Source organism: Pholcus phalangioides, unplaced genomic scaffold, assembly GCF_987345545.1.
Source record: "Pholcus phalangioides strain wild (caught in Gottingen) unplaced genomic scaffold, Ppha-v1.0 ptg000015l_1, whole genome shotgun sequence".
NCBI lineage: Eukaryota > Metazoa > Arthropoda > Arachnida > Araneae > Pholcidae > Pholcus > Pholcus phalangioides.
The window spans coordinates 23,942,026-24,156,656 of record NW_028301608.1 but is presented as its reverse complement, the minus strand read 5'-3'; the positions used below and the strand labels follow the sequence as shown (position 1 = coordinate 24,156,656).

Genomic DNA, 214,631 nt, shown 5'->3' with positions numbered 1-214,631 from the left:
CCCTGGTATAGATGGCTATCACTGCTTCCGACGCGCACCTGCTGCTAAATTATCTCTTAATTTTATTAATTTTTTATTTTTCATTGAAATCGATGATTAGGATAAATATCTCAAATTGTGTATTATAGGACTTGTAATATTCATCTCATATATTTATATCACACGATTTTCAGTGGCACTTCTTTTTTCGGCCTTGGTGATTTTTCAGTGATTTTGGTTTTAAATGGCCACTCTACCAAACTTTGGAGCCAATTAGCAATTTTCTCGCATTTTTGAGATCCGATAATTTTCCTTATTTTTCTCGAGAAAACATGGTCATCCAGGGTTGCACAAACTTTTCAGTCCGCGGGCTACATATACGAGATAATTACATTTCAAGTGATGTATATTGGTACGCTGTATTCGTCATATTCTGTGGATTGGCCCCGGGTCGGAGGTTATGCAACTCTGGTGTATGTGTAACAGTTTTTTTTACCATGCTCCTATCTGGATGTTTTTACAGGATTGTCCTGTATTTCAAACAAATGTCTCTCAGCACAATACGGTACGTCCCATATTTTTTTCTGTACGTGTGTGCAAAAATTATTCCAAAATATCTAGTTGTAAAGTTTCAAATTCTGTTTTAAGCTGTATAAGGTAATGAAAAATAAATTGACTCGACAACTGCATCGTCGTTAGACAAATCGCCACCTTGTGATCACCCACCTCCGCAAAGAAAACGGGCGATCCCAGAGTTCCGACGATCCACATAGTCAGCTTTTCCCCCGAAGACGACTTTGTGGTCTCTCTCAAAGTCGCCGTTTTGACCACCTCGTCTTTCGAACTGAATATTCAATTTAAAATCAAAGAGAAAACCGAGGAAGCTTCATCCCGGTCTCACTGGCTTCACGCAACGGGAGACCATGTCATCTGAGACTTGTCTCAGCAAGCTGCCCTTACCTGGCAAACCTGAATTTCTTCACCGATAGAAGCCTCCGCTTTACAGTAATAGTTGCTAATCAACCAAAGTCTCACCCTTCAGATCAAGAAGTGGAGGATTCTTCACGATCTTAATGGATCGAGCCAGGGTTGACCTCCCAATTGAACTAACCACGTTGACAACCACGTTCACCGGAAGTACCAGCTGCCTTTCCGAACAAAATTGGGAAAGTTTCACCTTGCATTCCACTAGTTTGACGAAGGAATCAGTTCCCTCAGAAAACTCTACGAAATCAAATAAATCTCAGTTCAAAATAAGGAAACAGGGTCGGTCAACCAACAGAATGACCTTCATCGCCGGAACTCTTAAAACACGTTTCAAGCGCGTACTATATATATATATATAGGCGAAAAATCGGAAAGAATCAATCTGACGTTATTGCGGCAACGATGGATTGCAACTATATCATCAACAACGTGACCAAAATTTCCATACAACAATAGAAATGGAATCTTTAGAAGAAATTTTGTTCCCGCAGAAACGCCACGATACCGTAAAAGCTCCACACAATTTTCAGTTACTTTATGACCACCTTTGAGAAATTTCTTTCGGGAGCTAAGGAGCTGCATGAAATCTATAGTGCAGTAAACATAATTATTCCATGTACATCACAGCCATTCTTGCATTTCGAAAGGAACTGGACCAGCACATCACATCCCCTTCCAGCTACATATTTGGGTCACTCAATATACTGGATTTAATAAATAATGTAAAAAAAGAGATACGTTTACCTTTTTTTTAGAAAAATTAGTTTATTTTTCAACATTTTGTGCTTTGACGCATTTTTTTCATTTTTTTCAATTGTGTTAAAATTTCTTTATATTGTCTAGAAATTACGTTTCCTTTTGTTCTAAAAAGTAGCCAATCATGAATTTTTTCCTCTACACCCAATCAGAATTTCAAATTTGGGAACAGAAAAAAGTCACGTGGAGCCAGTTTGTAAAATTTGGTGGATGCGAGATTGGTGCAAAGCATAAATGGAGATAGACATAAAAAATTGGAGGGGGGGGGGGGGTAATGGTGATGCCAGTTCATATGCATGCAGATTAGTCGCCTCCGTCATTGCCGTTGGTAGTGGTGTTTTGGGTCGTTCTGGCTGCACCGCACCAAAAATTGTCCCGTTCTGGCTGCACCGCACCAAAAATTGTCCCGTTCTGGCTGCACCCTCACAAAAATTGTCCCGTTCTGGCTTCAAATAAAACACGAAAACCACAACTAAACACAACTTTACAAGTTTTAAAGATAGAAAACATTGAATTTTTTATATATGTAAACGAGTAGGCTTGCCTTTTTATAAATTATTAGATAATGAAATTTGTTAGATAATAATATTTTAATATTTCTAAAGACTAAAAATTGTATAAAGACAAAAAAAAAAAAACTTACTGTTCATTGTTTCTGTTATCCATTGTTTTCTTTTTTCAGGTGATTTTATTTTTATCACTATGTATGCTAGTACGAGCATAAAAATATTCAATGTCTTTTTTATGTGCGCACTAACATGAAAAGTGATAATTTTATCTTCCTTATTTATTCTTTAGCTTTTCTAATAAAAATACCAGGTTCTGAAAAAGTTGCTATAAAACACAAACTGTTGATTACATAAAAATTATTTTTATTTAACCTAATTGCTCAATCTAAAATGTCCGAAAAATTAAATGCTTTGTTAGATTTAAAAACGCCGATTAATTCATTTTAACAAATTTTGTCATGTTTTTAGATCTTACGTTTTTAAATCTGGTTTTTTTTTGGTTTTTTTTTGCGGCCTCCAACCTCCCCGAATAGCCGCACCCTAACCAACCAGGTTTTTGAAAACAAGGTAAAATATACCTAAAATTTTAAGTTTTTTTTTAAATTTTGTTGTCATTAATTTAAGATTTAGGAGGGGTTCACTTGATAACACTCTACGGAGCTAGAAAAACCCTCCTCTAAAAACTAGCTTGAAGTGTTATTAGCACGCTAAACAGAATAAAATTCATTTTTTTTATTTTTTATGTGTCCAAATGCAAAATTTTCTAAGATATTAAAAAAAAGTAAGATTTATCAGTGAACGGGTATAATGTTATCTTATTTTCTTTCAGTGTGTATAAAATATGCTTCTTGGTTTTAATAAAGTGCTGTGTACGTTTAAATAATTATTCATTGTATAAAACTTTTTTATATGTGTTTAAATCATAAGTTTTGAGAATACTTTTTTTAAATTCCTTTCCTAACTGGTTTAAAGGACCGCCTAAATGTTTAAGCATCTTTTTTCCAAGTTATCAAGTATGTTTATAATATGTAGCTGAGCAATCCAGTGAAAATCACATTGAATTGATTTTCGTTAGGTTTTCGTGTTTTGTCTATTTATATATATATATATATTTTTTTTTTTTGCGGCCTCCAACCTCCCCGAATAGCCGCACCCTAACCAACCAGGTTATTGAAAACAAGGTAAAATATACCTAAAATTTTAAGTTTTTTTTTAAATTTTGTTGTCATTAATTTAAGATTTAGGAGGGGTTCACTTGATAACACTCTACGGAGCTAGAAAAACCCTCCTCTAAAAACTAGCTTGAAGTGTTATCAGCACGCTAAACAGAATAAAATTCATTTTTTTATTTTTATGTGTCCAAATGCAAAATTTTCTAAGTTATTAAAAAAGTAAGATTTATCAGTAAACGGGTTTAATGTTATCTTATTTTCTTTCAGTGTGTATAAAATATGTTTCTTGGATTTAATAAAGTGTTGTGTATGTTTTAATAGTTTTTCATCGTATAAAACTTCTTTATACGTAGTTAAATCATAAGTGTTGAGAACACTTTTTTTAATTCCTTTCCCGGCTAGTTTAGAAGACATCCCAAATGTGTAAGCATAAAGTTTTGGCTTCAATGAGCAAAATTCTTTAATAGGCTCCCCACATGTTTCATCTTTTAGATACCCTAATCTGTTTTTATTATCGATATTGTAGAAACGGCTATCAGAAGAATAATTACTGAAATCGAGAACATGACTGAAATCTTTTTTTAATTTTTCATAAACATTCGACGCTTGGATATTTAAGACTAGGTTATCAGTGTCTGTGTAAATAAGCGTGCATTTGTTCTCCCCGAAATATGATTGAAAATTATAATAAAGATCAAACATTTTTTCTTTAGCTAATTCTAGTATAGTGAAACCTATGAAAATTGGTTTATTTAAAACAACTTTTTTTTTTCTATTTTTAAATAAAACTAAGTTTTCGTTGAGAATTTCAAAATATTCCATAGTTGGGTTCGCTAAATGTTTTTGGGTTTGACTTTTAGTTAGAGCACATTTAATGTCCGTTTTATTTCGTACGTTTTGGCAAGTTTTGCCAAAGAATGCATTATTCATTAGTTTATAGAATAATCGATCAAAATCATTTGTTGCTGATTTTCTTTGTGAATTATTAAAAAGCACATAGGGTTCTAAAAAAGGTTCCTGACGAAAACTCAGTATTTTATGTATTTTTATCAGTTGAAGCCCCATTTTGAGATAAAATTTTAGTAGTCTATAATGACAGGTATATAGATGCTTATCATATAAAGTGTTTATTAATTTTTTTACGTTGGAATTGTATTTTATATTTAGATTAGCCAGTAAGTCTTTTTGGTAAGGTGATAACATTTCCTCGTTAATAACTAGATGTTCAGGAGCTAGGGGGAACGAATTGTGTTTATCATGTAATTTTCTACTATATTTCAAATCTACTTGTAAAATATATCCAGTTTCACTATTATCAGGTACATTTAAAATATTGAATTTGTTAATTTCTTCATCACTCAACCAACGGAAATTACCTATTGGTAAACATTGAGTTTGACAGTAACCATAGAGATTATTTACGTCTAGAGAAAGTATGTATCTCTGTTTCTTACTCGGGTCAAAACCATATATTTCTGGGTTATTAGCTTTTACATGGCGATGGTTATTAAAACACATCCCACCTCTCATGGCATCTTCTATGAAAGTGTACATCTGTATTTCTGGTAAAAGTTCAATACGAGCCATCGTGTATTTCAGTCCAGCTACCCATGTGAGGTGAGGTGTTGATAAGAACTTCGTTACTTCTAGACCGTAAAATCGATATATAATCGTTCTAAAATGCTCAAATACATCACTCAAAAGTAGCACATCCGTGATTTGATAGAGCTTAAGGTAATCACTGAATGTCGAACATTTAAAATTATTCCAAATTAATTTAGCATGACTATATTCATCGTCACTTATTTCAGAGTTTGTTAGTAAATTGAAAAAAAATTTTTTATCGGGTAAACGCGAGTATTTTAATTTTTTTTCATCATCGAAGAAAGAATAGGGAAAAACTCCTTTTTTTCTTAGTAAAAATTTATTTTTGGATGTGAAAATTGAATTGAAGAGAGGAAATTCAGTATTGATATCAGCTAGTTGTTCTAATGAGCTCTGAAGAAATTTATACGAATCCAGTATCAGAATCTCATCTAACTGAATGGACGTGAATCGCTCCGAACTACTGGGTATAATTCTTATATTTTTAAAAAACTCCTTGGTTAGAGCATTGATTATTAAATTAGAATCATATCCTGTGAAATTGTGGATAAATAAAGGTAAAAAGAATTTTTTTTTTCTGTTTAAATTGCAGGAGTTGTGGGCAAAACCCATGAACTCACCTGTTGCATGACAATGATCCTTGACGACTGTATCATTATCACCGAAACACTGTCTGCAAATGTGGCAGAACTCTTTGTTAATATTATTTATACTATGTTTATCAAGTGGTTCTATTTCATGAAGCTCGTTAATGAGCTGTTTTTTTAATGTTTTAATTGTTTTTAAAAAAACCTCAACAGCATCTAACCCGCAATAATAATTTAAAAATATTATTTGTTTCTTTTTAACAACAGCGATAGCATAACTAATCGGTACATGTTTTTCTATAACAACAGAATTGTCACTTATAATTATAGTTTTTTTTCTTGTTATAGCTTCAAAATCCGCATACATACAGATAGGGTGTTTGACTGTTTTTATATAATCTTCGAAACTTGTCATTAAATTTTTAGGCAAACTCACGGGGACAATGTCATAGCAAAGTTGTTCGTGTCTTATGAGAGATTCTCTTCTTTTGAAGCCAAGTAGGCATGAACTGCAATAGTGATGTTTACCGTTACTGTTTATGAGTCTGTTGATATTTGTGATTAAAAAATAATGACCCTTAAATAAAAGTAAATTTATTTTTTTTTGTTCCCTTGTTGTTTTTCCTATGTAAAGAGGTGTTACAGATTTTTTTTTATATTTAAAAACATTAATTATTAGATTGTTTGATTTTTCGAAAATGTGTATATTATTAATATCCATAGGGAAATCTTGTTCATTAAATTTCAAGTATTTGAAAAATTTAAAATAAGAAGTTTTTTTACTTCTTACATTTTTTTTTAGGGGGAAGAGAGCTGCTAATACAGCAAACAGAAAACATTTCTGGTCATTAATATTTTTAATTTCAAGTAAACATTTTTTATTTTTTAAATATTTTGGTAACGATACAAATTCACATCCACCCGTCAGAGGTTTATATCGACCTAAACTCAGATCTATAAAATTAATGTTTTCTATAACCCACCCACTACCATTTCTAACAAAATTATCTATTCTATCGAGAATATTAACTAAGGCATCATTCAAAATATCATCTAAATTATTTGAACATATTATTTTAAGAACTTTTGATGCGAAGTAAAATTTGGTTCTTGATATATTACGATATTCATCGTATTTAAAAAAGGATATTTCCAAGCAAATTATGATCTTAAGATATGTTTTATGAAATTTTAAAATCAAATTTTTAATCTGGCCCTTTGTTTTTGATAATAATTTATAAGGATCACGTATGGTTGTTACCGCTCGATATGTTTTGATAAAGTTATTGAAAGCTGTTTGTTTTAATGCAAACATTTTGACCACATAATTTTTTTTTTAAATATTAGTATTATATTATACGCAAAATATTATTTAATAATATAAAAATTTAGTATTCTTTTATTTTTTTTTATAATGAGTTTGGACACATAAAAGCTAAAGAAAATGATATAATTTCTGATACCAAAATACTATTTAGAAGTATAAAAATCTAATCTCTTGGCAACGGGGGTAAAATCTGCTAATCAATCATTCAATATAAAATTTTAATTCTTTCTTTTTTAAAAAACCACCACCACCACGATAAAACCTATTTCATACATACTTATATATACATTTAATACACCCTTTTTTTATATTTATACGATAAAATACTTTTTTTTTCCTTTTTTTCACATTTTTTTGTATATATTTTATAATTTTTTAACATTTTTTTTGTATATATTTTATAATTTTTTAACATTTTTATATAGATAGTTTATATTTTTTTTAACATTTCATATATATATTTCATAGTTTTTTTATATATTTTTATTGTCTTTTTATTCTAGAAGCTAAAAAACGCTTCATTTAAAAAATATGAATCTTGGCTAACAACACAGGAAGATTATTTTTACTTTAAATGCTCAGCCATGCAATCAAGAGCCTTTCGCAAAGAGTCTAATTGCGTTACAGGAACATTAAATCTATTTTTTATCTCGCCATCTATTGATCTCGATATGTTTATGTAAGTGTTGTTCCTATATATTTTGTTTTCAATAACTATGCCATTACCTACATAAATAGAATAAGTCCTGTTTTTGCTCTTCTTTATCTGATCATCCTCCAATACGAGATCATATTTTTTTTTGGTTTTGCTAATCCGACGTTCAGTTTCTGATTGGCTATTATTGTCCTCGTCGTCGTCAGATGAAATGTTTGCACTTTTACGTTTTTTTGTTTTTAATGAGTCTTCATTTCTAAATTTTTTATCTACAAAACAAAAAAAAGAAATCGCCCCCTGTGAATATATAAAAAAACGCGATATAAAAATCTTATTAAGAAATCAATGTTCTTGAATTTTATTATTTAAAATCATAGCGCGAATAAAATAAGAGCTAAGTTGTTCTTTACACGAGAATAAAAAAATTTCTTTGTAAAAACTTACCAGGAGTAGCCATCTCGTCTTCCGAGCTTTTCGTTTGTGTAATGTGAAATGGTAAGCGATGCACTGGTTTTTATTTTAGATTCAAGGTCAACTCACGCGATTAATCATTCCTGTTAAAACACGATATAGCATACCACAAAAATAAACATGGTTTATATGACATTGTGATGCGTGAAAGACTTGAAGAGAGGGGGTGGTGGAATGTTATGGTTTTCCCCATAATTTAACTTCGGTTTTAAGATAAGGGAGTAGAGGAAGCAATTATTCATAGCTAAGCCAAGAATTATAATTTGATCGTAACCTTCAAGAAAAAAGGAAGATGATTACCGAATATGTGTTACGGAAACAATCATATTGTTTCTGATTTTCATTCACGATTTGACCTTCAAGAAATGAAAAGTGACCATTATAATGCATTAACATTTGTAAAACTTTTTTTATTTCCGGGATGGTTTTTACGTTTCTAATTTATTATTTAGCGTTTCGCGAGGTTAAGGTAATTACAGTGTAATTTGTTTAACAGCCTTGAATTTTTTATATCCATGAATAAAAAAAACCAACAAACAAAAAACTCGAGATATTTATTCTTAAATTAAAATATTTTTTTTATTATTCTTACAAGTTAGATACAATATCATTGTAACATATACACACTGCATACACAATCAATATAATCTTACATATCAATGTTATAATGACAATATGTAATTTTTTTTTAACAAAGATAAACTCGAGAGTAGTAAAACTCGAATACTAGCAGATTGTTTAATTAATGAAAAGATTTTGTTTTTTCACAAAAACACTGTGAATTTCTGTCACCACGGAATCCACCGATAACAGTTTAAAGTATGCTATTTTAACAGAATTAGTTATCAACGGTAGATCAAAGTCAGTTTCTAAAACACAGTTAACGCATTCCGAAATGCTGTTGTAGAAATTATCGCAAAATATATGTGGAACCCATAGTCCAGCTTCTAGTTTTAAAATGCAAAAACCATATAGTTCATCATCCATCAACGATGTTGGAATGCACTCATCGTGAAGTTTGGCCAGAATTTTCTTGTTATTCATTACTTTGAAATATTTTAGTTCCAATGGACAGCTATCGGGGTAATCAAGGGATACACTCATCGCACTTTTTATGGCTTGAATCATATCCGAGAATAATAAAGGTGTAGGGTGAGATGGTTTTTCGTTCGAGCGAACATAAACGTAACCATATTTCTGGTCCATCTTCAGAGCGTAGAATGATGAAAATTGAGATGTTCTAGCGTTTATATAATCACATTTACAAAATTTTAATTGGTGTATTAAAGCAAGCTCACGCAGTACTGTATGACATCATTTTGGGGGATACGGGAAAACTGTAGCATTTGTTTAGCAGCAAAAGAACACATTAACTTCTCGTTCTTTTCTTTATTGTTCGTCAATTCATTCAGTCTCTTGCCTCGCACGATATGTGTAAGGAAATACAAACAGAAAATGCCACATGATTTTGAGAACGGTGATTGGTACACAGTTTCATTATATTCAGTAACTTTTGAATTTCTACGAATAAATCGTAAGATATACACGTTTCTGCATTTCATTCCGTAACTATCAAAGTAATAACATTTTTCTTTATCAAAAAAAATAGCGATCCAATGAGAACCGGGCTTATTTTTGGGGTCTATATTTACAATATACGCTTTATGCTTCCTTTTCCTTTTTAGCGGAAGTTGATCGCAAGCAAAAACCCCTGCAAACACTGGTGATAGTAAACTATCACCGTGAGCGATTTGAAATAGATCGTTAGAATTCATATTTAGAAATCGGTGTAAATGCTTCTAGATTTATCGATTTGTATCGTTTTTGGGACTTGAGAATAAACAATCAATGTCATCGTCTCTGTTAAAGCTTCTGAAAATTTAATTTCGATAGATAGATTGGAGGTTTCAGGAGTGGAAATCCAATCACCTTCGCTTGAAAAGTCTGGAGTTAAATCCCATGCTATCAAGTAAAAACCGTTAGGATAATCTTCGTAGCTTATTGGGATATCAGTAGAACTGGAAAATTTGTTCAGGTCTGTGAATAATGACATATAATTTCTAACGTAGGATGTTGCAGAAGGAGTGTATGGGTTTGATGGATACGTCATGCCATCTTTTCTTAGACATATATAATTTATGTTCGAATGCCTGAAATTGAATGGATTTTTTCTTTCATCACCACTGAAATTTTTGTTTGGTACTAGACCGAGAATCAGTCTACTGGGAATTTCACTCAAGAAAGCATTTGATATAACATGGCTTTGCAAACCTGCAGAAAGGGTAAAGCTTCGAATCTCACTGTGTTTAATCTGAAGCTGTATATTCCCTAATTCCAATGCTTTAGCATGTCCTAGAAGAACAGATGGAGCTATTTGTACTTTTCGAACGTACAAACTAGCCTCTGTGATTAGCAGCTGTGTGTCTGTTACATCACTCATTAGAACAAACGAATTTTTAGCGCGTTCTAGCTTTATGGTAAGGTCAACTCCATTCAATAAAAGTTTTGATTGGTTGGCTAAATCAAAATGTAATGGACCTATTAAATCCATCTCTCGTGAGGCTTTGCAACGTTCATGACGTTGTTTTAGACCGGAGTTTAAAGAGTTCAGAGGGGCATGGTCATCCATTTTGCCAGCAGTGTCAATGTAAAACAGCGAACTAGTCAAATGAGTTTTTTGTGCTGCACTCGAGGTGAACAAAAGTGATTCAATATATGCCTTGTATGCATAATTAGCGTAGTTGCTTATTGGTTTATCATTCAAAAATACTTGCAACGAAGAAAAACACGTATTCAAAATATAATTTATTGGTGTAGATTTAGAAGTTTCGGGTAAATCTGTCCCATCTTGTTTCACGATTTTAGCTTTCAAATGCAAATAAATATTCGAAGGGTCTATGTATTTCTCAGTGTTACTCCCACTAACTAAAAACTCGATTGGACCTTTTTGTGAGATACTTGCGATTGGTTTTACTTCTACAAAAGTAGAATCATCCACAGCCACTTGAATGAAGGGTTTTTCAAAAATATCTAATTCTGATTTCAAACACGGACAACCTTTTTGTTCCATATTGGAAATAAATGTGATGATATTTTGTTTTAATCATCTATTTTTATAACTTAAGAAAATAAATCTTTTCGCTTTTTCTTGGTTAATTTTTTTTTTGTGATTCTGCGTCGTTTTCGACCTGAACCTTTTTGGATCTTATCAATAACATCACTGGTTATTGAATCACGCATTTGCGTCAATCTGGATTTAGCAGCTGTTTTAAAATCCTGACCACTTATTACATCATTTGCAACGTTAGCAGATGTTTTCAAAATCTGTCGACCCAAATATCGACCACCTTTGGCTAGAAATGGAGTAACATATCTAAATATATTAGAAAAAAAACCATTTCCTCGTTGAATTAACCTGCCTTGAAAATATGGTAAGCCTCCTCCTGTTTGCTGATTGATATAGTAATTGCAACACGCTCGCGCGCACAACATAGTGACAATACTAGATGCTTGTCACTATAATAAGAATCTGAAGAAAAAGGTAGTCTCTTTTATATCTCCATGAAAGATAAGACTAAAAAAACTTTTCCTGAGTGGAAATGAATTTTCGAACCAGATGAATCACGCAAAACAACCTCAATCGATTCGATAAAATTCCTCGATACGGAGCAATATAATGGACTTGGAAAGCTTAGTATAACCTGTTCATTATCTTTTTCTTTTAAGACAGGTATAATTTTAAGTAGTGGGGCCATGGTATTACCAATTAACTGACTGGAAATGATGTCTGTATAGATAAATATTTCTGAAACCCCAGCAAACAACTCAATTTCATGTTTTGAATGATATATACCATGTGGATAGTTTAGTTTTTCATACCCCAGAATATCTGCTAGTTCCTTAGAAAGATTTAACTCATGGTTCTGTGGTACAATTATTCTCGACATACCTTTTTTTAGCATTTGAAAATTAATTTTTTCAAAATGAGGTGTTAGTTGTTCACCTTTCGCATACAAACCAGGAGGCAGAGAAAAATTTTCGGTTTTTTGAACATCTATTTTACGTTTGAATGCCACTTCAGCTATTTCAAAAAAATCTGAATCATTGACATTTACAGAGTTTTTATCATAAACACTTGCTGTGACACCGTGAGAAAATTTTGTAACTTCTCTTTTCAGATTCATCATAGCTGAAAAAGATGCAGCATCCTTTTTATTGATAATCAATTCAAAACCTTCAGAGACTCTAATTTGAACGTATTTCTCAGTTTTATCGAGTGAAAATTCAACTGCATTTGTACCTGTAATCAACTTGATATTCTCATTTAAACCCGAAAAAAATGATAAATGAGAAAACTCATCTTTGACTGGTTTAACTGGAATCATATAGTTCGGGATATCAAAACTTCGTTTATCTACTAGTGTAAAGTATTGTTTACTTAAGTCCCTTTTACTAGGTGACCATGAAAACGTATTGTGTGTTGTCGAAGTTAGAACTTTATCCTCCTGAGGTAAACCCAAAATAGCCATCAACTCAGATGCGTTTCTATCAAATTTAATTTCGTATTCAGTAGGAATAGTAATTGTTACTTCTTTTTTTTTCTTTTTCACATTAAATGATATCATATTAGTATTAGCGGTGTGTAATATATTTTTATTAATATTCTCACTAAGTGTAGCAGTGTCATCTCCGGATAAAAATATTTTATATTCTCTAATGCCTGTATCATCAATCTGTTCAAAAAATGTTACTTGATATTTGGAGTTATCATCAGTAATGTTATACCATGTTTTAGGAATTATAATGTCTGTTAATGCGCATTTCCAATTTCCCTCAAGAAGCAACGGATTGAATAATTTTGTGATGAAATGACTCTGCGTATTTTCTGGAAACAAATCATTATTAGCGTTACTCGCGAGCGTTACGAAAAACTGATTCTTCATGTTTTTAAATCCGGTTCCCGTATCCATTCATTAAATTTCGAGCTGTACCCTAAAAATTTCACGTAGAATTCTTTGTTTTTACCAACTTTACGGGTTTTCAATATCTTTTCAATCTTCCAATATGCACTATCAAGCGGTTTTATAACCTTTTGTAATTCGAATTCGTTAAAGCGTCCAATAAGCGGTTCTTTTTTCAAATCAATCAAATCATAAGTTGGTGGTTGAGTTTTATACCGTGCTTTGATGAGAAAAATTTCTTGTGTCCAATTAGGTAGATAAGATTTATGGAAGACTTTCCTGGTTTTTGAAATTCTTACTTGGTCGTTTATTTTGAACTTGAATCTAACATTGTGGCTAGAGCCGTATAGTCTTTCAAAAATTTCTGAATGGTGAATTTTCTTAATTTTTGATGGGGCAAAACCAGTACTACGGTTAACCGAATCGTTGATTGATCTAACTAGCGCAGGTAAAAAGTGAATGTATTTATATTTCGAGGTGTGAGTGAATAGCCTATATATCTTGTCTTTAATTTGACGGATTTTTCGTTCAGCTAGCGCAGCTTTAAAAACTGATTGTGTTGAGTAATGTTCGATATTATTATCCCGAAAGAAAGTCTGTAGTTTTCTGTTGAAAAACTCGGAACCGCGATCGGTATGGAGTTTTTTACACTTTTCTTGTTTGAAAAGCGCTTTGAAAGCATGCAAAACTTGGTCCTGTGATTTGTTTTTGAGGGGGTGAACGAAAAGTTTCCTTCGAAACACATCAACAACAACTAACAAATATTTTACCCCTTTATTGTATCGTGAATATTTCTTCATGTCCATCAAATCGGCTTGCCACAACTCATTAGGCCCTAAAGCTATTGTGGGTCGAGTTGGAAATTTGTATCTGACAGGTTTATGAAGCGTATAAGTGTCCTGACGCATTAGCCAATCTTTCGCTAACCGCTCAGAAATATTCGCTTTTTTTGCTAACTTCTTCACACCACCAAAAGAAGCAGGATTTTCCAAATCGTAGTAAATATCCCCTAATAATTCAGCCATTGAGCACCAGGTTCGTGCGTTCTACTTCGTTTACGTGCACTTCTCTTAGGTTCTTTTTTTTTAAATGGTACTCGCACTGGAGTGAAGTAGCCTTCAGGTAAATTCACCGAACTTATATTGCGTTCATCCGGAGAACTTTTCTTCTTTGGTGTTAGCAGACTTTCCTGGGCCAGTGAAGGAGAGTCTTGTGCAAAAGTTCTTTTAACCATATCATTTTGTATCCATTCGAATGGTATTCCAGTTTTAATCAATTTCATAAAAAACAATGGAAAAGCACTGGGGATTTCAGCTGATCTTCTATTTCTGAGTATAAAACTGAATATATCGATGATATGCGTACCTGGCAAAGATTTCCCGTCTATTAATAATTGTCCTTGTTCATTCCAGGATAGGTTAGCTTGCATCATTTTATCTATAAGTGGAAGAACATACTTCCTTGTTGTTTGTGGAATTGAAAGATATATCTGCTTAATTATCGGATCTTCGTCCACTTTTTTAGGTGATTCGATAACTGTTTCAGTTACATCAATCGATTCCTCAGGTTTTTGGATTGAAACTCTGACAGGGTCGTACGGAGTATGAACCAGTTTTTTGTATTTAGAAACGAGATTATTAAGTATTTTCACTTTGACGTCATCAGACATGTTGTTGGTATTCAAAAGATTTCCGATCTCATTTTCGGTTTGTGACTCCTCAGATATTCTCATTCGCCGAGGTAACAAATATTCTTCTGGAACTAAGGCCATTTTTTTAGCCATTTTTAACGCTGGAAAAGACTGCCTATTGCGCTGATCACAGAAGGAATAAGATATGGTAGAAACGCTCCACCTGTTTGATTAGATAATATCCGTTTCTTGACGTGGTTTGAGACCTTCTTGTCAGCAAGCTTTCTAATCACTGTCTTATATTTCTTAAGTTTAGAAACATTACAGTTCAGGTCCTTGTTATGTAGGGCATTATAGCATACTTCACATATAGAATGCAATTGGGATGGACTAACATTTTTCAGAACAGCACGACGTTGAAGTGGGGTTGCTTTTTGTAAGAAAGCAAGCATATGGTAATTTTTACGTATTGACTTCATTTTGTTGGAACAAAAACACAGTAGACACCTTCTGCGTCCGAGAAACACGAATCTCTCAAACGAAGCGCTTTGTTGCTTAACGGATGACAATCAACCAGCAAATAAGCATACGGTTTCTCAGTGCTTTTTTTATAAGCATCGATGAAGTATTTCGACTGACCCGGGAACATCTGACGAGCCAAACACTGAATTTGACTGCAATCCCTGTTGTTCCCAAATAAAATAAGATAATGAGTATTAAGGGAAATATTTCGAAAAATTTTATTTTTAGGAAACAGATTTTGAGTTAAAAGTATAACACTTTTATTGCCGTGATGAGATGTTACTGTAAATAAACGTGATACTTCATCATTTAAAGATTCTAATAAATCATCAAGAACCACGACATCATAAAAATCATCAAATGCTTCAGGTATGCCTTGGTAAAAATCTATTTTTGATTCTTCTATAAACCATGGCTGGAACATTGAATAACACCATAAGATATTGTTAATATCTCTCCCATAAAGATTACACTTTAATAACTTTCTGACTAAAGTTGTTTTGCCACTTAATGTGGGTCCAACAACTAGTGTAGTGGATGGGAAACGAAAATGATAAAGATCATTCATCACTACATCTTGACTGGCAAAGTTTTGAGAATTCATCTCTATTCAACTGCACACCGACAAAATATGGAGCTAGCTTCCCTTGATTGTTTTTAAAGAAATGTCTGATATCAAAAACACTTTTATTATCCTTTAAGCAAACATGAAAAAAGTAACTTCTTCCAAGATAAACCGATTCAAAACAAGATGAATTAGTGAGATTGGGCGTTAAAGCTTCTTTATCATGATTAGTGGTAAACAATATCAAGAGGAAAAAAAATAGCAGGCAAATAATGCTTATTACATAAAAAGAAATAAATCTTGTATGCCGGTTTTGAAAAGAGAGCATCGTTTTAAATAGCAACCTTGAATGCCGCGTGACAAGCTTACAATTGCGTTATCTTAAAGAAAAGTTTTCTTTTTATTCAGGTTAACAACAAAAGCAGGTATATTATAATGAGATACGGAAAAACAACCTTGAGAGGGAGAGATTTTAAGTAATCGGACTTGCGATTTTTGGGTGTGGGGGTTTTCGTGTTTTATTTGAAGCCAGAACGGGACAATTTTTGTGAGGGTGCAGCCAGAACGGGACAATTTTTGGTGCGGTGCAGCCAGAACGGGACAATTTTTGGTGCGGTGCAGCCAGAACGACCCAAAACACCACTACTTACGTTTACCTTTTTTTTAGAAAAATTAGTTTATTTTTCAACATTTTGTGCTTTGACGCATTTTTTTCATTTTTTTCAATTGTGTTAAAATTTCTTTATATTGTCTAGAAATTACGTTTCCTTTTGTTCTAAAAAGTAGCCAATCATGAATTTTTTCCTCTACACCCAATCAGAATTTCAAATTTGGGAACAGAAAAAAGTCACGTGGAGCCAGTTTGTAAAATTTGGTGGATGCGAGATTGGTGCAAAGCATAAATGGAGATAGACATAAAAAATTGGAGGGGGGGGGGGGGTAATGGTGATGCCAGTTCATATGCATGCAGATTAGTCGCCTCCGTCATTGCCGTTGGCCGGTCCCATTTCTCCGCCCATGGTGCAAAGCCTAATTCATGCAACTTAGCCATTACAATGATGGATTACGGGATCAGGCATCGATTTGGTGCAAGGAGCTTTATTATTATAGTAATATAAGCTCGAAGGTTTGGTGAGATTAGGCTTTTTCATGCGCCAATCTTGACCGTTTCATCTACAGCTATTCGTCCAAATTATTCTAGAAATATGGCATAATGTTCTCCTACTCCCTTAGCTCAATTTCTGTCTATATAGACAATGCCTTACCTTGAGAATCACGAAAAAGTGTGGCCATCACTTTTTCAGCAGGCAAAAGCCTTTGCTTTTTGGTACAGTTTCTCCAGACCCCCATCCATTGCTTTGACTGTTGTTTTGACTCTAGTGCATAGTGTCGAATCCATGCTTCGCCCACAGCCAAAAAGTGACGCCGAAAGTCTTAGGGGTTATAACCAATATTGACGAATTTTCCTTTGGAACGTCTTTTACGTTCACTTTCGATCAATCGTTAGCAATCCCGGAAAAAGTCTTGTACAAAGTTTTTTCATTTTTAATTTCTCAGGGAGAATATTGTGAACCCGTTCTATTGAAATGCCCACAACATCAGCTTCCTCTTGCAACTTCAATCTGCTATCTTTCATGACGATACCATGGGATTTATTATTAATAACGTGGTCCTCGCGTATTCCCAAATGATCTGTAGGATCTGTCCAGGGAACTTGTGAGTGTTAGTAGATATCCATGCAAAACCTGCACAGTCAGGACTAGTTCCCTTGACTGCCAGACTTGACTGTCCAACCACTTGACTGCCAGACGGCAATGATTTCCTGGATGGTGTCTTGAATCGTGTGCGCCCAGGACTATCTTCGGTGGATGCACTGCCTGTTGATATTTGTTGAGCCGCAAATAAATAGGCTTTAGTGTTGGTGCAGTCTCAATGAACTTATTACAATTCAGCTTTGATCTGGGTTGCTTGCAACTATTTTATATAAAAATGTTTTTTCCACTGCAAGAGGGAGTTATAATCACCCATTTTCAAAGTAACTGCTACGGTCCGAACAAAACATTGCCAAAATTGAACCACAAAACGCCCTGTGTACAGATTTATTGTGTCAGGTTTTGAAGAGTGATACTTACAGTTGTAATAATTTTTGAAAGCAATCATGCTGCTATCTCAGAGACTTGGCTTACTTATCAAACTCGACCCTCGTATATAATCATTTCAGAATTTTCTTTACCGATATGAATACACTTTACCGCAAAAAAAGAACAAATCCGATTTCGCGCCATTATATCATAATTTTTGATTGAATTTATCTAGTACAATAAAACGTCTCTTTTGCGGACAGCATTTTGACAAAAATAATCGTCCGTAAAAGGTGGGTGACCGTTAATTAGGAGTTTGGAAAGCATTCTTTTATCATACACGTACAAATTATTTTGGGCAGTTAAGAAGGGTTTTACTGCATATAGTATATTTGAGTAGGTAACAAGGCTTCCTTCGGTCCATGAGAAACATGACCGGATTAACCATTAAGTAAAATAAGTACGTGCTTAGAGCATAAAGGGTGATGGGGCTTCACAAAAAGTTATCGAAATGTATTTTTTTTTTTTAATGTACAATTTTTTTCCAGCATCAACCATTCTGTATAGAAAATGCTCATAAGATCATATTGGAAAGTAAAAGTATCTTGAAATTCCTCTTTGACAACACAAAATGAGAGGCATATGCTATGGTCGCAGCAACAATATTGAAATCTCAAATCCAGAAAAACTAATAATATTGCAAACAAGAGTTCACGTTAAAGCGGAGTATTTGAAAGATGTCCGCAAAAATTTCATAAAGTAAGCCCAGAGTATTTTTTTTATAAACATCATAGATTCCAGAGATTTACGCAGGTAAGGGCTTAAGAGCCCCCCCCCCCCAAATCAATATTAAATCAATTTCTATTTATTTGAAGGTTAATTACTCAAAATTCCTCTGGAAAGATTCCTTGTGATCCCTCGGAAGGTCAATCCTGGGAGGCAAAGTGATTTTTCCGAGACCCCTCTAGCTAAAAAATACCTATCTTTTAATTTGCAACTTATTCTCGAAAATTGCACCCAGATCTACTTGCCATGAGTATCTAATGTCTCTGCACCTAAGGCCTCGATGCGTGCCCGGTTGATCATATGAGTTGAGAAGGCACCGAGTAAGCCAAGTTTTAACAGAATAAGGACGAACTTAGAACGTGCAGATCTTTATGGATAATAAGATATTTGTGTCATTTGATCCACTGTAGAAGCATAAGCGAAATGCTACCAGATCTAGATTGCAAACGAACTCGAAAATGTATCAGAAAGAAAAGGTACCCAATGGTGATGGTGATTAACCAAAAATAAGGTACCTGCAGATAATATTGTGGCTATGCTAGTTCAGTGGTTCCTTCCGAAGTCGGTTTGGGAAATTCTATAAAGCAGTCAGTGGGAGAAAATATCTTGGAATGTTTTTAAAAGACTAGAACATAGTTTCCAAACTTTTCATTGCATCGTCCCCTTCTTCAGAAATTTGTTCTCTCATCGCCCCCTAAATCAAGTGAACCCATAGAATCCTGTGAGTTCACTTGAGCTTACTTCATCCGTAGCTTCTATCGCCCTCCTGGACCATTCCATCACCCACTTTGGGAAACGCTGGGCCGGAACAAAAGATAAAAATCTTAGGTCTGTCTTTTTCGAATACATGAAATAAAAATTTGGGACCTTTAAAGTAAATGAAGTGTGTGCGTAGAAATATCCACATTATATACTCTCTGCCTTAGATACTATTTACTTCTGTAATATAAAATTTCATCCAACGTATTTCTTTTAGATGAATACGTCTTTTAAATCATTTGACGATACAGGGTGCATTCGCAAAAAGTTGCGAAACTTTTCGGAAACGAAATAATTTAAACGCTCATATCTCAAGAAGTATTCAGTATATATCAGTGATTTTTATGTATGCGGGTAGATGTCGTTAAAGCAAATCCAATGAAATATCCCTTTGGTTTTAATATCTCTTCTCTGGTCTGGGTCGCGGTCCGCTTTCGTAAAGAAATTGTTTTACGCTATATCTCGAAAGGTGCGGAATGCATATACAGTAGATAACATTAGTATCGTCTGTTAGTTGTTTCAGACAAATTTGATGATACCTTATATACAACCGTAACATTATTTCCGAATGGTGCTCAACCTGGAATTTGCCCCTCAACTCCTCAAAAACTGTTTTTATGAAAGTTACCCGTAAAAGAATTCACTACGACTTCCCTTACTCGATAAACAATTCCTTGATCTCTGAGGTTTCCCATTATAAATACCTGGGCATAATAATCTCCTCCGATCTGCGCTGGAATCGTCACGTTGATTATATTTTTAATGAATGTCTCCAAAAACCTTTTTTCCTTCGTCGTAATCTGAAAAACTCCACCAGTCATGTCCGTCACTAGTGCTACCAAACATATATTGCCCCTGTTCTCTCTTATGCCTGTGAAGCCTGGGACCCAAACCAACATAGAAAAATTAAAATCTATCCAAAATAAGTCCGTCCACTCGCTTTATTTTTAACTGTTGGTCTTCATCTGTCTCCATATCGGAACTCAAGCGCCAACTCAATATCCAACCGCTCTCCTCCCTTAGACTTATTTCTCGTTTAACTTTCCTTTTCAAAATCCTCCATGGGTTTTTCAATATTCACACTTCCAACATTATAATTAAACCCTCTCATTTCTCGGTTAGACTCAATCACTCTCAAAAAATTACAGCCCATCTTTGCCTCTTCAGATTGCCACAAATTTAGCTTCTTTTTTTTCCCAAGAACTATTATCGACTGGAACAATCTACCATCAAATATTGTAGATTGTACTACGATTTTCGAATTTTCATGTACCCGTCATTTTCATCATACAGAACTTCCGCATCCTTTGGCCTCGGCTAAAAAATATTGAATAAATAAATAAGTAATATATCAATTTAATTATGCCATTACTTACTACGCGATTCAAATCACAAAGAACGTATTCCCGTCAAAACTTGGGGGCTGTTACCCCAAATTGGCTACCTAATTTTTTTTTTCAATTGATAGATTCAATAATGCGGGAGGGGCACCGAATTACTTAAGTGCTTAGGACCTTCAAGCGCCTTAATCCGGCCCTGATGAGAAATCAAAGAGTTTGATATAAAACGATTTCACAAAGAAATTAATCCACTCGTACACACAATTGGTATGAAATATTTCAAGTATTATTTCTCTCTTTTTTGTTGTTGTTGTTAAATTTCAATTTTATTGTCCAGCAGTAAATTTTATTTTCCATCTCTTTCGTCATCTCTTCGTAGGACATTAACTTTTTCTTCAATCTTTCGATCTTTTTTTTTACCCCTGACGATCAATTAATAATCAATACATAAAGTATATATATAAATATTAGCTCTACTCATATTTTACATATTACACAAAAAAAACATGAAATTATTTAGATGAGGAAGGGTTTGTACTAAATTATTGGATATGCACTATCCGTTCCCTTAAAACACAGACGTTGGACGTCTTAAAGGTACCAAAAAAAAAAACTTGGCCATCTCATAATTTTAATTCTATTAAGTTTTGAATAATTCAACAGGTATAGAACGCGAGTTAATTAGCAATATTTAAAAATTTTCAAAAAATATTTGAAATTGGAGAATGAAATAATGAGAAAAATCTGTTTCATATTTTCCCCGCATGATTTCGATTATTGCCATGAATGTCATTATTACTCGATGATGATCGTCCAACGCCTGCGTATTTTGTTGCGTTGATTTATAACATGATTATAATTATCATTATTTCCTACTATATAAAGAAATCAACAGAACAAAACAGAAACAGAATATAACATGTGGCACTTTTTTTTTCCCTTCTTCTCCATGTTTACAAATGTTTATCATCATCGTCATCACATTAATCATCCTCTTTTACGTTGTTCTCAAATATTATGTGGCAAACACATAATCATCATAATCATCGATCGATCAATCAATCAGTCCGCTTCGACAAGGCAATGCTGGTTACATGTGCAGAAACATGGTTTCCTTAAATATTCTCCGCTCTTCCGTCGAAAGAAAGTGTCCGGTTCAGTTCTGTTTAGCCATTTACCTGCCTACTTTTTGTGGCACGTGTTCTTCCATTGAAAATGATAATTATGGATAATAATGAAACCGTAATTATATAACGACGATGTTATACACATACATAACACGACCTAATAAAAACGACACATAGACACGCACATTTACACACACACACTTGGGAACGATAAATGTCTACGTTACGATCACGAGCAAAACATTCACAAGGAACTTATAGTAGCGCTGATATTTCGATATTTTTTCTTCTTTTTTTGTGTATGTGTATATAATAATATATATATATATTTATATTTCTGTCATGTAAACTACTACACAGGTTTATCACAAGAAATGGTTCTTTTAATATAAAATCCTAACACTCTTCATATAAACGCATTGCAACTCGATTTAAAAACAATTTATACACGGGTTAACAATTACAAGCGTTATTCTAAAAAACGATTGCTGTTTCCTTTTGAATAAAAGACAATAATATCAATCAAGCATGTAATAAATAACTCTCGTGGATAGGATCTAATTAACAGTTATTTCCAAATAGTGTTAATTAATTTATCTTTCCTTGACATAATTCGTTTTGTGTAACCTAACCATCATTTATTTTACACAAAACGAGTGATTCCGGAAGGTTATATTTTTTAATATCGTATAAGATGAACCGATATCCGTATTCTTGGATATAACCGTGTGGTGTATAATGTCAACTAATTTTTAAAGTAAAATCGATTCAGCAACGTTTTGCATGTTTGATGAGGATTTTTCAACTTTATTTAATGAATTTAAATATAGTCGACGACGCTTAATGTGATCACATCAGGCTTCGGGGTTTCTGATAACAATAACCAAGTGATAATCATACCCGAAAAAAGTCTCGTTTGCAAGTACTGTGTCCATACACCTCGTTTGGTCGATCGTGACGTATGGTAAAAGAGTATTGATAAAAAATGACAACTGTTTTCCTTTTCCATATAATTCGTTGCAAAATGTTCAATCGTTCCATTTCTTTTAGTCTATTCTTAATACAAATGCAACGCCACAACAGGCAAAATGCCCAACGAGGTGGCTGAGGAAACGGAACATTTTTCCCCTTTCAGCTGAAATCCTGCATTTTTGTTATTCATCCATTGTGAGGCGTTAGAATGAAACTGTCTAATGTATATCACTGATTACGATATTTTCTACATGTACAATACGTTTCATAGATTCCATGAGAACGTATCTCGTAAACAAAATTAGAATCTGGTCAACTGAAAGAAACTGATTAAGAAGTGAAGGTAAGTTGTTTTTTCTCGTCATACATTCGCCTTCACTATAGGAAGGCCATCGCAAAAGCAGCTGCACATGTGCATGAATTACGGTGAATACTGCAGACCGATTACGACATTGAGTACGGAAATGTTTGTCAACTAGGAAGGGAGGAGGGAACACTCTCTAGCATCCTGTATAGTCTTGCAGCCTGATAACGATAACTTATAGGAAAAAAAGTTTGGTTAAATCTTAGCTTCCAAACGCGTGTAAAAAAAGTTTTCAACAGGAAAAAAAGATACATTATACGAAAGATCGATAACTAGAAACGAATTTTTCCCATGTTATGATATTAGTCCATTCCGTTCTTCGCAAAAGCGATAAAAATACCAAAATGATAACATTATCCGTGATTCTAGTAAGCGGCGTCGACAGTATATGATTTGAGGCATTTTCTTTGATTAATTTATTATTAATTACAATCCAAACGAAAAGCTTTGCACACATATTTTCTTATGTGTGCAATGTATTATATTTATCTCATACAGTAGGTTTTTGTTTGTTCATGAAAATGGCTTCTTTTGAGTTGCCTAATTTTTCACCTTTTTATTCGACATCCTTATTTTGATGTACTTTTTTTTCAGCCACCGTTGAGCAGTTAGCCTGTTTCAGCCTTCGTATTTGAAAAGGAATTTCAAATGGTTTTAATGAGTGGAAGTCATTGATCTTAACTCTTAAACTAAGTAATTTGTGGTGGATTTACATCGTTGTAGATAATTTCCGGGATTTTAATGATTATTGTGATTGCAATATGAAGATATTTGATTTTAGGACTGATATAACGGTTCAACGTCGGCCCCGAAAAATAGCCGAATAGTTAGCACTAATAGGCCCTGACAAAAAAAAAATGTTGGCCATGGCTTGACAGTCACAGTAAGTGACTTTAATTAAAGCCAAATTTATTACTCTGAGATATTGTTCATACTCACAAATGCTTCTGTATATTACAGCTATTATTATGTTCCGTTCATTTATACCGATCGATATTCAGCTTCATCCTCAACCGAAAAGCTATCGTATCCAGCTTCACCATATAATACGCAGCGAGAGTTGAAATAAATGAATTTTTAAAACAGCACAGTCCGTCTCAAATGTTTAGATATTGAATTTTTCTTAAAATAACTAGAAAAATACGGCGAGAAAAATTAGCACCTTCTAATGGATAATACCTGAAACATTTCTACATTTATATAAAAAAAATTCTACGAAAACACATTTAGAATATTTATAGTATTGAAAATACAAAAAAAATGGCTGTGTTAAAATTTTAGAGAAAATTCAGATTTAAAAAAATTACAGGCTTTTAATAACTAATAGATTTTATATTTTTTTCTAATAATTTCCAACACACTATCCTCCATGGGTCTAATTAAATTCTCTAGGGTTCCAACATCAAAATTGTACCATAATATTGTACCTTCATCGATAGATCTCTTCAAGTCACCAACAGTCGAAAAAATACTGTATTTCATTTGCAAACACATTTATCGTAAGTATGACCCATACATTCCTAATAGGATTCAAGTCAGAACTCATCGATGGCCAGTCTAAAACCGATACATTTTCACGATTAGAGAGTTTTTGTGGCAGCAGTTCGTTGAAAAGACATGTTATAATGTTGAAATGTCAAGTTTGATCCTCCTAAATCCTCCAATCAGTAGCGAATTACTCTAAAAGATCTTTAAGCATCCAAGTTTCGACGGTCACTTTCAAAAGTTAAAGAAGCCTGCCCATTAGAACCAAATGCTGCCCATACCATTATCGAAGCTCCAAATTAGTGTGCTGAAAACATCCACCTGGAACACCTGCGTTCCATATTTTTTTGCACACTAAATATGATACCACGCTATTTGTCTCTATAGCATATATGATTTCGTGCCCATTCCAGTCTCTTCTTCACTTCTCTTTGACGCTTCCTTGTGACAGATGATTTCCTAAGCACTCTTTTATGAATTAAAAATACAAGCATCTCTGATTTGTTTATGAACTGTAACTATTGAAATTTTCACTCCAGGATCTTTCATAATTTCATGCAAGGCCATTTTTTTGCATTTAAGGTAATCTTCCAACATTTTTGTTTTCGCGTAAACTTGTACTGCGTTGCCTACGAAAACCAGGTTTAGGCTTTTAGGATACACGTTGGTTCAATACGCGTTAGACACTTCATTTTGACCTGCTCAAAGCAATAGCAATGCCTTTTTTTTTTTGTTTTCAAATGAAGTTCTCGAATGGTTTCATCATACAAAATATGTGACGACTTCGGCAATTTCTCTGTAAATGAAAACCAATCCGATACCTTTCCACTTTTGTACTATCACGTCTCTGATACACCATATAGACGCAAGTCTATATGGTGTATATTCATTCATATGGTGTAGTCATTTACAGTCACGAAACAGTGCCAAAGTACGAATGTTTCAGCTCCCTCACAAGCTGATAACAACCTTTCATCAGGCTCAGACTATGATCCTCTGGTATAAGATGAGATGTTTTTGGGATTGTCTCGCGGTGTCTTTGTGCGATCTGATAGACAATGAAGTTCCTTGATTCCCGTTGCTGTCAATGGGCAATGCGCCTGTCTTGTATATATTATATATATGAGTGTTTATATGTTTGTTATATATGTTTATATATCTCTTATATATATATATATATATATGTCTATAGTTATTCGTGGGCCCCTTCGAGGCCTGCTGGCGACGTGCGTATGCACCTGCCCATGTAACCTCAACTTTTTGTCTTGCCCGCTGGTGGTCTTTCGGTGCTTAGTGTTCCGGACGTTGCGTCGCTCTTCCAACAATGCCCAAACCCTCTGGGTGACCAGCTTATATCCCCTTATGGGGACAGAGCGGAGGTCATGCTCGGTTTCGGGTCCTCGCGATACGGATCCGTAACTATGATCACTAGACCACCACAGCGGCACCTATGCTGAGGGCTTCCTCCCTTTTAGCCCTCTCTCGTGACGCAATGTTCCTCCACTTACGCTCTAACCCGCGCAAAAACCGATCCGGTTTTAGGTGTGGCTAGCGCAGGAGATTTTGATGGTCGATTTTGTGTAGCCACACCCAAAAACCGTTTTTGAGCATCTTGGAATCATGGAGAATTAATATGTATTCATTTTTGACCAGGATAGTTTCGAGTCTGATAGTAGAGAGTTTATTGTATTTGGGGAGGGGGAGGGGATAGGGATTCATTATTTCAGAGTGCATAGGAAAGCTGAGAAATATCTTTACAAAAAATTTTAAACACACAATTAAATGTGAATCAACACAAAAATTGATTAAAATTTAGCACTGAAAGTAATTTTAAACTAATGAGAGAAACAATTCCCCAAACTAATGAAAATTTTAGTCCTGATGAATTAAAGAAAGAATTGAAAGATAAATAATTCCAGCATCAATGAAAATTCGGGATTAATTAAAGAAATAATGGGCTGAGAAAAAGCCATCTATCTTTCTCTAAACCGTTCCAGGGGCCATTTCCCGAAGTTGAGAGGCTACTAATGTCTCTACTTCAGCGCCTCACACCACAGTGAGTGAAATAAGAAAGGCAAGGTCATGTCTCCAGTGGTGTAGATGGTAGCATGCTTACCCGGTATGCAAGAGGGCGGAGACGTGACGACTTTTCTTTCCAAGTTCACCTCAGCATAGTATCCGGAAAATAACTGTTTCCTTGATAAAGAAATAATCCCGTAATTAACGAAAATTCAGAATTTGTGGAAGCCTCCTATATAACTCACCGTGAGAGTGGGGGTTCCAAAAAGCTTGGCACCCGGTGCGACCGCACTTGTCGCACATTCCTAAGGGTGGCTCTTCAAATGCTCCATCGATTTCTGTATTTTCAACTGTGAAGCCCACTTGAACTTTTTGAAATCAGGGATTAAACTTATTTTCCCCAACTTTATAATTATAATAACCATTAATAAACGAACTATATAATAAAATTACAATAACTATTATAATATGAATATTCATCCTACATATTTCGTCGTTTTTTTGTTTGGAAGGAACTAGGAAGCGTTTTATATCATAGAATTCATTTCAATTCGCAGTAGTTCGGGAATTTCAACAACAATGCGAAACTTTGCTTACTTTCGGTATCATGTTTGGCCATAATTGACGGTGTCGCAGGGTTTTCCCGGTGTATTGGGAATCACAATTTCCCATACTTTTCTCATGTGAATATGCTCTTCATAGTCAGGAGATTGCATCTTAGAGGAAGTATAGAAGTATAGAGGAGGTATACTCTTTCAAGGAGGTTAGAATCCTCTGCAGGGGAGTTTAGAAGGCAGTTTTCTAACCTCCTTGTGTACTCCTATACCTTGTCTAAGGGTTGTATGAGGTGTCCATATAATTAAGCTGACCATATTTTCAGGAGAAAATACGAGATCTCAAATCGGGAAATTGCAAATCGCCGCCATAAATGTTGCCAAATACATAGATAAACGAAACTGTTATAATCCCGGCATCGGAAATAGGGGTGCTATGGGTGCTTGGACACTTGTAGCACCAGTATTGTTTGTGGCATGGGTCCGAGCAAAATCGATTCAGGAATCAAAACTTCCTGTTAACGAAGTTAACGATTAAAGACGAGCATCCACAGGTTTGAAACATCCGACCAGTGCTATCCGAAAAAAAAATTTTCAAGGGACATTTTCATTCTTCAACAAAATCATGGGTTTCCAACTGCTGTTTCGCAAAACCTTGGGGTTCCGGGACAGCTCCGTACTGCCTATGTGTAAATTCTGCGTACGCCTATGTGTACATGCATATGTATATGCACTGAACGGAATAATTATTTTCAGTATTTTCTAGAAGACCTTTTTGCTGATAACATTTTATTTTTGCCCGTTTATTGGTTATGGACAAAAGTAACAAAGAAAGGCACCATTAATGGCATGGTGAATAAAGTTTACAAAGTATGGAAGTTTAGAGTCTAAGAATGCTTCTCTGCACACAGTTTTTTGTTGAGCAGAGAAAAATTCCCTATTTTGCATAAAGTATCTTTCATTTTGTATTGATATTAAAATATTATTTTATTTTCGTCATTTCGAGTAGATATCTAGGTATCAAAATTTTGTGCGCAGATAAAATAAAAGAAAATGCGTCCATACACACGTCTGGGAGAAAAAGTTTACAAGCACATTTTTAATGCAGAAATAAAGTTTTTCTTTCCCCAGGAGAATCTCGGTGCTCGACTGCTCGACTCCCCCCCCCCCCCCTCCTCTACAACCTATATCCAGGCTCCCTGGACTGCGATATTTTTTGGGCTTCCTCGATAGTGAATTTTTAGTGTTAAAAAAACAAAAAATAATAAGATTTGTCCCGGGTCCTCGTGTTGAGCCCTGCGTTTCCGTGTTGATTACCCTGGGGGGGGGGGTCATGGTTCTCACTTAAACTATTGTGGATGTATGCTTGATTTCGTACTCAGAGGATATTCACTGACAACTCGGGTGAACACCTTATCATTTTAATGATTAGCATGTTGAAGAATATGTCAGAGTTCTTGTACGGGAGCTTTTCTTCTGTGTGGTGATGGTTGTAATCAAACCGCTTGATTCATTTTTCGGAAATTTTTTATCCACTAGAAGTGGATATACGAGTCCCATCCGGGCACTGCACGGGGACCCATGGCCTCCACATCCTGCAGTAAGGACCCTAGACTGAAATATTTGGTGGGCCCCTCAATTCAGACTGTTAAAGGGCTTGTCTATAATGAATTTGTAGTGTGAAATCAAAAATTATGGGAGAGAGAGAGAATGATCTCGGGCCTCCGGATCCCTGTCAGCAAAGGCAAGATGATTTACGAAAATAAATATTAAGTCGTCTTTCATTTTGCCCTATGGCTATGATGCTTTTCAGACAGCAGTAGGAACACCATTTTTGGGTAAATAATCAAATATTTGTTTGAGTTATGTAGAACAGCCTCATCATTATCAAGGGTTCCGAGGAACAGCCTTATAACTATCTAGGGTTCCGGGAGATACTGCACGTTGGAAACCCCTGGTATAGATGGCTATCACTGCTTCCGACGCGCACCTGCTGCTAAATTATCTCTTAATTTTATTAATTTTTTATTTTTCATTGAAATCGATGATTAGGATAAATATCTCAAATTGTGTATTATAGGACTTGTAATATTCATCTCATATATTTATATCACACGATTTTCAGTGGCACTTCTTTTTTCGGCCTTGGTGATTTTTCAGTGATTTTGGTTTTAAATGGCCACTCTACCAAACTTTGGAGCCAATTAGCAATTTTCTCGCATTTTTGAGATCCGATAATTTTCCTTATTTTTCTCGAGAAAACATGGTCATCCAGGGTTGCACAAACTTTTCAGTCCGCGGGCTACATATACGAGATAATTACATTTCAAGTGATGTATATTGGTACGCTGTATTCGTCATATTCTGTGGATTGGCCCCGGGTCGGAGGTTATGCAACTCTGGTGTATGTGTAACAGTTTTTTTTACCATGCTCCTATCTGGATGTTTTTACAGGATTGTCCTGTATTTCAAACAAATGTCTCTCAGCACAATACGGTACGTCCCATATTTTTTTCTGTACGTGTGTGCAAAAATTATTCCAAAATATCTAGTTGTAAAGTTTCAAATTCTGTTTTAAGCTGTATAAGGTAATGAAAAATAAATTGACTCGACAACTGCATCGTCGTTAGACAAATCGCCACCTTGTGATCACCCACCTCCGCAAAGAAAACGGGCGATCCCAGAGTTCCGACGATCCACATAGTCAGCTTTTCCCCCGAAGACGACTTTGTGGTCTCTCTCAAAGTCGCCGTTTTGACCACCTCGTCTTTCGAACTGAATATTCAATTTAAAATCAAAGAGAAAACCGAGGAAGCTTCATCCCGGTCTCACTGGCTTCACGCAACGGGAGACCATGTCATCTGAGACTTGTCTCAGCAAGCTGCCCTTACCTGGCAAACCTGAATTTCTTCACCGATAGAAGCCTCCGCTTTACAGTAATAGTTGCTAATCAACCAAAGTCTCACCCTTCAGATCAAGAAGTGGAGGATTCTTCACGATCTTAATGGATCGAGCCAGGGTTGACCTCCCAATTGAACTAACCACGTTGACAACCACGTTCACCGGAAGTACCAGCTGCCTTTCCGAACAAAATTGGGAAAGTTTCACCTTGCATTCCACTAGTTTGACGAAGGAATCAGTTCCCTCAGAAAACTCTACGAAATCAAATAAATCTCAGTTCAAAATAAGGAAACAGGGTCGGTCAACCAACAGAATGACCTTCATCGCCGGAACTCTTAAAACACGTTTCAAGCGCGTACTATATATATATATATAGGCGAAAAATCGGAAAGAATCAATCTGACGTTATTGCGGCAACGATGGATTGCAACTATATCATCAACAACGTGACCAAAATTTCCATACAACAATAGAAATGGAATCTTTAGAAGAAATTTTGTTCCCGCAGAAACGCCACGATACCGTAAAAGCTCCACACAATTTTCAGTTACTTTATGACCACCTTTGAGAAATTTCTTTCGGGAGCTAAGGAGCTGCATGAAATCTATAGTGCAGTAAACATAATTATTCCATGTACATCACAGCCATTCTTGCATTTCGAAAGGAACTGGACCAGCACATCACATCCCCTTCCAGCTACATATTTGGGTCACTCAATATACTGGATTTAATAAATAATGTAAAAAAAGAGATACGTTTACCTTTTTTTTAGAAAAATTAGTTTATTTTTCAACATTTTGTGCTTTGACGCATTTTTTTCATTTTTTTCAATTGTGTTAAAATTTCTTTATATTGTCTAGAAATTACGTTTCCTTTTGTTCTAAAAAGTAGCCAATCATGAATTTTTTCCTCTACACCCAATCAGAATTTCAAATTTGGGAACAGAAAAAAGTCACGTGGAGCCAGTTTGTAAAATTTGGTGGATGCGAGATTGGTGCAAAGCATAAATGGAGATAGACATAAAAAATTGGAGGGGGGGGGGGGGTAATGGTGATGCCAGTTCATATGCATGCAGATTAGTCGCCTCCGTCATTGCCGTTGGTAGTGGTGTTTTGGGTCGTTCTGGCTGCACCGCACCAAAAATTGTCCCGTTCTGGCTGCACCGCACCAAAAATTGTCCCGTTCTGGCTGCACCCTCACAAAAATTGTCCCGTTCTGGCTTCAAATAAAACACGAAAACCACAACTAAACACAACTTTACAAGTTTTAAAGATAGAAAACATTGAATTTTTTATATATGTAAACGAGTAGGCTTGCCTTTTTATAAATTATTAGATAATGAAATTTGTTAGATAATAATATTTTAATATTTCTAAAGACTAAAAATTGTATAAAGACAAAAAAAAAAAAACTTACTGTTCATTGTTTCTGTTATCCATTGTTTTCTTTTTTCAGGTGATTTTATTTTTATCACTATGTATGCTAGTACGAGCATAAAAATATTCAATGTCTTTTTTATGTGCGCACTAACATGAAAAGTGATAATTTTATCTTCCTTATTTATTCTTTAGCTTTTCTAATAAAAATACCAGGTTCTGAAAAAGTTGCTATAAAACACAAACTGTTGATTACATAAAAATTATTTTTATTTAACCTAATTGCTCAATCTAAAATGTCCGAAAAATTAAATGCTTTGTTAGATTTAAAAACGCCGATTAATTCATTTTAACAAATTTTGTCATGTTTTTAGATCTTACGTTTTTAAATCTGGTTTTTTTTTGGTTTTTTTTTGCGGCCTCCAACCTCCCCGAATAGCCGCACCCTAACCAACCAGGTTTTTGAAAACAAGGTAAAATATACCTAAAATTTTAAGTTTTTTTTTAAATTTTGTTGTCATTAATTTAAGATTTAGGAGGGGTTCACTTGATAACACTCTACGGAGCTAGAAAAACCCTCCTCTAAAAACTAGCTTGAAGTGTTATTAGCACGCTAAACAGAATAAAATTCATTTTTTTTATTTTTTATGTGTCCAAATGCAAAATTTTCTAAGATATTAAAAAAAAGTAAGATTTATCAGTGAACGGGTATAATGTTATCTTATTTTCTTTCAGTGTGTATAAAATATGCTTCTTGGTTTTAATAAAGTGCTGTGTACGTTTAAATAATTATTCATTGTATAAAACTTTTTTATATGTGTTTAAATCATAAGTTTTGAGAATACTTTTTTTAAATTCCTTTCCTAACTGGTTTAAAGGACCGCCTAAATGTTTAAGCATCTTTTTTCCAAGTTATCAAGTATGTTTATAATATGTAGCTGAGCAATCCAGTGAAAATCACATTGAATTGATTTTCGTTAGGTTTTCGTGTTTTGTCTATTTATATATATATATATATTTTTTTTTTTTGCGGCCTCCAACCTCCCCGAATAGCCGCACCCTAACCAACCAGGTTATTGAAAACAAGGTAAAATATACCTAAAATTTTAAGTTTTTTTTTAAATTTTGTTGTCATTAATTTAAGATTTAGGAGGGGTTCACTTGATAACACTCTACGGAGCTAGAAAAACCCTCCTCTAAAAACTAGCTTGAAGTGTTATCAGCACGCTAAACAGAATAAAATTCATTTTTTTATTTTTATGTGTCCAAATGCAAAATTTTCTAAGTTATTAAAAAAGTAAGATTTATCAGTAAACGGGTTTAATGTTATCTTATTTTCTTTCAGTGTGTATAAAATATGTTTCTTGGATTTAATAAAGTGTTGTGTATGTTTTAATAGTTTTTCATCGTATAAAACTTCTTTATACGTAGTTAAATCATAAGTGTTGAGAACACTTTTTTTAATTCCTTTCCCGGCTAGTTTAGAAGACATCCCAAATGTGTAAGCATAAAGTTTTGGCTTCAATGAGCAAAATTCTTTAATAGGCTCCCCACATGTTTCATCTTTTAGATACCCTAATCTGTTTTTATTATCGATATTGTAGAAACGGCTATCAGAAGAATAATTACTGAAATCGAGAACATGACTGAAATCTTTTTTTAATTTTTCATAAACATTCGACGCTTGGATATTTAAGACTAGGTTATCAGTGTCTGTGTAAATAAGCGTGCATTTGTTCTCCCCGAAATATGATTGAAAATTATAATAAAGATCAAACATTTTTTCTTTAGCTAATTCTAGTATAGTGAAACCTATGAAAATTGGTTTATTTAAAACAACTTTTTTTTTTCTATTTTTAAATAAAACTAAGTTTTCGTTGAGAATTTCAAAATATTCCATAGTTGGGTTCGCTAAATGTTTTTGGGTTTGACTTTTAGTTAGAGCACATTTAATGTCCGTTTTATTTCGTACGTTTTGGCAAGTTTTGCCAAAGAATGCATTATTCATTAGTTTATAGAATAATCGATCAAAATCATTTGTTGCTGATTTTCTTTGTGAATTATTAAAAAGCACATAGGGTTCTAAAAAAGGTTCCTGACGAAAACTCAGTATTTTATGTATTTTTATCAGTTGAAGCCCCATTTTGAGATAAAATTTTAGTAGTCTATAATGACAGGTATATAGATGCTTATCATATAAAGTGTTTATTAATTTTTTTACGTTGGAATTGTATTTTATATTTAGATTAGCCAGTAAGTCTTTTTGGTAAGGTGATAACATTTCCTCGTTAATAACTAGATGTTCAGGAGCTAGGGGGAACGAATTGTGTTTATCATGTAATTTTCTACTATATTTCAAATCTACTTGTAAAATATATCCAGTTTCACTATTATCAGGTACATTTAAAATATTGAATTTGTTAATTTCTTCATCACTCAACCAACGGAAATTACCTATTGGTAAACATTGAGTTTGACAGTAACCATAGAGATTATTTACGTCTAGAGAAAGTATGTATCTCTGTTTCTTACTCGGGTCAAAACCATATATTTCTGGGTTATTAGCTTTTACATGGCGATGGTTATTAAAACACATCCCACCTCTCATGGCATCTTCTATGAAAGTGTACATCTGTATTTCTGGTAAAAGTTCAATACGAGCCATCGTGTATTTCAGTCCAGCTACCCATGTGAGGTGAGGTGTTGATAAGAACTTCGTTACTTCTAGACCGTAAAATCGATATATAATCGTTCTAAAATGCTCAAATACATCACTCAAAAGTAGCACATCCGTGATTTGATAGAGCTTAAGGTAATCACTGAATGTCGAACATTTAAAATTATTCCAAATTAATTTAGCATGACTATATTCATCGTCACTTATTTCAGAGTTTGTTAGTAAATTGAAAAAAAATTTTTTATCGGGTAAACGCGAGTATTTTAATTTTTTTTCATCATCGAAGAAAGAATAGGGAAAAACTCCTTTTTTTCTTAGTAAAAATTTATTTTTGGATGTGAAAATTGAATTGAAGAGAGGAAATTCAGTATTGATATCAGCTAGTTGTTCTAATGAGCTCTGAAGAAATTTATACGAATCCAGTATCAGAATCTCATCTAACTGAATGGACGTGAATCGCTCCGAACTACTGGGTATAATTCTTATATTTTTAAAAAACTCCTTGGTTAGAGCATTGATTATTAAATTAGAATCATATCCTGTGAAATTGTGGATAAATAAAGGTAAAAAGAATTTTTTTTTTCTGTTTAAATTGCAGGAGTTGTGGGCAAAACCCATGAACTCACCTGTTGCATGACAATGATCCTTGACGACTGTATCATTATCACCGAAACACTGTCTGCAAATGTGGCAGAACTCTTTGTTAATATTATTTATACTATGTTTATCAAGTGGTTCTATTTCATGAAGCTCGTTAATGAGCTGTTTTTTTAATGTTTTAATTGTTTTTAAAAAAACCTCAACAGCATCTAACCCGCAATAATAATTTAAAAATATTATTTGTTTCTTTTTAACAACAGCGATAGCATAACTAATCGGTACATGTTTTTCTATAACAACAGAATTGTCACTTATAATTATAGTTTTTTTTCTTGTTATAGCTTCAAAATCCGCATACATACAGATAGGGTGTTTGACTGTTTTTATATAATCTTCGAAACTTGTCATTAAATTTTTAGGCAAACTCACGGGGACAATGTCATAGCAAAGTTGTTCGTGTCTTATGAGAGATTCTCTTCTTTTGAAGCCAAGTAGGCATGAACTGCAATAGTGATGTTTACCGTTACTGTTTATGAGTCTGTTGATATTTGTGATTAAAAAATAATGACCCTTAAATAAAAGTAAATTTATTTTTTTTTGTTCCCTTGTTGTTTTTCCTATGTAAAGAGGTGTTACAGATTTTTTTTTATATTTAAAAACATTAATTATTAGATTGTTTGATTTTTCGAAAATGTGTATATTATTAATATCCATAGGGAAATCTTGTTCATTAAATTTCAAGTATTTGAAAAATTTAAAATAAGAAGTTTTTTTACTTCTTACATTTTTTTTTAGGGGGAAGAGAGCTGCTAATACAGCAAACAGAAAACATTTCTGGTCATTAATATTTTTAATTTCAAGTAAACATTTTTTATTTTTTAAATATTTTTGTAACGATACAAATTCACATCCACCCGTCAGAGGTTTATATCGACCTAAACTCAGATCTATAAAATTAATGTTTTCTATAACCCACCCACTACCATTTCTAACAAAATTATCTATTCTATCGAGAATATTAACTAAGGCATCATTCAAAATATCATCTAAATTATTTGAACATATTATTTTAAGAACTTTTGATGCGAAGTAAAATTTGGTTCTTGATATATTACGATATTCATCGTATTTAAAAAAGGATATTTCCAAGCAAATTATGATCTTAAGATATGTTTTATGAAATTTTAAAATCAAATTTTTAATCTGGCCCTTTGTTTTTGATAATAATTTATAAGGATCACGTATGGTTGTTACCGCTCGATATGTTTTGATAAAGTTATTGAAAGCTGTTTGTTTTAATGCAAACATTTTGACCACATAATTTTTTTTTTAAATATTAGTATTATATTATACGCAAAATATTATTTAATAATATAAAAATTTAGTATTCTTTTATTTTTTTTTATAATGAGTTTGGACACATAAAAGCTAAAGAAAATGATATAATTTCTGATACCAAAATACTATTTAGAAGTATAAAAATCTAATCTCTTGGCAACGGGGGTAAAATCTGCTAATCAATCATTCAATATAAAATTTTAATTCTTTCTTTTTTAAAAAACCACCACCACCACGATAAAACCTATTTCATACATACTTATATATACATTTAATACACCCTTTTTTTATATTTATACGATAAAATACTTTTTTTTTCCTTTTTTTCACATTTTTTTGTATATATTTTATAATTTTTTAACATTTTTTTTGTATATATTTTATAATTTTTTAACATTTTTATATAGATAGTTTATATTTTTTTTAACATTTCATATATATATTTCATAGTTTTTTTATATATTTTTATTGTCTTTTTATTCTAGAAGCTAAAAAACGCTTCATTTAAAAAATATGAATCTTGGCTAACAACACAGGAAGATTATTTTTACTTTAAATGCTCAGCCATGCAATCAAGAGCCTTTCGCAAAGAGTCTAATTGCGTTACAGGAACATTAAATCTATTTTTTATCTCGCCATCTATTGATCTCGATATGTTTATGTAAGTGTTGTTCCTATATATTTTGTTTTCAATAACTATGCCATTACCTACATAAATAGAATAAGTCCTGTTTTTGCTCTTCTTTATCTGATCATCCTCCAATACGAGATCATATTTTTTTTTGGTTTTGCTAATCCGACGTTCAGTTTCTGATTGGCTATTATTGTCCTCGTCGTCGTCAGATGAAATGTTTGCACTTTTACGTTTTTTTGTTTTTAATGAGTCTTCATTTCTAAATTTTTTATCTACAAAACAAAAAAAAGAAATCGCCCCCTGTGAATATATAAAAAAACGCGATATAAAAATCTTATTAAGAAATCAATGTTCTTGAATTTTATTATTTAAAATCATAGCGCGAATAAAATAAGAGCTAAGTTGTTCTTTACACGAGAATAAAAAAATTTCTTTGTAAAAACTTACCAGGAGTAGCCATCTCGTCTTCCGAGCTTTTCGTTTGTGTAATGTGAAATGGTAAGCGATGCACTGGTTTTTATTTTAGATTCAAGGTCAACTCACGCGATTAATCATTCCTGTTAAAACACGATATAGCATACCACAAAAATAAACATGGTTTATATGACATTGTGATGCGTGAAAGACTTGAAGAGAGGGGGTGGTGGAATGTTATGGTTTTCCCCATAATTTAACTTCGGTTTTAAGATAAGGGAGTAGAGGAAGCAATTATTCATAGCTAAGCCAAGAATTATAATTTGATCGTAACCTTCAAGAAAAAAGGAAGATGATTACCGAATATGTGTTACGGAAACAATCATATTGTTTCTGATTTTCATTCACGATTTGACCTTCAAGAAATGAAAAGTGACCATTATAATGCATTAACATTTGTAAAACTTTTTTTATTTCCGGGATGGTTTTTACGTTTCTAATTTATTATTTAGCGTTTCGCGAGGTTAAGGTAATTACAGTGTAATTTGTTTAACAGCCTTGAATTTTTTATATCCATGAATAAAAAAAACCAACAAACAAAAAACTCGAGATATTTATTCTTAAATTAAAATATTTTTTTTATTATTCTTACAAGTTAGATACAATATCATTGTAACATATACACACTGCATACACAATCAATATAATCTTACATATCAATGTTATAATGACAATATGTAATTTTTTTTTAACAAAGATAAACTCGAGAGTAGTAAAACTCGAATACTAGCAGATTGTTTAATTAATGAAAAGATTTTGTTTTTTCACAAAAACACTGTGAATTTCTGTCACCACGGAATCCACCGATAACAGTTTAAAGTATGCTATTTTAACAGAATTAGTTATCAACGGTAGATCAAAGTCAGTTTCTAAAACACAGTTAACGCATTCCGAAATGCTGTTGTAGAAATTATCGCAAAATATATGTGGAACCCATAGTCCAGCTTCTAGTTTTAAAATGCAAAAACCATATAGTTCATCATCCATCAACGATGTTGGAATGCACTCATCGTGAAGTTTGGCCAGAATTTTCTTGTTATTCATTACTTTGAAATATTTTAGTTCCAATGGACAGCTATCGGGGTAATCAAGGGATACACTCATCGCACTTTTTATGGCTTGAATCATATCCGAGAATAATAAAGGTGTAGGGTGAGATGGTTTTTCGTTCGAGCGAACATAAACGTAACCATATTTCTGGTCCATCTTCAGAGCGTAGAATGATGAAAATTGAGATGTTCTAGCGTTTATATAATCACATTTACAAAATTTTAATTGGTGTATTAAAGCAAGCTCACGCAGTACTGTATGACATCATTTTGGGGGATACGGGAAAACTGTAGCATTTGTTTAGCAGCAAAAGAACACATTAACTTCTCGTTCTTTTCTTTATTGTTCGTCAATTCATTCAGTCTCTTGCCTCGCACGATATGTGTAAGGAAATACAAACAGAAAATGCCACATGATTTTGAGAACGGTGATTGGTACACAGTTTCATTATATTCAGTAACTTTTGAATTTCTACGAATAAATCGTAAGATATACACGTTTCTGCATTTCATTCCGTAACTATCAAAGTAATAACATTTTTCTTTATCAAAAAAAATAGCGATCCAATGAGAACCGGGCTTATTTTTGGGGTCTATATTTACAATATACGCTTTATGCTTCCTTTTCCTTTTTAGCGGAAGTTGATCGCAAGCAAAAACCCCTGCAAACACTGGTGATAGTAAACTATCACCGTGAGCGATTTGAAATAGATCGTTAGAATTCATATTTAGAAATCGGTGTAAATGCTTCTAGATTTATCGATTTGTATCGTTTTTGGGACTTGAGAATAAACAATCAATGTCATCGTCTCTGTTAAAGCTTCTGAAAATTTAATTTCGATAGATAGATTGGAGGTTTCAGGAGTGGAAATCCAATCACCTTCGCTTGAAAAGTCTGGAGTTAAATCCCATGCTATCAAGTAAAAACCGTTAGGATAATCTTCGTAGCTTATTGGGATATCAGTAGAACTGGAAAATTTGTTCAGGTCTGTGAATAATGACATATAATTTCTAACGTAGGATGTTGCAGAAGGAGTGTATGGGTTTGATGGATACGTCATGCCATCTTTTCTTAGACATATATAATTTATGTTCGAATGCCTGAAATTGAATGGATTTTTTCTTTCATCACCACTGAAATTTTTGTTTGGTACTAGACCGAGAATCAGTCTACTGGGAATTTCACTCAAGAAAGCATTTGATATAACATGGCTTTGCAAACCTGCAGAAAGGGTAAAGCTTCGAATCTCACTGTGTTTAATCTGAAGCTGTATATTCCCTAATTCCAATGCTTTAGCATGTCCTAGAAGAACAGATGGAGCTATTTGTACTTTTCGAACGTACAAACTAGCCTCTGTGATTAGCAGCTGTGTGTCTGTTACATCACTCATTAGAACAAACGAATTTTTAGCGCGTTCTAGCTTTATGGTAAGGTCAACTCCATTCAATAAAAGTTTTGATTGGTTGGCTAAATCAAAATGTAATGGACCTATTAAATCCATCTCTCGTGAGGCTTTGCAACGTTCATGACGTTGTTTTAGACCGGAGTTTAAAGAGTTCAGAGGGGCATGGTCATCCATTTTGCCAGCAGTGTCAATGTAAAACAGCGAACTAGTCAAATGAGTTTTTTGTGCTGCACTCGAGGTGAACAAAAGTGATTCAATATATGCCTTGTATGCATAATTAGCGTAGTTGCTTATTGGTTTATCATTCAAAAATACTTGCAACGAAGAAAAACACGTATTCAAAATATAATTTATTGGTGTAGATTTAGAAGTTTCGGGTAAATCTGTCCCATCTTGTTTCACGATTTTAGCTTTCAAATGCAAATAAATATTCGAAGGGTCTATGTATTTCTCAGTGTTACTCCCACTAACTAAAAACTCGATTGGACCTTTTTGTGAGATACTTGCGATTGGTTTTACTTCTACAAAAGTAGAATCATCCACAGCCACTTGAATGAAGGGTTTTTCAAAAATATCTAATTCTGATTTCAAACACGGACAACCTTTTTGTTCCATATTGGAAATAAATGTGATGATATTTTGTTTTAATCATCTATTTTTATAACTTAAGAAAATAAATCTTTTCGCTTTTTCTTGGTTAATTTTTTTTTTGTGATTCTGCGTCGTTTTCGACCTGAACCTTTTTGGATCTTATCAATAACATCACTGGTTATTGAATCACGCATTTGCGTCAATCTGGATTTAGCAGCTGTTTTAAAATCCTGACCACTTATTACATCATTTGCAACGTTAGCAGATGTTTTCAAAATCTGTCGACCCAAATATCGACCACCTTTGGCTAGAAATGGAGTAACATATCTAAATATATTAGAAAAAAAACCATTTCCTCGTTGAATTAACCTGCCTTGAAAATATGGTAAGCCTCCTCCTGTTTGCTGATTGATATAGTAATTGCAACACGCTCGCGCGCACAACATAGTGACAATACTAGATGCTTGTCACTATAATAAGAATCTGAAGAAAAAGGTAGTCTCTTTTATATCTCCATGAAAGATAAGACTAAAAAAACTTTTCCTGAGTGGAAATGAATTTTCGAACCAGATGAATCACGCAAAACAACCTCAATCGATTCGATAAAATTCCTCGATACGGAGCAATATAATGGACTTGGAAAGCTTAGTATAACCTGTTCATTATCTTTTTCTTTTAAGACAGGTATAATTTTAAGTAGTGGGGCCATGGTATTACCAATTAACTGACTGGAAATGATGTCTGTATAGATAAATATTTCTGAAACCCCAGCAAACAACTCAATTTCATGTTTTGAATGATATATACCATGTGGATAGTTTAGTTTTTCATACCCCAGAATATCTGCTAGTTCCTTAGAAAGATTTAACTCATGGTTCTGTGGTACAATTATTCTCGACATACCTTTTTTTAGCATTTGAAAATTAATTTTTTCAAAATGAGGTGTTAGTTGTTCACCTTTCGCATACAAACCAGGAGGCAGAGAAAAATTTTCGGTTTTTTGAACATCTATTTTACGTTTGAATGCCACTTCAGCTATTTCAAAAAAATCTGAATCATTGACATTTACAGAGTTTTTATCATAAACACTTGCTGTGACACCGTGAGAAAATTTTGTAACTTCTCTTTTCAGATTCATCATAGCTGAAAAAGATGCAGCATCCTTTTTATTGATAATCAATTCAAAACCTTCAGAGACTCTAATTTGAACGTATTTCTCAGTTTTATCGAGTGAAAATTCAACTGCATTTGTACCTGTAATCAACTTGATATTCTCATTTAAACCCGAAAAAAATGATAAATGAGAAAACTCATCTTTGACTGGTTTAACTGGAATCATATAGTTCGGGATATCAAAACTTCGTTTATCTACTAGTGTAAAGTATTGTTTACTTAAGTCCCTTTTACTAGGTGACCATGAAAACGTATTGTGTGTTGTCGAAGTTAGAACTTTATCCTCCTGAGGTAAACCCAAAATAGCCATCAACTCAGATGCGTTTCTATCAAATTTAATTTCGTATTCAGTAGGAATAGTAATTGTTACTTCTTTTTTTTTCTTTTTCACATTAAATGATATCATATTAGTATTAGCGGTGTGTAATATATTTTTATTAATATTCTCACTAAGTGTAGCAGTGTCATCTCCGGATAAAAATATTTTATATTCTCTAATGCCTGTATCATCAATCTGTTCAAAAAATGTTACTTGATATTTGGAGTTATCATCAGTAATGTTATACCATGTTTTAGGAATTATAATGTCTGTTAATGCGCATTTCCAATTTCCCTCAAGAAGCAACGGATTGAATAATTTTGTGATGAAATGACTCTGCGTATTTTCTGGAAACAAATCATTATTAGCGTTACTCGCGAGCGTTACGAAAAACTGATTCTTCATGTTTTTAAATCCGGTTCCCGTATCCATTCATTAAATTTCGAGCTGTACCCTAAAAATTTCACGTAGAATTCTTTGTTTTTACCAACTTTACGGGTTTTCAATATCTTTTCAATCTTCCAATATGCACTATCAAGCGGTTTTATAACCTTTTGTAATTCGAATTCGTTAAAGCGTCCAATAAGCGGTTCTTTTTTCAAATCAATCAAATCATAAGTTGGTGGTTGAGTTTTATACCGTGCTTTGATGAGAAAAATTTCTTGTGTCCAATTAGGTAGATAAGATTTATGGAAGACTTTCCTGGTTTTTGAAATTCTTACTTGGTCGTTTATTTTGAACTTGAATCTAACATTGTGGCTAGAGCCGTATAGTCTTTCAAAAATTTCTGAATGGTGAATTTTCTTAATTTTTGATGGGGCAAAACCAGTACTACGGTTAACCGAATCGTTGATTGATCTAACTAGCGCAGGTAAAAAGTGAATGTATTTATATTTCGAGGTGTGAGTGAATAGCCTATATATCTTGTCTTTAATTTGACGGATTTTTCGTTCAGCTAGCGCAGCTTTAAAAACTGATTGTGTTGAGTAATGTTCGATATTATTATCCCGAAAGAAAGTCTGTAGTTTTCTGTTGAAAAACTCGGAACCGCGATCGGTATGGAGTTTTTTACACTTTTCTTGTTTGAAAAGCGCTTTGAAAGCATGCAAAACTTGGTCCTGTGATTTGTTTTTGAGGGGGTGAACGAAAAGTTTCCTTCGAAACACATCAACAACAACTAACAAATATTTTACCCCTTTATTGTATCGTGAATATTTCTTCATGTCCATCAAATCGGCTTGCCACAACTCATTAGGCCCTAAAGCTATTGTGGGTCGAGTTGGAAATTTGTATCTGACAGGTTTATGAAGCGTATAAGTGTCCTGACGCATTAGCCAATCTTTCGCTAACCGCTCAGAAATATTCGCTTTTTTTGCTAACTTCTTCACACCACCAAAAGAAGCAGGATTTTCCAAATCGTAGTAAATATCCCCTAATAATTCAGCCATTGAGCACCAGGTTCGTGCGTTCTACTTCGTTTACGTGCACTTCTCTTAGGTTCTTTTTTTTTAAATGGTACTCGCACTGGAGTGAAGTAGCCTTCAGGTAAATTCACCGAACTTATATTGCGTTCATCCGGAGAACTTTTCTTCTTTGGTGTTAGCAGACTTTCCTGGGCCAGTGAAGGAGAGTCTTGTGCAAAAGTTCTTTTAACCATATCATTTTGTATCCATTCGAATGGTATTCCAGTTTTAATCAATTTCATAAAAAACAATGGAAAAGCACTGGGGATTTCAGCTGATCTTCTATTTCTGAGTATAAAACTGAATATATCGATGATATGCGTACCTGGCAAAGATTTCCCGTCTATTAATAATTGTCCTTGTTCATTCCAGGATAGGTTAGCTTGCATCATTTTATCTATAAGTGGAAGAACATACTTCCTTGTTGTTTGTGGAATTGAAAGATATATCTGCTTAATTATCGGATCTTCGTCCACTTTTTTAGGTGATTCGATAACTGTTTCAGTTACATCAATCGATTCCTCAGGTTTTTGGATTGAAACTCTGACAGGGTCGTACGGAGTATGAACCAGTTTTTTGTATTTAGAAACGAGATTATTAAGTATTTTCACTTTGACGTCATCAGACATGTTGTTGGTATTCAAAAGATTTCCGATCTCATTTTCGGTTTGTGACTCCTCAGATATTCTCATTCGCCGAGGTAACAAATATTCTTCTGGAACTAAGGCCATTTTTTTAGCCATTTTTAACGCTGGAAAAGACTGCCTATTGCGCTGATCACAGAAGGAATAAGATATGGTAGAAACGCTCCACCTGTTTGATTAGATAATATCCGTTTCTTGACGTGGTTTGAGACCTTCTTGTCAGCAAGCTTTCTAATCACTGTCTTATATTTCTTAAGTTTAGAAACATTACAGTTCAGGTCCTTGTTATGTAGGGCATTATAGCATACTTCACATATAGAATGCAATTGGGATGGACTAACATTTTTCAGAACAGCACGACGTTGAAGTGGGGTTGCTTTTTGTAAGAAAGCAAGCATATGGTAATTTTTACGTATTGACTTCATTTTGTTGGAACAAAAACACAGTAGACACCTTCTGCGTCCGAGAAACACGAATCTCTCAAACGAAGCGCTTTGTTGCTTAACGGATGACAATCAACCAGCAAATAAGCATACGGTTTCTCAGTGCTTTTTTTATAAGCATCGATGAAGTATTTCGACTGACCCGGGAACATCTGACGAGCCAAACACTGAATTTGACTGCAATCCCTGTTGTTCCCAAATAAAATAAGATAATGAGTATTAAGGGAAATATTTCGAAAAATTTTATTTTTAGGAAACAGATTTTGAGTTAAAAGTATAACACTTTTATTGCCGTGATGAGATGTTACTGTAAATAAACGTGATACTTCATCATTTAAAGATTCTAATAAATCATCAAGAACCACGACATCATAAAAATCATCAAATGCTTCAGGTATGCCTTGGTAAAAATCTATTTTTGATTCTTCTATAAACCATGGCTGGAACATTGAATAACACCATAAGATATTGTTAATATCTCTCCCATAAAGATTACACTTTAATAACTTTCTGACTAAAGTTGTTTTGCCACTTAATGTGGGTCCAACAACTAGTGTAGTGGATGGGAAACGAAAATGATAAAGATCATTCATCACTACATCTTGACTGGCAAAGTTTTGAGAATTCATCTCTATTCAACTGCACACCGACAAAATATGGAGCTAGCTTCCCTTGATTGTTTTTAAAGAAATGTCTGATATCAAAAACACTTTTATTATCCTTTAAGCAAACATGAAAAAAGTAACTTCTTCCAAGATAAACCGATTCAAAACAAGATGAATTAGTGAGATTGGGCGTTAAAGCTTCTTTATCATGATTAGTGGTAAACAATATCAAGAGGAAAAAAAATAGCAGGCAAATAATGCTTATTACATAAAAAGAAATAAATCTTGTATGCCGGTTTTGAAAAGAGAGCATCGTTTTAAATAGCAACCTTGAATGCCGCGTGACAAGCTTACAATTGCGTTATCTTAAAGAAAAGTTTTCTTTTTATTCAGGTTAACAACAAAAGCAGGTATATTATAATGAGATACGGAAAAACAACCTTGAGAGGGAGAGATTTTAAGTAATCGGACTTGCGATTTTTGGGTGTGGGGGTTTTCGTGTTTTATTTGAAGCCAGAACGGGACAATTTTTGTGAGGGTGCAGCCAGAACGGGACAATTTTTGGTGCGGTGCAGCCAGAACGGGACAATTTTTGGTGCGGTGCAGCCAGAACGACCCAAAACACCACTACTTACGTTTACCTTTTTTTTAGAAAAATTAGTTTATTTTTCAACATTTTGTGCTTTGACGCATTTTTTTCATTTTTTTCAATTGTGTTAAAATTTCTTTATATTGTCTAGAAATTACGTTTCCTTTTGTTCTAAAAAGTAGCCAATCATGAATTTTTTCCTCTACACCCAATCAGAATTTCAAATTTGGGAACAGAAAAAAGTCACGTGGAGCCAGTTTGTAAAATTTGGTGGATGCGAGATTGGTGCAAAGCATAAATGGAGATAGACATAAAAAATTGGAGGGGGGGGGGGGGTAATGGTGATGCCAGTTCATATGCATGCAGATTAGTCGCCTCCGTCATTGCCGTTGGCCGGTCCCATTTCTCCGCCCATGGTGCAAAGCCTAATTCATGCAACTTAGCCATTACAATGATGGATTACGGGATCAGGCATCGATTTGGTGCAAGGAGCTTTATTATTATAGTAATATAAGCTCGAAGGTTTGGTGAGATTAGGCTTTTTCATGCGCCAATCTTGACCGTTTCATCTACAGCTATTCGTCCAAATTATTCTAGAAATATGGCATAATGTTCTCCTACTCCCTTAGCTCAATTTCTGTCTATATAGACAATGCCTTACCTTGAGAATCACGAAAAAGTGTGGCCATCACTTTTTCAGCAGGCAAAAGCCTTTGCTTTTTGGTACAGTTTCTCCAGACCCCCATCCATTGCTTTGACTGTTGTTTTGACTCTAGTGCATAGTGTCGAATCCATGCTTCGCCCACAGCCAAAAAGTGACGCCGAAAGTCTTAGGGGTTATAACCAATATTGACGAATTTTCCTTTGGAACGTCTTTTACGTTCACTTTCGATCAATCGTTAGCAATCCCGGAAAAAGTCTTGTACAAAGTTTTTTCATTTTTAATTTCTCAGGGAGAATATTGTGAACCCGTTCTATTGAAATGCCCACAACATCAGCTTCCTCTTGCAACTTCAATCTGCTATCTTTCATGACGATACCATGGGATTTATTATTAATAACGTGGTCCTCGCGTATTCCCAAATGATCTGTAGGATCTGTCCAGGGAACTTGTGAGTGTTAGTAGATATCCATGCAAAACCTGCACAGTCAGGACTAGTTCCCTTGACTGCCAGACTTGACTGTCCAACCACTTGACTGCCAGACGGCAATGATTTCCTGGATGGTGTCTTGAATCGTGTGCGCCCAGGACTATCTTCGGTGGATGCACTGCCTGTTGATATTTGTTGAGCCGCAAATAAATAGGCTTTAGTGTTGGTGCAGTCTCAATGAACTTATTACAATTCAGCTTTGATCTGGGTTGCTTGCAACTATTTTATATAAAAATGTTTTTTCCACTGCAAGAGGGAGTTATAATCACCCATTTTCAAAGTAACTGCTACGGTCCGAACAAAACATTGCCAAAATTGAACCACAAAACGCCCTGTGTACAGATTTATTGTGTCAGGTTTTGAAGAGTGATACTTACAGTTGTAATAATTTTTGAAAGCAATCATGCTGCTATCTCAGAGACTTGGCTTACTTATCAAACTCGACCCTCGTATATAATCATTTCAGAATTTTCTTTACCGATATGAATACACTTTACCGCAAAAAAAGAACAAATCCGATTTCGCGCCATTATATCATAATTTTTGATTGAATTTATCTAGTACAATAAAACGTCTCTTTTGCGGACAGCATTTTGACAAAAATAATCGTCCGTAAAAGGTGGGTGACCGTTAATTAGGAGTTTGGAAAGCATTCTTTTATCATACACGTACAAATTATTTTGGGCAGTTAAGAAGGGTTTTACTGCATATAGTATATTTGAGTAGGTAACAAGGCTTCCTTCGGTCCATGAGAAACATGACCGGATTAACCATTAAGTAAAATAAGTACGTGCTTAGAGCATAAAGGGTGATGGGGCTTCACAAAAAGTTATCGAAATGTATTTTTTTTTTTTAATGTACAATTTTTTTCCAGCATCAACCATTCTGTATAGAAAATGCTCATAAGATCATATTGGAAAGTAAAAGTATCTTGAAATTCCTCTTTGACAACACAAAATGAGAGGCATATGCTATGGTCGCAGCAACAATATTGAAATCTCAAATCCAGAAAAACTAATAATATTGCAAACAAGAGTTCACGTTAAAGCGGAGTATTTGAAAGATGTCCGCAAAAATTTCATAAAGTAAGCCCAGAGTATTTTTTTTATAAACATCATAGATTCCAGAGATTTACGCAGGTAAGGGCTTAAGAGCCCCCCCCCCCCAAATCAATATTAAATCAATTTCTATTTATTTGAAGGTTAATTACTCAAAATTCCTCTGGAAAGATTCCTTGTGATCCCTCGGAAGGTCAATCCTGGGAGGCAAAGTGATTTTTCCGAGACCCCTCTAGCTAAAAAATACCTATCTTTTAATTTGCAACTTATTCTCGAAAATTGCACCCAGATCTACTTGCCATGAGTATCTAATGTCTCTGCACCTAAGGCCTCGATGCGTGCCCGGTTGATCATATGAGTTGAGAAGGCACCGAGTAAGCCAAGTTTTAACAGAATAAGGACGAACTTAGAACGTGCAGATCTTTATGGATAATAAGATATTTGTGTCATTTGATCCACTGTAGAAGCATAAGCGAAATGCTACCAGATCTAGATTGCAAACGAACTCGAAAATGTATCAGAAAGAAAAGGTACCCAATGGTGATGGTGATTAACCAAAAATAAGGTACCTGCAGATAATATTGTGGCTATGCTAGTTCAGTGGTTCCTTCCGAAGTCGGTTTGGGAAATTCTATAAAGCAGTCAGTGGGAGAAAATATCTTGGAATGTTTTTAAAAGACTAGAACATAGTTTCCAAACTTTTCATTGCATCGTCCCCTTCTTCAGAAATTTGTTCTCTCATCGCCCCCTAAATCAAGTGAACCCATAGAATCCTGTGAGTTCACTTGAGCTTACTTCATCCGTAGCTTCTATCGCCCTCCTGGACCATTCCATCACCCACTTTGGGAAACGCTGGGCCGGAACAAAAGATAAAAATCTTAGGTCTGTCTTTTTCGAATACATGAAATAAAAATTTGGGACCTTTAAAGTAAATGAAGTGTGTGCGTAGAAATATCCACATTATATACTCTCTGCCTTAGATACTATTTACTTCTGTAATATAAAATTTCATCCAACGTATTTCTTTTAGATGAATACGTCTTTTAAATCATTTGACGATACAGGGTGCATTCGCAAAAAGTTGCGAAACTTTTCGGAAACGAAATAATTTAAACGCTCATATCTCAAGAAGTATTCAGTATATATCAGTGATTTTTATGTATGCGGGTAGATGTCGTTAAAGCAAATCCAATGAAATATCCCTTTGGTTTTAATATCTCTTCTCTGGTCTGGGTCGCGGTCCGCTTTCGTAAAGAAATTGTTTTACGCTATATCTCGAAAGGTGCGGAATGCATATACAGTAGATAACATTAGTATCGTCTGTTAGTTGTTTCAGACAAATTTGATGATACCTTATATACAACCGTAACATTATTTCCGAATGGTGCTCAACCTGGAATTTGCCCCTCAACTCCTCAAAAACTGTTTTTATGAAAGTTACCCGTAAAAGAATTCACTACGACTTCCCTTACTCGATAAACAATTCCTTGATCTCTGAGGTTTCCCATTATAAATACCTGGGCATAATAATCTCCTCCGATCTGCGCTGGAATCGTCACGTTGATTATATTTTTAATGAATGTCTCCAAAAACCTTTTTTCCTTCGTCGTAATCTGAAAAACTCCACCAGTCATGTCCGTCACTAGTGCTACCAAACATATATTGCCCCTGTTCTCTCTTATGCCTGTGAAGCCTGGGACCCAAACCAACATAGAAAAATTAAAATCTATCCAAAATAAGTCCGTCCACTCGCTTTATTTTTAACTGTTGGTCTTCATCTGTCTCCATATCGGAACTCAAGCGCCAACTCAATATCCAACCGCTCTCCTCCCTTAGACTTATTTCTCGTTTAACTTTCCTTTTCAAAATCCTCCATGGGTTTTTCAATATTCACACTTCCAACATTATAATTAAACCCTCTCATTTCTCGGTTAGACTCAATCACTCTCAAAAAATTACAGCCCATCTTTGCCTCTTCAGATTGCCACAAATTTAGCTTCTTTTTTTTCCCAAGAACTATTATCGACTGGAACAATCTACCATCAAATATTGTAGATTGTACTACGATTTTCGAATTTTCATGTACCCGTCATTTTCATCATACAGAACTTCCGCATCCTTTGGCCTCGGCTAAAAAATATTGAATAAATAAATAAGTAATATATCAATTTAATTATGCCATTACTTACTACGCGATTCAAATCACAAAGAACGTATTCCCGTCAAAACTTGGGGGCTGTTACCCCAAATTGGCTACCTAATTTTTTTTTTCAATTGATAGATTCAATAATGCGGGAGGGGCACCGAATTACTTAAGTGCTTAGGACCTTCAAGCGCCTTAATCCGGCCCTGATGAGAAATCAAAGAGTTTGATATAAAACGATTTCACAAAGAAATTAATCCACTCGTACACACAATTGGTATGAAATATTTCAAGTATTATTTCTCTCTTTTTTGTTGTTGTTGTTAAATTTCAATTTTATTGTCCAGCAGTAAATTTTATTTTCCATCTCTTTCGTCATCTCTTCGTAGGACATTAACTTTTTCTTCAATCTTTCGATCTTTTTTTTTACCCCTGACGATCAATTAATAATCAATACATAAAGTATATATATAAATATTAGCTCTACTCATATTTTACATATTACACAAAAAAAACATGAAATTATTTAGATGAGGAAGGGTTTGTACTAAATTATTGGATATGCACTATCCGTTCCCTTAAAACACAGACGTTGGACGTCTTAAAGGTACCAAAAAAAAAAACTTGGCCATCTCATAATTTTAATTCTATTAAGTTTTGAATAATTCAACAGGTATAGAACGCGAGTTAATTAGCAATATTTAAAAATTTTCAAAAAATATTTGAAATTGGAGAATGAAATAATGAGAAAAATCTGTTTCATATTTTCCCCGCATGATTTCGATTATTGCCATGAATGTCATTATTACTCGATGATGATCGTCCAACGCCTGCGTATTTTGTTGCGTTGATTTATAACATGATTATAATTATCATTATTTCCTACTATATAAAGAAATCAACAGAACAAAACAGAAACAGAATATAACATGTGGCACTTTTTTTTTCCCTTCTTCTCCATGTTTACAAATGTTTATCATCATCGTCATCACATTAATCATCCTCTTTTACGTTGTTCTCAAATATTATGTGGCAAACACATAATCATCATAATCATCGATCGATCAATCAATCAGTCCGCTTCGACAAGGCAATGCTGGTTACATGTGCAGAAACATGGTTTCCTTAAATATTCTCCGCTCTTCCGTCGAAAGAAAGTGTCCGGTTCAGTTCTGTTTAGCCATTTACCTGCCTACTTTTTGTGGCACGTGTTCTTCCATTGAAAATGATAATTATGGATAATAATGAAACCGTAATTATATAACGACGATGTTATACACATACATAACACGACCTAATAAAAACGACACATAGACACGCACATTTACACACACACACTTGGGAACGATAAATGTCTACGTTACGATCACGAGCAAAACATTCACAAGGAACTTATAGTAGCGCTGATATTTCGATATTTTTTCTTCTTTTTTTGTGTATGTGTATATAATAATATATATATATATTTATATTTCTGTCATGTAAACTACTACACAGGTTTATCACAAGAAATGGTTCTTTTAATATAAAATCCTAACACTCTTCATATAAACGCATTGCAACTCGATTTAAAAACAATTTATACACGGGTTAACAATTACAAGCGTTATTCTAAAAAACGATTGCTGTTTCCTTTTGAATAAAAGACAATAATATCAATCAAGCATGTAATAAATAACTCTCGTGGATAGGATCTAATTAACAGTTATTTCCAAATAGTGTTAATTAATTTATCTTTCCTTGACATAATTCGTTTTGTGTAACCTAACCATCATTTATTTTACACAAAACGAGTGATTCCGGAAGGTTATATTTTTTAATATCGTATAAGATGAACCGATATCCGTATTCTTGGATATAACCGTGTGGTGTATAATGTCAACTAATTTTTAAAGTAAAATCGATTCAGCAACGTTTTGCATGTTTGATGAGGATTTTTCAACTTTATTTAATGAATTTAAATATAGTCGACGACGCTTAATGTGATCACATCAGGCTTCGGGGTTTCTGATAACAATAACCAAGTGATAATCATACCCGAAAAAAGTCTCGTTTGCAAGTACTGTGTCCATACACCTCGTTTGGTCGATCGTGACGTATGGTAAAAGAGTATTGATAAAAAATGACAACTGTTTTCCTTTTCCATATAATTCGTTGCAAAATGTTCAATCGTTCCATTTCTTTTAGTCTATTCTTAATACAAATGCAACGCCACAACAGGCAAAATGCCCAACGAGGTGGCTGAGGAAACGGAACATTTTTCCCCTTTCAGCTGAAATCCTGCATTTTTGTTATTCATCCATTGTGAGGCGTTAGAATGAAACTGTCTAATGTATATCACTGATTACGATATTTTCTACATGTACAATACGTTTCATAGATTCCATGAGAACGTATCTCGTAAACAAAATTAGAATCTGGTCAACTGAAAGAAACTGATTAAGAAGTGAAGGTAAGTTGTTTTTTCTCGTCATACATTCGCCTTCACTATAGGAAGGCCATCGCAAAAGCAGCTGCACATGTGCATGAATTACGGTGAATACTGCAGACCGATTACGACATTGAGTACGGAAATGTTTGTCAACTAGGAAGGGAGGAGGGAACACTCTCTAGCATCCTGTATAGTCTTGCAGCCTGATAACGATAACTTATAGGAAAAAAAGTTTGGTTAAATCTTAGCTTCCAAACGCGTGTAAAAAAAGTTTTCAACAGGAAAAAAAGATACATTATACGAAAGATCGATAACTAGAAACGAATTTTTCCCATGTTATGATATTAGTCCATTCCGTTCTTCGCAAAAGCGATAAAAATACCAAAATGATAACATTATCCGTGATTCTAGTAAGCGGCGTCGACAGTATATGATTTGAGGCATTTTCTTTGATTAATTTATTATTAATTACAATCCAAACGAAAAGCTTTGCACACATATTTTCTTATGTGTGCAATGTATTATATTTATCTCATACAGTAGGTTTTTGTTTGTTCATGAAAATGGCTTCTTTTGAGTTGCCTAATTTTTCACCTTTTTATTCGACATCCTTATTTTGATGTACTTTTTTTTCAGCCACCGTTGAGCAGTTAGCCTGTTTCAGCCTTCGTATTTGAAAAGGAATTTCAAATGGTTTTAATGAGTGGAAGTCATTGATCTTAACTCTTAAACTAAGTAATTTGTGGTGGATTTACATCGTTGTAGATAATTTCCGGGATTTTAATGATTATTGTGATTGCAATATGAAGATATTTGATTTTAGGACTGATATAACGGTTCAACGTCGGCCCCGAAAAATAGCCGAATAGTTAGCACTAATAGGCCCTGACAAAAAAAAAATGTTGGCCATGGCTTGACAGTCACAGTAAGTGACTTTAATTAAAGCCAAATTTATTACTCTGAGATATTGTTCATACTCACAAATGCTTCTGTATATTACAGCTATTATTATGTTCCGTTCATTTATACCGATCGATATTCAGCTTCATCCTCAACCGAAAAGCTATCGTATCCAGCTTCACCATATAATACGCAGCGAGAGTTGAAATAAATGAATTTTTAAAACAGCACAGTCCGTCTCAAATGTTTAGATATTGAATTTTTCTTAAAATAACTAGAAAAATACGGCGAGAAAAATTAGCACCTTCTAATGGATAATACCTGAAACATTTCTACATTTATATAAAAAAAATTCTACGAAAACACATTTAGAATATTTATAGTATTGAAAATACAAAAAAAATGGCTGTGTTAAAATTTTAGAGAAAATTCAGATTTAAAAAAATTACAGGCTTTTAATAACTAATAGATTTTATATTTTTTTCTAATAATTTCCAACACACTATCCTCCATGGGTCTAATTAAATTCTCTAGGGTTCCAACATCAAAATTGTACCATAATATTGTACCTTCATCGATAGATCTCTTCAAGTCACCAACAGTCGAAAAAATACTGTATTTCATTTGCAAACACATTTATCGTAAGTATGACCCATACATTCCTAATAGGATTCAAGTCAGAACTCATCGATGGCCAGTCTAAAACCGATACATTTTCACGATTAGAGAGTTTTTGTGGCAGCAGTTCGTTGAAAAGACATGTTATAATGTTGAAATGTCAAGTTTGATCCTCCTAAATCCTCCAATCAGTAGCGAATTACTCTAAAAGATCTTTAAGCATCCAAGTTTCGACGGTCACTTTCAAAAGTTAAAGAAGCCTGCCCATTAGAACCAAATGCTGCCCATACCATTATCGAAGCTCCAAATTAGTGTGCTGAAAACATCCACCTGGAACACCTGCGTTCCATATTTTTTTGCACACTAAATATGATACCACGCTATTTGTCTCTATAGCATATATGATTTCGTGCCCATTCCAGTCTCTTCTTCACTTCTCTTTGACGCTTCCTTGTGACAGATGATTTCCTAAGCACTCTTTTATGAATTAAAAATACAAGCATCTCTGATTTGTTTATGAACTGTAACTATTGAAATTTTCACTCCAGGATCTTTCATAATTTCATGCAAGGCCATTTTTTTGCATTTAAGGTAATCTTCCAACATTTTTGTTTTCGCGTAAACTTGTACTGCGTTGCCTACGAAAACCAGGTTTAGGCTTTTAGGATACACGTTGGTTCAATACGCGTTAGACACTTCATTTTGACCTGCTCAAAGCAATAGCAATGCCTTTTTTTTTTTGTTTTCAAATGAAGTTCTCGAATGGTTTCATCATACAAAATATGTGACGACTTCGGCAATTTCTCTGTAAATGAAAACCAATCCGATACCTTTCCACTTTTGTACTATCACGTCTCTGATACACCATATAGACGCAATCTTCGAAATTTGCACGTAATCGGAAATTTTTCTAAACTTTTAAGACAGCTGTTTTTCAAAATTATGAGTTAAAAAAATCTAAAACTTATCTTCCTCGACAATGACCGAAGTTTAAAGAAGGTTTTTGCATTCTGAATCACAAGCAAAAAAAAAGGGAAAAGAAATCAAAATTTGAAACGGTATCCATGGTTCAGTTAAATATCTCTAGTGTAAACTTTTGAGACGAACTGTAAAGACTATGGTTCATCATCCTGGAATTACGGTAGTTATTATTTTTTTAAGTTATCACGCACAATTGAATGTAAATTTATAGAATTTGTTTATTTGGAATGACATAAATTGATCGTCAATAGCTTTACAAGCTCTATCACAATCGCATTTTCAAAATGAAAGCCAACTCAACCGCCTTAATGCGTGTATATATTCTGGATAATTATTTCATTCATTAATTCGTATGTTACACAAATATTTGTTTGGTATTGAAATTAGATTTTAACTTTTGTAAGTTATTATAACGAGTTATAATAACCGAAAAATTCATTAACTACTAGCAAATTAAAAAATCAAAACAACTGTTGGAGATATATATGTCGATATTTGTTCATAATGATATTAAAAATTGTAATAGAAATTATGAAAAATTAATTTTTCTGAAAGGTACCTGAGGAAAAATTTAAATATAATAATTTTTTTTCTCCGCATTAACATTCGAAGCAAAAAAATAAAATAAAATAATAACCAATAAAAAATTTCAGTTAAACTCCGAAATAGACATAATTTTTCACAATAATCATAACAATAAATAGGAAATGAGTTCACACATCCGAATACAATTAACGTGCGCGGAATAAAAGACATCACAATCTCGTATGAAGCGGATAAAAATCACTCTGTTTACAACAAACGTAATAATCAATAAGAAGGTTTAAATCTTAAAATGTCATTTTCTTTTTATACATTCGCTAAACTTTATATAAAAGCACCACTTGAACTGGACACGAACAAACCTAAAAAGCCTTGCCTGAATACATTATACACATACAATACAGCAACAATATTGTGTTTGGCGAATCTTCAAAAGAAACGGAAACGAATGATCTTCACGACAAATCTTGGAAGAATCGGGCCCCAAAAAGTGGCATTAATGGCAGTACAGTACAATACAGTACATACAATACACACAAACAAACATGTATAAATTCCGACAGGTACACAATGTTACCATGTCCGGAGAGAGGGAGATACAGTTATGTATATATACATATATATATATATATATATTTCATATATATATATGTGTGTTGATAGAAAGAGAACTTGCATCAAAAGGCACAACCACAGAGGGATCACTGTTATATATATACTATATAACGGAGGGCAAATGGCAATTAGGGGAAATTGGACAGCAATAAAACGTCTTTATTTATTTATTTATTTTCAATCTTCTTTGGTTAATCCTCCGCGTGAACCCCTCCAGACAACAGAACAAGGGAAAATAAACAACACAGTGTTATTTAACAGCAGCAGCAGTTATCCGCATCACCACAATAATCATCAACAACATAATCACCATCACTGTCTCGTGTGTGTGTGTGGTAATAATTAATTATTATTTGAATCCTTTTCCTTCCTTAATTTTCACTACTCGTTGTTGTTGTTGTTGTTGCATGCATGCGCTTTTTCTCGTGATTGCTGCCATTTTTATTCTCAATTTCTTCTCTCCAACGATTAATCAGATATAAACGTTGTTTATATTAACTTTATACAAAAGTCTGGCGATGGCACAAGCTAGGTTTTTTCCTCTAGCGAAAGCTTGATGATGACGTTTTATCCGCGTGGAATAACGATTATTATCCGACGATCAGCAATCGATGATGTCGGATTTGATTTGACATCTTTGCGGAGGTCTTCTTGAGAAACCTGTGGATAAAGAATGGAACATAAGATTATGTATATTATCTGGATGGCTAAAGCATCAGACAGAGTAAAATAAAAGAATTTAGAGGAGACCTTCATCCAGCAGTGGATTGAAAATGACTGAAGATGATACTATCTACAGCAAGAGTGTGCAACATTTAATAAGTTGAGCGGTTTTTAAAATTTTCCTGATCCGCAATATAACTGCCAGATAAGGAAATCACTGAACCTTTTAGAAATTACCACTTATTTTCAAGAAAATATTTTTTCCGATTGCGTGAGCTGATAAATGCACCCCCCCCCCCCCCACCAAACGCAGAAAAAAAAACAAGGAAGAGAGAAAAACTATCATTTTCTTTTATTATGTTGTGCGCATAATTGTTTACCTCGAAAGGAAAGGAAAAAAACATCTTATTCTCTCCCCTTCTCTTATCAGACTCAAAAAAGCTGACTCCTCCTACTGGTAGTTGATTGACAAATTAAGAAGGGAGGGGGAAACCCGTTTTACTGTAAAAAAAAACTTCAACACAGCAGCTGGGTTCGGGATTGCCGAAATGAGAGGGTTTTAAGAACTATATAATTCTGGATTTCCGAAATAAGGCGAAAGAAGTTAGACGAGATATCTCGTCATTGCAGCTGTAAGAGTTAAGAGAATGCGGGTTCACTTCATTGATTTGAAAACGTACCTGGCTACTTATTAAATGATCTGTAAATAAAGACTTTGTTCCTTGAATATGTTTACATTGGAAACACGCAGATGGCGGGGAGACGTGATCGAAAAATTCAACATTTTCAACGGGATGGACCATGAATTACTAATGCACCATCAATCGATTACTTCTACAACAAGGGGACATCAGTATCGATTGGTAAGGGACAACTCAATGTTGTAGCGTCACAGGGAATATTTCTCTTTAATAGGGTTGTGAGTAAATTGAGAACAGCAGCAGCAGTAAGAATAGCTTACTCCCCGGGAGCAGTAAATTCTAACACAATTGATATGTTTAAAATGAAATACGATAAACATGTTTGGGTAAACCGAGAAGCTATCCATTCTTAGATAAGACAACCATAAATATATTTTTATGGCATTTTATCATGTATATATAGTCTTTAGTTTTTATAATTGCATTTTTAATTGGGTTGCTGTATTTTAGAAATATATGACATCCTTATTTGTTATGGGCATTTTCTTTTCAGCTACCTGGTTGAGCATTTTGCCTGTTGTGGTATTTGTATTCGTATAAATGCGCCGTAGGCAGCTCCAGTGACCTGAAAATGTGCCGCAGGTTACTTAAGTGCTCTCCAGAGGCTAAGTAGGAACAATTATTTTATAACCACTCTACATTTGTTAAGGAAAATTGTCTCAGTTTGGTACTGTATTAAAAGTGTTTAATAATTTAATTATGATGCTATATATATATATTTGGGACCTACCTCTCCCTATTCTAGCCATCCTTTCTCTTTCACATTCTACTTCGTCGGATTTCTCTTTAGCGCCACTGCCGTGAGTGACAGTAGAGTCAACTTTGCCGAATGTATATATAGTTCCGTCGCTGTCGCTCTCGTCACTGGAAAGCCTGCAAGATTGTAAAAATAACACGATATGAATATTACAGTGGATTGAAGTGGTAACTAATGGTCCAAAATTTGGTTTTTATGATAGCATTCCGAACATAAGAAAATCGGGTAGACGTACGAGTTTTGGAACTTTGAAATTTTCAGTTTCTTATGATGCGTACATGTAGTTGTATTATATTACATTATATTTTAGTCGTCTAATTGTTATAGAAGAAGAGAAAAAACTTAAAAGAATAAAAACATCTATAAACCAACAATTTATGTCAGTTCGGATGGCAATAACCTTGATGGATATACCATGTGTATGGCTATAATGATCAAAGGAGGCTTTTCTATATACAGTAGATATTGCTTTAATTCTGATACTTCTTCAGTTATATGTCTTCGTCCGTCATAATAAATAAGGTATCAAGTGTGGTCTCGACTCTAATTCAATTTTACTTCACTTCTGGTTCTACGAGTTTTATCCAAGTGAGGAAAACGGGGGATTAAAAATTAAAGGATTCAGAATCAAGTTCATGATTATTGGTACTCATTTGTGCAGGCAGGCGCGGATCCTGAGGGGGGGTGATGAAAGCGATAAAACTTCCCAACAGCCGAATAACATAGGAAAACATTGGCCTGTCAGTAATATACGGGACAATCCCACGAACCTCTACACAATAAGTCAACCCTATAGATACATTGCCTGGATCCGCGCCTGTGATACAAACAAGTACGTATAAGAAAGGATCATGAGGAGAAAGTTCCTTACCCCTTTTTGATACCCTTGGATCCGGACTTCTTGGTTGTGGATTGGCCGTGGCTCTTTATGATTCCGCCGCCGCCGCCGCCCCAAGAGGTCTGTCGACTCTGTCTTATGGCTCCGGGCGGATTGATGATCCGCGTGGATTGATGGTGAGGAGGCGTGTTGACTGGAGTCGCCTCGTCAGACGTGCTTGAAGAAGAAGAGGAGGAGGAGGAGGTAGAAGAGGATGTGTCGGTGTTCTGGGCAGATGTTGTAGTACCAGCTGAAAGGTACAGGGCATCCCCTTAGCATCCAGTACACGTTGGTTGATGGTCTCACTCACTGCACACAGTGGTGATGATGCTCAAGCGCTTCACCGGAAAACAAGATGGGTTCCAGTGTAACTCAACCAACTAATGGTTGCATAATTAGGTTTGCTTTTTTTTTTATTTAGATTTTTTTAATCTATTTTCTCTGTTTTCCTAATTTATTTATCTTTTCTTATTACTTTTCAACCAAAAAACCTTGCCCTTGTAGAATGCAATAACCTTGCACGTTTTGAATTTAATATTGATCCTTACATACAAATTATTACGGGGAGGGGAAACCATTTCTATGAATATATTGGGTTTTATTTTAGGCGCAACTCGAATCGTTGCAATGCCAAATGAAATGCAAAAGTATCACTACTGTAGAATGCATAATGCAATGATATAAGTGAGTCAGTTGTTTAAGAACTGTCTGGTTATCGAGTCCAAACATGCAGGACGCTACAATATAAATTTAGACTTCGATTCTTAGGCCACTATTTATCATATTTTGTTAATTTATACGCTTGTATTCGGACTTGTTATTCTGTTTCATTCAAATTTATATAGATATATATGTACTCATTTAATAAAATTCCGGATGAACCGATTTTTCGGGAACGCTTCGATATCGCCTTGAGATGGAAAGCGGGGTGTGTGTGTTCTGTCCTTCAATGTTCAATGCTGCTGTAGAAGTGGGGAAGCAGGAAGTGTTTTTGTTACTTCTACAGTGTGGGCCATCTTGTGAATTGAACAACGTTAGAAATTTTGTCCGCAGGTACCTAATCAAAGATCACTTAGAAAATAAAGCTTCCCTAAAAACAAGATTTGACGGGGAAACAAGTTCTTGTTTCAAATTCTTGCTATGAATCGCAGGTTAGAGACAGACTATGAACCGCAGATGAAATAGCGGTCAAACGAGTGAAGAAACTACGACACAAAACATTTCAACTAGCTCAATAAAATATCAAGTAAATAATTACTTTTAGCTGATAATCATCATGACAGATGGAGTTATACGACTGCGCATGCTACTAGATAGAACATCTGGGGGGGGGGGGGGACTCGCTCAGAAAACACACAAATCAACCGGATAAACAGGTCTTTCACTCTGCATCATTATGTTTAACCGAGCTTATGAACGATTGTTGCCATACGCTCAGTAAGCAATATTAAGAAGTGTTGCCATACGTGTCATACATTCCAAGTGAAAGACTCTACAAACTGCCGCACTATTCACACCACCACCAAACCAAAACATGACTCCCACTCTATCCCAAAAAGGGGAATTATTACCCACACTATTCACAAAGCCTAAAGCTATCTATGCGAAGACACCAGTTTTCCACCCTAAAAGAGCTTTCTGGGCATGAATGAATGAACACCAGAACGCCAACGGACTCTTCTCCTTGCTGAGATCTCTTCCAGCCCAGCACTGTGGCAGAGTCTGGAACACGTGTGTAGCAAACCATCTGAATCGGCTGAAGTTGGTTTTCTGTGGTTCCCAACTTCGAGGCGCGAATGCGAGCCGATCTCCCCGTTAAAAAGTCTCGCCACACAGCGCAACAGGCCTACAAACGGTACAAATATTTCATCATTTCACTTCTGGAATATAGATGACAGCACGGAAAAATCAGACACAACACTATATACGCACTCAGACTGTAAAGTACCCAAGCTTATACTTCCGGCACAACTCACCAGGTAGTAAGTTGCCCATGGCGATAAACCTTAGTTGTGCTCAGTTTGAAAGGAAGAAAGTAACTGTATGAGTGCGTATATAGTGTGGTGTCTGATTTTTTCAGGGCTGCCATCTATATTTCAGAAGCGAAATGAGTGAATATTTGCACCGTTGTAGGCCTGTTGCTCTCTGTGGCGAGACTTTTCGACGGGTAGATCAGCTCGCATTCGCTCCTCGAAGTTGAGAACCATAGAATACCAACGCCAGCTGACCACCACTATGTCACCAGTAGGGTTCGAACCGGGGTCCTCGGGATGCGAGTCCGTCACTATGACCACTCGGCTTTCTGGGCAGGGTGCCGGAACGTGTTTTCTTTTTCCCAGGACTGAACAAAAGTAGTTCCCTCAATTCCACGATGGAATAGCAAATGTCTAAAATCGTTGAAACGTAGTCATTCAGAAGCTGATAGATTATATAAAAATATTAAAAAACGTTGAAACGTTTCATTCAGACCGTATAACGGTATCATAAAGACGTACTGCCCATCTGAGTTCGTCTAAGCACCGATTTTTATGCGTGCAAAACTACGAATGGACACTCCTTCCATCTTAATTTCCAATGAAAGAAGAGAAAAATTATAAGCATAGTCCATGATCGGTTTTTTACAAAGCTGCTTCTGAAACAAATAATGCTAATGTTGTTTCAGTACAATTTCCAATTTTATAGTGTTTAATTTGTTTTTAAATCACGGATATTTTTGCTCTTTATCTAGCACTTTGTTGCTTGCAGTTGCATAGTTGTCTTAGCCCAACTCTACTGCTTATAAATAAAATTGCAACGTGACTTTGTTGAACCAATAACGTTGGCTCATTAATAATAATAATAATAAATAACTTTTTCCTGGTTTATTTATGAGATTTTCATTCACTTTAGATTATTAAAAAAAGGGCAAACAAAAAAATCGAGAAAGGAGATATCATGGGATAGCTTGCTAATTAAATTTTTTAACTCCTATAAAGACATTAAGATGAAATTTATAGATTGAAAGCTTCAGTTGCATGATAAAGAGTGAATTATTTGTGTTCTTATATGCATTACCATGGGGTTCAGTGATGTCAATTTTTGGAAATGGGAGGATAAAAGGAGAGAAATATAAAATAAAAAACGTGCAGAAGTTTTTTTGCATTCATTCCCAATGAAAGAAGAGCAAAATGAAAAGCATTGTCCATGATCGGTTTTTTACAAAGCCGCTGAGATGTTTACACGCTGTTTTGTTTTAACTCCCTTTTCTTATTTGGATGATGTATAGTTGAAGTTCCAGTGATGTCTCTCAGAAAATGGCATCTTTGTTAACATTTACGGAAATAAAGAGGAAAAACAGATGAGTTGAGAGTATATTTTTCTTCGTTATCAACTACATCCGCAACCCTTCTCATGCATTCTCTATATTTGCTTTCACTCGTCAAACCGAATCCTTTCCCTCTGTTCTCTTGCATGATCTTCACTTCAAAAAAACTTCAAAATGATTTGCACATCGCTAACAATATTTTGCACACGAGTCTTCGTATTTCAGTTATGCCATCAAAATGGTTGTACTTGAAAATTTAGGCTCACTCCCTTTTCAAAGATGCTGAGATCTATCTCACGGGCTCCAGCAATTAAACTTCAAACTTCATGAAACAAGCAATCATAACTAATCATTTACACTGCGCAAACTATTGCATGAATTATTATGGGTGTCTATTTGTGGAAGCTACCTAGCGCGTTGAAGGTGGCGCTGCAACATATACATAGAATCATTCTACTGTAGTTCCCAGTAGCTCTTCTGGTCATCTCTTCTTTTTTCGCATTTTTCTTACTCCTCGATTTCACGAAAAATATCACACAAATAACAAATCTAAACGATTGATGTCATTAAGTAGAACCCAGAGATAACCGAAGTTCCAAGAGTGAATCAGCTATTAACATATGCGCAATTATCTATCGTGGATCGAGGATATTGATTCGCATAATGCTCTTCTCCCGAACATCAAAAGCAGTATTACACAGAATGCCCATTCGTATCTTTGTCCAATCCATAATCGCATAAACCGTAAGTGTTATAGGTAACTTCCAATTACGTAAAATGTTTCAGATGCTGTCATACGTCATCTTAGAGTTCAAAAAATATATCCATTTCTGAAAAAATCTACGAAACTTGAATTTTTATACGGTCATTGAGAATGAAATCTCAAAAGAAAGGTTCATATTAGACACAAGTCTTTCTTCATACGGCACTTTCGCACTTGGCTCCAATGAAGCGTTTTAGAATGAGGAAAATCCCTAAAAATCGCAAATTTCAATGTTGGTAACTCGGCCAACTTTGGTCGTAAAACAATGTAATTGTTTTGTTTGGTGTGTCACTCACTCACATTTTGTTTTTACAAATTGAACATAGCTTCATAGAGACCACATAAAAATAATTTTTTCGGCATAAATAACATAGTATATGACAACATTTGAAACATTTTTTGTGGTCACAAGTTACCTCTAAGACTAACGGTTTAAAAATTAGCCACTGGATAGCAATAAGAGTGGATACTCTGCATATTGGGCAAGTACTAATATTTTTAAATAAATTTAATTTTTTAAAATTAATTTTTTCTCTTAAAAACCGTGAAAGAGTTTCTCCTAAACCTGATCGACTCATTATTTAAAAAGAAATATGCAATGTGAAAATAAGCAATGACATTATTTTAGGGCATTCATTTAGGTTCAAATTATCTTTCTATCGAACTTTTATGCGTATTATACTCTCAAAACTATATATTACATTTAATAGGTAAGACTGGGGGGAAAAACAACAAAATCTCTCTTACAATGATAATATAATGATAACAATGGAAAATTATTCATTTTTATGTATTGGAAATTGTTTTTTCTTTTAACCACAAAAATATACAGGGTGCATGGGTAACAGAATTCACGGAATTTAACTGGCGACCAGCTGATCCGAGAGACTTACTTCCAGTAAGAGAAAGTATCCAAATAACGTGTAGATCTCAGGTACGTCATTCATGTTACATGGGGACGTATAATAATTAAAATAAAATAAAAACAATTTTTCATACAGTCCCCGTGTGCCCGAAAACCCAGTTAGAAAGTTGTTGCCCTGTATCTCCTGATGCAAACAAAAAAAAAATCTACGTTAAGTGCAATATTGACTGAGATATTCGAATTCGAAAAACCGGAAAAAAACTGCATTAAATCATTTAATGCTATAAAGCGGGTAAAACGATTTATCCGCATTTCCAAACTTTCCCCGTTTTTCAAATTCGAATAACTCGGTGAATCTTGCTCATAGAAACGTGGAATTTTTTTTGTCGGCATCAGGAGAGACAGGGCAACAACTTTTTAATTGAATTTTTGGGTAGAGGGTGTCAGTATAAAAAGTTGATTTCTTTATTTAAATAACTGTACAACCCCTAGCAACATGATTGACCTACCTAAGCTCTACACGTGATTTGGGTACTTTTCTAGTTGGAAGTATACCTCTAGGATCACCGGTTCATCAGTAAAATGCCGTGCGTGCTGTTACCTATGTACCCTGTATATCTTTATAATTAAAACAAAACAAAACAAAAAACGCGATATTAATAGGATAATTATATGTACATGTTGTTTTGAATTGGTGTTAAGTGTATGTATAAGTGATGGTATCAATTTCTGATCGAAACTTACTTCCTGGCGTAAGGCAAGCTCCCTGTCGTCGTTCGTTGGGTTTCGGTGGCGTGCCGCTGAACTGTCGGATACCGGGATCAGTGGCTTCGGACTCCGTGGTGCCGGTGCCACTCGTACGGCTCTGGCCCCGATTGTTCCCGTCGTACTGAAGTATGGGTGGAGGGTGGCGCCGGGCGTACTCGTACGCCCTCAGTAGCTCTTCTTGGTTCGACGAACCGGACGTCAAGCTATGACTGTTCGGAGCTGTAAACGAATATCAACATGCGATCTGTTAGATTCCTCCATCCTAATAACAGGGAAGGGGGAAGTAAATAAACATCGTATTTTTTCATTTCATGCAAAATACGGTGGTTTCCTCGATTCATCCACCCTTTTCAAGAAGGTTTGTATATTTTAATGGCATGATAGATAATATTTCATGACACAATAATACCTCTGTACATTTATGGTTTTGCCGCCCGTGGGCTACATGCATTTTTCGGCCATTTTCCCATTTCAGTCTAATTTTCTTGAGTACACCTTCTCCAAATTCACCATCCTGTGCTATAACTCACTTGCCCCCCCCCCCCCACGCAAATACACTTTGTTTTCTCTTAAAGTCGCTCGTTAGGTTGGTGGTCTGACCTGGTCCCTCGCTCTGTAAGTCACTCATTTAGTCATTCACGTGCTTGCTCACGCTCTTTTCCTCACTCACATGCATGCAAACTGTTTTTGTCGCTGACACTACTTGCAAACTGTTTTTGTCGCTCACATACTTGCAAACTGTTTTTGTCGCTCACATACTTGCAAACTGTTTTTGTCGCTCACATACTTGCAAACTGTTTTTGTCGCTCACATACTTGCAAACTGTTTTTGTCGCTCACACTACTTGCAAACTGTTTTTGTCGCTCACACTACTTGCAAACTGTTTTTGTCGCTCACATACTTGCACAAGCTCTAGGTCACTCATTAATCTGGTCAATCTGCAGGTCACTCATTAATCTGGTCACTCATTAATCTGGTCACTCATTAATCTGGTCACTCATTAATCTGGTCACTCTGCAGGTCACTCATTAATCTGGTCACTCTGCATGTCACTCATTAATCTGGTCATTAATATGCTTGCTCGAGCTCTAAGTTCACACTCTCTAGGTCACTCCTCTGGTCACTCACTGACCTAGCCCCTTGCTGTCTGGGCAGAGGAGGATTTATTGAGGGTTAAAAAAAATTCACAGCCCTTCTCCCATTCCATTAATTTTCTGGGTCCCCTATTCCTCGAATTTGCTGCCCTGCGCTATAACCCGCTCTCCCTGTAAATACGCCACTGGTACTTTTCGTTCTAGAGCGCATGGCGGATGCCGAAACCGAAGATAGCCGAAGTAATCCAACAGGAGCCTTGGAGAGAGCATGTTTTCGTGTGAATTTGAAATGGCAAGTTCCGAACATGTACTGAAGGCCAAGAAATTTTATGCAAAATGCGACGAGCACCAAATTTAAAGAATTCCGAGCTAACACTCATAGCTGTTCCTTACTGACTACAAAATTGGTATTCATTTCATTAAAAAAACAAAACAAAAAAAACTAAGTGTTTTTTCTTATAAAAAATTTCGAAATTTGTCCTTTAGTTTTTCAGTCTAACGCTCACTCTATTCTGTTCACGGCTTTCATCCAACTTCAACTCCATAATTACACCGGTAGATGGAAAATTTCAATCATATTGCTCTGATGGATTTTAAGAGCAAAGCTTAAAATTTTTGTAGCTTTAAATTGTAAATATTACAAGTACAGGGGTTGCTTCAGGGACTTGCGACCCGTGCGATCGCACGAGGTGTCAGTCTAGGAGGGGTACTGGGTTAGGAAAGTACATAATTGACAGAAAGATTAAGAAAAGTTTTGTTTTGCCTTTAACATTCAAACTATGAATGTATTGGACAGAATGTATAAAAATTTTGCAAATAGTACTACTTTCTTTTAAGAAAAAAGTCAATTCTCAGACTTACCTTGACTTTGATATAACTCTTCACTAGCTTTACCGCTTTTACTGGATGGCGGATCTAAACTGGTCTGTAAGAGGTAGAAAATTTCGTGGTTAGTGAAAAGAAATGGGTATCGGAATATTAAATGACTTGACATATGTTACGGTAAACGTGATAAATCGGGTGTTATACATAATATACGGTTATTTTGCATACTTACCAATCGTCTTGGTAAGTTTGACAAATTTATCACTTTTACCGGCGAATATGCATTATACCCAAGCATGGTTGGTAAAGTTATAGAAATACAAATACAAAGGCACAACAGGAAAATTGCCCAGTATTTGATAAATATTAAAAAAAATCACCTTTACCGGAAATTATGCATAATACCTAATCGTCTTTGGTAAAATTGATAAATACCGAACACATTATCACTTTTACCGACTATTATGCCTAATAACGAAGTGTCGTTGGTTTGATAAATACTTGAAATTCATCGCCTTTATTTGTGATTAAGTTTATATGAGTTTCACATTGAGGATTTGACATTGAAACTGATGGTTCTTCGCTCAAGTTGTCACTCTGCTTAAGTCGTCATAATTTTTCTATAACGGGAATGACAACTTATCGAGGTTTTACTGTATATGCACATTAAATGTTATGATGTCCCATCCATCTTCCATAAAGGCACCAATAAGTATAGTATGTAAATAAATTATAATATACACTCCAAGTACTCTTTTAATAAAAGCCGTGAATGTGTGAGCTTACTTTGGTTAAATAAGGTGGTTCCCCGTGGTGGACGCTGAAGGTTTTGAACTCTTCCGTCTCACCATTTTCTTCTTCTGCCGGAGGCCCAGGTAACTGGAACGTTGCGTACGGCGCAATCTCATCTTCGTATTCTGGTACCGAATGAGAGGCTTTAAATAGAAAAAAAATTGTGGAAATGGCAATCGACATAAGCAAATTATTCCTTACATGTCAAAAGAAATTACAAAAAATTCTAAATTTCTCTCTCTAAAACAAACTCCTCCTGTTTCTGGCATCCTAAAATGATTGTAAGGGGTGATTTGTGGTGACAATTTTTTTTAAACAGAAATGTCTGAGAAACGCTTAGCGGTAAAAAAAAATGTGCCATCAAATTTGTGGGACAGGCCACAGAATCTATTAGAAGCATGTCCTATCGTTAATATAAAACCCACCATACAGATGGCGTTGCGGTATCAGAAACTACCCCGCTAGGCAATGAATTAAAATCATGCAACAATAGTCTCGAAATACCCGATCCCCCAAGACTATCAAAATTAAAAATATGTTAATTTGAAGTGCTTTGGAAAGTTAATAACTAAAAATTTCTTTGGAAGAGGTTCCCTGGCCCCCCCAAACCCGGTGAATTTCCCAGCCCCGAAGGTCGTGGTCTGATTATTGTAGAACAATGTTACTCTACATTTCTGCAAAATTTCCTCTGGAATAGCTACATATTGAAAAGTGATTGTTTGTTCAAATTCCTCGAGTGTGTTTGGGAATTTCTCTAATTCGTATTTTTCCTGATATTTCGTTTTCAAAACCTATCGTCCCATTTCAAGACATCCTGGCAATACTTACAGTGACTCGTTGATGGTCCCGCCTGTTGCGACTGCGTTTGCTGGTTCTGCCTCGTCTGAGACGCATTCGTGGTCGGGACGACTTTCCTGACCGGTGACGAGAAGTAGGACGGCACGTCTCTGCTGTGACTCTGAGCGCTGTGCGAGTGACTATGACTGTGACTGTGGCGGCTGCTCTCCGACCTCTGAGATTTCTTGTCCATGTGGGCCATCAGCGCTGTTGTTGTGGCAACGTCAGAACGGGAGGAGGAATCTGAAAGTGTTAGAAGTCTAAAAGTAAAACTAAGAGACATTGCAGAGGACGATTACCCCTGGCGTCCAAACACGAAACATGACATTCCAAATAAAAATTTATGAAAATTTCAAATATGCGAAGGGTAATGTATTGAGGTTGGGACGAAGACAAATATTTCAGTTACCTCTGTAATGGTGACCAGAATTCCGTCTTCGCTTGTACATGACTAAGCACACAACAGCGACGATGCCAGCTATGAGAACCACACCGGAAGATGCCATGGATACAAGGGTCGTAGTGTCCTCGAAGAATGAAGCAGCTGCAGGTAGGTGGCCTTGAGATCCATGATCCGGCATCGGGAAAGCTGTAAAAGTAACAAAGAGACGGTTAGAACGACAACTGTGACGAAACTAATGAAAATCCAATGGGAACGTCAGGAAAGGGATGCGAGAAAAAAATTGAAAACCAGTCTTCATTTGGGAAGGACTTACAGTTGGAACTAGAATGTGTTATGGCGTCGTACTCTTCGGTGGTGGAACCAGCAGCATTGTGAGCGGTGACTCGCACTACATACCATGTTTCCGCCGACAGGTCTGGTACGATGAGCTGCTGCTCTGGGTTAGCGTGGCTGCTGACCAGCGTCCAGTGGCTGTGACTATGCGGCCTGTACTCGATCATCATCCTGGTGATGGTGCAGCCGCCGCCCTGCCAAGCGGATAAGTGCAGCACCAGGTGCGTCGAGTTCGTGAAAACGAAATCTTCTTGCTTTGGCGCAATTGGTGCTACAAAAATGAAATGATCAAATAAATAAAAACTTCAAAGGCAAATCCAAAGGTCGATGGTGAAAGTTCCAATTCAGTATTGGATTTGAATACACACCCGATCCTTGAGTTCTGAACGGTACGGGGTTGCTCCTTTCGCCTTTACCCTCTGAATTCAAAGGAATGGCGTAAAGTTGGTACTTCACCCCGCATTCGAGTCCTTCCAGTTTGTAGGTCTGGTTCTTGTCCAGAACTTGCCGCTGGTGCCACTCACCACCTTCGGGTTTGTAGTGCAGTTCAAAGCCTGTGAATATTCAAGAAAATATCAATTTGTAGCATACATTGCATAAAAATATGTTTTCAGGAGTATTAGGGATTAGATTTTAAATCATTTCTATCATCAATACATGATTATCACTTGCATAATTATTATTTTATTTCACAGCTGCAACACACTGAGTGCTATCAACATTCTTCTGTACTAAACTTCGCTAATCTTTATGTAGGGCTTTCTTCGTAATATTATATCTAAACGTCTGCGCGGAAAATTCATCGCCAACAATTCACTGGCAACAAATAATCACCATGCAATTAACCGATATGACAATTCATCGACAAAGTCAGATGGTGAGTGAGTGAGCAGATGAGCAGGTGAGTCATTCGATCATTCATGTGGCAATGACTACGTATGAAGTCACTCATACGGTTATTCACTCTCTGTCACTCGATCATTCATACGGCCACTGACCATTCACTCGGTCACTTATGAAGTTACTTCCATGGTCACTCAAAGTTATTCACATGGTCACTCAAAGTTATTCACATGGTCACTCAAAGTTATTCACATGGTCACTCAAAGTTATTCACATGGTCACTCAAAGTTATTTACATGGTCACTTATGAAGTTACTTCCATGGTCACTTATGAAGTTACTTCCATGGTCACTTATGAAGTTATTCACATGGTCACTTATGAAGTTATTCACATGGTTCCAGCATGCGCCGATTCGTTAGAAATTTCGCAGAGAAATCAGTACGAGGTGCATGTACGTTTACGCAGTAAAACACAGTAGTAGTAAACGCTAAAATTACGCAGGCTCAACTGGATAGGATTGATCTATGAATAGATCCTGAGCAATGAAGAAAATTATAGAATCCATGAGATAACAGAAGAAAATTGAAAAAGATTTGCTTGCCTCGATGCCCTTTGCCTCTACTGACAGCAGGAAGCTCCAGCACAACCGAATTTGTGGTAGTCGATAGCACTTTCACCACTGGAAGGTTCACCGACGCTGACCGAAGAGAAAGAAATCATTAGAAAACATTCATTTACATACATATACGAAATTAAAGTGGTAAAGCATTTAGCACGACTAAACGACTAAATGTGGGCAGTAGCCCTGAAATATGGACTGAATTCCCGATTTTGACATACACACCATCCTACACACACTATCACACACACACACTCACACAGACATAATTTTATCTTCCCCCCTTTTTTATTTTTCTTGAACCCTATAGGCCACTCCATTGGCCCGCTTGTTAAGTGCGGTAGAACGGCGAACGTGCTGCGGAACCGCCGTAAAACGTTTTATTCAGGTCAGGTCAGGACATATACGAAAATTATATAAGCCATGTTTTTCTATCTTTGTGTCCGGATTTTTCACAGTTTATCTATAATTCTATAGTAAATTTATTTATACAGTAAAAAAGGAAAAGTAATGGTACTTATTATGGAGCCGGTAGGGTCACTATACAGGGTGCATAGGTAACGGGGTGTATGGCATTTTACTGACTAACCGTCGATCCTAGTGGAATACTTCCAATTAGGAAAAAGTATCGGGTAAAACGGCTTACCCGCATTGAACGCCATTTTTCCCCTTTTTTGGCAATGGAATATCTTAAGGATATTGCACTTAGACACGTGAATTTTTTTCGGCACCAGAAGAGACAGAGCAAGAACTTTCTAACTGGGTTTACGGGCACACGGGGACTGTATAAAAAGTTATTATTTTTTATTTTAATAACTGTACAACTACCTTGCTACATGAATGACATATATGAGTACTACGCGTTATTCGAATACTTTCTCCAATTGGAAGTATGCTTCTAGGATCAACGGCTGTCCAGTAAAATGTCATTCGCCCTGTTACCTATGCATCCTGTATGATAGTACTAATATAAATGAACTTGTATGCATGTTTAGCTTATCCACATGTAGAACTACGCATATGTATATGCTAATGTTCATGAGTAAAATTCTGTAGAAGATAAATTCGTTTTCACGGGGAAATTTAGTGAGTTCACATCATAAAACACATGGCAAGTAAATCTACATTTGACTGTTCCATTTACATAACCCTTTCAGACGCTGATGCCACAAATGTGTAGGTTGCTTTTGTAATGTAGAATTTTTCCTTTTGACTTCAGAGTTGAGCCTTGATTTAAAGGATTGTTTAAGTTTTGAGTTAGAAATATGGTAAATAAGAACTTCGGGGCTTTCATCAGAGGGTAGCACTTACAGTTGAAGTTTCGACGGTTTTCAAGACAACTTTCAGGAGAAAGTGCCCCCGGGAATGTGTGATTTATTACATAAGATTTAGCAGTAAAATTATGGGAAAAACTGTATGTGAAGATGAATATACCCTGCATCATCCTGGATGAAAAAGTTTGAACGAAGGAAATTATTTCTTCATAAAAAATAAATAGAAATATGAAAAATATTTGCAGAGACATATGTTTTTTAATGTAGACATGTTTTTTAATGTATTTTTGTGTCAAACATGCAAAAACATTTTGAAAATTACAAAAAAATGAATGCTCAGATCTAAAAGGAACATCCTATGAGACGAAGTATCGTTATAGGCAATGGTAGGCAAAAATATCAAATGCATCGAGCAATTTCAAGTTAATGTTCTTCGCACATGATTAATGAAAGTATCTTACCTGGCTCTGTGTATAAAAAGTCCATATTGGTAGCAAGGAGGAAAAAATCTTAGTTATTGCTTTTCTGATTTTTCTCATGAACATGAATACACATCTATACGTAAGTATATATTCTTCAGTGGAAATAATTTATAAACAGGGTAAGTAAAAATTTATTGTCATCCGAGAAGGCAATTTGAAGTTTTGTTTACATTTTTTTCCTATGTATTCTAAGTAGCTCCTCTTGATGAAATTTCCAAGCATATCTTTATACTCAGTGTCTTTTTAACTCTTTTCTCCGGTTTGATGACTCTCACCGATCCGCATTAGAAATGGCTCAATAGAATTCGCTAAATGTTCTCTCTGGAAATGCTACATGTTCATTTCGAGTAGACCTTTTTCCACGTGCGTTTCTGCCCCGAAAACTTCCGAAGGGGAGCATTATCGACAGGACTTGCAATTTACAAAGTTTTTAGATTCGTCTCATTGCCGAAATTAGAAACTTTTAATTTTAAAGAGGCATTTTATCTTGGCGTTGCTGCGAAGGTTTATGCGTATCTTTATTTTCAGCGTTTCTGTATTCATAGGGGACAGTCCACTACGCCTATAACGCACAGTAGGCATAAGAACCTGGTCTTGGATTAATTCATGAAAAAGAAGTGACAATGAGTGATGTCAGAATAGTAATCTGAGGTCTTCACTTATCATTAAATTTACAACTGACCTAATCGTTAAGAAAGGTGTCGGAACAACTAAACAAATTTCACTAAAACTCCAAGCCCACTTCGGTTTCATAAACTGCGTATCAACGAACAATATTAACTGCGCACCAATTATACGAATAAAAACAGCGTAGTAAAAATTTAGTTGTCATTAGTAATCGAGGCGATAGTTCAGACTGCCCCTGTACTTAAAATCCATTTGATTCATAGATATCCGTATATATATCTATAAAGAAAGATAATAGTCATAAATAAATACCTGTGACTATGACGGAGTAGATGATCTCGTCGGTGCCATGTCTGTTCTGCACTCGACAAGAGTAATTACCACTGTCGGATACTTGCAGCTTCCTTATGATCAGAGCGCCATCTGCATGGACTTCGAAGCGGTGAACTTTCGGGAGCGGTTCGTTCCTGTTGGAAGTTATAGCGATTGTAAACGATTTTTACTAATGAATTTACTAATGAATGAATACAAACGAAAGAAAAAAAAGATAATTTTTATAGATTCGGAAGCAACAGAAAGAATCACCGAAAACCTGATATTTCAGGTAATTCCGTTTAATCAGGTGCATTTTTGGAAGTAAATGAGTTTAATATGTCCTTGCGGAATAGAATTTGAATGTTTAATTGTAATAATGTTAGAAGTATGCCTACCTAAACCGCCAATCCCGTTTAGGAACAGGCGAGCCGACAGCTTGGCACGAAAGCACTACTTTATCACCAGGAACTGTAACCACGCTGTCCCCGAAGTCCATGATACGAGCAGGAACTAAAGGGGAGGATTCAAAAAATCATGTAACAATCAGGAATTTCAAAATGTAGACTCATATGCGTATAGGATACATAGGGAATTTTCCATACATTCAGTACAAATGACATTTGAACACAGATAGCCACATTTATGAGCATGGTAATGAGATGAGGAGTTCCGATTTCAAAAACCAGGAATAGCCGAGAAAAGAAAGAGTCGGGTAAAGTTATCGAATGTCAAGAATTTGCCAAGTTTAAAATGGCATTGCGTAATAATCCCATCAATGCTATATTGCATTATTATTTATTTGCAATGACTTACCTCTATTGCTTGTGGTTTGCGAAACAACTCGAGTTGGTTCTCCTTCTCCTTTAGACGTGGATGCGGTCACCCAAAACTCGTGGCGTGAACGCTCGGGCAAACTCGAAATTTTGTACTGGTACTGGTTGGAAGGAACAGGAATGGCAGTGGCGTTCTATCGAGTATCAAGAAGGAAAAATAACAAAAACTAACTCAAATAGCAAATTAACTTTATATGAAGTATAAATGTTTTAACAGAAGTTTTAATTAGAAATGGCGAGATGAAGAACGCTATCTAATGAAACATAAGTCAGTACTGTTGCATTATAATTTTTTTTTAATAAATACCGTGCCGTTTTATATCTTTTGAGTATAAGTTAGTACTGTTGCAAGAACTGCATAGTATTTATTGAAAAAATGCATGACGCGTTTCGTATGGAAAATTTCGTCGACGATGACATTGGTCGAGGTCCAGGATCTCTGAGAAATACACCACATCTTTTAGGGGCGAGGATTTTTGAGAGTACTATAACAATGTGGGGTGGGGACAGTTACATAATCTTCCACTCTCAAGTATATCCACAATCTGACAAGTATATTCCCGACTGGGTCTCCGGTTGAAGTTTTTCCGACGCCGTATCTTTAGAAATTCTTTGAATTCCGAAAAGCAACGACTACAATTGATGTTTCGAGATAGAGCATTAGCCACGTACGGTTATAATCTCTCTGTTTTGACTTTTTTTTTTTACCGAAATAAATAAACAACACAAACCTTAAAATAAATACACAAACCTTTATTCCGCTAGCTATACTTCTCCAGTATAGAGTGAACTTCGTGATGACACCATAAGGCAAAACAGGAGGCTTCCAGCTGATCAATATAGTATCGGAGGACATCACGACGGCTTTAATGTCGGCTGGGGGACCTGGAACTGTATCAAGAAAAACGCCAGTCTCTATTCATCACATGTGCGTCAATAATATGTATAATAAAATTTCAAGATTCAACTTAATATCATATATTATTTTATATAGAATCCAAAATATCTTGTGGGCCTTTTAGGTGTCTGGAAAAGCAGTTCGGGAACTACTGCTGGATTGATTACCCGAATCAATGACGTTTGAGGACTTTACGCCTTCATGTTAGCTGTCTGACGTATCCCCATAGGCCTTCTTCTAGATGAAAGTGTTAAATACTTAGTGTGTTATCAATGTACCAAGGTTCTCGGTGATTTTCAACTTTTTCTCATGCAACGGTGAGATATCTCGTACTAGAGTAGCTAGAAGAAATATTTCAGAGCCCTTTCTTCTTTTTTTTACCCTCGTCGAGACACTTTATTGGTAACCTGATTAACGAAAATTAATTTTTCCCCCTTTACCTCAACATAATTCCGTTTTCTTCCTTTCGAGAAAGGTAACTGAGGGGAAAGGAAAACCTGTTTTCACGCTTTTCTTTTATTTCTTAAATGTTTGCAAAGATACTGGTTTCAGAGATTTCTCGCTTGTTCTTCAATTGTATATCGTTTAAATTTTTTGCCGGAAGAGTGTACGTAAAGGGTATTGATTAAATGTAGGAATTTGTTTAAACAGGCACAAATATATACATTGTAGCCAGGAATTTCATTTCTTATTTACTCGCCAAATGAAATGTTACGTTTTGATCTGGCATAATGGCGATCGGTAGCGATAACCCTGGAATGTACTGGAGAAAAAAAAAATACATAGACCCGTATACTAAACTTACCGTCTTCTAGGGTCATGCAATAAATGGGTTCAGATCTCACTCCGAAACCTTTTTGCGTAAAAGCCATGACTATCACAGAATAATTAGTGAACTTCCGCAGATCCGAAAGCTTGATTTGTGGCTCAGACACCGTCTTTTCTTCGTATTCGTCCTCGCCTAGTAGTCGTAAAATGGAAAACGACATCGTTAGATACGAACAACAATGAACGATTTCTTAAAATTATGTTAGGAATAATGAAATAATATCATACTGGAGGGTATATACACACAATATTCTTCTCAGGGGGATCGCTTGACCCGTACAAAGTACACAGCATAAATTGTGAAAACATTTCAAATTGAAATTTCCCAAATCACTAGACTTCAATATATAGCTGGAAACAAATCCAGAACTAATTTAAAAGTTTTCAAACGCTTCAATTAAAGAAGTGGACAGTGAAATGAAACTGAATATTAACAAATATATAGAAAATTCCTAGGGAGCATTAGCAAAATACTTTATTTCAACACTGTTTCCTAACATTAATTAAAATCTCAATGTAGGACATTGATTTTAGAGCTACATTAAACACGTTAGATGTTGTGTCAATTTCCAGAATATTTATTTATTGATAAATACAAATACAACAAATACAACGTCACAACAGGCAAATTGCCCAACGAGGTGGCTGACTTAAGAACATCATGGATCCCCGAGCCCCTACCTACTACTGCTACACCACACATGCACCCCCCCCCCCCGCGGAACCCCCCAACGAATCTTTCGCGGACCTCTTAAGCGGCCCGTGGTGCGATTCTACATCGCTTAAGCGATCTGGGAATGTGCCGCTTATCATATCATTTAAGTGATCTAACCCGGGCAGCGCCGGGTATTATAGCTAGTATATACATATAAAAGCTCTTTTTCCCCCAATAATTCTTTTTTACCACTTCAGATGGTTTTACTGCTTAAGTGAACGAGGAGCCCTTCGTCTTTTTAAAGGAAGGCTCCATGTAATGGTTTATAGTATGTTTACGTTATAGTATGTTACGTATGTTAAACTCACAAAACAGACACATGCCCAATTATAGTGGAGTGAAATAAAAAGAACATAGCAGCAGCACTTTGCAATACAGAAAGGCAAAGAATAATTTCTCTTTATTTAACTTAACCGGGAAAAAAACGGGTAAAATTTATACTTCAACTCAAGAGCCATTACTTAGCACCACAACGCTTACTGCTTACAGCAACGAGCATGCCAAGAGACGGAACAATGACCCATGAGCGACTCATGACACCATATACACACAGGGTGTACAACCTTCATCATTCCGCGGGCCAGATTTACGAGATTATTAGGGTTCACTAGGTGATGTATTTATCATGCTCTGTGGATTGATACTTCTTTTTACGAACACCTTCCAGGGGACGGATAGAGCTCCTTTGCGGGTCGCATTTGGAAAGAGCTTATGCACCCCCTGGTATGTATCTATTCTATCAGGGATATGTCTTTCCATAAGCCCATTCACGGTTGCACCACAGATGAAACAACTCTGATCGGTAAAGAAAGAATTGTGATAGTCTGTCTTTACCTCAACTTCCATACCGGAAACAGCGTCCTAGCCAGGGCCGTCTTAAAGTATGAGCCCACCCGGGCACAGTCTGGCGTCTTATGTCAAAAGGGGTTTCAATGATAATGAGATCTGGTATCATGATTTTCAAGACTCATCATCCTTGTAAATTTTGTAGACTTTTAACTCAAGCTAGGTACCCCATAACGTCTTTTGCCCGGGGGGGGGGGTAATTATGTAGTAGAGACGGCCTGGCTCTTGTTCGTGAGAATCTGTCAAAGGTGGTGTAAAAATGAAGCTAAGACCACACTTGGTAAGGCTCATGTCTAGCATGGCCCAATAGAAATTCGCAAATATTTGCTTTCGATGTTTGCCTTTCCCTGATGAAATGAAACACTAGGAACATAGGCTGGCTACACACTGGCCCAGTCTGATCCAAGTTCCTGGTTGTTCTCTTCGACAAGCCTTCCAATACTTCCCAGCTTCCAACATTCGACGATCATTGTCAATGGTAGAGTAGCCGCACTACTCGCTCATGACTATGACCATGGAAGGCTGGATACGGATGTGGCCCTAGCTTAAGAAAACAACGAACCAGCGTCAAGCTATTTCGCGACTCATTTATGGCGAAGAGGAGAGGTGATTGTTGGCCAATGCCGAGCCACAGTACGTCATTCACCTGTAACTACAACAGTGTTGATCAAAGCTGAGTTAAGGGCATCTTTTTCTCAGCCACCTTGTTGGGCATTTTGCTTGTTGTGGCCTTGTATTTGTATTTATTTGTATTATAAAATTGAAAGCTACTCCAAAAGCAGCTTTGATGATGACCAGAACCATCTATCACAGCACACTGTGCAGTAGAGACCGTTTTCCTATGTACCTGCGTCCTAGATGCAGACACCAGCGTATTAAACTAATCTAATGGCTCTCGGTTATATATCCTAAATATAGTTTTGTCACAATGATAATTTGGCAAAACTCTCTACTTTCCACTAAATACCAAGAGAAAACAGAAACTGCGTTCGTTACCACTTAATTTTCCAATCTGCCGGAATAGGATTTTGTAGCCCTGCAGAATTCCGTGGATGGACACGGTCGGAGGGGGCTTCCAGGATATGTGCAGACTTTGAGCCGTTGGTGCTAAACATTTGACGTCTTTGGGAGATTGACCGGGTACTGGTATCGAAAGAAACCATGAATTAGGTACGAGGACACAACTATAAATCACTTCATTGAAATTGCTTTTTATGGTTAAAGAAAGGTTTTCAACTGAATGTGTGCGACTTGCAGATCGTAAAGATATAAATGTATAATCACCGTCCTCGAGCGTCCTCACGATGACCTCGTCGGAACGAGGTCCAGCCCCGATGGAATTGTAAGCCTGTACGTGAATGCTGTACGTTGTAAACTTTTGCAGCTGGGTCAATAGGACCTCTTCTCTGGTACCTTGCCCAACTTCCAGAGTCTTATACAAGTACGAGTCTTTCGAGTCATAGATCTTGTAGCCAACGTAATAGCCTTTGATCGGTCCGTTCCTCAGCTCGACGTCCGGAGGCTGATGCGATGAAATTAATAATAACGAAATGTTACGTCCGATTAATTCGTATGTGTCGTATCAAAGTGAATACAGAAATTATTTGCTAACTTACTCTCCACGTGACTCGAATGGACTGCGAATCCATTGCTTCCGCTTTCAGATCCAAAGGTGGGCCCCCAGGAACTGAAAAACAAACACGTTAAAGTTCGGTTATAAAGGCATTTTGGTTATAATGTCAATAATGTTAGTCACAGTTTACTTCCGTAGGGAACAATGTTAATGAACCTTGCTTATAACGTGTCCACGAAAACGACATCGGATATAACGACACGTTTTTCGTCGGTTTCGCTTCCATTTTCATGGCGTTAACTTCAAGAGTAGGATTTGATATACATGTATATTGTGATTATGTTTAATTCTATTTTAAACGTCTGAGAAACGTTAACCTCAGTTATAACGAGAAAAATTCAGGAAAATCTTCAATGCCGTTGTAGCTGAGTTTGACTGTAGTTTAAAGATCACAAGATTTATCATAATATACAATTCAAATTTTATAGTTTAATACTCACCCTCTTCAGCAGTGATGATGGTCACAACTTCACCGGGATCACCCATACCGACCGAATTCTCGGCCCTTATTCGGCAAAAGTACGTTCGTGCAGGATGCAGGCCGTGCAGAACGAGACTCGTCTCTTCACTGCCTGTCGTGATATTCTGTATGTTGGAGTCCCAGTCTCCTTTATTATATTAAAAGGGAGGGGGGGGGGGGAAGAAGTATGTAAATATTACTAAACTATTACATCATAATCATCATTTCCATACAATCCCCCTGATTTCATTATAACTACGAATATTATAATGACTAGTAATTACGATTATAATTATTATAATGATTTATAACAATTATTATTATTATTATTTATAATGATTATTACTCAATTTTTTTAAAGCTGTCTGACAGGCTTAGAATTTAGGGTCTTCCTGCATAACATGAAAAACCCAAGTATTTTCCATCTTTATTTCAAAATTCGTAGATGGCAGCACCAGCAGGACACGAAACAAGCACAGCTGTAACAACATAAACACGTCAGGGGACCACGCATACAATCAGGACACGCATTCCGGCATGTACCGATTCATTAGAAATTTCGCAGAGGAATATGTACGAAATGTGTGCGTGCACGCTTAAGCAGTACACCAACATTGTGGCGTTTTTTTGCAGTAAAAAACGTAAATCTCTTCCCTCTTCGTGAAGAAAAAAAATGTAGAACAACCTCCTTTTCCCAACCCGTGAGAAAATGGTGCGTGCGCTGCTGTGTATGCCAAAGGTTCTTAACCTATCGATCACTACCCAAACGTTATTTGCAGGGACTCCCTAGATGCAGTGGCGTCGGAGCCGTGGGGTGCTGTGGGTACTCGAGCGCCCGTGGTAATTTGTGGCATGGGTCTGATCACCCCCGAAAATCAAAATTTCCTACGTAAAGACCAAAATGAGCGCCCACAAGTTCCAAACACATGCTCCTGGTTCCCGGAATTTCCCGTAAATCATGCTTTTTGCGTTACAGGAAAAACAATAATGAGAAAATTATGAGAATTAATTTTCTGGAACCGATGACCTCTTGAAATACCAATAAAATCACGTTCCAGGAAGACCATGCGAACCATTATGATCAAGGAAGACCGAATTATGCTCTAGAGAAGTTTTCGGAAGACCACGGTAATTGAGCCCCGAGACAATGATCTAGTTCTGTGTGCGATTATTTGAATAAATTTTTCTTTTAAATAGCTGGAATTTATTTTTCAAGATCACGAGAATCAACATCTAGGAAGACTACGAGTTTTGGTGGCGGAGACTACATTAAAAGGGAATTACGAAAACAAACTTCTAGGAAAATAGACTACGGGAACCTTTTCCCGATCAAGTACTGGGAATCGATTAAAATTTTTAACTAATCAAAAATTTTTAATCGAATTTTTATTCAATATTTTTCCATAACAATGCAGTTGGTAGCTTCATCTTCCGAAGATTGTAGTAATTTAAATTTTTTATTCGCGAATCCAGAAAAAAATCACTAGTTTCGGAAAAAAATATTGAAATTCTTATTGAAGATAAAATCTAAAAAGATATTCAAAGAATTTGTAATACGATTGATGCTGCTGAACCTAGAGCTCATACCAAGAATGAATCATGATACGAACTTCGGAACTAGTTACGGAGGCAAAACATCAATAAGGTGTACAAGGGATCACAAACGAGACTGCTCAAACCGATTTGAAGTTGTCATGGCAGTAGGCTGCTACAAAACCACACATGCACCTCATCCACATTTCTCTGCGGAACTTCTAGCGAATCGGTACATGTTGGAATGTGCGTGCATGTATTGCGACCCTGGTGTGAAGTTTGTTTCGGTGTAATGTTTGTTGTGTATTGCCGCCATCTACCATCAGTTTTTCTGAGTGAAGTGTAATGATTGAATAATTGTGTCCTAGGCTTGTTGCTCTCTGTGGTTAGACTTTTTAACTCGCAATATTTTTAAAAGTCGAAACAAAAGTGACCGTGTAGGCCCGCAAACAAAAAATAGTGATAGTCCAGGCCCTTTAAATAAGAATGCGGCGTTCCAAAACAAAACCACAAGCTGCAATTCCGATATTTGTGCACATAATTGGTTACCGTGGGGCTTCGGTTCTTTAAATTTGAACGCATATGCCTTGCGTTCAAAGGGAGGGGGGAATGGGAGAGGAGAGACATAGAATTAGAATGGATCATGATACAAACTTCGAAACTAGTTATGGGGGCAAAATGTTACGAAAGAGGAACGCGGGAAAACACAATTGCTATAAGCGATTTGAAATCGATGTCGTGGCAGTAAACAAGTGGCGACTGCTAGACTTTCGTTAACGATGTGCGTCGTGAAGTGCAAGCCCAACACTTCTAAGATTCAAAGTGGAACTGGTAGTTCGGGCCTGCCAACGAGCCCGAACGTGACCGTCTAGCCATGAGAACGACGCTGGTCGTGACAGACCAGAATGCGTCGTTCTTGAACCGAATTGGGGTGTTGTGACAAATTATTCGTTACCGTGGGGTTCCGTTTCTTTGAATTTAAATGCATATGCCATTCATTTTTTCTCGGCAACTATGGAGGGGGGAATGGTTGAAACGAGAATGGATCGTAATATGAAATTCGGAACTATTCATGAGGGCAATATAAAAGAGGAGCACATGAAAGACTTGCGGTAACATTGTGCGTACTAAAATGCAAGCTGAACGATTCCGATCAAAGGTGGCCGTCCGAGGTCATTAAAGTTAGAATGCTGCGTTCCGAAACCACAAACTTATTCGGGTGTTGTTGCGCATTATTGGTTACTGTGGGGCATCGGTTCTATAAATTTGAACGAATATGCCTTGTATTTCTCGTTGTCTTCTCGACAAGTAAGGAGGATGGTCTATGGGCAGAGGCAATTAGAATGGATCATGATACGAACTTCGAAGCTAGTTACGGAGGCGAGGGTGGCTGAATGTCACTAATGAGTGCAAGAAAGCACATTAAATCGCGCTAAGAGATTTGAAGTTGTGGCAGTAGACATGCGGCCGCTGTTAGGCACGCTAACAATGTGCTAACAACTGAAGTGCAAGGTCAGCGTTTGCATGATTCAGATCGAAGATGGCCGTCCAGATGGGAGAGTGACTGCTAGCTCGGGTTTCCAGGTTTGAGAATCATGGCCATACAACAACGATGGCGGTTGTCCAGGCCTCCATACGGTTCTTTAAAACCGCAACCTAGCGAAATTGTAACTCCAAATTATTGGTTGCCGTGGGGCTCCTCTTCTTCGAATTTAAATGAATATGTCTTGCATTTTTTTCTCATCAACTATGGAGGCGGCGATGGGGAGGGGGGGAATGGTTGAGGAGAGACAGAGAACCAGAATGGATCGTGATACGAAATTCGGAACTATTTATGCGAGCATAATGTCACAAAAGACTAGTGCAAAAAAACACATGAGAGATTTGCGGTGACGTTGTGCGTACTAGAGTGCAGACTCAACGCTTAAAAGATTCAGATCAAACGTGGCCGTCCGGGTTTTTCAAATTAGAATGCGGCGTACTGAAACCACAAACTAATTGGAATTCCGATGTCGATACTCCTTATTGGTTACTGTGGGGTTTCGGTTCTTTAGAAGCATATTCGTTAAAATTTAAAAATTTTCAAGTTGTCTTCTCGACAACTAAAGAGGAGGATGGGGAGAGGAGAGACAGAATTAGAATGGATCATGAAACGAACTCGAAACCTATTACGGAGGCGACATTGCCTGAATGTCACAAATGAGCGCAAGAAAGCACATGAAATCGTGCTAAGAGATTTGAAGTTTTGGAAGTAGAATTTGCTTACTGAAGTGCAAGGCCAACACTTGCATGATTCAGATCGAAGGTGGCCGTCCAGTCCAAAGTGTGAAACCTGTAGCTCGGGTTTCAAGCACGAAAGTGAGCGCACAGGCTTGAGAGCGCAGTAATTTAAAACAACAAACTAGGAAAACGGTGAAACTTCTTGATTGGTTACCGTGGGGCTTCGTTTCTTTGAATTTAAACGAATATGCCTTGCATTTTTTTCGATAACTATGGAAGGGGAAATGGTGGGGGAGAGACAAATAACCAGAACGGATTATGATACGAACTTCGAAACCAGTTACGGAGACAATGTTGCTAGAGTTTGAAAGAGCAAATGAAATTGCGAAAGCAATTTGATGTCGGTGGTTGCAGGTGGGTGCGCCGAATCGGAGGAAGCGTGAAGTTCAACCTCTTTCAACATGACAACAGCGCCCCAAAATGGGTGCCTCCCCGGCTGATCAAGCATTTAGTTGCGGCCCTGGAAGATGTGGCAGTAAGCAAGTGGTCACTGTTAGACTTGTATAAAGAATACGTACTGAAGTGCTAGCACAGCGATTCGGAGCGAAACTGGTAGGTCAGGCCTACCAACAAGCACAAAAGTTGGTCTATGCTTGAGAGCAAAACAGGTCGTTGTGCACCGCAAGAAAGAACGGGGTTGTGCAGTCCTTTAAGCTAGAATGCGCTGTTCTGATGTTCCGCCAAATTACTGGTTGTCGTGGGGCTTCATCTCTTCAAATTTTAACGAATATGCCATGCATTTTTGTTTCCAGAAGCCACACGAATTGTAAAAATGTTTTGATACCCCCGTAATGATCCCGACTATGCCGACAAATTTTAGGAGAACATTTAAGTTTTATTTTCAATAAGCCCCACGGGAATCAGAATAAACAATAATAGCCCACTGTTGGCAAATTCTATTTCGGTTCCTGTGGAGTTTTGTGTAATCTAATTTCAAGGTACAGAATGTGCGTTTCGAAAAACTAAAAGGTTACTACTTTGATCGTATCACAATTTACTTATTTTCTTTATATTACATATTAATGAATTCGCCACTCCTCTCACAAAATAGTGAAGGATTTTCAGTCTAAACTAAAAATTGAAAATTTTGTTTTGCTTGACTTTAAGCTCAGATGTTAAAGTGCCAAGTCAGTTCGTAATGAAGTCGACCATGACCACACATAACAGTGATCTTAAGTAGATGAGATTCGTGATCAAGGAATTATATTCTAGGAAGTAGCCATCCCCCCTAGTGTTCCAGGCAGAAGCATCGGAATCGGGATGCTGTGAGTGGTCCACGGTAATTTATGACACGGAACTAAGCACCCACTAAATTCATTCAGAAATCAAGATTTCCTACGTAAAGATCAAGACCAGCACCCAAAATTTTCAATCACTTCCAACGCCCCTGCCTAAATGAATCCCGTTGGAATATTGGTTGAATGTTATTGCGTCACTGGTTTCACTAATTCACCAATTCTGAAAGGGCAGCGGTAGCCCAGGTCGATACCTGGGCTACTCACCTAAAATACGAGTCGTGAGTTCGATACCCGGTTCGTCCTTGTCAGAAAAATTCACTGGCATAGGGGTACAACAAAAACGGCGACTTGACCGCAGCAAAAAAATTGCTACTTCAGGGAGTCCCCCATCGAGGAGGTTAGCGCGCCAACCTCTTGATGAGTACAAAAAACAAGCCTGCCGTTCGGAATCGGCAATAAATTGTAGGTCCCGGTCTAAAATTAGCCCTCGTGTGCAGAAAATGACTGTGGTGCAAAAAAAATAGTCAAATGGCTAATTCTGAAAAACTGTCACAAAACTGATTTTGGGTCTTTTTTTCTCTCTTTCAAACCTAGCACAACTTCGGTCTATCGCTATGAGCAATTTACTACCAATTGAGTTGTGCCGGAAGTGTGAGTGTGCGTACTTAACTGTCTGAGTACGTATATGGTGTTGTGCGTGAATTAGTGCTGCCATATATATTTCAAATTGTGAGTGAAAAGTGTAATGATTGAACATTTGCAGCATTGTAGGACTGTTGTTCTCTGTGGCGAGATTTTCAATGGGGAGGTCGGCTAGCATTCGCGCTTCGAAGTTGGGAACCACATAAAACGAATTTCGGCCGACCAACAATGTGGCGACAGTGGGGGTTCAACCGCGGATCCTCACGATGCGATTCCGTCACCATGACCACTCGACCACCACAGCGGTGATTTTGAATCGCGGATGAGAAGGTTAAGAACCCCTGGTGTATGCGAACACTGAGATGGAGAAAATGAACAAAGCCCTGGAAGCTCTTTCTTGCGTGGCCGCCTACATGTCCAGCTTATCACCATCGAGGCAATTTATTGCTATTTCATTACCCTCTTCTGAAGAGATGAGATGCCTCAAAAAACTTGATTTAAGAGAAATCTAATATTGGATGTGTTTATATACTGATGTCTGATAAACTGTCGAGAAGCTGCTGCCATCTGTAATCCCAATTAACTGCTAGAGCCTCTCTCTCTAGGGCAAAGAACACACAATCGTAAAAGTCACCGGACCTCAGCTAGTTGTAGAATCTTATCTAAAAGAAGAATTATCTTTAAGCCAGGCTTATACAGCTCCAAAGAGAAAGTATGAAATAAAAGGCGTTGATAGGAGAACCCTGGATATAATTCAAAATACAGTTAAAAAAAAGTCATTCATTTTACAGCAAAAGTTCGTTATAACGAGAACGGCTCATAACAAAAATCTCACTATTACGCAAGTGATTGTTAAAGGATTGTTGAAGAACTGATGTTAAAGGTACAAAAAAATATTCGTTCATAGCGAGTTATTTGTGAATAAAAATCAGAACACATTCGTTATAACGACAACGGATGCTCTCGAAAAAAGCACGTTTTCTTTTTTCTTTCTTTATATAATAGACTAGAAAAAAAAAAAGAGTTCGTTTTTTTAAAATCTCTTCACCCTATCCACATGTATTTGTAAATGTCAGGGCATGTCAGTACCCCCATTGATAAGAGCACATACTGTATATTATCTTCTTGTTATCTATATGGGAGGCGGGAGGAAAAGGGGGAAAAGCAATTTCATCTGTGGTTGTGTTGGTCGGTCAGGTGGGGTATAACTTCTGGTTTTGACATCGTTGCTGTTTTCCTCGAGAGAAAAATCCTTCCCGGAGCCCCCCCCCCCCTCTCTCCTTGTTATCTTTCTTCCAAAACTAGACACAGGGCAAACAGGTCTTAATCATTTTCTCTGCCTTAAATGTTATTTGACATTTTTATTGTGCAACGAATACTTCAGTTGCAGAAATACTTCTGCTGCTGTCCAGAAAAAAATGCAAAATTTTGTTATACAATCAACATTGCGTATGCATAAGCAGTTAACTCTAGATGCATATTTCTGCAAAAGTAGTTAAAAAAAAGGAAAGTAGATTTATCTAATTCATCCCCCCCCCCTTTATATGTTTCTCCAATACAAAAACTGAAATTCGTATATAACGAGAAGACCGTTACAATGACAATTTTCCCCTCTAATTCTGAACTGTCTTTATATAACGGATTTTCACTGTATTTATTATCCAGCACGGCATTGCGATTCGGGGCATATAAGGATTGCGGTAGTGCTCGTATCAATACAGTTTGGGAAATCCGGGGAAATAGCTTTCTGCGTCCAAGGGGGAAACGCGATTACAATGCATCAATGTCACCCGGATCTATCGGGGTTCTGTCTATTCATGACACTGTGGAGCCTCGGGACTGATTCGAACCTCAACCCTTGATAATAACGTGCACTCTCATACACGGACAACTGGAACCTGGCCTGCGTCGGAAACATTACGATGGTTACGGCCATCTGTCACGGAATAAATCTTGATAATTGAGGCCGAGATATATACTTGGATATTGCATAATTCACGTGCGCACGCAGGTCACACAAAGATATACGTACCTGCTTCGGCTTTACACTGCACTAGGTATCTAATAATTGCACTGTTCCCATTAAATGGAGAAGACCACGCAATCTTGGCTGTGCGACTTTTGTGCTCCACTACACGGATGTCACGTGGGGGCTCTGGGGGTTCTGAAAAAGAATGCGAAAAAAAAGTGTAACTTGAGAGTATGGTAGAATTTTAAAAAAACCTCAAAAATATATACACTAATGTCCAAAATAGATTTCGTGCTTTAAACGGAACAATTTACAGAACTAGCATAATGCATATAAATTATTTTTGAAACTGTGGATATTAACAAGGGGTCCTTAAAAAGATTTCAGGGGTCCGTAAACTTCGATGAGAAAACAATTGGTTAATTTTTTCTATCTTGCATGCTAAATATTATTTCAAAAAAGGGTTTAAGTAGCCCGCATTTTATTGGCACAAGGGGTCCGCGGATTTCATGGGGTTGGTAGAAGGGCTTCGGGGAATAAATTTTATGAGTGCAAGAGGTCTGTGGAATTTACTTTGTTGGTACAAAAGGTGCATGGAAATACATTGTATTTGCTCAAGGGGTCCGTGCAATAAATTTTTAATGACACAGTGATTCCATGCCCTTCATTTTCCAAGCAGAAGGAGTCCTTGTTCTTATAATGACGCAAGGGATTAGTGGTCCTCATTTTATAGGCACAATGGGTCTGAGGCCTTCATTTCATTATCAGGCGAGATCTGTATAATGCAGTTTGTTGTCGCAAGGTATCCGTTTCCGGATACCATTTTATTAGCAGAAGGGGTCCATGGCTTTCATTTCGTTAGCAGAAGGATTCTGTAGCATACATTCTATCGGTGCAAGGGGTCCGTGACCTTATTTTTTTGGCACGTAAGGTTAATCCCGGCTTCAGGAAGATGACGTCCAGCACCACCAGCAGCTCTGCAAGTATTGCGAATGTCCCTCATTTGAAGAATGGAATTCTATGTCATAGAGGAAGTATATCTCAATAATATGACCTCAAGACGCCATTCAATGTCACACCAATTAAGGGGGGGGGGGGTATAATGATTTTTTTCTTGTGTTTGCTATACTTCGCAATGTGTTTTGTTTGGGATATTCGATTCCTTGTACGTGGCAGAATTCGTCAAATTCCATCAGTTATTCATTTTTCTAATAGTGTGTTCTCTTTCATTCACCAAAAATATCGTTTGGACTAACTTTGGACATGTGTTATATATAAGCAACGTATTAAAAATGCGGTATACAGAATGAAGATGTCGCTAATGAAAACACGTACATACCTTGTACTATGAGTCGAATGTTCATATCGTCCCGACCAAATGCATTAGTTACAAGGCACGTGAAAAGGGCAGAGTCTCTCCTCTCTGCAGACATGATTGTAATTTCAGAGGACATGTGCTTCTTATTCACCTGTTCTTTCAGCTCATACCTACTAGAAATTCCAATCTCATGTCAACCACGAGTGGCATTTCATGATAAGAACTTCAAATATGTAAAAGTTTTCATATACAACAAGAATGAATTTTTTTGAGGTAATCAAAACGGTTATCAGATCAATACAGTTGTGTTTTTTGAAAAACAAAGATGATGACGATGGATCAAGCATACGTACTGAGGATCTTCAGCTGGATTCAGTGGCTGCTTGTCGATATTCCAGACGATTGTCATTGGATGGTCACCAGCCGCTTCGCAGCCTAATCTTACGACATCACCCCTCCGAACAGTTTCGCTACGAAACTTTGTCTCAAAGCGTGGTGGGACTGAAACGGAAAATCTTATTAAACTCGTATTAAGTCGATCCTCAAGAGTTTTGAGCATTTTTCTGAAGTGCATGTTTCAGCTGCTGTTGCGTCTTTTTATTACATAAACTTCTTTTAGAGAGGTTTTGTCAACAAATTTGTACATTTATACTACCAGCGCAGCGATACATCTCAGAAAATGGTATGCTTATTAACATTTAGGAAATAAAGATAGAATAGATGAGAGTGGAGCAGGCTTGCCTTTCTTCCTTTCCCCTCAGCTAGGACCGTAACTAGGATTTTTTTGAGGGGAGAGGGGCCTACATAATTTTTTCGCCCCCACCACTGTAAAACTCGATGATTTTATAACGATGCACTTCTTCTCAGTTCAATTTTGTCGGGAGGTGCAATTGTCCCCTTTTGCTTCCCCTCAAGCTCTGGCCCTTCCCTCAGTCACCCTTCTCCTGCATACAGCATGTAATACTACATTATTTTTTCTCGTCAAAACTTTGCGAGAGGAAAAAATTAACAAAACAATGCTGAGATGAATGGAAAAATCCATTATTTTTATAGGGTTACCAACGAAACGTCGTAATGATGGAAGGGAAAGAAGCGAGAGAGAGCCCCAAAGTATTTCTTCCATATACTCCAGGACGAGATATCTCGCCCTTGTACGGGAAGAGGTTAAAGCTGAAAGCGAATTAAGATGACTTATACTCAGACATTTATCGTAGTCGGCTTATCTCGAATATTTTTGCAGTGTGTTTAACATGGTTGATCAAAAGTTTAATTTCAGGCATTTTGTTATGATTAAAAAAGTGAAAGAAATATCACACTACAAACATCTAGAAATGTTTAGCTTGATACGTTGTGTGTTTATTTTTCACTTTGCTTTGTTTTTTCTCATCAACATTTGATTTACTCGTAGCAAGTGCACAAGTGCACAATACGCATATAATTTTGATTTAATTTAATTTTAATTAACAAGAAGTCTTATTTCACTTTGGAAACTTACTGCAACTTGCAACACATTGTGACCTTTTTTGTAACAACCAGTATGGGATCTCCGATCTCCTTGTGATTGTTTTTCTTAGTTATTTATATTTCATACTATACAAAAAAGCACTAGTCTGATGGTTATAAAATCTTGGAATATAAGAATTTTATTTTAGAAGACGAGAAGTGAATGACGATATTTTGACGATATAAAAAAGTGGAAATCCAAGAAAGCCGAAAATTAATCTTTCAAAACTTAGAGATTCTGATCATTTCCGAAAGCACGCTTCAGAAAAATTTCAATAAAATTAGTCGGGAAACTGCATGAATTTAGTGACTGGCGTACTTCTTAAACGGAACGAGAAATATCTGTTTTTCCTTTGGTCGCCAACCAAAAGAAAGAAATACCATTAGATAGGCTGGAATGTTTATTTTTTCAAGATAAATCATTCCGTTCCTTCTAATACTTATTAGATCACCATACTGATACTACAGATATCTCACCACCTCACTTTCATTTATCCCCTTCAAAATTCTTTACGTCGAAAATAGTTCGCTAGAGTAATGCTGCATAAAAAAAACAGAGAGAAAGCTATATGTTTCTCGAAGAGTAGAGATGGAATCTTATTTTGCCTAAAACCACGAAAAATGCTCAGAACTTTCCAATCAATGTTAAGTCGAAATCTGTATCCAATAATGATAGAACGAATAATAATAAGTAATGGTAGAACGAAACATTTGAATCACAGTATACGTTTATGAAGCTAGAACTTGCATTTACAGGAATAATTAAATATTTCTCACCATGGACAGTGAGGAAGACTACTTTACTAAGGCCAGAAGCAATGCCGTTGCTTGCTTGGCACAGGTAATACCCGGCGTCATCTTCTTGGGCATTTTTTATAAGCAAGGAACCATTCGCATAGACCTCGTAATGTGGTCCACTGGCTATAGCCGAATAATGGCGAGGAGAATTGGCTGCCGAGGAAAAACAAACATTTTAAATGTAATTGTTTTTTACTTTATGTTATGTCAAAACCATGGAACTATTCATGTCAACACGACGCAAGAAATATACTGGTTGTAAAGTCAAGTCCTTAAACAATCTTCATATTTTGAACCGTTGGTGTTAGAAACGTGCTTTCAATCAGAAAAATATCTCAATAACGCGTCAATTTTAGACATGTCATCTTTTATAAGGAGCCGTATATGTACCGCAATACAAAATTAATTTCTTATACAACTCCTCCTGTTTCTATTTTTCAATTAGAAAAATGTTGTGTCTTGTCTTTACTAAGCTCAACAAAAAAATCCATGTCTATAAGTTATATATAAGCCGACATATTTGAGTTCAAAATTACTGAAAATGAGGGAAAGACATCATGTATTAGCATTCTTTCACGGTTGCAGTTTATCAAAACTTTTCTGAATTCTGAGATGTCCCCTTAACTTTCAATCAGCAATATCTTAGCGGATATTTCATGCCTTTAGAATTTTTCTCTTGGGCTCACCAAAGATAGGGCAAGAACTTTTCATAAGATAGAATGAGGTCAGAGGGACTACATAAAAATTTAATGTTGTATCTCAGTACCCATACGATCCTAATGAAATAAATGGCGTTTCTATAATATGGGCGCGTGTTATATGGATACTTCTATGTAGTTCAAAGTATGTTTCTATTACAAGCAGTTCAGAAAATAAGGACTTGACTTCAGTGAATAAGGACTTGATTTTGCATCATGTGTATTCGTTTTATATTTTAACAAGGAGTGGAGGTTTAACAAGGATAGTTACCTGAACCCCTCTCCCAAGTTATCACAGGCGCAGGAAAACCATCTGCTAAACAATCTATTCGGACATTCTGCCCAGAGACGACAGACGTATCCCTAGGCTCCACATGCCAGCGAGGGGGAACTACACCGAGAGAGAGGTAAATTACAAACATGAATTAATTTCAGATTTTTTCAAGCAAATAAATTCAATAAAAATCCTAAAATATTAAAAAAAATACCGCACTGATTAATTCATCACCGAAATTTAAATACATTCGGTTCAAGTGTTTATGGTAGGCACGAAGGAAAGCTCTTAGTTCTTGGAGGGGGGAGGAGATAGACAAGATTTAAGAAAGAAAAACTCACCGTCCACGATCAACATGGCGCTGTGGCTAACGGAGGCAGCGGCATTACTGACAATACAAGTGTAATTTCCGTTATGACGAGGATTTACGCTAGAAAAAGTTAGGTCACTGGAGAACTCGTCATTACGGATAATAACACCGAGGCCGGGCTCGATGGCCCGATCGTCCTTCCGCCAGCGTATCACGAAAGGAGGATCTCCCTGAATCACTGTACACACCAGGCGGGAACGCATCCCTTCCTGAAGGCTCTTTGGAAACAAAAATGGGTCTATGACAGGCCGCACTGCACAAGAAAACAGAAAAGAAAAACAAGAATTATTTCTCATCATACTCTCCAATATTTTCGCACACAATTTATATTCTTAAAGTGAAACAGCAGTTTCACCAGATGTTTTTGAAATTCGCGCGTTCGTTATTTTGCTCATGCGCAGTTATTTCTGACAACCCTTGCACATAACCAGATGCAATCATGAATGAATTATGGTTGTTTCTTTTGTCATATATAGAATTAAAATGTTTACTACTCTATTATTATTACTCTATTCCTGAGCGCTGGAAATGTGACTGAGACAATATCACTAGTGATGGCAAAGTTCTTGAATGAGAGAAACTGTTTATTTCCGAATTTTTCAATTTTCAAATACAATGAAATTTTCTGCGTCTGTGTTCAAGTTTTTGTACCTGTACTAAAAATATTTTTAAAATATTTTAATGTAAACTGCTAGCAGGCGTAATATATATGCTAATGTTTTCCACTAAAATGCTCTTTTCCCAAAACAAAGCTTTTTGTTAGATAAGGAACATTTTTTCGAACACCCCTCATTCAAATGTCTTGAAACTTTGTGTGTCTTTCCACACTATGGTGTTACATACTTTAAAATGAGAATTTTTTATTAATATTATTTTTTAAAAAATTTATTGCACAAAATATGGGTAAATTTCGGTGATTTTTGAAAAAGTCGCATATTGTTGAATTTAAAATTCCGGGGAAAAAAATAACCAATTAAAATTCTAAATGATCGTATTAAATTGTATAAAAATATTTATAATATTTGAGGGAAAAAATTGAGTGCCTAAAGTGAATAGAAGTTTTTAAATGTTCCTTAAAGGAAGGAGATTTTTCCCATAGGAAAGCATAGAAGACAAGATAGTGCACCAACCCCCTTAAAAAATGCGAGAGAACAAATAAATTTTAGTCCATATAATGTTCATATAAATTTTACTCCCCGAGCACAAAATTATATTCGACGGCAGGCCAGAATGTGATCATCTCATTCTCTCCTGGCTCTCCTCAAATAGTCTCACCCATTTAAGAGAATTGCAATCACTCATGGCGTTTGGACCACACACCGCACAGATCTGGCGATTGATCTTTGCTGTTTGACCACAAGAAATTCTTAATGTCTTCTTTAACTGTATATAGAGTTTTCTTGTCACAGTGTACAGCGGACGATACCTCAGTAGCGGCGTTATTCTCTCAAACATATTTAGCCCGTGACATGGAATGCACACATCGTTGATATGATTCGAAATGGTGTCTGTCTGTGATCACAAGAGATGAAAGTAAGTATTGTTTATGCACGAAAATTTCAAACACTTTAATTTTTAACACAATCTCAATTTAAAAATATCCTTCTCATGTAATAGAGTTGGGCCCCCGACACAACGAACTCTGATTTAACGGATTCTCCGATTTAAATATTTTTCCCGAAGTTCCCCGAAGGCTCGGGGATCCATGATGTTCTTAAGTCAGACACCTCGTTGGGCAATTTGCCTGTTGTGACGTTGTATTTGTATTTGTATTTCCTGAGAGTTTATTTCAGTTAATTCTCAAACCTGTTAATTTCCCCGATTTTACGAATAAGAAATTCCGGTTTTACCCGATTAGTTGAACCCGGGTTCTATGCGCGCATACACATACGCACGCACGCACACGTACGCTTACTTTAATGATTCGTCACTGCGTCGAGGCCTCCAAAATTTTGTATACAGCAATCTTAATTAAACTCTTTGTATATTTTCCATCACGGATAATAAAGACGGTGCATCAGCCCAGTGAAGGAAACGTGTTCAGGAAAAATCTCACTCAGAAACACGAGAGACATGTCAGGGGTCATTCAAGTATTACGTCAGCATCGAGGGGGGGAAGGGAGGTTTCTGATTTGCTGACTTTTGATGACGGGGGGGGGGGGGTTTGAAGGTTGCTTACGTCATCAACCACCCTTTTTTGAAGATATGAAATATTCTAAGTTGCTGACGAAATTTTGCTGACAGGGAGGGAGGGAGGGGGGGTCAGTATTTTGCTGACTTTTGCTGACAAGGGGAGGAGGGGGGCAGAAATGGTTGAAAATCTGCTTACGTAATACTTGAATGGCCCCTCACATGTAGACCTACCGCTACTACTTAACCGTACATCACCTCGTACACATTCCTCAACGGAATATCTATCGAATCGGTGCATGCCGGTACGTGTTGTGTGTGTTTAAGCGCGGCCCTAACGTACGCGTGTCGTCAGAGTTTTGCCTTGTTTGGCATTCCTGCTGGTGCTGCCATCTGTCTCCCATATTTTGAAGCGAAGATAGTAGATGTTTGAATCTTGATGTCATGTAGGAAACATATTGAAGGTTGTCTGCTCTCTGCGGAGGTATTTTTTGAATGGGAGACCGGCTCGCATTCAGTCCTCGAAGTTGGGAAACATCAGGAAACCAACTTCAATCGTCCACCGCTGTGCCGCCAACGGGGTTGGAACCTGGATCCGCATGTAGACCTGCAGCACAAAGTGACCTTTTTTCACAGAACCTACCAGGAGTCCCCAGGATCACATTTGTGGTTTTGCCGCACTTCTCCCGTTCTAGTCTAATTTTCTGGATAACATTTACCTCGAATTCGTCACCCTGTGATATAGCCTGCTTGCCCCCCCCCCTCCTGTGCCCCTCCTGTACAAGTGTGACTCGAAGGCACTCTTTTGGTCACTCCCATGCTCACACACTCTCTAAGACACTCTTTTGGCCACTCTCAAGTCACTATTTTAGTCATTCACATGCTTGCAGACTGTTTCGGTCACTCACATGCTTGCACACTGTTTCGGTCACTCACATGCTTGCACACTGTTTCGGTCACTCACATGCTTGCACACTGTTTCGCTCACTCCCATGCTTGCACACTGTTTTGACCACTCCCCTGCTCACAGTTACTTTGTTCTGAGTCACTCATTCTGTCACTCCCATGCTCACACACTCTTTAAGTCATTCTTTTGGTCTTTCACATGCTTTCACACTCTTTAGGTCCCTCTTTTGGTCATTCTTGCACACGCTGTCTTTCACTCACCCATCGACCTGTCCCTCTCGCTGTAGGTCACTCGTCATTCACATGCTTACTGACTCCCTAAAGGCCGCTACATTCTACTCAGACGTAACGTGGTCCCACGTCCCGATTTTGGTTATTCACTTGCTGCCTAGACAGAGGTGTATTTATCGAGGGTTACACAAATTTGGCCTCGCTTCCTCCCATTCTATTGATATTCTTGGCCACTAATTTCTCAAATTTGTCGCCGCTCTGAACTTTCTGCCTTGGGCTATAGCCCGTTAAGCCCCCCCCCCCTTCCTCCCGTAAATACGTCACTAGGAGTCCGTGTGTCTCAGGAATATGAAAATCGATATCTTGAGGAAGGAATCATTACAAGACAGTAATTAAGGCTCTTCGTTTTAAGATAAGTTATTGACATATTATTGAACATTCATTTACATTAATTAGGATGGCTAAATACAGTCATTAGCGCGTAACAGTCGCACACAATGTCCTCGAATATATACAGTGAGAAAATTTTTTATGCAGACACCGGCGAGACAAAAAAATTCATCCGTAATATAGAGGGTTAGTATTGAAGAGTTCGAAATAAAACTTAATTATTATACGGCCGTAAAAAGAGGGGTAATCGCATCTGAGGGATGACTATTAAGAGGAGTTTCAATGTACATTTTTGTTAATGCATGCTGTTGTCTTGCACACTATCTCGGTCACTCACATGCTTGCACCCTATCTCGGTCACTCACATGCTTGCACACTGTTTCGGTCTCTCCCATGCTTGCACACTGTTTTGGCCACTCCCCTGTTCACAATCACTCTGTTCTGAGTCACTCATTTGGTCACTCCCATCCTCACACACTATGTAAGACTTTTGGTCATCCACTCTTTTGGTCATCCACATGTTTTCTCACTCTCTAGGTCTCTCCTTTGGCCATTCTTGCACACGCTGTCCGTCACTCACCGACCTGTCCCTTGCTTCGTAGGTCACTAGTCATTCACATGCTTACTCACACGAGGAGACTTGTGTTATGTCAGACATGATAGTGATTTTCTAGTACGTTTGAGTTGTGTATATTTTGTATGATACAGTATACAAAATTGATTACTACAGTGAAACCGCTCTTAACAGTAACCAATCACTTACAGCCAAATTATGATTAAGTTTTCTTTTCTTCAAAATTATTCAATAAAAATCCCCTTTTCTACGGACAATTTTTTTTGTCTCGTCGGTGTCCGTAAAAGAAGGGTTTCGCTATGTAAATACACTATGCAGAAAGACGTCACTCTCCCCTGTTATACGGAAAAATGACTCAATGAAGAGATATCGGTTTTTCGGGGAAGGAAAATTCATCTCTGCTCTCACGGGGATACAAAGCCCGGTCTCTCGTTCGTCGGACGAGTGCTCTACCAACTAAGTTATGAAGACAGATAGAATACTTCCCCGTTGGAGCTACGTATATGCCGAATGACTCCGTGCAATAGACGGCGACAAAATTCTGCTAATAGCTCCCAAATGACATCAGGGCCACCAGATGGCGACGTATACGCAGACAGACGTCACTCTCACCCCCCCCCCTTCCGTTCCCGTTAATATACAACAGATACGGAAAACTGACGCAATGAAAAGATATCAGTCCCCGTGAGGGCAGAGATGAATTTTCCTTCACTGAAACACTGATATCTTTTCATTGAACCAGTTTTCCGTATCTGTTGCATCTGTTGCATGCAACACACTCTCTCTCTACTTTTAGAAATTTTCAAAAAAAAAAAGCTGTCTTATTTCTGATTGCGAATTCAACGGGAGATGCCGCTGCAAAATAAAACTAGATATTCTATAAAAAAAATTATAAAAAAAAATCGATGCACACTCAGTATTTATCAACAACTGAAGAAATATGATGAGACATTTGTGTATTTTAATAAATTCTCTAGGTTTTATACGTATTCCGCTAAACATGTGTTGAACCCAATATTGAAAGATAAACTTGGTACAGAGCCACACACACACACATATATATATATATATATATATATATATATATATATATATATATATATATATATATATATATATATATATATACACAAATCGGCTGTCAACGACTCTACCCCACTAACTTACCCATGACATGTACTCGAACAGTTCCACTGGCGCTCTGTCCCTGTTTGTTCCACGCTCTGCACTTGTAGGAGCCGTCATCGACGCCTCGCTGAACGTCTTGGATAAGCAAGGTCCCGTTTGGGAACACTTCCTGTCGACGATTTATGGGCAGCCTGCTGCCTCCTGATCGTAAATGTCACAAAAAAAAAAAAAAAAAAAAATTACGATTGTGTACAGTAAATGATTCTATGCATAAATACGCACGCTCACTTATACCCAGTAGGTATAACTGAGAGTATGTAGGGGACGTCAAAGGGGGGTAGGGAAAGGTAAGAAACTGTCTTTATCTGACCTCACTACAACCCATCAGCTTCTCCGACCTTCACATAATCAGTCATTCTACAGGAAACCGGTTTTGAGGAAAAAGAAAGTATTCCAGTTCCTGTAACGGATTTTCTTTCCCTCACAAAAATGCACACGTTACAATGTTCCAGAAGTGATCTGGAACAGCGCCGCACATCGCTAAAGTGATCTAGAACAGCGCCGCATATCACTTAAGTGATCTAGAATTGCTTCTCGAGGCACTTGATTGGAGTGAGAATGTGTCACGAGCCATTTAAGTGATCTGAAACAGCGCCCAAGGTCACTGAAGTGATCTGAGAATGTGCCGCGGATCAGTTAATGATCTAGGAATTTACCGCGGACCATTCAAGTGATTTGGTAATGAGCCACTTGATCAATTTTTATAAAATTTTGTTTGAGGTCGTGGGCCGCGTTTGGCCCGAAGGTCATGGGTTGAACTTGTGGAGCGGCCAAGTAGCGTGGTGATAAAATGTCCGTCTACCACCGTGGAGGTTGCCGTCAGCTCCCAGGTTGGAACCGGGGAAAGAATATATATAACAAGATATTCTCCCTATAACGAGCTTGAGGCGACCACCGATATATGGCGCCTTCATTTCCAACCCAACCCGTTAACGACAGTAAATTGCAGTATATACAGTATATAGATATGGCCGAAGTTGGTGTGTGGTGAAGCGGGGTTGAGCATGTGTATGCTCTATTGGAATCTGCAGAAATATGAATCTGCGTACCTATAGGGACACTCTGTACGCATGTCACTATGTAAAATGTGATGGAATTTGATAAATGCATTTTAATTCCATAAGTAAAGCAGTAATTCAAAAGAAAATTGAATTTTGGAAATGCTCTCACTCACCCCGTGACCAGGTGATCGCATCGATGGGATACCCAGCGACGTGGCATCGCAGCATGAGGATCTCTCCCGCTACAGCAGACACATCCTTCATTGGACGGATGTACGGCAGTCCGTACACGTTCAGCCTTGCCGCGTGACCCGTCACACCAACCGTGCTACGGGCGTGGCACTCGTACTCACCACTGTCCTCGACGCGGATCGATGTGACGTTCACGTAACTCACGACCCGCCCCTGAAGAGTTATATAGTCACCGACCCTGAACCGCGGGTCCTCCGGCAACTGCGAACCGTCCAACGTCCACGTGATCTGCGGCAAGGGATTGCCCGAGGCGACACACTTCAGCGACACAAATGGTCCCGGCTGCAGCGTCTCCTCCGCGAACACATAGTGGAAAACCGGCGCCGCATCTGGAATGAAACGTTCTACAGGTAGTTCATCTAATATAAAGTTTACACAACCGACAACAAGAAAGTATTTATCGCAAATACGAATTCGGGTAGGTTCTGAAACTGTGGATAAATAAGATCAATTAAAGGGCCTTTTACCTCCTAATAAAAGCTGAGCAGTTCCCTGAGCAGACTCGACATCATTGAAAACGAAACACTGATACATTCCGCTGTCCTCTCTCTGAACGGACAATATCGTCAGCAGGACCCTCGAAGACAGCTTGATCCTGACGCCGTCCTCGAACAACGGACTGCCGTCCTTGATCCACGATACGCCGTTCACGGGATGGCCCGTGAACGAGCAATTGAACTTGGCTGGCCGACCAACGTCGATGGTCTGTTGTTGGGGCTGGACATGGGCAGTTAGGTGAGCTGTGGTGGAAGATCATAGAAGACGAAGATTTCATACGTCAGATACAATAAATCTTTGAGTTATGAAAAAAAAATATTGTTATCTCGTTAGGAGCCGTTCGAGTATTACGTAAGCAAATTTTTAGCCATTTTTGACCCCCCCCCCCTGTCAGCAAAAGAGCACGAGCCCCCTATGCCCCCTCCCGCGTACGTTTCTGATCCCACCGTTATGCGTTAGGAGGTACTGGGCAGTGGTGACGAAATTTTGCTGACAAGGGGGGAAAGGGGGGGGGGGGGTTAAAGTTTTGCTGACTTTTGCTGATGGGGGGGGGGGGTCAAAATGGCTAAAAATTTGCATACGTAATACTTGAACGGCCCCATATACCTATTTTCAATATTTTCTAGAAGGCACATTTCCACTAATGAAATTTTCTTTTTACCCATTTATTGGCTACGGTCGAATGTAGCAGAGAAAGGCACCATTTATTCATATAGCGAATAAATTTACAAGAGGTAGCTCGATCTTCCTTACTTACTGGCCGTCTGTACTTTCTGACGTACATTAAATACACCTCCATAGACTATTTACCAACCCGACTGAAATCCCACCATCAGCCCTGAGAGCTGGGCACGGGGGGGGGGGGGGTAAACACTTCAGTCTGGTCTGAAAAGCAATAGTAGTCCACACTGCAGCTATTTACGTACTTTCCCCTCTACGCTGATTTCACTGTCTACGAGAGAACATGTTAAATAATCGTTTATTTATAATTATTAATAAAGACTTTAGTTAATAATTCATTAATAATTATTTATTATTCGTATTTAATTAAATTAAAAGTTTAGTTAATTAGTTAATAAATTCCGTCAAAATGTTTGTGGCCATCCGCGATGCCATGCTAAGCAATCCTACTGGGTGCGGCTTATATGCCGGAGTTCCCGCCCCCCCCCCCTTCCTCCCTGCTCATGCGTCTTTTATACCGGAGTTTTATCTTCGGTGTGGCCCGTGACACAGCGCCTGACCATTATGTTGGCCCCCACAGAGTAATTAATACTATTTTTATCTTATTATTTATATCTTAAGTCTATGGTTGGCCCACAAACAGAGAGAAGTTGACCAACCCTGATTTTATTTTGCCATTTCGCGCAGATATTTAAATTCTGTTCCCACAGAAACAACAGGCCTGTGCAGGTGAAATAAATGAGAATGTGCCCCCACGTGGGAGTGATTGTTTTTTATACCACCGAAATAAAAGCCAGCTCAGTCGAGTTTTGCCCAAGGGCCCCCTACGGAGGCGGATTTATGGTTTTGTGGCTTGTGGGCTGTACAAATTTTGACACCTTTCACCCATAGAGTTAGTAGCCTAGTTTTCTTGACTGATAATACCTCAAAATTATCCTCCCTGGATCGCTTATCCTCCCTCCCACACAGAGAATAAATATGTCTCTGTGTCTAAGTCACTCTTTTGGTCATTCACATGCTTTCACACCCTCTAGGTCACTCTTTTGGCTCGCTCACAGGTCATCCTTCTTGGTCACTCATATGCTTGCACACTCTCTAGTGTGTGTATGTGTGTGTGTGTGTGAGGTCAGGGGTTTTTAAAGAAAAACTTCTCGCAGAACCTTGATAGTTTTACGGCAGTTCCGCGCATCCCTTGTTGATAATGTGGTTGCCCAACGGAACTCAAAGAAATTTTTGAATATTTATCCCTACTGCCATCTCAACAACATCCATAGCCCCAGGGCAAAATGAAAAAGGGCTTAGGCACCACATCTTAATATACATATTTATTGTCGTAAATCATTGTGCCAGATCTTATCGTGAGGCCCCAATGCAAATTAAGTCCTGGGTGGGACTTTTGAGTTAAGAGAGCCTATGGAAATCCCAAAACAGAAGCTGATCAAATTATATCAATAATCAAAAACTATTTCCGAACATAATGATTCATATGATTTGTTTAAATTTGTTAACAATCATCATTTTTGCGATTATAAATAGTTTTTACGCTTGTTCACTGGCGATGTGCATGAATGGTCTATGCTCCCTTATATGCTCCTGCGCATATACATAAATTTTGTTCAAGCCTCCAGTGATGAAAGGCAATTTTAGGGGTTCTTACCCGTTGCACGAAAGTTGTTCGTATAGAAAAGTATCAATACACGCAACATGATAAATACTTGGGCTGACCATATTTCTTTCACAAAAATACGGGATATTGCCAAAAAAAAGTTATCAAGACAAATAAAGTTGCCAATTATAGCAGAAAAATGTCAAAAGGCAAGTAAAGTTGCAGCCAAAAAATATGATCAAAAACAATTACAAAAGCCACCTATCGTTCGAACTGCTGAAAAATTGCCAATCAAGAAAAATTATGGGTACTGCAAGCAAGAAAAAACGTTTTTCTTTTTCAAAGAATATAGAGTGAGAAAATATGGTGAGATGAATATATACAGTATTCACACGTATTACTGTGAGAAATTACGATAGACGTAATATGATTTATAAGAAATAAAAATAATCTTGTGATTCTTGTAATATCTTATAAAATACGGATCAAATATGGTCACTTTTTATATACAAGTTCTGGCACTCGAGCAGCAGAAATACCGCATATCTGATATCATTCCGCCCCGCGGACTGCAAAGATTGTGAATTCCTGCAGTAAAGCAATTCCGACACCTCTCGATGAAGCCAACCAACAGCGTCGGAGAAACGTTGAGGAAAATGAACTCGTACCAACGACGGCTCTTTGCCCTGAGAACCTTTGTTTTCAATTCACAAAGGCCGCGAAAACATTAATTATAAGAAATATTTTTCAAATTAGTGTCAATGGTTCGTCGCAGACGTGGCATTGTGTGTGTCTATGCTCAGCATCCCGTTGACAAAAAAAAAAGGCATTTCTTACCTGTAACGAAAAGGAGAATTTCGGTTCGCTCTTCCCCGGCGCTGTTGCTAATCAGGCACACGTACTTCCCTCCATCCTCCAGACTGACTTGTCGTATCAGCAAAGACCCACTGAACTGCGACATCCGCGGATCGTGGTAAACGGGCAGCAACTGGGAATTGTTCCTGCCTGCGTATTTGTACCAACTGCAGTGAAAAGTAAATCAAAGTATATACTGTATTCTTAGTCGGGATGGATATAGTATAATTCACGCTGTACCAATGAAAAGTCCTAATAGAATTTAATTCATAGGCTGTAGAGAAATTTTCTGCACGCCTGACAACTATTGTAGTTTCATCGACAAACCGAGGGCTCTTTTCTTTTATTGTTTCATCACTTAAAAAGTAGCGTATAATAACTGATGTTACTTACCTGTACCTAGGCACGGGGAAGCCCTGAGCTGCACATGGTAATTCGACCATCTCGCCCTGTACCGCGGACAAGGCGGTCCGACCATCTGTTACTCTAGGAGGAACTGTACCACTAGAATCTGTCCATCGGAAAAATTTGAATAAAAAAAATCAAATGATTCATGCACATAGATTATTTCCATGAGTAATGCACTGTGTAATTTTTTTTTTAACATGCATATCTTATTATTGGCATTATCTCTTTAGAATATTGCTGTATTGGCACTATTATTTTCAGCGCCCACATTGCAACGTTTTGAAAGATTCGCTATTCTGCTGAGGAACTTCATTTAGTCCTCTGGTGGCCCGGCTAACGGCGTCTTAAGAGCATCATTGGCCCCCGGCGCAAAGCAAGTTTTCCGAAGGCCCCCTCCCCGGCTAGAAATTCTTGCCTACCAACTTGCTTTCTAAATCTGGAAAATTGTAACAGATCTCGTTATCACGAATCGCCTACTACACTTGATTTCCCCTGGCCGTTCTCGTGTAGGCTGATGCATTAAGACGTCACTGGCTCCGAGTATCCTCTGCAAAAAGCTCCTCCAGGATGAGAAAACCCTTGTCTTGACATAGACTTTCTTTCTCATCATATCTACGCCAACTGCGGTCAGATCGCCAATAGGGAATTTGCTATCGATTGAATTAGGTCGTTAAAGTGTATGGCGATGCAGAATGAAAAGCTCGATCTGTAACGGTGCGTGTGATTACGATTTTAATTGTGTTCGTCAAAATTTTTGGGACACTGAGGATTGTGAACTTGTTCTAAAGTTTCAGCTGTGGTTCAAAGTTTCACTTCACCATCCTTCGATAGGATCAATTTGGGAAGGCTATAATTGACTAACAACGTCTCTATACACAATTCTTGTAGGTATGTGTTGAAAATACCCTCTACTGAAATAGACGGAATTGTTGCCATGTATACAAATGGTGTCCCAGTCTCTCCCTTTTATAAAATAAAAGGTTTGATAGTACACGTCAGGAACTTTTTTTTTTTGCAATGCAAGCCAGGGTCGCAACTCACTTCTTCGAGGAATACGTGCATTTTTCAACTTCAGAAATTGCCGAAATATAGCAAACGTAGCTCCTATCGTCAGAAGTGACAGGGAAATTTCTTCTTCCCAGTCACAGATGATGGAGCGGATACTTCCTTTTCATCTCTAAGAGTGTTATACGTTATGGGGGAGGGGGGGGGTTTCCCTCCCAGGGGTACTTTAGGACCTTTCCCTCTTTTTTTTTTTTGGTGCCAGTTGCTTAAATAGCATGTTAACATGCGAATAAATAAGTCATCTGTCAAGTTTCATTGTTATTAGTATTATGTGCACTTTCTTTCTTTCAAACCAAGCTCAACTCTGGTCTATCGCCTTGGGTAATTTTACAACCGAATGAGTTGCACAGTCTGAATGCGTATCTAGTCAGGGGCGTACGCAGTATCGACCTTTGGAGAGAAAACAAAAGGTTCAGGGAGACACAAAAATTTTTTCCCCGAGAAATCTGGAGTTACCATCCTTCAAAAAGCATTTAAATTAATAGAAATTGGTTAAAATAGCAAATTAAAGGTATTTTATTTCGATTATTTTTCAATGAAATATAAATTTTTTCTTCTAATTTTTGGTCTAATGCCCCCTCCCCCCGCAAAACACATTTGTATCCAGTGTTGTGCGCGAATTTTTAGTGCTGCCATCCATTTTCCAATCTCCGAGTAAAGTGTAATGATTGAATATTTGTACCGCTGTAAGTCTATTCCCCTCTGTGGCGAGACTTTTTAAAGGGGCGATCGTCTCCCATTCACTCCTCGAATTCGGAAATCACAGGAAATCAACTTCAGCAGACAATAACTGCGCCACCGGTGGAGTGCGAACCCCGGTCCCCTTCGCTATGACCACACGACCACACAGCGGCTCTTAAAGTGTATTATCACCCCCAATCTACTCTTTTATAAAGTTCTGGAACACCGTGTATAATTTATTATGACACTACACGTGTATGTTGGCCGAACGTTAACGTGAAGTGAATTGACTTTGACAATCGCGTGTACACGATAATAAGAAAAGCAAAATAACAGCTTGAAATGGAAGCTGATACAAAAAAGAGAAAGAATTGCGTCTTGAAAATATTCGGAGAAACAATTATGGCCGGAATCTTATCTTATTCGAAAACTCCGTAAAGCCATGTTTTTGACAATTCAATTACCGTAACGCAGATCGTGGTAATGACCTGGAAAAAGAAGGGACATGTGCAGGAGTCAGTTTATAACTTATGTACGGAATATATTCATGGGGAGAAAAACACATATATATAAACACGTGCTTATAAGCTTTCTTTTCTGTATATAGCCTCCATGTCTAGGGAATTCCGTTAATTGGATTTATTTGGCGTTTTCACGTAAAATTCCGTATTTACTCCTTATAGGACGATCTCTGATATAAGACGTGGTATGATTTTAGAGATCAAGATAAACAACACTAGATATATTAATGTGATTTCTCACTTCGTTCATTCACCGATAACAGCATAAACTACGCCTATTGAAACAGACAACCAGGTTACATTAACACTGACGAAATATCTCGCTAAATTTGATGCCTTGTATTTCGGCATCTACGAGAAATCTCACCTCCTTAAAATCCTTTTATTTCGGCTATGACAAGCCCAGCTATCTCTGCAAGGCAGGTTGTGTTTGCAAATATATTTTCCATCCACCCTAATACGTCAGGTTATCTGTCAGTGGGTGGAATCAACTTTTGTCAAAGTTTGATAACAGAAAGAGAGAGAGAGAGAGAGAGACGGCGTTCTTTTTCCTTCCCTTCTGGGTAGTGTAGAATATGCGTACTGTATAAATAATAGAAAAGACTAGAGTTCCTAGGTTTATTGTTCTTGGAGTTTGGGGGTGGGAAGCACTATCACCAGCACGAAATCAGGAAAAATGAAAACAGGGCAATGGGGGACACGATATATTTTTCGCCTCTGAAATCGCTTGTTACTAGAAGGAAAAATGTTCTTCCCTCTCACCCCTTTAATGAAATTTCTCTGTCGTGAAAGGTTGCCATATTTTGACGACTTCAAAATTTGGTGATGCACGTATTCCCCGAAGAATGAGTGGGTTACGACCCTGGGTTTAATTGCAAATTCTTTCCCTTACGCGTACTATCACTCTTCTCATTTTACCAGTAGAGTCCCGGGATACCCTGATTACATAGTTATATTTTTTTCATTGTTTTCCAGTGATTTGGACTCGCAAGCCGGTCTTCCTGTTAAAAAGTCTCGCCCCAGAGAGCAACATGCCTACAACAGTAAAATCTTCAATCATTACACTTCACTCATAGTACGAAAAACAGGAGGCAGCACTATAACAATCATTGCACAGAAACAAGCTTCACATTAGGTTCAGAACACTGACGCGCACATTCCAACATGTACCAATTCGTTAGAAGTTCTGCAGAGGAATGTGGACGAGGTGAACGTATGGTTTAGTAGTTATTTGGTCTCGACGCCATGACTATTTGACCAAATCCTTTTGTTTTGCGAACCCAAAACGCTATATAAAGAATACTCTGCTGTAACAGGTTGAACTCATGCTTGAACTTTGAGTTGGTGTGGTTAAAAGCCTCGATGTCTCGTCACATACCTGTTACGATAAGCCTCCCTGCAGTAGCGCTCACAACGATCTCAAGCGTGAGCCTGTGGCTCGTTTGGCAGCGATAGCTCATGGAACCATCTCCGGGTGTCACGTTGCGGATATGTAACTCCCCGGATGCGAATACACTGTAACGTCCGCCTAAATGCAAAAGGAAAAAATATGTAAAGACTATTTCATAAAAATTATATAAAGGCAAATTATTGAATACGTTAAAATGTCTCTGATAAGGCGACTATGGCTATGGTTACGTTCAGTCACGTACATAGTCTTGTAAGAAAGTGTTTAGCATATGTCATGGAGAGAAATATTTGTGATTGGGATCTTAAAATTAATTTTTGTTGAGAACGATCCATCTAATTTTTTTGTTTTGTTTTGGACAAATGGTGTATATAATCACGCTTTGCATTTGACGGAAGTGGTTTGTTTTTGTTAACAATGTTTGACAGATGGCGCCACTACAACACGTCAACTTTCGGTTTTCTTCCGCGATTCGGGTTGTGTTGGAACTATATTACCATAATTATTATTTATATATTAAGCTAATTGTTATATTATAGCTATTCATGCTTCTGAAAGCCTTCCATAGTAGCGGAGTCATTAGAAGCCCTTGCAGCCAAGTCTTGGCTATAGTGGCCAATATACTCGGATGACACCTCTAATTGTTTCTCTGAAAATTCTAATTCACCACAAACAAGAGAAATTTTTGTTATTCAAATGGTTTTTTTTTAATATTAGACAATCTCGTATTCACGGGGGCCACTAAATCATGAGTAATAATCCATATTCCATTACACATCCATTTTTCAAACACATTTATCAACGAAATCATTGGAAAATGGGTGAAACACATATAGGATCGAAATATTTGTTAAATGGGTGAAACACGTTTAGGACCAAAATCTTTGCAAAATGGGTGGAACACGTTTGAGATCCGAATCTTTGGAAAACGGGTGGAACACATAAGGGATCGAAATCTTTGAAAAATGGTTGAAATACATTTAGGATCCAAATCTTTGGTGAATGGTTGAAACATTTGTGATCCGAATCTTTACAAAATAGAACTCCTTACGTAGAATCCTTACGCAGAACACGCTAAGGATCCTTATATTTGAAAAATACAAATACACAAAATACGCTAAAGATCCAAATCTTTGAACAATGATTGAAACACATTTATACATAGAATCCAAATTTTGAAAAAAAATGAGTAAAACACGTTTAGGATCCAAATCTGAAAAATGGGCGAAACACATTCAGGATCCAAATGTTTAGGAAATGGATGAAATACGTTTATATATAAATAAATATATATATATAAAACTGCAAAAAATAGGTGAAGCAAGTTTAGGATGCAAACCTTTCATAAGAGAAAATATATAATTACAAAATTACAATTAGATTGAAATATAAATACAAATACAAGCACAAGAGCCACAACAAACTCATTGCCCACTGGAGTGGCTGAAAATGATTACGAACGTGATAAATATGATGAGCACGAAATTTTTATGACGCATATTTCCCGAAAATTTCAATCATGTAGTATTTTCAAAACGAAACAAATAATTTTAAAATTTAAAAAAAAAACATTCAATCACTACATAGGCATAATTTATTTTATTTTCCACACAGCTTAAACCAGTTTGTATCCAAATAAATCACTAAAAACTTTATTAATATAAATGTTGAAATTTTACGTCGGTCATTGCTCATCATATTTCCGTTTAAAGCAGTGTTTCCCAATGTGGGCAATATCGCCCCCTGGTGGACGATGGAGTTGCCCAGGGGGGCGATAGAAGATACTGGTTTAACATAGTATTCTATTGGTACGCTTAAGTTGGGGGAGGCGATGAGGAAAAAACAATTCTGATGTAGGTGGCGATGAAACCAAAACTTTGGGAAACTGTGCTTTACAGATATCCAAGGGGACAAAAAATTATGGCTTCTCTGAGAATGTTTTTTTTATCCTAAGATTACACTGAAATTTCGTAAAAAAAATCAATGACTTAATTGAAAAAAAAAAAAATTGGAAAATTGACTAAATTTTTTTTTCCACAAACAGTTGAAGTTAATTCGAAATCGAAAGAGAGAGAAGAAGGACGGGGAAAAATGCCCGGACGAATTGGTGCAAAACTGCCAACTGATCTAAAACAAGGCCCGTTAGCTCCCTTACAATTTTTTCTCCTCTTCCAGGACGAAGAGAAAAAAAAAACAGGATAGAAAAGAGAGAGGAAAATAAAACTTCGTCCATCTATATAGGAAACAGGAAAAATAACCAGTGGGAAAGGGATTTTGTCCGGGAGTTACACTATGATCCGCGTCGAAATTGGCACTCTTCCAATAAATCCACCCACAACCTCTTTCTCTCTCTCTATCTATCTATCCAACCATCCCCCTCCCGTTCCGTTTCCCGGACTCCCGAAAATGTCCCGGATATAAACCCCCGGCTTCGAAGAAGACCAAAATAGACGCTGTTCTTGGCAATCTTCCAGGACAAGCAAAGCAGGTCGAGCGTTGGATGATGGGAATGGGCTAGGAGGAACACGAATGAGAAGAAGTAGTCCCGGCTTTAAAAGATGGCCGGGAGTATGTGTGTGTGTGTATGCATGAAGGGTGTGTGTGTGTGTATGTGTATGTGTGTGTGTAGTAGCAAGTCGAATTCTTACTAAAAGGGAAGAGATGGCGGTTTTCAAGGCGACCTTGAACTTCGGGTTTTCGAAGGAAAAGAGTCATAAAGCGGACAAAGTTCCAGAGCGTGTCGGGATAAAACAGCCTTGATGCTGCTGCTGCTGCTGCGGTTTTAAATGGATTTTTAATGCATTATCTTGGATGGAAGGAAGGGGGGGCCTGGAGAAAGTGGAGAAGAACATACAGGAAAAGAAAAGGAAAGGGAAAATACAAAACCACTAATGAAATGTGCCTCGAAGCGTTAAAGGAATTTAAAAAAAAGAGAAGCCTGTGGGGTGGTGGTCAGTCTGCAGTGATTGTCAATACGACGTAATGTTTGCGACTAGAGATTAAATAAAAATTGAATAAGAAAAAAATGTCATTTTTTTTTCTTTTCGCATTTTGGTCATTTTATGGACAGGGTGTCTAATTAGGAAGGCAATTATAGTTTGAAGCTGATTTAGAAAAGTCTTGCCACAACGAGCAAGTTTGGTCTCAAATACAACTTACCACAGTCGATCAAAGGAAAAAGCGACGATGAAATACGTAATTAAAAATTCAAGAGGTCAGAAAATTCGAACAGAAGTGAAGACATTTGACGTATGTAGTGGCCAGTCAAATCTCGAGACCTAAATTCTATAGAAGTATAGAGCATGCCTAGAACGCTGTTGGAAGGGCAAATGAAGAGTTTACTTTTTCAAAAGGAAGTTTCAAAAAGAGTTTACATTTTCACTTTTTACTTCCCGAAATTCACTTTTTAACGGTTTGTAATCTTTGGGATAAGCTAATGGATAGTGAGATACATTGAGTTTCGTCTTGTTATTTAAAATTCTGCCCGTCAGTGGAGGTGTCTGTCATAGGAGGTTCCGCAGTAGAATAATGACCGTGTTTCTTATGTAAATGACGAGAGGGCTGCAGTAAGGGTACCTTTCTGGACTAGTAAAAACCTTCTGGAATCAACATGTGACGTAAAAATTTCCAATTTTTCAGACTTGACCATCTGCAATTTTAATCAAAAAGTAACATTTGCACTAATTTTCTTTCGAAATGGTTAGCAAAAGTAAAAATGTTCCCTTTTGAACATAAGCTCCTCAATTACAGCTTAGCCAATTACTGAGCATCGCTAGAGGAGTGGAATTGACTGCCACAGGGACTCATAAATAGTATGAATTCATGTTGCGAAGTCTGTATATGAGATAAGGGAGGATTTATACACCCATATCAACTCATTTTTTTGTTCGATATTGTAAGCTCTGTGTTAGACCATTTGGTACTGATGAATGTTACCCACGATCATTCATGTGTACAACAACTGTTGTATGCCTTCTTTGTTTGTATTATGTCAACCGATGTACATATCAAATTTTATTCAAATTCGTCCTGAAGTTCTGGAGATATTTGACCAAAAGTGAAAATTCTCTCAATTTTGCATACCATTTTCTTGGACATGATATTTATTTTAAAATTCCAGACATTTGTGAATGCAAAGACAATAATCTAAATTTTATAAATAATGGATTTTTATAGCTTGCTTGAAGTTGGAATAATCACAAAAAGGGAAATTTTAACCCATAATTCCCGCACTTTCTACCCCTTTCAGACCTTGGGGACACAGATGTGTGGATTGCTTTTTCTCACCGTAGAATTTTTTTCTTTTGACCTCAGGGAAATAAGTCCCGATTTGAAGGATTGTAAGTTAGAAATATGGTGAATATTGACTTTGAGGGTTTTCGTCAGAGGGTAGTACTTAATCATGGGTTTTTAACACGGCTTCTGGGAGAAAGTGTTTCAGGGGAAAATGTGATTTATTACATAAAATTAAGCAATAAAATTCTTTAAAAATTCTTTAAAATTGTGTGTGAAGGTCAATATACTCTTCATCATCTTGACTGAAAAAATTTAGACGAAGTGAATTATTACTTCATGAAAAAAAATTGAAGATTTCAAAAAAAACCCGAAAAAAATAAAGATTTGCGGACGTTCATGTTTTTAATGTATTTTTTGAGTATAAAAAATTCAAAAACATTTTGAAAATTCTAAAAAATGAATGTTCGGGGTCTGAAAATGATATATACTTACAATAGCTGCATAATATTACTTTCCAGTTATGAATGGTTAGGGTGCTTCCGACTGCACATGCGCAAACATGTTATATGGAGACTGGGAATTTTAATCCCCCGTTGAGCTTCTCAACTGCCCATAATCAATAAATTTCTCTCCGTCTTTCCCAAGGGAGAAAGTTACTCCATGAAAATTGTACGGTCCACATTCCTTCCCCCCTTGAAAAAAAGATGGCGTCCTTGCGTCATGTCTGCTTCCATAGTAACCGTAAGCACTAGGTCATTTGCCCGTAAGTTCCACCCCCCCTACTCCATGAGAAAACGCTGAACATGCATATATTTGTACACACACACACACACACATGCAATAACAAATAACCTCTCCACCTCTCTCATGAATAATTACAAAGTCGGCAGCCATGGACACTAGGGATAATTAATAGAGAGGTACGTGTAAACATGGGAGTTGGGGAGAAGCATGTTTTACAAAGAGGTACAAATGGCATTCGTGAAGGAAAAAAGGGATCAAAAACATGATTTTTTTTTTTTTTTTATGAAGGGCTGTAATTGAAGTGAAACGAAATAACTCCATTACCAATTGTTTATATGTTTCCCACGACTCGTCGTAATTGCCAAGGGTCTTTGTGAGGCTCATGTTAACAGCATTATTAACATCTTTTCAAGGTGTAACGATACGAAATCGACACTGGCCAGGCGTCAACAGATCATTTGTAATTGATGGGCTACCTCTGATGTCGAGGTCTTTACATTCATGCGCACCAAAATGATGTTTAGGTTTCGCTCATTCGTTTCTACATCATGATCAACTGACATTGGGTAAATTATATTGGATGGCTCGTATCTCTTATCTACCAGTATGATTGGCAAACCTGTCAAACTGCGCAAGCAATACACCCACGTGTATATAGACTCAAATTTTGGGTGATCCGTATTTCATGACCCATTCCCACATTTTCCAGAAATTTTGGCCGTCGTGACTTTTTTTATGAATATATTTCCCTTATTTTCACCGAAGCCTACAAAATTATTTTCCTAACTACCTTCAACAGGGGGTGACTTCTCCCAGTTTTGAAAATAATTATTTCTATGTAAAACTTAGTTGATTGTTTATGACGCTGTGCTGTCTTCAGGGCATTCGCTTTGCGTGTAAATGAGACGACCTGAGGTTTGCGGGACATTTCCTTATAAGTGATATCTCCAATAAACCGGTTTTTCGACGAGATTCAATATCAAAAGAAATTTGAACACCTCAAACATTTATTTGTGAAGACTTTCTGAAAACCAGGCGAGTCCCATCAGCTATTATTATTATTATTATTATTATTAAATAATATTATGAAGATAATATATAGAGCAATTGGAACTTTGGCTTTACACCTTACCGGAAGATTTTTATTTTAATGGGCAATTTCACCCCAGGTTTTATAGGGGGTTTGGGGGTCAATTTGCCCACTTTCTGCCATTGTCATTTTGTATCAGAGCACCAACTTGAAAGGTATAGGTGAATGAATGTTATAACGTAAATATGAATTGGAAACTATTCAACACTTTGAAAAAAAGTTTATTTTAAACACGAAATTCACTTTTACAAAGAACACTATACATGGAAAATAGCTTGACTTTATTCAAGATTTGTTACAGGGCGAACTGTGAAATATCTGTGGGAACCATTCAACCTGTATCTTTCACTGCCTTAACTCGTATGTTTCTCTTTCGATTCCGGTTTTCTTTTTTTTCAACTCTTTCATTTAACGTATTTTTTAAAGATAATACGTGCGTGGAGCTCTAAATCATGTTAAGTTGTTTTCTGTGTATGTGACCTTATATTGCAGTGAAACCATTGGTTCTGTCGATCTCTTTTTCTTATTTTTGCATATTTCCTCTTCAAAATGCGAATTTGAAACTAATTTCTTCTAGAAAGCTTACATCCTTATAATAACAAATGAACTTTTAATATGAATAATTTACTTAATTTCAAGTTTAACGTGGACTTTTTCTAATTTAAGATAATGTTTCTTGAGTCCGCCTCTAGGAAGAGTCATAATTAAATCATGTTTTAAAAATAAAATTTCATTGCATTAATTTTGCGTTTTGTGTTGTCATTGCGGTTCTCGTGACACCCCGTGTGTGTCACATTGCCCCAAATCCACCCACAAAGGTGGCAAAATCACCCCATTATGCCGAATGACTTTCCCCATCCTGTTTTTTATTTTTTCATAGAAAGGAGGGGCAATTAATTAAAATATGAACTACGTAAATCCTATCTACAAACCATGAACCAAACATAAAAATTTTATTTTCAACTTTTAATCTACGGATTGAATGAAAATTTTCAGTTTCAATATTAAAACTGGGCAAAGTCAAACAAGTTGACGGTATTATGATAATTTTGACTATAAATATGAAGTTCAGCTCACTCACATATTTATATTTTTTTATCATACTCTAAAAGTATTTTTCCATCATTTCTTTTTTTTCAAAATTTTTCATTTACCAACCGCTTTTCTAAATCATGTTACTTTCCATTTACCAAAGGTTACCTCTCCTTAATTTTTCTGGCTGCCTTCATAACATAACCCTTTCAACTTTTTTAAAAATCTATTCTTTATTTTTCTTTTGACTTTTTAGTTGAGTTCAATTCAATAAAATTTGAATAAAATAAAGAAAATTTGAATAAAATAAAGAAAAAATGAATAAAAGAAAGAAAATTTGAATAAAATAAAGAAAATTTGAATATTAAAAATTTTGAATAACATAAATTTTTCTGAATAAAAATAAAGGGAAAACAGATCAAATAATTTCTTTCCGATTACTATTGTTGCTGCACCGCAATTTTCACCATTAAGAATTTTTTTATTTTGTCATTTTCGGGTTTCCCCCCTTTTTTGTTTTCTATTTGGTTTTTTTTTATCTCATTTATTATCTTATCTAATTCTGGATCAAATCCTTACAACTAATGTCTAAAACCCAAAAAATTGTGATTGCTAGTAAGAGCCATGTCTCGGCTTCTTAACAATTTTTATTCCGCTTATATTGTTATGTATTTTCTGTGTTTATGAATAATGTATTAATTGAATTGAAAAATTCATTCAAATACGCTGCCTCAATTCCCCTCCTGCAATATTTACCTCATTTCGCGCCATTGGCGATTTTTCGTTGATTTTAGCAATAATTCGCGACTTTAATCACCTTCGGCATCGTTTTTGGCGTCTATTGGTAATTTCTCTTATTCGGGGGTCTTAATTTCCCGTACTTTTCCCCAAGAAATATGGTCAGCATACCTAAGAGGTAGACAATCTGTACCTCATAGAGTAGTCAGCCAATACCGATTTGGAAGACTGACTAATAAAACATCCATATCGCTACGTACACAATGCTGTAGGTACACCAAAATAATTCCGACACAACTCATCTCTTCCGGTAAAAACGGTAATGAATTGCCTGAATGGCGATAGGATCGGGAATTGTGGACGGTTTGAGAGAAAAAAAAAAAGGACAGATTTTGTGTGTGTGTATTGTGTGCGTGCGTGCGTGCATTATTGAATTTTACAGTTTCAATTGTCTGCAAAAGATGAGACTTTCCTCTCAAGAGAATTCCAAGAGAGACCAGTCTACATCTATTGCCCGAGTGGCGTGATGGTTAGATGCTCGTCTACCACCGTGGAGGTTGCCATCACGATCCCAGGTTCAAACCCAAGAAAGAATATAGGTTAAAATATTTTCCTAACGAGCTTGAGGTAACCACGGGTAGATGCGCCTTCATTTCCAACTCAACTCATTAATGACAGTAAATCGCAATATAGTGACATGGCCAGAGTTGGTGTTTGGTGAAATAGTTAATATCCGTTGAATCTTTGGGGTGAAATTGCTAAGTTAAAACTCCTAGGTGGAAAGGAAAATAAGATGGTATGGAAAATTGTCGGAATCAAATGGTACCTAATGGTGTTTCTGCGTGAAATTATAGGATCTGCAGCATTCTTCATAACATCACATCACAGTGATCAGCATTCTCCAGTCACGGCATGTCTGGCATTATCCTCAAACAAAATAGAGATCAATAATCGTATACATGCAACGTCTCGTCCGAGCCTTTTCAAGTCTATATCAGGGATTTCCGTACACTCTGCATAATGAACACAGTGTCTGACACTGGTGTTTTGTACACCTGCCGTCCGGAATCGGCAATAAGTTGTAGGTCCCCGTCTAATTAGCCTTCGTGGTGTGCATAACATGGCCATGATGCGACAAAAATGATCAAATTGCAGTTGGTTCTTTATTGTTATTAGCATCAGTAGTGGATTATTGCCTATCTATATTCCGCATCTGCACAAGCAAACAGTCTTTGATATACTGATTTTGAAATTCCCCCACCCCTTTAATTGTAGATATACCATGCCTGCGCATTCCGTCTGACAGGGTTGCAATGCAAATACTGTAGGTAGATACAATACAAGTCACCCTGTGACTTGTATTGTATACAACTGGTTGTATACAACCAGTTGTATACAACTGGCGTTGTATCTTAATGCGACTACCAGCTTTTGATTGAGATCAAATCATCGAATTAGGACCTACACCTACACGGTATAATCCAGTAAAATATATTTAACTTCATTTCGCATCGAAGACGTTTACAACAAAGCGTTACTTTTTTTGCGTAGCGTAAATGCACAAATAAAAGACTTGCATCTGGGGGAAAAACCCGGTCATTTACCTCTACCTTTCTTATATTTCCCTGCCTACCTTTAGGGAGGCCAGAACATTACGTGCAATTCGAGTATAAAGTGGATTAGACGGAATGTCCGAAACAAAATAACCCGATTTATTATACCTCTCTCGCTTTTACTCCTCTTGTTTTTATAGTTTACTGTATCTGCAGTCCCTCAACTTTCTCCGGCATCTTGACCATACTATCGGAATGGAGTATAAGAAGGGAAGTGGGGGGACCCTCCCTGGCCTTTAAGATGTTATAAAACGGACATTAACTTGGCTTTTCTGGATCCCTTTTATTGTCGTTCATAAAAGGCCCTGGGCTGGAGAGTTTTTCCTCGCCTCTTGGAGACGCAGAAATGCCATCCGCTAGTGTGCGTGGTTGCCTGATGGCGAAAAGGCAAAAGCAAAAATGGTCTTCTCTTATCCATACGCTTCAATCTTTTTTTTTCGATCTTATTGCCATAAATAAGTTCCGTGAAGCAAATTTCTTGAAACCGAAGTTTTATGAGGTTAAATGTTTTTTTTTTCAACTCATATTCTTTTCAGATCCTGGTGCCACAAATGTGTTCGTCCCGTTTTCTGAAGAATTTTTTTTTTATCTCAGAGAGTTAAGCCCTGACTTGAAAGATTGTGTAAGTTTTGAGTTGGAAATATGGTGAATATGAACTTTTTTTCATCAGAGGGTAGCACTTAAAGTTGAACTTTCGAGAGGGGGGGGGGATCTTAAGATGGTTTCCGGGAGAAAGTGCTTGCGGAAAAAGTGTGATTTATTACATAAATTATACTAATAAAATTCTGGAAAAAACTGTGTGTGATGACGAATATACCCTGCATCATCTTGGATGAAAAAATTTGAACGAAGTAAATTATTTCTTCATAAAAAAATTAATTTGGAATAAATTTGGAGTTTTTAATGCATTTTTTGAGTATCAAAAATGCAAAAACAGTGTAGTTGCAGATTCTGACAATAGGAAGCACTATATAACCATTCAACTTCCGTTGGTGGTCAGACACAGGTTGATGTATCCGCTGAATACACACACACACAATCACGAACATTCCCGTATCTTCAAGCATCTCGATAGCCCCCCCCCCTTCCCAGAACGTCGGTTTTTCAAAAAATTCGAAAAATAGTTTATTATGCACATGTAAATAGAGTCGGTGCAGTGGCATCTATCGATTAAATTTTTAACTGGAAATGAAAAAAAATCGGTGATTGTTCACCCCAAAAAAATTCTTGTCAAAAGGGGGCTTCGGGGTTCAAAAAAGTCCGGGAACGATTGCATTAATCTTATAAAGAATAACACCACCATCACCACACACACATTTCACCAAAAAATGTTCACACAAAAACGAACAGTTCCAGTCAATCAAATAAACAACGCCATCTTTACATCACAGTATCTCTCAACATCAAAAAGTAGATCCATTAACTAACAGCCCTTTAATATTTAATATTCAGCCCCCAAAAAAATACATCCGAAAATACAAGATACATCATTTATATATAAGTAGATACACCTCATAATTTAATATTTAGAATCCACTTAAAAAAAAAAAGGTAAATAAACTTCCCATACATTAAAAATATATATGTACATATATACAGCTGTGCATGTAGATATAAATATATTGACACCTTATAAATCTAATTTTACAAGCTCGAAGATTGTGTGCGGAGGGGGGAGAGAAATATCTTTAAAAAAATTTTCAAAGCTCGGGAAAATTCATGGCTTTTTCACTCGCCATCAATTTTTCCCCTCCGAAATTCTTCTTCTTCGAGCTTCTACCATATATTTTTTTTTTTCATTCTATTATTATTTTATTTGGAAACTTATGGGTTTTTCGCAAGAGAGAGAGGAGACATGACATAAAGTTCTAGGAGATAGTTTCCTGACGGGGTTATTCCGGAGCAAAAAAAAAAAAAGGTTCTAGAACGGGAAAAATGCCGCCGATAGGATAAAAAAAGCAAGGCTACAAAATATGCCGTTCGCGAGCATGGTTTATAGCTCGGTTTGGTTGCGGAAAGTGGCGATTGCGGAATTACGACCACTGATTTGTATAGTAATACTCTGATTTCCTATTTTTATTTTATTTTATTTATCATTTTTTTTTAAGAGCTGGTGTTTGAGGATAAGGGGGTTTTTTTTTTCTTTTTCAACAGCAAAATAATACATACAAAAAGAAAATCAATCGAGATTCTAATAGAATATCAAAAAGAGATTTTTCGCACTGTTTTATATTTCTTATTTCATTCTTTATTATGTGTGTATACATAAAAGAAAATGTTTCTCGGGAAATATATTCTAAGAATATCCGGATTCTTTTTTCGTTCTCTTCGGATTTTTATACAATTTTTTATTTTTATTTTTTTTTACTGTTCTTATAAGGGAGGGAAATGATGCGGATAATATTCCTGTTGCTCATGGGAAATGACATATTTTATTCATTTAGTCATTAACGGTTTGAGTTCGTGTTTCTTTTATGCATATTTTATTATATCTATTTTTATAACTATGTTTCTATTGGATGCACAGCCTTTTTCTTTCCCCCGTCATTAATGAAATGAGAAGATGTAATATGTAAATCGAGGATGCTTAACCTTTTCGAAACTGTGGGCCACTTCATTGGTTGTTAAACGTGTCGAGGCCACTTAAGTGATCTCTGTGAATGTGCCGTGTCATTGAAATGATCTGGAGATATGCCGCGAGCAACTTAGGTGTTCTTTGAATGTGTAGAGGGCAGGGTCGTCTTAAGAGCATCATAGCCCCCCCCCCCGGGAAAATTAATTTTTCTGAGGGCCCTCTACCTGACTAGAAATAATTGCACTTGAGGCTCCCGGGCGTTGCCTTGGTAGACTCCGTGCGTTAAGACGGAACTGGTTACAAGCTGCTTAAGTGATCTGGAACTGTGTCGCGGACCACGTGAGTGCAGGGCCTGTTCCTTATAAGTTCGAGCTCTGGGCAAATATAAATTTTAGGGGGGCCTCTTGTACATAGTGTCGTGCCTATAACTCCAAAAGGCAGCTAATGTGGGGCCTTGAAAATTTGTGGTCACTGGGCACGTGTTCCACCTTCCCAGTTTGCGAGTTTTTCCCAATGTGTCGCGGCCGCTTAATAGACCTGGAAATATGTGACCCACACACATTTCCAGGTCTCTTAAGCGGCCCGCGACGCATTTCTAGTATATCAATACATACATATGCCTAGGTTAACCACATTTCCTTCATAAAAATAGCTGAAATCGGAATTCATACGGGATATCGCCTTTAATCGCAAGAAATTTTAAAGGCAGGTAAAGCTACCAATTACAGCCAAAAGAGTAAAGGCAAGCATAAGTGCCAAACACAGACAAAAAGTTATCGCGCGAAGGCAAGGTGATAACTTTTTTGGCTGTATTTGGCCCAAAAACAAAAAAAAATTACAAAAACAAGTGAAATTCTCAATTGCAGCTAAAAAAATACGAAAGGTCACATTAATTTATAAGTCTTAAAATTAATCTCAGTTCTTGATTTTAGAAATTGGAGTGAACCTCGTTAAAAATTAAGAGAAAAACGAAGCATTTTTAGAGAAAGTTGGGTCGACCACAGTTATATACGGAAATGTCCCGCGAAATACTTGTAATATGATTACCTCATGTCGAATTTCTGGCCCGTGAGTGGCAGAATCATCGCGTGTCAGGCCCACACGGACTGAAAGGAGTATACACCTTTCGTGTATTCATTTATAATTTAGCATTAAACTTCAGTGTCGGTCGGTGTACTCACGCCGAAGCATATTCAATATGATGGCCATTGCAGCAAGCTGCCATCTGAGACCTTAAAAAAACATCGATACAGTAATTAGTGTAATTGGGGAAGTGCGTATATATATAAGTTTTTAAATGCTGTCCATGTGACGCAAAATTCCAGCTTTCATGTTTGTCAAAGATGTTGTGTGAAATTGACAGAATAGGATTTTTATATTGCCACTGATCCAAAAATATATTGTGGATTTAGGTCTGTGGGGACAATTGCGCCAAATATCAGGGTAGATGATTGAAAGATGAATTTTTGATGCATAGATGTAGAGATCTCCAAGTAGGGGAACTTCAATTATAGACACCCTGTACTTTGAACGCTTCCAAAAAAGTATATGATACATACGCTGGAGGTTTTGTTGTCATGGGATGAATCTTAACACAAATCCTGCAATCCTCATTAACTCAGATACGTCTTATGGCTTGGATACCAGACTGGCTGTTAGATATGTGCTCTATTTCACGAAATTCACGATGCAAATTGAAATCAGTAGTACCTATAGATAGATCTCGTTTGAAAGAAAATTTCAGTAGTTGGGGGGGATATGCCTTTAGAGATGTGGTGGCAGACTGGTTGAATTTCGAAATAATGCTAAGGAGTGTTCACGTTATTGTAAATAGCAAATTATTTATCCTCTAACAACAGTAAAAATGATAGAAAACTTCTTGATGAGAAGTTTCCGAGAAAACGTCTGGGTATTGATGTTTACTATAATATTATTCGGGGTGGAGTTCTTACAGATGGTGTTTTGGCTTCCAGACGTTCTTGCAAAAGAGACTTTGAGACGGTGATCATTGTGTGTGTGTGTGTGATCATGATATTTCTCAACGAAACGCGTATTTCATCACGAAATGCCGTTTTTCGTAGTTTTCATTTTTTTTTTCTCCTCGTCCTGGCATTTGAATTTTTTTTTCCTTCACCATTGATGGATCAAAAGAGAGGAAAAATACAGTTTCGAATTTAAAATGTCGCTTCACAGAGAACAGGCAGACCGTCAACGCGACACTTACGTAAACATGGAAAATTCTGTCATCTGTCATTTTCACTTCCAATATGGAAGACAGATGGCAACACCTCTCGCACATTGAACACACTCACTAATATCATTGGCGCTCTGTGTCACTGGCAAACTTAAATACCTGAATGACAACCCGCCTCGACGGGAATAGCTTGTTCGACAAGAATGAAAAAATGATTCAACGTGAATACACCAACAAGTAAGGTCATGAAGTCCGGATATTGTTCCTCTGGATTTTTACTAAAAGATTATAAGGACAATACTTGTTTTCTATGCTGTACAGTTAGTATGCCTTTGCGTAGGTATTGCTGACAATGGATAAAAAAAAAGAGATTGTGTAACGAACTTACCTTCCTGAACGGTCGACGCTATTGTGACGATGTCGTCCCTTATCCAGGAAGTGACGGAAACGTAGTCTTTTACAAAGCTCGGGATGTGGCAAGTTAAAACGGCTGTGTTCCCTCGTATCACGTACTCGTCGTATACTTGTACTTCGTAGTACTGCTTCACCACTGCCGAAAAATAACCAAGGAAAAGAACGAAAAATCACAAAAGAGCATTAATTTCGTTTTCAAATCCTCAGAGTTCAATAACAATAACAGAAAACATACATAGTGATAGGTATTATGTATAGCGATGTCATATCAGAGTAAGAAGGAATGGATAATTATGCTGCAATATTGTTTTAGCTAATTAGGAACATTGACATTTTTTTAAGTCTATCTAATTGTGGGCACAAGATATGCACCTCTCTATCAGTTTGACTCTGATCAAAAGCCTAAATAACTGAGGTGAGTACTGAGTCACCTTTTATATGAACCTAAGAATTATTAGTCGCCTCACTTGACTAAATACTATCACTGATCGAAAGCAGTACTATTCTTCCTGGAAGACTCATGAATATTTTCACACTAAATCTTACGAACGACCTAAGATAGTCATAAAATGGCACAAATTTGGATACCCAAATTAATCGACTTAAGTAACATTCATAAAGTCCAACGTTCCTGCTATTCATTCAAGTTGTACAGAGAACGGCTCCAATGATTACTCCCAAACCAATTAATTATTCCCGTTTCCCGTAAAACCGTAGGAAAATCACAAATCGTCGAAGGCATCGCGTAAGTTCCATTCCTTGAGGGGGAAAACCAAAAAGAAAAAAAAAATACCAGGAAAAACATCAATATATACTGCAAATATTCGGGAAAAACACATTGACACCGTTTTCACGCCTCGCGATGTGTGTTTCGGCATCTAAAATTCATTGAATGTATTTTTATACCATCCCAGGTTCTCCCGTCATATTGAGTTAAGCACAAACGTATACCGTTATACGTACAAATTTTATTTTTTTTTTCCTCCATCATCACGGGGGGAAAAGAAATGTACAGTAAGGTAACGAGAGAAAAATAGATGATGGTCACGTTCCTGCCTCTGCTGTTACTTTATTCTTGTTGTCGAAGGAGGAGGAGGAGGCAAAATAAACTGCCGATCCTTTCTTGTCAATATGTATGTACAGCTGGCGATAAATCCGCTCTTGCTTCTCTTTTTTTTCTTCTCTTTATTCTGCCCGCAGCAAATTCCATGGAACTTGAAGTATAATATATCATAATGTCTTTCCTTTTTCCTCCCTCAACCCCGTCTTTCTATTCTGGGCAGTCTCCCCCCCCCCCTTTTTTTTTCTATTCCTAGTCGTGAATAAAGTACGGAAAACTCTGACGACCGAGAAATATACTGATGCCGAGAAAACCGTTCAGAAATTGTATTTTTTCCCGTACATTTACTGCTGTGACAGCGAGTGTACGTAATTGGTGTCTCTTAAATTATCATGTCGTTGCGTTTCGTGTTAGAGATCGAACGCACGACTCTTCGGACCTTTTTTTTTTTTTCACTTTTGAAACGAGCAAGGCCCAGTCTCTGTCGCTGATCAGCAATTCCAGTGATTGCCCCGAAGAGGGACGAGTGACTCTTCAGACTACGATTTTTGATAATTAACGCTTCCTATGAGAGTGAATTTCACCTGTGATGGTAAAAGTATTTTTATCGTTTCTTATAGGCGCAACACTGACGCAATATTACAACTCTGTCGAGAGCACGATTATTACATACACGCACCCTCATCTCGATCTAGTTTTTTCCCCTCTCATCAGCAGATAGGTTCCCGTGTGTTCCTGTATTATATAAATGTATATATATTACTGCCAATGCCCGAAGTGCTGCCAATTCGCGGAATGGCAAAGAGTTTTAACCATAGTCATATTTTCAGAAATGATTCGAGATTCCTAAGTTCGATGTGCAGGTGCAAGACGTCAAATCCATTTTTTCATCGCCAACGTGAGATACGGATTAGCTCCATGTGATGACAGAAAAAAAAACTGAAAATAATAATATAGACCTAGTTTTTTCTCAAAAATTTGGGGAAAACTTATTACCGCATCGTGACTATGGCTTGATGGGATACCATAGCTAATGTGGACGTAATTATCACGAAAATATACGCAAATTGGCGATGACCCCGAATCATGTCTTTTGTTATCGAATTTTGGCCAAGGACTTCGGCCAACTCGAGAACTGGCCGACCTCTTCGCGAACTGGACAATTTTGGGCTTCGAGAGTAACATATACATACTTTGTCAACAAAGGGAAGAGGAAAACAAAAAATATATAACTCGAATACCCTTTCTTTCCTCATTTTAAAAATGTGACAGGATTTCACACTAGCAACTTTTCTGCGGCTTGAACTTGAACTACCAGAAAGATACCCACGTTAATATTCCTTACGGAACCTCTAACGTAAAGGGTAGTTGTTGTAGTAGCAACACCCTCCCCAGCCCATCAAATCCATCCACCCCACCTGAATGAAAGATGAGAACACTTTTTCAAAGTATATGGGGGTAAAAAAATTAAAATGTATAGTAACCACAAAATAATGTAAAAATTTAAACATTTGTGGAAGTCCAAGAAAGAAAAAAAAAAGAGAAAATAAGGAACACACAGAAATATATACAAATACGGTAAACGCACAAGAAATGCAAAGATTAAGCACCTATTTCTCCTTTCTGCAGCTGAAGAACGAGTTTTAAATACCAGTCGATGAAATTGGAATGAGATTTCAATCCCTCGCTTAAAATGTGTTGAAGTTTTATTTCGGATAATTATAAAAATGATCATGTATGATGAGATTATTCATATGATGTATGCGTATTACAAGTACTTTGGTGGATGTAATAAGTCGGCGGCTTAGTTCGTCCTGGTCTGGAAAATGCTATACTGTATTGGAGGATAACAAACAGAAGGACGTACAGTAATACCCCCGAAGTTATGCGATAGGTGAAACCTGATGACAACCACGTGAGTCGGGATATAGTTTCCCATAGAAGTACAAATAAATATTAGTTAATTGGGGACGAAAGTTTTGGAAGAAAAGCTCTATTTTTGTTTCTTAATATGACTAATGGTGTCTTGGTTTCATAAAATCTAAGTTGCGTTGTGACTGCAATATGCTCCAATTAAAAAAGACTGCGCCCGAGAATCCGAGGGAGGATATAGTTAAGATATTTTCCCTAACGAGCTTGAGGCGACCACCGATAGACAACGCCTTCATTTCCGACCCATCTCATTAATGACAATAAATTGCAATATAGCGATATGGCCAGAGTTGGTGTTTGGTGAAGTAGTTAAAAAAGACACTATTATATATATATCCCCCCCCCTACATTCCGTGAAATGAAAGTCGTGTGTTAAACGCTTTAAATGTTTCAATAACACCTTAGAACATCGAAAGAAATTAGTTACTTGTGTTTGGAGACAAAAAAAAACTTTCAGCCATGAGAGTTGAAATTAATTGACAGTTACAGACCTGTGGTGTATTGTCATCAAATTAAACCAATTATTTTTAGACTGGCGTTGGACTTCAAGTATGAAATTGTTAACTTCTTGGAAATGGCAGGTACCAAACAAAGCCTTGGGGATTCCATTTCTATATCCCTGCCAAGTTTTCATCTTTATATGTGCAAGCTCTCAAAAATCAGTGTAGTTCCATAACATATCACGTTCTGATAGAATAAAACAATTTTTTACTTAATTAACACTTGATAATCTCTAATATTTCAGCGATAACCCCGTAATTATGGTTGAATTTCAGAAATGTGCATTTTTCATAGAAAATCACGCAGCTCCAAAATCACGCGATTCGGGAGTATTGCCGCAGTTAATCAAAATTTTGTATTGAATCAGTATTTATTTAGAACGCAAGAGAGACAAAACCAGCATTCGCTCATACATAAGACTGTCAGAGAATATATTGGGCTTAGAAAAATAAGATTCATTCTCAACAGCATTTTGGCGTGATGGCGGAAATATCGTCCCATTGCCTTTCAAATAAGGGTTTCCTTGTTCGTCATTACCATCATCATCATTCTGTAGATGGCTGCAAATGTTTTAAATGTAGAAAGAAAGGACTTCATCTTTTTCCCCCCCCCCCCTTTAATTTTTCTTTTCTTTTGGATGAAATCCAGGGTATCGGTGTTGGCTTTTGTGTATTATAATGGAAAAACGGGAAGAAAAAGAAAATAACTTAAAAGAAAAAAAAATAATATACATAAGAGAGAAATTTAGGGGGAAAAAAATGGATCAAATGGAAGAGAAAACGAGCAAAGAAAAATTGAAAGAAAAAATTTGCTTTAACTTTTTCTTCTCATTCTTACGACTGTCTTAATAGTTACGATTCCCGGAAAAGAAAAATTTCATTAAAGAAAAAAAAAGATAAGATAAACTAGGACATATGCAGTTTTTTTTTTTAAATTGTATTTTTTCGGAAGTGAATAAATTTGAAAACTGAGAGAAATTCATGGAAAAAAAATTATCTGTAAAATTTTTAAAGAGTAATATTTTTTTTTTCTTTCGCTTTTGAAAGAGTTATGAATATTCATTCCAGCTATAAATTATATTGAAATGCGGGTTTCCGAGAAAGAAAAATTGGAAAAAAAAATTGAAAGATATTCTGCACATGCATCTAAAAAGAAATTTAATTAATTGATAGAATTCATTGATTGCGAATACGAATTTTTTTCTCTCTCTTCCTAGACTTTGTAAGAGTGATTTTTTTAGGATAAGAAATTCTCCTATATAATTGAATTAACTTTTCTTCAGTTTTTGCTAGTTTAAATGAAATACACGACCTGTACAGTCGAGTCGTGTTAACGTGACCACCAGCTGATATCCAAAACAATGGTGCAGTGCAGTCCAAGCAGCATCTGGATGATCTATCTATGGCAAAGGAAAATATTAGAAGGTTGTTCGTAGTTATCTGAAGCCAAGCGGGTGATGTCAAAAGACACGATCGGAAGTGCGTGGTAAAAGAAAAGATCTGGAAATGTTTTGTAAAAGAAAAGATCTGGAAATGTTTTGTAAAAGAAAAGATTGGAAATGTTTTGTAAAAGAAAAGATCTGGAAATGCTTGGTAAAAGAAAAAATCTAGAAATGCTTGGTAAAAGGAAAGATCTGAAAATGCGTGATAGAAAAAAATTGCTTAAAGAATTACTTTGCGGTAAAGAAAATATTTAAAAAATGCTTTGTGAAAAGAAAAGATCTAAAAAATGCTTTGTGAAAAGAAAAGATCTAAAAAATGCTTTGTGAAAAGAAAATATCTAAAAAATGCTCTGTGAAAAGAAAAGATCTAAAAAAAATGCTTTGTGAAAAGAAAAGATCTAAAAAAATGCTTTGTGAAAAGAAAAGATCTAAAATGCTTTGTAAAAAGAGAAGATCTAAAAAATGCTTTGCGAAAAGAAAAGATCTAAAAATGCTTTGTGAAAAGAAAAGATCTAAAAATGCTTTGTGAAAAGAAAAGATCTAAAAATGCTTTGTGAAAAGAAAAGATCTAAAATGCTTTGTAAAAAGAAAAGATCTAAAAAATGCTTTGTGAAAGAAAAGATCTAAAAATGCTTTGTGAAAAGAAAAGATCTAAAAATGCTTTGTGAAAAGAAAAGATCTAAAAAAGGCTTTGTGAAAGAAAAGATCTAAAAATGCTTTGTGAAAAGAAAAGATCTAAAATGCTTTGTAAAAAGAAAAGATCTAAAAAATGCTTTGTGAAAGAAAAGATCTAAAAATGCTTTGTGAAAAAAAAAGATCTAAAAAAGGCTTTGTGAAAAGAAAAGACCTGAAATGCGTTGTTAATACGCATACGTTGATGAATTCCAAAAGGATGGAATTAGGGATTTTTCATATTAGTATATAATGTAACAAAATGTGCCATATAATGACAACTTTTCTTGTACCCATATGTTTGTATTTTTCTGTATGTGTATCAATATTTTCTGCATGTTATTACTTTGATTGAATAAAGCCTCAACCCAACCAGTACGACAAAAATTACTATTTGCTGATTACGACGAGGTTGGGTTCGATTTTCGAAGTCGAAGTTCATAGGTTCGTGATTACAATCGACTTGAAATAAGCAACATTTTAAAAATAATAACGAAGACAATATCGTTCGGCCCCACAAATAGGGAATTTGAATTGAATAAATCAAGCTAATATACAAGTTTTTCTATGGCTAATGGCTATAGCTAATGGCTGAAATGGTCATTCGAGCGTTAAGGATATATTGACTATGGATATCATTGATTATGATGGATAATCGATTGTACCACAACAAAACCGTAGAAAAGAGATTGATTTGGAGAGTTTTGTGGGTGTGATTTTCGCTCACATGTACAGGGTGGATACTATCGACTATCCAATAATTATGCACGTCGTTCCTTGTGAAAACTATTATGGAAAAGGGTTTTATGTTTTTTGAATTGGCCAATAATTATGGTGTTATAACGCATTAAAAATTGATGACGTCACTTTCGAATCCTGCCAAATTCACCGTACGTGCACCAAACGTATAACTTGGCGTTTTTAAGTTGATAGCAATATTACAACACTTAGCGTAATCAAGAAAGCTAAAACTGTGTGCAAACCAGTTATTTTCTGTGTCCTTTCTTGAAAAACTTCATTAACAGTGAAGAAAAAAAAATTACGTCATTTTTTTCAAAAAAGTGTTGACTATGGAAAAAAAATTCTTTCTAATGGATCTCGTTTGGCTAACGCTTTACAAATCCGGTGATATATTCGCAAATATAGTGGGGCGAAGGTAGCATGTAATAACAAGGTTAACATCACTCTACACGAAGAGGAAAAAAAAACCAGTCGTGAAAGAAAATTACTGAACTTGGCATCTAACGGCATTCAATATATTTCAGTGCATTTTTAATTAGTGACAACTCAATGCAGTGGGAAATGTTTTTTTCGTTGCGTGTTTGGCGCATAACTGATCGTTAGAAAACTGACGAGTACCGAAACTTCAAAACATTATATCTCCTTAATATTTGTTCCATCCTAAAATGGAAAAAACACTGTTCGATATTAGTTTTCCACAAAGAGTCACATGTGCAATTATTTGGCTGTTGATAGTTACCACCCAGTATTTAACTTCATATTATCCACCAGAAGAATCTAGTCCAGTCAAACACTAACGACACAAAGAGCTTTCTAACTATGTCCTTAATATCGTTTTTTGCCCTGATGTGGCTGAGCTTTAGCTGCCCTTATCTTCTCTGATAACCTAGGACTACTCGAATAGTGGAATTATTTCTTTTCTTATTATATATTATTCCAGCCAGCTCTTCTCGCTGCTTCTCATGGCCAGTTTATTCTGATCCGATAGAGGCACAATCTCATCGTAGTTACCAAAAGAAAAAAAGACGAACTAAATCTATCGGAGGATTAAGAGAGTGGAACGGTTTTGCTAACTACGTAAAAGGGGCAACGAAGACGTGACATGCATTTTTACCTTGTGGTTCGGCTCATGTCTCTCTCGCTCTCTCAGCGCTACTCATTCATTCCCCAGATCATCGTCAACGAGGACTTCCTAGGACCCATCATCGAGATCTCGTTACGATCTCGTAAGAACGGATGGAGGACCCTCTTCTTCCTTTTTTTTATGTGGTCATCGACACGTGGCTTTTCTGAATTGTATTTCCACAGCAGAAGAAGTGCTCTTCCTGCTTGGTATAGCAATTTATTCTGAGATATACAGTGTGTTTGGGATAAAAGTATCCAAAAGCTTCTAATGATAGAAGTGCCCATGGTTATTAATAAATTTTAGTTCATTAACGCGATAAGAGTATTCATTTTTAGGAATTTTCAAAATGATTTTGCACACTTGATACTCAAAAAATGCAAATGCCTTAAAAATATAAATGTCAGCAAATCTCTATTTCCCAAATTTTCAATTTTTTTGTGATAAAATAGTTCACTTTATTCAAATTTTTTCAGCCAAGATGACGCAGGGTATATTCATTTTCACATACAATTTTTCGCAGAATTTTTTGTAATAAATGATACTTTTCCCGGAGGCACTTTTTCCCGTAAGCCATCTTAACAATCCCGAGTTTAAAAGTTCAACTTTAAATGATGCCCTCTTATTAAAGCCTCCAAAGTTCATATTCACCATATTTTTAACTCAAAATTTACACAATCTTTTAAGTCAGAGCTTAACTTTCTGAGATCAAAAGAAAAAAATTCTACAGAAAGAAAAAGCAGCCCACACAGTTTTAGCACCAGGATCTTCAACACAGGATCTTTAGCACAGGCAACTTCTCCAGTTTATTTGCAGGTTGGTAAACTTCAGTGTAAGCAGCCCTTGGTGACTCTGCAGGCATCCACACGATATTCGATCTCTTGCTAAGTGTTTATCCATCCTCAACAATATACACTGCTGATAGAGATGCGGAAGGCCCCACTCAGTTCGTAAACGGCGTTTACCATGCATTTCGTGATTTAAATTCAGATAGCGAAAGCATACACTGAACTTTATGCAATATAAGCGGGAAATTGGCTGTATAAATAGATATTGATGGTTAGGAAAGAAAAATTCATTTTTGTCGTCCCCGAGGCTCGAACCCTGTTCTATCTCTAAGCTACGAAAACAGCCATATACATTGCATTAACAAAGAAGAGGACGCCCTTTTCTACATATACGTTGCCATTTGATGGCCTTGATGTCGTTTGTGAGCTATTAGCGTAATGTTGCCGCCGTCTATCGCACGCCATTCAACAAATATTTACGCTCCAAAGAAGGAATATTTATCTGCTTTCATAGCTTAGAGGTAGAGCACTCGTCCAGCAAATGAGAAACGATTCCCTGTGAGGACAGAGATGAATTTTCCTTTCTTATAAGCATCACATTAACAAAGAATTTTGTTTGGCGGGATATCTCGTTGGTGTCTAAATACAAAGCATCCAGTTCGGCGAGATAACGCGTCGATGCCGGCAAGAGGGTTGGCAGCGGATGAAATCGTTTATCTTTCGAAGATTTTGTATACCACGTTATGGTTTTTGATACCTTTGCGTTACTGTCATTTGTTTTACTCACCTCCTCGTACGTGGACGTCTCTGCTGAGGATAGTGCCGACCACGTTGGACGCTTCGCACCTGTAGACGTCGGCGTGTACGTCCTGACGGTAGTGCTCGGGTCTGAACGGCCAGAGGACAAGAGTTCCGTTTGGCAGCGTTTGCCGCAGCCCCGGCACGTTGTCGGCGATCGTGCCGTCCCTCAGTCTCCACGTTACCCTCGGACTAGGGTTGCCGTACGCCAAACAATCCACTGAGGCTCCGGTCGTATTCAGAAAGTCGACTTGACTGGGAGGTTCGGAAATGAATACAGGTCCCATTCGTTTCTCTATTACGTTCTCGAAACCTGTATTGCACGAGGAGACAAGGAGGAAAAAAACGTAAGTATTTTAAAATATACATACAATACAATATGATGTAGGTAAGGATGTGAAGTTAATTCTTTATGCCTCCTCTATCTTTTGTACCGTTGGTGATGGGAACCAACAAATTCAATTGCAAAAAGTATTCACTTAACGTTTTACTGCTACTACTACTAAACAACGCATGCACCACGTCAATATTCCTTTATGGGATTTTAAATGAATGAGTACATGTTGGTAAATCTGTGTATGTGTTGTGAACCTAACGTGGAGTTTTTTTTTTTTGTGTAATGCTTGCTATAGTGCTGTCATCTATTTTTCGAACTGTGAGTGAAGTGTAATGATTGTTTCTAATGATTTAGTGAAGTGTAATTTCTTCCGCTTTTCCGAGGCTTAGTTCGTCCTGTGCTGGGGTATGTTATAAGTTTTGAGAGACATAGATTTGGTTGAAAGGGTGCAGTGAAGAGCCTACGCGTGTCCTTATTGGCGCAAGGGCTTGAGTTATGAATATAGACTTCATTTTTTGATTATGTTTACATTGGAAGAACACAGGTGTCGGTGGGGATATGATCGAAGTGTTCAACATTTTCGACGGGATGGATCATGAATTATTAATACGCTGTCAATTAACTGCCTTTACAAGGGCCCACAAGTATCGGCCCAGCGGTAAGGGACAATGCTAGGTTATGGTGTCTCAGGAAATTTTCCTCTAATAGGGTTGTTAATAAATGGAATAGCTTACCCCCGGGGGTAGTAAATTCGAACACAATTGACACGTTTAAAAAGAAATATAAACATGCAAACGATAAACATGTTGTGGAGAAATCGAGAAGCTATCCATACATAGATAAGACAACCATAATTATTATTTTATGGCCATTGTATAATATTTTATCATGTATATATATTGTTTGTGATTGCGTTTTTAATTGGGTTGCTGTATTTTAGTAATATATGACATCCATACTCATTCTGGGCATCTTTTTCTCAGCCACCTCGTTGGGCATTTTGCCTGTTGTGGCCTTGTATTTGTATTGAATATTTGTGTCGTTGTAGCCTGTTGCTCTCTGTGGCGAGACCTTTTTAACGGAGAGGTCAGGCTCGCAATCGCTCCTCCAAGTTGGGAACTAGAGAAAACCAAATTCCGCCACGGGGAGGGGGTTCGAATCAGGGTCCTCGCGATTAGAGTCCGTCACCATGACCACTCGATGACCACAGCGGCCCATTGATTTTACTAGGATTTATATATGTACTAAGATTCAAAATTTAATTTTGTATTTGGTCACCTGTTCTCGAACTTCTAAGTAGAAGTTGTTGCCCGGTTTCTACTAGGAGCAAAAAAAAATTTGTGGGGTGGGGTTTGTAAGTCCAGTGAATCAATCACGAAACGGAACGTCAAGACACTGAAACAATGTTCCATTTTTTTTTAGCTAGGTTGCTGTTATATAAAGGTGCAACATCAAAGAATTATTCAGTGAAGGGACCATTTTTTTGATTCCGTCGAAGACAGGTTCGGGTCTCCTACAGTGTCCGTCTTAGGCAGAGATTACACTATAGAATTTTGATTAAATACATTTTACAAAACTTGAAAAGAGCAAGCAATAAGTCTGTTGGTTGCATTTGCACGAATGTAAGCGATACATTTATTGGTTTAATTTTCAAAGTTTTATAAAAGAACTTTTGCAAAACTTTCATAGTGTAATGTCGGCCTCTTAGATGGGTTTCACTGTATTTCCTGCGTGCGAATTTGAGTGCCATCTATCTTTCACGAAAAAACAACGGAGAAAAAGTAAATATAACTTTTTACGCTGCCGTTGTGAGAGAAGTATTTCTTCGACTATTGCCGTAGACTAAGGGTTAAAGGGACATCTTAGAATGTGGAAATAGTTATAACAAACTGCAACTGCAAAAGAAATATTTTGCATTTCTTCTTGAGTTTGTTTCAAAAAATGCTGTTCTTTCCCTGATTTTCACGGTTTCGAACTTGAATGTCTCGGCTAATATTGCTCTCAAAATCATGTGATTTTCTTTTGTTGGTCACTTTATTGAAAATTATATGGCGTTTTACGGAATTAGAAAATTTTTCCATCCTAAATTTCGCCCACAACGTTTCGGCCCTTGCACGTTTCGTCATCGGTGCATCATTTCGCCCATGACATTTTACCTGCCCTGTCTGTATGAGTGACCGAGCGAGTGAGTGACCAAGTGAGTAATTGAGTGACCTTATGAGGGAGTGTGAGCGGCCAAGTGAGTATTTGCGTGACCAAACGAGTGAGTGTGCATAACCAAACGAGTGAGTGTGCATGACCAAACGAGTGAGTGTGCATGACCAAACGAGTGAGTGTGCATGACCAAACGAGTGAGTGTGCATGACCAAACGAGTGAGTGTGCATGACCAAACGAGTAACTGTGTAACCATACGAGTGACTAACTGAGTGACCGTATGAGTAAGTGAATGACCATATGAATAAGTGAGTGTGAGTGACTGTATGACTGATGAAGTGAGTGAGCGTATGAGTGACCAAGTGTGTGGGTGAGTGACAATATGAGTAGCCGGTCGCGTAGCCAGTTGCTAACTTCAAGGAGCAAATGCAAGCCGATCTCCTCGTTAAAAAGTCTCGCCACAGAGATCAACAGGCCTATAAACGGTACAAATATTAAATCATTACACTTCACTCACTTCACTTCTTACATAAATATGGCAGCACTGAAAAAATCAGACAAAACACTAGATGCGCACTCGGACTATTTAGGTATACGCACTTGCACTTCCGGAACAACTCACTAGGTAGTAAATTGCCTTAATTAGACCCGGGTTGTGCTCTGTTTAAAAAAAAAAAGTATGAATATAGCCAAGTGAGTGTCATTGACTATATAGTTGAGTTAGTGACCATATGAATGATCAAGTGAGTGACAGTACGACTGATCAAGTGAGTGACAGTACGACTGATCAAGTGAATGACAGTACGACTGATCAAGGTCACTCACTCACTCACTTGTTCACTCATACAGTCACTCACCTTTTCAACTGGTCACTGATATACAGTCCTTTACTTGTCACTCATACAGTCCCTTACTTGTCACTCATACAGCCCCTTACTTGTCACTCACTCATTCACTTGGCCACTCATACAGTCACTTCGTCACTCACAGGGCAATAGGAATATACGGGGGCGAAATTTCCGTAAATCGGAATTTTATAGAGAGATCTAATGATTTCTGCTGTACAGCTTAAAGAGTTAATTGACGTTCGAATTTGAAATCTTCAAATGACCGAGCCATAAATACGAGCTGAGATTCCGAAGTAAAAATTGTTTTGCCAAAATTTGAAAAAAAAAGGGTAGAGAGATCTTTGCTAATGATGCCAACCAGGTTGCAAAACTTGGGATAATTATATAAATTGGTCATAATGGATGTTCAGTTTATATGGTTAATTAAAAAGAAGTCATCAATTTTAAATTACAATTCTTGTAATGATTCAATGCCTCAAGATAAGGGAACCATTGTCTTAGACGCAAAAGAGAGAGAGAGAGAGTTTTTCAATGTTTTAGTTACTTATTTTAGAGCAGTGTTTCTCAAAAAGTATGCGTCGCCAACCTTTTTCAGGGTCGTTGCCAGTGAACTGCAGATATTCGTCTGTGTGCCTATTTATGCTTTGAAATGGTCTTTTTTTTATAAGGGAAAATATCTATATACCTTGGGAACCGCGGGTGAGAGAGAGAGAGATAGAAGTTTTTATAGTATTGTTAATATTTCATTTTACTGATTTTATTTCGCAAAAATCGTGAACATGGCGAATTGTTATGGACTGTGAGATATACCGAACTCAATGAAAGAATAATCTCCACGGCATAATTTGCCTTTACCGGTGAGCTTAAAAGGCCACGGAATCCAATTTCGGCCAAACCTGACCTTGACTAAATTTATTTGTTTGATTTTCTTTCGAACCATCTCATTTCTGGTTAGTTTTTTTTTTCAGGATTTCAACTCGTTCTATTTACGCTTGATCACTACTTTACCGCACACCAAATCCGGTTCATATATCACCATACAGTCGGAAATGTATGTATAATGTATATCTCCAACCCGTGGAGTCGGAAATGAAGGCTCCATCCATCGGTGGTCGCCCCAGGATCGGTGGGTAAAGGATTTCCTTCTGACGTTCTATGCCAAGATTCGAACCCATGCACCTAGATGGTGAACTTCATAGTGGAAGACGAGCATCCTACCCCTGCACCACGCAGGTAAATCGATCGCTGGAAACTTACATTTGTTTCGGTTTCATTGTGATCAATTCTACAAGTATCTTCAACCCCTTTTAGACATTGCGAACCCAATTAAAACTCACACTATGGCATTTAGAATTGCGAGATTCACGACGACTTAATATAGTGTTTATTGGTGCCTTATCAAATGGGCCATGGGAGACCGAGTTGAACAAGGGTCCTAAATGATTGTTGCCTGTATTTATTCTGACATTATTTTTTTAATTAATTCTGGATAACTTCAAATTATTCTGAAATTATTTCACTAATTCTGACATTATTATTATTATTTTAAATCTTGAAATAACTTATTTTATTAACCCTTTAAGATCGAGCTCGATCGATCGTGTGGGTGAAATACTTAACAAAAATTCTTGTTTTCAAAAATTTCCCGACCTTAAAGGGTTAACCCTTTTAGACCCTGCATGCACAAATATGGTGGTTGTTTCTTCACACTGTATAACTCTATATATTTTTACGTCAAGAAGTCAAACCCTAACTTGAGGGATTGTGTAAGTTTTGAGTTAGACATAGGTGATATGAACTTTGGGGGGCTTCCATCAGAGGGCGGCACTTAAAGTTAAACTTTCAAGGGTTTTTAAAGATGGCTTCCAGGAGGAAGTGCCTCCGGGAAAAGTGCGTTTTATTGCATAAAATTCAGCAATAAAATTTACATGTAAAGCTGAATATACCCTGCATCATCTTGGATGAAAAAACTTCAACAAAGTGAATTATTTCTACAAAAAAAATTATGTTTTTAATATATTTTTTGAGTATCAAAAATGGAGTTTTCAAAACGTTTTTGAATTTTTTATACTCAAAAAATGCATTAAAAACATAAATGTCAGCAAATCTTTTTATTTTTTTTTCAATTTTTTTTTGAACTTCCAATTTATTTATTTATTTAATTTTTTTGTGAAGAAATAATTCACTCTATTCTATTTTTCAGATAATGCAGAGTATATTCATGCTCACACATAATTTTTTTCAGCATTTTATTGCTAAATGTTACGCGATAAATCACACTTTTCCCGCAGGCACTTTCTCCTGGAAGCCGTCTTAAATCCCATGAAAGTTCAGCTTACAGTGCTGCCCTCTGATGGAAGGTCCCAAAGTTCATATTCACCATATCTTTAACAAAAAAACCTACACAATCCTTGAGGTCAGGGCAAAAAAAAAAAAAAAAAAAAAAAAAAAAATCGGCAGTGAGGAAAAACCAACCCACACATTATGGATCTGAAGGGGATACCCTAAAAACTACGCTCATACGTAAATATTGCAAAACTTTTCTACTCGCCTCATTATTCAGTTATTTCTGAGCAACATATGCTCTTCACATAAAATTTATGAATATTGATACACAAATGTGCAATATCCACCCGCCTACGATATTTTCTTATATTTTAAGAAGTACTGAAAGGAAAGAAATAGGAGAGAGAAAAAATAGACTGGAAAAAGAGTATAAGAGTCGCGGGACTTCTATTAAAATGTTAGCAAGACCTCTCCAGGCCATTGAACAGAGGCCAATGGCGCCGATGCTGCATTACTTTTATTTTTGTGTTCCATGGAAGTAGCAGCAAGATCAACTAAAAACGTCCTTGACATGTACCAAATAAATATATATATATAAAAAAACGAATCTTTTCCTCAAGTACATTTCCCAAAAACAAAAGGCGGGGGAAGATAGTACTACATAAAAGATTCAGTGTTGCATCAACAGCGATAAGGTACAGTAAGGGATGGAGAAGAACCTAAAATATAAAACTAAGAAAATATCAAGATCGATTGGGATTCAAAAGGAAAATGGTCTTTTCTGATCTTTTTCTTGTTCTTCACTTGAGAAAGAGAAAGAAAACTGTTATCTCTTTTTTTACTCTCTCTCTCTCTCTGCTACCCTTTTTCGTATGCTGTTTTTTTTTTCGCTTCTGCTATACTTTTTATTTTTGTTCAAACTAAACGAAATGATACGTGTTGAGTAAGGTTCAATAAAATTGAATTAGATCGAAATTCTGATCATGGGTCAGATTTGAAATCGTGGCTCGGAAAATAGCGTATATAATAGCACTAATTAAACTAATCCATGTCTAAATATCTGATACATTACCCCTCTATGATCCCGTATATACTCGTATATTTGAATACACATGGTCAAAAACCAATTATATCACTTTTTTTTGTATTTTAGAAAGTAAATCTTTTAGTGTCATTTCAGTAAAAAATACGCCTATATATAAGCACAGTATTTTTCTTTATAGTTAGAAAGAGTTCGTTCCCTTTCGGTGCCATTTTTTGAGAGCTGCTCAAATTTTACGCGTTCGTGCGTAAAATCACATTAAATTCAGGGAATCGGGAATAAAATTCATGCAAACAACTACTGGAGAATTTGACTAATTGGAACTTGATTCGATATTTCAAATAATTTGAGTTTTAGTAATTCCCCTTCGAGTTTCTTATTCAATTTATTGTAGAAATTACATGTTTAATTCGATTTTTTTTCTAATGTTTTGGATAATTTGAAGTTCGATTCCAGTATGTCATTTGCAAAATGACTCGTTTCTTAAAATTCCTGGCGAAAATTCAGTTATTTTTTCTTTATTCTGTGGTTTACTAATTTTTCCCAAACGTAACATTTTCAGAAAGCATTTAACAAAAGTACAATAATCAAGATCTGGATTTTTTGGGTTGTTGTTAGTCTACGAAAGAAACAATGATTTCGTTACTAATTTCTGAACACCCGCTTTTGTCTTACCACTTCAACTGGTGTTACCAGTTTACCGTATCATGGATGACTTCATTAGCACCTGCGAATGAAAGATGCTAATACCGCTACTCGGGAATTGCCAAAGTTTGTGCGTGGGGAGGGGTGGTAATTTACTTTAATTATTTTCAATTTAATTACATTTTTTTTATTTTATTTTAAATTTTAGACAGAAGTTTTATACGAATCTTGGAATTAAAAACATTTTATGATTTAAAAACTGACGTAGAAAATGTTGAGTCGCTAAATTTCATTCATCTAAGTGAAATATTTGAGACACGTTGAAAAAACTTTATAAAAGTGTTTTCGTTAAAAGCAATAGATTTGCAAACGCACACACAGTGCTGAATTCTCCCCCGTTGGTAATTTTTTAAACTAATTTTTATTTCTGCCGAAATTTATCCCACGTTTGTTTGAAGTGCGTACCAGTCGACTTAAATTCAGTTTTGCCCAGTGGCTGGCTTCCCCCAAAGAGCTTTGGATATGGTTATCTCAGTCAGAACCATGCGATATTTTGTATTCTTGTAAGAGTGAACTTTTGACAATTCCAGGTTGTGGTGTCGTATTGAATTTTTTCAAATGGGGTTGTGAATAAATGAAATAGCTGACCATCGGTGGTCGTGAATTCTAACACAATTGACAGATTCAGAAAAAAAATACGATAAATACATTGGAATGTATCGAAAAGCTATTTATACTCAGATAAGACGACCATGAATTTTTTTTATGGGGAGTATATTAAATTATATCCTAATTATTGTTTTTCGAGATGATTGGTCATGTATTGGGTTGCTGTTAAGATATATTTGGCATCCATATTATTTTGTGCATTTGTTTTCAGCCATCTCGTTGGGCATTTCGCCTGTTGTGACCTTTGTATTTGTATTTATATTTGATGCTTCAGAGCAGGGATTGTTCACCAGGTATCCACGGAGCCCTTGAGGTTTTTGGAGAGATTTCACAATGGGCTCTGAGTTTTGATGAGAAAACATTTAATCTATTGTTTTTTTTTTGTTTTTTTTTATATTATTATACGCTGAATATTCTTCTGTTAGAGGCCCGTGGCATTAATCGTATGATCTCCATGGAACTAAAAAGGTTAAAAGTTACAAAGTATCTTGCATGTAACTTGCAAATACCGATACTTTGGTGGGAAATATTTTACATTTGCTCCTCAAGTTTGGAAAAACCACGGAAAAAGTAGAATAATATTCTTGTTTTTCCGGTGTTGGCATTTATATGCTTAAACCTGTGGAACTCTGATCATGTAAATGACATTAAATAACGGGTAATTTTGGATCCGTCAATAACGAATTACTTCATATTTACTATATAAATAGTTTTTACTCTTGACTGGCGATATGCATGAATGGTATATGCACCTGCCTATGTACACAAATTTTGTTCAAGTTTCAATAAATAGGTAGTTCTCCCGGAACCACCCGAGTTCCACAGGGACAATGTGCTTACATCACCTGGGTGTTTTTCGGTTCCGACCTTTATCACTATCAATAACGAATTACTGCATTATATACTGTATTATAGTAAAGGATATAATATTGGAACAAGTAAGAACTTGTTCCAAAACGAATAAATTTTATTCTCAAATGAATGATTTTATTCTCAAATGAATGATTTTATTCTCAAATGAATGATTTTATTCTCAAATGAATGATTTTATTCTGAAATGAATGATTTTATTCTGAAATGAATGATTTTATTCTGAAATGAATGATTTTATTCTGAAATGAATGATTTTATTCTGAAATGAATGATTTTATTCTGAAACAGCACTTTTATACAGTAAAGGTACTCTAAGATGGACGTTCTCCGTTGATTAGAAAACTGTGGCTCCTTGAAGAGTTTGGTCCATTAGTAGAAGTGAATTATTGTGTAGGGAGAAAATTCTCGGGCCATATTTGGAGGTGAACCTCAGAGAGAGATTTCACTGCATGAAAATTTTTTTCCAAGTTGAATTGAAGATGGTTGAGTCGTGCACGTGGGTCTCTATGATGACTCTTGGGCAAGTGTAAACTAATAGCGAGTGGTTTCAAATGTTGAAGATAGTTTCACGCTGCTCGTGCTCCAGGACTGGGTTCTGTTTTCCGGCATGTGACCGGGTGACGTAAAAATTTCGACCGAGTATTCATTTTTTTTCCATATACTCGACGCTGGCATATATTAGGTGAGGGAACGAAGTTCTTGCCAGAAATGACAGGTAGCGCCGGACGAGCTTCAGTAGTCGTGTTTACAGTCTAATTTGCGTAATCGCAATTGTTTGGAAACGGTAAAGTGTGTTCTAGTAGTGCGCAAAATTTTGTTCGATGTTTGCAGCTTTTAGGTGCAATACGAGATGTGTAAAATGTCTGTTGAAAAATATAAAATTGAGTTTTTGGAGAGATTTCAATGGATTCTGAAATCTCTCCAGTGGAACCAAATGATGTGGAATTCTTCACATTATTTGGTTCCACTGAAAATCCAAACTTAGTGCTTTCGGGGCTGCAACCACGATAAAATCTGCTGTTTCAGGAGAGTCCACTGTAAGGGATAGAACAGTAGGATACTGTATCTACTATGGACATTCCCCCTCGACAATCCAGCTGGAAATTGCTCGGAGACAACGTCATCACACACAAGAGACAAGGTCACATTGTATGTCTGGTAGGATCGCCGTGGAATAATCTTCTATGACTTTTTTTCATCATCGATTATGCAACTGTTGCTACACAGATGCGTGGAATTTCACAGAAATAGCCTTCCTTTGGCAATCATGATGCACATGTGTAGTCAACGAATTTTGATCTATTTTTACAAAGCCGGTGTGGTCACGGGTCATCATATACTGCAACTGGGCTCTTCTTTACTGGATAACTACAGAGCAGCGATGTGCAAACGAAAAATGTTCGTTAAAGATTACTCCTAAACATTTTCGTGTGTCAGGAGGATGAATTATTGTTGCTTTGAACATTGATCAATGAGTTCAAATTCTATTCGCTTTTTCAGCACCGATACTTTTTGTATGGAAGAGAAGTAAAAGAAGCACACAGATATCGCTTGAACGACGAGACCCCGGCTGTCACCCATTAAATAAAAACAAAATTATCTGTTATAGTTCTTGAAATAAAATGGTTATTGATTTTAAACCGATGTGGAGCATGAAAATGAACAACATGTGGTATGAAACCCTGCATTTTTTATTTTTGTGGTGTATACAGGTGTAAATTTTATGTACCGAAAATATCGGTTACAACAATATGTATTTATGTTTTCTGCAGGAATTGATTGAAAGATGTAGTGATTTTGTGGATTTGGTATTTCAAAATAATCAACATAAGGAATTATTCCCGAATTTTCGGATCCAACTTGGCATACACCGAGCGGCCACTTTATTATGTCCATGCAGAGTTAATTCTTCTTGGCATGAACTGAACGAAATGTTGATAGGTCGTTTGTGAAGTACAGTTTGCTGCACTGTTATCATTCTGTTGTCCTTTACAAGTCTAGAGACTCTCTGTTCCGCCCGAGCATTCTTCAGTTGGTGACTACCACAAGTTGCATGTTGAGACCCAGGTTTTGGCTGGTACCGGGCCGGCACGACTTGAAGGTACAGAAGAGGACTCAATGAGCATCCGGGGGAGGGGGGGGCACTGATTCCCTCCCTTACGAAGTGGCGATAGGCAACAGAGATAGACTGCAGTGCAATTGACGTAGATATCGCTGAAACGAATCCTACGTATTCAGAAGGCAAATGCTGCTCCGCAAAAGCAATTGTCGCCTAACAGCAAGTGAAACACACCGAGAGAATTGAAACCGCTATTCGCAAAGCGGTCGGGAGATGATTGAAAGCTAAACAACGAATGGTAAAATGTCGCGTGGCAGCTGAATCAATTGTTTTCTTATTTTCGCATCGCTAACAGTTGCCTAATCGGCGTGGTTTTTAGGGCGCTGCCTCGTGACAGTTGCCTACACAGCACAGCTCTTGCCCTCCCACCAGTAAGGTTCTTTAAGTGTAGGCCGTGTAGCCAATGGATCTTCGGGTGGTGAGCTCCAGTGCAAGGCCAAGAGATGGGTCTGGGTTGTTGTTGGTTTTACAATGTCTCAAGGACTATAAATAAGCTTTCCTTTTTTTATACTAGCTTGCTTTCTAGCAGCAACAGAGTGACGCCATGGATCATTTGCTTAAAACTGTCAGGTAGTCATAATAAAGCAGCCACTCGGTGTACACTTAACATGAAAATATCATCAAGACACTTTAAAGAAGCAAATAAGAAACTAGAAGAAGAAGATTACTTACTAAGAACATGTGCTAGTGACAAGAGAATGAGAGGTAAGTTGTTACTGTTTCCGATCATGTCTTTTTTCTCCCAGCGGTTGTCGCTTTCAAAAGCTCCCTAATATGCAAATTAGAGGAGCCGGACGCGGGCGCACGCACGCACACACATATACACACACACACTCACACGCGGCGTCTTTTCTTTCTCTCCCCCCTCCCTTCCTTCTTTTACTCTCCTCTGGAAGAAACCGCCAACAACCTCAGAAACTCCACGATGATCGACACAACAAGGAGAAGCAACAACAGGGGCGTAAGGATCGCACAGTGGCGTAGCTGTTGTGGCAACGACGACGGCGGACTAGCAGGACAACAACAACAACAACACCGTATCGTTGGTTTAGATGGTGATGGTAATACCCACTTGAGAGTTTCTGTCATCTTGGAACGGTGTCGATGATGGTAGTGGTGGTGGTGGTGTTGGCGATGAACCTCGACTCGCGATGTAGCGATGGCTGATGGTAGTGGCGGTGTCCTTCTCGTGTTCTTAGATGAAACCGATTGATGAACAACAGCTGCTGCTGTTGTCGTCGTCGTCTTCCCGCAACTGCGACTGTGATGATTATGATGATCTGCTATGGTTTTGTTAGTATCTGAGATGGTGGTCAGTGTCCTCTCAAATGCTCTTGACTTTGCTCTTCGATGATGCACTTGGTGGTTTTTGTTGTTGTAGTGGTGGTGGTGATAATGATGATGATGTGGTGGTGGTGGTGGTGGTGATGACTGTTGTTTTTGTTGCTGTTGTAGCAGTCGTGTTTTCGGCAGTGGACGGCGCTCATTTTTTGTCAGTGACGAGACTCTTCTTCGTCGGTGACGGTGTCGATCACCAGAGCATCGTCGGTGGCGGTCACTGTAATAAAAGCAGAGCATCTGTCGGTAATGTAGTCTACGTTCCGATCTGTCGCAGTAGTAGTAGCAGTTGCCGCTGTGGATGTTGTCGTCGCGATTTCTTCGGCTGATGCTTCGGTGGTGGTGGCGGAGATAACTGCTCGAAAAGTCCCTTTGCCGCATCCGTTCTTTCCGTACATTATGCCTGAAAACAGATAAAAACAAAAAAAAAAGAAAAAAACTTTATTCACATAAATAATGAAAATGGTTTAACCGTTGTTTTTAATATCGTATTTATTAGTAAGAAAACTTGTTTGGCCGATCTATACCAATACAAATGCAAAGGCTACAACAGGCAAAATGCCCAATGAGGTGACTGGGAAAAGATACCCATAAAAAATATGGATGTCACATATAACAAAATTACAGCAACCCACAATAACAGCAAGTATCAAGAAAAAATAATTACACACTAAAATAACACTAACAAAAAATAATGATCACGATAAAACAAAATGCACTTCCCATGAAAAATTATAGTTGTCTCTCATCTAAGTATGGATAGCTTCTCGATTCATTCCATTATAAACATATCGTATTTCGTTTTAACCTTATCAATTGCGGTCGAATACAAGACCCCCATGGGTAAGCAGTTCAAATAATTCAAAACCCTGTTCAACGTCAATGGAGAATAAACGAAAAATGGCATAATGATGAGATAATACATTTAAGTGCCGGAAAAACCACCTAATATTGTGTAGGTCCCTTTCAAGCACTCCTAACTGCTTCAACACGACGTGCCATGGGCTCCACTAATGCGCGAAATTATCCTAAAGGCAATTAAGACCATGGTTCTCTCACGACTGTCCGAAATTCCATAACGGAGCGAGGTTATTTTGTACTGTGCGTTACAAGATATCCCATCAGCCCTCTCAATAATGTTCATGTCTGGGGATTTAGGTGGCCTACGGAGGATGCTAGAATCAGAAGCGTGTTCTTTTTGTCACTCGGTAGCCACTTCCGATGTATCTGGCGTCGCATTTTCCTGTTGGAATTCTACAAGCCTGTCTGAATACACACAGGATATGAATGAGTGTGAGTGATGGAAAAGGATGTTTACGTGCGGTCACTATTCAGAGTCGTCTGTAGCTCTAGGATGCCTTTTCATGACATCATGCCAACTACACACGCCTCATACCATAACAGAGCCTCTACTAGCTTGAGCAGTCTCCAGTTGATATGCGGAGTCCATAGTATTATGGGGATTTTTCAATATAGCCGTACACGTCCATCAGCCTGATAGAACTGGAAACGCGACTCGTCAGACCAAGAAACTCGTTTCCAACCATCAACAGTTCAATGGCGGTGCTGGCAAACTCAGTACACTGATGAGCGCTTCATATTCTCAGCAGTGCCAGTATACTGAAACTACTCAGACCTATATAGTGCCCGTTCTAGTGAACGTACTCCATTGAAACTTGGTATATACGCTATACGGACCATTAGGGAAAAAGGAAAATTCAATATTTTTCAATGAATATTATTCAACGAACTGTTTCTTTCCTTGCATAAATCTCTCTCCCATGGTCTCATTAAAATATCCTGAAAATTTGACTGTATTCGGGTGAGTAATTATTGAGAAAATTACTTAGAGTACGAGAACTTTAATTATAATCACCCTATACATATCATGCTTAAATGATTAAAATGATAGAGATAAAAATGTTAAAAAAACAATGTTCTCATTTGTTTAAAAACATGAATTATCCGAGGGGAAAAACGAGTATTATAATTATAAGTAGAAAAAATAGTTAATTGCAATAAAAAAAAGAAGCTACCGATGATGAAATATTTATTAAAAAAATATTAGCCAGTTACAATGAATATTGTCACATGATTATGAATTTTTATGAGGATTTCGCAACTGTTTAAATTATCTTCGAGCGGATACGAGGGTATTCCATGAGGACATACAGTGCCAATACATAAAATATAAAGCATAAATTAAAGTAAAAAAACATAATCCGTTTTTTTTTATTATAAACTATGCTTGAATCAGTAATTGCATCCCATATTTTCTCTATAGTATTAATATATGCTACTGTAAATATCATGCAGTAAAGAATATTAATGAAGCATAAAAAAGTAAACGGAAATAAATAATTGCGTCGCATCAGCTTATTAAAGTATTAGATGATAATATGCATAACAAATTATTTCTTAGAAGCATAATCCGCATTTTTAAAGAAATTCCAGGAATTTATATTCAGTACCATACGAATAAGAAGTCTTTTTTCGAGACTCTTAATAAAAAAAATATATAAACGCATAAAAATTGTTTGATAACTTTTATTTGGTTTTTTATGGAAAAAAGACTTCCCATCACACACGACATTGTACCATTTAAATGAATAAAACTTTTCTTAATGCAATAAAATCAGATACAAACAAGGTTCAAGACAAATACATACTTAAAAAGCTGATCATAGTTTGATACTCATTTGGTTTAAAAAAAATCTGTGGATCAATGATGTATCAAATTCTTCCCATTGGCAGCCTCGTCTTAACACTATCACGGTGCCTTAAATAATGTTCTGGGGCTTCTACCAAGTGTAAAATGTCATCCTATTGTTTGGCATTTGATCAACTATAAAATAAATTCAGCTGAGTATTTGGACGCACTTGGGACCTCCACACTTGGAAATACTGTTGGAAATAAATGTTGCATAGATACCAGAAGACTCGGTTTCCAGGCGACCCATCATGTGCATTTTTATTGCACCATTCAGATGAAGGTGCAGGGGTATTGGCGATTAAAATGGCAACGCGACCGGTTGACGGATGACTTCACGTACTACTCTCCGAGCTACTATAGTATCGCGATTCTGAAATATTTATTTATATTGGTAGTGCGATGTGCTTTTTCACATATTGATGACGCACCTCTTCTCAAGCTTTCTTTCGGTACACAATTGTCAGTTTTTAGTTGATTTTTTCCGGTCATGTGTCAAGATTATCTCCACGTGTCTTTATATGCTTTAAATTAAAAAAAATAGTCACGTTTTCAATGAATATCTTATCTATCTTCTCACAATGGACGGCAGATATTCTTGAGATCGTGTGAAGGAAAGGAACTAAAAACACTACGTGTGTGTGTCATTTTTCTTTAATCTTTTCTGAGTGCGAAGTGTTTTCAGTAGCACCATTTGAGGAAGAACGGGAAATGCGAATCTTTTTCTGTCAACCAGAATCTAGGTCTCTAGGCGACTCGAGAGAGAGAGATCACGATTTGAGTATTCCCGCATTAAGTCCTCATAGATACTACACTCATGTTCATAAATTGAGGATAATGCCAGCTCCGGCAAATAAAGGTTCAGAAACAAAACAAACGTTACTTATTCATACAGCTCATTTATTAAACAAAAGAGAAAGAACAAAAACGATGGTGTATGTATAATACCATTCATAAAAACTACGATTTTTGCTCCCTGGAGCAATTGTAAAAAATATCTCCTTTACAAAAACTTACTATTACATGGTTGGTATGATGGTTAATACACTCATGTCCATAAATTAAGGATAATTCAGAATCACACGGAAATCGAAATCTAAAGTAAAAATTTCACCTTTAGAATTATCACATACATCTGCAAGAATGATATGCAAATTTTAGGAAGCCACCAGATGATGCCGATAGTACGTCACAATGACGAGAGTGTAAGAGGGGGGTATATAAGGAATGGTGGCAAAGAAGTAAAATTGTTCACAAGAGTTCTGTAAGGCGCTCAGTGCCATAAGCGAATAGTTATGACACAGAGGACGCGTGTGGATGATTTTTTACGTGGTAGAATTATCGGCTGCCTGGAATGTGGGCGTACTCAGATGGAAGTATCCGAGGAACTTGGAATTGCATAAAGTGTCATCTCTAGGCTTTGGCAACGATTCCAAGGTAACGGAAACGTCAGTAGACGTTACAGTACAGGTCGCCCCCGAGTTACAACGCCGAATGAAGACCGGTATTTGGCAGTAACTGCCAAAAGAAGCAGACGGAGCACCGTATCCGACCTGTCTCGTCAGCTATCTGCAGTCACGGGTACCACAGTTTCAAGGCAAACCGTGTACAGACGTTTGGGAGATATTGGTCTATATGCTCGCAGGCCTGTCAGATGTGTTCCACTCACGGCAACTCACTGTCGGCAGCGATTAGCCTGGAGTAGAGAACATGCAATGTGGACATCGTCACAGTGGGCTTGTGTGATGTTTTCCGACGAGTCCAGGTTTAGCTTGCAGTCTGATTCACGTCGGACTTTCATATGGAGAACGCCAGGTACCCGTTACCACCAAGACAACATCATTGAACGACGCCGTTACGGTGGTGCAGTATTGCTCGTTTGGAGTGGAATTATAGTGGGTTCCAGAACAGATCTGCATGTTCAAACCGGAACCATGAAATCCCAAATTTATCGGGACATCATTCTGGAACAACGTGTACGTTTGTTTAGGGGTGCCATGGACGCAGAATTTGTGTTTACGGATGACAACGCCCGTCCTCACCGAGCAAACATCGTAAACGAATGCCTTGAATCTGAGGATATAACCCGTATGGAATGGCCAGCATTCTCACCTGACTTGAATCCGATAGAGCATGTGTGGGACATGCTTGGCCGACGAGTTGCAGCCCGTCAACCACCTCCTACATGTGTACCGGAACTTCGGAGAGCATTGCTTGCTGAGTGGAGTGATCTTCCCCAAGATCAGATCGATAATTTGATACTCAGCATGCCTAGGCGTTGTACGGACTGTATTTCATCGCATGGGAGACATACAATGTATTAACCATCATACCAACCATGTAATAGTAAGTTTTTGTAAAGGAGATAATTTTTACAATTGCTCCAGGGAGCAAAAATCATAGTTTTTATGAATGGTATCATACATACACCATCGTTTTTGTTCTTTATCTTTTGTTTAATAAATAGGCTTTATGAATAAGTAACGTTTGTTTTGTTTCTGAACCTTTATTTGCCGGAGCTGGCATTATCCTCAATTTATGGACATGAGTGTATTTACGTAACAGCAGTGTTTACAGTTTTACCAATTTTCTCAATTTAAAATTATGCTTATAAAAAAGGTTATTTTATTGATTGAGTAACAGTAAAGACATTGACATTCTAAGTCATTGAGATACAGTAGCTCGTAATAAACGTGTGAATTCATGTTAAGGTGCTTCTTTGAAACACTATTCCGATCATGATCCGATGAAAAAAACGAACACGTTATAGCGCCAAAATTCTTTGGGATGGATGGTGGCGTTAAATTGGGGTTCGACTGTATATAACTACAGAATGTACAGATATAGAACACATATCTACACAAAAATATTCGCACATCGAACAGAAATTCATGAAAATTCATGTTTAATGAAAGAAATTATTTTAACATAAATAAAAAAAACGCGTATTGTGAGAGAAATGTTTTCAAAATCAATTCGTTCAAAACTAATGAAGTAAATAAAGTAATAAACTAAAATTATATGAAACTAATTAATGCATTTTTGTTCGTGAAAAAAAAATGATCGGAATTATGTGTATTTCGATTTTTATGGAAAAATACTTCCAGAGTCGGAAACTATTCAACCGTGAGAGAGAAAACGTGCTCACCTGAGATGAGGAAAAGGTCATAAAAATGACCTTTGGCCCTCATTATAACTAGACACGGTTCTCGTTTATGAATAGTTTTGGAACCGATTTTCTATGAATATTTATAGATTTTTAGTGAATCGGAAGAATTAAAATGCGGTGAATGTGTTTCGTTTCTACGATGGGAATTATTATTTTTCACGAAACGGAACGACGATGACTTCGACGACGCAAGTGCAAAACTTGTCGATGACGATAACAAATTGATTTTTTTCGCAATCGATCAACTTCTTCGAAAAGTCACTAGTCTCTTTGCTTTCTTTATTTTATTTGTACTTTCTCTTTCTTTCTTTCTCCTTAAAGCTTCTATTCCTTTTCTTTCCTAATCTCTTGGTGTTTTTCCTAGACTTTATATATTTTATTATTTTCTTTTACCGCTTTTATTTTGGTTTCGCATTTGTAAAAAAGAGGCTTTTTTTTTTCAATTTCCAGTTTGGAATTAAGCCTTTTTTTTCTTTCTTCTACTCTTTTTGTAGGAAAAAGGTCTTCAGAAAGAACTAATCAAAGGTAAAAAAACAAATTTTTATAATGTTCTAACTTATGAAAACACCTTTTCTTTAAAATAGGTATAGGCATGTACGTAACTGGATGTTTCTCTTAAACAAAATTTAAACGAGTTATACTTTAAATATGTGAATAAAATTTTCAATAACGCTAACAATAATGCATTTTTGATGTTACAAAAGTAGGAGAAAAAATACCTTTTGTTTTGATCCCGTAAATCATTCTATTGATATCTCTCTCACGTATTTTTCACTTGAATTAACATCTAATCAAACACACCATTAAGCGTTTGTAACACCACCCAAAGATGGCGCGGAGAAGCTCCACAAGGCTGCCCTTGTCAGCGACTGCCTCAACGAGGCGCTCCAGTTCTCCTCCACTGGCTAGGCTGGAAAAGGTAACTGGGTGGTTAATGGAACCAGTTCGACGAGGCCACGGTTGGGCTAAGAGTTGCTGACATCTGGGACCCTTGGATGTCTCCCGTCCCTCGGCCCTCCTGCCTCCGTCACGAAGCTACAGCCTAGAGCCAGACCGAGTCTCCACCGAGATGAAGTTACGGACGTCTGGCGGTCTCAACGCTTGGATTTTCGGGGACTAAGTTAAGGACCAGCTCCATCGCTCTCACAAGGACCATTCTTGGTATTCCTTCAGCAAAATAAGAGAAAGAACTACCTCCGGGTTTTGACTACAGTCTCCTGTGCTCAATCTATAACACCGGCTTATATATATATACTTCTTTCATCGAATTCAACTATCCGTATAAAAATGAGGGTAAGGGATGTTGACCTACTTGGATCGTAGGGAATGTAAGCGGTTCCAGCACTGATCTCGGAGCGGGCTACTTTCATGGCTATGATAGGTTGGAGGAAGCCTGACGAAATTCCTGCCTTAGCACCGATGGAGTCACTTCCTATAGGACCCATGAAAAAAACATATGTATAGTACATTTGGGCAATATGGAATACCTTTTCTATTTTTTCGATCATTTCAATTTGAAACGTGGTAAAAACCTGAAACCTGTATTTCTATACAATTTGGATTCTTGTCTTTGCATTCACAAGTGTGTCGTATTTAAAAATATTATAACTATGAAAAAAGGCATTTAAAATGTTTTTTCGGGGGAGGGGGCGATATGGAATAGTCGTAGCTGATGATGTGTGGTAGTGTCACAATCTAGTTACAAGAATCACAAATGCAATCTTTCTATTCTGCCCCAAAACAGTCAAGATGAACCCAAAGAGAACAAGACACACGTTATCTTTCTAGACTTTCCTCTTTTATCTTACTTAACTTTCCATCTTGAAGAGATATTCTAGCCCAACTCAGATAATACTTATAGTATTCCATATTACTCGACATACCATGCGTGTAAAAATAGCGTTCCATCTAAGCAGAGAGAATCGCTAGATAAAAGTGAGCACAACACAATAAAATAAAACCCTAGTGATGTACATTGTGATTGGTTTCAAATTAATAGGCACAATTCCAATAATTAATGAGCATCTTTGTAAACTTTCCTAAGTAAATTTCAAGAAACAGAAAAACAAATTTTTTCCCATAACAGCCATGATAGCGACAACCGAGCGACACTGACTCTATACATCATTTGGTAATTTTCAAATACTTCATCACTGTTCCATTTAACGAAACTACCTGAAATCAGAGAAAACCCAGTATTTCATTACCCGACTATTACCCGACTATTCCGTATTTCCCGAATGTACAGTATATAATGTAAATAAATTGCTTAAAAAAACAAAGTTTCAATCAAATTTTAAGTTTTAAAATTAAAAATTCAATTAAACACGCAAAAGCAGCGCTGCAACGTTGATATTCATCTGTGTTGTTGCGTAAAATAAAATCTTTCTGCCTATGTGTAAGTCTATAGATAGATGGACTTAAGTTCGCGTGCAACAACACAGAGGAGTACAGAGTACGAGAAATTGATTCCTTATATTCATGTAGTCATGTTATCACACGGCAGTAGTAATACTGTTTCCTATTTTATATCATGTGTACAATACGTATATTCTTTATGTATAAAACTCATGCCATGTATATTTAGCTTTCAAAATTCATGGATGTTGCTTGGCCGAGGAATGGGGTTAATGCAGGCACTAAGATTTCTGGGGATCCACAAATTAAATTTATTTGGGAACCGCTGGTCTAAATTAATCAGTACAAAATTTTCTTAAAACAAAAGACGTGCATTCGAATAGACGGAAATCAAAAACCTGTTCATTCTTTCTGCATATAATCAACACTCATAAAAAAAATTTCACTCTCTTTTGTAATCAAATTTATTTAAATAAAAAAAACAAAACAAATTCACTGAAATTCAAATAAATAACTATTCGGTCAACCAATCATTTCGTCTCTTGAGGATATATAATATTTTACAAAAAAAAATGTGGATATATGATACAAAATAATCAATATACATTTGATTAGAGACAAGGACAAGAATAACAATGACCTGAATAAGCTGTTGGAATGATCCATGTCCAGCCTTCTACCAATGTACTGTGATTTTTCAGACCAAAGTTTCCCTCTCTTGTAATTAACCGTCTGTGGTCCTGTGTATATCTGAATAGTGTAGGTGGCAAATACACGATAAAAAAAACCCATTGTACCTATTTCTTTTTTCAAGTTTTTCTGCATATTAGAATGGACATCTTTCATGGTCATTTAAGTGCAAAATATGGTTATGTAAATGCAATATATTTTTTTCACACAGAAAGAGTTGGTGTCATTTTTTAAGCCATTCATTTGGCCCCCTCTAGGGTTTTTTATTTTTAGGAGATGCTGAAATTTTACGTGTTCAAAGATTTATAAGAAAGTAAAATGATGGGGGGGGGAGAATTGAAAACATTATTCAAGATAAAAATTATTCAACTTTGCTAACCAAGAGATTTTATCTAATTATAAATAACATTAAAGCGGTGATTCCCAACGTGAGGACATGCCCCACAAGGGGGCAATTCGAATTTTTCTATGAAGGCTTAGAACCTCCCCCGAATTTCCTTTATTTTTTTATATCAGTTCAAATTTTTAATTAATTTTTAAATAATTTCTTGATGAATTCTTTCTTTTATTTTTATTTTTCAGTGAAACAGTTTGACTAAGTGTTCTTAATGTATTGTATTCCACGGAAAATTTTGTGCTAGTAAGATCAAGTCCGTGGACCCCCCGTACCCATGAAATGAATAGAAATGAAGGCCAAGAACTCCTTTACAAAATAACACTCTGTATATAGCAATGTACAAACAATGAAGTAATTAAGAATAAGAACTTACCGGGCCTAAGGTCATGGTCTGCTATTTTTGGTTTTTCGATGCTTCACCTACAGCTGTGGTGCTCATCTTCAGAGGTGAATCTGGTACTACCGAGTGCCGACAAGGTGCCATTCATATCATCTTCTCCGGCTTCGCTGGCTATAGATGGTTGTCGTTGAAACTCAATAGTACCAGACTCACCTCTGAAAATGCCCGCCACACAGCTGCGGGCGAAATGTTTCAAAGAAACAGTAGACCACAATCTAACAGCGCGATAAGTCCTTATTCTCAATTACACGCTGGCAGTCAAAGCCTATGCCAACGCCAACACAATAAGTTAATTGTTTTCTCATCCAAGTTCATAGACCTCCCCCCCCCTTCGAAGTCTCTTCCAGGACTCCTGATCAAGAATCAGGAAAGACAGAAATGGTGAGGGAGGGTTCAATGACCCAACATTTTAGGAGGAAAAGCAAAAAAGAATGTGGTTCTTACATTTAAAAATAAAACTTTGTTATGTTACTATGAAGTTTAATCAGGGAAAGGGTGTACTCCCCGACAAAATTACGGGGGGACATCAGGATTTCAGGGATGTTTTGATGGGTATGGTATAAAAAAAGGTTGGGAATTCAATAAAAACAATATATTTTACTCCTAGTTAATCATTTTAGCTAATTAAAAAAATTCACTTCTATTAATTAAATTTCTATGCTAATGTATTGCTTCCATTAAAATTATGCTAGCAATACCCATTTACATCCGTATTTGTAAATGGAAAGTTACGTTTCTTTGGGGGGAGGGGGTGAATCACAGAGGGTTGAAATTATTTCAATTAAAAAAATTGGCTGAAAACCAAATAAATAATTATCCAGTTAATTAATTATTTCATTCTTCGAGGATAGCAATATTTTGTAACAAATGAGGATATAATACAAAATAATTCGCAGTATCCAATTCCTTAGAGAAAAAAACCAGCCTATTTGAATACTTTCCATGCTCATAAAATTAATAAATAGACAACAGAATTTAGTTGAATACATTTTTTGGTGATCTATTCACAATCGAGAAATTTATGGTTCATCAAATTAAAAATTCGACGGAGGCAGAAAAAATTCTGCCGTACTCTCGATACATCAGAAATTTGATTACAGTCCAGAACAAGGACAATAACATCAATGACTTGAATGGCTGTTGGAACGATCCATTTCCAGCCTTCGACCATCGCACTGTGAAAGTGCCACTGACCCGAAAACAAAACGTGAAGACGTGAAACAAAAGAGTGAGAAGGTTGGTGGTGATGGTAGTACGTACTTCCAAAACAAACTACTAGAGGGTTTTCATCTTGTTCTTGTTCTTCGCCTTTCTCGGATGGGATACGGTTTAGGAAATGGGTGAAAAGGGTTGTTATAAGTGCAGGGTGGCTTTGAGAGTAAGAGAGTAAGGCTCTAGCGCCATCTACGGAGATTCATGGATCAATGGAATTGTACCAAGAGATGGGTGAGTGAGAGAGAGAGAGAGAGCAAGAAAGAGTAATCTATAAATAGTGAACAACCACTGACAGCTCAAATGCGCGGAAATCTGAGGTGATAAAACGTGTTTAAATCTTTGTTAGGAGAAGAAGAGCTTGTGAGATGAGAAAGAAGAACGATGAAAATAAGAAAAGAAGTGAATGAAAAAAATATATATTTTTCTTAAGAAAAAAAGATTTGCTATCATTTTCATGGAATACTTCCTTATACTTTATGACTTTGTAACGGCTTCAAGATTCTAAGTCATAATGAATGAAAGGAAATGTTAAGGGAAAAAAAGATAGAATGGGCCCGTGAATGATAAAATTTCAAGTATTGTTTTCTACGATTCATATTCGTTTCTGTACCCTTTGTTTATGAGCAAACATTTATGTTCCTGATATCCTTTCATCCTCTGTCAGCTGTTTCATTGATTTTTAAATTAATAAAAGTTCTATGTAATTGGATATTTCGAAAGAAACATTGTGACATAGTCCAATTTGGATTTCAGCCAAAATATTATGATTTTCCAAGATTTTGCCATTGTACTAGAGATTTTAACAATGATTACGGCCGGCTTTTATATGGTTAATCTTTTAAAGGGTGTCCACGATCCCGATCACCTACAATGATTAACCTCATTTATTTTGATTATACGAACGCTTATATCTGGCTTCACTGCATAATTATTACATATACAGTGAAATAAACATCACAGTGAAGTTAGAATTTCTAGGAATTCAGATAGAATTTTGAAAATTCATATTTGCACACAAAAAATATTATGGTTTTTCACAACTTTGCTATTTCAAATACAAATTCTGGTACTTCACCCTCTATGGCCGATTTCTATTAGTCAATGTTAGTTATTTCTAAAAGCGATGCTTATGCATGCTTTTGGTCAACCTCATATTACTTTGATAACATTAATGCCTGTATGAGTCTTCACGTCATAATGACTCTATATTCAGTGAAACAAATATTACTCATTATTGTGTTCTGATAGAGTTCATGTCTATCAATTTTATTTGCGTTTGAACATATGATTTGAAGCGAATAATCATCTTATGTAACTTTCATTTAAATAAGGTTAAACGTGTAGCAGACTTTTGCTGTAACTTTACGGTAATACAGTAGATGGGTCGAGCCGGATGAAGCCTGTGTGAGAGAGAGAGAGAGAGATCTTCTTTCCTCAAGGGCCCACTATTTAGTATGTAGCTTCAGTGAATCCTTAACAGGCTCGGTTGACGATCTTGGCTTCCCATGCTTTCCTATGGGGGAAAACCTCCTGATTTTAAGGAACCAAAAAATTTTCTATTCTCAATCTCACACTCAAACTTCGTGGATATAATTTCTATACCAATGAAAGGAAAGTCTTTAGGATTTTAGTTGTGTGTATATATATATATATATATATATATATTTTTTTTTTTTTTTTTTTTTTATTATTTGTATTTTTTTTTTAATTTTCTTGAATTCACGGAAATTTTTTTCAGACAGGAAAAAAAAAACTAAAAACTGGACTCGCCTCCAATGTGTTATTCCCTGTGGTGGTGGTGGTCATGTGGAACACATACTGCTGTAATAAACGATTTGAAGGCATTCTGTCCGTTATTTGCGTATCTTTTCTTTGACTTGTGTATGTCAGCGCCACCTATCGGCTGTTTTTTAGTTCTTTTTTTAATGTCGAAAAATTCCCGTGACCTAGTGATGTAACCCTGCAAACCGTTTTTTATTTCGATTATTTTTCCGGTTTTTATGAATTTTTATAGTTTCTACGGACTTTTTGCACACCCTATATATATTCTTTTTTAAATTTCAACTTCAATAACTCAATTACATGAAATTTTTTCAAAACTCACCAAAATTTGCCCATATTTCATACCATAAAAATTTTTAAATAACTTTAACGAGAAATCCTCTCGTTTCAAAGCATGTAATACCTCGGCATTGCAAACCATGCTAATTTGCAAGACATTAACACAAGTGATGTTTGAAAAAATTTTCCTTATCTGCCAAAAAAAAAACCACATAGCTTTCAGAAAAGAGCATTTTAATGGGAAACATTAGCTGGAAAAACTTAACACACATGAGGCTTGCCAGCGATTTATGTTAAAATATTTTAAAAAAACTTCTAGTTACAAGCAGAACAAAAACTTGAACTCAGGTGAGCAAAGAAATATTTACAAATTGAAAAATATATATGGTTTTTGGCTAATTTGCCTGCACCAACCCCCCCCCCCCCCTCCAATACAGGTTACTGCATTAAATAGTGGAATTTAAATATAGGATAAATAACACGCAGGAAAATTTATCCGTAAACTAATATATTGAACCTATATAGAGGTAGATATTCAGAGAAATTCTAGTTTTTAAAATGGCTCGATTTTTTCATAATGATTCATTCAATCATTTACAAAATAGTTTTTACAAGATATATTAGAGCTTTTTTTTTTTTGGTTTGACAATAGGTTGACGAGCAAAGCTTTTCTGAGATACATTGTTCTCGTACGATGTAAGCTTATCACTGTATGTATTAATTTGAGACAGAAATTCTCACACGAATGGGGATAATGTTTTTTGCTGGCAGTAATCCAAATAATTTAAAAGAAAATTTCTCGTTCTTCTGTTTTTTTGTATAGTCGTTATGGATTTCTTATATGTTATTTTTCAATTAAAAACTTTTATTTTCTGTATCACGTACATTCGGCTCCGCTTAAATGGATATCAACGGTTTCTGCACATAATATCCGAATAAGCGGGGATTCGATTATATTCGATTATAATATTCCCCGTATATTCGATATTCGATTATACGGGGAACAAAAAAAATTCAATAGCCGTTAGTATAGTTTTCATAATAAAAACTGATGAAGGAGCCTCTGAGATATGTCAGACATCGAAATGAAATGAAAAATTTCTTAAATTGAAACAATCACAATACCCCAAGAGGTTTTTATTTCTATTGCGAAAGTTAGCGTTCTCTATGGACTTGATAATGAAAAAAAATAATTTTAAATGATTAAATACACACAGAATACAGCTATACCAATTAGAAGAAGTATCCACCCCCAAAGTCTAGATTTTTTATATGTCTTAACTGGCAACATATTTGCCATAATTTTCAAATGTTTCATCTGATAAAAATATTACGTATATAGTGGTTAATATATATTTACAGTTGTTGTGTTAATTCCAATATTTGATTATGCGACCGACCGTATTATCAAATGAAACTATTCATGCATTTATTTCTTTGGGTTTTCCTGACTAATTTGTCTTCATTACCCATAAATCATACTCGATTCTAGCATTTTCCAGCTTGGTTAGCAGTTTCGGTCGAGTGACATAATGAAAAAAACGAAAGGGAAAAAACATCTTTACGAAGGCAAAGTCATACCGGATCCATAATTTACAGGTGCACGTGATTAAGATATGTACTGTTCGCATTGGTCCTACAACATCCTCGATACATTAATATTTTTATTTATTTATTTACAGTTGTCGTGTGAACTCCACTGTTCGATTTATCGGGGAAAAGTATTTGGAATTGTCATTTAAAGTGTGGAGAACTTTAATATTATCTCTATGGAAGAAATTTCAGTTCCGGAGGGCTTTATATTGGTATAAGCGGGATATCTCTTTAACTGTTAACGGATTCAGCGGGGTTGACTGTATTATCAAACGTAAAGATTCGCACATCTATTTTCTTCATGCATTTCTCTTAATTACTCATAAATCATGCTTGATTCTAGCATTTTCCTAGATTGATTAGCATTTTCGGTCATTTTTGGCAAACTTGGACACATTTCGAGTAGCATTACGGGAAAAAAAAACGGAGAAAACTTCTTTACGAAGTCATGCAGAATCCATAATTAACAGATGCGTGTGATTAAGCCATGTAATGTTCGCATTGGCCCAACAACATCCACGATACATTAATATTCAAAACCGACGAATGTTGGGTATGGTAGAGAGAAAGAGAGAGACAGAGAGAACAGAAATTCCACTTGTGCCGGTAAGTCAGACAATAGCTTTGAAGTAGGATATATAGGCTTAGCGGCTTCCTTATGTGCATAACCGGAAATTAACTTTCCACTGGCACGGCTACAGGCGTGACAATATGCCATAATACAGTAGCACGAAGAAATGGGATCCACGCATGCACGCAATTACCCACGATCCCACCAACGCGAGAATAGCGGCAAAAAAAAATTACCCGCTAGTATATTTAATACACGCCGAGTGAAGATGAATCAATTACTGATATATCATGCTGAAGAAACCTTTGACAGCATGATCTGGTTGGTATTCATGCTCGTTCTACGTGAGGATCTTGTGATTTCTGTACATTTCGGATTGCCACGGATCATAATATCTTTCGTGAGATTTTGTGTTTTGAAATATGGTTCTGGATTGGAAATCCGTAGAAATTTTTGGAAACACACTATTTTTCAGGTTTTCCGTCAAATTTTAGGAGGATGTTTCGGTTCTTCATGTTCTATGTTTTTTTTTTATATTTACCTCTGATTCTTTCCAAAATTATCATCAAAAAATCGAACTTCAATTACAAATTGACTGCAAAAATGTATATGTTACGGTAAATGTTATAAATCCGGTGTGTGATTTGCATACCCACCGATCATTTTGGTAAATTTGATGAATTATGCAAATTTATCACATTTACCTGTGATTATGCATAATCCCCAGCTCGTATTGGTAAATATGATAAATCATCAATGAATTACTCAAATTTACCGGACATTTTTCTCATACTTCAGTCTAGGATGATGGATTCCATTGGTGATCTAGATCAGGGGTGGCCAACCTCTCACTGTTTGAGGGCCAACATAATGGTCAGCTGCAGCGTAGCAGCGTCAGGGTATATCACTAATACAACACTCCGGTGTATAAGCCGCACTAGTAAAGTAGTAAAATGGCCCAGGAAACCTCGTAGATTCATCGCCATGGTGATATACGCTGCATTTAGTCTTTAAAGCTTTACCCTGGGGCTTACTCTTGAAAACTTACGTTTAAAACTTACCCTTCTCTACATATTCATTGCAAAAAACATTAGTTTGTCTGATTGTGTTCATAATGTAGTATAATGAGCGCAACAAATTACTATTACGCTAGAAAATTATTATCGTCACTAGAAATAATAAATGTGAATGTGGGGTTTGTTAATCAGGAAAGTCCGCTGTTGAAACTAATAGCTTAAATAATGATCATAAAATCAATTTAATACACAGTATTTCTACCTAGTTTGGGGCCGCACAAAATCCTCTTACAGGCCAGCTGTTGGCCATACCTGATCTATATTATGATCAAAAATATTGATAAATGTTAAGAAAGTTAACATTACAAGATATAACAATTTATATGTTACGATAAATGCGGTAAATCCGGTAATTATGCATTATCACCGAGCATTTTGGTAAGTTTTATAAATTTCCGTAAACTAATCTCTTTTACCGGCGATTATGACCCAAGAGTGATTGGAAAATTTGATAAATTTCTCTAAATTAATCACTTTTACTGGTGATTATACGTAGCACCCAAGCGCCGTTGGTAAATTTAATAATTTCAATTTGACTTAATTTCTATGTCAAAATATGTGTAGTGCACCCATCAGGTACGGGAGAAACTGATGTTGAATTTCAGTGATGTATATATTTCTGCATGATTTTTTTTCCACATTTATCATACTTACCAACTTCACTCGGAAATTATCACCGGTGAAAGTGATAAATGTAGAAAAATTTATCGAACTTACTAAGACGATTGGTGATTACGGATAAACACAAATTTATCACATTTACCGTAACATAATTATATGCCAATGACCATTATTTTTTTAATACAGGTTACGATAACTTAAAACGCACGGCGCTCATGAACAATTTTTTTTTTCAATCGGGAATCGAATTTTGGATGTCATTGATTGGATATTAGATGTGTTGAAAACACATATAGGGGAGGAATAGATAAAATTATACAAATTATCTTCTTTTGCCTCTTTGAAAACTGGACAAGGAAGGCTTCAAATCATTGATAAATAATCATAATGTTATAGTACCATGAAAAATTCCTCGTATTCATTTTTAAACTGCTAAAAGAGTGACAAATATTTTAACACCGATTATATATATTTCATACTACATTACATTTTTGTACATTAATTATTGTTTTCGCGTATCCATATGATTCGATTTACTCCCGTTTGAAGGAATACAAAAATGATAAAAAAATGACTTAAATATGAAATTAAGCAACTGCTCACAAAATACTGCACTATAACAAGTAATACATTTTTTTTCGACAATGAACCGGAGGGAGCCAATGCCCATTACTGAATGATATAGTAATTAAATATGCATTTCAGTATAATTTGTTTGATAACATCCTATTTTATATAAAGTACAATACAAAAAAATACAAAATACATATCACTATAGGAAACCTATTCAGTGTAATTTCGACATCAAAAACTGCCATATTGTTACATTTTTACCGGAATTCCCCATAGCATAATTTCCATTATATTTTAAACAATTATGTAAAAACTTTAAATATTGAATATATTCGTATAAATTCATAATTATTATCACATTTTTAATACATAATTGTCACATATCCCGAGAGAAATAAAAAATCAAAAATAACAAATGAATTCCATAAAAGTTAAAAAAATGGGAAATTTTAATTGAAGTCAATAAATTTATTAAATTGAAAAAAAAAATTGGAATTTAAAATTTTTTTGACTCACCTTTAGAAGATCCCAGTCTTTTTTTTTTCCGAGTAAACACCACAATAAAAAATAAAATTAAACCATTATATAACACTAAAATTTAGGTTCGTGATACTACTAATTTCCCATTAGGACCGAGTCCTTTTCTTTGGACCGGTTCCGATCAACATCGTCCAAAGTAGAAAAAAATTTTTTTTTTACGGATGAGTTCAAAGTTCCTCGCGAGATTCACCGGATAATTAAAAATGTATTTGATTAAAGTTTTAATGTTTCTTCTAATTATAATTAATGTGTTTCGTTATCGTTGATAATATAAGAAATAGTATCTTATATAAGCAGTATATATTATAAAATTCCCGGTTAACCGGTTACTCTTTTTTTACTCCGCCCGAACACGTTACCGGTCTACGACTTCCAGCTCTGTAGAACTCCGGCAAATTGGCATCCGTCCAAGAAATAGGAACAGTCGCATTCCTTACTCTAGGGGTGATCGGTTCGATTCCCTGTTTCTCTCCCCCTCTTCCTTCCCCCCTGCTTCCACGCTCAGAGCCGACAAACTGCAGTGGAAAACTACGAGAATCTTCAGAAAATTACATACGATATCGTAAATTTTGTCATTACAATGACTCCCTAAAATCTCAGAATTCTGCCTCAAGAAAGAGATTTTTTTTTCTTACACATTATTAATTAATTAAGGCAATTCCAGCTGAATAATCATTGTGCCGTATCCCCCCGAATTAGCCGGCATGCCGTAAAAGTCGGGGGACACCGGCTTTTCGAATGCTGGGGTCTAGTTCGTGCCCGGTATGCCGTTAAGCTAAGTTTTCAATAAGGATTACTACATGATACATATTCAGAAGACCGATATGAATGTAGTCAAACTTAGCTTTAAACCATTTACCTTGTTAGCGGGTCACCGGATAACGCGTCACACCGCTTACCGGGTCACTTTTTTTAAAGTGCCGATTTTCCTCTATGGTGTTCTTATGTTATTTAAATTCCTGTTATGCGGCTTCACAGTCCGCCTAAGGGGTCACTTTAGTAAAAGTACAATTTTTTTATAAATCGAAACTCTTCATACGATGTACATGATAACCTCAGCGCTCAATTATTGGTGATTTTGCAACAGTTCGATAGAGAATTCCCCTTCTCTACTATATAAGCGAAGCTGAGAGATGGGGCCTTAAAACCGGGGGGGGGCGGTTCTGAAATGGAAAGAAGGATTACATACGATCGTAAATTTTGCAATTACAATGACTCCTTCTAGAATCTGAGAATTGTGTCTCATGAAAGAAATTATTTTTAATGTTAATTAAGACATTATCAGCTGAATAATTATTGTACCGTATTCCCCACATTAGCCGGCATGCCTTAAAAAGTCGGGGGACACCAGCGTTGTGAATACTGGAGTCAATTCTGGCATTCTGGGAAAAGCTAGGTTCAATAAGGATTATAAGATACTGTACATTCAGGAGACCAATATGAATACATCAAACCCGTTAGAGGATTCCTTAGAGACCCTTGTTAGAGGGTCACCCGGATAACGTGTCACTCTTCTTACCGGGCACTTTTTTTAAAACCACCATCGTCTTCTATGGCGTTTTTATGATATTAAACTCCTGATAATGCGTCTCCACATTCCGCTTAAGGGGTCACTTTTGTAAAAGTATGCCTACTGCAATTTTTGTATGAATCGAAATCCTCAATATAATGTACACAGTAAGCTCAACACTCAATTATCGATGGTTTTCCTGCAGTTCGACAGAGCATGTTCCTTACCCACCATATAAGCGAGGCTGCCCTTCAATCCGGGAGACCCGGGTCTGAGATAGCAAGGAAGTTCACATACGATCGTAAATTTTGCCATTACAATGACAAGCAAAATAAGAGAATTCTGTCTCAAGAAAGATATTTTTTCTTAAACTATTAATTAATTAACACAATGAGCTGAATAATAATTATATCGTATTCCCACACACTAGCCGACATGCCGTAAAAGTCAGAGACACCAGCTTTCAGAGTGCTTCATTTCTGGCATGACGGGAAAAGCTGGGTTTAATAAGGATTTCATTAAACATTCAGAAGATCGATATGAGAATACATATAGTAAATGTTGAATAAATACGCGGATGTAAAAATAAAGTAATAGTTTTAATGTAGCAAACGTATTTTGCCAAGGACTTTGATAACGATATTAGAAATTTAACATTTACATATTACTCTAACCTAATCATCTTCAGCCTAATACGAAATACAAATAGTGTATTCCGCACGTTTTTCTGTATGTTCAGAAATTGAAAAAATATGCTGTCGATTACAATATAATATTTTGCAGCGCAATTATTTAATTTTTCTTCTCTACTTGTCATAAACACACATGGTCAAAGAATACAAAATTGCTTCAGAGTCTACTGATTATTCCATTTATTCCATTTCGAGCTCTTCACGACATAAAAGTCCACAATCATCAGAACAAGTCCATTAATCAAGAACGGTCAGAAGAAGAAAGTATTGATTAAATTCATTCTATATTATCTATAAATGAATTCGGATTTTATTAAAACTTATGGCATACGTTTTTAAGTAATCAATTCATTCACAGAAATCCCTATCTTACCTATCATGGAATCATATCTTACCTATCTTAACTATCATGATGAATTCATCTCACTTTACGTGATTATTTGGCAGTCGATTAACCGCGTAAAACAAGGGACGCCTGTGATTATTATCTTTTAATTATTTTTTCTTGCAAAATAATTTCACAAATTCAGCAACAACATTTTTTTTTCAGTGCATGGTCAACGTGGGGAAGGGGAAGGGGTGCCCAACCCCTGTGATTCACCCATCCAATTAGATGTGGCCCGCGAGAATTTATGAATGAATCTTAAATGAATCTCTATTAATGTGGCCCTCACATGCAAAACCTTGAAAACCTCTACCGTACATGTACGACAGGGAAGAACTATCCCTTCATCTATCTCAGATGGGAAATTCCACACTATATTTCACCAAAGGGTGGAATGGTTCGGAATAATGTTACCCGTAATGCTATATAGTCCATTCGATGATACCGTGCATGCGTAGTTACGAGGAACGCCAGTGCCGAAATGCTAACTATTAGGCTAACAATACATTTTTATTGCCACAAATAAGTGTAGAATAGAAAAATATATATTTTTTGGAAAAAGATAATAAATAACTATTGAAATTTTCAAACAAAAAGTTTTATCTTCAATACCACATTTTCCTGCGTATAATTCCCATATTTGTACGCTAAAAAAACTATTTTAAAAAACAAATTTTAATTTCCGCTATATGAAATCTTCGTGTAATTTCTTACTGCAAATTATACATAGCCCCGTCTTTATTTTCTTATCAACATGCACCTCGTAAACATTTACCTCGCCGGAATTTCTAAGGAATCAATACATGCCATAATTTCTGTTCTGGGCTGTATGTGTGGCCCCTAATGTATTAATGATGGCAGAATTACGCCTGCTTCATGTTACACTGGTGTTGCCATCTGTATTCTATATTTGGAAGTAAAGATGGTAAATGCTTGAATTTTTAATCTTACGAAGTATCGTGTGGAGCGACTTTTTCAAATGGCTCGCATTAGCACTTTTTATTTTATCCGCAACTTTTTTTTCCTGAGAAGTTGACAGAAATAAATATCCTCAGAAATTAATTTTTTAAAAAAGTACTTTTTCAGAGAGTTACATACAGGGTGTTCCATAAATTCGTAAATAGTTTTAAAATTCATAAAAATTGAAGGAATTGGCATATTTGAAAGCGATGCCATCCTGTTGACCAATCACAAAAAAGGGAAAAAATGTATTGAAAATTTACAAGAATCAACTGAAGACGTTGAGGACCGGTGCCAAGACAACGATATAAAGTTGAATCATCAAAAATGTCGATATATTCTCTTCACAAGACGGTACAAGTTTCCAAGAACTCCCATATACATCGGCAATACGGTGTTGACAAGAAAACTCCAAGTCAAATATCTAGGTTGTATACTAGATAAGTCGCTCTCATTTTCTCCCCAGGTGATGTACGTAAGAAATAAGGCCTCACAAGCAGTTGGGATGCTATCCAGAATCACATTCCCACAGGCCAGGCTAACGTTGAGGAATAAAGTAATTCTTTTTAAAACTATTATTCGTCCTATTCTGACATATGCTGCCCCAGTGTGGGCTCATGCCAGTCTTGCAAATATGAAACGTTTACAGACACAGCAGAACATCATTCTTCGTCAGTTTACCAGAGCCCCCTGGTATGTGAGAGGAAAAAACATCCGTAAAGATCTTGACTTACCACTAATCTTGGACTATATCAAGGAGCTTGCCAATGCTCATTTTGACAGGCTACGATCTTCTGAACACCCGCATCTTAGAGAAATTGTCTATTATGACCCTAGAATACCCACAGTACACTCTAGGCCAATGGACTTGCTGAGCGTGGATTGGGTGACGAATTTATGTAATTTTCAGAACATTTTCATGATTTTGATTTTTTTTTTTTTTTTTTACCAAACAATTTATCAATTTAATATCAGTTTTTTTTTGATATTGCGGATGCTGTGATCGCAATTCAGAGGCATTTATATGGTTTTTTTTTTTTCGCAATTAATAATTTTTCTCATTTATTCATAATTTGCGCTTGCATAAAATGGTGCATTGGGTTCGTGTCGTGTTGAAACTGATGTTATTACAATACAGAGATGGTATGTGTCATGTCTTCATTATAACTTTTTCTTTGACTTTCTTGATTATGGTTATATGATTGATGACGGTTCAACAGTACCTCAAACATCTCTGGTTAGTGTCTCTCGATTATGTAAATATTTATAATGTTGGAGTTTTTGGGTAGCATATCATCAGCTACTTCCCCTAAGACATTTCCCCCTTGTTCTTCGATTGTGTTGTGTTTCATCTCGATGAGCATTCATTTCGCGAAGATTTGTAAACAATACTCTCCTGGCTCATTCATTCTCTACACACACACACATACACTACATACCTTACACACATGCACAAACTTGTCTTTTTCCTTCTCATACCACCCCTGGTGATCTGTAAGTCGCCAGACAGCCTGCAAAGGCTGGGCAGCGACGGAAACGTTCAATTCTGGTCTGGTCTGGTGGCATATTTGAAAGCGGTTAAAGAAGTTTTTTGAAAGCAAAAACAAAAAAAGTTATTCTCACGAAGAGGGATTATTTTTTTGGTACAGAGAAAATTAGTTCAAATTTTTGTCGACAGAGGACGCTCCATGAAAAATAAATGACAGAATTCTGCATCTGAACTGCTCTTAAGTGTCTGAAACGTACCTAAAGCTTCAGTCAGTGATTAGCGGCTGAGGAAAAACAAATTCGCCAACAGTGCCGCAACGTCATATACTGAAAACTTCACGTAAGTCCAGTAACAGAAAAATTCAGAAATGAGCTGTTAATCGTACAGCCTGCATTTTATAGGACTCTAATTTGCATATCTCCAGAGATTTGCTTTCGTGCAGCGCTCTCTATCGACGAAAATTCAAAACTGATTATTTTTCTGTACAGAAAAATCCCCTTCGTGAGAATAACTGTTTCGTAATCTCTTCGCATTTAACCTCTCAAGCCCGGAGGAGATTTAAATGAATCCCATCTCGTAGGTCAGAGCAGATTAAAATAATTTTAGTAATAATTTTTTACGTTTATAAAATATCGTCTTGTCTACAATATTATACAGTATTACCTATTGTAGTACCTAAGAATTTTTTTTCCATATTTTCTTTTTTTGGAGAAAAAAATTGAAATAAATTTTTTTATTTTCCACCAGTGCCCAAACATCGGATTTATAATTGCTGTAGCAAAGAACTACTAACTCAATTATACAATGGGCTAAAACATACTCTTTACAATAATATCTCGAATCACTACGTGTTAAGCAGCAAACGCTCATCACTCTCAATAAAATATGAGGAATGAAAATAATATAATAATTATGGCTGTAAAAGCCACATTATATATATTCCTCTTTCAAATGATACCAAACATGGATCGTGCAGATCACATAGATCGTGAAATAATACAATGGATTTAAAAATTATAAAGCATGCAGTTGGCCGCTGCCATGTACTGAGTGCGCCGCTGGACGTTGAGGGGGGGGGGGTTAAATATATCAATTTTTCAATCATTTACGAATTTATGAGACACCGTGTACGATAAATAGATATCAGAAGAAAATTCGACAATTGTTCCACTAAAATTCAACAAGCAATTTCTTCCATTTCCAATTTCCTATAGGTGTCTACACTTGAGATAACTACAAGCTTGCCCATACTTGAATGCATGTTCAATGTTTTTGCGCAAGCAAGCACACCCCCCCCCCTTGCCTCCACACGGTACAAATATGCTTGCACAAGCGCCAGTTCATACGCTGAAGCAGTTTACGCAAAATTCATTCGGCGCAAGTGAGTGAATGCTTGACCGAGGCAGTGACTAAGTAAGAAAATGAGGGAGTGAATAAGCCAGACAGTGAGCAATTGAGCAAATGAGTGAGTGAGGGATCTGGGGAATGGGTGAGAGCACTCACTCGCTCAAGTCGGTGATCAGGTCAGCAAATGAGCGAGTGAATGAACAAATGAGTGAATGAATCAGCAAATGAGCAAATAAATGAGCAGTGACGAAATCAGTCATCCCTAATTTGCTTATTCCTCACTCACTTGCTCAATTGATCATTCACTCACATGCTCAATTGCCCGTTTACTCACTTGCTCATTCACTCACGTGTCCAACTGCTCATTCACTCACGTATCCAACTGCTCATTCACTCACTTGCTGAATCACCCACTCACTCATGTACTCAATTGCTCATTCACTCACGTGTCCAACTGCTCATTCACTCACTTGCTCAATCACCCACTTACTCACGTGTCCAACTGCTCATTCACTCACGTGTCCAACTGCTCATTCACTCACTTGCTCAATCACCCACTCACTCACGTGTCCAACTGCTCATTCACTCACTTGCTCAATCACCAACTCACTCATTTGCTTAATAAATCACTCACTCATTTGCTTAATAAATCACTCACTCATTTGCTTAATAAATCACTCACTCATTTGCTTAATAAATCACTCACTCGTTTGCTTAATAAATCACTCACTCATTTGCTTAATAAATCACTCACTCATTTGCTTAATAAATCACTCACTTGCTCACTGATATGCTCAGTTGTCCATTACTCGTTCAATCGCTCATTCACTCACTCATTTGCTCAATTGATCACTCACTTGCTCAACGACTTCCGAAATTGCTCATTCACTCACAAGCAGAGCTCACTGAAGTGCGAAGATTGATACGGGTATCCACATGGTCATGCTTGCGCAAACGCGGGGCTCGAACAAAAATGTACTATCAAATTCTCTCAAGCCGCTTGTGCAATCACAATGTTTGCGCAAAAACTCATACACACGCTCAAAAAATGCTTCTTCAGAAAAAAGATTGCTCATGCATGCTTGTCAAGCTTGCAGTTACGTGTGCAGGTACCTTTAGATTTCATTAATAATGAATGAAATTTGCATACGCGAAATATACCGATAAAATATTGCGATAAGAAAAACAACATTACGTTATTTGTTATAAAAGTAGTGAAATTTTCATCTGCATGTTTTTTTTTTTTTACATTTTTACTTTATTTTAAGATGTGCGTGAATGTGAGTTTGGAGACATGATTAAAAATGATGATCACGCTCTGTGATTATGCATAAAATATTGCGGTAAGTTTTATTTTTTATGAGTATATCACACACAACTTATTTTTACTTATTATATTACTTATTGTCTTATGAGAATATTAACAATCCTGAATATTATTTTACTTCAGGAGATAAATCAAAGAACTTGTTGTTTATATGGGTGCATTTTTATGATTCTATGCAATATCATCTCTTATTCACGTACATTTCTTTCATATTCCCCGTCTTCTTTTTCGTTTCTAATGGAATGAGCTGAACTCTGTGGAAAATCTTGACTTTGCGTGAGCAATGATATCAAAACTTTGTCCAAGAACAAGTTTTTGGACCGAGAGAAACGCATTCCAACACTTAAACTAGAGAGAACGAAAAGAAAGTCCTTTATTTATTTTCTTTTTTACTTTATTTTAAGATGTGCGTAAATGCGAGTTTGGAGACATGATTAAGAATGATGATCACGCTCTGTGCTCATCATCAACATGCGGAGATAAAATGCCTGAGTACATGCATTCGGGTATTATGGAATGGCACTTTTATTTTTTTCGGTTATTCCAATTTGAAACAGTGGAAAACTGAAACCAGTATTTCTTTGAAATTGAAATTTTGTTTCTCGTCTTTGCACTGACGAGTGTATCGCATAGGGGGCTTCAAAATGAATTGAACTGATTCGACATGATCAATCAAGAATAAGATTCAATGAGTCTATGGCAATGAAAAATAAAAAATGCATCATTGGTTTTTTTGTAGTTGATGATGCGTTGGTGGTGACAAAGTCTAGTTACAAGGGTCACAAATGTAATATTTCCTAATCTGCCCCAAAACCGTCAAGGTGGGTCCACAGAGAACAGGACGTACATTATTTCTACTACTACGTTCAAAAAGTTTCGAGACTCATTTTATTACAGAAGAATGAATGCAGATAGAGCCTGTTTATTTGGTGTTTCCTTCGAAATAACTACCCCATGCAATTATGCAGTTTTGCAATTGTTCGTACAAAGATGTAAATGTGGATTGCAAGTCTTTTTTTTTTTTTTTGTCACACCCTCCATTGCCCTTCTCGCAGCTCGCTGCACTTTTTTGGAACCTGAGAGTCGCTGCTCCTTAACAATTCTTTTTTTTCTTTGAGGAAAAAGGAAAGAGTCATATATGGGGCAAGATTACGGAAATAAGCTGGTTGTGAAAGTATCGGAATGTGATGTTTTGACAGGTAAATCTGACCAGATGGGATCTGTGAGCTGATGCATTGTCGTGATGGAGCACCCATGACTTGGGACTCCAAAGATCTGGTCGCTTCTGTCTCACCGAATCATGCAAACGTTTAAGAACTCACAGATTCCTCCTGGTGTCAGAGATTAGATTTTACACATCAAACATCTCACTCTGATACCTTCGCGACCAGCTTATTTTTCCGATTTTGACCTGTGTGTGTGTGTGTGTGACCCAAATGTCCATTCGTGACCCAAAATCAGCAACAGGATTAGCTTCGTGACCCATCGGACTGTTTTTCAAAATTAGTGAAACCAGTGACGGAATAAGTGCATTAATAAGGACTTTAAGGGGATTTATCCCTGCAAATCAAGTTACGGTCGTGACCTATACCTCAAAAGTCCCTGGCTGTAAGAGGATTCATACGGCCCTTCTCGGAAGACCTCGCAAATCAACTTTGGAGCGTGGCCATAGCTCAAGAATCCCAGGCTGTAAGTGGATTTGAACGACCCCATTTCAGAAGCAAGTGCGAATCAAGTTTGTGTTGAGACCCATAGCTTAAGAATCTCTGGCTGTTAATGAATTTTTGCGACCCATCACGGAAGCTCCTGCAACCTACAGGTTAAGAACACGAGCTTTAATCAGCAAGAATTGAAATACCCGGAGGACAAAAATTTTAAGGGGTTATAAGGTATCCTGAATGCTATTGCATGACGAGAAAAAATGTTTTGCCAGTATTTAAAGAAATATGGGATGTTGCACTTCAGAGGACATACTGTATATGCTATACAGATACGATTTGAATAGTATAAAAATGGGGCATTTATTCTTTTCCAACTAACTTTTCTACCATTGTTGAAGAAGGCATAGCCATAGCCCTCACAAGGGTGAAGCTGACAGGGCTCCAGTCCTGGGGCCCAGGCCGATTCTTATAATTTTTTGCTTTCTTACGATTCATCATAAATGCGAAAAGATCCCAGCCTAGAGGCTCTGCTCCAGGTTGTGGGGGGGCATGGGCACAGCAATATTTCTCCTCCACATATGGTATTTCTTTCTAAAATGCAAGACTTAAAAACAAGGCCGCTCTTACAAGACGCGGGGCCCGGTGCACCTTAAAAATTTCTGGGGGCACGAAAAATATGTAGGACTCCCGATTTCAGATATTTGGGGGGGGGAGAGAAATCGTTATATAGTTTTTAGAATTTAAAGGAATGCTGAGGAATAGCCATGCAAAAACTTTAAACACAATTAAATGTACATTAAAACAAAAAAATTGATGAGAAACATTCAGCACTGGAAATAATTTTAAACTAATGAGGAAAAAAGAAAAACAATTTCCAAAATAAATGAAAATTTTAGAATTGGTTAAATTTAGACATAGGCGGAGATAGACTTAGAAGTCTGGGGGGGGGGGGGACACGGTCATTATTGCTGGGGGGGGGCACGATGATGATGATGTCAATTCATATATACGTATATACATTAGATCATTCGACTCCACCTTTGACGCTGGGGTCCAGAATCGATGAAAATTCAGAATTAATGAAAAAATAATTGCAGAATTGGTGAAAGACGTGCACTTTTAAGCCATTCCGCTGGTAATTATAGAAACTTCATAAAAATGGCTCACAAGTACGAATCGAATGTTTCGGAGTTGCTTAGAAGCATCAATGCCAAAACGAGCTCAAAATATACAATGGCTTTATTTGAAAAATATAAGAAACTCATGTTTGTTGTTCTTTTTTTTTTTAGAGCAACACTGCCACATAAAAAATTAACGGTTTCGGAAAATTCACCGCCAGCAATTCATCGACAGAAAATTCACCGCCAACAGATCGACACGAGTCACTGAGCCAGTAAGTTAGTGAGAAATAACCGAGTTAAGGAATCAGTAAATGATACAGTATTTAACGAGTGAGTGACCTAAATATGGAGTGACCTAGTGAGTGAGTGGACGAATGTCATAATGAGTGGCGCAGTGGTAGACCGAGCAATAAAGCGAGTGAGTGAGTGTCAGAATGAGGGACTTGGTGAGTTGATTGTTGAGTTGATAACTTGGTGATTGAGTGTGTGACAAAGGGAGCGACCTAGTGAGTTAGTGAGTGCGTGACAGAGCGAGAAACTTAGTGAGCGAGCGAGTGACAGAGTGTGCGATCTAGTGAGGAAGTGAGGTGCGATCAGGTGAATGAGTTTGTAACAGAGTGAGCAACCTAGTGAGAAGATGATAGGATGAACGACCAAGTGAGTGAGTGATATAATGAGGGACCCAGTGAGTGTTGAATGACAAAGTAAGTGACCTAGGAAGTAAGTGAGTGATCGATGGACATAGTCCATGGACATACTGAGCGATATTGTAAGTGACTGACCTAGTAAGTGAGTAATATAATGAATGGCCTATATATAGCTAATGATGAGTAATATAATGAATGGCCTATATATAGCTAATGATGAGTAATATAATGAATGGCCTATATATAGCTAATGATGAGTAATATAATGAATGGCCTATATATAGCTAATGATGAGTAGTATAATGAATGGCCTATATATAGCTAATGATGAGTAATATAATGAATGGCCTATATATAGCTAATGATATTGACAGAGTGAGCGACCTAGTGAGAAATTGAGCGAGACAGTGAGTGAATGAGAGAATGAGCTGCCTAGTGCATGGCGGTGAACTGTTGGTGAAACGTAAGCTCCAAGGTTTTTCAGCATCCATTCCCGAAATAAAAACGAGACACCTCTAAATCTTAATCACGAAAAATATTGCGTTTCTTTCCCAATTTTTTGTTCTACGAATCAGATTGCGAAAGTTTTGAATTCAAATCTGATTTCTGTTCACAATTTTTCACCTCCAGATTTTTGGGAAAAAAATTTATATTTAAGTTCGATGAATTAATTTTTGAAAAAATAATTTGAAAAACTAGCTAATAGAGAGTATAAATAGCATTTTCAAAACTTAAAAAATCGTTATCTGAACGCGAGATAACGCCTAACAACTTCTTGTTAGGCAAAAAGCCCTAAATTTGTTTTGGATTAAACACACGCGCGTGAAGGAAGCTTCTTTGATCTGTGAATATCCACAACGAACGGCAGCACAGGATGTGAATCAATATTTTAAGCGGAGAAAATTTTTCCAATAATTTGGCGTAAAGGTCGCTTCCGTCCGTCTAGACACTGGGTTCCCAATCAAGAGAATAGGCCATCCCAAATGCTGCATTTCGGCAGTTTCCGACATTTAGATGCATATTAAAATCACCGCAGGCCCATTTGAGACACTTTAAAACCTCTTCCTATTCAATTCCTGTTATTTTCATTTCTCCCATGAACTTCAATTGAATAAATCTCAATAAACTTTTCGTACATTTTGATTTTAAAAAAATCAACTTAAAATCTGTGCTCAGATGGCAAAAAGACTTTATTTAAATTTCGCAATGGCAATTTTGTAAATGATAGTATTTTGCCAACGTGCGATACTGTGGCTTTTTGACTTGTTACTATTTGCCTCCGTTGTTTTCCCATGAACTGAAAGAGAAAGACGAAATTTTGTCGCGTCACAAAATTTTAATGAACAAGACTCCGGAAAGCGAACAACTAATTTTTTTTGGGAAAAGTGACTCATATTACATTTTGCTATCTGAGCACAGAAAGCAGTCATACATTGGTCTCGCTCATTGAATTTAATTAAAATTTGTTTGAAATGAAAAATAAGCAAAAATTTTTGTATTAGTACTGTAAATGCTTTTTTTAAAAAAAAATACAAAATGACATAAATATCAATTTTTACTCAATTTTAAAATACTGAAAATTTTTTGTTGAAAAGTACTTTTTTTTATGGCTGTGTGTGCTGTACAGTTTTGAAGATGCCTAAGTTGATGAGAATTTCAAAGCAATTTGATTTTAAATTTCAACCTTTAACTCAGCGGTTCTCAACCGGTGCTCCGCGGAGCCCTAGGGGCTCCTTGTGCACTGTCCAGGGGCTCCGCGGCCACTCGAGCAAAATAATAAAAAAACAGTAAAATTTAAAAAAATTATTATAAATATTTTTAAATAGTAAGAATAAATCAGTAACTTTGATCAGTAATTGAAAAATTTTCCCACGGGGCTCCGCAATAGAATTGTTTTACTAAAAAGGGCTCCGCGAGTCAATAAAGGTTGAGAACCGCTGCTTTAACTCTATGATTTTCATACGCTTTGCGATTTCTACACGATAATGAGTGGGGATAAGATTTCTATATGACTTTGCATATTTTCTATGCATTTTGCGTATTTCACTACTTTTACACGATACAGCATTTCTTCATTATTTTCAGTTGTTTTTCCCCACGAATTTTAGAATTTAAGGCATATTTTCATATTTTGGAACATTGTTTTGCATATTTCAGCATAAAAATGAAGAGAGGCACTTTTTCCCCAAATTTTTCTTCTTTAGCTTCATTTCCCACGATATTGTTGATTGATTTTACTTACTTTTGATATCGTTTTCGGAAATTTTTCGACGATATTAGTAACTGCTGGTTGTTTTATTTCTGATTGGCATCATTTTTGACAATGATTGACGATTTCCTGTAATAAACCGCATTTTTGCCGAGGAAATATGGTCAGTAAGCATATTTTTAGTTTTTTTAACAAATACAACGCTACAACAGAGGCAAAACGCCCTAGAGGTGGCTGAGGAAAAAGATGCCTATAATAAATATGGAGATGTCACATTTCAAAAATACAGCAACCCAATTAAAAACACAATCACAAAAATTATAAACAATATATATACATGATGAAATATTATACAATGCCCGTAAAGAATATTATGGTTGTCCAAGAATGGATAGCTTCTCGATTTACCCCAACATGTTTATCGTATTTCTTTTTAAGGCACAAATTCGTTTTTTATGGAGCATATTCTGTCAGTTTTCAGGCCATAAAAATCCTTTCCTTACTATAATGAGCTTTGCAGGTCACTCCAAAAATATGGGGCACAAAACAGTTGATGTGCAGTCCCAGAAACCACTTTTTAGCTCCTAGAGCAGTAGTTCTCACTTATAACATCAATTAAAACGCAACAACCTCAGATATACCATTTTTTTCCCCTGTGAAATACATTTTAAATCACTGCAGACTTGCTGTAGCACTGTATTTCTCGCCAATGGTTATTCAAAACAACAGTGTGTAACAAAATAAAAAAATTTAAATTTTTATACGGTCCCCTTGTGCTCTAACGTCTAACTAGAGAGTTATTGCCCTGTCACTCCTGATGCCAGTGAAAAAATGTCATGTTCAAAGTGCAATATTTACAGATATATCCTCATTCAAAAAAACGGAGCAAATTTGGGAAAGAACGGCGTTAAATGCGGAAAACCCGTTTTACCCGCATTTAACGCTGTTCTTTCCCAAATTTCCTTTGTTTGTCGAGTTCGAATATCTCTGTCTCTGAATATTGCACTTAGAAATGTGGAATTTTTTCTATTGAAATCAGCAGAGACAGGGCAACAACTCTCTAATTAGAAGTTGAAGCTCAAGGGAAGCGTATAAAAATTTAGATTTTATATTTTGCTACACACTCTCAAAACTGGTATAGGGTAATTTTTTGAATACCCGTTGAACATTTTTTAAATTGGATTCACACCTCTACGACCGACGGTTGATGAGATAAAGTTTGCATTAGAATTTACAGGTGCCCTGAATATTACATGATAAAATATGTATATAATACACTTCCCATAAAAAATATTTATGGTTTTCTTATCTAAGAATGGATCATTTAAAACTTATCATTTTAAACTTGTCAATTTAGAATTGAACCCCGGGGGTAAGCTATTCCCATAGCACCTGCTGCTGGAATACTATTGCTGCTGCTGTTCTATATTTACTCACAACCTTATTAGAGAAATATTCCCTGCGACACATCAACCTTGAGTTGTCCCTTACCAATCGATACTAGTGTCCTCTTGTCGAAGCAATTGATTGACGGTGTATTAATAATTCATGGTTCATCCTATCCATCTCGTTGAAAATGTTAAAAAACTTTGATCATGTCTCTCTGACACCTACGTGCTTCCAAATTAAAAGTTGAAGCTCAAGGGAAGCGTATAAAAACTTTAGATTTTATATTTTGTTACACTGTATTTTCACTCTCAAAACTGGTATTGGGTAATTTTTTGAATACCTGTTTGAACATTTTTTAAATTGGATTCATACCTCTACGACCGACGGTTGATGAGATAAAGTTTGCATTAGAAAAACATACTCACGAAATCAAGTCCCTATTTACAGATCATTTAATTAAGTAGTCCGGGATATGTTTTCAAATCAATGAAGTGGTCGCATTCTGTTTAACCTTACAGCTGCAATGACGAGATATCTTGTCTAGTTCGCTCCGCTTTATTTCGGCAATCCCCAAATATCTCGGGCTCTTAAAACCCTCTCATTTCGACAATCTCGAATCCAGCTGCAGCGTTGAAGTTGTTTTTACAGTAAAACGTGTCTCCTCTCCCCCCCCCCCACATTGCCAACCGGTCAATCAACTGCCAGTGGGAGAGTCAGCTTTTTTTGTGTCTGATAAGAGAAGAAGAGGAGATGTTTTTCCTTTGCAGGTAGTATATAATTATGCGTATATACAAAAATAACAGAAAAGGATAGAGTTTCTCCCTTCCTTATTTTTATTAATATTTTCGGTGTTTGGGGGGGGAGCATATATCAGCTCACACAATCGGAAAAATTATATTCTTGAAAATAGGTGGTAATTTCTAGAAGGTTCGGTGATTTCCACTTTGGCAGTTATATTGCGGATCGGGAAAATTTTAAAAACCGCTTAAAGTGTTAAAAGTTACCCACTCTTGCTGTAGATAGTATACATCATCTTATGTTTCATTCTTTTTCTACAGGTTTCTCAAAACCTCCGCAAAGATATCAACTCATCAAATTCCACATGTACAATAATCAATATAGATCAAGTTATTATTTGTACAGAGGACTCAGAGGAATCACGATTTAAAAATATTTTTAAAAATTATAACCATAGAAAGATGAATAGCATGTGAATATATAGGGGAAGTGCCACTATTTTATATTATGAACAATAAATAACGAGCGTATCGTTTATAAAGCTCTTTTTTAGTGAAGTGAAGTCATTGAAATTACTGGGAGGCTCAAAAATATCGGGAAGAAGGAGAGCAGGGTTAAAAATATTATGGGGAGTACACCGGGTACTCGTTATAACAGAGAATATTTGAAAATAATTTTGTACGAGTATAATACAGCAAAAGTGGCCGTGACAAAACCATAAAAATGTTACGAATATTCAAAACAGTACAACAAATAAACTAAATTATTCTTCCTACGGAAGGAACCCGGAAATATTTTTGCACTGGACTTTGCGTTCTGTAATAATGGTGACCCTGAGTTTGGTATCCAAGTTACTCACTCTTACGCACCATTACGATGCGTAAGATATGCATTTTGTCCTAAGTTGCGGCTCTGTTGATGACACAGTCAGCAGGATTCAAAGCCAAAAAGCCAGTGGGTAGTTTGAAATCTCATGATAAAACAGTTCTGCCAATCAAATGTCGGAAAATAATTTTGTTTCATTCATCATCGATTACAAAAATTAAAGCATATTCATTTACAAATACATAGTTATTGAACATCCCGAAAAAAAGGACATATGCTCACCTAATGGGAAGGGTAGGGGGTCGCCGATAATATTCTTGTCAAAAAGGGATCTCTCGCGCTTTAAAAAGTTTAAAATTACTTACGTGCGTACAGTATCATATTATAGATATTAAAAAAAAATCATTGGACAAGTTTCCTGCTACCTATCAAATAAAACTGTAACAATTCTTCGATTGGAATTGCTGACTGAGTCTTAATTAATACGCCGCATAGAGAAAAAATGCAGTATAATATTGCAAAATATTTTATGAGCAATAAAATAATTGAGTTTGTCCCAAAATTTGAACAGTTATTGTTTGTGTGAAGTAAAATAACATAAGTAAACTTGCAAATTAATTGTTAGCAAATAACGATACAAACTACAAGCAATTTGATTCTGAATTGTAGCATCTTTAATTACGATTATAGTAGCTGGAAATTTTTTTTTTTTTGCGTATTTGATAATGTTATTTTACTGTACACAAATAACAACTGTTACAATTTTGAGCTAAACTAAATTGTTTAACTAATATTATTATTTATTGAGTAATTGTTAATGCATCGACAACCTATTATTTCCACATGCGGTGCATATTTTGAAAACCAGACACCAATTCCAATCGAAGACTTGTAACAGTTTTAGTTGATAGGTGGCAGGAGGGGCTCTACATCACTGATTTTTCTTACATATAATTTTCTTCTGTACTCTGTCTAGTTATTTTCAGCAGTTTCCGAAAGGCATATTTTTGCTGATAAAATCGTATCTTCACTGGTTTTTTGGTTATGGATAAAAGTAACTGAGGAAGGCACCATTTTTTTTCATAACAAGCTTATAAAATAAGGACGTTTGGAGTCTGAGAATGCTTCCGTGAAGAGTTTCTACTGTGAAGAAAAAATTTCTCCATATTGTATAAAGCAGCAAAATATTGTATCGTTCCACACAGATATTTAAATTCTGTACGCAGCTAAACAACAGGTCTGTACAGGTATTAGTTGTAACTCACTGGGGATGTGCACGATTATCTGGAGAGAATGTTATTCAAGAGAATGTGCTCCCTATCTGGAAAAAATTTATTCTTGGTACCACTGAAAAAAAAACAGCTCAGCGGAAATTTTTCAAGCAGACTTATGTTTAGTATTTTTAATATTTCATATATATGATAGCAGGAGTTCTAATTGTAACGTTATTATTTTTTTTTCACATACTCAATGTAAGAGAGAAAACGTTAAAGTAGGGCTACAAAAAATTCCTTAATTTGAAACTGAGGACGCATGTGCTCACATTTTGGGATAAGTTCGTCGCATATGTTTATCGAGATATTGCCGATGGTGTGCGAAAAAAGAGATGAGCGACTCGCGAACGTATTAAACATTTTAATCCATCCCTTTTTACAAAAATAATTATAATAATAATGCCCACATGTTCACAACAGATGACACTACTACACCAACAATAAGCAAAAACTGTTTTCTAACAAAAACAGAACGATTTTAATACGCATACATTTTTACGGTGCTCTTCAACAGTATAAGGTATTTATTTATTATGAGGCGTTGAGTGTTGTTTACCCATTTTTGTTTCTGAAATTGAAGTTGCCTGATTCTTTAATTAACTATCATAGGGCCGTTTTAACGCATAGGCCGGGCAAGAACGGTCCGGATGGTCTTTTCCGGTACAAAGGGGCACTCCACTGTAATGGGTTCAGGTACTATGATAAATAGCAGGTGCCGCGTGGGCAAATTCTTTATTTTCCCACGCAGAAATTCGAGCAATTGCAAGGGCCACATAATTTTAGGGTACTCCGATGTGAGGATTTGCCAGGGCCAACTGCGGAGTCATATTTATTGTTTTGTCGGCTATGGGCTGTACAAATTTTGCTGCCCTTCACCCATTCTAGTCTGGTTTTCTTAACTACTCGTTCTTTCAAATTCGCCGTCCTGGACTACAGCTTAGCCCCCCCCCCCCACCGTAAATATGCCATCGAGTCCAAGTCACTCTTTCGGTCGTTCACATGCATTAACATTCTAGTTAATCTCTAGGTGACTGTTTTCGTCCTTCGCTCAACAGGTCATTCTTTTGGTAACTCATACGCTTGCACACCCTAAAACTATCAAATGACACTATTACATTAAAATTCAAAACCAAGAACAGATATGCGAGTATCAGGAACAAGAAAGTTTTCTTCTGTGAAAGATCTTCGGGTTCCGGGATTTTTTGAGGGTTCCGTGGCGTTTGATCATACGGAACACCTTAAAAGCGGCCATGGAACCCCAGGGTTCCAAGGAATACTAATTGGAAATCCTTTTACTAGAACACTATCGGGTATGCAAGGCTTGAGCTATGAAGAGAGCTTTGATACATTGAATATGTTTCCTTTGGAACAAGGTAAGACAACGTGGATATATATAATTGAAGTATTTAAGATTTTCAATGGATCGATATGATGGATCATGAAATATTGTCACGCTGGAATTGTAAATTCTGATAATTGCCGTTCATGGGTTGTGATGGTAAGTGGTAATCGATTAAATAATAGTATAGATCCAGAGGATCCATAGGTTCAAATGCCAATCCATTTTACAAAATTTTCAATTTTTCAATATTTCCTCAATGTTATAAACGAGCACACAGTGCAATCGCGAACTGAATGGCGTGTAAAAGTCGCTTTCAGTGGGCGACGTCAGATGCCCTTTGCCGTCGAACTCAATGTCAGCTGTATCGTTCGCATTTCTTGACACATGTTATGGCTTCCAATGCATGACCGCCTTATTGTCGCTTTCAGTAGACGACGTCACGCGTTGTCTCTTTTTTTCATCTACATCATTCAGAGCTGTCGCATACGCTAAATGAGTGTCACAAATAATCTCTGTACTGCATCATGTCCTCCTCTCTGTTTTGCATCACTTTAGCAATACCCGCTCCTTTTTTTTTGGAATTTTATGCACCTTACGCAACATGTCTGTCATATTCTGTATTTTGTACTGTCTCTTTTCCTTCTTGTTGCCTGCACAGCGTCATGCCCCCTCCTCCCTGTACTGTAATACCCACTTCAGTAATCCCCACTGAATATTTTCTATTCTGATGCAACATTTGCAACACTTCACTATATACATATGTCATGCATATATATAAATCGCGCACAACCCCTGGTGAGAAGTAAAAGAGGAGCAAGGCCCACCTAACAGAAAAGAGGCCAAGCGCCTAATAAACAGACTAAGACGCCTACTTCTGATGGAGACAACACCTATGCAGCCCGGCCGGTAGACCCTGCATGTGAGCGGAAGGCGAGGATGGAACCAAGGTGAAAGGGGGCAAAACCTGTGCAGCCAGGCCAGGTGGCCCAGAAGTGGGATGCCGGCCGATATCTTGTGAGCTCTCATGAACTCGATGTGGCTGAATTCCAGTGTACAATTCATGCTGAGCCTTTGACATGTGACCCCTCGCAAGGGGGGCCTTACAAAAGAGGTATTGACTCTTTACTAAACCTTCTTTCTAATATATTGTGCTCCCACGTGGGCCCCCTCCGCGTTGTTGATATCATTTTGAACTAAACCTCGTAGGACTTTGTGTGGTGTTTTATCATTTTCTGTTACATTTTTTTTTTTAACTTTTCTCATTTTTCTTTTCTCTTGTTCCCTTAATTAACGGGCCGGAGGGCAACCGACTGGATTTTTTTTTTCCTGCGCGACCGCACCCTCCGGGGCATTGATCTTACATCACTAATACGACAGAGCCCGGTAGTACTTGGTGTGTTCAAATTCAATAGACGACGTCAAACCCCACTAGTTGTCTGGTTCAATGTTGGCTATTGCCGCTCGCGTTGCTTACAGTGGACGACTGACCTAGAACCTTCATCGCTCGAAAATGTTCAGGTGAGAGCTCTATGGTGGGATGTCTGGTGTCGAAAACTAGGCAATCTTAGTGCCAGGCGAAAGCTTCTCTTGATTAAAGAGTGGCTACATGATGCCATCTTTTAGGCTCAATACTCTCAAAAAAAAGATGGAAGAAAATTAAAATTGTTTGCTATGACTTCTCATGAATATTAGTTTTTGTTTCTTTTTTTCACATCCCGAAAATTTGAGAATGGCATATGTGCAGAGTGTCTGAAAAAGGACTCCCCGATTTTTAAATGACAACTTTGAAACAGTGATAGACAAAAAAAATAAAACACGTATTACGTATAAATGAGCAGGCATCAGATTCCAAACATATGGATTCGCTGGTTCGCGAAATTGATTAATACTTTGTCTAATAGATGGCACCACAGTCTCTGTGCAATATCCTGGTCCTTGTGTCCTTGGCTCAATGGGGAATGAAACTGTCTTTTGAAACATGTCAAATCACCAACTCACGTTCGGTTCGATTCAAAATGGTCGGGTTGCCTAGCAATGAACAATTGCACAAGCAGAGAGTGGGGGTTTAAAGCCACTTTCATGCAATGTCTCTATTGCAATTGATGCTTATGCCCCCACAGAGAAAGACCATTCAAGCTCATACAGCATCTAAGGACTCTTCCTGTAAATTTTACAGGAAAAGTCACCAAATGCTGTATTCGAAGGGCATTATTAGCCCGGGGGGCTTCGAATGCCCCACCTTAAAGATAGGAGTTCACTGTGGGAACAACTATTAGTTAAAATTGTAACTAATTGTGCGACCGGTACATTTAAGGTTCTAGACGCGACTATCAAACCTCACCTCTTGTTTCATCTCTCTATAGGCCCGTTCACATGAGAAATAGAAAAAGCGGGTTTAAAACCCGCTTCAAGAATTTCCACCACTGACACTCTTCATTTATTTCCTTACGAAGGAAAAAGGTCGTCAAGCGGGTGCTAGAACTCCGAATGCTACCGCAATATTTGCACATGTGAACGGAGCTTATCCGTCACTGTTTTCGAATTATGTCATTTCGAAATTAGGGGGGAGGCTTTTCGGAAATTCCCCTTATCAGCTTCATTGACACAGAGCAATTGCAGTAAAATTAATATCATATTTTGAAAATATTTATTTAGGAAATTGGGATTGAGATTTAGAATATTTTCTTATTTAAAACTTATGTAAAAGTTCAAGGTATCTGACTACCGTTCTTATCACTTTTCTATAAAATCGTATTAGAATGAACTTTAATGACATTTTCCGATGGAAAGTGGCTCAAAATGGTGAAAACGATAATACATTTGGGATTACCTATGTCATATTCTATGGAAAAAGAAAACATTTTTATTGGAAATTTTAAGTAAAATTCATGTAATATTCGAAACACGATTGCAAAAAATTCTATAAATGAAATCTTTTGTTGTTTCCACAGTACATTTAGCCAGTGATGATGCTAGTTAGGAACCAAAATTTAAAGAATTGTATGGTATGATCATAAGTACGAAGGTTTTTAACAACTGGCTGTTGCGAAAGAGAGAAATTCAACTACCCCTGCGGGGAATCGAACCCACGTCCTTTCACTTTCCGGGTGAACGCCCTAGACCACTAGACTACAGAGGCACCGAATCTCTCAATTTTTCCTTGGAGCTCGTGTACACTGAAAGGGACCGTACATGGCCGGACCAGACTCAGACCAAGCTCACAACTGCTGACGCTGCCACCAGATGGCGACTTATACAATTGTAAAAGTCAATACAATTGGCATGCTGACGCTGCCATCTGGTGGCAGTGTCAGCAGTTGTGAGCTTGGCCTGAGTCTGGTCCGGCCGTCCATGTACGATCCCTTTCAGTACTACTTATACAATTGTATAAGTCGCCATCTGGTGGCAGCGTCAGCAGTTGTGAGCTTGGCCTGAGTCTGGTCTGGCCGTCCATGTACGGTCCCTTTCAGTACTACTTATACAATTGTATAAGTCGCCATCTGGTGGCAGCGTCGGCAGTTGTGAGCTTGGCCTGAGTCTGGTCCGGCCGTCCATGTACGGTCCCTTTCAGTACTACTTATACAATTGTATAAGTCGCCATCTGGTGGCAGCGTCAGCAGTTGTGAGCTTGGCCTGAGTCTGGTCCGGCCGTCCATGTACGATCCCTTTCAGTACTACTTATACAATTGTATAAGTCGCCATCTGGTGGCAGCGTCAGCAGTTGTGAGCTTGGCCTGAGTCTGGTCCGGCCGTCCATGTACGGTCCCTTTCAGTACTACTTATACAATTGTATAAGTCGCCATCTGGTGGCAGCGTCAGCAGTTGTGAGCTTGGCCTGAGTCTGGTCTGGCCGTCCATGTACGGTCCCTTTCAGTACTACTTATACAATTGTATAAGTCGCCATCTGGTGGCAGCGTCAGCAGTTGTGAGCTTGGCCTGAGTCTGGTCCGGCCGTCCATGTACGATCCCTTTCAGTACTACTTATACAATTGTATAAGTCGCCATCTGGTGGCAGCGTCAGCAGTTGTGAGCTTGGCCTGAGTCTGGTCCGGCCGTCCATGTACGGTCCCTTTCAGTGTACACGAGCTCCAAGGAAAGATTGAGAGATTCGGTGTCTCTGTAGTCTAGTGGTCTAGGGTGTTCTCCCGGAAAGTGAAAGGAATTGGGTTCGATTCCCCGCAGGGGTAGTTGAATTTTCTCTCTTTCAGAAATATATCTTCGCAACAGCCAGTTGTTAAAAACCTTCGTATGGTAGCGGAGAGTGACGTCATCCTTGTATGATCATAAGTGTTGCACCCAAATATGTTGATGTACGTGTGCATTTTTTGAAATTTAATTCAACATATCGTGTATATAAAACACTGTAATCAGACAAATACATTATATAGACCTTATAATTTGGTACCAAACCATAAAAAGGTATGGTGAAATATCACATTGAAATTTTTTTTTTTTTGATACAACCAATAGATTGCTCAGAAATCATGTTTCAAACTCAAGCAAAATATCAAAAATATCATTTATCGTAAAACACGTTTAAAGTTTTTATTCATAGATTACTTGTATGTAAAAATTCAACAAATTAAAGTAAACGTAACTTCGGTTATAAGCATCATATAAACAAAACAAGGCCTCTTTTGGAATCGCAAGAAATGGAACTTTCGTGGAAAAAAATAAAATATTAAAAATAAATCTGTATTTTTTCTAAACTCCAAAAACTGTATTTTTTAAGTGCAAACTTGGTTCATTAGGATGCATTTTACCATACAAATGATACAAACACAAAGGCCACAATAAGCAAATTACCCAACGAGGTGGCTGAAAAAAGATAACCATAAAATGTATGGATGTCGAATATAACCAAAATACACCAACCCAACAGAATAGCATGTACGTATCACGAAAGAAAAACTAATAATTAATGCTATACAGCTTTAATTATACCCTTTAAGTATTAATGCAGCCTTCTTCTCGTCAACCGTCCGTTATAGAGGTATAGCTTCAGTTTAAAAAATGCTCAAAAAGCGTTCAAAAATTCCCCTGTACCAGTTTTCACAGTGAAAATACAGTGTGTAACAAAATCAAAAAATCTATAAATTCTTTACGGTGCTCCTGTCCTCTAACTACTTCCAATTAGAAAGTTGTTGCCCTGTCTCTTCTGAGCCGAACAACAAAAATTCCATGTTTTCAAGTGTAGTTTTCGCTGAGATATTCCAATTCAAATATTAGAAGTTGGGAGAAAACAGCATAAATAACGGACAACGCTTTCTTCCCCCATCTATATTATTCTTTCCCAGTTTTCTTCAATATTTTAATTCGAATATCTCAGCGGATATTGCATTTAAAAACATAGAATTTTTGTTGTTGGGCTCAGAAGACAGGGCAAGAACTTTCTAATTGCAAAAGTTGGAAGACAAGGGGATTTCATAAAAAATTAGACTTTTCATTTTGTGACACTGCATTTCCACTCTCAAAGCTGGCAAATTTTTGAACGTCTTTTGAGAATTTTTTGAATTGGAATCATACCTCTACGACGGACGGTTGATGAGATAGAGGCCGCATTGGCACTTACAGAACACCCTGTATAATACACTGCCCATAAAAAAGATTATGGCTGTCTTATTCTAACTATGGATAGCTTCTCGATTTATCTTACTATGTTTATCGTAATTCTTTTCAAACGTATCAACTGTGTTAGAATTCATGACCCCCGGTATTAAGCTACTTATTAACAACCCCCTATTGGAGAAAAACTCCCCGATACACCACAACTTGGAATTGCCCCTGTCGATTGACAGCGTATTAATAACTCATGGTTCATCCTATCCATCCCGTTGAAAATTTTGAATACCTCTATAATATCCCCACCCCGACACCTGTGTTCCTCCAATGTAAACATATTCAAGCCATCTATCAATAAATCTAAGAATGTATAATATCATTTGCAAAAAGAGGGGGGGGGGGCATTGAAACAAAGATGTTTTGGACGAAGTTATTCACTTAGAGAAAAGATAAATCAAATAGCCAAGGTCGGTGTTGTCGTTGTGTTGGTCAATCTCTTTCTGTCTCTTTCCAACTATACTCTATTTACCTTCACCTCTCTGTTGACAGTCCCAACTATCATATGGTGACCGGAAGAGTTTCCGCAAACAAGAGGAAGGATGGAGGGGGAAAGCAGATTCTGGACTAGTTTCAGACACAAGTAGATGGTCCACATGACCTCCTCTACCCTTTCCGTCTTATCGAAGTTTGAAGAGAGTTTCTCTCTCTCTCTCTCTCCCCCCCCCCTTTTCCTAACGTTGATTGCCCCAAATTGGAAGGTATCCTTTGCTGTGTTATTCTGGTTCGATTGCCGTAAGCAAACACGAGGCCTCGGTCGGGAAGGGTCTCGTGAAAGGTGGATGGTTGACCATTTTGTTCCGATCTCTCCGTTGATATCCTCTGATCATGTTCGAGGCGGACGCGGACAGGTCCTGTGGGATCGATGAATTCATTTCTATGAACCGATTCATGAGCATGCATTCAAAAAATGCATCGAGAATATGCATTTTTTTTTTTATGAAATTCAGAAATTATTATATTTTCCCATTAGGCTTTAAAAAAAAACATGGTGTTCCAAGAATATTTTAAAAAAGGATACAATCATCAAATTTATCATAGATATGGTGGAGAATAAAATAAAAAACGCTCAACCCATAGCCCGCGGGCCAAATTTAACCCTTCGAGTCATCCGATGTGGCCCATGACCTCAAACCTAATTTTTCAAAAATAAAATTAGTGGCACATTACCAGATCAAAAGTGACCGCGGGCTACTACAAGAAGTTTCGCATTCTTGTAGTGGCCCGCGACACGTTTCCAGATCACTTGAGGGTCCAGAGCCATTGTCACAGATCACATGAGAGACAAGCGGCACAAGTACAGAGTAGTTATGCATCCCGTGGCATATTTCCAGATCATTCGAGTGACACATTATGCAGTTCCATATCACTTAGGGGGTTGACCCACCGCGTATTCCCAGATCACAGAAGTGACCCGCGGAACATTTTCAGGTAACTTAACCCCCCCTTTAAGCGGCATAGCAGAAATCCTTAACCCCCTCCTCCATAAAAAAAAATGCCATATCTTTTTTAATTAAATAGGATTTCTCCCGATTTTCAGCAGGTGCAAAGTAAGATATATAGTGTTCCATATAAGAGATAACAAATGTTCCATTGAGAAATCAACTTAACAAAATATCTGGGCTTGGCAATGCTGAAATAAAAGGCCTTTGAGGACGCGAGATATCTCGTCAATGCCATTTAAAGTGTTAAGTTACAAGCGGCACAGTATCAGAGCAATTATGCGACTTAAGTGACCTATGCGACGCTTTCACTTTGACTTGAACTCCAAATCTTTTTTTTAGAAAACGTCATTTATATCCATCAAACGCCCGCTATTTCTGTAGACCAATTCAGTGGCCCGGTACTGTAGTGCGGGTTACTTAAATGATCTTTAAATGTGCCACGAATCACTTTAGTGCTTCAAAACTGTGCAGTGGTGATCTCTAAATATGCCGCGGGTCACTCCAGTAATTTTGAACTGTGGCGCCGGTGATAGGGATAGGAACCGGGAGCCTCCCAGGCTCTGTCACACTCGGTGATATAAACACATTGTTCCTGGGAACTGGGGTGCCTCGGGGAACCTAACCATTTATTGAGCTTGAACAAGATATATACACATGGGCAGGTGCCGGTATGCACATCGCCAGTAAACAAGTATAAAATTTATGATCGAAAAATGTTGATTAAGGTAAATAAATCACAATTATAAATCTCATAACTATAAGTCACCTAAGATATCTGAAAATGTGCCGCGGATCACTGCGATCTGGAACTGAAATGCGAGTCACTCGCGTGATCTAAAAATGTGTCGCCTAGATAAGTTTTACAAAATTCGATTTGAGATCACAGGACACAGTAGATGACTCCGAGGGCCAAGGGTTGAGCATGTTCGCTGTAGACAGTAAAAACGCAAGATGAAATCAAACACATTGAATTTATTTGAAATTCAGTGGATATTTTGTATGTCCCTTTTTTCCCAAAGGAATCCCAGTTACGCGACATTTATACGACGTTTTAACCCGACCTCTCTCAAACGTCGTATAAACGAGGTGCCACTGTATTTTACGAATTTATGGGACACCTTATACGTTTGTCGTCGTCACTGACATGAACATCTTAAGGCCGGGATTACACTATAAAAGTTTGATAAAAGTCCTTTTATAAAACTTGAAAAATGCTACCAATAAGATCATCGGTAGGATTTTATACAAAAACAACGCCACAACAGGCAAAATGCCCAACGAGGTGGCTGAGAAAAATATGCCCATAAAAATATGGATGTCATATATTTCCAAAAAATATATATAGCAACCTATTAAAAATTCAATTATCAAAAATTATAATCAATATATACACATGATAAAATACTATACAATGCCCATAAAGAATACTTATGGTTGTCTAATTCTAAGTATGGATAACTTCTCGATTTACCCCAACATGTTTATCGTACTTCTTTTTAAATGTGTCAATTGTGTTACAATTTACTACCTCCGAGGGTAAGCTGTTCCATTTATTAACAACCCTATTAGAGAAAAATTCCCTGCGACACGATAACCTTGCATTGTCCCTCACCAATCGATACTGGTGTCCCCTTGTAAAAGCAGTCGATTGGCGGTGTACTAAAAGTTCATGGTCCATCCTATCCATCCCATTGAAAATTTTGCACACTTGGATCATATCTCCTCGACACCTGCGTTCATACAATGTAAACATATTCAAAAAATGAAGTCTCTCTTCATAACTCAAGACCCGTGTACCAATAAGGACACGCGTAGCTCTTCTCTGCACTCCTCCAACCAAGTCTATGTCCCTCTGTAGGTATGGTCTCCAAAACCTTACAGCATACTCCAGTCCAGGACGAACTAAGCCTCGAAAAAGCGGAAGAATGACTTTAGGAGAACGCGAAGAGATCTTTTTAAAAATGAGACAGATCATTCTATTCGCTTTTTTGACCCCCGCTGAACAATGTTCAGAAAACCTAAGCCGCTCGTCAATGAAAATTCCCAAATCGGTAACCCAGTTGCATCCGGGGTAGTGACACCATTCAACTCGTAAGAGAACCGTGGGTTGTTCGAACCAAAATGAGCGACCATGCACTTATCAACGCTAAACGTCATGCTCCATTCATGCCCAAGCTGCAATCCCGTTTAAGTTGGTCTGGAGCAACTCCCTATCGTTTTAATTCCCGATTACTCCCATTAGCGTCACATCATCTGCGAATTTGCTAGTAATCCCATCGATACCCGATCAAGTTTATCGATGAAAAGTGAAAAAAGTATGGGCCAAGGACACTTCCCTGAGGAACTCCACTTGTGACGTCTGTCCAACCAGAGAATTCCCCCGTTCACCATAACTCGTTGCGACCTATCTCTAAACCACGATTGTATCCAAGAATCAATCGAAATCAATTTTATAGAATGTAATCAATAATCTTATTGGTGGCATTTTTCAAGTTTTATAGAAGTACTTTTATGAAATTTTTATAGTGTAATCCCGGCCTTACAGAAGAAAATAACTGCCACAACATATGCCGTCAATACCATGAACGAAATTTGGACATGATTAAATAAAAAAACAGATATCCCGGCAAAGAAAGAATGCTTCGGAAAATAAACAGATAAAAATGTTAAGCCGGACTCCAAACAAATTCGGGTTTTTCGTGATGATGTTTTATTTCGTTTCCCAAAAAATATATAGAAAAAATAAAAATTGGAATCTCATGTGTGTGTGTGTGTGTGTGTGATGATTTTTCTTCCCTCAAAACATCTTCTAAGAAACAGTATAAGAATTTTTTTTTTTCAACCTCCAGAGCAACTCGTGGGCAGTTTTGACGAAATCGTAACATTCCATTTCATATCGTTTTTTTTTTTTTTGCCTTAAGAAATTCCCTTTTGCGATTCATTCCCTCAGCGACGGATCCACGAAATTAAATTTTCAAGGTATTGCCCTAAAGCTGAATTTTTGGGTTATTATTTTTTTTTTCATTATTATTATTTTCTCTCTCTCTCTCTCGTCATGGCCTTTTCTACGTTAAATTTTAGATTATTTTGTATATATACGTGTGTTTTATTTTTATTTTTCTTTACCCTGGAATATGCTACAATATTTTGGTTGCGGATTTGTTATTGCAAAGCAAGTGAGATATTAAATTACTTTCGATCTAGCGAAAATATTACGGCGAAATGAATTGGAAATAAAAAAAAGGGGGGGGGGAGAAGTCTTGAGGTTGGGAGACTAAAAGAGACAAGGGTTTTGCTGAGTAATTATATTTTGCGATGTCATCCTTTTCAACGATGGTATCGTCTAGAACAGTGTTTCTCAAACTTTTTAAGCCCGTGCCACTATCCCACTTCGGATATTTTTTCTCGTGGCGCCTCTGTTAAAGGCCCAGGACCCCCCCTCCCCCCCCATTCAAGACAGAGATCATTTCTACTTGTCAAACTGAATTTAATCAAAAATAAATTTATAATAAACGAAAAGTTTTATAAGTAAGATAAACCTATGTAAAATACGGGACGATCCGACGAACCGACACAATAAATCAACCCTCCCGGCACATCACGATGGGCACCCACCTACCCTGGACTATAAAATTCAGTGAGCTTCCCTCTTGTGGGGGAGGGGATTATGCATGGCTCTCTCAACATCATGGGTCCCCGCGCAAATTGATGTTCTGAGACTTAACTGGAAGTAACAGCTTGCATATTCACATACTTACAATTGGAAATCATAGTTAGTAGCAGATCTCATTCTGTATCCCCTGTAGATAAGGGAGCCCGGGTCTTGCCCACATGGACTTGTGGGTTAAGATGGTTCTGGCGCTTTGGGCAGCTCTTCTGGATGCTAAAAGTAGTCACATTTTTTCACCAGCAACGTTTCACTTTAAAGCTTTATTTCTTCGCATCTCTATGTGGCCCACTTCACCACTCGTCGTGACTCCCCTTTTACCTGATTTTCACCCGTGGCCCCCTAGAATATCCCAGGACCACTAGGGGACATGTGGCCTCAGTTTGAGAATCACTGGTGTAGAATAGCGATGGGCAAACTACGGCCCGCCAAGGGCTCCATCGCCAAAGGTGTTCCGGTAAAAAGTATCAATGCACACAACGCAATAAATATCTAATCCATGCATGCTCAACCTATATCCCGCGGGCCAAATGTGTCCTTCGGAATCATCTGATGTGTCCTGCGACTTCGTCCAATTCTGTAAAAATGAACTGAGCGGCACATTTGCACATCATTGATGTGACCTACAGCGCATTCCCAGATCACTTGAGCGGCCCGCAGCATATTTACAGATTACTTACGTGTACCGCGACACAGTTCTAGAACACTCAAGCGGACCGCAGCACATTTACAGTTTACTTAAGTGACCTGCAGCATATTTATAGACCACTTTAATGACTTGGTGAGAAGTAGGGAGTTTCTACAAGACGTGATGGGGGAAAATTTGTAGTTCGCCAAACAAAACGTATATGTTTGACAAATATATGAGATGAATATGTTGAAATATGGCTATAATTAATTTTGATATAAATTATATTATGATAATTATGGCTAATTAATGAAAAAATCCCAATTCTTGATTTCAAAAGTTCAAATAAGCCTAATTGAAAGTAACAGATAAAAATAGTAAATTTAAAAAAAAGTTGGGGCGTCCAAAATTACGGAAATGTTTCGTAAAATGTATGTTATATGGTCACGCCATGCATTCAAGTTTCTGACGGCAGAAATACCGCATATCTGACCCGCGGACTGAAAAGTTTGTGCACCCTGGTCTGGAAGATGATGTGTAGAGATTAATAAGAGAGACGTTAAAAAAAGGTATACCCTTCCCATCTTCGATAAATAAGCAGTGCACCGGGGCCGCCCTTACCAGACGCGGGACCAGATGCGAAAATATCGGGGCCAGAGGCGTTTTAAAAATTTCGCCCCCCCCCCCCAGTCCCGATTTTATGTTTTCTGTCGGAAAGTGAAAATAGGCACATCCAAAATGCTGAAAAATTTCCATATAAAAAAATATGGACACAATTAAATTTTAATTGAGAAAAAAATTTAATGAAAATTTCTTACTGAAAAAATTTTGAATTGATGAAAGGAAAAAAAAGTTAAAATTCGGATCTAATGAAAGAAATTTTCTGAGAATTAATCTAATTCAGAACTGATGAATCAAAAATGAGATAAAAAAAATCGCAGCGTCCATGAAAATTCAGAATAAATGAAAGAAGTAATTTCACAGATGAAAATTTAGAATAAACAGAATAAATGAAAGAAATACTGTACTTCTAGAACTGATGAAAATTTAGAATAAATGAAAGAAATACTTTTAGAATGGATGAAAATTTTGAATAAATGAGAGAGAAATAGACTCCGCAACATGGGCGGAAATACGGGGGAAGGCGTGGGGGTGCAATGCCCTTTCCCCCCACCCACAGCGTCAAAGGTGGAGTCGACTGATCTAATGTATATATGTATATATGAATTGACAGCATCATCATCGTGCCCCCCCCCCAGACTTCCAAATCTATCTCCGCCTATGCTCCGGAATTGATGAAAATTCAAAATTCCAGAATTGATGAAAATTCGAAATTCCAGAATTGATGAAAATTCGAAATTCCAGAATTGATGAAAATTCAAAATTCCAGAATTGATGAAAATTCAAAATTCCAGAATTGATGAAAATTTAAAATTCCAGAATTGATGAAAATTCAAAAATAGCAGTTGAAGAAAATTCAAAATTAAAAAACGGCAATTGATGACAATTCAAAGTTCAAAAATGGCAACTGATAAAAATTCAGAATTCCAGAATGGTAAGTGATAAGAATGCTGAACAAATGAAAGAAATCTCATACCTCTGTTGAAGATTTAGGATGAAATGAAGAAATAGTTCCAGATCTCTGACGAAAATTCAGAAAAAAAATTAAAATAAATGAGAAAAATACTTCACATGATGAAATTTTAGAATTCTAGAATTAATAAAAATTCAGACGACGAGAATCGATGAAAATTCAGAACATCAAAATGGTAATTGATGAAAATTCTGAACAAATGAAATAAATAAGCCCAGACCCGTTGAAAATTCCTGATAAAAGAAAAAATATTCCAGATCTGATGAAAATTCAGAGAAAAAAAAGAGCAAACGAAAGGAATACTTCCACATGATGAAATTTTAGAATTCCAGAATTGATTCAGAATTCATAGTTTACGAAAGAAATTATCGTTATCGTAAGTGCGGGGCGTCCACAACGCGGAACCCGGTGAGTCTCGAATCCCCCTATGGGCGGCTCTACAGTGCACGCCGTTGAATGTGACCTCATCGTGATTCGAGGTTTCTGATAACAATAACCAATTGATAACTATATTCAAAAACTCTCGGTTATAAAATGATGACCATATGTCCCGATTTGTCGAACAAGACATACAACTTCGTTCCCATATAACCGGTTTGAATCCTGGATTTTTTTTTCAACTGTTCTAAAACAGGATTTTTCTTCCCCTTTGAACTAAAACCTTTTCTTTTTTTTTATTTGAAATTGTGAGGATTTAGAATGGAACTGTCTAATATGTATTATACGGTACTTTTTTATAATGTATTATGTTCTATAGATTCCTTTGTGAAAGTCTTCCATCAGTGGAACAGTCAATGTGGTCAGTTGAGAGAAACTGATCATGAGCCGAAGAAAGGGACTTTTTTACTTTAAAGATGCGTTCACTATAGAAAAAAAATTTCAAAAGAAGCGCTACACGTACATGGATAATATTACGGCTCGATTATAACATTGTAAAATGAGTACGGAAATTTTTCGCAATTAAGGGAGCCTTTTGACATGCTACAGATTCTTCAGATTGATAACGATAACATATAGGGGAAAAATGAGTCTTGTTTAAACTTAGCTTCTCAAAATATGCCAAAAGAAGAAAAAAACTTTTGACGAAAAAATATTGATAACATAAACCAAAGTAATGATAATTTAAAAAAAAAATTTCCCAAGTTATGATATTGGTTCGTTCCCTGCTTTGCAAAAGTGATAACAGTACCAAAATGATAACATTATTCATGATTATAACAAGTGGTTTCTACCGTCAACATGTATATAGAACTCCCGTAATAACAGATCATAGCTAATATGCGGGGTGTTTTAAGTGAAGCGTCTGGAAGTAATGAAAATTGTACTTAATTCAAGAGTAAAATGTGAATTTCTATATATATCAACAAAAGGAAAATTAAGCTGTATGTGATACTTTTTGATACAATTCAATACAGTTATAGGAAATGGAAAATGGAGGAATATGAAAGTATAATTTTTATACCCTCGCTTCCCGCCCTGAATCAAAGAAATTTCCAATCATGCAATTTGGAGACTTTATTTCTATTGTTAGGTAATTTATCTCTAACACTTCAATAAAAAATTTCCGAAATGATTTAAAATTTATTCATTCACTCTCGAAAATTCGAGTTTTAAGCATCAATTTCATCCAAATGTTACGAACATTTACGTAGTTGTATATAATTATTTATGTTTCCTCAATCTATTTTTACGGGAGTGAAACCTGTATAAGAGTTCTATTTCCTTCTTTTCCAATAAAAATTATTCCTAATAATTATTACTTTAATAATTATACTTATAATTACTTCCAAATAATTATTTTTTTATATTTTGCTTTAGTTTTTACACCAAACGTGAAATACTAATTTCCATCGTAAGCTAAACTTGAAATACAAATTATGCGAACATTTCCAAAACTTTGTTTAAGAAGTTCGGTTGCTACGACCAATTTTTTGGACTAAGTATGTGGCTAAATTTACTTTTTAAAATTCAACCATTCCAAAAGAACTTTTCCTAATCCAGTGATTTTTTTTTAAAGCGTTCTTTTTGTCTTTATGTAGGGTATCTGTAAGTCCTAATTCGGCTTTTATCTTATCAACCGTTTGTCTTAGAGGTATTATTCAATTTGAAAAAAACCTCAAAATGTGTTCAAAAATCACTTTGAGAGTGAAAATATAGTGTCATAAAGTAAAAAATCTAAATTTCTACGCGCTCCCCCAGCCTTCTAATTTTCAATTAAAAAGTTGTTTCCCTGCCTCTCCTGAGACCAAAAAAAACCTTTCATGTTTTCTAAGATGAGTTAGGATAACATAAGATGGGAAAGAAATAATGCTGTTCTTTCCAAACTTTTTTCTGATTTTTGAATTCGAAAATCTCAGTGAATATTACACGTAGAAACATGGATTTGTTTTTGAGTTGGGCTCAGGAGAGACAGAACAACAAATTTCTAATTGGAAGTTGAGGACATGGGGGGTCGTATAGAAATTTAGATTTTGTTATTTTATGACACACTATATCTTCACTCAAAACTGGTGCGGAGTGATATTTTGGATACCTTTTGATAATCTTTTAAACTAGAGCCATACCTCTACGAAAAGCGGTTGATGAGACAGAGGCCGAATTATGACTTATAAGACACCGTGTAGTATAATAACACGTGTACTACTTAATCGTATGAGCGCCTCATTTGGGGAATTTCTAACGAATTGGCACATTCCGGAATGTGTTGTTTGTGAGTATAAGAGTGGCTCTAATATTTGTATTGCGTATTTATATTTGCGAAGTTGTATTCCATAGCTTCCATATTTTGAAGTGAAAATGACAAAATGCGTGGATTTTCATATTATGTAAGTATCGGGTTGAAGGTCTGCCCGCTCTCGGCGGAGAGACCCTTCCAAATGGGAGACCGACTCTCAATCGCGTCTTAAATATGCAATTTAAGGTGAAAAATGGATCATTTGAAGTCCTTTCGCTTATCTCTCAACCATTTTCTGCACATGTACTGCATGCATTGGTGTTGAAAAGTTTTTGGGCCTCCCCAATGGCTTTAAGAATTAACGCTATTCTTTGAGAGTTTCGACTAACCCTTGTACTCTTAAGGGCTAGTCTAATTTCTGAAAGAAATAAACATATTCTGGCGATACAGTATATGCTATATTACATAGTACAGGGGTTCTCGATTGCCTCGGTGTGGACGGTCAAGAAGTGTCCTTCATTAATTGAAAAACATAAAACATACTGCGATATTATTTCCCACGTGATTGGTACTTGGTGCGTTTATTTTGTACTTTATGCTATGTTTCCTGTTTGTTTGTCCTCTAACAACGTGGAGTTGAAAAACCCATCATTAACAAAAGTCTGGCATACAGAGTGAACGTGACCTTATCACCGAACGAAAAGAGGGGTATGGTGCGGCGATAGACGAGCTAAGTGAAACATAAAACACCCTACCAACCCTGTCCAATCTAGAACCGTTTTCGAGTTATGGTGGATAATGGATTATGGAAGAAAAATACGTCAAATCTGAAATAAATAGAAAATTTGTGAAGTTCCCGGAAAACTTACACGCAAACTAAGCACGTATTTGGAAAGAGCAGAAATAATCCTATAAGGTGGCAGGCACCATTTCCATCAAAATACCTGGGTTTAATGGCGAACTACAAGTGCTGAGAGATTGGTCAAGTGCAAAATAGAATTATCGCCAATTTCTTCTAAAATGTCTACTTCGACAAATGCTAATTTCAGTGATATAATGCAAACAAAAAGATAAATTTCTACTGAACTAGGGCGCCGATATAGTTCAATGTAGACTGTTTCGAAAGCTGTTGCAATGGACGTTGAAATTTTTGGTAAATTTTACTGATTGTAGCTAAAGGGTGTTTGCGGAATTGGCCAAAATTTGGCGATAATTTGATTTTGCACTTTGCCAGTCTTTCAGAGCTTGTATCTAGCCATTAAATCCAAATATTATTCGGATACGATTCACCTTATTAGATATTTTCTGTTCTTTCCAAATATGTTCCTTGTTTGCGTGTAGGTCTTTCAGTAATTTCACAAATCAGAATTTTTTTTCAGCCGAGGCGCATTTTTTTTCCATTATTCATTATCCACCATAAATCGAAAACGGTTCGAGATAGGACGGGGTTTGTAGGGTGTTTTAGTTCTATCCACTTGGACTCGTCTATCACCCCTTTCGTTTGGCAGATTACGAGTACGTTGACGAAATTCAAAAAATCCATTTAACTTTCTTAAAGAAAATATTTTGATTGAGCCCAAAAAAAAATGCACCGAGTATTTTAGAAAAGAAACTGGACGTGCATTTCTAAAGTGATCAGTTGTCAAACCAATTTTAAATTTATGAATTCGCGTTTTTAATTTAGACGATAATAGGCTCACTAATAAATGTTTTTTGGCTCTTTCTAAGCAGAAAAATAACAATACAACTTTTTAACCGGGTTTCTCAAGTCAAACATATTTTATGCGAATACGGATATCCTTGATGTATGGGTCCATGTCTGTTAACTGAATTAACCATACCATTCCATCTATTTTAAATCATATTGTAACTTGCGATTACCATAAAAATTATAACCATATTTTAAGCTCAACAAACGTCCCACATTATAAACATTTAATTTTCTCATTTTTACGTGAGCCATATTTTAATTTTGATTTGCCATTTAAAGTTGTCCGCACATTTTTCCGACTGAGATCTAGTGTACCCTCTTGGAGTGTCAGTGGCGAAATTTCTTTATATTATGTTTAAGATAGCATATATACACTCTGTAATTCTGGAAACCTTGAACACATCATTTTTCATTGTAATCTTTCCTGCGTTTACCGAAACAAATATATTTTGCCACAATGTGTCAATTTATTGATTTTACAGAAGGTGGACTAATACAATTAATAAATACTAACTCATCCAATAGAAAATTTTATAATCGATGAGTGATATTTTTTCTGCAATGTCTGTTTACTTTTGTTTGAAATTATTTTTGATTTTTTTTTTCTCTTTTCACCGTATTGTTCAACAATTATGATGGTTTTTCCCCGTCTTTATTATTATTATTATTGCTACTTAAAGTTATGCATTTTGAACAATTTTTTATGTTGTCAACCTTTATAACTGGCCAATAGCCTATGTGCAAATAAATTATTATTATTAGCACATTCCTCGGTCTATCGGCGTGAGCAATTTACTAACGAGTGAGTTGTGCCGGAAGTGTGAGAGCATGTGCCTAACTGTCTGAATACGTATATAGTTTCTGTCTAATTTTTCAGTGCTGCCATCTATATTTCAAAAGCAGAGTGAGGGAAGGGGATACCGGTATCCCCTTGTCGAATCAATTGATTGACCATGTATTAATAACTCATGTCCATTTTATCTATATACTATATATCTATCTGTATACTATATATCTATCTGTTGAAAATTTTAAACACCTCGATCATATCCCCTCGCCACCTGCGCTCTTCCAAAATCAACATTTTCGAAAAATCTCTCTCTTAATAGCTTAAGCCCCGTGTGTCATCAAAAGCACGCTTGTCTTTTCTCTGCAGCCTCTCGAGCAATTAAGTGCACCTCTGTAAGTACAGTCTCTAAAACCTAACGGCATACTCCAATACGGGACGAACTAAGCCTCTGAAAAGTGGAAGGATCACTTCCACAGAGAATGAAATCAAGCATTCTGTACGCTTTTTTTACCACAGCTGAACAATGTTCAGAAAAACTAAGCCGCTCGTCAAGGAGGATTCCCAAGTCTGTGAATCTAGTTGCATCCGGAATAACATACCATTCAACTGGTAAGTGAAACGTGGGTTGTTCGAACCAAAATGAACGGTACACTTGTCAAAGCTAAACGTCTTGCTCCATTCATTTGCCCATGCTGCAATCTTGTTTAAGTTGGTCTGAAGGATCCCCCTTTCACTTTGATTCTCGACTATCCCCATAAACTTCACACCATCTGCAAATTTGCTAGCAATCCCATCGATACCCTGATCGAGCTTATCGATGAAAAGTGAGAAAGAATGGGACCAAGGACACGTTCTTGAGGGACTCGACTTTTAACACGCTGTCCACTTCTGTCCAATCAGAAAATTCCATTTTCACCATAAGTCGCTGTGACATATCTCGCAAACACGATTCTATCCAATTCAACAAGTTGCTTTCAATCTCATGTAAACGAGAGTGTATCATATTAGACCCGATCGAATGCCTTCTGGAAATCAAGATAAACAATGTCGACATTTTTACTTTATCCCAAAGACGTAGTCACGTGATCATATAAACAAAGAAGATTGGTTACACACTACTTCCCCTTCCTAAAATCATGTTGGTTTTCCGACATCACATTATTTTCATCTATCCACTTCGTCAGTTGCCTTTTGATAATAATTTCTAAAATTTTTGAGAGAGACTCACTGGACCATAATTCGACAAGGTTTCTCTACTACCCTTTTTAAATAGCGGAACCACATTAGCAAGCTTCCAATCCCCTGAGACGATACCCTCTGCAACACTACTTCTGTAAATCTGTGCAACTGGTGTCAACAGTTCATTAGCACAATCCGTAAGGACCCTATGAAAAAATATCATTCGGTCCTATAGTGCTTTGCTTGCAGATACATTTTTTTAGAAGTTTTAGGACTTCCACATCTTCCACTTGAATTTCGTTGAGGACTTTGTAACACCATGCCACTCAGGTGTATTTTGAATAACACCATCACTATTAAAGACTGGCGTAAGATTAGTAAAACAGTTACTAATCTTCATTCTTCTGTCATCACACATGCTTAAAATTTTATACTAGATTTTAAAATGTTTTATACTAGATTTTAAAATATTTTATACTAGATTTTAAAATATTTTATACTAGATTTTAAAATATTTTATACTAGATTTTAAAATATTTTATACTAGATTTTAAAATATTTTATACTAGATTTTAAAATATTTTATACTAGATTTTAAAATATTTTATACTAGATTTTAAAATATTTTATACTAGATTAAAAAATTAACATAAGACTTTTACAGGGTCTTGACAAAATATGTTTGAAATGGTTTCGTATTTTTTTTTTACGGCAAAATATATAAGAAATATGTTGAGCAAGTTTGATGTCACAAAATAATTATATGTATGTAATTTTTTTTTTTTTGTTTCTGCTTGCGACTGCCAGAGGACATAGTTATGGTGGAATTTGCTCTTCCTTTCGGGAGCAGACAGATACATGACTAATGTGTCTAGAAATGTTGCAACACTTACTCGTGGACATCACCAAAGGGGACACCACCATCTTGATGTTTGTTGAAATTTGAACGTTAAACCACGAAAGTTATGGCTCAGTCGTATTGGGAGTGATAATCACAAACTATTTGTATTTCCTTAGTGCTTCTTCCAATTCAGTACCTCTGTATATTATTATTACTGTTGCTGTTGTTTGTGTGTGAGTAGGGTTATGGAAAGGACGACATTTATGTTTCCTCTATAATTTGTGAGAAATGATTGCGATTTTCATCAATTTTTTTATCGAATCGATAGGGACATTTTGCATCTCGTGTGAGAGGCACATGATCACTTGATTTCCATAATCACTCAAGAGTATCACTTAAGAGAGTGCCAACTTCACAACGAGAATGCGAGCCGATCTCCTACTTGATCAATTCTCTTCGCAGAGAGCAGGCAGACCTTCGATATTATGTTTACTTAACATGAAAATTCAATCATTCACCTTATTTACTTAACAATATTGAAGACAGGTGGCAGCATCAGCAAGAACACGAAATAAACACTACTCTGACAACGTAAACAAGTTAGGGGAACTCAGAGCATGCATTAGAAATTCCGTAGAGGAATGCGTACGAGATGCATGTACGTTAAGAAGTAGTGTAGTCACTAAAAAGCCACATTCATTAGCCGAAACCCAAATTCAGCACCTGGTGCTCCCAAGAAAAACTTTTGAGTTTTTCCACGTAATTCTGAATTTTTTTTATTACATGTCCAATAATTTGCCTACAATAATACCACTTCGATCAATCATTTGTGAAAAAAAATCTGTGAATGACCAGAAATATTTAACTGATCTGCTGCAGGATTTAATACAATATGTGCATAGTTATCATGGTTCACGGCGAGACTTTATTATTGGCAATCTTTTATGACCTCTTAAGAGTTAATCTAATGCCTGATTATTGCTTTTTCTTTTAAGATATGACAGGGCATTTTCTGTTTCACGTTTCGTTAGTAAAGTTTTGTTCAATTTAAATACCAATGTCACTCATTTTTATTATAAATATCCGAATTCACTAAGCTTACGTAATTCTTGTCCTTTTCTATGAATTTCTTTTTTTGGGGAGAAGGAAAAAGAACAACATATTCAGACGGCAATTATGGACGTGTGTGTAGATCATATATCTGGCAAATCAAAAGAATACATAACATATCATAAGCATTTTGATCGTTACGAAAGTGAAAATGAATAAAACAAACAGTTCTTAAAGATTACGTGTACTTAGATTTAATTAATGCACATATGAATTATACATTATATCATGTGACAAAATCAGATCAACACGATATATCTATATATACAACCTAAATCCTCAGTAAATCTCACATCTCTTTAATTATGAATCAAATTAAAGCAGAGAATATAGAAATCTTGGCAGTAAGTGCAGTTCGAATATATTTCAAATTCTCTCCCTGAGTAAAACTAATGACAAGCACATACGCACCAGCTGTTGCCGCCGATACAGATACAGTCATTAATGATACAGTACACATTTTAAATAGAATTCGGTATCTTTAGTATAAAATAGAATTTAATCCTCTCTCTTGGGGGAAAAAACCAATTAGAGAAGAACTGGTTTCTGAAAAATGTTAGGAATAATCTTTCTAGTATAAATTAAGCATTATATATATATATAATGCTTAATATATATATATATATATATACGATAATATATATATATATATAGTAACAAAAAATGTGAATTTGTTTTGAGTTTCACACCCTGCCTTATGAAATACCCCAAAGATTATCTAAATCTAATAATCATTGTACTGTATTTATGTTGCGATGTCTATTTTCGATACGGAATTGAATTATCGCATCCTTATAGTACGCCGTCTCCCTCAAGAATAAGAAATACTGATAGAAATCCTCCCAAGTTAATTTTTTTCTAGCATTTCTCTGACTTTTTTTTATAAAAAAACAAACTAAATTTGGAAAAACGTACTAATGTATGAATGTATAAATTTAGATCAAAATCAAATACTTAATTTTGTGTCTAAAAGCTGAAATCACAAATGGGTCATTCTCATGAAATCGAACAAAAAATAAACAAAGAATTATCAAAAATAAATGTCAACCAAAAATATTTCTTGGGACTTTTATTTTCTTATTGATAAATGAAATATAGTCAGCAGCGAAGTTTGTTCGAAATTTATGATGAAAAAAATGTTTACTTTAACCATGTTAAGAATAGATAAATCTTACGCGACATTTCGTCTTTTCTAGCACTTGACTTCTTGATATTTATGTTTGACACTCGCAACATGTTCTCTCTATTTTGGTTGCTCATCTCCGTTTTGAACAAGCACTGATACTCTGAACATTTTTTTTGTAAATTGCATTTTTATTTATTTATTTTTATTGCGTTTCTCGCTCTTTTAATTTTCAATTTTATGGGCACAACAGATTTATAATTTGTTTTAGTTTGATAGAGCATGAGTTGCATTCTCGAAGCAAAATCTTCAGCTGAAACATTACTAAAGCTTGATGTTGCAGTCAAAAAATTTGGATTATTTTGGAATTTTAGTGTTCCCTAGCTCAGGATCAAACCTTTCTTCTGGTTACCTAACGCCAGGAGAAAGACATTTTTATGTGTTTTGCAACATTGATCAGAAACTAAACATGCTGAAAACATGTAATTTTCAGAAATATTAAACTGAAAGATGAAGTCAATTGAAGTTCAATTACATATTTCTCACAAAAAAAACTAAAGTGTCATGTGTTTGAAGATTCAAGAATAAGTTAGGTATTCCAAGGAGAAATAATTCACGACTAAGTAAATGTGGAACAAAAAATGAATCCTATCAAGTAAAGACAGACAAACCCTATTTGATTTAATTGATATGAATGGGAATTTATATCATACATACATAATATATGATGTGCCAGTAGGTGAAATAATAGTAATGGGGGAAATGCGCATGACTTTCAAGAGAAGTCTGCCAAGATTTCTATGTTCCCTGCTTTAATTTGATTCATAATTAAAGGGTGAGATGTGAAATTTACTGAGAGCTCACGTCTTTTTTTCATGAATAAATCTAATTTAAGAAATAATTTATAATTTTGATTGATATGAAAAAACGTTCAAGTGATAGTTACATTCTCTTCACTCTTTTCAATACAAAAACTGATAAGTTCAAGTCCTACAAAAACAACTGGATACCTATGTTTTTCAAATGTTACAAATAGGGAAAAAAATCCTGAGAAAATTTTCATTTGGCTGAATGATGCCAGAGCTTTGCCACTGGACTAATCTCGTTGCCGAGATCTCTTCCAGCCCAATTTCGTGGCAGAATCTGGAACATTTTATTTGAGTCAAAAAGAAAAAAATTAATTTGGATATAAACTACTGATAAAAATATTTAAAATTACAAAAAAATATGAAATATGAAAGTGTACTGGTCCTAAAAATATATACTGTATTTCTGAAAATACTTTTGTTTTAAGCTAGAAAGTTATCATTGTAAAATTTGAAAAATGTGCTGGAGACAGCCAGAGAAGGGCATTTTCTTAAGAAATGAAAAATTTTTCAAGCGAATACTAAAAATCCATTGATGAAAAAACTGAAAACTGATGCAATGTGTCACAGAAACAAGAATATAAAGTAACGGGAAAAAATTTCTACGCTAACTTTCCTGCCGAAATTCTCAACTTCATTGTGGTGTCTGAATTGCATATGTAAGTCCAGGTTTCAACACCTGCGACTCATGCTAGAATATAATATTCAACTTCCTTTGTGGCTCATTTTCAACACAAACTATTACCAATGTTAAAAGCCTGTTTTTGAGATTCTGTCACCAGAAATGGCATCTATAATGCACGTTTCTTTACTTCAGAATTTTTATAATAAAAGGTTTATATCGAGGATGATCTGATGAATCTACTAGTTGATAATATTTCCAGTTTTAAAATTTCAAATGATTTATGTATTGTGATTTTCAATTGTTTCGAATTATTTTAAATGATAATTTTTTAAATTTACTATTTTTAATTATTATTATTTGTTTGTACACCTTTCTTCAAGACATTTTCGTTAAAGTAACGGGGAACAACATAAAAAAAATTCCTGAAAACTCGTAAAAAAAACCATAATTATACGTACGAAGATGCAATGAAAAAATGTATTCAGATATCACATTTTTAAAGTTTTTCCTTAAAAGTAACGCTCTTTGATCTTCTTGATGGACAAATGCAAATTCCCAATGAAGTGGCTAAAAAAAGATGCCCATAAAAAATATGAATGTAAAATATATCTAAAATACAGTAACCCAAAATAAGAGCAATTATTGCGGAAAAAACTAAAAATTATGATAATATACAATACACTGCCTATATAATATAATCTCAACCCCTAATATTTTTTTTCGTTTTCCACCCAAAAAAGATATATAACGCAATTTATAGAAACTTATGTATTAGCAAATTAATTTTTTTGAATTCGATATGAATAAAATACAATAATATAATTTTTCTCTTAAAAGTCATGCGCATTTCCCATTACCATTATTTCACCTACTAGCACATCATATATTACGTATGTATGATATAAGCGCCCATTCATATCAATTAAATCAAAAATGGTTTGTCTGTCTTTACTTGATAGGATTCTTTTTCTGTTCCACATTTACTTAGTCGTGAATTATTTCTCCTTCAGATACCTAACCTATTCTTGAACCTTCAAACGCATGACCTTCCTTTGGGGCTTTTCCGATGCCAAAATATGCATCCAAAACAAATTGTGGATATTAAATTTGCTTGAGAGTGAATACATACGTACGCCCTTTTCGCGACGAATGAGCGGTGGTCTCCGGGCTAATGACGTCATTAGCCAAGGTCTTGATAGTTTGAGAATTCTAGCTATCGGAAGGGGAGGGGGCAAATGAAACATATATCTTCATTGCCCTCCCGTGCATTAGGCAAACATTAGCTTACACGAGCCATCTTAGTCTTCTCCCACTCCTTATGATAGACCTTGCATTCGTAACTGAGTGGTCGGTCGGACACATCAGGTATCTTCGCATACACACAAAGATTCTCAATCACATTAAGATGGTGCCAAACCTCCTTAATGAGGAGTGTTTCGTCCCATGGGAATTTCGTTCCCGCGAATACAGAGACCCGATACATTTGCTCTTTAAGCCAGTTCTTTGGTGCTGTTCTATGGAAGTGTGGGTGGGGAGGGGGGGGGGTGTCCGTAGAAATACATGTGATTGAGAAGCACAGAGCTGTGTAAAAATTGCATTATAAGATGCACACACTGGCTTGCAGGTTTCATTAACAATGATTATGTCGTTGCCGTTGCGTAATATACTTTTTTTTTTTTTAGAAACCAGGCATAACTCATTGCTCTTGAGGTTTTTGGAAAAACCCTATAACTGAGGTTTTCAATTATTCGAACATTGCCGGTAAAAAATAAATTTCCATGAACCCCGAAAGCCAAGTCATACTGTGGTATTTAGAGTCACGCAATAGTGTTTAAATGGGTAGGCCCAATGGGGCCACCGTTCCGAATCAATAGCGAGCTCTTAGGTTGTTTTTTCATTAAATAATAGTTTCCATGAATTCTGAAATTATTATTTCATTAAATATATATCTTTCTTAATTCTTAAAATATTTTTTCAATAGTTCTTAAAATATTTCTTTCTATAATTCTGAAAATATGTCTTTCAATAACTCTGAAAATAGTTCTTTCAATAATTTTGAAAATATTTTACATTGTTATGAATTTTCATGAATTGCTATATATATAAACATTTCATTTTCATTAATTCAGGAAATATTTATTTCAATAATTATGAAATCATTTCCCTCATTTGATTCTAAAATCATTCATTTTAATTATTCTAAAATTATGCATTTCAATAGTTATCAAACTGTTTCACTTTAAATCTGAAATTATTTCTTGCACAAATTCTAACATAAGTTTTTCATTGAGATTTTTTAAAGCATTTTCATAAATCCTCTTATTACTTAAGTCTTTTCGTTGGTGGGCCACTACGGCGCGTTGAAGACCCCTGCCTTATAATTTCGATTTCTTTCGCTGAAAATGAAGTCTGAAATGTTGAAGAAAATGGAGAAATAATTATGTGCTTGTGCATATTTCTAGGAAAATCCTCGTATTTCCCTTGAGGTATAGTTTTGGAATTTTAATGAAAACAAAGTTTTTCCTCAAAACATTGTTGAAGCATAAAAATTTCGCAGTATTCCCACAGAGATTCCACTTCAGGTTAGGTACAAACATTCAAAAAGAAAATTTGTATGAATCAAATTGTTTTCTCATATTTATAAGCGTTTCAATGATAATAGAACACATTGAATTAGCAAAACAAAAGTGATTTCTCAATAAATGTTTTTCATTAAAACAGTCAGCAATATCTCTTAAATAAGATTCTCTCTCTTTCTCGCTCAAACTATTCAAAGGAAAAACGACCTAATGCAAAATCTAGTTTCCACATACGAAGAATTACCTACTTTATAAAATAAAATACAAAGTTTAGTGAGCCGAAGAGCGATTTTTCCGATCTTCGGTAGGCTCTCATCAACCACCTCGGCCATTTTCCTTCAGGCATTGAACTTTCCCAAAAGGTTCTGTAGCCAAAAAACGGATCCTTCCGAATCACGCAACTATCGACATCTCACGCATCATTCTAGTTTCTTTTCCGAGGGTAAGAAAAAATTATAGAAAAAAGATTTTTCTAAGAAAAGAGGGTCAGAAAACAATGAGAAAAGAATGTAAAGATAAGAAAACCAAAAAAAAAAATGTACCTGATCGCATGCCAGTTGCTTCTCTATCCTATTTATACATAAGAAGTAAATGATGGACGCAGTAAATGCACGAAATAAGTACGGGAAAAAATTACTTGTATTTCGAGAAGAAAATTTTGCTTTGTGATTTTTTCTTTCAAGGAAAAATCGAAAAAGAACAGCAAAGATATTTCATATAAAAATGAAAAGCTGATAAACGGCCGGGGAAAAAACGAGAAAATAAACATTTCTCGCCAACGTGTTATTAAATTATTTTCCGCCGACTATATGACCCTAATCTACTATATTTAATAGGCCCTTTTATTTTTTTTATTTTTTTCCGTCTCCCACATATTCTCATCTTTATGCGGTGAAAATGGGTTTTCTTGAATGGATAATCCTGATTTACATGGAATTCGTTTTTTTACGAAAAACATACAAACACTTACGAGGATTTTTGAAATGTAAAAGATTTAATAGATACAATTGGAAAATTGAGTTTTGCTGATTCGGTAATGATCTATATTTCTTAAATATTCGAAAATTTGAAAAGTTTTGTCTTTGATTGGCTTTATTCATTGCATAAATTGGAAAGCATTGAAAAGTAGATAATAATATAAATGTTCTGTAAATTTGTATAAAAAACTATTTTGTAACCTTTTATTCTATTTTATGCTTGTCTAATACAATTGTCAGCTGTTCATATGTCACTTCAAATAATTTTGATGATAAAGCGTTTTCATGTATACACATTTGAATGTTTTCTGAATTAAAGTATGTTAAAAAGACGCTGTAAACTTATGTTTTAAAAGATGTAACTTTTACAGAGTTTCATAAAAAATAATATGATATAAATAAATCACCGATGGTTCATTTAAGTAACCTCTTGCCATTGACTGATCTCAACCTAAAGCAGGGATTACACTATGACAGTTTGATGAAAGCTCGCGTGTGTGTGTGTGTGTGTGTGTGAGAGAGAGAGAGAGAGAGAGAGTGAGAGAGAGAGAGGAGAGAGAGAGAGAGAGAGAGACTTCTCTTTCTGAGTTCACCTCAGCATAATATCCAGAAAATGTCTATTTCCTTGGTACATTGAGCTGAGAAAAAAGCTGCCGATCAATCTCAGATTCATTGAGACAAATAAGTTTAGAATTCATTTCAAAATTTTTGAAAGAAACTATTTCAGATTTTTGAAAGAAACTATTTCAGATTTTTGAAAGAAACTATTTCAGATTTTTGAAAGAAACTATTTCAGATTTTTGAAAGAAATAATAATGCAGAATAAATAAAAGAAATAATTACAGAATAAATAAAAGAAATAATTACAGAATAAATAAAAGAAATAATTACAGAATAAATAAAAGAAATAATTACAGAATAAATAAAAGAAATAATTACAGAATAAATAAAAGAAATAATTACAGAATACCACCTTACTATATTCTACGTACCACAATTTGACGTGGTGGCTCATAGACCTCATGAAATATTTTAATTTGGCCCATCATGTTTGAAAGTGTGAAGACCCCTTGTTGTGTAGTAATTTGCCTTCTAAGCAGAATTAATTAACTACACATAATATACTCTACTGCATCATGGTAAAATGTAATCATTATTATGAAAATTTTGAACGAATTAAAGAGAGTTTTTCATTATTTTTAATGTAAATGTTTGATTCGAGAGAGAATTTTTTGATAGGAGTATACCATATTTTGGAAACGAATTAAACTCGGTACTCAAAGTGCCTCTGTATTAATATAAAATCTGTTACAAATATTTTAAATTCCGTGGTAAATTGGGAAATAAATTCAGAAATGGAAGACGTCATTACTGATGTCTCTCTTGCGCTGACGTCATAAAATGGAAAGGTCATTGCTCACGAGAAAATGGGCCATCGTATCCTCACGAGCATTTGCAGATTTGCTGCTGCTAAATATTAATGATAATAAACTTGAGGTCTGGAATTTTTCGTTGAATAAATACAGTTTATGTTCTTATAGATTATTCAAAGTCTCACAGGACATCAAAAGAAATCATGAGATAGAAAGCTGAGATACAGAATTCATCAATAAGAACCTTATGTGAGAAACATAAATCCATGAACAGATTTAAATTATTAATTAATAAATAACTTCTTAAATTAATAAATAACTTCTTAAATTAATAAATAACTTCTTAAATTAATAAATAACTTCTTAAATTAATAAATAACTTCTTAAATTAATAAATAACTTCTTAAATTAATAAATAACTTCTTAAATTAATAACTTCAAATTAACTGAAGAATAACTTTTCTTCAATTATCAGAAAGATACTGCAGCTGTTTAATCAAAGACTATGAATATTCCCTTATTCTTAATTATAATCTATTTTGAATGAAAATACTGACACTAATTAAAGAAAATAACTATACAGTCTGTCCCAAATTGTTTGCACAGTGGATATCTCTGTAACTGTTGACTTTCGAAACATACTTTCAATCGTAAAAAGTTTTCAAATGGCATGCAGTTACTTGAAAACTCAAAATTTGTTTCAGGGGTCGTATACATGAAAAAATAAAGAAATATACTTTTTATACAGTCCATGTGCGCTCGAAACCAAATTAGATTGTTGTTGCCCTGTCTCTCCTGGTGCCAATAAAAACATTTCACGCTTCCAAGTGCAATTCACTGAGATATTGAATTCGAAAACGGAGGAAATTTGGAAAAACAGCTCTAAATGCGGGAAAAACCATTTTACCCGCATTTAACGCTATTTTTTTCCAACTTTCCTCCCTTTTTAGAATTTGAATATCTCGGTGAATAGACACTGAAAAACATGGAATTTTAGTTTTTTTGGCATCAGGAGAGACAGGTCAACAACTTTCTAATTGCGTTTCGGGATGTACGGGTGGCTGTATGAAAAGTCAATTTTTTTTCTTTTAATAACTATACAACCCTTTGAAACATGAATGACATATCTGAGTACCGCACGTTATTTGGATACTTTTTCTAATTGTATGTATTCCTCTAAGATCAACGGTTCGCCAGTAAAATGCCATACTTTCTGTTTGCTATGCACCCTGTATCTGTATGTACGTTAACAAAACATACTCTTTCAAGAGAAAATAAAATTTTACAGATTTAGGTTGCATATGCATATAGTGTTATATATATCTGTCTCCGCGCGGTTGGAATAGAATCACTTCAATATCAGTTTAAAACATATGGAACAAAAACTGCGTAAATCCGTAATTTCAAGAAAACTGAGGAGTCCATTCTGTAAAGTAGTTTTTGTGTAAAATGAGTCTAACTGTAGTGAAACCAACATCAAACTAGATTTGGAGAAAAAAATTTTCTTTCAAGTTTTTCCAACGGAAAAATTAATTTATCAAGTAAATCAAGTATTTAAAACAAATAAAATAATCCCTTGGTGGAAACATTGTCTCAGTTTGAGTATATATATATGCCATCTCAAGAAGTGGAATTTCTTCTTCAATAAAGATCTCAATGCTTGCGTTAATCACATCGCAAGTTAGCCTGATAACCTTCCTGATATAAGAAACAAAATAATCAATAATTTAATGAGAATAATTCAGAAATAATTTCTGATAGTTTTTTAGTTATTTAATTTATTTGAAGCATCAATTCATATCATTATTCAATTTATTCAGCTGGTTCTGAAATCTCGATATAAATAGAGAAAACAAGAAGAACCATCGAGCTCTTATATGGGTGCTGAACACGTGATTTTAGTCAATGATAGAAGGCACAGTAATTTTTATTCTGAAATCAAGAAAAAATTCAGTTATGGAAATTCTTATCAGAAAATGCACAAAATATTATTTGCGTGTTATAAAAAATATTAACGGAACGTTAGTTTGAAGCAGTGTTTTTCGATCAGCACTCTCCTGAAGACAACTTAGTCAAGCACCTAGGGAACCAACGACCCCTACATACGTCATATTTACTCATTTTAAGGTATCCGACTACCTTACCTTAGCACTTTTCTATAAAATTACTGGAATGAGCTTTAATAGCATTTTTTCATAGAAAGTATTTCAACATTGTGAAAAAACAATGATAAATTTCTGACTGCCTGTCATTTTATGTCGAATTTTAAGAAACATCCTCCATGTAATATTCGAAATGTGATTGCAAAAACGTTCTATGAGTGAAATATTTTATTATTTCCACTGTACATTTAACTAGTAATGTTACAGGTCGTGAATAAATATTTAAAGGATTGTATGATGGGTGCGCTCATAAGTTACACCCAAATCTCTTGATGTACGTGGGAATTTTTCAAAATTTCATTTAACATAGTTATCGGGTATAAAATACTATAACTAGACAAATGCATGTTATAGACCTTAGATTATCAAAATATGTCGTATTTTGACATGTATAAGGAACCCTTTTTTACCAAAAAATAGGTTCCAAAAAAGGGGGAGAGGGATTTGTTACACGAAATGATAGATATGGATATAAAATAAAACTTCTCTTTTTTGCGGTCACCGGCGAACCAAAATAAATTCGTTCGTAAAAGAGGGATGATCATTAATCAGGAGTTTGAAATATATACTTTTATTATACAAGAGCAAACTTTTTTACTGCTCAAAAAAATAAAAAATACATGTTCTTAAAGAAATAATAATGGTTTTAGGGTATATTAGGGCTGCCAATTTCAAAACTGGTGTTGGTTTTGCCGAATTGGGTCTAGTTTATGAAATAATTCGTACTGTCAACAATGTGATTTGTATGCTTCTGTGGCTGTATTACCATTGAGAAATTTAATTTTCACTTTATCTCAAAAACTAGAGCCAATCTGACATAACCAAGGCCAGATTCGGAATTAGCATCCCAGAGTCATCCTAAAATCATTGAAAATAATTATGTTTGAGAACAAAATCAGTGTTGAGTAGTGTTATTATTCAGCAATAAAAAATTGGGGGGGGAGGAATGGCCGCATCTGAGGGGTGTCCGTTAAGAGGGGTTTTACTGTATTAACACAAATTTTTCAATTCCATGCAATTTACGATGAGAGTAACTCTGATGAGGATAATGAGCTAGTTGATGTAGCTGTGGCGAGATATCAGATGAGAGTGATGAGTATTAAAGTTTTGTAATGATACGATCAATAGATTTTTAGAAATCATGTTTCGGACTCAAGTAAAATGTCAAAAATAGCATTCTTCGTGAAAGTTTTTATCCACAGATTACTTGATGTAAAAACGCAACACTGAGGTGGGGCATAACTTTGGTTCTAAGCGTCATATAAACAAAAGAAGGTCTGTTTTTAAATCACAAGAAAGGGAGCTTTCATAGAACATGAAAATGAAAAAATCGATATTTTCTTCCAAAATGACGTTTTGAACGAAGTCGGATACCTTAAATTCTGTTTTTGTTCTGAAACACATCTCTCGTACCCCACAGTAAGCCCATAGGGGACCCCCCCCCAAAGGTGTAGCTAGACTACCCTTGTGAAAACCGATGGTTTAAATAATCGGTATGAGATTCGAGACTTACCTTCGGAACACAATGGAGTTCCACAAAAGGAGGGAAAGGAGGGGAGGATCGCGTAAAGAACTCCGGGGATTTAATAATCCGAATTACCCCCCTCTTGCTGGTGGCCTCTGCTTTTCAGACTGGTCTTGTCGCGACCAAGGCGCTCCGACCACCGAGCATTTTACCGACGCGATGTAGCAGCCAAGCGTCCTTCGGAGTGCGTGGGTGCTTGCCTCATCTCCTTTTTTTTCGATGAGAGAGAAGCGCCTCACTTTGAGAACCAGAAGCTTTTCACCATTCCATTTACTCTGTGCCGATGCTCATGCGCGAGATATTCCCGGTGATTCTCTCGCTGTGCTGCTGCTGCTACTACTACTACTACTACGTCCTCGCTGCGAGTTTTTAGCGCCTGTCAACGTCACGGACGTGAACTTTACCTTCCTGTTTTTGTCATGTTAAACGCGCGCGCGCGCGCGCTTTTGCCGGGATCGAATTTTCACCACGAAGGCACACACATATTCTGAATCCCGAGACAAACCTTTTCTTCCTATCACCATACACTTACAGTCAAACTCGGTTGTAATGATATTCAAAGGACCACGAAATTGTGCCGCTATAACGGGGTTGTTATTAAAGTAGAGAATAATTTTAAGAACTGATTTCTGAAATATACAGGGTGAAAACTCAAGTCCATTTCACCTGAAATAACTCATAAATCATTGACTCTAAGAACATACGTTCAATTCACTACAAATACAAACTTAAAGGACACGGCAGACAAAACTCATAAAAAAAATAGATGTAAAATATAAACAAAAAACAGCAACCCAATATAATAGCATGTACATTATATAAGGAAAGAAAAAACTAATAATTAACACTATATCATGCACTGCTCTTAAAAATGATTAAGTTTGTCTTAATTCTAAGTACGGATAGCTTCTAGATTTATCCCAATATGTTTATCATACTTTTTAAACGTGTTAATTGTGTTCGATCCTCGGGAGTAAGCTATTATATTTATTGACAACCGTATTAGAGAAAAACTCCCTGGGACACCAGAACTTGGAGTTGTCCCTTATTAAACGATAGTGGTATTCCCTTGTCTCGAGGGACACTGTATTATTAACTCATGGTCCATCCTGCCCATCTCGTTGAAAATTTTAAATTCGATACGTAATACTTCGATCACATCTCCCCGACATCTGCGTTCCTCAAATGTAAACATATTCCAGACATTAAGTCTTTCTTCATAGCTGAAGCCCCGTATGCCAACCAGACCACGCGTGGCTCTTTTCTGCTTCCCTTCAACCAAGTCTATGTCCCTCTGTAGGTACGGCTTCCAAAACCTTACAGTATACTCCAGCACAGGATGAACTAAGCCTCGGAAAAGTGGAATAATGACTTCAGGAGTACGAGAAGAGACCTTTTTGAAAGTAAAACCAAGCATTCTATTCGCTTTTCTTTTATCACCGCTGAACAATATTCAGAAAACCTAAGTGGCTCGTCAATGAGAACTCCCATATCTGTGACATTAGTTGCATCAGAGATAGTAATACCATTCAACTCGTAAGTGAAACGTGGGTTTTTCGAACCAAAATGAGCGTTCATGCATTTATCAACACTAAAGGTCATGCTCCATTCATTGGCCCTTGCTGAAATCATATTCAAGTTCGTCAGGATCCCTATGGCTTGGATTCCTGACTGATTAGAATAGGTATTTAAATAACAGGCCCATTTTAGAATGAAATAATATGTTATTTTTTTACTAGAGGCTTTATGCGTAACGATATATGAAATTATTTATACTTTCTATCTGTTCTTGAACTTTCAATTAAAAACAAATTGTTGCCTTATCTCTCCTAGGCCCAACAAAAAAATGCCAATCTTTCAAGTGCAATATTCGCTGAGATATTTTTTTTGGATTCAATATGTCTGAAAATGCGGGAAACGGCATCATATGAAGCGTAGGCTGAGCTTGTCTGTTAGTTTTTGTGCTGTCCCTTTCTTCATTTTAAGCCTTTTTCGAATTAAAATATCTCAGCAAATATTGCACTTAAAAACCATAGATTTTTTTTATGTTGTTGGGCTCAGAAGAGACAAAACAACAACTCTCTAATTGAAAGTTAGAGCACAGAAGGACCGCATAAAAAATTAAATTCGGTATTTCGGTGTATAAGTACCCTTAGTAAAATAAATGACACATCTAAGAGGAGAACATTATTTAAATACTTTTTCTAATTAAAAGTATGCTTCTATAGCCAACGGTTTGCGAGTTATTTGAGTTAAAATGGTTTTCAGTTTTCACCCTGTATAAGTAGATGGTGTAATAAAATAAATAAATATCCACTTAGTAGGGGTTCTGCAATCCTTCCATCAGGTCTAGGTGAGATACATAACTTGAAGATGTTACAATGCAACAGCGTTGGTTACTATGTTATTATAGTTTATTATTATACTATTGCAATCGTTAATCTTATCTGAGAAATATTTAGGCGAAAATAGTGAGAGATCACACAGTATATGTTTGTGGTTTCTTTTGATAAAATTCTGAATTTTTTTTAAGCAGTAAATGAATCTCACTTTTTATCTGAATAATGTACTTCCACTAGTCACTGTCATCTGAATATCTGCATATTAAGTTTTTTATAATTGACAGAATGTCTTTTGTGGAATTTGTAACGTTACTTGTATTGTTAATGCTGTGGAAATATTTCAATATTTTTGGGGTCGTATAAGAGTACCTTTAATATCAAAATGTTTTATTTGTTTTCAAGACGTGACATATCTTTATGTCTAGCTGAATTTCTATATTTTGGTTTTTTATCACCTAATTATTATTCAATAATGTAAATTTTACAATCCTGTACACATAATTTTGTCTAAATGTTAAAATATTCTGCTTATAACGAGAATCTTGCTATATCGAGTGATTGCCAAATAGCTAATGTTAAATATTCAAAAGATATTCCT

The 214,631-nt window shown here is 36.3% G+C and overlaps 2 protein-coding genes across 8 annotated transcripts; both read right to left on the bottom strand.

Moving 5' to 3' along the window:
• Positions 1-50,121: 50,121 nt before the first annotated feature.
• On the bottom strand, positions 50,122-141,725 carry LOC149075707 (cell adhesion molecule Dscam1-like). Of its 5 annotated transcripts, none has more exons than XM_089243201.1 (36): positions 141,648-141,725; positions 129,991-130,314; positions 120,920-121,081; positions 106,280-106,429; positions 102,620-102,737; positions 102,209-102,393; positions 99,054-99,326; positions 98,508-98,930; positions 97,313-97,474; positions 91,886-92,167; positions 91,542-91,661; positions 90,552-90,725; positions 88,625-88,772; positions 88,293-88,444; positions 87,017-87,148; positions 79,272-79,439; positions 78,815-78,885; positions 78,483-78,720; positions 78,195-78,341; positions 75,615-75,770; positions 74,663-74,802; positions 73,892-74,045; positions 73,474-73,588; positions 73,077-73,230; positions 72,116-72,137; positions 70,363-70,458; positions 69,286-69,471; positions 68,898-69,188; positions 68,591-68,770; positions 68,173-68,424; positions 67,339-67,487; positions 66,589-66,652; positions 64,610-64,852; positions 58,928-59,183; positions 58,030-58,172; positions 50,122-56,595 (listed from the first exon to the last, which is right to left on the bottom strand). In XM_089243201.1, exons 1-36 carry the CDS (start codon positions 141,703-141,705, stop codon positions 56,537-56,539), a joined length of 6,147 nt encoding a protein of 2,048 aa, XP_089099327.1. In that variant the 5' UTR covers positions 141,706-141,725; the 3' UTR covers positions 50,122-56,536. The 5 variants fall into 5 exon arrangements, with proteins under 5 accessions (XP_089099327.1, XP_089099331.1, XP_089099328.1 ...); XM_089243205.1 differs by having other exon boundaries at positions 68,173-68,388; XM_089243202.1 differs by having other exon boundaries at positions 98,508-98,915.
• A 129-nt stretch (positions 141,726-141,854) lies between these two features.
• LOC149075706 (uncharacterized) lies at positions 141,855-211,938 on the bottom strand. 3 transcript variants are annotated; one of them, XM_089243209.1, is made up of 3 exons: positions 211,680-211,938; positions 149,505-149,624; positions 141,855-142,716 (listed from the first exon to the last, which is right to left on the bottom strand). In XM_089243209.1, exon 3 carries the CDS (start codon positions 142,692-142,694, stop codon positions 141,855-141,857), a length of 840 nt encoding a protein of 279 aa, XP_089099335.1. In that variant the 5' UTR covers positions 142,695-142,716; positions 149,505-149,624; positions 211,680-211,938. The 3 variants fall into 3 exon arrangements, with proteins under 3 accessions (XP_089099335.1, XP_089099333.1, XP_089099334.1); XM_089243207.1 differs by lacking the exon at positions 149,505-149,624; XM_089243208.1 differs by lacking the exons at positions 149,505-149,624; positions 211,680-211,938 and adding an exon at positions 160,264-160,640.
• Positions 211,939-214,631: the final 2,693 nt, after the last annotated feature.

What these genes read in the sequence shown, in the direction of transcription:
- LOC149075707 (XM_089243201.1), bottom strand. Translation starts at nt 141,705, where the DNA reads ATGATCGGAAACAGTAACAACTTACCTCTCATTCTCTTGTCACTAGCA. An exon ending in AAACGGGATTGGCGGTTTAG is followed by an intron (nt 73,231 to 73,473) that starts GTAGGCATACTT and finishes AACTTCCAACAG; the next exon opens with GAACGAACCGCTCCCGAAAG. An exon ending in TCTACTCCGTCATAGTCACA is followed by an intron (nt 72,138 to 73,076) that starts GGTATTTATTTA and finishes GCTACCAATATG; the next exon opens with GACTTTTTATACACAGAGCC.
- LOC149075706 (XM_089243209.1), bottom strand. Translation starts at nt 142,694, where the DNA reads ATGCGGCAAAGGGACTTTTCGAGCAGTTATCTCCGCCACCACCACCGA.